This window comes from Gorilla gorilla, chromosome 20 (genome assembly GCF_029281585.2).
Source record: "Gorilla gorilla gorilla isolate KB3781 chromosome 20, NHGRI_mGorGor1-v2.1_pri, whole genome shotgun sequence".
NCBI classification, from domain to species: Eukaryota; Metazoa; Chordata; class Mammalia; order Primates; family Hominidae; genus Gorilla; species Gorilla gorilla.
Window position 1 is genome coordinate 58,918,299 of NC_073244.2, and position 223,826 is coordinate 59,142,124.

Below are 223,826 nucleotides of genomic sequence, written 5' to 3' on the forward strand. Positions count from 1 at the left end.
TATTGAAAGACACTAACTACCCAAAGCTCATTCAGGAAGAAATAGATAACCGGAACAACTCTATTAAGGAAATGTAATTCATAGTTAACAAAGAGAACAGGCTCAGATGGGCTCCCTGGTGACGTCTACCAAACATGGAAATGATACTCGCCCACACCCACTTGGCCACAGCATAGGGGAGGACGCCTCCTGACTGATGTTCTGAGGTCAGCATTATCCTGCTGCTAAAAGCAGGCTATGACAATGCAAGAAAAGAAAACTCTACGCCAGTATACCTTATGAACATAGACAAAAACCCTAAATAGGAGTTCAGCACATCATATTTAGCAATATATAAATACAGTACATCATGGCCAACTGGGGCTTATTCTAGGAATGCAAGGTTGATTTAACATTTGAAAATCAATCTGATTCACCATATTAGAAACAGAAAAAAAAAAAAAAGGTTGGTCATGGTGGTTCATGCCTGTAATTCCAGCACTTTGGGAGGCCCATAAGGGTGGATCAGTTGAGTCCAGGAGTTCGAGACTGGGATGGGGAACATAGCGAGACCCTGTCTCTATTAAAAAACACAAAAATTAGCCAGGTGTGGTGGTGCACGCCTATAGTCCCAGCTGCTCGGGAGGCTGAGGTGGGAAGATCACTTGGCGTCAGAAGGCAGACATTGCAGTGAGCTGAGATTGTGCCATTGCACTCCAGCCTGGGCAGCAGAGCAAGACCCTGTCTCAAAGAAAAAAAGCATATAAACCCCTAGTCTTAGGGAGATGGATTTGAGACTCATTTCCCATCTCCTTGGCTGCACATCTCATTAAAGCCTTCTTCCTTGGCAATACTCGCTTTAGTGATTGGCTTTCTGTGCGACCAGCAGCAGGACCTGGACTGAACCCCTGGTTTTTGGTAACAGATTCCATTCAACAATATTTTTTTTTTTTTTTTTTTTTTGAGGCAGGGTCTCGTTCTGTTGCCCGAGCTGGAGTGCAGTGGTGCAATCTCAGCTTACTGCAGCCTCCACCTCCTGGGCTCAAGTGATCCTCCCAAATCAGTCTCCCAAGTACCTGGGACTACAGGCATGTGCCACCATGCACAGCTAATTTTTGTGTGTGAATAGGTTTTTTTGTTTGTTTTTTGTAGAGAGTTTCGCCATGATGCCCAGGTTGGTCTGGAACCATGGGCTTCCTTTCTTTCCAAGGAAGAAGGCTTTAATCAGATGCGTGGCCGAGGAGATGGGAAATCAGTCTCAAATCCATCTCCCTAACTAAAACTAGGGGTTTATATACTTTTTTTCTTTGAGATGGGGTCTTGCTCTGTTGCCCAGGCTGGAGTGCAGTGGCACAATCTCAGCTCACTGCAATGTCTGCCTTCTGACACCAAGTGATCTTCCCACCTCAGCCTCCCGAGCAGCTGGGACTATAGGCGTGCACCACCACACCTGGCTAAATTTTGTGTTTGGTGATCTGCCCACCTCAGCCTCCCAAAATGCTGAGATTACAGGTGTGAGCCACTGCACCCAGCTCATTCAACAGTATTTATTTATTTATTTATTTTTGAGGCAGAGTTTCGCTCTTGTTGCTGAGGCTGGAGTGCAATGGCTCAATCTCGGCTCACGGCAACCTCCGCCTCCCGGGTTCAAGTGGTTCTCCTGCCTCAGCCTCCCAAGTACCTGGGATTACAGGCGAGTGTCACCACACCCAGCTAATTTTGTATTTTTAGTAGAGACGGGGGTTTCTCTATGTTGGTCAGGCTGGTCTCGAACTCCCGACCTCAGGTGATCTGCCCACCTCGGCCTCCTAAAAATGTTGAGATTACAGGCATGAGCCACCACGCTCAGCCTCAACAGTCTTTTAAAATGTTCCTCTTGAAGGCTAACATGCACAAATTATAAGTAAACAGCTTGGTGAATTTTCCCAGATGAAACATACCTGTGCCAGCAGCATCCAGATAAAAAAATAAAACACCAGCAGCCCTCCACTCGCTGCAGCCCAGCTCCTCCGTCTCCCAGGAGTGACCAATATTCTTTTTTTTTTGAGATGGAGTTTTGCTCTTGTTGCCCAGGCTGGAGTGCAATGGTGCAATCTCGGCTCCCTGCAACCTCTGCCTCTGGGATTCAAGCAATTCTCCTGCCTCAGCCTTCCGAGTATGTGGAATTACAGGCACCCGCCACCATGCCCAGCTAATTTTGCATTTTTAGTAGAGACAGGTTTTCACCATGTTGGCCAAGTTGGTCTTGAACTACTGACCTCAGGTGATCCTCCCACCTCAGCCTCCCAAAGTGCTGGGATTACAGGCGTGAGCCACCGCACCTGGCCGTGACCAACATTCTTAATCTGTCCTCTAGTGCTGGCCACTCTAAAACTTCACAAAAGTGTGCTGTCTGTGTCTAGCTTCTTTTACCCAACATGAGGTTGCATGGGCTTGGTTCATTCATTCTGTTCTATGAATTCATCACAATATATCCATTCTTTTGTCCAGGGACATTTGGCTTCCAGAAACCTACCCCTGACACCAGCCCTTCCCTCCCTCTGCAGAACAAAGGCCCCATCAGAGGGGACGTGCTGGGTGTCAGGGTCGGCTTCTGGGAGGAGGAAGGTCAGAGCTAAGGCCTGAAGGATGATGAGGTATCGGGTGGAGGGAGACGCTCAGGAGGTGGGAAAGGCGGAGGTGCACAGGCTTGGTTCCAGGTACAAATAATGTTACTAGGAGCACTCAGTACCTGGATTTTGATGAATACATTGTACATTTCTGTCCTGTATGTATCCAGGGTTATAGGACATGATTATAGGACATGCATATATGTTTGGTTTCAGTGGACTCTTAAAAATTGTTTTCCAGGGGCCGGGCACAGTGGCTCACGCCTGTAATCCCAGCACTTTGGGAGGCCTAGGCGGGCAGATCACCTGAGGTCAGGAGTTCGAGATCAGCCTGACCAACATGGAGAAACCCCGTCTCTATTGGGAGGCCGAGGCGGGAGGATCACGAAGTCAGGGGATCGAGACCATCCTGGCTAACACGATGAAACCCCGTCTCTACTAAAAATACAAAAAAATTAGCTGGGCGTGGTGGCGGGCGCCTGTAGTCCCAGCTACTTGGGAGGCTGAGGCAGGAGAATGGCGTGAACCCGGCAGGCAGAGCTTGCAGTGAACCAAGATCATGCCACTGCACTCCAGCCTGGGTGACAGAGCGAGACTCCATCTCAAAAAAAAAAAAAGAAAGCCCGTCTCTACTAAAAATACAGAATTTAACCAGGCATGGTGGCGCATGCCTGTAATCCCAGCTACTCCGGAGGCTGAGGCAGGAGAATTGCTTGAACCCGGGAGGCGGAGGTTGTGGTGAGCTGAGATTGCGGTGAGCTGAGATTGCGCCATTGCACTCCAGCCTGGGCAACAGGAGCGAAACTCCGCCTCAAAAAAAAAGAAATTGTTTTCCAGGCCAGGTGCAGTAGCTCACACCTGTAATCCCAGCACTTTAGGAGGCTGAGGCGGGCAGATCACGAGGTCAGGAGTTTAAGATCAGCCTGGCCAACACGGTGAAACCTTGTCTCTATGAAAAATTCAAAAATTAGCCAGGTGTGGTGGCGGGCACCTGTAATCCCAGCTACTTGGGAGGCTGAGGCAGGAGAATCGCTTGAACCCAAGAGGTGGAGGTTGCAGTGAGCCAAGATTGCACTACTGCACTCCAGCATTGATGACAGATCTAGACTCCATCTCAAAAAAAAAAAGAAAAAAAAAAGTTGTTGTTTACATATTCCTGAAACAAGTCCTTTGTTAGATATACATATTGTAAATATTTTCTCCAAGTCTATACTTGCCTTTTCATTTTATTATTTCTATTTTTTGTAGAGACAGGCAGGGTCTTGCTGTGTTACCCAGGCTGGTCTCAAACTCCTGGCCTCAAGTGATCCTTCCGCCTCAGCCTCCCAAAATGCTGGGATTACAGGTGTGAAACACTGCGCCTGACCCATCTTTATCATTTTCTTAACAGTATCTTTTGCAGAGCAGAATTTGTTTTTTTGAGACAGGGTCTCACTGTGTTGCCCAGGCTGGAATGCAGTGGTGTGATCATGGCTCACTGCAGCCTCGACCTGCCCGGGCTCAGGTGATTCTCCGAGTTCAGCCTCCTGAGTAGCTGGGACTACAGGCAGGTGCCACCACACCCAACTAATTTTTGTATTTTTTGTAGAGATGGCATCTGGCCATGTTGCCCAGGCTGGTCTCGAACTGGGCTTAAGCAATCCTCCCACGTTGGCCTCCCAAAGTGCTGGGATTACAGGTGTGAGTTGCTGCTCCTGGACAAGAGAAGTTTTGTATTTTGATGGAATTTCAAATTATCATTTTCTTTTATCATTTCTACTTTTTCTGTTCTACCTAACAAATCTTTGCCTACCCTCAAGATCATGAAGTTTTTTCTTATGTTTTCTTCTAGTTTAATAGTTTTAGATTTTTAATATAAACCGTTAGGTCTATGGTCCATTTCCAGTTAGGCATTGTGTATGATGTGAGTTAACGCTCATGGCTCATTTTTCTGCATATGGATGTCTAATGGTTCCAGAACCATTTTTTGAAAAAAGTATTCATTTCCCCATTGAATTAATTTGATACCTTTACTGAAAATCAGTAGACTAGGCCGGGTGCAGTGGCTCACGCCAGTAATCCCAGCACTTTGGGAGGCTGAAGCGGGCAGATCACTTGAGGTCAGGAGTTCAAGACCAGCCTGGCCAACATGGTGAAACCCTGTCTGTATGAAAAATCCAAAAATTAGCTGGGTGTGGTGGCATGCGCCTGTAGTCCCAGCTACTTGGGAGGCTGAGGCGGGAGGATCGCTTGAACCTGGGAGGCAGAGGTTACAGTGAGCTGAGATCGCACCATTGCACTCCAGCCTGGGCGACAGAGCGAAACTCCGTCTCAGAATAAATAAATAAGCAAAAATTAGCCTGGCGTGGTGGTGGTCACCTGTAATCCCAGCTACTCAGGAGGCTGAGGCAGGAGAATCACTTGAACTTGGGAGGCAGAGGTTGCAGTGAGCTAAGCCGAGATCGCGCCACTGCCCTCCAGCCTGGGCAACACAGTGAGACTCTGTCTCAAAAAAAAAAAGGAGACAGATTCTCGCTTTCGCTTTGTCATCTGGGGTGGAGTGCAATGGAGCTATGGCTCAATCTCAGCTCACTGCAACCTCCACTTCCTGGGTTCAAGTGATTCTCATGCTGCAGCCTCCAAAGTAGCTGGAATTACAGGCAAGCACCACCACGCCCAGCTAATTTTTTATTTTTATTATTTATTATTTTTTTATTTTTTGTAGGGACAGGTTTTCACTCTGTTGGCCAGGCTGGTCCAAACTCCTGGCTTCAAGTGATCTGCCTGCCTCAGCCTCCCAAAGTGTTGGGATTACAGGCGTGAGCTACCGCGCCTGGTCGATTCTTCTTTAATTTAGCAATATTTCATAATTTTCAGAATACAGATCTTGCACAAACATAGTGCAGGCACCCAGGCCACAGTTTCCCCTCACCAGGGGCCAACGATTGCTGAATCACAGAGAGCCCTGTGGGCCGGGAGTAGGCAAGGAGAATGTTGTCATCCTCATTTTGTATGGCTGCTTTATCATTTGTAAAAGGAAGTTAAGGATCGTTCCCACCTCACAAATTGTTGTTGAGAGTTGATGCATTAGTCCACGTGCTTAGAGCAGGGACTGGCACATAAACGGTTCTCAGCAAACATCAGCTACAGTGATCACTAAGGCAACAGGAAAAGCAACCAACATTTGACTGTCACTTTTCTCCTGTGACATCAGAGACAAATAGGGCTACTTCCCAAGTCAGCAATATGGGTATAGGTTTTCTCTCTCACCTGCTGCACCCAATGAGTCCGTAGGCCCTGTCCTTCCTCCCTCCATCTTCTGCTGTGTGTGTGTGTGTGTGTGTGCGCGCGCGCACGCGTGTGTTTGAGACAGAGTCTTGTACTGTCACCTAGGATGGAGTGCAGTAGTGCAATCTCGGCTCACTGCAACCTCCGCCTCCCAGATTCAAACAATTCTTGTGCCTCAGCCTCCCAAGTAGCTGAGACTACAGGCATGCACCACCATGCCTGGCTAAACTTTTTGTATTTTTAGTAGAGGTGGGGTTTCGCTATGTTGGCCAGGCTGGTCTTGAATTCCTGGGCTCAAGCGATCCTCCCACCTCTGCCTCCCAAAGTGCTGGGATTACAGGCGTGAGCCACTGCACCCAGCCATGTTTTGCTGTTTACCCCCTGCCAGTTGCTGTAGCAGCCACACACTGACCATCCCTGGAAGGTGACACATGCTTATTTTGGTGACACCCTCATCTCCAAAATGCCTGGCTCTGTTTCCCAATATCCTTTCTCTTTCTCTCTCTCTCTTTTTTTTTTTAGATGGAGTCTTGCTCTGTCATGCAGGCTGGAGTGCAGTGGCACCATCTCAGCTCACTGCAGCCTCTGCCTCCTGGGTTCAAATGATTGTCCTGCCTCAGCCTCCTGAGTAGCTGGGATTATAAATGCCCGCCACCGCGCCTGGCTAATTTTTGTATTTTTAGTAGAGACAGGGATTCACCATGTTGGCCAGGCTGGTCTCGAACTCCTGACCTCAAGTGATCCTCCCACCTCGGCCTCCCAAAGTGCTGGGATTATAGGCATGAGCCACCGTGCTGGGCCCCAATATCCTTTATGCACCTTCCTGCAGTCCCTGGATGAGCCCCTCCCTCCCTGTGCTCCTCCCCTCCTCACCACCCTCTCGCCTCCACTCTGCCTCCCTGGGTACCAAAACCCCACAGACTGGATGACTTGAAACAACAGATCTCTCACATTCTTGGGGGCCAGAAATTGGAAGTCAAGGTGTTGGCTGGGCTGAGCTCCCTCGGGAACCTGCCAGGAGTCTTCCCTGCCTCTCTCTAGCTTCTGTCACACTGCCGGCAGTCCCCTTTTGTAGAAGGGCACGTGTCATATTGGACCAGAGCCCACCCTATGACCTCATCTGAAAAGACCCTTTTTCCAAATAAGGTCACATGCACAGGCGCTGGGAAGAGGAATTTAGCACACCCTCTGGCGGGACACAATTCAACCCATCCTACCCCGTCTAATCCACTGGAGGGATAAAGCGCTAGCCTGACTCTGTCCCTTCTCTGCTCAAAGTTCTTCCAGGACAATGAAATATCATTCAGCAATGAAAAGGAATGACAGGCTGGGCGTGGTGACTCACGCCTTTAATCCTAGCTCTTTGGGAGGCTGAGGCTTGAGCCCAGGAGATCGAGACCAGCCTGGACAACATAGTGAGACCCCATCTCTACAAAAGATACAAAAAATAGCTGGGCATGGTGGTATGTGCCTGTAGTCCTAGCTATTCGAGAGGCTGAGGTGGAAAGATCGCTTGAGCCTGGGTGATCCAGGTTGCAGTGAGCCGAGATCACACCACTGCACTCCACTGCACTCAGCCTGGGCAACAGAGCGAGACCCTGTCTCTAAAAAAGAAACAAAACAAAAAATACACACAAAAAAACGGAATGACTGACAGACACTACAGCAGTGCTGCAGCTGGAAGACATGCTACTGAAAGAAGCCAGTCACAAAGGGCAGTGTAGCGTGATTCCACTTACGTGAAATGTCCAGAATAGGCAAACCCATGGAGACAGAAAGGGGATTAGCGGTTGCCGAGGACTGGGGGCCGGCGATCACTGTTAGGGGGTTCAGAGTTTCTTTTGGGGATGTTGAAAATATTCTAGAATTGATTGTGGTGACAGGTGCACAACCCTATAAATACACTAAAAGCCATTGAACTGTACGCTTTAAATGGGTGAATTTTATGTATGAATCAGGTCTCAATGAAGCTGTTAACAAAAAGAAATCTATTGCTCTCCAGCGCCCCCTGGAGGGAGGCAGGATCATTGCCTTCCCTCAAGGTTCCACCAGGCCGGCCTCCCTCCCGCGGCTCCTTCTATCCTGTCAGGGCCTGTGTACCTCCGCCTTCCCCATCTCCTGAGCTTCTCCCCTCCACCCACATCACGCCTCATCATCCTTCAGGTCTTAGCTCCCACCTTCCCCCTCCCTGACGCCCAGCATGTCCCCTCTGATGGGGCCTTTGTTCTGCAGAGGGAGGGGAGGGGCTGGTGTTAGGGGTGGATTCCTGGAATTCTTTTTAAAAATGTATTATCTTTAGAGATAGAGTCTCATTCTATTGCCCAGGCTGGAGTGCAGTGGCACAATCACAGCTCACTGCAGCCTCGACCTCCTGGGCTCAAGTGATCCTCCTGCCTCAGCCTCCCGAGTAGCTGGGACCACAGGCCTGCACCACCACATCTGGCTAATTGTTTAAATTTTTTGTAGAGACAGGTCTCACTATGTTGCCCAGGCTAGTCTCGAACTCCTGGCCTTAAGAGATTCTCCCACCTGGGCCTCCCAATGTGTTGGGATTACTGGCATGAACCACCGCCCGGCCAAGTCATAGCACTCTGGTGGCTGCTCTGACTCTGCTGTCCAAGTGGTAACCACACCCACCTTGCCTTTGGTCATTAAGTTCCGTCACTTGGTCTCTGCCACCCTGAGATCCAATTATCCCCATTGGAGTCAGGCTTTCCGATTCTTGCTCTGTCACCCAGGCTGGAGTGCAGTGGCATAATCTCAGCTCACTGCAACCTCCGCCTCCCAGGTTCAAGCAATTCTCCTGCCTCAGCCTCCTGAGTAGCCAGGGATTACAGGCGCCCGCCACCACACCCAGCTAATTGTTTTGTATTTTTAGTAGAGATGGGGTTTCATCTTGTTGGCCAGGCTGGTCTCAAACCCCTGACCTCAGTGATCCGCCTCCTTGGCCTCCCAAAGTGCAGAGATTACAGGCGAGAGCCACCATGCCCACCATAATTTTTGTATTTGTAAAGAGCCAGGATTTCACCATGTTGGCCAGGCTGGTCTTGAACTCCTGACTTCAGGTGATCCACCCGCTTCGGCCTCCCAAACTTCCACTGTAAGTTCTGACCTAGGAGGAGCGTGATCGCAACACAATGATGCTATGGACACAGACACGGTTGATAGAGACCAGCTTGTCACACAATCCCAACCCTAGTTCAGTCTTGTCAGGCCTCTGAGCCCAAGTCAAGCCATCGCATCCCCTGTGACTTGCACGTATACCCCCGATGGCCTGAAGTAACTGAAGAATCACAAAACAAGTGAATATGCCCTGCCCCACCTTAACTGATGACATTCCACCACAAAAGAATTGAAAATAGCCTGTTCCTGCCTTAACCGATGACACTGTCTTGTGAAATTCCTTCTCCTGGCTCATCCTGGCTCAAAAGCTCCCCTACTGAGCACCTTGTGACCCCCCCCACTCCTGCCCGCCAGAGAACAACCCCCCTTTTTCCTTTACCTACCCAAATCCTATAAAACGGCCCCACCCTTATCTCCCTTCACTGACTCTCTTTTCCGACTCAGCCCACCTGCACCCAGGTGAAATAAACAGCTTTATTGCTCATATAAAGCCTGTTTGGTGGTCTCTTCACATGGACGCGCATGAAATTTGGTACCATGACTCGGATCGGGGGACCTCCCTTGGGAGATCAATCCCCTGTCTTCCTGCTCTTTGCTCCGTGAGAAAAGATCCACCTATGACCTCAGGTCCTCAGACCAACCAGCCCAAGAAACATTTCACCAATTTCAAATCCGGTAAGCGGCCTCTTTTTACTCTCTTCTCCAACCTCCCTCACTATCCCTTAACCTCTTTCTCCTTTCAATCTTGGCGCCACACTTCAATCTCTCCCTTCTCTTAATTTCTATTCCTTTCATTTTCTGGTAGAGACAAAGGAGACACGTTTTATCCATGGACCCAAAACTCTGGCACCGGTCACGGACTGGGAAGGCAGCCTTCCCTTGGTGTTTAATCATTGCAGGGATGCCTCTCTGATTATTTACCCAGGTTTCAGAGGTGTCAGACCACGCAGGGACGCCTGCCTTGGTCTTTCATCCTTAGCGGCAAGTCCTGCTTTTCTGGGGGAGGGGCAAGTACCCCAACCCCTTCTGTGTCTCTACCCCTTCTCCACCTTTTCTAGGGGGCAAGAACCCCCAATCCCTTATTTCCACATCCCGACCCCTTTCCCACTTTTCTGGAGGGTAAGAACCCCCGAACCCCTTCCCTCCATGTCTCTACGCTCTCTTTTCTCTGGGCTTGCCTCCTTCACTATGGGCAACTTTCCACCCTCCATTCCTCCTTCTTCTCCTTTAGCCTGTGTTCTCAAGAACTTAAAACCTCTTCAACTCACACCTGACCTAAAACCTAAACCCCTTGTTTTCTTCTGCAACACCGCTTGGCCCCAATACAAACTTGGCAATGGCTCTAAATGGCCAGAAAACGGCACTTTCGATTTTTCCATCCTACAAGATCTAAATAATTTTTGTCGAAAAATGGGCAAATGGTCTGAGGTGTCTGACGTCCAGGCATTCTTTTACACATCGGTCCCTCTCTAGTCTCTGTTCCCAATGCAACTCGTCCCAAATCCTCCTCCTTTCCCTCCCGCCTGTCCCCTCAGTCCCAACCCCAAGCGTCGCTGAGTCTTTCCAGTCTTCCTTTTCTACAGACCCATCTGACCTCTCCCCTCCTCACCAGGCTGAGCTAAGTCCCAATTCTTCCTCAGCCTCCGCTCCTCCGCCCTATAATCCTTCTGTCACCCTCACACCCAGGGTGTCCTCACACCCTGTCCGGCTTACAGTTTAGTTCCGCGACTAGCTCTTCCCCACCTGCCCAACAATTTCCTCTTAGAGAGGTGGCTGGAGCTGAAGGCACAGTTAGGGTACATGTACGTTTTTCTCTATCAGACGTCTCTCAGGTGAGTCAGCGTTTAGGCTCTTTCTCATCAGAGCCCACTAAACATATACAGGAATTCCGATATCTAACTCTGTCCTACAACTTAACCTGGAGTGACTTAATGTCATCCCGACTTCTGCCCTCTCCCCAGATGAGCGGGAAAGAGTTTTTTCTCTAGCCCAATCTCACGCTGATAACCGCCGGCTTCACGAGCCAGACCTCCAGGAAGGCAGTAGAGCAGTTCCCCGAGAGGGTCTCCAGTGGAACTATCAGGCAAATTCCCCAGGTATAGCTAGGTGAGATTACATGGTTTCCTACCTAGTTGAAGGGCTTAAAAAGGCAGCTTACAAAGCTGTTAATTATGACAAACTTAAAGAAACTACCCGAGGTAAAGACGAAAACCCAGCCCAGTTCATGGCCCACTTAGCAGCAACCCTTAGACGCTATACCGCCCTAGGCCCAGAAGGGCCAGAAGGCCGCCTTATTCTTAATATGCATTTTATCACCCAGTCCACTCCTGACATTAGGAAAAAACTTCAAAAATTAGAATCTGGCCCTCAAACCCCACAACAGGAATTAAGCAACCTCGCCTTCAAGGTGTACAATAATAGAGAGGAAGCAGCCAGACGGCAACGCATTTCGGAGTTACAATTGTCTCTGCTGTGAGACAAAACCCAGCCACACCTCCAGCATACAAGAACTTCAAAATGCCTGAGCCGCACACGCCTAAGCCGCAGCAGTCAAGCATTCCTACAAGACTTCCTGCATCAGGATCTTGCTTCAAGCGCCAGAAATCTGGCCACTGGGCCAAGGAATGCCCACAGCCCAGGATTCCTTCCAAGCCGTGTCCCATCTGTGCAGGGACCCACTGGAAGGCAGACTGCCCAGCTCACCCAGGAGCCACTCCTAGAGCCCCTAAAGCTCTGGCCCAAGGCTCTCTGACTGCTTCCCAGATCTTCTTGGCTTAGCGGCTGAAGACTGACGCTGCCCAATCGCCTCGGAAGCCCCCTAGACCATCACAGACGCCAAGCTTCATGCAACTCTCACAGTGGAAGGTAAGTCCGTCCTCTTCTTAATCAATATGGAGGCCACTCACTCCACATTACCTTATTTTCAAGGGCCTGTTTCCCTTGCCACCATAACTGTTGTGGATATTGACAGCCAGGCTTCTAAACCTTTTAAAACTCCCCAACTCTGGTGCCAACTTAGACAATACTCTTTTAAGCACTCCTTTTAGTTATCCCCACCTGCCCAGTTCCCTTATTAGGCCGAGATATTTTAACTAAATTATCTGCTTCCCTGACTATTCCTGGACTACAGCCGCATCTCATTGCTGCCCTTCTTCGCAACCCAAAGCCTCCTTCGCGTCTTCCTCTTGTATTCCCCCACCTTAACCCACAAGTACAGGACATCTCTACTCCTTCCCTGGCAACCGATCACATGCCCATCACCATCCCATTAAAACCTAATCACCCTTACCCCGCTCAATGCCAATATCCCATCCCACAGCACGCTTTAAAAGGATTAAAGCTTGTTATCACTCTCCTGCTACAGCATGGCCTTTTAAAGCCTACAAACTCCCCTTACAATTCCCCCATTTTACCTGTCCTAAAACCAGACAAGCCTTACAAGTTAGTTCAGGATCTGTGCCTTATCAACCAAATTGTTTTGCGTATCCACCCCATGGTGCCAAACCCATATACTCTCCTATCCTCAATACCTCCCTCCACAACCCATTATTCTGGATCTCAAACATGCTTTCTTTACTGTTCCTTTGCACCCTTCATCCCAGCCTCTTTTCGCTTTCACTTGGACTGACCCTGACACCCATCAGGCTCAGCAAACTACCTGGGCTGTACTGCCGCAAGGCTTCACAGACAGCCCCCATTACTTCAGTCAAGCCCAAATTTCATCCTCATCTGTTACCTATCTCAGCATAATTATCATAAAAACACACGTGCTCTCCCTGCTGATTGTGTCCGATTAATCTCCCAAACCTCAATCCCTTATAAAACAACTCCTTTCCTTCCTAGGCATGGTTAGTGTGGTCAGAATTCTTACACAAGAGCCAGGACCGCACACTGTAGCCTTTCTGTCCAAACAACTTGACCTTACTGTTTTAGCCTAGCCCTCATGTCTGTGTGCAGCGGCTGCCGCTGCTTTAACACTTTTAGAGGCCCTCAAAATCACAAACTATGCTCAACTTACTCTCTACATTTCTCATAACTTCCAAAATCTATTTTCTTCCTCATACCTGACGCATATACTTTCTGCTTCCCGGCTCCTTCAGCTGTACTCACTCTTTGTTAACTCCCACAATTACCATTGTTCCTGGCCCGGACTTCAATCAGGCCTCCCACATTATTCCTGATACCACACCTGACCCCCATGACTGTATCTCTCTGATCCACCTGACATTCACCATATTTCCCCATATTTCCTTCTTTCCTGTTCCACACCCTGGTCACACTTGGTTTATTGATGGCAGTTCCACCAGGCCTAATCGCCACACACCGGCAAAGGCAGGCGATGCTATAGTACAAGCCACTAGCCCGCCTCTCAGAACCTCTCATTTCCTTTCCATCGTGGAAATCTATCCTCAAGGAAATAATTTCTCAGTGTTCCATCTGCTGTTCTACTACTACTCAGGGATTATTCAGGCCCCCTCCCTTCCCTACACATCAAGCTTGAGGATTTGCCCCCACCCAGGACTGGCAAATTAGCTTTACTCAACATGCCCCAAGTCAGATAACTAAAATACCTCTTAGTCTAAATAGACACTTTCACTGCATAGGTAAAGGCCTTTCCTACAGGGTCTGAGAAGGCCACCGCAGTCGTTTCTTCCCTTCTGTCCGACATAATTCCTCAGTTTAGCCTTCCCACCTCTATACAGTCAGATAACAGACCAGCCTTTATTAGTCTGATTAGACTGATACAGATCAGCCAAGCAGTTTTTCAGGCTCTTAGTATTCAGTGAAACCTTTATATCCCTTACGGTCCTCCGTCTTCAGGAAAAGTAGAACAGACTAAAGGTATTTTAAAAACACACCTCACCAAGCTCAGCCACCAACTTAAAAAGGACTGGACAATACTTTTACCACTTTCGCTTCTCAGAATGCTGCAGGGTACAGCCCATTTGAGCTCCTGTATGGACAATCCTTTTTATTAGGCCCCAGTCTCATTCCAGACACCAGACCAACTTAGACTGTGCCCCCAAAAAACTTGTCATCCCTACTATCTTCTGTCTAGTCATACTCCTATTCTCTGTTCTCAACTACTCATACATGCCCTGCTCTTGTTTACACTGCCGGTTTACACTGTTTCTCCAAGCCATCACAGCTGATATCTCCTCGTGCTATCCCCAAACTGCCACTCTTAACTCCTGAAGTAAACAAATAATCTTTGCTGGCAGGACTACGCTGAATCTCCTTAGGCACTCTCTAATCAGATGTCCTGAGTCGTCCCAATTCTTAGAACTTTTATACCTGTTTTTCTCCTTCTCTTATTCCATTTAGTTTTTCAATTCATACAAAACTGTACTCAGGCCATCACCAATACTTCTACACAACAAATGTTTCTTCTAACAACCCCACAATATCACCCCTTACCACAAAATCTTCCTTCAGCTTAATCTCTCCCACTCTAGGTTCCCACGCCGCCCCTAATCCCGCTTGAAGCAGCCCCGAGAAATCGCCCATTCTCTCTCTCCATACCACCCCCCCAAAAAATTTTCGCCACCCCAACACTTCAACACTATTTTGTTTTATTTTTCTTATTAATATAAGAAGGCAGGAATGTCAGGTCTCTGAGCCCAAGCCAAGCCATCGCATCCCCTGTGACTTGCACGTATACGCCCAGGTGGCCTGAAGTAACTGAAGAATCACAAAACAAGTGAATATGCCCTGCCCCGCCTTAACTGATGACACTCCACCACAAAAGAAGTGAAAATAGCCTGTTCCTGCCTTAACTGATGACACTGTCTTGTGAAATTCCTTCTCCTGGCTCATCCTGGCTCAAAAGCTCCCCCACTGAGTACCTTGTGACCCCCCCCCACTCCTGCCCACCAGAGAACCCCCCTTTTTCCTTTACCTACCCAAATCCTATAAAACAGCCCCACCCTTATCTCCCTTCGCTGACTCTCTTTTCGGACTCAGCCCACCTGCCCCCAGGTGAAATAAACAGCTTTATTGCTCACACAAAGTCTGTTTGGTGGTCTCTTCACACGGACGCACATGAAAAGTCTCATCGTCACAGACAGGAACCTACAGAGACACACAACCTATATCAAGGCACGTGTGACGGACACCGCCACTCAGCGACACACACACACCACATTCAGCAACAGGACACAGGGGCGGTGGCTCCGGCCACACTGACATCCCTCAACCACTGCCCTCGACCACCACATTCCAAGTCCACAGGCTCAGAGGACACACAGGGGTCAGACACACACCAACTGCAGCCCCCGAGCCCCGCCTGCCTATCCCCTGGGTCCTCACCCCCACGACCCAGGATGCCCCTGAACCAGGGGCCCCTCCTGCTCTGCGATGCTAACCTACCATACAGGCAGGTCCAGCGGCTGCTTCCTCCTCTCAGGAAGTGGAGGAGATATTTTTAGTTACAATTAACCTCCCACCCAATTTCCCTTATCCCCAGGCACATCCAATTGGTTTAATTAGAGATGATTACGTTAATGAGAGGCATTTCCAGATTCTGGGAAAAGGGGGAGGAGGGGAAGAGGAGAGCTGTCCCCTCCCCAACTTCCCAGTGTACCAGCCGCTGGGACCCCTTCCCAGCACCAGGCAGGGGATACACTAAGCAAATGCCTCCCCTCTCAGCCGACCTCAAAGCCTTGGCCTGGCCCTGCCCCTCCCCAATATTCCTTCCCCCACCTGCCATCAAGGGAGGGTGATTGTTTGAAGTCCTTCCCGCTGTCTACCCATCGCCCATCCCACCTGAGTCCTGGGGAGTTTTGGGAGAGAGAAACTCTCATCATAGTCACGAAAATAATATCAGGCCAGGTGCGGTAGCTCACGCCAGTAATCCCAGCATCTTGGGAGGCCGAGGCGGCTGGATGGCTTGAACCCAGGAGTTCAAGACCAGCCTGGGAACACCGTGAAAAGCCATCTCTACCAACAAATATAAATAATTAGCCAGGCATGGTGGTTTGTGCCTGTAGTCTCGGCTGCTGAGGAGGCTAAGAAAGGAGGATTGCTGGAGTGCTGGAGTTTAAGGCTGCAATGAGCTGTGATTACAGAGGGAGACCCTATCTCAAAAACAAAAGCAATTTAAAAAATTAAAAATCAGGCCAGGCACGGTGGCTCACATCTGTAATCCCAGCACTTTGGGAGGCCGAGGCAGGTGGATCACTTGAGGTCAGGAGTTCGAGACCAGCCTTGCCAACACGGCAAAACCCCGTCTCCACTAAAAATTACAAAAATTAGCCAGGCCTGGTGGTGCGTGCCTGTAGTCCAAGCTACTTGGGAGGCTGAGGCAGCAGAATTGCTTGAACCTGGAAGGAGGAGGTTGTGGTGAGCTGAAATCACACCCCTGCATTCCAGCCTGGGTGACAGAGTGAGACTCTGTCTCAAAAAATTAAATAAATACATAAATACATAAATACATAAAAATTAGAATTTCAGAGAATTCTATTTTAAGAAAAAGAGGCTGGGGCCAGGCATGGCAGCTCACGCCTGTAATCCCAGCACTTTGGGAGGCCGAGGCGGCGGATCACCTGAGGTCAGGAGTTCAAGACTAGCCTGGCCAACATGGCGAAACCCCATCTCTACAAAAGTACAAAAATTAGCCGGGTATGATGGTGGGTGTCTGTAATTCCAGCTACTCGGGAGGCTGATGTGGAAGAATCACTTGAACCTGGGAGGTGGAGGTTGCAATGAGCTGAGATCACGCCATTGCACTCCAGCCTGGGTGAGAGAGACAGTAAGACTCCATCTCAAAAAAAAAAAAAAAAAAGAGAGGCTGGAAGCACGGTGGTTAGTGTCCAGGCCCTGGAGCCAGGCTGCCTGGGTTCAAATGGAGCCCAGCCTCACAATCTCCAGCTGTGTGACCTTGGATGAGCCACTTCACCTCTCTGGTCCTGCTTCCTCACCTGGGAAATGGGGACCGTGATGGCACCCACCTCCTGGGGCTGCCACAGGGTTTAACAGATTCCCAGGTATACGGCTCCTAGAACAGAGCCTGGGACACAGCACTTACTGAAGGGCTCCATAAGGTCATAAAAGTGGCAGCCCATGCTCTCATCCTGTGCCTGCTCTGCTTTTTGTGACACCCATCCCTTTCTTCCTTTTCTGAGATGGAGTCTCGCTCTGTCACCCAGGCTGGAGTGCAGTGGCGTGATCTCAGCTCACTGCAACCTCCACCTTTCGGGTTCAAGGGATTCTCCTGCTTCAGTCTGCTAAGTAGCTGGGACTATAGGCGCCCACGACCATGCCCGGCTAATTTTTATATTTCAGTAGAGATGGGGTTTCACCATGTTGCCCAGGCTGTGTCCTCAAGTGATTCGCCTCCCAAAATGCTGGGATCACAGGCGTGAGCCACCACTCCTGGCCTATCCTAAGATTTTGTTCATTCACTCGTCTGCTCAGCGGATATTTTCTTTCTTTTTTGGGCGGAGGCAGGGGGGGACGGAATCTCACTCTGTTGCCCAGGCTGGAGTGCAGTGGTATGATCTCAGCTCACTGCAACCTCTACCACCTCCTGGTTTCAAGTGATTCTCCTGCCTCAGCCTGCTGAGTAGCTGGGATTACAGGCATGTGCCACCACACCTGGCTAATTTTTTGTATTTTAGTAGAGACGGGGTTTCGCTATTTTGGCCAGGCTGGTCTTGAACTCCTGACCTCAAGTGATCCGCCCACCTCGGCCTCCCAAAGTGCTGGGATTACAGGCGTGAGCCACCGCGCCCGGCTGAGTGTGGCATATCTCGTGCATCCTTTATGTGTGTCTATGTTTCCGAGTGTGCATGTGCGTATTTGCATGTGTGTCTGTTTGTAGCGATGTGTGTCTCTGTGCAAATCTCTCCATCCAGGCCCACCCCAAAGGGACTCCGGGGGTCCACGAACACATTTTTCACGGGGTCCTTCAAAAACCCACACACGTGCCCCTTGGGCCTTGAGCACAGAGCAGCAGTATACGTGGTTGGGGGTGCCCGAGAGACTCAGAGGTCCAAGGATGGCTCTGGGGAGAGGATGGCAAAGGGGGCGCTTGGATGGCGGAGGGGCTGAGGGGCACTTGGGAGAGGGGACTGGAAGGCAGTGAGCCAAGACGAAGCAGCCCGGGTCTGAAGGAAAGAGCTCACCTGGCCTCTGAAGGAGAAGGGAGGGGGAGGCCCCGAAGATGTGGGTTTCCAGTGGGGAAGGGGACAGAGAGAGACAAGGTCTGAACAAGACAGAGACAGAAAGAATGGCTGGGCGCGGTGGCTCATACCTGTAACCCCAGCACTTTGGGAAGTGGAGGCGGGTGGATCACCTGAGGTCAGGAGTTCGAGACCAGCAGGCCAACATGGTGAAACTCCGTCTCTACTAAAAATACAAAAAGTAGCCGGGCGTGGTAGCGCATGCCTGTAATCCCAGCTACTCAGGGGGCTGAGGCAGGAGAATCGCTTGAACCCAGGAGGTGGAGGTTGCAGTGAGCTGAGATCCCAGCATTGCACTCCAGCCTGGTGTGGGCAAGAAAGTGAGACTCCCTCTCAAAAAAAAAAAAAAAAAAGGTACCAGAGGGAGAGAGACAGAGTCAAACAGGGGAGCGATCCACACTCTGCCTTGGTGGTCTCTCTCTCTGGGGGGTGGAGGGGACAGAGATCTGGAAAACTGAGAACTCCAAGGGACTCACACTGGTTTCTGAGCCTCAGTTTTCCTAGTTACAAAGGACAGCCTCTGCCTGTGATGGGCGCTGACACACGTGGCACAGTTCCCCATGTGTCCCTCGAAATACCTCCACCATCAGCACAGTCATCCTACGAGACAGGCACGGCTGATCTCCCCATTCTCCAGATGTGGAAACCGGGGCCCAGCCAGGTGAAGTGATAACCCGAGGTGCCATAGCTGTTGCGTTCCAGAGGCGAGATTCAAACCCACGTCCGTCCGGAAGCCTTGGAAGTGAGGGTGTGCATGCCTAACCTGCTCATTTCCCATGGGACAGAGGACGTGATTGGACAGCCACAGCTGGTGAAGTGACGCAGGCGTGGCCCTGAGTCTTCATTCTCCCCTGCACACACATCTCTTGCAGGAATTCTGCAGCTCCCTCTAGTTAAGAGGTGGAGTCTTGGCCAGGCCTGGTGGCTCGTTTGTAATCCCAGCACTCTGGGAGGCTCCCAAGTAGCAGAAACTGCAGGCGTGCACCACCATGCCCAAGCAATTTGTTTGCTTGCTTCATAGAGATGGGGTCTCACTATGTTGCCAGGCTGGTCTTGAACTCCTGGCCTTAAGTGATCCACTCGCCTTGGCCTCCCAAAGGGTTGGGATTATAGGCGTGAGCCATCGTGCTTGCAGCCGGCCAATCAGTATTCTTATTCGTGATTTACGAGCTTCAAATTGGTAAGAATTTGAAATCTTGGGATAGACACAAGAACTCCAGTTGGTGGCTCCGTGTTTTTAAGACTTTATCATTAAAAAAAAGAAGAAATTAGAGAAGGGAGGTAGGGGGGACAGGAGGGTGAAGGAATCTCTCCAAAATGTCGGATCCGGGCGACCCTCCTTCCCTGACTGCCCAGCCACCCCGTCCCTTCTCTGTCCTGGCGGCGAGGCCCTTGCCGCCATCTTCTGGGGACCAAGGCCCAGGAGCCCAGCTCGGGTCCCAGGCAGAGGTGAAGGCAGAAGTGGGGCTCAGGGCCTGGAGGCCTTGCCGGTGTCCTTGAGGGCCCTTGGATGGGCACTCAGGCCCCCATGTCCCAGCAGGGCCCTAGGGAGGTAGGCGTTGAGCAGAGGGGCCTTTGGAGGTGGGGTCCTGAAGCTGCAGGACCAGGTGGAAACCAGAGCCAGGTGTGAGGCTGGGGGTCACAGCCGGAGGCTGGGTCTGTGGAGAGGGGAGGAGAGGCCAAGTCAGGAGCGGGCAGGGGGCCTGGCCCCACCCCAGCCCGTCTGTGCAGGCCTCATCAGCCCCAATGTGAGGGGGACACAGAGAGAGTGGCTGGCGGGGAATGGCACAGGGATGTGGGAGGGTCACAGAGAGAAGAGACGCAGTGACGAGAAAGAGGGAGACAGAGAATCAGAGTGGAGGTGAGGGAGGGAGAGACCTACAGACAGAGACAGAGAACAAGGAGAGAGACAGGCAGAGTAGGACAGAGACAGACCTGGAGGGAGTCAGAGAGAACGACATGGGAAGAGAGAGACAAAGTCATGAAGAAATAGACAAAATGGAGAGAGAGAAAGAGAGACAGGAGGCCGGGCGCGGTGACTCATGCCTGTAACCCCAACACTTTGGGAGGCAGAGGCAGGGGGATCGCTTGAGCCCAGGAGTTCGAGACCAGCCTGGGGAACAAAGCGAGACCCCTGTCTCTACAAAAATAAAAATAAAAATTAGCCAGGTATGGTGGCGCACGCCTGCAGTCTCAGCCACTTGGGAGGCTGAGGCCAGAGGATCGCTTAACCCGGGGAGGTCGAGGCTACAGTGAGCCATGATCAGGAGTGGAGAGACAGAAAAGGAGACAGAAAGGAGCAGAGAAAAGAGCCCACTGGGCAGCCAGGCAGTGGGATGAGAAGACCCCTCCATCACTACTGACCCCAAAGGTCCCCTGACACTCACCCCAGACCATCCCTACCCACACTTGGCCATGAAAGAGCTGAGTCGCCCACTGCCCTACCTGGCCTGGATACGCCTGCCCATCTCTCTCCCAGGCTCGGCCTCCAGCACCCGCCTCCACACATAAGCCCTGTGCAGGCCTCCACTCTCATCCCCAGGGCTTTTCCACTGGCCTTGAATTCATTAGCCACCTGTCCGGCCACCTGCCTCAACCCAGTCCAGAGAGAACTTCCTCCTTGTGTGTAGGGGGCTGGGGCTGTCTCACAGCCACGAGATTTCCAAGCTCTCCTGGCCTTGGCACGTGCTATTCCCTCTGCAGATGCTTCTCTCCTGCTTCACTCCTCCCATTCTCCTGGTCTCACCTCCAAAGTCCTCTCCTCCAGGCAGCCCTCCTTGAATCCTCTAGTCTGGGTCAGATGCCCCCTCCTCCAGGAAGCCCTCTCTAAACACCTCCCCCCATCCCAGGTCCAACACCAGCCCCCTGTGAGCTCCTTCAGTTCCTTGGCTTCACCGTGCCAGCCCTGCCCATTCTGGGGCATCACCATCTGGGGATGGGTCTGTCCCCTTCACTAGACTTTGTGCCCCATGAGGGCAGGGCTGAGGCTGTCATGGTCACTGTTGTGTCCCCAACATCACCCAGCACAGGGCTGGGCACAGAGGGGCTCAGGGGATGGATGGACAGATGGATGCTAAACTAAGGAGTTAGGACTTTGTCCAGATGGCACTAGGGAGCCACAAATGGTTTAATCCAGAGAGAGTCAAACTCTGATCTGGGCTTTGGAAACTCCAGGCTGCCTCCCCACCCTGGGCCTTTGCACATGCTGTTCCCTCTGCTTTTGTGAGCAGGGTAGACCTGTGCAAGTGACATCTTCTCTCTGAACCTCAGTCTTCTTATCTATGAAATTAAAATTGTTAATAGTCTCCCCTTTCGGGGTCGTGGTAAGGACTAAATGAGAAGATGCTCTAAAGTGCCGCCATCATACCAGGCCACAGAAGACTCAAGGCCTGGGAAAGTCAAATAATGCCCCCCTTCCACATTACTCCCTACTCTGCCCAGTGGACTCCTATTCATCCTTCAGTGCCCCATCCAGAGGCCACTTCCTCTAGGAAATCTTCCCTGATACCCCAGAGATAGCTGATGACTCCCTCCTATGGGGAAACTATGTTTTATTGTTTGAACTGTTGCACTGGATTGTCACTGGGGTTGCCAACTTCCCCACAAGACCAGAATCTTCTCAAGATCCAGACCCTACCTGAGGCATGTCAGGATGGAGTGAGGGCTCAATTTTTTTTTTTTTTTTTTTTTAGATGGAGTCTCACTTTATTGCCCAGGTTGATCTTGGCTCACTGCAACCTCTGCCTCCTGGGTTCAAGTGATTCTCCTGCCTCAGCCTCCAGAGTAGCTGGGACTATGGGTGCATGCCACCACACCTGGCTAATTTTTGTATTTTTAGTAGAGACAGGGTTTTACCATGTTGGCCAGGCTGGTCTCGAACTTCTGACCTCAGGTGATCCACCTGCCTCGGCCTCCTAAAGTGCTGGGATTACAGGCGTGAGCTACCATGCCTGGCCAAGGGCTCAGTTTATGTTTGGAGATGTATCATAGATGAATGGGTGTATGTAGGTACGTATGGATGGATGGATAGTGGGTGGTGGGTGGGTGGATATATGGATAATGGGATGTGTGGGTGGATGGATGGGTGAGTTGATGGGTAGGTGGGTGGATGCCTGGGTAGGGAGGTGGGTGAATGCACCGATAAATGGGTAGATGTGTGGGTGGTTGGTCAGTGTGGAGGTAGATGGATGAGTGGGTTGGCGAGTGGAGAGATGAATGGAGTGAGTGGGTGAATGTGTGGTCAGATGGGTAATGAGTGGGTAGGTGGGTGGACTAGGTTGGGATGGATGGATTGCGGGTGAATGAGTAATTGAGTAACGGATGGATTGCGGGTGAATGAGTAATTGAGTAACGGATGGATTGCGGGTGAATGAGTAATTGAGTAACGGATGGATAAAGATATGGATGGGTGAGTGAGTGGGTAGATGGATGGATAGATGGAGGAGGAGGATGGATGGATGGATGGATGGATGGATGGATGGATGGATGGATGGACGGACGGATGGATGAATGAAATATCTTCCCATCAAGCCTCAGAAAACCCACAGTACAGGGACCCAGGCTGACCCACTACTCTGGATGTGCCCACTCTTGGAGCCCTGAGGTCTAATGGAGGTTTGAGAATTGCACAATCCCCAGCCCTTAGATCCTCACACCTCTCCTGCATCAGCCTCTATAGATAATGCCATTCTCCTTCCAAGTTCAAACTCATCCCCACTGATCCTGGAAGACAAAAAAAAAGGACGGTAAGTAAGTGGGTCTTTCAGAGACACCCCCAGATGCCTCTAAGTCTCCCCCACCCCTTCCTACACCAGGGGATCCCTCTACCAGGATAGACTGAGTCATAAGAAGGTGCTGGCCCTTTAAGAAAAAATGGAGCCTTCCGAGGTGTTGGGCTTGAAGTCTGGAAGAAGTGAGGTTGTAAGGAAAAGATGGGGGACCAGGAAATCTGCCTTGGCATCACCTGCTTCTCACTAGGCAAGTGACACACTGTATTCCGCTTGAACTGAATCTCAGGTGGGCATCTTTGTTTTACAGGTGGGTCATGGTGCGCAGGGGCGGGGCCTAGCTAAGGGGGCGAGGCTTACCCGGAGGCCGGACGGCCACGTGTGGCTGCGTCTCGGTATAGCCCCCGATGGGCTGGCCCTCCGTGCTGAAGGCTGCACCCTGCCCTGCGAAGGGGGTTCAGAGGTGCAGGCTGAGCCCCAGGAAGCCCGGGACCCGGCTTTGACGCCCTCCTAAGAACCCCAGGCTCTCCGTACCCGCCTTCCCCCTGTACCTGTGCGGTTGGATTGATCGATCATAGGTTGCACGATGCGTCTCCGGGCGTTAATGAACCTGGGAGGCGGTCATGGAAACGGAGGGGAATGAAAAGAGGGAGTGGGAGAGAGGCCAAGACGAACACAGAGCGGGCCGGAGGACAGCGGCGGGGGAGGCAGAGCGGGGCGAGCAGGGGCAGTGGCTCTGCGGGGCTCGGGGCCTCCGTCAGCACCGCGGACAGCGCCCGGGCTCTCGCCCCGGGCCGGCCCGCGGGCCCTCCTGGGCCACTCACCAGTTGTTGACTTGCAGGATGGTGAGCCCCGTGTCCTGCGCCAGCTGTTTCTTCTGCTCCTCCGAGGGGTACGGGTGCTGCGGCCACCAGCAAGAGTCACTCTGCCTGCCTGGCCGGCCGCAGTCTGAACCCCAAGGTCTGGCCCACCGGGGTCCGGGGGATGGGGAGCCCAGGCCCAGGCAGACGTCTGGGAGAACCGGCGCGTCTGAGCGTCTCTGCGTTCCCCATGATGGAGACCAAGGGAGCCTCAGGCTTGGGGCAATTACATGCTTGCCAGCCCCCGCCTGTTCCAGCAATTAGAGGTTAATTGGCCAGCTCTGATTAGAGAGACTGTGTTGGGGGAGGGGGCTCCTGTGGCGTGGGGGAGGGGCTTCACTGGCATCGGGGAGGGAAGCAAAGCCCAGGCCCTCCCTCTCTGAATCTGTCAGAGTCTCTGTGTGGCCCTCTCCCTATCCATTTATTTATTTATTTACTTGAGATGGAGTCTTGCTCTGTCGCCAGGCTGGAATGCAGTGGCGCGATCTCTGCTCACCGCAAACTCCGCCTCCGGGGTTCAAGGGATTCCCCGCCTCAGCCTCCCCAGTAGCTGGGACTACAGGTGCGCGCCACCATGCCCGACTAATTTTTTGTATTTTAGTAGAGATAGGGTTTTACCATGTTGGCCAGGATGGTCTCGATCTCCTGACCTCGTGATCCGCCCGCCTCGGCCTCCCAAAGTGTTGGGATTACAGGCATAAGCCACCACACCCAGCCCTCCCTATCCATTTCTTTCTTTCTCTTTCTCTCTTTTTTTTAAACAGGGTCTCACTCTGTCACTCAGGCTGGAGTGCAGTGGCGCCTTCATGGCTCACTGCAGCCTCAACCTCCCTGGCTCAAGCAATCCTCCGGCCTCAGCCTCCTGAGTAGCTGGGATCACAGGTGTGTGCCACCATGCCTGGCTAATTTTTTGTTTTAGAGATGGGGTCTTGCTATGTTGCCCAGGCTGGTCTCGAACTCCTGGGCTCAAGCGATCCTCCTGCCATGGCCTCCGAAAGTGCTGGGATTACAGGCATGAGCCACTGTGTCTGGCCCTCCATTTCTCTCTTTGTGGCTCTCACATTCTCTCTCTGACTCACTATCTCTGTGTGTGTGTGTTTCTGTCTGTATCTCTCTCTCTCTCTCGGATTCAGTCCGTCCCTGCCTCCGAGTTTCTGTCTGTCTCTGTCCCTCTGTGACTCGGCCTCTCCCTGTCTCCATCTTGCTCTGACTTGGTCCTCCCCGAATCTCTGTGTCTCTCTGTTTCAGCCTCTTCCTGGCTCTATTTTTCTCCTCTGTCCTTGAAGCAGTATGGTGCGGTGGTTAAGGCCAGACTGCCTGCATTTGAATCCACTTCTGGCTGTGTGACCTTAGGCAAGTCTCCTAACCTCTCTGTTCCTCAGTCTCCTCCTCACCTGCTAAATGGAAATAATAGTAGCCCCTCCCTCCGAGGGTACACTGGGTGGATGGTGGGCAGGTGGATGATTGATGCGCGGGTTAACGGACAGTTTGCGGGGAGGACTTAGTGAGTTAAGTGGCCTGAGCGGCACCTGCACTCAGGTGACACTCAGTGCTGCTGGCTCCTGTCACAATTCTCCACCTCTATGAGAGTCTCGAAAAATTTCCCGCCATCTGTCTCCCACTTCTGGGTTTCTCTGGGGTTTCGGTCTCTGTGGTCCACCCTTCTCCCTCTCTCCATGCCCACCCTGCACCCAGGCAGCAGGGCTCTCACCGAGAGGTGCTGGAACAACCAGGCTCGCATGATGTTGGTGGCCACCTTGGGGAAGATCCCCCTCTTCTTGTTTCGCCGTCGCTCCTGGTCCAAGTCCTCATCTTCTCCACCAGAACTGGGAGAGGCCACGCTGGTGTCCAGCCCGTCTCCTGAGGGAAAGCAGGCATGCTGTGTGTGTGGGTAGTGAAGAGTGGAGGACCAGAGGGCCCCAGAACTCTCCCCCAAGACACCACTCCACACCCCAGCCATCTCTGCCCCTCTACAAGTCTTACTTGCGATCTAACTTCAATCCTCTGGTTGACTCCCATGTTTCCCTTCCACCTCCCAAGATTCTCACCTTGGTCACTGGAGTTGTCCCCACTCTGGGAGGCCAGGCCCCCACTGGACGGACCTGGGGTCCCCAAATGTACAGACCCACTATCCTCATGGTCTCGAATCCACATATTATTCTAGAAAACAAGAGTTAGAAGTTAGTGCCAAGGCGGCCAGGCGCAGTGGCTCACGCCTGTAATCCCAGCACTTTGGGAGGCCAAGGCGGGCAGATCACAAGGTCAAGAGATCGAGACCATCATGGCTAACATGGTGAAACCCCCGTCTCTACTAAAAATACAAAAAATTAGCCGGGTGTGGTGGCATGCACCTGTAGTCCTAGCTACTCAGGAGGCTGAAGCAGGAGAATCGCTTGAACCCCGGAGGCAGAGGTTGCAGTGAGCCGAGATTGCGCCACTGCACTCCAGCCTGGGTGACAGAGCAAGACTCCGTGTCAAAAAAAAAAAAAAAAGTTAGTGCCAAGGCTTTGGGCATGGACTCTGGAGCTAGGACTCCTGGATGGGAAGCCAGTCCCTGCCTCCTTCCTGGCTGTGTGATCTTGGGCAGGTCACTTCCCCACTCTGAGCCTCCGTTTCCTTAACTGGAAAATGAAGGACAGGACCAGGCACGGTGGCTCACGCCTGTAATGCCAGCACTTTTGGAGGCTGAGGCAGGCAGATCACCTGAGGTCGGGCATTCGAGACCAGCCTGGCCAACATGGTGAAACCCCATCTCTACTAAGAATACAAAAACTAGGCCGGCTTGGGCACGGTGGCTCACACCTATAATCCCAGCACTTTGGGAGGCCGAGGCAGGCAGATCACCTGAGGTCAGGAGTTGAAGACCAGCCTGGCCAACATGGTGAAACTTTGTCTCTACCAAAAATACAAAAATTAGCTGGGCATGATGGTGGGTTCCTGTAATCCCAGCTACTCAAGAGGCTGAGGCGGGAGAATCGCTTGAAACCGGGAGGGGGAGGTTGCAGTGAGCCAAGATTGTGCCACTGAACTCCAGCCTGGCCGGGGCGACAAAGTGAGACTACGTCTCAAAAAAAAAAAGAAAAAGAAAAAGAAGGGCCGGGCACGATGGCTCATGCCTGTAATCCCATCACTGTGGGAGGCCCAGGCGGGTGGATCACAAGGTCAGGAGATCGAGACCATCCTGGCTAACATGGTGAAACCCCATCTCTACTAAAAATACAAAACATTAGCTGGGCGTGGTGGCGGGCGCCTGTAGTCCCAGCTACTCGGGAGGCTGAGGCAGGAGAATGGGGTGAACCCAGGAGGCAGAACTTGCAGTGAGCCGAGATCACACCAATGCACTCCAGCCTGGGTGACAGAGTGAGACTCCGTCTCAAAAAAAAGAAAAGGAAAATGAAGGACAATAATAGTCCTGACGGTGTGTGGCCAGTATTCAATGATGAGTTTGTCTACACAGGGGCTCAAACAAGATGACCTTACACAGGTCTATGGCATCTTATCTAAAATCCTTGGGGCAAGAAGTGTCTCAGGATTCAGAACATTTCACATTTTTATCTTTATTTTTAGTCAGTGTCTCACTCTGTCGCCCAGGCCAGAGTGTAGTTGCATGATCTAGGCTCAATGCAGCCTCTGCCTCCCGGGTTCAAGCGATTCTCATGCTTCAGTCTCCCGAGTAGCTGGGATTACAGGTGCCTGCCACCACGCCTGGCTAATTTTTGTATTTTTAGTGGAGACGGCGTTTCACCACATTGGCCAGGCTGGTCTCGAACTCCTGGGCTCAAGTGATCCGCCCACTTCTGCCTCCCAAAGTCTTGGATAACAGGCGTGAGCCACTGCGCCAGGCCCATTTCACATTTTTAGGCAATAAATCAGCGCATACACCATGCAGTTCGCAACTATCCTAGGCAGGGTCTGGGGCACAACCTCGTCATCAAACTCATAAACATTTCCATAGCAACACGGATGAGTATTTAACTAAGTGGAATAAATAAAGGCTATAAATAGCCCCTCATTAGTTCAGGTCAGCTTTTGCTGCCAAGTGAGTTTGCACTAAATTTATGGGACAAAATCCAAAACTTTGAAGTTTCAGAGATTCTGGGGTCTCAGAATTGTAGCTAAGGGGGTCTGGGGCTGTATTATCTTTTTCTTTTCTTTTTTTTTTTTTTGAGACGGAGTCTCGCCCCGTCCCCCAGGCTGGAGTGCAATGGCATGATCTCAGCTCACTGAAACCTATACCTCCTGGGTTCAGGCGATTCTCCTGCCTTAGCCTCCCGAGTAGCTGGGATTACAGGTGCGTGCCACCATGCCCGGCTAATTTTTTGTATCTCTAGTAGAGATGGGGTTTCACCATGTTGGCCAGGTTGGTCTCAAACTCCTGACCTTGTGATCCACCCCCCTCAGACTCACAAATCGCTGGGATTACAGGCGTGAGCCACCGTGCCCGGCCTTATCTTTCTTTTTTCTTTTGAAGAGACAGAGTCTTGCTCTGTCACCTAGGCTGGAGTGCAGTGGTGCAATCTTAGCTCTCTGCAGCTTCAAACTCCTGGGCTTAAGCAATCCTCCCGCCTCAGCCTCCCAAGTAGCTGGAACTACAGTTGCGCCTGGCTAATTTTTCTTATTTTTTGTCGAGATGGGATTTCACGGTTTGTCCAGACTGCTCTCGAACTCCTGGGCTCAAGCAATCCTCCTGCCTCGACTTCCCAAAGTGCTGGAATTACAGGCATGAAGCCACTGCAGCCAGCCTCACAGTTTCTTTATGCAAACTCCAACACACTTTGAGGAACTCAACAATCGGGTAGGATTTACCCTCTACCCGGCTCTGTGCCCCAGGAGGTCAGCTCACCCATATGGACTGCAGTAACAGTTGTTTTTCAGTTTAAGGTTGGGTTAAATCTGCCAAGTGGTTTTAGATTAACTGTATTCTTCTACCAAAAATCTTAGCCGCTGTCAAACAATCTGCTCCTCTCTCCAGTTCTGGTGACCACGCCTCCTCCCACCCTTCTTTTTTTTGAGACAGAGTATCACTCTGTCGCCCAGGCTGGAGTGCAGTGGCGAGATCTCGGCTCACTGCAGCTTCCGCCTCCCGGGTTCAAGTGATTCTCCTGCCTCAGCCTCCCAAGTAGATGGGACTACAGGCGCACGACATAACACCCAGCTAATTTGTTGTTGTTTGTTTTTTTGAGACGGAGTCTTGCCCTATCACCCAGGCTGAAGTGCAATAGCACGATCTCGGCTCACTGCAACCTTTGCCTCCCGGGTTCAAGCAATTCTCCTGCCTCAGCCTCCTGAGTAGCTGGGATCATAGGTGCGTGCCACCATGCCTGTCTAATTTTTTGTTTTTTTTTTATGTTTAGTAGAGATGGGGTTTCACCATGTTGGCCTGGCTGGTCTCAAACTCCTGACCTCGTGATCTGCCCACCTCAGCCTCCCAAAGTGCTGGGATTACAGTCGTGAGCCACTGCACCTGGCCTAAGTTTTGTATTTTTAGTAGAGCCGGGTTTTTGCCATGTTGGCCAGGCTGGTCTTGAACTCCTGACCTCAGATGATCTGCTCACCTCGGCCTCCCAAAGTACTGGGATTCCAGGCATGAGCCACTGCGCCCAGCCATCACCAGGCTACATTTTCCTTTCTGTGACTGCAGTTTGAAGGTTTCGTTGTCCTGTTTGTGACACTGTTGTTGCGATTCCTGTGCGAGTGGGTATAAGGCTCCAGGACTTGGCCGGCTGCAGTGGCTCACGCCTGTAATCCCAGCACTTTGGGAGGCCAAGGCAGGAGGATCACTTGAAGTCAGGAGTTCGAGGCCAGCCTGGCCAACATGGTGAAACCCTGTCTCTACTGAACAAAAATTAGCCGGGTGTGGTGGTGGGCACCTGTAGTCCCAGCTACTCGGGAGGCTGAGGCAGGGGAATAGCTTGAACCCAGGAGGCAGAGCTTGCAGTGAGCCGAGATCGTGCCACTGCACTCCATTCCGGTCTGGGTGACAAAACAAGACTCCGTCTCAAAAAAAAAAAAAAAAAGTCTCCGGGACTGTGTCTGGGTGGGTCTGGCTGTGGCGTGGTCGTCATAGGAGTGCATCTGAGGTGGTGTGGAGTGGGTGTGCGTGTGCTGTGAAGATGTCATTGCCAGGTGTGTTGACAGTAGGATTGCCTGAGTGTGGCTCTCATGCGACTTCTCAAGGCTTTGCCCCTGTAGTCTGTATGGAGCTGTGGCAAGTCGGGATGCACACGGCTGTGCTGTGTGTGTTTGCCATCTGGTGTCCTAAGTGGATAAAACTGTAGTGAGGCTGCGTCTGAGATGGTGCCACCTGATTGAGTTGCTTTGCTGGGTTTGATTCTTTTTTTTTTTTTTGAGATGGAGTCTTGCTCTGTCGCCCAGGCTGGAGTGCAGTGGTGCGATCCTGGCTGACTGCAAGCTCCACCTCCCGGGTTCATGCCATTCTCCTGCCTCAGCCTCCTGAGTAGCTGGGACTACAGGCACCCGCCACCACGCCCAGCTAAATTTTTTTTTTTTGTATTTTTAGTAGAGACAGGGTTTCACCATGTTAGCCAGGATGGTCTCGATCTCCTGACCTCGTGATCCACCCACCTCGGCCTCCCAAAGTGCTGGGATTACAGGTGAGAGCCACTGCACCCGGCCTGGGTTTGATTCTTTGTGGCCGCATCTGAGCCTGTGAGTCTATTTCCATGTCTGCGTGGATGAGTCTGGGGCCATGTGGCTGTGAGTGCTGTGTGCGTGTGATCTCGGCTGCAGCCCGACTGTGATGTGGCCAGGGTCACGTGTGTGCAAGAGGGCACCATGGTCGGTCCGGGCCCAAGTGTGGTTATATCTGAGTTTGCCGGGCAGTACCTGGGGCTGTTTGGCTCTATGTCCATCTGCGTGGCTGGAGCGGGTGTGTGTATGCAGTGGACGCATACTCAATTGAGAACGGCGTGCGGAACCCGGCTGTGTGTTCTATGCTGCTGTCGTATGGCTGGGCTGGAGGGCGTGTGTGAGTACACAGTGGATGCTACTGTCTGGCTGTGAGCAGAAATGGCTGTTGCTGAGTTGGTGTGGCTGTATGTGGACCTGAGTCTGTGGGTGGCATCTGCAGCCACTGGTGTACGTGTGTGTGTGCACTGTCGCCCAGCCGCATCCGAGTCTGCGTAGCTGTTGTGTAGTGGGTGTGTGGCTGTGTGCATATGCGTGCCCTGTGATCAGGCTGACTGTGGCTTCGTCCGAGGCTGTGTAGTGCACATGCGCCCTCATGCAGTGTCCAGGCACAGCTGTGGCTGCAGGACGATGCCTGGTGCCCGTCCCGGGCCCACCTGGTCTGGGAGGCTGGGGCAGGAGGCTGGGTAGTCCTCGAAGTCCTCCCTGCAGCCGCCGTCCCGATCCTCGATGACCAGGTCGATGGGCATCTTTCCCTTGAGGCAGGTGATGTAGCGGTGACAGAAGTTGTCGCACAGGTCGTGGACCTGGGGGGGCACCGGGGTACTGGGGGGGGCCACCCGGGGGGGCAGGGCTGGGGTGCTCAGGGACGGGGGCGGCATTCTGCTTCAACTCCGGTGGGGAGAGAGCTGGAAGGTGGGGGGCAGAGGTGACGAGAGGGGGTGGGATGACAGGGGCAAGTGAGGGTGTGGGGAGGTGAGACGCGCTCACCTTCTCCAGCTCCAGCAGGTGGAACCGCAGCACTTGGATGGCCTGGATCATCTGAAAACGCAGGCGGGAGGTGGGGGGAGACAGAGGGAATTGGGGGAGGGAGCAGGGAGGAAGAAGGAAGAGGAAGAGAAGGAGGAAGAGGAGACACAGAGAAACAGAAAGAGTGAGACAAAATGACAGGGACAGGGAGATGCAGCAAAGAGAGACAAAGACACCAGGTGCAAGGGGGAAAGCGAGAACAGAGATGCAGCCCAGAATTAAGGAAAGAGCGGATGTTAGATTGAGAGAAGCAAGAGACGAAAAAGGGCCCATCACAAGGGGGGAGAGCTAAGGTGAGCCGTGCTGACTGGCATTCCCACCCTCCGCCTGTTGGCCCCCAGCTCCAGGCCCCACCCGTCTGCAAGCTACATTTCCCAGAACACTTGCCAAAGGGTTTGGCCAATAGGAAGCCCTGGCAGGAGCTTGGGGAGCAAAGGATGGGAGAAGCTGGGTATTTCTCCCTCCTTTCTTCTCTCTCTCTCTCTCTTTTTTTTTTTTTTTTTGATATGGAGTCTTGCTCTGTTGCCCAGGCTGGAATGCAGTGGTGTGATCTTGGCTCACTGCAACCTCTGCCTCCCAGGTTCAAGCGATTCTCCTGCCTCAGCCTCCTGAGTAGCTGGGACTACAGGCGTGCACCACTGTGCCCAGCTAATTTTTGTATTTTTAGTAGAGACAAGGTTTCATCATTTGGCCAGGCTGGTCTCGAACTCCTGACCTCAGGTGATCCGCTTGCCTCAGCCTCCCAAAGTGCTGGGATTACAGGCGTGAGCCACCATGCCTGGCCTCTTCTCTCTCTCTCTCTCTCTCTCTCTCCCCCCACTTTCCTCCCTCCCTTCCTCTCTCTCTCTCTTTCTTTTTTTTTTTTTCTTTAAGAGATGGAGTCTCGCCTTGTTGCCCAGGCTGGAGTGCAGTGGCAGGATCTCAGCTCACTGCAACCTCTGCCTTTCAGGTTCAAGCAATTCTACCTCAGCCTCCCGAGTAGCTGGGACTACAGGCGAGTGCCACCACGCCCAGCTAATTTTTGTATTTTTAGTAGAGAAGTGGTTTCACCAGGTTGGCCAGGCTGGTCTCGAACTCCTGACCTTGTGATCCGCCTGCCTCAGCCTCCCAAAGTGCTGGGATTACAAGCATGAGCCACCGCACCCGGCCCTCTTTTTCTTTCTTTCTTTCTCTTTCTCTAGCTATCTATGAGAGACAGGGTCTTGCCCTGTTGCCCAGGCTGGTATGCAGTGGAGCTGATCAAGGGTCACTGCAGCCTCGACCTCTTGGGGCTCAAGCGATCCTCCCGCCTCAGCCTCCAAAGTAGCTGAGACCACAGGTGCATGCCACCACACCCCGCTAATTAAATGTTTTTGTAGAGGTGGGGTCTCGCTACGTTGCCCAGGCTGGTCTCGATCCCTGGCCTCAAGCTATCTCCTGGCCTTGGCCTCCCAAAGTGCTGGCATTACAGGCGTGAGCTGCCGCACCCAGCCTCCTCTCCTTGGGCAGCAGTCCCTGCGCTCACTTTGGCATAGGTGCTGATCTTGTGACGGATGGAACATCAGACACTTTTTGAGCCCTATTCTGTGCCAGGTGCTGTTCCACGCACTTGAACCGCATTCACTCATTCAATGCCCACAGCAGCCCTCCAAGACAGAAATTACTACCAGCCACACTTCACAGACGGGACACCAAGGCACGGAGATGCAGAGTGACTTGCCCTGGGTCACAGAGCTGGTGAGTGGCAGAGCTGGGATTTGAACTCGGGCCATGGGTCCCGTTCTCAGACTCTAGGCTGTACCACATGGCACGTGGGCAACAATCATGACGGTTTGGGAACATGGACCAGGTGGCCTTCTCTCCGCACCCCCCCTACCAACCCCAGGGATGGGGTGTCAGGGAAGGAGACCCATTGGAGGAGGGGGTGTGGGGGAGGGCTCGGGTCTCACCAGATTGTCCAGTTCTGGGTTGGAGGAGAAGAGGGGCCTCTCAGAGCGAACCTGGGAGGGAAGAGAGAGGCCGGCAGGGGGATGTCCCGCCTTCCACCCACCCCTCCTCGCTGGCTCTCTGATTCGGTGTGTGGTGGGTGGGAGGTGCCCACCTGCTTGGCAAAGGCAGCGATGTCCTCATTGAAGGAATCAGAGGAGCAGACGTCACCTCCAGGGGGTGTCCCCAGCCCAGCTCCGGCCCCGTCACGGGGAGAGCATGTAGCCAGTTCACATTTCTCAAAGACCAGGGCCAAGAGGGGGAAGAGCGGGTGTCTGGGGAGGCAGGAAAGGAGAGAGGTTGAGGGAGAGGCTGGGGGGTGGATGGAGGGGCTGCCAAGATGCAGAACAGCTGGGAAGGGGACAAGAGACCCAGAGAGGAAAGGAGACAGAGACTCGTACACAGAGAGAGACAGAAGCAGAACCAGGGAGCAAAGAAGCAGAAAGACAGAGAGAGAGAGAGACAGGAGCCTGACACCCGGCCCCACTCACCCATAGATCTCATCCTTCTCCCTCTTCAGGCCGTCGCTGTCCAAGCCTGGGGGCAGGGGCTGGGGAGGCCGGTGCGGGCCATAGGGCCCTGGTACCGCGGGCACTGCCTCTGGGAAGCCAGCCAGGGCTGCGGGGCCATCCACGATGCCTGGGTAGTGCGGCAGCTCATCATACTGGGGGAAGGTGAGAAGAGAAGGGCGGAGCCCCAGGGAGGGTCAGCACCCCGAGACTCGGCTGAGGAGCTTCTCTATCCTGGAACCCAGGAGATGCCCTTCTGTGTCCCAGAAACCTGCCTGTGGTCCCCAGGTGTCTGAGCCCCCACGCTTTAAGCCCTCCAGGTCCCCTGGAGCTGCCTCGGTGGGGAGTGAGGACCCCGTCCAGGCAGAGATTCCTGACATGAGGGCAGGAGGACCCAGAGGGAGAGACGGCAGGGTCTGGCTGGGAGGGAAAAGAGATGGAGAAAGTGGCGTGAGAAGACGGAGACAGAAACAGAGAGAGAGACAGACAGAGAGGGAGATCCATGGACACCCCCTGTAGGAACTGCGCATTGTTGTACACAAAGTACACATACGAAGCCTCCCTGTCTTCTATTTCATTTCACAGTTGGCAGATAAGCACATCAGAGTAGGTCTCAACAACATGTCACACTCCACTCGCCACGTGAATCTACCACACATGTAGACACAGCCATACACACCAACCCACGTGCACACTCATGTGTCAGTCACACCCAAATCCCCCCCACACGCACACATGCACACACACATGCACACAGCCCAACACCAGGCACAAGAATGAATGCATGATTGAGACATTTGGCACATGGATGAATGAATGAATGAGGCATTTAGCACAGGGCCTGGCTCATGCTGTGAGCACTTGTTGCCGGAGAGGGTCACTCCGCGCCACCATACAGACACAATTGCGCACCCAAGAGAAACACCATTACGGGGTAGGACGACCGCATCCTGTCGTCACAGAACCATGCACCTGGGAAGCCAGGGGCACCTTCCTCTCATCAGGTCAAATCCCTTCCTCAGTGATGAAGACACGGAGGCTCAAAGAGGCAGCAGGACTCGCACGGGAAGAGGCTAGAACGTTCCTGCCTCCGACCCTCGCCTGGCTGGGCACCCTGGTTCTGCGTGTCCCACTCTTTCCCTCTCCCTCTTCTCCTAACTTCTCCTGTGCCCTGAAGTTGAATCCAACTGCTCCCCGCTGCTCAAGGCACTCTCACCAAAAGCGGTCCTCACAGCCTACCCGGAACCCCCAAAGCGGGCGCGCGCCTCCTCCCCTGTCTTCTATCCTCGTTCCCATCCCCAGGGAGACAGGCTCCGTGGGGCCAGCAGCCTGGTGAGACCACCTCTCCCACCCCTGTCCCACTCCTAGCCCTGGAGAGGCAGGGGCGGCTTGGAACAAAAGTAGAGCGAAGGGAAGGACGGAGGAGAGCAGAAAAAAAGGGGGACGGTGAGGTGCGGGCGGCTGAGATGGAGGAGGAAGCCCAGGAACAGAGAGGAGAGAGACTGCGGGGCGGGGAGAGCAGAGAGAGGGGGATAGAGAGGCAGAAAGAGGGGGGAGACCCAGGCGGAGAGAGGGGGATAGAGAGGCAGAAAGAGGGGGGAGACCAGGGACAGAGAGAGGGGGACAGAGAGGCAGAAAGGAGGAGGAGAGTGGGGCAGACAGAGGGGGACAGAGAGGCAGGGAGAGACTCGGGGCAGGGAGAAGAAGCTAAACGATGGGGAAGAGGCGAGGCCGAGGGCCAGGAAGAGGAGACACTGGGGGGCAGAGAGGGGGCACACAGGGACTGGGAGACCCAGGGGCGGAGGGAGGGGCAGAGAGAGAGCGAGGTGGTGGAGAGGACGGATGGGCTAATGGGGGCCAGCGCCGGAGAGGGGGGGATGCAGGGACAGGGGGTGCGGAAGCGGCCGGGACGCGGGGTCCCCGCCCTGAGACCTACCCTCCGGGCCATGGGCTGAGGCCGGCGGCAGCTCCTGGGTCCCTCCAGAGCCTGGCCGCGGGGAAGGGCGCAGCCCGGGGCCGCAGCCCCTGACGGCCCGCGGTGTCGACGCCAGGGGGTGGGCAGGAGGCCGGGCGCGCGCCCCCCCACCCCCGCCGCCGTCAGCGGCAGGCGCCGGGCCGGGTGGGGACTCCGCGCATGGACCCCGGCCCCCGCCCCCAGCGGGGGTCACGGCCAGGAGCGCATCGCCGCCGGGGCGGGGGCAGCAGGCGCAGGCGGGGCGCCCGAGGCCCCCTCCTCTGGGCCCCCCCCCCGTCCCTTCCCCGGCTCTGGAGGGAATCGAACCGTCCCGAGACGCACACACCGGGGACCGCAGGGGGCGGGGGGCGGGGGGCGGCCCCGGGGGACGGAGGGTCCGGCGGCGGCTCAGGGGTGCTGGCAGCTGCGCTCCCCGTTCCCGGTCTCTCCCTCTCTGTGGTCACATCCGGAAGTTCCACGGTGGAGATGCTTAACCCACTGTCCGCCGAAGCGAGCGGACGGGCGGGGCGGGGCGGGGCGGGGCTGGAGCTGCGGGTCCCCTCCCTCCCCTCCCCTCCCCTCCCCTCCCCTCCCCATCCGCGCCCCGCCCCGCCCCGCCCGGGCCCGCGACCTCTCCCGGCGGCTTTTGTATCCGAGTCTCCCTGAGACTCGTCCTCCTCGGCCCCCGCCCCTCCCGCCGCGCTCGCTCCGGGTCGCTCTCCCCCACCCCGCTCGGGGTCTCCCTCTCCCCCTGCCGGCAGCCACCCGCCTCTGTCTGTCTCTCTCACCCCCTCCTCTCTCTCCTCTTCTCTCTCTCTCTCTCTCCCCCCACCCTGTCTCTTTTCTTTCTCATTTTCTCTGTTTTTTCTGTTTCTTCTCCCACCTCTTCCCGCCTCTCTCTCCCTGTTTCTCTGTCTCTCCCTCAACCCCCAACCTCTCTCCGTTTTTCTCTCTCCCCGCTTACCTCTCTCTCCTGTCTCTCCCCCACCTCTCTCTCTCCCTCTGTTTCTCTCTCTCCTCTCTCTCTCCCCTCCACCTCCCATTTTCTGTTTCTCTCCCCCTCACCTCTCTCCCTCTGTCTCTCTCCTCCCTCTCACCTCTTTGTTTTTCTCTCTCTTTTTTTCTGTTTCTCCCTCCTCCCACTTCTACCCCCCTCTCCCCGTCTGTTTCTGTGGCTCTCCCTCTCCTCCATCTCTCTCCGTTTCTCTCTCTTCCCCCTTACCTCTCTCTCTCCCCCATCTCTCTCTCCCTCTGTTTCTCTCCCCCCCTAACTCCCACTCGCTCTGTTTCTCTCCCCCTCACCTCTCTGTCTCTCCCCCCCCACCTCTCTCTCTGTCTCTCTCCCCCCTCACCTCTCTCTCTCTGTTTCTCTCCCCCTCACCTCTCTCTCTCTGTCTCTCTCCCCCCTCACCTCTCTGTCTCTCCCCCTCACCTCTCTCTCTGTCTCTCTCCCCCTCACCTCTCTCTCTGTCTCTCTCCCCCTCACCTCTCTCTCTGTCTCTCTCCCCCTCACCTCTCTGTCTCTCTCCCCCCTCACCTCTCTCTCTGTCTCTCCCCCCCCACCTCTCTCTCTGTTTCTCTCCCCCTCACCTCTCTCTCTCTGTCTCTCTCCCCCCTCACCTCTCTCTCTCTGTCTCTCTCCCCCTCACCTCTCTCTCTCTGTCTCTCTCCCCCCTCACTTCTCTCTCTCTCTTTCCTCACCTCTCTCCTATGGGACAGGATCAGAGGAGAGGACAAGAGGCCGGAAGGAAGCCAGAGCTTAGATTTTAGCTTCTCTTCTTGCCCTCACCCCTTTCCCTCCCTCCTCTGGGAGACAGGGGCCCTTGTGCCTGCGCCTATGTGTGTGTGTGCTTGTGTCGGGTGTGTATGGTGTGTGCTTGCATGTGTGTGTGCATTGTGTGTGGTGTGTATGTGCCTTGTGTGGTGTGTTTTGTGTGTGTGGTGTATTTTGTATGTGTGGTGTGTGTGTGGTGTCTTCTGTGTGGTGTGTGATGTGCATCTGTGGTGTGCATGTGTGGTGTGTGTGTATCTGGTGTGTGTCGCGTATATGTTGTGTGTGCACGTGTGTGTGTGCGCGTGGTGTCAGTGTTTGTGTGTGTCGTGTGTTTTGTATGTGTGGTGTACTTGTTTTGTGTGTGTGGTGTGTGCATGTGGGGTGTGTGTTTGGTGTATGTTTTGTGTGGTGTGTAGTGTGTACATGTGTGGTGTGTGTTTTGTGTGGTGTGTGTGTGTTTTGTGTGTGTGTGGTGACTGTGTGCGTACCTGTGTTGTGTGTGTGTACCTGTGTGTACGCATACCTGTGTGGTGTGCGATGTGTGTTTTTTGTGTGTGGTGTGTATTTTGTGTGTGTGGTGTGTGTTTTGCATGTGTTTGTGGTATGGTGTGTGTGGCATGTGTGTGTGTGCGTGTAACTGTGTGGTATGTGTGGTGTGTTTGTGTGTGGTGTGTGTTTGTGTGTGTGGTGTTTTGTGTGTGGTGTGTAGTGTTTTTTTGTGTGTGTCATGTGTGGTGTATGTGGCATGTGTGTGTGGCATATGTGTGCGTACCTGTGTGGGGTGTGTGTGGTATGTGATGTGTGTGTTACTGTGTGGTGTGTTTTGTGTGCGTGGTGTGCGTGTGTGGTGTATGTGTGGTGTGTGTGTACCTGTGTGGTGTGTGTGATGTGTTTTGTGCATGTGGTGTGTGTGTGTGTACCTGGTGTGTGTTGTATGTGGTGTGTTTTTTGTGTATGGTGTGTGTGTGGGGTGTGGTGTGTGTTTTGTGTGTGTGGTGTGTGTGTGGTGTGTGCGTACCTGTGTGGTGTGCGTGTGGTGTATGGTGTGTGTGTTTTGTGTGTGTGGTGTGTGTGTGTACCTGTGTGGTGTGTGGTGTGTGTGTTTTGTTTGTGTGGTGTGTAGGAGTTACTGCGCGTGTTGTTTCTGTCTCTGGATGTGGTGGGTACTGGAGGCCCCTCTGCCGTCTTGGGCCCCTGTCTTGAGCCTGTGGCCCCCTCAGCTGCTCACAAGGAGTCCGTGGGACCTGCGGTCTGTGGGGTAAACCCTGGGCCCCCACACAAGGTGTTGGAGGGCAGGTCCGCGGCTTTCATCGGATTCCTAAGGCGAACTTTCAACCTGGCGTTCTGAGATCAAGAAAAAGGTTCATGCAGCAGCAACTTCTTGAGCAGCTACTATGTGCCAGGTGGTGTTCTGGGGACTAGCAGGGAACAAAAGGCAAACTTCTTGGTCTTATGGCTCTCACTTTTCCCTGGGGATGGAGTAGGGAAGGGAGGGTAGTCGAGTAAATGGATGCATAAATATTAACTAGTGCCTGGAGATGGCCCATGCTCCGAAACAAAGCTGTGTAAGAACGGTGGGGGGAGGGCGGCTTCTGTAGACTGGACGGGGACAGCCCTCAGAGGAGGCGACATCTGAGCCGTGCACACACCAGGGAAGAGCATTCCAGGCAGGGGGAATCGCAGGTGCAAAGACTGGAAAGGTCGGGGGAGCAGAAGGTGCTTGGTGTGTCCAGAAAACATCTAAGAGGCTATCGAGGGAGGGGGCGAGGGGTCTGGGGGAGACCGTTGGATTCATTCTCCCCATGGCATCTTTTACATTGGGGTCTTTCATCCCTGGTGTCTTCAGCTTCCCGCGGGGGTGTACAGGTGGCTGTCAGGACACCTGTGAACCCAGGGGAAAGTTCCCTGGGAAATTGTGGACTGGATGCTTCTGTTTTTCCCCCAGGGAAGTGGCCCATAGCTTTTATCCCATTCCCACAGAGGGATACTTGACCCCCACAAAATCCTGAAACGTCACCCCAGAGGAATAGTGCCAAAGAAAAATGGGACAGAGATCCAGAGACAAGGGGACAGGGATGCGGGGAGGGGAGGACAAGGACCCTGGTGGGGGTGGGGGTACAGAGATGTAGAGACAGAGGGGGACAGATCCAGAGAGAGAAGGGGACAGACCTAGAGAGAGGGGTCAGACCCAGAGACAGAGGGAAATAGAGACCCCGGGAGAGGGCTGGAGGCAGCTCTAAGGACGTAGTTCAGAACTTTCATCAACAGCGCTACCTTTGCTGCCACCTGCTTCTCCGCCCTCCTGTCTTGTGGAAATTAAACAGAACCACCAAGGAGCGGGATAGGGGATGAGCCAGAGTGAGCCTGCAGAGCTACAGCACGAGGGATAGGGGTTAGGGCAGCAGCAGCACTTCCGGTGGGAGTCGGGGAGGGGCAGGCTGTGGAGGGAGGAGAGGAAGAGACCGCGGCCCTGGTGCCCCCAGGCCCCTCCTCTCCTACCCAGGGCTGGGGTTCCTGCTCCGGGTTTCTCAGTCTCTCTCTCTCCCAGTCTCTGTCTCCTTTCTCTCTCCGCTTCTCCCGTCCTTCCTCTCCTCTGGCTCTCTGTTCTCCGAGCCCCCGGACACACCACGGACCCCCTCCCTGGCCATCTCCAGGGGTCACGTGGGAATCTGGAGTCTGGTCCCACCGTAGGCTCTCCCCTCTCTGAGGCTCGATTCCCCCTCTGCAGGATGGGCAGTGCGCTGGGGGCGGCGGGGGTGGGCTGTGGATAATGGAGAAACAGTTAAGCTAGAGGGTGCCAGGACGCAGGGTCTTGGCCGAGTCTGGGGGTCCCCATGCCGGCGGGCTCTGCCCCCGTGGCTGTCCTGCGGTGAGGCTGGCCGTTTAAGGCAGTCCGAGGGGAAGGGTCTGGAGGCCTTGCCTTTCCTCAAGGCCGGCGCACCCCAGATAGGGGTTTTGGAGCAGAAAATTAATTTAAATCACTTTTTAATTAAAGACACAAAGCCCTTTGGTCTGCTCCACCCCCACCTCACCCTCAGCCAAGACTTGGGGTGAGGGATGCAAGGGTTAGGAGTCTCTGGCTCTATTTGCTTTTTTTGGGGGTGGTGCATGCTAAGGTCCCCTTAGCCCAGGCTGATTCTGAAACCTAGAGGAGCAAGTGCGGCCTCATCTGACGGCCAATGGTGGGGGGCGTGGACAGAGCAGGAAGGGAGGGAAGGGGCACCTGGGATGGGGATGGGGCCTAACTGGAGTGGGGAGGGAGGTAACTCCAGTGACGGTGTGATTCAGAGAGAGAGAGAGACAGAGACAGACAGGGGTGGGAGGAGAGAGAGAGAGAGGTGCAGACAGAGTGAGACAGACAGGAGGGGGAGGGAGTGGGGGACAGGAGCTCCGATAGAGACCCCGGAGTCGTCCCTGCCACCCCCAAAACAAGAGCAGGGGGCTTGGACTCTGAAGCATAAATCTTTCTAATTAAAGAAAGAGACGAGATGTTGGGAAGGGAGAAATAAGTGTGTGGGAGAGAAATTGATTGGGGGAGGATGGAGGATGCCGGCGGGGGACGGAGGGAGCAGGGGGGAGGCTCCGGCTTTCTGAGGCTCTTCCTCCAGTCTTTCCCTCTGTCCGTCCATCCGTCTGTCTGTCCGTCTCTGTCTCTCGCTCTCTCTCTCTCTCTCTCTCACACACACACACACATACACACACACACACACTCTCTCTCTCTCTCTCTTCCTGGCTGTCTCCCTTAAATAGTCCTGGGACCCTTCTGTTCCCAGGGGGAGGGAGCAGGTGGCGGCCAGGCCTGGTGCTGGAGGGGGGGTGCCTGTGTCACTGCGTCGCGGCTGCCTGTCGGCTCTTCGAGGGTGTGCTTGGGCCTCCCTGTGACAGTGTCTGGAAGCGTCTTCCCTGCCCGGCTGAGTGGCTCCCTGGGTGGCGTCAGAGTGACCCCAGCTCCCAGCCTGCAGGGGTCTCCGCCCTCTAGCCCTGTCCTGCACCTGTTTTACAGACGGGAAGCGTGGAGCCCTCTATGAGTAGATCTGGGGGACCTCATGGGTCTCCCCAGCACGGGCTGGGCGATCTCTCAGCGGACTGGCCCCTCAGTGCCCCAACCTGAGCACCGACCACTGGGGCTATGCCCACCAGGCAGCCACGTCCCCCGGGGATCCGCAGCGGTCCCCAGGATCTCCTCTGAAAGCCTGCAGGAGCAGACCGAATGAGCGAGGATCCACCTTGGGTTCCTCCTGTCCTCTCTCTCGGGCCTGCTAGCCTCCTGCCTCGGTTTCCCCTCTTTATCAACTGCTCTGTGTCTGTCTCTCTCCTTCTGGGGGCCCAGGTTTGCTTCCTCCTCCTCATTCCAGGCTGTCTCTGAGAATCTGTGTCTCTGCTCAGGAGGGTGGGGGAAGAAGGGACCCTAAAAGACAGGCCGTCTCTGTCTCCATCTCCGCCTGGGCTATGTCTGTCTATCTGTCACCTGGGCTGTGTCTGTCTGTCTCCTGGCTGTCTTTTTTTTTTTTTTTTCTTGTATCTCTGTGTCTCTTTGTCTGGATGTCTTCTCTGCCTCATCTTTCTTATCTCTCCTTCTCTCCATCTTTCTCGGTCTCTCTCTCCAGGGGCCTCTGTCTCTTCTCCCTCCTTCCTCTCCCTCTCTCCGTCTCCCTGTCCCCCCCACCGTATCCTCCCTGGGCTTCTGTCTCCCTGGCTCTCTCCCCTCTCCTCCACCCGGGCCCTTCATAAATACATCGCCCCCTTCCCGTCCTCCCGCTGCCTGGCCCAGCTCCAGGAGAAGGAAACATTTATCTTGGTGGGGGCGCCCACCCCCGCGCCCGCCCCTCCGCCCGCCGGCCACGCCATCCATCACCCGAGCCCAGACTCCTGTGGCTCATTCGTCACCGGCTCTGACAAATGCCTGCTGCCCCCTTCCCCTCCCGCCCCACCAAGCAATCATGCCATTAGCCACGGCTCAGCGGTGGCGGGAAGGACCCGGCCTGACCCGGGCGGGGGGCGGGGCACAGGCAGCGGCTCCCACCGAGACCCCTCTCTCCCCCTTTTCCTTCCCTTTCTATCTCTCCTCGCCCTCTCCGTCTTTTTTGTTGGAATCTGCTTTCCTCTGCCAGTTTCTCGCTGTGCCTCTGGGTCCTGTCTCCAGTCCGTCCTCCTCCTCATCCTCCTTTTCCTCACCCTCTCTCCTTCTCTCCCTCTGTCTCTGTCTCTCTCTCACTGAGTCTCTTTCCATTTCTGACTCTGTCTCTGTGTCTCTCTATAACTCTATCTCTCTATCTCTGCCCGTCTGTCTCTCCCTCTCTGTCTCTCATCTCTCTCTGTCTCTCCCTCTCTGCCTCTCCATCTCTCTCCACCTCTCTGTCTCTCCTCTTTGTCTCTCCCTCTGTCTCTCCCTCTCTGTGTCTCTTCATCTCTCTGTTGCTCCCTCTCTCTCTGTCTCTCCATCTCTGTCTCTCCCTCTCTCTCTGTCTCTCCATCTCTCTGTCCATCTCTGTCTCTCCCTCTCTCTCTGTCTCTCCATCTCTCTGTCCATCTCTGTCTCTCCCTCTCTCTCTGTCTCTCCATCTCTCTGTCTCTCCATCTCTCTCTGTCTCTCCATCTCTCTGTCTCTCCATCTCTCTCTGTCTCTCCATCTCTGTCTCTCTATCTCTCTCTGTCTCTCCTTCTCTGTCTCTTTATCTCTGTCTCTCCCTGTCTCTCCATTTCTTTCTCTGTCTCTCCATCTCTCTCTGTCTCTACTTCTCTCTCTGTCTCTTCATCTCTGTCTCTCCCTCTCTGTCTCTGCATTTCTTTCTCTGTCTCTCCATCTCTCTCTGTCTCTCCCTCTCTCTCCATCTGTCTCTCCCTCTTGCTCTCTGTCTCTCCATTTCTCTCCGTGTCTCTCCTTCTCTGTCTCTTCATCTCTATCTCTCCCTCTCTGTCTCTCCATGTCTTTCTCTGTCTCTCCCTCTCTCTCCATCTGTCTCTCCCTCTTGCTCTCTGTCTCTCCATTTCTCTCTGTGTCTCTCCTTCTCTGTCTCTTCATCTCTATCTCTCCCTGTCTCTCCATTTCTCTCTGTCTCTCTCTTTCTGTCTCTCCATCTCTCTCTGTCTCTCCCTCTCCATCTCTGTCTCTCCCTCTCCATCTCTTTCTGTCTCTCCCTCTCTCTCCATCTCTCTCTGTCTCTCCCTTTTGGGGTCTGTCTCTCCATTTCTGTCTGTCTCACCATTTCTCTGTCTCTCCATTTCTCTCTGTCTCTCTCTCTCTGTCTCTCCATTTCTCTCTCTGTCTCTCCATCTCTCTTGGTCTCTCCCTCTGTCTCTGTGTGTCTCTCTCCCTGTCTCTCCATGTCCCTCTGTCTGCCATGGGCTCTGTCGGCCCAGCCGTGCCTTTTTAATCTCTGGTCTCTGAGAGTACCCTCGGCGTTGGCCTCACTGGCTTTGTGTGCTGGGAATGGGGTGAGGGTCTTGCCCTGGCGCCCTGGGACGCCCGCCCCGCCCCGCTCCCCACCTCGCTCCCCTCCCTGGCGCTGTGTTCTGAGTCTCTGGGCTTCCTCTGTCTGCATCTTCTCTGCATCCTGTCTGTATCTCTGTCTCTGCTGCCTCTCCGGCCCCTGTGTTTTGTTCTTGGCTCTCTGCTCCCTCTCCAACTTCCCCTCCTCTTTTTATGTCCCTTCTCCACCTCCTCCACCGTCTGTGTTCCCCCTCTACTGACCCCACCTATCCCTTTCAATCCACCACCCATGACATTCCCTTCCCCGTACTTCCCCAGGGAGAGAATTGCAGGGAGCAGGCAGGGAACGGGAGGCAAAGGTGGCGAGAAGGAGAGAGTGAGGAGGTACCTTGGGAGGCACTGAAGCCTGGAGCCTCATCCCTCTCTCCTTTGGCCATGTGTGCCTGGAAGTCCTCCCTAGTGTCTGATTTCAATCCTCAGGGGGATGGCAGAACGTGGAGGAGATGCCAGGTACCAACCCTTCCTGATTCCCTGGGAGAGGCCGAGGAGGGAGCTGGGGGCATCAGACCAGGAGAGAGGGCAACCTGGGCACAGTCAGTGCTGTGCTGGTGGCCACCCATTGCCTTACTGGAAGAGGGAGGTAGTGAGACCCCCGTTCTGGGAAGTAATCATAGCAGAGGCTGTCTCTGACCCACTCATACCACCTAGGACCCAACAGCATCTCTCATGCTGGCACTTGCGACCCTTCCCTGAATGCTTTCCAGACCAGGGTGGGAGGCGCTGGAAGTCAGCATCCCTAAAGAGGTCCTGGGCCACCATCAGACAGGAATTAGTGGATACATAACCCAAAGTCTTCAGGTGGGGAACTCCAGAGTTCCCTGAGAGGTCCCCAGCAGGATGGAGACCTCATTGTCCACAGGGTGACCTGCTCATTCAACACTGCCTTTATTATTTATTTATTTGAGATGGAGTCTCGGTCTGTCACCCAGGCTGGAGTGCAGTGGTGTGATCTCGGCTCACTGCAGACTCTGCCTCCTGGGTTCAAGTGATCCTCCTGCCTCAGCCTCCTGAGTAGCTGAGATTATAGGCACCTGCCACCGTGCCCGGCTAATTTTTGTATTTTTAGTAGAGATGGGGTTTCACCATGTTGGCCAGGCTGGTCTTGAACTCCTGACCTCAGGTGATCCGCCCACCTTGGCCTCCCAAAGTGCTGGGATTGCAGGCGTGAGCCACCATGCCTGGCCTTCAACACCACCTTTAATGGTTTTCTTTCCCATCTCCCTCCAGTGCCTCCTGGGATCACCTCGCAAATAAACTATTTCCCTCCAATCCTTGCTGTAGGCTGGCTTCTCTTGGTGCTCAGCCTAAGACGGTGGCCAGCGGGGACATGATGGATGGGCAGAGAGGAAACAAAGGGAAAAGAGGGACCTCTCATGGTGGTGAATCATATGTGTCTACGTGGCTAGGCTGTGCTGCCCTCATGTTCAGGCATCAGCCTAGATGTTGCTGTGAAGGGGGGTGTGTGTGTTTGAGACAGGGTCTTGCTCTGTTGCCCGGGTTGGAGTGCAGTGGTGCAGTCTTGGCTCACTGCAACCTCTGCCTCCCGGGTTCAAGCGATTCTCCCACCTCAGCCTCCTGAATAGCTGGGACTACAGGTGTGAGCTACCACGCCCAGCCATTGTAAAGGTATTTTAAAAATGAGATTAATAGCTGGGTGTGGTGGCTCACTTTGGGAGGCCGAGGCAGGCGGATCACAAGGTCAGGAGATCGAGACCATTCTGGCTAATGTGGTGAAGCCCTGTCTGTACTAAAAATACAAAAAATTAGCCGGGCGTGGTGGCGGGCGCCTGTAGTCCCAGCTACTCATAGTCCCAGCCACTCGGGAGGCTGAGCCAGGAGAATGGCGTGAACCTGGGAGGCGGAGCTTGCAGTGAGCTGAGATCACACCACTGCACTGCAGCCTGGGCGACAGAGCCAGACTCCATCTCAAAAATAAAAAAAATGAGATTAACATTTAATATCGATTGACTTTGAGTGAAGCAGATTGTATGGGTGGGCCTTATCCAATCAGTTGAAGGCCTTAAGACTGAGGTCCCTCCAGGAAAAAGGAGTTCTGCCTCCAGATGACTTTTAGGTTTTGCTTGGGTTTTGTTCATTTGTTTGTTTTTTGAGACAGGGTCTCACTCTGTCACCTAGGCTGCAGTGCAGTGTCATGATCGTGACTCACTGCAGCCTCAACCTTGTGGGCTCAAGTGATCCTCCCACCCCAGCCTCTGGAGCGGCTAGGACTACAGGTGTGCACCATGATGCCTAGATAATTTTTATTTTTAGTAGAGATGGGGTCTCACTGTGTTGCCCAGGCTGGTGTCGAACTTCTGGGCTCAAACAATCCTCCCACCTTGGCCTCCCAAAGTGCTGGGATAACAGACATAAGCCACCACACCCGGCCTGTGAGGCTAATATATATTCATTTAATCCCCACGACAACCCTGTGACATAGGTACTGTTAACATCATTATCACCCATTTTCCAGATGAGGGAACTGAGGCACAGAGAAGGTCAGCCGCTACACTATGCTGCCTCCCAGGACAATGTTAATCACTCCCAAGCTGACCCCATAGAGCTCTTTGCATCCAGGTGAGAATCATGACCTTCGGGGTGAGGTGACGGGACAGGTGTGAAAGTCCTCATGTTTTCCAAGCCTCAAGCTCTCAATGTGTCTCTCTTTGCAGCTGAGACCTTACTCATCTTCCTGCACCAAGACTCTACACCCCCTTTGTTTGCATTTGTTAAGATGAAGGTGTCCCAGACCTGGCACGATGGTTCACGCCTGTAATCCTTTGGGATTACAGTAGTTCACTTTGGGAGGCTGAGGTGGGTGGATGACCTGAGGTAAGGAGTTCAAAGGAGTTTGAGAACAGCCTGGGCAACGTGGTAAAACCTGTCTCTACTAAAAATACAACAATTGGCCAGGTGTGGTGGCGGGCGCCTGTAATCCCAGCTACTTGGGAGGCTGAGGCAGGAGAATCGTTTGAACCCGAGAGGTGGAGGTTGCAGTGAGCCGAGATCGCGCCATTGCACTCCAGCCTAGGCAAAAGGAGTGAAACTCCATCTAAAAAAAAAAAAAATTTGAAGGTGTCCCTTGTCCCATTCTACATCGTGGACCTCATCCTGTCCCATCTTTGCCCTTCTACCTGTGAAACTTTGGGCACGTTGCTTCACCTCTCTGAGCCTCAGTTTCCTCTTCCGTGGAATGGGGTGATGTATAGAACTGGCAGTAGGTTTAAGCAGATCATGCTTGGGGGGGTCCCCATCACTGCCAGCTGCTGTTAGCACAGGCCTCCCTTGCTCTCCTGTGCCCCTGTAGTCAATGCCCTCTACTGCTCCTCCAGCAACCTCCCCTCCTCACATCAGGACTCTCCAGAGAGTGATCTACATGCCCTGACTCAATTTCCCCACCTCCCACTGCAGATCAGTGCACCTTCTGCCCCTACACCTTCCACAAACCTGTTCTCATCAAGGCCTAAAGCCAAAGGTCTATTTTTTTTTTTTTTTTTTTTTTGGTAGGGGGGAGACAGGGTCTTTCTCTGTCACTCAGGCTGGAGTGCAGTGGTGCAGTCATAGTTCACGGCAGCCTCGACCTCCTGGGCTCAAGCAATCCTCCTGCCTCAGCCTCCTGAGTATCTGGGACTACAGGCACATGCCACCACGCTTGGCTAACTTTTAAAGTTTGTGGAGACACGAGGACTCGCTACGTTGTCCAGGCTGGTCTTGAATTCCTAGGCTCAAGCGACCCTTCTGCTTTGGCTTCCCAAAGTGCTGGGATTACAGGCGTGAGCCACCATGCCGTGGGCCTATTGTCTTACCTTGGACTTCAGGTTGGGTGCGGCCGGTGGGAGGAAGTGGCAGGAGACTAGCAGGTGGGAGCAGAATGAGGTCGAGGTGCTTACTCTCCCGGCGCCCCGCCATCCCCAGTGCAGGTTGGTGATGCCTGTACTCTTCTACTCTACAGACCCAGGTCCCCAGGTCTCTGCAGCCTCGGGTGCCTCTGCTCACCCCTTCTAGCCCAGGTATGACAACTGCTCCCTCTGCTGCTAGCCCTGGGGTACTACACCTTCCCTCGTTTTCCCCAACCCTGCCCACTCCTCAGTAGCCCTTTCACCCAAGTCTCCCTGGCTACTCCGTTTGAATGAACACACCACCCCTCTCCTGCCAAGATGCACTCCCTGAACTCCCTCACGCAGCCCCATCCATTCTCTCTCTCAACCACTCCCTTCTCACCATCGCCCTCCCACCCTCCTACTCCCCTCTCCCCTCCTCTGCTGCCTCCGTCCCTGCTCCAGCCTTGTCCCTGGTCTCCCAGCCCCCAGTAGCCAGGAGGAACGTCTCAAAATAAATCAGGTGATATCAACCGCCTGCCTCCTTCCCCCACTTAAACCCCTTGCAAAGCTCCCCTCTACTCTTAGGATAAATTCCAAGCTCCCTAGAGTGGCTGATAAAGTCTCTTATGATTTGTCCTCAAGTTCACTCCCCACGCACCCCATAACTCGTTCATGATAACCATTTCCAGGGCTCTGAAAAAGCCATTATCTCCCAACTCTGCACACCTTTACACAGGCTGTGTCCTTTGGCACAACACACACACACACACACACCCCTCCTCCTGTAGGATCTGAGAAAATTACTTGCTTTATTTAGGAAACCCCATCAACCCCAGCTCTTTGGCTCAGGCAAATGAACGTCTCTCTCTTTTGTGTTCCCAGGATGCCCATAAAGAGAAACAGTTTGTGGCTCATGCATGGGGGCGTGGCTAGTGGAAGCCCCTGATTGAAGCAGGAAGGCGTGGCTGAAGCACGACTGGTAAGTGGGGGTGTGATTAGTGGAAGAGCTAGGCTGATAAATGGGGGCGTGGTTAGTGGAAACCCGTAATTGACGGATGCGGGCGTAGCAAGTGGAGGAGCTTGGCTGATGAATGGGGACGTGGCTAGTGGAAACCCACGACTGACGAATGGGGGCGTGGAGAGTGGAGGTGCGTGGCTAGTGGAAGCCCATGACTGATGGATGGGGGTGTGGCTAGTGGAAGAGCTAGGCTGACGGATGGGGGCGTGGCTAGTGGAAGCTCATTACTGATGGTGGCGTGGCGAGTGGAAGAGCTTGGCGGCTGGACCCGGGCGCTGCTGCTGTATGTGGGTGTGTCCCGCAGACGACCGCGGGCCGCAAAAACCCAGATTACTTGGTTTAACAGTTGCCCAAATCTCAGTCAGAGACCTTATTAGCCCCCTCCTCCTGAATCCCAGCTTCCCACGGGACTGTTTGTCAGGCAGAATTTCAAAGTTTTATGGCAACTTTTACAGAAATCACAGAAAAGAGACAGCGACTGATGATGAGCTGGGGGAGAGAAGGGTAGTGGGTAACGGGTCTGGGATGTTGGGGCTGAGCACAACAGGACGATAGAATGCTGAAAACCTGTGGGAAGCAGAAAGTTATGGGGGTAGTTGGGTCATCCTAGGGGCCCAAGGAGTGGGTGGCACTGCCCAAATGTGTCCTTTGGGCAGGAAACATCAACAGTAAGAAAATGCAGATGGCCTACCGACAGATGGAAGGCCTCCAAAGTTAAAAATACCCACCCAGATCCCTTGGCCCAGTCCCATCCCCCCACCCACCCCCACCCCCCATCAGGCAGAGATGTGGCAGCATTTGCTGGCTTGTAGCATTGGTCCTCTGGGACCCTCGGTCTCCTCTTCGAGGGTCCTGCCCGGATTGGCTGGCACTGAGGGCAAAATAAACCTTCCAGATTGTCAGGGGAGGTCAACTGGACTCGCTTTGATTCCCGGCCTCCTCCCCAAAGCTGGTTCTCATGGCTGAGGGAGTCTGCTGCCCTCTCAAAAGTTGTCTGTCACCCCCTTTTCCCAAGACATGCACCCTCCCGCGTCCCCCCTCCCCCAAACACACTATATACACACACAAGCCCCTCCCTCCAAGGCGTGGCTGGGCTCTCAGAGGTAGTGGAGGGCGAGTGGGGGAGCTGGAATGTCTGAAGTTGCAGGTTCAAAATGTGCTTCCTCCAGCTAAGCCCTGGGACTGAAACCCCAAACTTCTCCCCTCCCGTCTCCGAGCCTGGAGAATGAGTGTCCTCCCAAGAACCCGAGTGGAGGGATTGGAAAGGTGTGCGGCCTCCTTGCGCACACACCCACCCGCTCCTCCCCGCCGGGGCTGAGCGGAGCTCCCTGAGGGCTGGGGGGAAGGGCTGGGAGCTGAGACGGCCTCTGACAGCCTCCTTCGAGGGTCCCCCAGGGAGGGTGGGTTCTGAGGTTCTGGGACATGGGGTGAAGTGGGGGGGGGGGTCACTAGGGGAAGGGAGACTTTGGGGGCAAAGCCAGGCTGGGTGACCAAGGAGAGAGACCTTAAACTCCCCAGAATGGTTACTGGGGGTGGTTCCCTGGGGAGGGGACTAGGGTGGAAATTTCCCCAGGGATATAGACGGTCACCAACAGGATGGGCTGGAGTTGGGGTCACCGCAGGGGAGGAACCGGGGAGGCTCCCGAGAGGAAGAGGGAAGGCTGAGCTACTGGGGACACAGAACAGGGGCAATCAAAGCCAGGGGAGGGGGCGGAGAAGGGAGGCCGAGTCCCAGGAGAGGAGGCCGAGTCTGGGGGGAAAAGGAGACCAGGGTCCAAGAGCAGGTGCAGCCGAGTCCCTAGCCCCGGGCGGGCGGTGGGGACGAGTCTCTGCGCGAGGCCCTAGAAGCCCCGGATGTGGCAGTACGCCTCCAGGCTGGCGAAGAGGATGTACAGGAGCCAGAGGCCCAGGAAGAGCGCGGTGGTGGCGAGCTTGGGTCCGCGCGGGCCGCCCAGCTCGCCGCCGATGTGCGGCCGGCGCCGGTACAGCAGCACGGCAATGCCCACGAAGGCGAAGACGGTGAAGAGCGTGACGGAGAAGGCCAGCGTGCCAGTGCGCACCTCGAAGGGGCGGCCCTGCACCGCCCAGTACACGGCGGCCACAGACCAGGCGACGCCCAGGCCCAGGAACACGTTCACTGCGTTGGAGCCGGTCACGTTGCCGATGGACGCGTCGGCGCACTGGTCCTGCAGCGCCGCCACCTTGCTGGCGAACGTGTCTGCGGGGCAGAGACATACAGGTCGGAGGGGCTTTGCGCCGCCACCCACAGGGGCGGGCATCCGCCTGCCCCCTCCCAGCCTTTCCCCGTCGCCTGCTTTCTGCGGGCAGTGTGGGCTCAAGACCCCTGACCCCCACCCAAGAGGCAAAGTCCATCACCACCTCTAGGCCTGCTCGCCACTGGAACCGCTGCCGGCTTTCTATGGGACCCGCCGCCTGCTTTCTGTGGGATTCATTCTCTTCTGTGGGACTCACTGCCTGATTTCTCTTTTTTTCCTCCGAGACGGAGTTTTGCTCTGTCACCCAGGCTGGAGTGCAGTGGCGTGATCTCAGCTCACTGCAACTTCCGCCTCCCAGGTTCAAGCGATTCTCTTGCTGGAGCCTCTGAGTAGCTGGGATTACAGGTGCCCACCACTCCCTGCTAAGATTTTGTGTTTTTAGTAGAGACGGGGTTTCACCATGTTGGCCAGGCTGGTCTCGAACTCCTGATCTGAGGTGATCCACTCGCCTCGGTCTCTCAAAGTGCTGGGATTACAGGTGTGAGCCACCGCGCCTGGCTATATTTTTTGTTTGTTTTGTTTTGAGACAGGGTCTTGCTCTGTTACCCAGGCTGGAGTACAGTGGTGCGATCATGGCTCACTGCAGCCTCATTTTCCCCAGCTCAGGTGATCCTCCCACCTCAGCCTCCCGAGCAGCTCGGATCACAGGCATGCGCCACCACGTCCAGCTAATTTTTGTATATTTTGTAGAGACGGGGTTTCACCATGTTGCCCGGGCTGGTCTCAAACTCCTGGGCCCAAGCAATCCTGCCCCCGCCTTGGCCTCCCAAAGTGCTGGCGTGAGCCACCACACCCCACCTGCCCCCTCATCTTAGTTAAAACTTTGAGGCTTGGCCAGGCACGGTGGCTCACGCCTGTAATCCCAGCACTTTGGGAGGCCGAGGCGGGCGGATCACGAGGTCAGGAGTTCGAGACCAGCCTGGCCAATATGGTGAAACCCCGTCTCTACTAAAAATGTAAAAATTAGCTGGATGTGGTGGCGCACGCCTGTAGTCTCAGCTGCTCAGGAGGCTGAGACAGAAGAATCGCTTGAACCTGGGAGGCAGAGGTTGCAGTGAGCCGAGATCACAAGATCACTGCACTCCAGCCTGGGCGACAGAGTGAGACTCTGTCCACATCAAAAAAAAAAAAAAAAAAAAAAAAAAAAAAACCAAAAAAACCAACTTTGAGGTTCACTGGCCTGGTTTCTGTCATGTCCCCCAACATAGTTCCATGGACTCTTCTGTCTGGTTTCTTGCGGGATGGGGCATCAACAGCTTGTTTCTATGGAACCCACTGATCGGCTTCTCTGACAGTCCCCTCCGTCTTCCTAGGAACCCCTCTCCCCACAGCTGTCTCTTCCCCACCCTGCCACCTTCTCTCTATGAAATCCTTTGTCTGGTTTCTAGCATTTCCTGCTACCTTAGTTTTATGGGACCTTCTACCTGGGTGCTTTTGGGGAGGATTCAATTCACATCTTGCACCTAGGGGACCCGCTGCCTGGCTTCTATTATGCCCCACCTCCGTATTTCTCTGAGACCCACCACATGGGCGCTGTGTGACTCCACCCACCTCATTTCGGCAGGATCCTGTGTTGCCCCTGCCTGGCTCATCTGAGATCCTACCCCACCAAAGTCTCCCAGGGTGTTACCAGGGATGGAGGTGCCCAGGGCAACGAAGACAACAGCATTGACAGAGTCCTTGAGGCCAACGGTGCAGCCGAAGTGGGAGGCGAGGTCCCCAATGAGGGCGGTGAGCAGGCCGATGACCAGGATGGAGACGCCAAAGCAGGCCCAGCCGTGGCAGTACTCGGTGGGGGGCACACAGGCAAAGAGCACCTTCCAGAACACCGTCAGGAAGTGCATCACGTAGTCAAAGCACGACGGCAGCCGCTCCTCCCGGGACCCGTCCTCCTCCTCCTCCTCGTCCCCTGTGGGCACATGACCCAGCTGGGGCATACACTCAGACTTCCTTCCTTGCCTACAGAGGCCCCATTTTGTCTAACTTCCTGACAGCAAGTTCCATTGAATGAACTTCTTTCCCAGAATCCCTTGCACCTACATGTGGCCAAGTCAACTGCTAAAAACAGTTACTTTCCCAGAATCCCTTGAAGCTAGGAGCTTGATTGGGCCCAGGTGAAAAATATTTACTTTCCCAGAATCCTTTGGATCTAAATATGGCTAAGTCAGCAGTAAAAACAGTTACTTCCATAGAATCCCTTGGAGCTAGGGGCATGACTGACTCCAGGTAAAAAAATTTTACTTTCCCAGAATCCCTTGCACCTAAGTGTGGCCATGTCAGCAGCTAAAAACAGTTACTTTCCCTGCATCCTTTGAAGCTAGGAGTGTGAATGGGCCCAGGTGACAAATATTTATTTTCCCAGAATCCCTTGCACCTAAATGTGGCCAAGTCAGCAGCTAAAACCCATTACTTTCCCAGAATCCCTTGAAGCTAGGAGCATGAATGGACCCAGGTGAAAAATATTTAGTTTCCCGGAACTGCTTGCACCTAAATGTGGCCAAGTCAATGCTAAAAACAGTTACTTTCCCAGAATCCCTTGAAGCTAGAGGAAGCCACATCTGCCCAGCTAAAAATATCCAGTTCCCCAAGACCGTTTGCTGCCAGGGACAGCCATACCCCTAGCTAAAATTATTCATTTTCCCAGAAGCCTTCACAGCTGCTGAAAGCCAGTCCACAGCTAGAAGTATTCACTTCCTCAGATTCACTGCAGCTAACCAGAGCCACAGTCTCCACTAAATGTACTCACTTTCCCAGAATCCCTTGCAGCTAGAGGGCTATATACCCAGCCAAAATTAATCACTTTCCTAGAATCCCTTGAGACTAGCAACAGCTATGGCCTCAGATAAAAATACGGTATTCACTTTCCCAGAATCCCTTGCAGTTGGCAGTTGCCATGTCCCTGGCTAAATACTTGTTTTGCCAGAATTCCTCCTGTGAGTGACTATCTGACCAGTCTGCCAATGAGATATAAACAGAGGGTTTCTGGAAAGCCCTGGCTTTCCTGATATGGGCATTGGGTTACAGATGTGTTTTCTGAGCTTTGTAAATGATGCCTCATGCTTAGAGCTGTATCACCTATCGTGACCTAATTTGACCAGCTTTTGACCTGCAGTGACTTTTTTTTTTTTTTTGAGACAGAGCCTCCCTCCGTTACCGAGGCAGTAGTGTGATCTCAGCTTACTGTAACCTCCGCCTCCTGAGTTCGAGTGATTCTCATGCCTCAGTCTACTGAGTAGCTGGAATCACAGGTGTGCACCACCCCACCTGGCTGATTTTTTTGTATTTTTACTAGAGATGGGATTTCGCCATGTTGGCCAGGCTGGCCTTAAACTCCTGGCCTCAAGTGATCTGCCCTCCTAGGCCTCCCAAAGTTTTGGGATTACAGGTGTCAGCCACTGTGCCCAGCCGACCTGCAGTGGCTTTTATAACCTGAAAGCCCTAAGGCAGTGTTTTGTTTACCTCACCCTAAGCTGATTAGTATAAAGCAATGAATGAGAATCAATGACCACACTTGTGTGTAGCACGCATTACATCTGGAAGGATGCTCATGAGAACGAACGTAGCTCCTGACCAGTCACTGCTGAATGCATCCCTAACTGATGTAAGACATGGCTGAGGTCAGAGCAGGGAGGCCACGCTCTTTGGGAGGGAGGTGGCTGCTATTACTGCATCACTATGTCAGTTGAGGCTTCTGCCTGCCCTGCTTCAAATCCTTCCTTGGTTCTGTACTACCTTCAAACCCAGGCCCACACGCCTAGGCTTGGCATTCTGCAGACTCTGGCCTCAGCTGACTTCCCCAGCTGCTCCCCTCTACAGGGAGGCTCGTGGTTATGCCTGTCACTCTGAAGTCACCTCTCTGGTGTCCAACCCTGGATCCACTGTGTGATCCTGAATCAGTGTCCTCACCTCTCTGCGCTTCTGGGTGCCTATCTGTGATAAATAATTGGACCTGCTTCATGGGAAACTTGTGATGACAGAATGAGTTGGTTCATGTAAAGTGCTGTCAACGGTCTCGGACACCTCCAGCGTTATTACTGTTGTTTCGATTGTTAAGACTGAAGGCCTTTTTTGGTGCCTGGGGGAAATTCAAAGATGCTCCATGCCCAGTCCAGCCCGCAAGGAGCTTACAGTAGGAAGGGAGGTAAAGGAAGTACAAAAGCTCTGCGTGCAAGATGGGACCCGACTCATCTCCTAAGGGAGTGAGGACTACCCTTCTCCCTCACCCCTCCAGCAGCTCTGTGCTCGCACAGCAAAGAACCAAAAGGCACGTGCTGGACAAAGTGCAAAGTGACCAAGCTCTGATCCAGACACTGAGGATACATTAATTAAAATGAGTTCACACAGGAAATAAATTTCCAACCATGCCTGGCACTCAAGACACGATAGGGTCAGCTGGGCACAGTAGCTCACACCTGTAATCCCAGCACTTTGGGAGGCGGATGTGGGCAGATCACTTGAGGTCAGGAGTTCAAGACCAGCCCGGCCAACATGGTGAAACCCCATCTCTACTAAAAATACAAAACTTAGCCAGACATGGTGGTGGGTGCCTGTAATCCCAGCTACTCAGGAGGCTGAGGCAGGAGGATCGCTTGAACCCAGGAGGAGGAGGCTGAGGAGGCTGCAGTGAGCCGAGATCACACCACTACACTCCAGCCTGGACGACAGAGACTACATATCTCAAAAAAAAAAAGACATAATAGGGTCACCGTTGTCATAATCAGGATTATTATTACTGTTATTATTATTGTTATGTTGTTATTCTTCCTCCACTCCGATCTAATCACCTGATCTAACCACCTGGTTTCTATAAACCCACAGCGCGATGTACGCTGGGTCTCTACGACCACCACCTCACACCTCGTTTCAGTTCCGCCTCATCCTCCGTCTCCACTAAGTCCCCAGAGGAAATGCTCCGAAGCTCAAAGAGCCCCTTGCCATCTCCCCATTGTTCGTGGAATGAACCTCAAAGGAGCCTCTGCAGGGTCCGTCTCCTGCTAGTTTCTTTTCTTCGTTTTTTTTTTTTGTTTTTTTTTTAGACGGAATTTCGCTTTGTTGCCCAGGCTGGAGTGCAATGGTGCTATCTCGGCTCACCGCAACCTCTGCCTCCCAGGTTCAAGCGATTCTCCTGCCTCAGCCTCCTGAGTACCTAGGATTACAGGCGCAGGCCACCATGCCCGGCTAATTTTGTATTTTTAGTAGAGACGGGGTTTCTCCATGTTGGTCAGGCTGGTCTCGAACTCCTGACCTCAGGTGATCCACCTGCCTCGGCCTCCCAAAGTGCTGGGATTACAGGCGTGAGCCACCGCACCCAGCCTCTACTGCTAGTGTCTACAGCCTCTACCCACACCCTCTCCACTTTCCTCCCACAAGCTCTCTCTAGCCCCAGGGGCTTCCCCCATTCAAAACCCTCCATGGCTCCCCAGTGTGTTCAAATGCCACCCAAGCTCCCTACTGTGCTCCACAAGGAGCAGTGTGGAAATGTGCTGATTTCCAGCCTCATCCTGGTACCTCTTCCTCCCGCCCAACACCAGGCACCCACCCAAAAAATGTGCCATAATCTCGCACACTCCAGGGCTTCTGTGCTTGGCTCTCCCTCTGCCTGAAACACTCTCCCTGTCTTCTCCCTCCTCCTGGCTGACATCTTTTCCCATTTGAAGACTCAGCTGGGAAGCCACCCCCTCCAGGAAGCCCTCCCTGACTTTCAGGCTGGGTTAGGAACCGCATCAGGGCTTTCCTCCGGGTCTCCCATCCCAGCCCTGCCTACTCTGGGTTGTCTCTGTCTTGTGATATGTCTGTCTCCTGCACTGGGCTGTAAGCTCCATGACAGGGCCAGAAATCACTTCTGTGTCCCTGGCAATGTCTCACATAGGGTCGGGCCCAGAAGATCCCTCAGAAGTATGTCAGAAGAATGTGGCTTCAGAGGGAGATGCCACTTTGTTTCTACTGGGCAAACAGTCTGGTGTTTCTAGGACTGCTGCCTTGTATTTTCCCATCCCCTTAAGCCTGGTTTCTTTGGATCCTGCTCGCCCAGTTTCTTTGCAACCACAATTCCATGTACGCCTTCAGTCCCCAAGAGCTGGGGCCTTAACCCTGATGTTATGTAAGAGATTGAAGCCCTGAGCTCTGACCTCGGGCCTTTTCTGGACTCCCTGTGGGACTTCAGGCCACTCCCTCCTCTGTCTCTGAGCCTCAGTCTCCCCAATCCATATCACAAAGGGCCAGTGTTGGCTTCCAAGACCATCCGTGGGTACAAGTGTCGTAGTGTTTCTAGCCACAAGGGGGCAGTGTGGGCCTGTCTGAGGCCAAGGAGGGTGGTGACCCGAGCAGGTGGGAAAGAGCTCGGTGCCCTGGCGACTGTCTCCAGGGCAACGGAGGAACCCAGGCTCTCTCTGGGGTGGCCACGCCATTTAATCTGTTCCCACCCTCCTGATGCCTGACGCTGGGAGAAAGCCCAGGCTGGGAACCCTCCCGGTTCAGCCCAGAGCCAAACACAAACCCTCCCAGCCGCTCCAGCCACCGCCTCTCCCTTCTCTGCCCTTTCTGTATCCTCATCTACCTGCCTCTCCCTCTCCCCGGCCCATTTCAGTTTGCACCGTTCCTTCTGTCTCATGTCTTCTCCATGTCTCTCTGATTCTCCCTGTGTATTTCTGTGTGTCTGTCTCTCCTGCTTGTATTTTTTTATAGAGACAGGGTCTTGCTCTGTTGCCCAGGCTGGAGTGCAGAGGCACGATCATGGCTCATTGCAGCCTCAAACTCCTGGCCTCAAGCAATCCTCCCGCTTCACCCTCCCAAAGCGCCGAGATTCCAGGCATGAGCCACCGCGCCCGGCCTGTTTCTTTATCTTTGTGCCTGTCTCTCCATTCATTTCTCCCCCTTTCCCTGTGTCTCTGTCTCTCCATCTTTCTCTCTTCTTTCTCCTCCCTCCCCACTTACCTGCGCTCACCGTAATTGCCTCTAAAAACTGCTCCCTCCATGAATGGGTCCCAATTACCAAGGCCAAGTTCGTTTTCTTGATGAGTTTATCCACCGTGTTCTGGGGACGAGAGGGTGGGGGAGAGGTCACTGCCCCTGAGCGAACCAGGGAAGCTCCATGTTGGGTCCTGGGTCGGGGGCTCACAGCCTGTGCCCAGGGGTCCTCAACTTTCCACACCCCGGTTCTGAAGGCAAGCAAGGAAAAGGGAGGCATGTGCTGTCCGTGGTCCTGACGTGGGACCCTTCTTTGGCCTGATCTTAGGAACCTTGTGGCTCCCCGCTTTCCGGACCCTCCCCAAGGAAATGAACCAGGCTGGACTCCAGGAAGGTGAGGCCCCGGAAAATCACCTTAAAATCATATGACTCCTCGATGATGACCTCCAGCCGGCAGTTTTCCCCAAGAACTGGCTTGCCCATCTCTGCTATCCTCCGAGCCTCCTCCTCCTCGGCTGTTAGCTTCCTGTCCCCATCCCCTGCAGCATGAGGGATGGGGGTTAGACTCCTGGGAGACCTACCTAATTGGGCCTGTGACGCCTTTACTACCTGTCCCCATAGTTAGAGAAAGCCTATCTGTTCTCCTCTGGGAAGCTCCTTGGTGACTCCTCCCAGCCTCCCACCTGACCAGCGTCTCCTTCAACCCTGAGGTCCAGCTCCCAAGGGTTGGTTCATGATCTTTAGTTGGTGGGCTCTGGGGTTCGTATGGTGGAGGCTGTGAGACCTTAGGCAATGCCTGAGCCTCTCTGTGCCTTAGTTTTCATACCTGTTAAACGGGCACAATAATTAGTACCTACCTCATGGGGTGGTTGTGAGACTTAAATGAGTTAATTCGTGTGAAGTGCTTAGAACAGTGCCTGGCACACAATAAATATTCAATACATGTTACTATCTTTATTATTATCACCAACATTATCATCATCGTTGCCACCCTGATAGGGGAGGCCTGGTCTCTACATCCAGTTTCTGGAAACATCCTAGAGTGTGGCTGACGTGGTAAGGAAAGGGGAGGACATCCGATTTTGGCACAAATCTTGGAACCAGACCCACCTACATCCTGGTCCTGAGCTCGCTTCTCTCCCCAAAGTATGCTGACCCCTGACTCCAAGCCCAGCAGCAGCCCAACCCTAATTCTGGTCCCTAACTCTGAGCTGGACTCTCACCGTGGCCCCAAATGGAAGCCTGTCATCAACACTGACTCCAAACCCCAACCCTCAGCCCTGGATCTGACCTCAGCACAACCCTAGCCCTAAACCCTAATCCCGACTCTAACATTCACCATAACCTGGAGCATCAATAACCCCAAGCCAAATCCCACACTCTATCTCCAGATCTAACTCCAGTCCTACACCTGACCTCAAACCTCAGTCCCAACTCCCAACTCTGACACCATCACTCATGAGGAGCTTGACCACATGGCAGAAGCTGAAGTGTGTTCACCTGAACCTGTTTCCTCTCCTTCCTGGGCAAAGAGCTGAACTACATTTCCCAGCCTCCCTTGCAGCTGGGCGTGGCCATGGCCTGAGTTATGGACACTAGAATGTGGGCAGAAGTGATGGTCAGTCCCTCCGGGCTTAGCCCCCGAAAACCTCCCATGTGAGCCTCGAAACTCTCTTGCCCTGTTCACCAGCAGCAAACCCAGCCACAATGCCAAAGCTCCCTGGCACAGTGGAGTCACAAGATGGAATGGCCACATGGCAGAAGAAAGCCACCCACCAACTAGGAACACTCTCGTAAAACTTTGCCTGAGAGGCCAGGTACAGTGGCTCATGCCTGTAATCCCAGCACTTTAGGAGGCCAAGGCAGGTGGATCACCTGAGGTCAGGAGTTCGAGACCAGCCTGGCCAACATGGTGAAACCCCATCTCTACTAAAAAATACAAAAAAATTAGCTAGGTGTGGTGGCAGGTGCCTGTAATCCCAGCTACTCGGGAGGCTGAGGCAGGAGAATCTCTTGAACCCAGGGGGTGGAGGTTGCCATGAGCCGAGATCGCACCATTGCACTCTAGCTTGGGCAACGAGAGCGAAACTCCGTCTCACAAAGACAAACAAAGAAACAAAAAACAACTTTGCCTGAGCAAGAAATAACTTTTTTTCTCTCTTCTCCCTCCTTCCTTCCTTCCTTCCTTCCTTCCTTCCTTCCTTCCTTCCTTCCCTCCCTCCCTCCCTCCCTCCCTCTCTCTCTTTCTTACTTTTCTGAGATGGAGTCTTGCTCTGTCACCCAGGCTGGAGTGCAGTGGCACAATCTCGGCTCATTGCAACCTCCACTTTCCAGGATCAAGTGATTCTCCTGCCTTAGGCTCCTGAGTAGGTGGGATCACAGGTGCCCACCACCATGCCCGGCTAATTTTTGTATTTTTAGTAGAGACAGGGTTTCACCATGTTGGTTAGGCTGGTCTTGAACTCCTGACCTTAAGTGATCCGCCCGCCTGGGCCTCTCAAAGTGCTGGGATTACAGGCATGAGGCATTGTGCCCAGTCAATAAATAACTTTTATTGTGTTAAGCCCCTGGGACTTGTGGGTCAGTTTGTTATAGCAGCTTATATTGCTTCCTCCAACGAATACAATCTTTAATCTAACTCTAATCCTAACCACGGATCCCAATTCTGATCTTGACTCCAAAATGACTTTGTCCATCTCCAAGCCACTGACCTTAGCCCTAACTCTTACTCCAATCTCTGACCTTGGCCCCAATTCTAACCTAAATTCCTCAAACTCTATTACTCACCTCAAAGTCCAACTTTAGCTTTGACCTAAATCTGACTCTAATTCTAATCTGATCCCACCAGCAGGAAAGAACCTCCACTGTGACTCTCACCTTAACACGGTCCTAACCCCGATCTCCAATCCAAACCCCACCTCACTCCTAATCAACCCCAAACTGGATTCTCTCTGACCTCACTCTCACAAACCCAGATCTGACTGTATGACTTACAACCCTGATTACAGACATAATCTTTTTTTTTTCTTTTGAGATGGAGTCTTGCTCTGTTGCCCAGGCTGGAGTGCAGTGGCACAATCTTGGCTCACTGCAACCTCTGCCTGCCGGGTTCAAGCGATTCTCCTGCCTCAGCCTCCCAAGCAGCTGGGATTCCAGATGCCTGTTATCACACTCAGCTAATTTTTTTTTTTATTTGAGGCAGAGTTTCGTTCTTGTTCCCCAGCGTGGAGTGCAATGGCGCGATCTCAGCTCACCACAACCTCCACCTCCCGGGTTCGAGCGATTCTCCTGCCTCAGCCTCCTGAGTAGCTGGAATTACAGTCGTGTGCCATCAGGCCTGGCTAATTTTGTATTTTTAATAGAGACAGAGTTTCACCACGTTGGTCAGGCTGCTCTCTAACTCCTGACCTCTGGTGATCCACTCTCCTCGGCCTCCCAAAGTGCTAGGATTATAGGTGTGAGCCACCGCACCTGGCCTCACCCAGGTAATTTTTGTATCTTTACAAGAGATGGGGTTTCACCATGTTACAGACATAATCTTGACCTCCAAAATGCTAACTGTAATCCCAAACTCATACAGGCACCACCAACTCTCAGGCCAGACCCCACTGTCCCCCAGCCCTGAATCTGCCTTTATCTCACCTCCAATCTGCCTCAAACCCAACCTGGAAGAGTAGCTTTGGGGCTGGGACCCTCCCCCAGGCCCTCTTCCAGTGGCTCCTCCCCACTCAGAGCCCAGAGGTGACTTCACTCACCTTGATTGAGTAGCAGAGCTGGGGAGAGACAGAGACAGGCAGACAGTGAGATCAGTTCCCCACGAAGCTCAGGTCCACGAGCTTTAAGGAGTGCCTGCAATTGAGCCCCTGAAAGTCCCCCGACCCTGGACCCCTTACTTCTCCCACAGCCCACTGGTCACCCCTCACCTGAAATCCCTCGCTTAAGCCATTGGGGCTGGCCCAGCTCAATGAAGAAATTATCCTTTTTCTCATATTCCTCGTCATCAACTATCTTCACCTGAAGAGTTTTCCTGTGCAGGGGGCAAGGGGGAGGCAGAACACTCACTGTAAGGCCCCCTCCCCAGACTCACCAGGCAACCCTCCTGGCAGCCACCCAGTTTTCCAAGCACCTCCTCTGTCCCAGACTCCACAATCTCATTTACTTCTCACCACCACGCAGGGAGGAAGGCTCTATTATCATCCCCATTTGACAGAAACAAAACCAGGCACTGGTGAGGAAGCTGAGTCTGATTAAAGTAAAGCATTCTGGGTGCGGTGGCTCATGCCTCTTATCCCAGAACTTTAGGAGGCTGAGGAGGGAGGGTTGCTTGAGGCCAGGAGTTCAAGACCAGCCTGGGCAATATATTGAGATCCCATCTCTATTTGTATTAAAGAATTTATTTTTAAAAATAGGCCGGGCACGGTGGCTCACGCCTGTAATCCCAGCACTTTGGGAGGCCGAGGCGGGCGGATCACGAGGTCAAGAGATCGAGACCATCCTGTCCAACATGGTGAAACTCTCTACTAAAAATACAAAAATTAGCTGGGTGTGGTGACACATGCCTGTAACCCCAGCTACCTGGGAGGCTGAGGCAGGAGAATTGCTTGAACCTGGGAGGTGGAGGTTGCAGTGAGCTGAGATCATGCCACTGCACTCCAGCCTGGCAACAGAGCGAGACACCATCTCAAAAAATAATAATAATAATAAAAAAAAGCAAAGCGGTATGAGCTCATGGTTGAGACAGGATTTGAACTTACAACTGTCAGAATCCAAACTGTTAACCCCTGCACTCCAGCCCAGCCACTATGATCTCCTACCTAGATTACTAGTTGCCTGCTAAACAATCCCATGCTTCAGCCTCACCGCCCACAGTCTGTTCTTTCAAGAGCAGCCAGAGTGATCCTGATAGAACCAAAGTCAGACCGCGTTCCTCCCCTGTGCAAAACATTTGCAAGGCTCCTATCTCTCACAGAATGAAAGTCAAAGTCCTTAGAATGGCCCACAAGACCCCCTGCAATCTAGCACTCATTCCCTTTCTGGCCTCCTTGCTATTCCTTGAACAAGCCAGGCCTGCTCATGCCTCAGGGCTTTTGCACTGGCTGTTCCCTCTGCCTAGAACACTCTTCCCCCAGGCTCCCTTCCTCAGTTCTTCATTCAAACTTCACCTTCTCAATGAGGCCCACTTCTTCCATCTTATTTAATAGTGAAATCCCTCAATGCTCCCCCTCCAGCACTCCCTTATACTGCTCTGTTGTCTTTCTTTTTAATGTATTTATTATTATTTTTGGAGACAAGATCTTGCTGTGTCACCCAGGTTGGAGTGCAGTGGTGTAATCATAGCTCGATGCAGCCTCAAAGTCCTGGGATCAAGCGATCCTCCTGCCTCAGCCTCTCATGTAGCTGGGACTACAGGTATACACCACCATGCTCAGTTAATTTTTTATTTTTTGTAGAGATGGGGTCTCACCACATTGCCCAGGCTGGTCTTGAACTCCTGCCCTCAAGTGATCCTCCCATCTTGGCCTCCCAAAGTGCTGGGATTACAGATGTGAGCCATGGCACCTGGCCTGTCTTTTTTAAATATCACCTTCTAACACCCTCTAACATTTATTTAGTTTATTGTTCGTCATTTACCATTTGCTTCCCCATCTTTAAATTTAAGTTCCCCCAGGTAAGTTCATTTATGTTTTTTGTTTTATCTCCAACACCCAGAACAGTCCCTGGCATGAAGCACACCCTCCATGCATATTTTGCTAACTCCAATCCTTCAGCACAGAAAACCCTCAGCTTCCTGCTCTCTGTCCCAACCAGATTTGGAGAGTTAACCAAGTGCTGATGCTAATTGATTTTCTCAGCATCTCTGCTCCTATGGTAACCAGGGGGTGGCAGGAAACAGCCAGAAGTTACCTGTCACCTTCAGGCACACAACCCACGCCCCTCGACCCCAAAGACCCACAAACCCAGAATGCCCACAGCTTTGCCACTGGCAACTCTTTAGGCTGTAGGAACCATGTAGTCCCACAAGGCCTGGCCCCAGAACCCAGAAACACAAACACCCAGCCCACACAGTCACCCAATCGAGGAAGCACAGCCGATCACACCGCCCACACCCACACGCCATCACACCCTACAGCCATTCCCACTGCAGTGGCAAGACTGCATGGACCAGATGCCCGTCAGTTAGCACGACTCCCCCACCACAGCCTTGGCGACATCGCCACCCTGCAGCCCCTCACTGTGGTACCACGTAGACGCTCCTACCTTGTATCTAACTCCTGACGCCTCTTGGTGTCTCTGTTTACTTCCTTCAGTGCCTCTCTGCATCTCTGTCCCTACATTTTCCATCTTCTTTTCTCTCTCTGCCTCTCTCAGCTTCTCTGGGTCTATCTCTCCATCTCTGACTCTGTCTCTCTGACTCTCCAGCAGTCTCTCTCTCTGACTCTGACTCTCTCCGTTCTCTGTCTCAGTCTCTTCTCATCTCTCTGCTCTCCCTTTTTTTGAAACAAAGTCTCGCTCTGTTGCCCAGGCTGGAGTGCAGTGGCATAATCATGGCTCACTGCAGCCTTGATCTCCAGGGCTCAAGCAATTCTCCCACCTCAGCCTCCTAAGTAGCTGGAAATATAAGCGTGTGCCACCACACCTGGCTACTTTTAAATTTTTTATAGAGACAGGATCTCACTATGTTGCCCAGGCTGGTCTTGAATTCCTGGCCTCAAGTGATCCTCCCACCTTGGCCTCCCCAGTGCTGGGGTTACAGGTGTGAGCCACAGCACCTGGCCCGCCCTTCTTTATCTGGATTCTTCTCTCCCTGTCTCTGTCTTTCAGAGTCTAAAGAATGGAGTAACAAAAGTCAACACACTTCAAGCAGAAGAGTTTCAATCACGCAGTCATTCAAAAGACGCATCTCAACACACAAACACGCACAAGACACAGCGACACCCGCGCAAGGACAGGCGCACACAAGACGGCCATGTGGGGACATCCGCCCACCTCCACCCTCCTGGTTTCAGGATATTTTCAATTTTCTGTGGGTGGAAAGAAAGGGCCGCCCCCGACCTCGGCGTGGGCTGTGAGCTGTCCGCGGTGCTGAAATGCTGGGGCCGGCGAGGAGGGAGGGTCTCCCGAGACATGCTCCTCACACACCCTGACACACACAGACAGCTGCTGACACAGTGACATGCTGACAGGGTGACACACACACCTCTGTCGCTCACTCTTGCAGACACGCTGCGATCCGCTGACACACAGTGACTGACGTGCAGTGACAGGCACGTCAACTGCGCCTGGCAGGCGCACCCTCAGGGGACCCAGATGCAGGAGAAACCCAGCGCGCAGGAAACAGCAAGAGGGACTCGAGCTAGACCAAGGCAGGACTTCCTGAGATCAAAGGAAGCAGATTTCTTCCCCAGCCTGCCCCCTTGTTTCCTGAAAACTCCACTCTCCTGCCCTTCTCCCCTGCCAGTCTCTGATCTCAGACCCAGTCTCCTCATCCTGTCTCTCACTGACCCAAACTCCCTTTTCTCTCTGCAGCATCGTGAGAACCTCTCCTTCCCTGGGTCAGTCTCTCTCCTCCATGAGTGTCTTTATCGCCTCTCCATCTCTCTGCCTTTCAGTCTCCCTCCATCTCAGCTTTCAATATCCACCTCTCTCCCTCTCTTGAAGCATCTCTGTCTCTGTGTCTCTTCCTTTTTTTCGGGGGGTGGGGGGGTGGGTGGGAGATGGAGTTTCGCTCTTGTTGCCCAGGCCAGAGTGCAATGGCGTGATCTCGGCTCACAACAACCTTCGCCTGCTGGGTTCAAGCGATTCTCCTGTCTCAGCCTCCCGAGTAGCTGGGATTACAGGTGCATGCCACCACGCCTGGCTAATTTTTGTATTTTTAGTAGAGACGGGGTTTCATCATATTGGTCAGGCTGGTCTCGAACTCCTGACCTCAGATGATCCACCCGTGTTGGCCTCCCAAAGTGCTGAGATTACAGGCATGAGCCACCGCGCCCGACCTCTAAGTTCCTGTCTTTCTGTGTCTCTCTCTGTTCTGTCTCTGTTTCTCTCTCCAGTTCTGTTATTCTGTCTTCAGCTTTCCCTGTGTCTATCTCTGTGTCTCTGTCTCTGTGTCTCTCATGCTCTCCCTGCCACCCCATCTCTGGGTGTCTCTCCTCCATCTCCAGCCCAGCTGCTTCAAAGCGCCTCTAATTAGTGCCTGCCCATCAGAGGAAGGAAGAGTTTCCCTAAACACTAATTAGCCTCCTGTTCTCTGTCTTCTGAAGCCACAGCTGGGAGCTTGTGGGGGTGGGGGACAGAGGGTGTCCCAGCCTGGGGAAGCCGTGTGGGGGAGGACAGGGCCGTAAGGTTGCAGCAGCAGGAGGGAAGCAGGTTGGATTATAAGAAGGACCGGAAAAAGCAGAAAGAAAACTCTCCATTCCCCCATCTCTTGGTGTGAGAGAGGGGTCTGGGATGGTGCCTCTCGCAGCCCCCAACCCAAGTTCTCAACAACCCTCAGACAGAGACCAAGCCAGACAGAGAGAGAGAAGGAAAGGTGTGGAGTGTGCCTGAAATATAAGCTGAGTCAGAGAGCGAGGTGCTGGGGACAGACAGCCGCAGATGAACAGAGACGCAGAGACCCAGAGAGAGACAGCCCAGGGAGTGAGAGATGCAGAGATGCAGAGGGAGAGACGGAGAGACAGCGAGAGCAGTGAGAAGCTGAGTGCTGCCCGAGGCGGAAGCGCAGAGGCTGGGAGGAGGAGGGAGGGGGAGCGCGGTGGGGACTCCGCTTGAGTAGGAGGCGCGTGGGCGGCACGGAGGAGGGAGACAGACGGGCATGCGGGGGCGGAAGAGAGCGGGCAGAGGAGGGGCAGGCGCTGCCTGCATCCTGGGCAGGGGGGTGGGGGAATGTGAGGCTTCAGGTACACATTGGGGGACACTCGGTCACCTGTGTAAGGGGTGGCCAGGGATCTGGGCGTGAGAACAGCCCTGACTTAATAATTTAGTGTACGTGTCCGTGATTTTATGTGTGTCTGCGTGTTTTTTTTTTCTTTTTTTGAGACAGGGTCTCACTGTGTCGCCCAGGCTGGAGTGCAGTGGGTGATCACAGCTCATTACAGCACCTAACTCGTGGGCTCAAGCCATCTTCCTGCTTTGGCTTCCCAAGTAGCTGGGACTACAAGTGCACACCACCATGCCCAGCTAATTTTAAACAATTTTTAGCAGAGTAGAGGCTGATCTCCAACTCCAAGGCTCAAGCCATCCTCCCGCCTCAGTTTCCTAAAGTGCTGGCACTACAGGCATGCGCCACCACTAATTAGAAAATTTATTTTTAGAGTAGGAGTCTTGCTATGTTGCCCAGGTTGCTCTCAAACTCCTGGCCTCAAATGATCCTCCTGCTTCGTCCTCCCAAAGCGCTGGGATTACAGGTGTTGACCACCACGCCTGGCCCTGCCGTGTGTGTCTATGTGTGTGTGGTGCGTATAAATGGCTTTGTGTCCAATCTGTAAACGTCTGTCTACATGTGTGTGTCTGAGTGTATCCAGCCAGCCCACCTCCCCAGACCCCATTTTCCTAAATCCCAGCTCTCAGGCTCCCCAGTGTCTCCCCAGGCCCTGCCCTGCCTTCCCAGGCCCCCAGATTCCGGCACCATCTTTTCCCAAATCCTCGCCCAGATTCGCGTTAGGTGCCCCGCTATTTCCCCAGGTTCTTCCTCATATCCAGAAGCCCCACCCCTTCCCTAGCTCCGCGCCCCCAGGCCCCACCCATCTTGTTAGGCCCCGCCTGCTTCCGCAGCCCACATCCATTTTCCCATTTCCTGATGTCGCATGTCCAAACCCAGACCCCACCCATCGCCCTGGACCCGCCCCTTCTCCACAGCCACCGACAGCGTCTCATCTCCACAGGCCTCTCCCCACATCTCCCTGGGCACTCTTCTTCAGGACACACTCCACGAGCTACCAATTAAGGCCCCACACCTCTCTCCCCAGGCCCCGTCCCATCTCTCCTCACCTCGTCCACCCTTCCTCCTTGGGGCCCTCTTCTCACCTGTCCGGCCGCCCTTCTAGGCCTCGCCTCTTCATTTCACAGTCACAACCCCACCAGGCCCCGCCCACGTGGTAGACACAGCACACCTAGGCCCCGCCCCTCCCGAGGCCAAGCCCACTTTGGAGAACGATTCACTCAGGCCTCTACCCTCCTGAGGGCCCAGCTGTTCAGTGAAGCCCCGCCCATGTCGTGGGCATGGGTCACAGGCCCCGCCCACGTTGCGGGCACGGCCACGCAGGCCCTCCCCTCCCGAGGCCCAACCAAGACCCGCCCACTATGTGGGCATGGCTCACCCAGGCCCTGCCCCTGAGCCCCATCAGGCCTCGCCCATTCCGAAGCCCCGCCCCTCCCCGGGCCGCCTCGGGCGTGCTCACATGGTCTCGTCGTCGCCAAACTCCAGCTCTCCGCACGCGTCCTCGTAGTGCACGCCGCCGCCGCGCGCCGTGCCGTCCACCGTGCGGTAGGGAAGGCGCACGGTGCCGCGCGCGCCCGAGCTGCGTACGACGCGCACGTCCACGGTGCCCATGCACTCGCTCACGTGCAGCAGGCGGTCCTGGAAGGAGAAGATGCCTGCGTGGTCGTCGTCCAGGATGGTGACGGTGGCCAGCAGCGGCGCCACCAGCCGCCCCTTGGGCCGCCCGCCGCCGTCCGGCTCGAACATGCCCTGCGCGTCGCCCACGCGCAGGTTCAGCAGCCGCACGAAGAAATGCTCGTCCTCCTCGAAGATGTCGTCGTCGATGATGCCGATGCGCAGCTCCTTCTGCGTCTCGCCTGGTTTGAACACCAGCGTGCCCTCGCTGCGGCGGGGTGGGGAGGGGGAAGAGCGGGGTGAGGGTCGGTCATCGGCTGTGTGTTGTACGGGGGGAGTCTGGACGTGCTTCCCAGAGGAGGGGCAGGTGCCACAGAAGAACTCCCAAGTATGAGGGTCGACAGGCATTAAACAAGTAATACTGAGGGTGAATCGGGGTGGGCGTCCTGGAGGAAGGGCTGCAGAGCGGGAACAAGACAGGTGGGCCCCTCCCCGCGTGGAACTCGTGAGGAGCAGAAGGTGGGAATTAAACAGGTAATGATAAGGTTGAGATCAGGGCAGGCTTCCTGGAGGAGGCATTAGCAGGTGGGCATACTCCAGGCAGAAGGAACAGCACATGCAAAGTCCAAGAGTTGAGAGGGAGGCTGGGGTGTTCTACATCCCTGCTTCTCAAACCTTCATGTGCATATGAATCCCCTGGTTGATCTTGTGAAAATGCAGATTCTGGTTTAGAAGCTCCCGGGTTTCTAGAATCGCATTTCTAACGAGCTCCAGGGGATGTCCTGGTCACATTTTAAGTGGCAGGGATATAGGACCCAGAAAGGACTCTGTCATTCCTCTGATAAAAACCCTTCCCAGATGCCCCCAAGAGGAAGTCCATACACCTTAACTTGGCATCATTCATTCATTCAACAAACACTCCCAAGGGCACCCGTTCTGTGCCTTGTGCCGAGTGGTGCTGGGGACACAGCAGTAACCAGGCCCTGTCCTCACAGGGTTCACAGCCCCATGGGAGAGCCATATCACCATGACAGTTGCACATTTAATGATTTAATTACGGTTCATTCATTCAACAGATAACTGACCGTTGTGTGCCAGGCATTGTTTTAAGTGTTGGGGGAACGGCAGCAATAAGAAGCTTTGAGATTCTGTTTTAGTGCAGAAGAATGAACAATAAACAAACACAGGATGTCAGGTGGTGATGGTGCTATGGAGAGAAACAGGAGGGTAGGGAGTGAGGAGAGGGAGCTGTTGGCATGGTCAAGAAAGCCTTTTGGAGGAGGTAACATTTGAGCAGAGACCTGAAGGAGGGGAGGGAGTGAGCCATAGGGAGGATGCCTGGAAAAGAGTTTTTTGTTGTGTTTTGTTTTGTTTTTTTGAGACAGAGTCTCGCTGTCATCCAGACTGGAGTGCAGTGTCTCCATCTTGGCTCACTGCAACCTCCCCTCCCGGGTTCAAGGGATTCTCCCACCTCAGCCTCCCGAGCAGCTGGGACTACAGGCGCCTGCCACCATGCCTGGCTAATTTTGTGTACTTTTTTGTAGAGACAGGGTTTCATCGTGTTGGCCAGGCTGGTCTCGAACTCCTGACCTCAAAAGATCCGCCTGTCTTGGCTTCCCAAAGTGCTGGGATTAGAGGCGTGAGCAACCGTGCCTGGCCAAAAAGAGTATTTTTGGTAAAGGGAACAGGCAATGTGAATGCTCTGACCTGGGACTGGACAGCCGGACAGGGGACAGGATCTGACTTAGGGACAGGTCACCTCTTCGAGGAACTGCAGGGAGACCAGCATGATGACAGCAGAGGGAGCCAGGACGAGAGGGTGGGAGATGACATCACAGTGGGAACAGAGGCAGATCTCCTAGGGCCTGGGTGGGCCACGGTGAAGACTTCTGCGTTTACCCTGAGTGAGGAAGGAGCCCTGTGAAGCTTCCGAGCAAAGGAGGGACGTTCCGAGCAGAGGAGGGACACGAGCTGGCTTGGTGTTAAAAGAGTAACAGTTGTGTAAATCTCTGAAACACCCATAAGATACTCTGTAATGGGGGGAGCCGGGGAGGGAACAAGGCAGTGACATTAGATTAGTCAGAGTGAAATTCTGAGGGGTCATGGAGTAAGTGGGCTCTTCCTGGCAGGGCTGCAGACATCAGCGTGACTCTGGGATGTTAAGAAATCTTGAAAATCTATCATTTCCCCCAGTCCCTCCTACTGTACATGTAAGGGGCTCAGCACCATCTCTGAACCCTGCTATGTGATCCATATGCATTCACTATCACTTTCATATTAAAGGGGTGGGGCCGGGCGCGGTGGCTCACGCCTGTAATACCAACACTTTGGGAGGCTGAAGTGAATGGATGACTTGAGGTCAGGAGTTCAAGGCCAGCCTGGCCAACACAGTGAAAACCCGTTTCTACTAAAAATACAAAAATTAGTGGGGTGTAGCAGTGCATGCCTGTAGTCCCAGCTACTCTGGAGGCTGAGGCATGAGAATTGTTTGAACTGGGGAGGTGGAGGTTGCAGTGAGCCAAGATCACGTCACTGCACTCCAGTCTGGGTGACAGAGCAAGACTCCGTCTCAAAAAGGTGGGGGCGGGGAGTCGGGCTCCAGTTTTCCAGCTCTGTGGGAGGAAGAGAGGGACCCCAAGGTTCTGGCAAGAGGTAGGGGGCATAGAACCTGGTGAAAAGACCTGCAGTGGAGGGATGAGGGAGTCCCTCAGCTCAGGATTCACTGTCCATGGTGATGGAGCACCCAGGAGGATGGGCTGACCTGCTTCAAGCCCAGTTTGGCCGCCATGCCAGCTGTGTGATCTTGGGCGGTCAGGATTCTGCAGTCCTCTGAGCCTTGGTTTCCTTATCTGTGGAATGGGCTAATAATAGTGTTTACCTCCTGGCGCTGTGGTGAGGACTGAATTGATACAGGGGAAGCACCCGGAGGCACAGTTAGCTAGTGATATCCACATATTAATATTATAATCTTAGAGTCCTAAAAGTCATGGGATATGAGACATTTACATGTAAGGGATAAAGGGATCAGTAAAATGTGGAGATTGTAGCACTATCTTTTTTTTTTTTTTTTTTTTTTTTCTGAGACGGAGTCACCCTGTCGCCCAGGCTGGAGTGCAGTGGCACGATCTCGGCTCGCTGCAACCTCCGCCTCTTGGGTTCAGGCGATTCTTCTGCCTCAGCCTTCCAAGTAGCTGGGATTACAGATGTGTGCCACCATGCCTGGCTAATTTTTTGTATCTTTAGTAGAGATGGGGTTTCACCATGTTGGCCAGGCTGGTCTCAAACTCCTGACCTCGTGATCTGCCAGCCTCGGCCTCCCAAAGTGCTGGGATTACAGGCATAAGCCACCGCGCCCAGACCTTTGTTTTTGTTTTTGTTTGAGACAGGGTCTTGTTCTGTCATCCAGGCTGGAGTGCAGTTGCACAATCCCAGCTCACTGCAGCCTCGACTTCCTGGGCTTAAGCAGCCCTCCTGCCTCAGCCTCTCGAGCAGCTGGGACTACAGGCTCGTGCCACCACACCTGGCTAATTTTTATACTTTTGGTAGACATGGGGTTTTGCCATGTTGCCCAGGCTGGTCTTGAACTCCTGGGCTCAAGCAATCTGCTGGCCTTGGGCTCCCAAAGTGCTGGGATTGCAGGCATGATCCACTGCATACATCCTGTAGCATCATCTTTGCCAAACAATTAATCCAAAGATTTAGCAACATCTTTACCAAACAATTAAACTGGGCATCACAGTAATGGACGAGTGGACATCATGTTCCTCCTGATACAATGCACCCAGGGGGATAGAGCATCGCTTCCATGGGATTCCTGCCAAAAGTGCAGGACTCCAATCATCAGGAAGCAGTAGACAAACCCAGATTGAGAATCATTCTAGTGACTGGCCTATCATCTTCAAAAGCATCAGGTCACAAAAGTCAAGGCTGAGAAACTGATCCAGACTGAAGGAGACTAAAGAGATTTGACAGGGAAATGCAATGTATGGTTCTGGATCAAATGGGAAGAGAGGGCAGGAGTGAAAATACAGCTACCAAGGATATTACAGGGATGACTGGGGAAATGGAAACACGGGCTGTGCATCACTCAATTGACGTTGAGTTAACAGTATCAATTCAGTGTTAGATTTCTTGAGTGAGATCATAGTATTGTGATTAGGTAGGAGAATGCCATTATTCTCAAAAGATGCATGCTCAGGTATTCAGGCATGAAGGTCATGGTATTTGCAACTCATGGTCACAGAGTGTCACAATTATTATTATTTTATTATTATTTTGAGACAGATTCTGGCTCTGTCATCCAGGCTGGAGTGCAGTGGCACAATCTTGGCTCACTGCAACCTCTGCCTCCCGGGCTCAAGCGATTCCCCTACCTCTGCCTTCTGAGTAGCAGCGACTGCAGGCACATGTTACCATGCCTAGCTTACATATATATATATATATATATACATATATATATATACATATATACATATATGTATGTATATATATATGTATATATATATATGTATGTATATATATATATAGAGAGAGAGAGTGTGTGTGTGTGTGTGTGTGTGTGCGTGTGTGTCTTGGTCTGTCTCCCAGGCTGGAATGCAGTGGCGCGATCTTGGCTCACTGCAACCTCTGACTCCCGGGTTCAAGCAATTCTCCTGCCTCAGCCTCCCAGTAGCTGGGATTGGACTTTAGAAGCCAGGCATCAGAATCATAGAAGGCTAGATTCACAGGACTTATGTTCCAGCACTGGACACAGAATCTGAGAAGATAAAAATCTTAAAGCCATCAAGTCAGAGACTGGATAGGGTTTGGATTAGAATACCAAAATGTTGGCTGGGCGTGGTAGCTCATGCCTGTAATCCCGGCACTTTGGGAGGCTGGGGTGGATGGGTCACCTGAGGTCAGAAGTTTGAGACCAGCCTGGCCAACATGGTGAAACCCCATCTCTACTAAAAATACAAAAATTAACCAGGTGTGGCAGCGCACACCTGTAATCCCAGCTACTCAAGACGCTGAGGCATGAGAATCACTTGAACGCGGGAGGCAGAGGTTGCAGTGAGCCGAGATCGTGCCACTGCACTCCAGCCTGGGCAACAGAGTGAGACGCAGTCTCAAAAAAATAAAGAATATCAAAATGTTAGAATTCTAGAATCTTAGAACTTCAGATCCTTAGTGTGTCAACATCATAGGGGATTAAATCTCAGAGTCTTGGAAAAACTGTGCTGTTTGGGGTTCTCAGAGATCACATTTAGTTTGGAGAAACTAAGGCTCACAGGTGTGAACCTGTGGGAAACTTAGAAAAAGAAAAAGGCTTTCCTTCTTCAAGACACTTATTTCCATAAGTCAGAAAACTCTTATAATAGAAATGCAAATCTACAATGTCCACTATGAAGAGAGCTTCCTCAGATATGGTGGTTTTATGCAGTGCACAGCTTCAACAACTGTACATGGCAGACCTGCCTGCTCAGACTGAGGCAGGAACTTGCCCAAGGAACAGGGTCCAGGGCTAAGCTTGGAGTGGAACCCAAGTCTCCTTCCTCCCAGTCTTTGGCCTAAGGTACCTTGATAAGGCAATGCCAGGCCTCGAATGTCTACCAGGATAGGAAATCAAGGAAGGATAGGAAGATGTTGACTCTTCTTAGCCCTTTGGTTCCACCACTGAACAGCATTTCCTCCTTCACTTCAAACATCTTGGTCCTGGCCAGGTGCAGTGGCTCACACCTGTAATCCCAGCATTTTGGGAGGCTAAGGCAGGTGGATTGCTTGAGCCCAGGAGTTAAAGACCAGCCTAGACAACATGGTGAAACCTTGTCTCTACAAAACATACCAAAACAACAACAGCAACAACAAAAACAATTAGCCAGGCTTGGTGGCATGTGCCTGTAGTCCCAGCTATATTGGAGGCTGAGATGGGAGGATTGCTTGAGCTTGGGAGGCGGAGGCTGCAGTGAGCCATGATTGCACCACTGTGCTCCAGCGTGAGTGACAGAGTGAGACTCTGTCTCAGACAAAACAAAACAAAACCACACCAGCCTGGGCAACATGGCAAAAACCCATCTTTACAAAAAATATAAAAATTAGCTGGGCGCTGTGGTGCACACCTGTAGTCCCAGCTACCTGGGAGGCTGAGATGGGAGGATCACTTGAGTCCAGGAGGTTGAGGCTGCAGTGAGCTGTGATTGTGCCACTGCACTCCAGTCTGGGTGACAGAGCAAGACCCTGTCTCAAAAAACAATAAAAAACAATCTTGGTCCTGAGGTCATTTGTAAGTGACAAAGTGGGCTGTTATCCCAGGAGGTGACACCTGCACTCACTTCCTTCTACAAAGCCTCAGGGCTCTAGATGGGGACAGTGCGGACCAGGGGTGGGTAGGAGTGGAAAGGTGAAAAGATAGTTGAAAGCAGGCCCCAATATGGTGAATGCAGTTCCCTCAACTGAGGGTATGTGGATGATGTGGTGCACTGGGAGAGGATGGACCGAGTGGCCAAAGGGATCCCATGCTGCAGGGTGATGGAACAAAGACCTGTGAACAGCTGCATTTTGTTTTGTTTTGTTTGAGACAGTGTCTCACTCTGTCACTCAGGCTGGAGCACAGCACACCGTGCACCTGTAGTCCCAGCTACTTTGGAGGCTGAGGTGGGAGGATCAGTTTAGCCCAGGAGGTGGAGGCTGCGGTAAGCCAGGAAGGCTGGGGTGGGCGGGGTAGGAAAGGTGGATGGAGATGGGCAGACAAAAGGATCCTGGACTGACTGAGGTGGAGGGAAAGACCTGCAAATGTCCAAGCGCTGGAAAGAGAAGTGATGAGGGCAGAGAGGGAAGAAGACTGGCTATGAAAAGCAACCAGGCACACAGTGGTGGAACTCAAGATCGATGAAACAGAGAACTGCCAGGTGCGGTGGCTCATGCCTGTAGTCCCAGCACTTTGGGAGGCCGAGGCGGGTAGATCACCTGAGGTCAGGAGTTCAAGACCAGCCTGGCCAACACGATGAAACCCCATCTCTACTAAAAATACAAAAGATTAGCTGGGTGTGGTCGTGGGCGCCTGTAATCCCAGCTACTTGGAAGGCTGAGGCAGGAGAATCATTTGAACCTGGAAGGTGAAGGTTGCAGTGAGCCGGGATCGTACCACTGTACTCCAGTCTGGGCAACAAGTGCGAAACTCTGAGAAAAAGAAGAAAGGAAGAGAGGAGAGGAGAGAGTAGAGGAGAGAGAGGAGAGGGGAGAGAAGAGGTGAGAGGAGAGAAGATGAGCGAACTGAGTCCCAGGAAGAGAAGGGTTAAAGGGATGAGGGATTGGCTGCTGCTTGATGGCAGAACCAAAGATCTGGGAACAGTTCAGCCTCAGCTGTACCCCAGGGAGAAGATTAAAGGGGGATGTGTCAGGCTACTGGGCAGATAGAACCTCTGAAAAGCTCAGCCATTGGCCCTCTTTCTCCCTGTCTCCTGATTTATTTTTCTTCACAGCTCCTACCACTACCTGGCATTTTTATGTAATCAGTGTTTACTTCCTAACTGCCTGTCTTTCCCAGGAGAATGTGAGCTCCATTTGGGCCGGGACTTTATGAGTTTTGTTCACCACTAGTCGCCGGTGCCAGATCTGTTTGTTTCTTGCACATAGTAGACACATGATAAATGTCATTATGGGAAAGGGGAGACTTGTGCATGAATTAACAACACATACTGTTCAAAGCATGATGTAGGCTGGTGAAAATCATTGAAAAGAACATACTGTAAAGGTATAAGTCTTAAAATAGTGTGTCATGGACAGAAGAACTACAAATAGATGAATTTTGTGGGCCACATGAGGACAGAGATCTTATCTATCTTGGTTATTGTTCTAGGTTGATCCCCTAAATAAAGACATCTGGCACACAGTAGGTGCTCAGGAGGAACTGTTGAATGAGAGAATATCACAGATTTGCAAGGAGAGGGGTAAGGAGAGGGACTGGGGCTGTGAGATATGGTAGAGGGTGATGGGTGCGTTGCTTTATGGCACAACCAAAGACCTTTAGCCATCGTCTCTCTCCTCCACTCCTATTTTATTTTCCTCCATAGCACTTATTGCCACTTCAAGTTTTTATATGTTTAGTAGTTTATATCCTCATTGCAATTTGAGGGCAGGGACCTTAGCTGCTTGTTCCCATGGTATACCCATTGGCATACTGTGCATGCTCAATAAGCATTTTTACTTTAGTAATGGTGGGAGAAGGCTTGTTCTACCAGGTAGCAATACACATAATGGAGCTATAATAATTAAAACAGTGTGGCACCAGCACAAAACCACAGAAATATAAAGAATGCAGGAGGAGTGGTGTGAAGACTGAGAGTTTGTCTCATTCATCATGTGCACTGAGTGCGTGGAGGCAGCACCTGGCACATGGTAGGTGCCCACTAAACATTAATGTTCTTATGCACATGAGGAGACAGCTGTTTTACCAGACAATAAAACACAGAACATGGCCGGATGATGGCTCATGCTTGTAATCCCAGCATTCTGGGAGGCCAAGGCAGGTGGATCACTTGAGGCCAGGAGTTCAAGACCAGCTTGGCCAACGTGGTGAAACCCCATCTCTCTACTAAAAGTACAAAAATAAGCCGGGTGTGGTGGTACACACCTATAATCCCAGCAACTCAAGAGGCTGAGACACGAGCCTGGAAGGCAGAGGTTGCAGTGAGCGGAGATCGTGCCACTCACTCCAGCCTGGGCAGCATAGTGAGACTCTATCTCAAACAAACAAAAACCCAGAGGTAGATAATGAAGGCGGGAGGTGTAGCCTTCGGATAGCCATGCTCTCTGCCTGGCCCAGTGGTGTGTGCCCCACGTCTAGAGCAGCGCCTGGCACAAAGCAGGCTCTCAGGAATGAATGAATGAACAAATGAACGAATGAATCCTGCAGGAGTCAGTTGGGAGGCGAAGAGCCTGGAGGCCGCCGGACAGCGGGACCCACGGCCTGCGCCAGCCCCCTGCACACCCCCCACCCCGGGGGACCCACCTGTACTCGTAGTCGGAGCCCGCCTTGGCCGAGCCGTCCTCAGTGCGGTAGTCCACGTAGAAGGTGCTGTTGCCCTCGCCGCCCTGGCACGTGACGGACAGCAGCACGGAGCCGCAGTTCTCCAGGCAGTGGTAGAGGCTAGGCTCAAAGAAGATGCGGCTGGCGCCGTCGTCTTCGTCCTCGCCCGCGCCCTCGGCCGGCGCCGCCCTGCGCGAGGCGTCCGCCGCGTGTCTGCGCAGCACGTTCCCGGCGCCGGTCATCAGCCGCGTGGCCTGGATGCGGTAGAAGGCGCGGCTCTTCTGCTGGTGCAGCAGCGCGTAGTAGTTGGCGATGCCCACCAGCTGCTCCAGATCCTTGTCCGGGTGCTTCTGCTTGAGGTCTTTGAGGATCTGGATGACCTCGCGGCGGCTGGCGTCCAGCTCGCGCGCCTCGGCGGGGCCCGGGCCCAGGCCGCCCAGCTCACCTGGGGCCTCGGCGCCCACGAACGTGCCGTCCAGCTCGATGCTCTTCGGGGGGTCGCCCTCGGCGCCTATGATGATGCCGCTGCGTGGGTCGGTGCGGTAGCGCTTGTACACGTACTTGTAGAAGAGCAGCCGCTTGTCGGCCATCCAGGCGAATACCACGCACACCGGGAAGAAGACCAGGGTCAGCAGCGCCTCCCACACCTGCGGGCGGCGGGCGTCAGGGCGAGGCCGGGCGGGCCGCCTTCTCCCTCCCCGCCTCTCTGTCTCAGTCTCTGTCCGCCTCTGCCACTCCTCATCTCTCTCCCCAACCCCCAACCCCGCCCCGTCGTCTCTCCCTATCCCTTTCTGTTTCTTTTTTTCTTTTTTTTTTTTTTTTTTTTGAGACGGAGTCTCGCTCTGTCGCCCAGGCTGGAGTGCAGTGGTGCAATCTCGGCTCACTGCAAGCTCCGCCTCCCGGGTTCACGCCATTCTCCTGCCTCAGCCTCCCGAGTAGCTGGGATTACAGGCATGCGCCACCATGGCCAGCTAAGTTTTGTATTTTTTTTAGTAGAGACGGGGGTTCACCATGTTGGCCAGCCTGGTCTTGAACTCCTGACCTTGTGATCCTCCCACCTCGAGCTCCCAAAGTGCTGGGATTACAGGCGTGAGCCCTGACTCTTTGTTCATCTCTGCCTCTCCCCATCTCTCTCTCCTCCCCACTGCCCGTCTCTCCCCACCTCTTTCTGACTGTTCATCTCTGCCTCCCCCCATGTCTCTCTCCCCCAAGTTCTGTTCCCCCCATTCTCTCTCTCCCTCTTCTTTCCCCATCTCTCTCCATCTCAATCTCTGTTCATCTCTGCCTCTCCCTGTCTCTCTTTCCTCCCCTCTCCCCGTCTCTCCCCACCTCTTTCTGTCTCTATTCATGTCTGCCTTTCCCCATCTCTCTCCCCCGAGTTCTCCGTTTCCCCCCATTTCTCTCTTTCCCTCTCCATCTTGTTCTGTCTCTGTTCATCTCTGCCTCTCCCCCACTTCTCTCCTCCTCCTCATTTCTCTCTCCTTTCCCGTTCCTCTCTTAGTTTCTCTCAACCTCCCTCTTGTCTCTGTTCATCTCTGCCTCTCCCCATCTCTCTCCCCCCATTTCTCTCTCTCCTTCCCCCCATCTCTTTCTATCTCTGTCCCTCCCTTTTTTGTCTCTGTTTGGCTCTTGCCTCTCCCCATGTCTGGACATGTCTCCATGTCCTGTTATATCCTGGTAGATCTCCATCTCCCTCCCTTGTGAGTTTCTTTCTCTTTCTCTCTCAATACCTGTGTTTCTCCAGAGCTAATATTTTTCCCTCTCCCCGTCACCGTTTCTCTCTCTCCTTTCCCTTGTCCTTCTCTTAGTTTCTATTTCCCTCTTGTCTCTGTTCACCTCTCTCTCCCCATCTCTCTCTCTCCTTTCTCCCACCCCTTTCCATCTTGTTCTGTCTGTTCGCCCCCTCTGTCTCTGTCTCTGTCTCTGCTCATCTCTGCCTCTCCCTATCTCTCCCCACCCCCTTTTCTCTCTCTCTCCTTGCTCCCGTTCCTCTCCATCTCTGTCTCTCTGTTCCTCACTTATTCTCTATTTCCCTCTCATCTCTGTTCACCTCTGCCTCTCCCCATCTCTCTCCCTCCCCTTCCTCCCATCTCTTTTTAACTCTGTCCTCCCTTTTTGTCTGTGGCCTCTCCCCATCTCCCCCACATTTCTCTCTCTCCATCTCGTTCTCTCTCTGTCCCTGTTCGTCTCTGCCTCTCTCCATCGCTCTCTGCATGTGCCGCTGTCTCTTTCCCTCCTTGCCTCTGTCTCAGCGGTTTTCTTAGCCTTTCCTCCTCCTCTGTCTCTCTCCCTGGCTCCCTCTCTTTTCTTGTTGCCTCGGTCTCCTTGGCTCCATCTCCTTCTTTTATATCTATTGGTAGATATCTATTTCCCTCCCTTGTGAGTTTCTTTCTCTTTCTCAGTATCTGTGTTTCTCCAGAGCTACTTTTCTCTCTCTCCCTCCCTCCCTCTCTTGCTCCCCATCTCTGTGTGTGTGCACGTGCGTGCGCGTGTGTGTGTATGTGTGAGCGTATGTGCATGTGTGTATGTGTATGTGCATATGTGTATGTGCGTGTGTGTCCTGTGTGTGCGTGCTTGTGTGTGCATGTGTGTATGTGTATGTGCGTGTGTCCATCTGTGTGTGTGTCCTTCTGTGTGTGTGCATGTGTTTGTGTGCATGTGTCTTTCTGTGTGTGCACGCATGTGTGTGTACGTCTGTGTGTATGTGTACGTGTGTGTGTCCGTCTGTGTGTGTGCATGTGTGTGTCCATGTGTGTGTGCACGCGCATGTGTGTATGTGTTCTCTTTCTCTCCTAGTCTCTTCATCCATCCATCTATCCACCTTTTAGATGCTGAGAACCATGCCCAGCTGCCCAGGTGCCAGGAACCCGGACATCCTCATCCACTACCAAGCAACAGACAATCCCCACCCTGTGGTCCCAGCTGCTGTCAAGGGACAGAGCCTGTGTGTCTTCTGGCCTCTCTCTCCCTCCATCTTTTTTCTGCCTGCTGCATCTCTCCCCCATCACCTGGGGGTGCCTCCACTTCTCCAAACCTCGCCCATCATCGAGGGCCTGCTCTCTGTTCACCCAAACGCCCTCAATGCCCCACCCATGACCCCTGCCAGTGCCTCCTTAGCATTTGCCTGGCCCTCATGGACAGGCTGTGTCTCTAATAGAGACACACATCTGGCTCTTTTGCCTCATAAAACCAGTTCCCATGCACAGCCAGGGCAGCTCTGAGTTGGGAGCCTGGCTTTACCACAGGGATGGCTGTCTCATCTCTTGGTCTATACAATGGGGACATTTCCAAGACTGAATGAGCACCTGCATTCCTAGCGCACAGCATTCTCAGTTTCTGACACATGGAAAAGACTCAAGATGTGAAATTAACATTGCCTGGCCAAGCGTGGTGGCTCACGCCTGTAATCCCAGCACTTTGGGAGGCCAAAGTGGGTGGATCACCTGAGGCCAGGAGTTCGAGACCAGCCTGGCCAACATGGTGAAACCCCATCTCTACCAAAAATACAAAATTAGCCAGGCATGGTGGTGTGCATCTGTAGTCCCAGTTAACTCGTGAGGCTGAGGCAGGAGAATTGCTTGAGCCCAGGAGGGGGAGGTTGCAGTGAGCCGAGATCACGCCACTGCACTCCAGCCTGGGTGACAGAATGAGACTCAATCTTAAAAAAAAAAAAAGAAAGAAAAAGAAAAAAAAGAACATCGCCATCGTTATTATTTAGTACTATTATCTTGGGCTTGCAGAGGCCTAAGACTCAGTCTGCTGGTGGCCCAGCACAGGCCTGGCACATGGAAAGCATCCACCAAGACTCGAGGGTTTGCCTTGAAGATATTCATGGAAAGACTCAAATGTTACCTTTCTCATCAAAGATGAAGAAGAAAAGATAAAAGAGTATTTATGGGCCAGGCGTGGTGGCTCATGCCTGTAATCCCAGCACTTTGGGAGGCGGAAGTGGGTGGATCACGAGGGCCAACATGGTGAAACCCCGTCTCTACTAAAAATACAAAAATTTGCTGGGCATGGTGGCAGGCGCCTGTAATCCCAGCTACTTGGGAAGCTGAGGCAGGAGAATCGCTTGAACCCGGGAGGCGGAGGTTGCAGTGAGCTGAGATCACCCCACTGCACTCCAGCCTGGCGACCGAGCGAGACTCTGTTTCAAAAAAAAAGAGTATTTACGATGACAAGGCCCCCGAAGGCCAGGCACAGTGGCTCACGCCTATAATCCCTGCACTTTGGGAGGCCAAAGTGGGTGGATCACTTGAGCTCAGGAGTTCAAGACCAGCCTGGCCAACATGGTGAAACCCCATCTCTACTAAAAATACAAAAATCAGCCAGGTGTGGTGGTGTGCGCCTGTAATTCCAGCTATTAGGAAGGCTGAGGCAGGAGAATCGCTTGAATCTAGGAGGCGGAGGTTGCAGTGAGCTGAGATTGCACCACTGAACTCCAGCCTGGGGGACAGAGTGAGACTCCATCTCGAAAAAAAAAAAAGAAGGCCCCCAGAGTATCTTAAAAATGAGCCTGGTAGGAAAAATATCTAAGATCCAGTTGCCACACCTGCTATCACTGTGTTTACTGCTGGCTCAGAGAACAGTCAAGACTTGCAAATAGTAAAACTGCATGAAGCCAACAGGCAGATTTGGGAAAAGGAGCCGAATGTTCAGCGCAAGCTGTGAAATGAACTCTCTCCCTTGTATTAATTGAACCTACCATTATGTATATTGCAAGGAAGTCTCTATTCATCAGAAGACAATCCCAAACCCCTAAGATTTTCCTTCCTCCCTGCAGGTCAATAAAAAGTGATTCTAGCCAATTCACAATGTCTTTCTAGAGCACCCACTAAGAATGTGTCCAGCCTGGGAGGGCACTGTGACATTTTCAGGTCTCAGTGGAGCAGGCACACCCCTGAGACAGAGTATTGGAAATCTGGGGGTATTTATGGGCTGCCATCATCACTAGGGAGGGGGACATGGTCTTGGCCTTTCCTGGCCTGATGACATCCAGCAACTCACGGGACAGTCCCACACAATACAGAAATGTCCCATATGCCGGCTCATTTCAGAACCTGCCACTAACATTCTTATCCGCACGGGACAGTCCCACACAATGCAGAAATGTCCCATATGCCGTCTCATTTCAGAACCTGCCACTAATGTTCTTATCCGTGAAAACACTGTTTATGATAGTTAGAATTTATAACTCTGTTTTATGGATTTCTTTCTTTTTATTTTTCTTTCTTTCTTTCTTTCTCTTTTTGAGACAGAGTTTCGCTCTTGTTGCCCAGGCTGGAGTGCAGTGGTGCAATCTCGGCTTACCGCAACCTCCGCCTCCCGGGTTCAAGCGATTCTCCTGCCTCACCCTCCTGAGTACCTGGGATTACAGGCATGCACCACCACGCCCGGCTAATTTTGTATTTTTAGTAGAGTTAGGGTTTCCCCATGTTGGTCAGGCTGGTCTTGAACTCCTGACCTCGGGTGACCCGCCCACCTCAGCCTCCCAAAGTGCTGGGATTACAGGCATGAGCCTTTGCGCCCGGCCTATGTATATCTTTTTTAAATTTCTTTTTTTTTTTTCTGAGATGGAGTCTCACTCTGTCACCCAGGCTGGAGTGCAGCGGCCCAATCTCAGCTCACTGCAACCTTCACCTCCCAGGTTCAAGCGATTCTCCTGCCTCAGCCTCCCAAGTAGCTGGGATTACAGGCGCCTGCCACCATGCCCAGCTATTTTTTGTATTTTTAGTAGAGACAGAGTTTCACCATGTCGGTCAGGCTGGTTTCGAACCCATGACCTCAGGTGATCCATCCACTTCGACCTCCCAAAGTGCTAGGATTACAGGCGTGAGCCACTGTGCCCGGCCTTATGTATATCTTATATGAAGTATTTTCCTGTATGGTTTAACATACTGCAAACACGCTTGTTTTAAATCTCGTGGCTACCTGCTCCTCTGCCTAGACTTCTTGCATGCAGTGGTTTCTGATCTTTTTCTTTCTCTGAAGCCCAGCTTATTCATTATAAATAGATGCCTGCATCTGGCTCCCTTATCATGAGGGTAGTTGTGATGAAGCATTTCCAGGTGGAAATGCAGACTGTTCTGTTAGAAACCTTTTCTTTCTTTCTTTTTTTTTTTTTGAGACGGAGTCTCGCTCTGTCGCCTAGACCTGAGTGCAGCGGCGCGACCTTGGCGCACTGCAAGCTCCGCCTCCCGGGTTCACGCCATTCTCCTGCCTCAGCCTCCCCAGTAGCTGGGACTACAGGCGCCCGCCACCACGCCCGGCTAATTTTTTTGTATTTTTAGTAGAGACGGGGTTTCACCGTGTTAGCCAGGATGGTCCCTATCTCCTGACCTTGTGATCCGCCCGCCTCAGCCTCCCAAAGTGCTGGGATTACAGACGTGAGCCACAGCACCCGGCCCAGAAACCTTTTCTTTAGGCAGGGCACAGTGGCTCACGCCTGTAATCCCAGCACTTTGGGAGGCTGAGGCGGGCAGATCACTTGAGGTTGGGAGTTCGAGACCAGCCTGGCCAACATGACAAAACCCCGTCTCTACTAAAAATACAAAAATTAGCTGACGTGGTGGAACACACCTGTAATCTCAGCTACTCAGGAGGCTGAGGCAGGAGAATCGCTGCCTCAGAGCGACAGAGAAAGACTGTGTCTCAAAAAAAAAAAAAAAAAAGAAAGAAATAGAAATCTTTTCTTTATAACACAGTTTGGACATTATACTGACTTTTTGGGAAGCCAAATGCATAGGGGAGTTTGTTAATGAATAGCTAACATTTACTCTGTTTCAGGCAGACTATTTTAAGTCTTTCCACACGGAACAATTCAGTTAATCCTCATGGTAGCCCTATGAAGTCAGCACTCTCATGATCCCCATTTTACAGGTGAGGAAACTGAGGCCTGGAGAAGATAAGGAACCTGCCCTAGGTCACACAGTGAGGGAATGGCAGAGGTGGGATTTGAACCTAAATCTCTGGCTTCAGATGCATGGATCAAACTCTGAGGCCACAAGATCTCTCTTTGATTACCTAAGAATTTCAGATCAGCAGAAATAAAGGGGATGTAACAAAATATCTGTTACATTCTCCTTTCTTCCTTCCTTTCTTTTCTTTCTTTTTTTAGATAGAGTCTCACTCTGTCACCCAGGCTGGAGTGCAGTGGGGCCACCCCGGCTCACTGCAACCTCCACCTCCCAGGTTCAAGCAATTCCCCTGCTTCAGCCTCCCGAGTAGCTGGGATTACAGGCGGGTACCACCATGCCAGGCTAGTTTTTATATTTTTAGTAGAGATGGGGTTTCACCATGTTGGCCAGGCTGGTCTCGAACTCCTGACCTCAAGTGATCTTCCTGCCTCGACCTCCCAAAGTGCTAGGATTACAGGCATGAACCACCACACCTAGCTTCAAAGGCCTTTCTGAAAGCCTAAGTCAGGACACCATTCATTTTAACAGCACCTTAAACTGTACGATATATCACTGCACACTTTTCACCATGGCAGATGGGAAACTCTCTCCTCTTTCTCTCTCCCTCTTTCAGGAGCCCTGTCTTCTGGTGCCACTGTCCTCCCCTTTCCTCACTGTGGCTTCTGATCCCTCTGTTATATATCCTCCTTCACAGAAAACCCACAAGGCATTTTTCTATCTCTAGCTTCAGATCCTTCCTGGGAAGAAACTGTAACTGGCAGAAACCTGACAGATAGGCAAAAATAGATTACACACATGTGTGAATGAATCCTGGACACCTGCAAATAAATTATGCATGTGTGTGACTGAATTAGGCCAGGCCCATAAATAAATTATGCAAATGTAGGAGGCAGTCATGGGGTTGTGGGAAATACATTAGGCAAACATTGTCAAGGAAGACTACATAGTATGCGAGTTAAGACATGGGGTGAGCGAAAGGCTAATGATTATGAGAATATAGGTATAAATTATGCAGCTGTGGATCTAAATTTTGTCTCACTATTGGAATAAATTATGCAAAGTGGTCACAGGGCTTATATTGATGTTGGATTGGATGGGAGTATACATTACACTGAAGTGGCATAAATTATCCCAACATCAGAAATTGATGATGAATAATGAATGAATTATGCAAACCGTGATTACATATCTGGCAAATGGCTAAATTATGCAGATGTAGGTATGTATCTATGCGAGCCCATGGATAAATTATGCAAATTGCACTAAGTTACTCAAGCCAATTAGCAATGTCAGAAAACACTAGGCTGGATTATATGCAAGGGTAGTATGAATTATGCGAATGGAGGATGTCTTATTGCAAAAGCGGGAATCAATTATGCTAAAGGTAGGGAGTGTAGGAAAACATATGAACATACGTAGCATGCATTACACAGATCACGGGGGCTCCGTTAGTACATACAACACCCTTTTGGGAGCTAAAAGGTGCCCCTTCCAAGTGAGTGTACTGTTATTAAGTGCAAAACAGTGCATCCCTCTGGACAAATAACTGTTTGCTGCACCCTCCAGAGATATGGCTGGGTAGCATCAGCAGGACTCCAGCCCCTCCAGCAGGACTTGCCCTGTTTGGCTCAATCCCCTTGTGTAGTCTGTGACCTGCACAACCGTACTTGGCAGCCCTCTTAGATGTGAGTGTGCATTTCTGCAAATACAGCAATCAACATTCCAAGCCAAGAGCACCTCTCTGGATTTTGCAGACACACATGCACCAAGAAAGCATCTATGGGTCTTTGCTCACCTGGACCACACCGGGGGAAAAAACAGCAAGGATGAGATAAAGCCAGACATAGGCGAAGATGCTCCAAGAGGCAGTGACAAAGAAGACTCTCAGGTGCTTGATCTTGCGGCTCTCGCCGGCTGGGATGACGTAGATGCACACGGCGATGACCACAAACATGTTGAAGGCAGCGCTGCCCACGATGGTGCCTGGGCCCAGCTCACCCGCCTGGAAGTTGTGGCCGCAGACTTCGATGACTGACAGCAGGATCTCAGGTGCGGAGGAGCCCAGGGCCATGAGCGTGAGGTTGGACACCGTCTCATTCCAGATGCGAACGGTGCCCACGCTGGTCTCACCGTTGGCCTTGGTGATGGTGATCTCCTTCTCTTTTGACGTGATGACCTCGATGGCCGCCATGAAACGGTCGGCGATGATGGACACTCCCAGAAACATGTAGACCATGGCCACAAAGTACACCACTGCCCGTGCCGCCTTGTCACCCAGCGACGGGTCGTCGGGCTCCCACACGGGCAGCAGCACCCCCGGCTGGCAGCGGTAGGACCCCTGGCAGCCCCCTGTGCTGGTGTCGCTGTCATTGGCCGGGGGAGGCGGCAGGGAGGGGGTTGGGGTGGCTGCCCCGGAGCATGGGGGAGCCGCCAGGAGGAGTGTGACCCCCACCAAGGCCAGGGGAGCCATGGGGGGTGGTGGGGTCCTATGGGGGAGGAGGAGGAGGTCTGGGTGAGGGAAGCAAACCTCTTTCTGTCACGCAAAGGTCAAAGCTCATTGGGGAAGGAGGGTTGGGGGAGAAGCTGAGGACCAGTGCAGGCAGGATGGGGACTGAGGGCGACAGAGACACAGAGAGTGACAGACAGAGACCCACAGAGAGAGAGAGACTGAAAGATAAGGACAGAGGAACCCCCATGCACTGCTGGTGGGAATGCAAATTGGTCTATGCACTTCGGGCAACTACAGCCGAACACCACGCATCATGCAATTCAGCAGTTTTGTTCCTCGGTATGTGCCTGAGAAATAGGTCCTTATGTCCACTAAAAGGACCTACAAGAATGTTCATAGCAGGCCGGGTGCGGTGGCTATGCCTGTAATCCCTGAACTTTGGGAGGCCGAGGTGGGTGGATCAGGAGTTTGAGACCAGCCTGGCCAACATGGTGAAACCCCGTCTCTACTAAAAATATAAAAATTAGCTGGGCAGGGTGGCGGGAGCCTGTAACCCCAGCTACTCGGGAGGCTGAGGCAGGAGAATCACTTGAACCTGGGAGGCGGAGGTTGCAGTGAGCTGAGATGGCGCTACTCTACTCCAGCCTGGGTGACAGAGTGAGACTTCATCTCAAATAAAATAAAATAAGAATGTTCATAGCAGCTTTATTTATAATAGCGCCAATCTTCAAACAACCCAGAGGCCTATCAGCAGTAAAATGGAGAAATACGTTTGGAGGATTTGCACAGTGGAATATTATAGAGCACTGAAAAGGGAGTGAACTATTTGCTGCTGCACCCAGCACATGGATGAATCTCACAGATGTCACAATGGCTGAATGAAGCCAAGCACAAAAGCACTCAAACTGCAAAATTCACTGAGAGGCAGGGAGCAGGAGGCTCTGAGTTTGTTAGGAGATTCAAATGGTCTCCAACTCGGCCCTTTGAAAGCTCTTGCTCAGGATTTGGGCTGTGGCGGGTGTTGGGCCGTGTTTGTCTGTTTCAAGTGGGGCTGGGGAGGGGTTGCTGGAGGGTCTCGTTCATGTCCCTCCCCAAGGTGGTAGCAGGCATCAGTCTCTCCAGCTTCCCTGTGTCTGACCTGAGGTTTTCCCCAGGCTCTGTAAGTGGTGCAGTTCCTTAGGGGCTGTGACATCTAAGACCCTGTGCTGGGCTTTCTGTCCCATTTGTGGGTGTGGGGGTTCTACTGTTTCATTATTTCTCTCCCTACCTCTGGTGCTGAGTTTGAGTGGCTATTACCGTGTCTTATCTGGGTTTCCTTTTAAAACACAAATCGCTGGACATGGTGGTTCACGCCTGTAATCCCAGCACTTTGAGGCTGAGGCGGGTGGATCATTTGAGGTCAGGAGTTTGAGACCAGCCTGGCCAACATGGTGAAACCCTGTCTCTTCTAAAAATACAAAAAATACAAAAAAAAAAAAAAAAAAGCCAGGTGTGGTGGCGTGTGCCTGTAATCTCAGCTACTCGGGAGGCTGAAGCATGAGAATCGCTTGAGCCAGGGAGGCAGAGGTTGCAGTGAGCTGAGATCATGTCATTGCACTCCAGTCTGGGCGACAAAACCAGACTCTGCCTCAAAAACAAAACAAAACCAAAAACAAAAAAAGCCCACAAATCAGCTTGCCTCATCCCCCTGCTGTTCAGAAGCCCCCCAGCTCCCATCTCACTCACAGCACCAGCGTCCTCTCCAGGGCCTGTGAGGTCCTGCCCAACCTGGCCCCGACTCCCTCTCTGGACTCTTTTCCCACCCTCTCCCCCTTGCCCAGTCTGCCTCAGCCACCCTCTCCTCCCCTCTGCTCCTCAGCCTCACCAGACAAGCTTCTGCCTTGGAGCCCTGGCACCTGCTGTTCCCCCTTCCTCGAACACACTTCTCTATTTATGTATTTTTGAGACGGGATCTCACTCTGCCACCCAGGCTGAAGTGCAGTGGCGCCATCACATCTCACTGCAGCCTCGACCTCCAGGGCTCAAGCGACCCTCCCTCCTCAGCCTCCCAAGTAGCGGGAAGTACAGGCATGCGCCACCATGCCCAGCTAATTTATTGTAGAGCCGGGAGTCTCTATGTTGCCCAGGCTGTTTTTGAACTCCTGGGTTCAGGTGCTCCACCTGCCTTGGCCTCCCAAAGTGCTGGGATCACAGGTGCGTGCCACCGTGCCCCGCCCACTCTTCCCCTCATATCCGCTAGCCTTGCTTTCTCTGCCCTTTCAGGTTTCCACTTTGATGTCAGCTTCCCCGAACACCCCATCCAAAATGACACCCTCACCCTCTGGGGAGCGCCCCTCCATTCCACAGGTGAGAGGACCAAGGCGCAGAGAGGTTATGGAACTTGCCCCCGTCATCCAGCACCAACTCTGGTTCCCAGGTCGCCTCTCCAAGAGTGGCCCTGACTCTGAGCTCCTCCGCCCCACCCTCATGTTGCCATGGTAACCCAGTGGCTTATCAAAAAGAGAAGGAGAGAGGAAGAGAGGTGTCCTGGGAGCCTCCACCCTCCCAGACCCCTCTGCCACCAGCCTCATTTCTTCCAGGGGCTTCCATTTGCTTGAAAAGTTCTTCTGAAAGTCTAACCCACAGCCTGTCCCCAACTCACACCTACATACCCATGGGCTGGGAGCTGGCTCCTCTGGGGGAGGGAGGCAGCGTGTTGGCAGAACTTCCCAAGAAGGAGAGAGCAAGCGAGGAGCATGCCTCTGTGTGTGTGTGTGTGTGTGTGTGTGTGTGTGTGTGTGCAGGCAGGGGTGGGGGAGAGGGGTGATTCTTAAAGGGCCACCGCACAATTAGCCCCCTCAGCAAGGCCCCTAATGATACATCTAATTAGCAGCCCCCTAATTAGCAACAACTTAGGCATAATTACAAACCCACCAGGATCCAAAGCAAAGGCTCATGCTCCCTTATCCCTCCGCCTCCCCGGCTTTCAGGAGAAACAGGGGCCAGCCGGGAGTCAGGAATTCTTCTAAAGCATCAAACCAAACCCCGCTCTCTCTGGGAGGAAGCCTCGGCCTGGGAAGTCCTCCCTCAGGTTTAACCACCTGTCCTTCCTGCTGCAGTTCTCAAGAGAGACCACAGCCAGGTGATGGGGGTTCTCATGTCCACCCTCCTAGCCCAGGGGCTGGGTCAAGCACAGCCTAGTGCAATCCCTTTTTCCTGCAAAACCTGGTTTCTCGCTGGGGCCTTGCGGGAGGAGCAGTCAGGGAGAGAAAGCACTAGATAAATATTTGTGAAATGAATGACCAAGAGGTCTGAGCCCTGTCACCGGGGACCGTGGGCTCCCTCTGCTCCTGGCTCCTGCCTCTGCCTCTCCATCCACCAGCAGCCCTGAAATCCAATCTGCTTTTAGAATCCAGGGGCAAAAGGATCAGGTGGAGCCCAGGGTGGGAGCAGGGAGGGCAGATGGCAGGTACCGTCTCCCAGGGCCATCTCTCCCTCCCTTCGTGGGCCTGCGGCCAGCTGGGTCGGCGGTGAGCACCCCTGTTCTGCCTCACGTGCCTCTTAGGTCCTTGATCAGAAGAACGGGACTGCATGCCTGGGGGTGGGTGCAGTCTGGCGTGCCAGGTAAGACCCCTCCTTCATATCCCTCACGCTACCACCCCATAGTGGGGCGGCAAGGGAGGGTGCTTTTCTGACTGTGCCTGTGTTGGGGGGCTGGCCCTTGCAGGACCGAGCTGGGGACTCAGACTTCTAAACATGCACATTTACTGCCCCAGCATGAGCGCAGGCGCTCCCATCACCTCAAAATGGTCCAGTGTGGGGATCACACCACAGAGCTTGGGTGCTCGAGGCTGTGATACACTGATAATAGGTAAACTGAGGTCCAGAGGAGGAACAGGGCTCTTAACCTAGTGCTCTTTAAAGCCATCTGAAGCCCCCCCGTGGGCACTGTCACACAGGGCTGGGACCTCACTTGCAGCCAGGGAGACACACACACACACACACACACACACACACACACACACCAGGGCTACAGGCACAGCCTCGTACCTTTTCGCCATCACTTACTCTCTTGCCCACCTTCTCCAGGGCCCCCTTCTCTCAAGGAAGGCAGACAGTGTGTTGGCCAGGGCCCTCTCAGCACCCCCCAAGAGGTGGCGGAGAAGCTTTTGAGACCCACCCCCCACTGAGACAGTGTGAGGCTGGCACACCAGGAAAGGGATGGAAGTGAGACTGCAGGAAGGACTGGCCCGGTCTAACTCAGTATCTAGTGCTTGCCCAGAGCAGGAAAGGCGCTCAGTAATTATCAACAAGAATGAATGAATCAAGAGCTGGACAAACAGCAAGAGGTATGGAAGTTAGACGGCAGGAAGGACTGGTCCAGTTACACGAGGAAGACTGGGGAGGTTAGATTGAAGGGCGGTCTGGTCTCATCTCTACTACAAAGGCTACCGGTTAAACTGCAAGAAGGACCGGCCTCAGAACGCCAGAAACAAGGCAGGGGGAGGTGGGCTCGGTCCTCAGGGGAGAGCTGGGGTGGGTGCCGGCTGGGAGGACTGGAGAGAGCAGGGGAGCTCTGCTGAAGTGGGGAGAGGAGTTTAGAGGACTCCAGGCCTGGGGGAGCCCACTCTGCGGGTGGGGGGGGGGTCTACTTCCTCCAGGTCTCCCCTGCCAGGGGCGGAGACAAAGGTGTGTGGGAGGAGGGTGCACTGGCTCCCAGGGAGAGCCAGAGAAGAGGAAAGAGAGAGAGAAACAGAGACTGAGATATCCAGAGACAGCGATGGAGACGAGGGGGAGATGGGGAGGGAGAGAGAGAGAGAGAGATAGAGAGAGACATGCGGACATGGGAAGAGACAGAGACACAGAGAAAGCAGAGACAGAGAGAGACACAGGAAAGCTGAGACAGGGGAGAGAGGCAGAGACACAGAGAAACAGAGATGGCGCAAGAGGAAAGGAGAGAGAAACCCAGGACTTAGAGACAGAGCCCCGGAGAGACTCCGAACAGACCCCGGCACAGAGACACAGAGAGAGGGAGACAGGAGTGAGAGACTGAGAGACAGGGACTCCCAGAGGCGGCCAGACTCTGCTAGACAGAGACCCCTGAGACATGTGGAGAGACAGAAAGATGAGACCCAGACACAGGAAGGCGGGGGCAGAGGTAGAGAGCGCGAGGGGGGGTGCCCCAGACGGGGTGGGGGCGGGGTGTCCTCGCCCCCCAGTACCCAGGCGGTCCCCCTCCCCAGCCGCCCGAGAACCAGGAGGGACTGAAGGTGTTGGGGCGGCTGGTGGCACTCCCACCCCACAGAAGGTACGCGTGCTGGGCCAGGCAGCCCCCCACCTCCATAAACCAGCCCAGGGAAGCCAGCTCCAGGCTTCCCGAACCGCCCCCACTCCGCACCTGGGGTAACCCCGTCCTTTTCCCACGCCCCCACCTCCCCACCAATGGGGTCTCTTACCTGCGGCTACAGGCTGGAGCAGGTCCCCCCAGCGCTGGGCTGGCAGTGGTGGGCGACTCCGCCCGAAAGAGAGAGAGAGATTGAGAGAGAGAAAAGCCTGAGACTGAGAGGGAGAGCCGGGGAGGAGGGGAGGGAGAGGGGATAGAGGGAGGAGAAGAGGAGAGGGGAGGGACACGGGGGAGGGGGAGGCGGCGAGGGAGCGAGGGAGGGGGAGGAGCCGGAGAGAGGGGGAGGAGGCGGAGGCGGGGAGAGGGGAGGCGGTGCGGGAGGCGGGGGGAGGCCCGGGGAGGGGCCTGGGGGAGCAGGGAGCCCGAGCCTCCTCCCCAGCCTCCGGGTTCAGCACCAGAGGCAGGGGACAGCACCGGAGGGCGCTCCTGTGCGTTTCAGAAGCAGCCCCCGCCCCCCAACACACACACACACACACACACACACACGCACACACACGTACACACACAGTCTCCCAGCCATACAAGGGCCAACAGCTACAAATAGTTACAGACTTACAGAACCAGGGGGAGGGCAAGAATGTTTAGCTGGAGTCAGATCCAAATTCACATACTGTGCCTGCACAGCCTCACAAAGGAGGCCAGAAACAACCACAAAGACACCCATTAATAAGAATAACAACAGCTGCCATACATACAGGCAGCCCTGACCACGTGCCTGGCATCGGCAGCACATTATTATTATTTGAGACAGGGTCTCACTCTGTCACCCAGGCTGGAGTGCAGTGGCACGATCTTGGCTTACTGCAGCCTCAACCTCCTGGGCTCAAGCAATCCTCCTGCCTCAGCCTCCTGAGTAGCTGGGACTACAGGTGCCTGCCACCACCACGCCAGGCTTTTTCCCTCCATTTTTTTTTTTTTTAAGAGACGGGATCTCACTATGTTACCCAGGCTGGTCTCCAACTCCTGGGCTCAAGCAATCCTTCTGCCTTGGCCTCCCGAGTAGCTGGGACTACAGGTGCCCACCACCACCACGCCAGGCTTTTTTTCTCTCCATTTTTTTTAAGAGACGGGGTCTCACTATTTTACCTAGGCTAGTCTCCAACTCCCAGGCTTAAGCAATCCTTCTGCCTCGGCCTCCCAAAGCGCTGAGATTACAGGTGAGAGCCACCGCACCTGGCATGTTCTAACGTTTTTTATAAATTTAGGTAAATGCTATTATGAGCTTCACTTACAGACAGGGTAACCAAGGCATGAGGTGGTAAATATGGCTCCAGATTCTACACCCTTAACTGCTGCACCGCACAATTCCCCAGGCTGAGGACAGGTCAGGTCAAGAAGAGACTTGCAGGCTGGGTGCGGTGGCTCACGCCTGTAATCCCAGCACTTTAGGAGGCTGAGGCGAGCAGATCACTTGACGTCAGGAGCTGGAGACCAGCCTGGCCAACATGGCGAAACCCTGTCTCTTCTAAAAATACAAAAATTAGCCAGGCCAGGTGGCACACGCCTGTAATCCCAGCTACTTGGGAGGCTGAGGCAGGAGAAATCGCTTGAACCTGGGAGGTGGAGGCTGCAGTGAGCTGAGATCATGCCACCGCACTCTAGCCTGGGTGACAGAGTGAGACTCCATCTCCAAAAAAAAAAAAAAAAAAAAAAAAGAAATGAACTGCAAAGGGCCATGCAGGTGGCCTGGGCTCCTGAAGACACAAACTCATGCGCCCTGCAATGGGCCCACACACATACCCCCACGCAAGCACACACCTCTGCAAGGCACACCAGCACTATACCCACCCCCAATCCCGCTGCCCCCCACGACAGGGGGTGATGGCGTGTTAGTCAGTGTGGAGTGCTCCTTCTCTAGAGGCGGATGGTGGGAGGGAGGGGGCCTTGCTCGTGCCACCGGTCCTGCCCACTGCCAGTCCTGGCTGGATACCATCAGGCCTGCTGGCCAGGGGAGGGAGAGGATCCAGCTTCCTGCAACTTCCCACGCCTGGGCCTGGCTTCTGGGAAAGAGGGTGAAGACAGGGGTGGCCAGGAGTTGCTGAGCTCCTAACTCCCATAAACGCTCGGTAGAGAACTGGTGGCTGGGTCTTCCCTGTCAGTGCTGGTGGTCAGACTTCTGAGTGGACCTCCATAGCGGGAGGTAGACAGATGGCCAAAATGACTACGGTGTCTGCCTCTCCCCTGAACCCCCAGGAAGCAGATGTCCTGCCCAACCCCTGCCCCCAGCCTGGATACGGCCCAGGGAATGATCATCCCCCAACCCTGCTGACCCAGATTCTATTCCTGGCCTGCAGTGGATGGAGGACAAGACTTCCATCGTTCCCGCCCTCCACTGGTCCTAGAGACACAGGCCTCTGATTCCTTCTCCTGGTAATACAGAACGGAGCACAGGAGGCCGGGCTCAGTGACTCACGCCTGTCATCCCAGCACTTTGGGAGGCCGAGGCGGGCAGATCACCTGAGGTCAGGAATTTGAGACCAGCCTGGCCAACACGGTGAAACCCTGTCTCTACTAAAAATACAAAAAAGTTAGCCAGGCGTGGTGGCGTACGCTTGTAATCCCAGCTACTCAGGAGGCCGAGGCAGGAGAATCACTTGAACCAGGAGGTGGAGGTTGCAGTGAGCCGAGATCGCGCCACTGCACTCCAGCCAGTGCATCAGAATGAGACTCCGTCTCTCACACACACACAAAAGACCACAGGCAAGGCAACTCCTACCACCACAGGCTGGGAGAATCAGGCTTGTCTCCCACTCCCTGGGCCCCCAACCCCCTAGGCTTTTTAGATTAGGTCTAAGCTTAGCCCTTTCCAGCATGGTCTAGCCTGGGTCTTCTCCCTGGGTCTTGCCTCAGTGCTCTCCACTGGGAACTAAGCTCACTTTCTGCTGGGGTTTAACCCTGGCCCCTTGCACAGGGTCTGGCCATAGCAATTTTTTGTTGGGGTCCAACCTCAGCATTATTCATAGGGAGTCTAGCCTCAGACCCTCTGCTACAAATGGACCACTGCTTTCCCACAGCAGCCCTTTCTACCCACAAGTTTTCCTCTAAACGCTCAAGCTCCTTGCCTTTCCACTGGGATCTACCCTTAGATCTAGATCTTTCCACTGGGGTCTCATGTCAGCTCTCTCCACTAGGGTCTAACCTCAGCTCTTTCCCTTCCATTTTACGTAATCTGTTCCACGGTGGTTTAACTTTTAGCCTTTCTGCTAAGGTGTCACCTCATTTCTTTCTCTTGGGTTCTACCCTGAGATCTAACCTCCGGCCTGTATCTGGGTCTAGCCTTGGATTCCCTCTCCCCCAAATCCCTCTCCCTCAATTCCTCTGGGTGAATCCAGCATCCAACACAGAGCCAGGCATACAGCAGGTGCTCACCAAATGCTTGCCGAAAAAAAGAATCGAGACAACTGGGAAATGATGTTCTTCTGGACGTATAAATAACCATCAGGTGGCCAATTCTCATCCAGAGTGGACAGGGTGGAATGGGATCATCCCCGCTTTCAAATAGGGACATTGAGGCACAGAGAGAGGAGTGGGTTAGCTGGGGTCCCAGGGCACAGCTTCACCACCCTGGGGAGGTCTGGGGAGAGCATCCTGTCCTTCAGGACACCCCCCACCAGCGGCTGGAGGTGAGCACGCCATGAGTCGCCCCAGGTCTGGGAAGAGTGGGTGCATGGGTGCTTAAGAGGCTGCATTCTCAGCAGGCCCTGCACCTGCCCCGTCCTCCAACCCCTGTAGCCGACGTCTCCTCTGCTCCAGTTGATGTCGAAGCCGGGTCAAGACCAGCTCCGAGGCCTGAATCAGGCTGTGCTGCGGGGAACAAGAGAATGAGGGGATGGAGCTGAGGAAGAGCTGCAGGCGTACAGGTTAGACCACAGCGGGACCGTCTGGAGTGAAGCAACTCCAAAGGCCAGGAGCTCGGCCCACGTGGGAGGGCAGAGAGCAGACCACAGTGTGTGGGATGGGAATGGGCCTCTGTGACAGGGGTGAAGGGGAGTGGCCTTAAGCGAATTTCTAGTGGGAGGGACAAAGCCTAGACCCAAATGTAAGGAAGTGAGATTAGAAGGAATATAAAAGGAATATAAAATTTAGCCAAGCTTGGTGGCAGGTGCCTGTCATCCCAGCTACTAGGGAGGCTGAGGCAGGACAATCACTTGAACCTGGAAGGTGGAGGTTGCAGTGAACTGAGATCACGCCACTGCACACCAGCCTGGGAAACTGCACTCCAGCCTGGGAAACAGAGCAAGACTCTGTCTCGAAAACAAACAAACAAACAAAAAAACCAAAAAAAAAAAAAAGGCCAGGGTGTGGTGGCTCACACCTGTAATCCTAGCGCTTTGGGAGGCCGAGGTGGGCGGATGACTTGAGGCCAGAAGTGTGAGACTAACCTGGGCAACATGGTGAAACCCCGTCTCTACTAAAAATACAAAAATTAGCTGGGCATGGTGGCGTGCGGCTGTATTTCCCAGCTGCTTGAGAGGCTGAGGCATGAGAATTGTTTGAACCTGGGAGGTGGAGGTTGCAGTGAGCTGAGATCGAGTCACTGCGCTACAGCCTGGGTGACAGAGCAAGACTCTGTCTCAAAAATAAAATAATAAATAAATAAATAAATCTCCTTCACCAGGCCAGTGCCCCCACCCCAGCTGCTGTGAGCGCTCACAGCTGCCCCTTTCTCCTGGGAGTTGTCCTGACTGGTAGGAACTGCCTCCCTGAAATGAGTTCCTCCCTCCCCCAGGAGGAGGCCTGCACCCCCTGCTCGAAACTGCTGAGGTCGACTCCCCTCCCACCCCAAGAGCTGGGGTTACCTGCAGGATATGCACGCCCTTCAGGGAGACCACGGCAAGCTCCTGCAGCCCATCCCCGGTCAGGTCCACGTGAGCCATGGCCAGCAGGGGACTGGAGAAGCTCCGCTGCCACAGCAGATGGAACCCGTGCTGGGCCTCAGGAAGCCCCGACTCTGGGCCCCGGTACTTATAACACAGCAGTTCCTGCGGGGGTGAAGAATCAGGTCACACAGGTTGATGGGGGCGACAGTGGAGGGAGGCTGGTGGGTGTGGCTCCAACTGTCAGGTCCCACCTGTCCATAGGTGGCCACCAGGACTTCTGGCCGCCCATCCAAATCCACATCGGTGACCAGGCCGCAGAGGACGCTGTCAAACTGGTCACTGCCGGGCAGGAGAAGCTGGTCTTCAAGACCCCGGTTCAGCAGGTCCCTGAGGGTCCCAAATACAGCATATAGACTGGGGTCAGCTTGCAGTGCCCAGCACCCTTGGCGGACGCTAAGCTGGGTACCGGTACTGCTTCCCTTCTCAGGCCTAGACACACTGGCCCTCCGGAAGCCTAGACATCATCATCTCAGATTTGGACATATTCATAGACCCTGCAAGGGGTCAACCTGTGCACTCAAGCCATTCATCTTGGAGACCATCTCACTCCCAAATGGAAAGCCACAGTGTCCCATCTGGGGATTCAGATGCACGTGTCCTCAATCTAGACACCCACGCTGCCTTCATGGAGCCCGAAGAGGGCTTGGCCCTGGCCTGGACACCTTCACCACCCCTAGAGGGGTGCCAGAGCTGGCTATAGTTGCTTCCGAGAGCTTACTGGGAAATGTTCCCATGTAATCATGTTCATGGTTTGAAAGCCACCATGGTGGGAGTATTTACACTTTGGAAACTCTGGTAAATGCTACAAACCTGGGCTTTCCTCGTGCATAGCCAGTGATTAACCATTTGCCAGCACACCTACTACATCCACTCCAGGGGGCACGGGCATCTCTGCTCCCACCCCCCAGCCTCAACATATTCCCTACAAGTCTAGACTTCAATATTCACAGCCCCCACCCCTGGGGTCACAAGTATCTGTACTTGTCCAGCTCTGGGTAAACCACCCAGAGGAACTTACTGTGGAGAATGACAAGGTTAGACCACAGTGCAAAGAAACAAGATTAGACCACACCCATGTGTCTCAGGCCCCCTCACCGATACACCACTGCTGGCTCCAACATGCTGGCCACGAGCACGCTGTACTCATCTTGTGGTGGCCTGTCCTTGGTCTCTGGGGAAGAAACATGAATGGTAATCCCAGCACTTTGGGAGGCCAAGGCGGGTGGATCAGCTGAGGTCAGGAGTTCGAGACCAGCCTGGTCAACATGATAAAACCTTGCCTCTACTAAAAATACAAAAATTAGTTGGGCATGGTGGCGGGCACCTGTAATGCCAGCTACTCAGGAGGCTGAGGCAGGAGACTTGCTTGAACCTGGGAGGTGGAGGTTGGAGTGAGCCAAGATCACACCACTGCACTCCAGCCTGGGTGACAGAGTGAGACTCTGTCTCAGAAAAAGAAAAAAAAAAAAGAAACATGAATGAAGAGGGGAAAGGTTTTGTGGGGACAGGTTCCAGGCTCCTCGTCATACCCCAGGCCCCTTTAATGAGAGACATGCAGGTTAGATCTCAGGAAAAAGTCTTGAGGCTGTGCTACACAGGGAGGGTTAGAGATTGGCCCATGAGACAAATTATAAGTCAGACACCAGAAGGAGAAATAGGTGTTAGATGATGGCTTAAAAAGTCTGAGGTTCCGGGTGTGGTGGCTCATATAATCCCAGCACTTCCGGAGGCCGAGGCAGGCAGATCGCCTGAGGTCAAGAGTTCGAGACTAGCCTGGCCAACATGGTGAAACCCTGTGTCTACTAAAAACACAAAAATTAGCCTGGCGTGATGGCATACACTTGTAATCCCAGCTACTCAGGAGGCTGAGGCAGGAGAATTGCTTGAACCTGGGAGGTGGAGGTGATAGTGAGCCGAGATTGTGCCACTGCACTCCAGCCTGACCAAGACTGTCTAAAAAAAAAAAAAAAAAAAAAAAGACATTTGTGCATGTATGTTTACAACAGCCCAATTCACAACTGCAAAGATGTGGAACTAACCTAAGTGGCCATTGACTAATGAGTGGAGAAAGAAAATGTGGTATATATACACCATGGAGTACTACTCAAGTCATAAAAAGGAATGAAATGTTGTCTTTTGCAGCAACTTAGATGGAACTGGAGACCATTATTCTAAGTGCAGTAACATAGGAGTGGAAAACCAAAAAACGTATGTTCTCACAGAAGAGGGAGCCAACCTATGAGTCTGCAAAGGCATACAGAGTGTATAATGGTGTTTGGAGATTCAGAAGCAGGAAGGTGGGAGGGGGTGTGGGATAAGAGCTACACATTAGGTACAACGGACACTACTTGGGTGATGGGTGTGCTAAAATCTCAGAATCCATCACTATAGAATTCATCCATGCAACCAAAACCACTTGTGTCCCCAAAGTGATTGAAATAATTTTTTTTTTCTTTTTTGAGACGGAGCCTGGCTCCGCCACCCAGGCTGGAGTGCAGTGGTGAGATCTCAGCTCACTGCCACTTCCACATCCTGGGTTCAATCGATTCTCCTGCCTCAGCCTTCCGAGTAGCTGGGATTACAGGTGCCCGCCACCACGCTCCGCTAATTTTTGTATTTTTAGTAGAGACAGGGTTTCACCGTGTTGGTCAGGCTGGTCTTGAACTCCCGACCTCAGGTGATCCGTCCGCTTCGGCCTCCCAAAGTGCTGGGATTACCGCGCCTAGTCAAAACTTTTTTAAAAAAGCAAAATGCCAGTCAGGGACAGACCCCACTAAAGGAGCAGGAATGATCAACATATTGGGGGAAAAGGCTAGACTCTGAGTGGTGGGACAGCGGTGAGTCCAGGAGCATAGCCGGGAGCTAGAATGCAACAAGAGACACTGAAGGGGCCACAGAGCGGGGTGAGGAAATACAGATGTGAGACGTGCAGGTTAGAGTACAGAGGGAGAGGTGGATGCTCAGCCCCAGGGTACGGGGCTAAGGTTACACCAAAGTGAGGAGAACAACTATGGACCCTAACAGAAAAGATATGGGTTAGGCCCCATGTGCCAGTCCTGGAAGTTAAACTCACAAGAGGGGAGGGGAGGGAAGAGGTGCACTGTAGCTCAAGGCCTGGAGTGGGGGATCCAGGAGAGAGGGACTGGGGTCTGCACACTTTGGGAGAGGGGTGCAAATCTGGGTAGAAGGACCCAAGAATGCAGAGTTGCCTCTTCCCTCCCACCCGCTCTCTCCCCATCCCCTCAAACCCAGAGCTCACCCTTGGCGGCCGAGAGGCTGAACACAATCACTCGGGAGATGGGACCGTCCTGCAGGAGCGACCACATCTGCAGAACCTCTGCGTAGAGAGCGAGGATTCAGAGCCCCAACCCCACCCCGGTCCCGCCCCCAGCCCTGAAACCATCGACTTCCCGCCCCCACCGTTCATCCCCACCCTAGCCCCGCCCCTCTGCAGCCCTCAACCCCACCCTAGCCCCGCCCCCAAGCCCCACCCTCATCCCTCAACCCTCTTATCCTCCTCCCCTACCCCACCCAGCTCCAGCCCTCAGCCCCACCCTGGCCCCGCCCTCTAACCCTCAACCCCACCCCTTACCCCGCCTCACCGCGGCCCTCACCTCGACTCCGCTGGTCCACGTGGGCGACACGGACATAACCACTCTGACAGCCCAGAGCTGAGAGGCGCCGGGACGTGCCGGGGAAGTTGTGGACGTCCAGCCAGAGGACGCTGGCGGGCGGGTGGATGGACAGGACGGACGGCCATTGCTGGGCCCAGCCCCGCCCCTCTGCCTCCCCAGGGGCAGCCGCCCCTCCCTGTAGCCCTGGGACCCTGCTGCCTGATTCCTCCTGGATAATCCCCACCGCCCAATTCCTCTGGGGTCAATTCTCACCACCCGAGGGCTGAGTCCACCTCTTGTTTTTTCTGGGGTCACCCCTGCTGATCAATTTCTCTGAAGTCATGCCGTGGACTTATTTTTCTGAGCTCCTCCCCGGTGACCAATTTCTCTAAGGTCTCACCGCCCGATTTCTCTAAGGTCAGTGCCCCGGTCCCCAGTGGCCTCTTTCGGGGCCTCTCCTACCTACTGGTCAGGTTCGTCAACTCTGGGAAGAGGTTTTCCACGGGCTGTTCCTCAAACTGATGCAGCCCCTCATTCTGGGGAAACCAAGACCCACCCCACCCCCGCTTAAGTCAGCCATCAGCTTCACACATATACCCACCCAGCGCCAGCCCACAGTGAATCCCACAGGGCTCTGCCCAGCACGCCGCCCCACCTCACCTCCTTGTAGAGATGAATGGCCGGGTCGTTCCCACTTAAGAGAAACACGGTCTCAAGTTGATCCCCGACCTGGACCCTGAAAGCACAGAAATCTAGAACCCAAGGTAGTGGAATCCACATGGTCTGAGAACCAGAACTCTCCTCTTGCAAAAACCCCTGCCTGTTGAGAACCTTAACATTCTGGGATCCAGACACTAGACCCAGGGTTAGAATCTCAGGGCTCAAGCTCCTGAGTACTGTATCTCCTTGAAATACATAACTGTAGAAACGAGCCCTCATAGAATCTCAAAATCAAGGAATATACCTCCCAATCTCAGAATTGCGGGAACATGGCTTGCTAGAACCTCCCACTCTTAGAGCCCGCATCTACTCCTACCTTCGCTCTGTGGATTCAGGAATGGAATGTGGAACTCTAGAATGAACTGCAGAACCTTAGAAAGCTAGGACCTCTTCATTCTGAAACCCCGGTATTCTAGAAGTGCTGTTTTCTGTCTCCTTAAAAATAAAAGAACTTCTAGAATTTGCCATCACAGATTTCAGATTCACGGAATGATAGAATATCCAAATCCTAGCAAGGAGAACATTAGTGCAATTAGAATCTTCAGTTTTGGTGACTCTCACCTGTTAGACCAGAGGTTGGCCAAGTATGACCTGCAGACCAAATCCAACCCACCATCTGTTTTTGTAAATAAAGTTTTATTGGAACATAGCCACATCCATTCATTTATAGTGTCAATGGCTGCTTTCTGGCTACAATGGCAAAGTGAGTAGTTGTGACAGACTGGCCCTCAAAGCCTAATATTTACTATCTGGACCTCTACCAAAAAAAGTTTGCCAATCCCTGTTCTAGACCATCTGTGTTCTGGAATGGAATCTGGAACTCTAGAATGGAACCCACACACTTTGGGGTTCTAGCACCTTGGTATTCTAGATGGTCTATGTTCTATCTCCTTGAAAGATGAGAATGTCAGGACTTTATCATTACAGAACCTCAGAAGATTCTGGCTTCTATCGTACTGTAGAATATTCAAATGTTGGAATCTTAGAGCCTACGACTCTAGAAAACTTAGCATCTCTGATCTTGGAATGTCAGACTCTAGAACATTAGAATCTGGGAATTCTAGATGTGCAGAATTCCCAGAATTCACAGGTGCTCCATCAACTCTCTCAGATTATCTAGTTCAGGAATGGCAGTGTGGTGGCCCCTTGGCCATCCGGTCCATGGCCACCTTAAAAGCATGATGCTCCGGCCAGGCGTGGTGGCTCACGCCTGTAATCCCAGCACTTTGGGAGGCCAAGGCGGGCAGATCACCTGAGGTCAGGAGTTCGAGACTAGCCTGGCCAACATGGCAAAAACCTATCTATACTAAAAATACAAAAATTAGCCAGGCATGGTGGCGTGAGCCTGTAATCCTAGCTACTCAGGAGGCTGAGGCAGTAGAATCACTTGAACCAGGGAGGTAGAGGTTGCAGAGATCGAGCCACTGCACTCCAGCCTGGCAACAGAGCGAGCGCCTATCTCAAAAAAAAAAAAAAAAAAAAAAAAAAAAGCACAATGCTTTAAAAAACAAATGTAGAATCTGATTGTCTATGGACAAGTTCGTGGTCTCCAGTTAGCTACAGCTTTCCAACCTCAGCTGCATATGCGTGTGTGCACATGTGCTCCCTGTTATATTACATTTGTGCTTTCCGTTCTCACATGACCTGTCTGGTCCCCAAAGGCATTTTAGTTTAATTTAATTTAATTTAATTTATTTATTTTTGAGACAGAGTTTCGCTCTTGTCACCCAGGTTGGAGTGCTGTGGTGCAATCTTGGCTCACTGCAACCTCCGCCTCCCGGGTTCAAGTGATTCTCCTGCCTCAGCCTCCTGAGTAGCTGGGATTACAGGCATACACCACCATGCCCAGCTAATTTTTGTATTTTTAGTAGAGACGGGGTTTCGCCATGTTGGCCAGGCTGGTCTCAAACTCCTGACCTCAGGTGATCCGTCCGCCTCAGCCTCTCAAAGTGCTGGGATTACAGGTGTGAGCCACCGTGCCCGGCTGGCATTTTAGTTTTCAATCTCTAATCTAGTACAACCTCTTTATTTTCCAGAAGGGGAAACAGACTACAGGGGTCTGTAAGTAAAGAAGGGGTTCGAGAAGCCAGGGTTTCTACATTTACAGTGGGGTGGGCGTCGATGCGCAGGGGACACTCACTCCGCATGGCACAGCTGGAACGGAGTGAACTGGAGCTCCAGGTTCAGGCAGCTCTCTGTAGGCAGGGCACAGGCAGGTTAGCATGGGGAACCTGCTGGGGACCCTCTCCCTCCTCCCGTCCACGCCTCACTCACGGGCAATAGAGTCAAGGTTGTACTCAGAGCCGGGCTCGTAGTCGCAGTAAATGTTCAGGAAGGGGCTGCCCTTGTCCCCTGAATCCTGGCGGAGGACACGGGGTTCAGGGGAGGGCAGGGGTGGCAGGAGGGATCCGGGGCGGCTCAGTGGAACTCACCATGTGTGTAAGGAGGAGGGCGAAGGGAGGTGGAGGGGGCTCTAGGTACCTTGATGAACGTGATCCCCACAACCAGACCCCGCTTGGGGGGTGACTTGTTGAAAGTGTCGATGGAGACAATCTCCGCATCCACTGGGAGGGGAGAGTTCTAAGTTCAGTGTCAGGCAGACTCATGATTCCAATCTCCCCAACATGGTGAGCTCTGGCTACCGCAATGATCATGCCCTCTGGTCTGAGTCCTGACCACCATCACCTGATCTCTGTTCCCTGGGTACTAGGGATCCTGACCTGTAAGTCTGAAGAATCCTGAAACCCTAGGCTCATCCGGGCCCCAACTATGCCTGCCCTCTGATTCCAGTGACCCCCTTAAAACCACCTGATCCCATTCTTCCAGCACGGTGACCCGGCTCAGACAGAGCCTCAGAAGCCTTCTCAACACCACGTTCCAGGCCCCCGCCCTCCAGCACCATAACGCCACCCACCGGGAATGTAGTTGAACTGCAGCTCCTTGGCCACTGGCCGGATTTTCTGTCGGAGGTCTTGGTAGCGGAAGCCGAGCACCTTGCCTTTAAGGGTGGCGGCCAGCAGCTCCCCGCGCCCGCCGGCGCCGCCTGCCAGCCCGTACACATTGCTCTGCGACGAGAAGCGCGTGAAGCTGTCCTCGCGCAACGGACAAGGCCCCGCGGCCACGGCCGCCTCCCCCATCATGCCCCTCAGTTAAGCACCCTCTCCGCAGCCCCCGCCCCAACCCGCACTACCCAACCTACTACTCTCTAAGCGACCTGAACCGCCGGGTGCCCGGCCGTTGCGCAGGCTGATGACGTACGGAAGCTGCCGGCGTTGCCCTCTCCCAAGATGGCGGCCAGGTCGCCTGCTCGGGCCTCCCAGGCGACTTTGCCCCACTGCGCCCGCGCTCTCTTCTCCTTTCCATTTCTGGACCAAGGGGCTGCCATAAGGAGTCTGTGACTAGAGATGGGAGGTGATGGCCACGGCCTCTCGCTGTATGCTGTGTGGAAGGTCGAATCATCATCATCATAAAACTTAATATTGCCCTTATGTGCCAGGAACTACTATAAGTGCATTCCATCTAATACTTTATTAAAAATTCGCAAGGGGGTGGAGGTAGGTACTTAAATCCATTTTAGAGATGAAGGAATTGAGGTACAGAGGGGTAAAGTAACTTGCCTAAGATCACACAGCTAGTAACGAGCGGTCAGTACTGGAAACCAAACAAGGTAACTCCACAGTTCACTATTCTTTTTTTTTTTTTTTTTGGGACGGAGTCTTGCTCTGTCACCCTGGAGTGCAGTGGTGCGATCTCGGCTCACTGCAACCTCTGCCTCCTGGGTTCAAGCGATTCTCCTGCCTCAGCCTCCCAGCAGCTGGGATTACAGGCGCCACCACACCTGGCTAGTTTTTCTATTTTTAGTAGAGATCGGGTTTCGCCATGTTGCCCAGGCTGGTCTCGAACTCCTGACCTCAGGTGATCCGCCCACCTCGGCCTCCCAAAGTGCTAGGATTATAGGCGTGAGCCCCCTTGCCCGGCCCATAGTTCATAATCTTAACAGTATCACCTTTAAAATAATTAATACATTCTTCTTGCCCCCAAGGAAAAATGATCCAGCTATAATAACCACCTCCTTTATCAAACACCTACTTGGTGACAGTCATGCTGGCTCTGATAATCTGATTCCTTACAACTGTTCTGCAAGGGCCTATTGTTACCCTCCCTGCCGGTTCACTTATTCAGGATTCATTGAGCTTTTACTATGTGCCCAGACGTCCTTTGCAAATCTGTCTCACTAATCTTTGCAAGAAAGAAACCTCTACAAAGAGGTTTATTATCCCAGTTTACAGAGAATCAAATGGAGGCTCAGAAAGAGTAAGTCCACTGACTGATATGCTAGCAAGTGGTGGGGACAGGATGTAAACCAGGTGTTTCCGACTCTGGGGCCTTCAGGGGTTCCTGTCTGTGCTTCTTTGTCCCTAGAAGGCCATGGAGGTTTGGGTACTCTGTGCACATCTGTGTATCATTTCCAGAAGACATGGGTTGGCCAGCTGTCCTGGACACCTCGAGCACACACAGACTGCAAGCTCCATGAAGGCAGCAGGCTCATCTCCCTTGATCACGGCCTTATCGCCTGTACCTGGACCACAAGGCCTGACACAAAGCAGGCATTCAGAAAATATGTGTCAAAAATCACAAACTATGTGCTGAGCATGTAAGAGACAGCTCTTACATGATGGAAAGTTCTCAAAGGCAGACTGGATAACGGAGGTGGCAAGGAATTTGTGATGATTCCAGATTTCTGGATGTGGAGAGTAGAAGTTCCTGGAGGGCAGTCTGGGAATGCTGTCAGTGCTGCTGTATTCCCAGGGCCTGGCATGCAGCAGGTGCTTAGTGAATACTCGCTGAGGGAGTGGCATGTGGGTCTAGTGCCACTTCAGCAGTGCATTTCCTTCAGGCGTCTTCCCACCCTAGTAACCTATAAGCAACATGTTGAGTGGATGAATAAAAAAATGAAGTTACAGGTTAGGAAGGAATCATCCTGTTAAGAGGTTTCCAATCCTAGCTGCACACTTGAACTGCCTATGAAGTTTTAACAAAACAAACCAAAACAGGCCGGGCCTGGTGGCTCATGCCTGTAATTCCAGAACTTTGGAAGCTGAGGCAGGCGGATCAACTGAGGTCAGGAGTTTGAGACCAGCCTGGCCAACATGGTGAAACCCTGTCTCTGCTAAAAATACAAAAATTAGCTGGGCGTGGTGGCGCACGCTTGTAATCCCAGCTACTCAGGAGACTGAGGCAGGAGAATCGCTTGAACCCGGGAGGCAGAGGTTGCAATGAACGAAGATCGCACCACTGCACTCCAGCCTGGGCGATAGAGCGAGACTCTGTCTCAAAAAACAAAAAAACCCAAAAACCCCCAAAGGGTAGGAAACCTCAGTCAAACCACAATTTATCAGAATGCGGCCCCAGTCTGGATACTTTTATTTTTGCACCATCATGCCTAATTTTTGTATTTCTAGCAGAGACAGGGTTTTGCCATGTTGGCTAGGCTGCTCTCGAACTCTTGACCTCAAGTGATCTGCCTGCCTCGGCCTCCCAAAGTGCTACGATTACAGGCATGAGCCACAGCACCCAGCCCCAAGCCTGGATACTTTTAATGACTTTAAAGCATAGCCAGGGCTGACCATCACTGATTTAGGTCATGGATGGCAGAAACAGATTCTCACACTATCCTTCAGCCAGCACCCATGATGGGGGCAGACATGGTAATCAATTTCAGGTCTCAGAAGTCTTTGCTGCCATTATCAATGGACTGGAGCTGTGGGAGAAGCTGCAGGGGAGAGAGGAGCAGGGCAGGTGTCAAGGAATTTGAACCTCACCTGCACTTCTCTGGGCTTTCTGGGCTGGAGCCCCTCTCCCAGGAGTCCACCCTGGTTTCCTAGGCAGCCCCTCCTCTGTGCAATTACTGCCCCTGCTCACTTCCTGACATTTTCCCATCATGCCTGGGCACTGAGCCTCCTTCAGCTGTCTCCTCCGTAGCGAGGGACCCTGCGCGGGGCAGGGTAAAGCACATGTGTACCAGACAGGGCCCCCAACATGCACATCGTGGAGTGTGGTGGAGGCAGCTGGTTTCTGCCCACCTTTCCTGGGCAAAGGCTCCTGCTGTCTCCTCCCCCACTCCCCAGACCCACTCGGGCCTCAGACTCTGCCCACCAAAGCCACTTCCTCCCCCGTCCTGTGACAGATGGAACAACTGTCACCGGGGCGTTCAGCCTTCCTGCCAGAGAAATGTGGACATGGGAGATTCGGTGGGCTTCCACCCATTCTCATCCAAAGCAGTCATGAGCACCGTCACATTCAACCCTCCCACTGGCTCTGAGGGGTGGCATCACCACCGTGCATCCCAGTTGAGGAAACCAAGGCCCCTGGACCCCAAGAACCCAGAGAAAGATCAAGATGGGCGCTCTGCGACTCCCAAGCCAGAGCTCCTCCCCAGGCCCACCGTCCCTGGGTCTCCCCCACCTAGAAACTGACCCAGCCCACGCGTGTTTCAAGGATGCATGCGCCTGACCTCCCAAGAGCTCGCCCAGAGTCTGGGGGACCAGGAGTGTGAGAGGGACTGGTGACTGGCCCAGGGGCAGAGTGGGTAGCAGAGGTGAGGAGGAAGAGAGACTCATGCAAAAGTGTTGTTTTTTATTTTCTTTCTTGGGCCAGCTGCAGCTTCCAACCAAGAAAACCTCAAAGCATTAGGGAAGGAGCAGGTGTGGGGCTGGGGTGGGGGAAAACCCCCTAAGCTCCAGGGCCCAGGGTCTAACCTGAGAGGTCGGGGCTGCAGGAAGCTGGGGGAGGCTCCCGGGGCTGGGGGAAGAGGAGCCTGCCCCCAGCAGAGACAGCAGGTCTCAGCGGCTACATGTGCTTTAGAGCTTGGCTGGGGGACAAAAGTGGGAGAGAGAGAAACCGGCCTCATGACTCAGCTGGTCAGGAGATAGGGGGCCAGATGCTGACCCCAAACCCCCAGCAGCACCCCTAGCAAATAGGTCTGTATCAAAGATTCTGTACAGCTGGTTTTGGGGGTGAAGGGCACCTATGGGGGCTTAAATAAATGGACAGGGGGCAAGGGATGTAGCGAGAACAGAGGGTGACTGTCCGGCCAGCAGCCTGGGCCTCTGGTGCCCCTGCATGCTGACCCCCGGTGCCACCTGCCCACTGTGGCCCGCGGGACTCCCCAGGTGGGAAAGGAGGGAAGCTCTCCAGCAAGTCTCGGCCCCACCTCTCTCTGAGCAGATGGGACAGGAAGACGGGCACTGGGGGGCTGGGTGGGGCTTAGCGCAGGTCCTCCTCATCGCCCTGGATGGTCTTCTTGATGCGCAGCAGCATGGTGGTGAGCCACTGGTCCAGCCGGGAGATGGAGTCGTATTCCTTCACCTGAGGGCACACCAGGTGATAGGCTGGCCATGCTCCCCCCGTTCCCAAGCCTGCATCCCAAGGGCACTTGTTCCAAGGTTTTCAAGATCTGTCCCTGTCACCCCTGGTCTCTGAGAAGGAGTAGAGGGAGGGCTTGAGGCCCCAACTCAGCCATGGGAGCTCCCTCTTGTCTGTCTTGACTATGCTGGGCACAACATTTCCCTTGGGGGAGAAAGATATTGTAGCTTTTAAAAAAAAAAAAGGTCCATGGCTGGGCGCAGTAGCTCATGCCTGTAATACCAGCACTTTGGGAGGCTGAGGCGGGCGGATCACAAGGTCAGGAGATTCAGACCATCCTGGCTAACACAGTGAAACCTCATCTCTACTAAAAATACAAAAAATTAGTCAGGTGTGGTGATGGGCGCCTGTAGTCCCAGCTACTCGGGAGGCTGAGGCAGGAGAATGGCGTGAACCTGGGAGGCGGGGCTTGCAGTGAGCCGAGATCGCGCCACTGCACTCCAGCCTGGGCGACACAGCGAGACTCCGTCTCAAAAAAAAAAAAAAAAAGTCCAGCATCCTCACTGAATGGGTGGGAAACTGAGGCCTGGAGATATGGAAAAGGCCACTCCTGAGTGCCATGGGACACGGGGGAGAGAAGCCACGGCCTGCTGGGCATCCCCTCCCTGAGCTCCTGGCTGAGTTGCCACCCACTGTCTGGGGCAGGAGGAACCGGATGGCATTTGCTCACTGTCCTCAGGGGCTTCCATTCCCAAGGGGCACTTAGGGAGAAATGCTTGACATGTGCCATTAGAGGAGTGAATCAGGACCTGAGCCGGACACCACTAAGCCCGGGAACGCTGGGAACAGAGAAAGGGAAGGGAGAGAGAGCTGCGTGGGTGGCTCCACCAGGCAGAGGGAAGCTGGCGCCTCTCCCATGTCCTCAGCTCCACTCTCCTTCTCACCCCTTCCCTCCCCGTCTGTGCCTCCTGGGTGCCCAAGGCGCCCACTGTGAGTCTCACACACTCACCTGGGGGACTCAAGGAACCCTGGTCTTCAGAAGTAGACAGATGTGGCTCTGAACACCAGCTCTGTCCCTGAGGGGCCAAGGCCGAGCCTCCTGACCTCCCCAACCTGAGTGCCACCATCTATAAAATGGGGAGAACACTCCCTGTGCCTCTTGGCGCTACTTGTAAGGTTTCTGGGGTGACTGGAGAAAGAAATTCACAGTGGGCTGGGGGCCATATAAAATGGGTGAATGTCATGGGAGAGTGTGTCTGAGAAGGGCAGCTTTCCTAGGAGACCCATCCCCATGAAGGGGCCTGGCCCCCCATGCTGGCCACTCACCGACTCGGTGTAACTGTCCACATTCTGCTCCTCATGGGCCTCTAGCAATTTCTGCAAGCAAATGGCAGAGAGGGGTCAGGGGCCTACGCTGACCTGAGGTCTGGCCTGGATTAGATGAAAGGACACACTATCTGTATGCCAGGCCTGGGGCTGGGGCTTCCTGAGGACTCTCAGAGGGTCAATCCGTGTGGGTTAAACTGGGGATGGGTACGGGCGTGTTGCAATCCTGCCGCCCTATTCATCAGAAATGGCTTGCTCTCAGGGCAACCTTACCAACATAGAACATCACACAGAATGTGTGTGTCTGTGTGGGGGGGTGTGTGTGGGTATGGGGGGTGTGTGTGTTGGGTGTGGTGTGTGGTGGAGGTGTGTGTGTGTTGGGGGGTGTGGTGTGTAGTGTTTGGTGTGGTGTTTGGTGTGTGTGAGTTGCGTGTGTGGTGTGGTGTGTGTGTATGTGGGGTGTGTCGTGTGTGGTGTGTGTGCAGTGTGTTTTGTGTGTGTGAGGGGTGTGTCGTGTGGTGTGTGTAGTGTGCAATGTGTTTTGTGTGAGGGGTGTGTCGTGTGGTGTGTGTAGTGTGTGTGCGATATGTGTGGTGTGTGATGTGTTTGCTGTGTGGTGTGGTGTGTGTGTAGCGTGTGGTGTGTATAGTGTGTGGTGTGGTGTGGTGTGTGGTGTGGTGTGTGTGGTGTGATGTGTGTAGTGTATGTTTGGTGTGTGTGGTGTGGTGTGTGTAGTGTGTGTGGTATCTGTGATGTGTTTGGTGTGTGAGTGCGGTGTCGTGTGTGGTGTGTGTGTGTGTGTCCACTTAGCCATCCCGAGCTCCAGCACTCCCCGAGTTGTACTTTCTTCATCTGGAAAATGGAGACTCAAATGGCCAAACAAAACAAAACAAAGACACCCTCTGAGAACTACTGGACAAGTCTTGGTGATTGTCCCACCTGGAGCCCCGGCCACCCCCGTCTGAGGTTCGGGAAGTGGGAGGCCAGAGCACCCAGCACTTACTTTCATCAACTTGCATTCCCGGGAATCAGAGAAAGCTGGGAACAGCTCCTCATACTTTTGGACAGCCAGCTGGGCAGCAGGGAAGGGGGAAGATGAGTTAGTAACGAGAGGGCCCTCAGAGCTACTGGCCTAGCAGCTGAGGGGACTTGGGGATGTCGGGTGATATTGAGTCAGCTCTTGCACCCCTCCCCCAGCCTCAGGTGTCACCTGGCTCTGTGTCTGTCAGTACCTTCCCGTAGCTGAGCTCAGCACCAGCCTGGCTGCAGAGATGGCTGCAGGGAGAGGAAGGTTCCCCAGATAGGCACCCACTGCCTCCTCCCACCTGGCTCAGCCGGGGCAGGGGACAAATAAGCACATCCTCCATGCCAGGCCTGGGGCTGGTGCTTCTTGAGGACCCTGAGAGGGTCAAATAACGGTGAGCCCCCTTTTCAAAGTGAGGAAACAGATCCAGAGAGGGGCAGTGACCTGCCCAGGGCACGGTGAGACATGGGGTGGGAATGGGAACCTGGTCTGACAAAGCCCAGGCTTTTGCCCACCACTGGTGCCCACAGCAGGGCAGGGCTCTGTGGGGTGTGTGTGTGGGGGGTGTGTGGGGCCACCACCCCAGGCCGTGAGCCAGGGACACCAGGAAATCCTGGACTCCGTGCTTCTGCCAGGCAATGGTAAAAAAACTCCGGCCAAGCAAAATCTAGCGCCAACCCTCCAGCTCCTTCCCGCTGGCCACGCCCCCTCCCACTGCCCTCTTTGGCCCCTCTTTTGCCAAGTGTCCCGAAAATAGGTGGGCATGTGTGAGCTACAGCTAAAGCCACGACAGCAGGAGTCACAAAGATCTGGAACACTGGGGCTGCAGGTCCCTAGTCATGTGGCCTCAAACAAGGGACTCTCGTCCCAGCCTCACCATCTTCACCCATAAGACGCGGTGACAATAGTGCTGACTTTAACGGGGTGCAGTGAGGATTCAAAAAGTGCACCCATGAAGGAAAGAGCACTAAGTGAGGCAGGAGCTGGACCCGCAAAAGCCTCCAGGGCCGGGTGGGCAGGTGATGCCAGCACAGAAACACAGCTGTGAGAACCACACTTCTCATCCAAAGGCTGGCTGGCAGGGGCCAGACATGAGGGAGGAGCACGTCCCTCTTGGGGGGCAACAGGACCTGGCGTGGAGATAAGCACATGGTGGCCCGGTGCGGTGGTCCTGCGGGCGTGGGGTGCGCTACCTTGGCGTTGAGCATGTCGATGCAGAAGTGGCAGAGGGCCGCCTTGAAGAAGTAGTCTTTGGCGCTGTACTTGAGGAGGGGGCTGTCCATGGCATTGGTCCCCACCTGTAGCCATGGAGAAGTGGCACTGTGAGCTCAGGGCAAGCAGCCAGAGGGCCAGAGCCACTGCCAGGCACTGGGGGGCCAGCTGGGAGCTGGGTTCATGTCCCGGGGTGAGGCCCTGTTAACCCAGGACCCCAAGGGCAGGGAGCCAGGGACCAGCTTGGAGAGGTCAGCGGCCAGTGCGTGAGCAACCAAGATCAGGGTGTGATGGTGGCTGGGTGGGGGTGGAGGCTGTAGCCAGGTGTTCGTGGGCCTTCTGAGAGCCTGAGACAGTGGGAAGGAGGCAGCCTGGCTGTCAGGACCAACGGGAGGCTGGCATGGCGGTGGGCAGAGCGGCGGCAGGCGGCGGGAACATGAGAGGCGGCGCCCGGCCCTCTCTCCCAGGGGGCCAGCTGCCTGCCTTTTTCTCGGCCATCACCCAGGGCTCCGTGCATGCTGGGGGGACCCCATGTGACACTCCCTCCCTCCCACTGTGGATGAGGACCATCGTGCCATGGGGTGGTGTGCCCACGGCCACCCTGGGCCTCTTGGCACTTCTTCCCGTTCCCTCCCTCTGGGTTCTTTAGCCAGCCTCACTCTGGGCCCCTCCAGGAAGCTCTGTGAGGGGTGTGGGAGGGGCACAGCCAGGGAGAGAGACGGTGCTGGCACGGCATGGAGTCGTAGGTGGAGAACATTCAGCCAGGCTGAAGACAGGGTGGGGGGATGACATGGCAAGGGATGTCGGGGGAGAGGCAGAGGGTGAGCCGGGGGAGGGGTGATTCCAGAACAAGGTGCCGGGGCTTAGGAGGAGGCACAGGCCCTGAGAGGGGGCAGGGTGGAAGCCGCCATCCCCACCTGTCCCCACCTGTCCCCACCTGTTCATAGATGTCAATGGCCTTCTGATACTGCTCCAGCAGCGCGGCGTAACCAGCCACCTTCAGCAGACACTTGTTGGCTGAGCTGTGTGGGGAGGAGTAGTGAGGGGAAGTGGTGGCGGTCCCTGCGGGGCTGGGGGCAGGCAGGAAGGGGGCTACCTGTTGGACTCCTCGCCTTTGTAGTAGTCTGCGGACTGCTCGTAGTGGGCAATGGCCTGGGGAGACACGGGGGATGGGTTCCAGGGGAGGGCAGGGAAGGGAGAGGAGGCCTCCATGAAGCTTCCACACCCTCTGCCCTGCCTGTCTGGGACACAGCCAGACCCCATTCTCCAAGCTCTGCCGGTGCCCCATGCCCACTTCTCGGCACTCAGACACCAGAGGACTCCCCTGGTGGGAAGAAGAGAGAGCAGCACTGGTCCTGGCTGCCAGCCCATGCAGGGCCCTGCTGCCACTCACCTTCTCGATGTCCACCAACTCCGTCTCATAGATCTCAGCAATGGAGATGTGGTGCTTGGCCGCAATCGTGAATCGGCCCTGGAGGGGACACAGGAAGGGGCTGCCTGTGACTCATGACCTCCTGCGTGCCTGCCTGCTGACCTATGACCCTTCAAGTTCCCACCCCTCAGCCATGCCTGTGAGGAGGTATGAAGAAGACCTGAGGTGTGAAGAAGACCGAGAGGTGGGGGAACACAGGAGTGAGAAGGGATGGCCCCAGCCCTAGAGGCCTGGCTATGCGTGCTGGGCTGAGCGGGTGACCTTGGACAAGCCACTCCAGGGCCTTAGCCTAATTCCATCCCATCCACGAGGGCACAGATGGTGTGACACCAGAGAGGATGTGAGCACGAGCACTTGGCCAAGGCCCTGGCCCTTAGGAAGCCTCTGATAACAGCCAGAGAGGCAGAAGGACCAGTCCAGAGCCACTTGGCAAAAGGCTCTGGAGAAACCAGGATGGGAGGGAGGGCTTGAGACCTCTGCCCAAGAGTACCAGCTCTGTCCCCAAGCCAACACCTATCTGTCAGCCTCCCCCAGGCACACCCAGAGCTCCCCAGGGAGGCCTCACGTTTCAAGGGGCCTCGCACCTTCCATCCGCCTCCACCCAGTGTCCAGGCGCTTGCCTAACTGCTGTGCACCAGGGGCTGGTCCAACGCCACCCCCTTGCTGAGGGCAGTAGGAAAGGGCAAGGCCCTGGGCTCAGCCAGACCTTGTTTCGGGTCTCAGTGACTCCTGCTTGTAGCCGCATGTCCCTGGGCAAATTGTGTCACTTGTCTGAGCCCCTCTCCTCCACTAAGGAACGGGGATGACAATAATGCCAACCTCACAGGGCTGTGGATTAAACCACCCTGCAGTGTCTGGCCTAATAAATGGCAGCTGCTATTATTGTTCTAATCACAGTCATCCCTGCAGCACTGCCCTGAACGCAAGGGGTAGGGCTCGTGTCCCTGCCTGGGGTTGGACGGCTGAGACAGACAGGGCAAGCGGAGAGGCAAAAAGGAGCTGGCCAGGCACGGTGGCTCATGCCTGTAATCCCAGCACTTTGGGAGGCCAAGGCAGGTGGATCACTTGAGGTCAGGAGTCTGAGACCAGCCTGGCCAACATGGTGAAACCACATCTCTACTGAAAATACAAAAATTAGCCAGGCATGGTAGCACACGCCTGTAATCCCAGCTACTCGAGAGGCTAGGGCACGAGAATCGCTTGAACCTGGGAGGCAGAGGTTGCAGTGAGTGGAGATCACACCACTGAACTCCAGCCTGGATGAGAGAGAGACTCTGCCTCAAAAAAAAAAAAAAAAAAGAGAGAGAGAGAGAAAGCACTGACAGGAGCCCTGGCCTGGGTGGGACCCTTCACTCTGGCTCCAGTTGGCAGCTGCCCATCTGGTCTGCATCTGTCGTTGGCAATGCGCCCTGGGGGCAGGGCAGGTGCTGAGCCTCCTGTGGGCTCTGCCTATCCCTGTGGCCTGCTGCAAGATGCTTATCAAATGTGACACTTGCCGGAAGGCTGGGCAAGGGGAAGTGCCGGACACACACTCTCCAGTAACCTAATTTCTTTTTTTGTTTTGAGACAGGGTCTTGTTTTGTCGCCTACGCTGGAGTGCAGTGGTGTGATCACAGTTCACTGCAGCCTCAACTTCCTGGACTCAGGTGATTTTCCTGCCTCAACCTCCCAAGAACTAGGACCCCAGGTGCATGCCACTACACCAGGCTAATTTGTTGTAGAGAGGAGGTCTTGCTATGTTGCCCAGGCTGGTCTCGAACTCCTGTGCCCAAAAGATCCTCCCACCTCAGCCTCCCAACATGCCAGGATTACAGGCATGAGCCACCCTGCCCAGCTCAATAACCTAAGTTCTATGAATGAAAACCATGACTGCCTGTGGAGTGAGGGGACCGTCAGGCTGGTGGGGAGCTGGGTGAAGACCCAGCCAGCCCAGGCCAGCTCAGGTGACCTAATCCCCCCAGCTCCCACTTCCCCCTCCCCAAGTGGTTTGGCCGCAGAATAAGAACAGTGCTGGGGGTGCTGAAAGAGCAGACGCAAGGCTGGGGCAATGCAGTGGGACCCGGGGGTGTCAGGACAAGCAAGCGGCCCTTACCATGTCTGTGTAGATCTCGATTGCTCGCATCAAACAGTTAATGGCCTCTGGAGAGAAAGGGAGGTGGGAGGAGACATGAGAAAGTGAAGTCGTTTCAGCAGAAGCCAAGGAGAGGAGGCGGACGCAGGCGCACCTGGCTGCCAGCAGAGAGATCAATAGGCACTCAGAGCTGCCAGCGCTGCCACACACTCTCAAGGGGCTGGGAAGGGGACGGAATCCCTGAGCCCCAGGAAATCTGGTGAGAGGGCTGACTCTGCAGACTGTGACTTGCTGGGCACATGCTTCAGGGGGAGCCCTTCTCTCCTCGGGCTGCCAGGATGCTACCAGCTTCCCACAACCCCAGGGACAGGGCACAGCAGTGCTAGGCCAGGATGATGGCCAGACTCCCACGGGTGTTTTAAGACAGACCTGCCAAGGCCCTGCTCTTGAAGGACTGAGCTGCTGGCAAAGGGGAAGGAGGCATGGGAGGCGGCCAAGCCAGCATCTGAGGTGGTCTTGGAGGCAACAGGGGTGCCAGGTTCTACCTGGGCTCTGCCACCATCTCTGCAGGATCCTGAGCAGCTTCTGTTCCTGCACCAGGAGGACCTGGACCTCTGGCACGAGGAGGCTGGATGTCATCGACACTGAGCCCTCAGTGTGCTCTCCACTGCCACCTCTTCCTCGTATCTCAGCAGTCGGGAGCCCTCTGCTCAGTCCCTTTAACCTAGTCCTGCCACCCACCAGCTCCTCAAAGGTTTTGCCAAAAAACCTGAACACACCAGGATGGCACTGAGGAAGAACTGGGCTACCTTTGTTGTACTATCTCTTGCAAGATTTTAAATTTGGGAAAGGCTTTTTTTTGACAAGTTATTTGGAGGAGAGAGAAAAGCATGAGTGGGAGGCATTTTCTAGCAGACAGAAATGAGCTCTCAGGGGGTATTTTTTAAGAACACCATTTTAGCACATCTCAGGAGGACAGGGGTGTTGTGGGGAGGGAGGCCTGGGTTGGGGAGAGGGAAAGGCAGGGAGCTTGGACAGGCCACAGGGCGTGGGCTCTGAGCTTCAGCCTGGGCATCTGAAAGTTCCTGGTCACCGTGGGGGTCTCCATGGTCACCCAGGCCATGTTCGCCTGAGAAGAGGGTGCTACCAAGAAGCGCCGGGGCTGGGCTCCTCTCAAGGGGCTCACGGTCTGGATGGGACTCCAAACTCCCTCCGTGGGGAGGCATCTGGACAGAGGCTCTTTGTCTCAGGTCTGTGGCTGGGCTTTCAGGGAGTCCAACCCCTCCTTCTGACATGTAAACAGTGGGGTCCATAAGCACTCCTCTGGGGAGTGGGGTCTGTAGGTTTTGTCCAATTCAGAAAGACCTCTGGGGATCCAAAAGGGACTGAGAGAAGGTACAGCACTCAGTCCAGGTTCTAGGGCTGACAGACGGAGACTGTGGCAGCAGACAGTGGAAACGGTGGCAAAAAGGGGGCAGATGAGGAGGAAGGGGAGAGAACACAACCTAAATCTGGCAGTTTGAAGACACATACATCCTGTAATCGGTGGACCCAGAAGCAACGGCTAAGCCGGGCCACGCTGCAGAGGAGAGCAGCAGCTGGAGTGAGGTGAGAGGCCCGCCTTGCCCCGCCCCACCTGGCTGCAGTCTCCACATGGAGGCCCCGGGCTGCTCACTGGTTCACTCTCCTGGCCAGAACACCCAGGACACCAACCTGGCACCCTGTGGGCTGAGGCGGCAAAGGCTGCTGCTCCGCAGTGAGCAGTGAGATCTGCAGCTGCCACCTGGGACTGCTGGCACTGGCTCTGGAGCACCCACCGTCAGCATGGCACAGTCCTTGCAGTAGCAGCAGGGAGACAGCTTACCCCCCAGGCAGCAACATGGACTCACGGGGTTAAGTCCCCTCCATGTCTGGAAAGCGGCGGGCCACCAGCAGACACCTGGGACAGCTGGCTCCTGGACGAGCTTCTGACACACTCATGACTGCTACTCTTATCTCAGGTCACCAGGCCTTGTGCACTCGGACAGGCAGAGCAACACCCAGTTCTGTGGCCTGGCCCCTCCTGTACCCACCCACAGAGGGCTGGAAAGGAGCTCAGAGCAATACAGCCCAAGTTGGGGAGCTACGGCCCAGGCCACCGCCCATCCCCACAGTCACTCCTACCAGCGACACCCAGCTTGACTTCTGCATCTCTGAAGCCCTTCCTGGTTACACTTGGTCATCTCCTCCTTAGTAAAATGGGGGCAAATCACAGAATGCACAAAGAAATCAAATGGGTTAAAAGATGCCAAGCATCTGGTACACAGTAGAAACCCAGTAAATGGCAGCTGGGGAGGAAGTGGGGGACAAGCAGGCCGGGCCGCTTCCCTGCCCCGGGTACACACACTGCCCCCACCCCCCACTATCAGGCAGGCCTGGGAAGAGGCCTCGCTGGCCCGAGTCTGCCCTGAGCAGCAGCCATGGTTGGGTAACTGAGGAACCAATAACACATATGAGCATCACCCTTCCCCACCCAGAGCCACCAAGGTGGCAGCAGGCCACCCTCTGCAGAGGGAGAGGAATTCGGGAGCCCAGCCGGGCCTCAGGCACACTCCAGCTGCCACTTGGGGGCAGGTCCTTCTGGAGGGAGTCCTGGAGGAAGCCCTAGAAGTGCTGACCCAAGACAGAGGCCTTCTAGGCTGCTGAGGAGACCAGTGATGAGGACGGCCCCAGGGCACCGGCCACCTGCCTGGGGAAGCCAGGCAAGGTTCCAAATCGGGCCTCCAGTGCTGTCTCACAAGGCACCTGGCCAAGGGCAGAGGCTGTGGGGAGCCCAGGGCAGGCAGGGGCACCTGGACTGATGAAAGCCAAGGGTGTCCTGACTGGAAGTTTATCACACACCAGGTGCCGCGCTGGGCATGACTGCATCATCTCACAGCAGTCTCTGCTTTAACAGACGAGGAAACAGAGGCCCAAAAGACTGACTTGCCCAGGATCACAGGGGAGGCAGGTCCTCCCAGACCACCCACCGCCTGCACTGCTAAGCCATACACAGTTGCTACATGACATTCTCTGTGAGGCTTTTTTTTGGGGACAGGATCTCACTATGTTGTCCAGACTGGTCTTGAACTCCTGGGCTTGAGCGATCCTCCTGCCTCAGCCTCCCAAAGCACTGAAATTACAGGCATGAGCCACTGCACCTGGCCTTGTGTGAGGCCTGACTAGCCTCAGACACAAAGCAGCCGCTGCCCTTGATGCCAATGTGCCCCTTGCCCCACTGGGAGTCATGGCTGGGGTGCGTATCTTTAGGCTGTAGCTCTGGAAGCTGCACTAACACCCCTCCCTGCTCAACACCACGTCCCCAGGGCTCTGGACACAGCACCTGCTCTCAGCTCTACCCAGGTGAGGCTCTCCTTTCAGAACTGCCCCCTTTCTTCCCTGAAAGATCTCCCATAGCCAAATTCACCCCCCCAGCCTCAGCTCTGTGCAAGTCGGCCTCTGTGCCCCGGATGTAGCATCATCTTTATACTTTCCTACCGGTCGGAGTCCTCAGCCACCTTCTGAGCTTCCTAAGGCCAGGGAGGGGCCACATCCAGACTCCAGGCCCACACCCTGCAGAGTCTCGCTGGAGAGCTAGAAAAGCTCAGATCAAACGCAGGGGAGGGACCCCACCATATCCCACTGCCAGGCAGAGCCTGTCTGCAGGAAGTGAGGGGTCTGCTGAAAGAGCAAATGGCACTCACTGTTCGGCAGCCTGGCACTCAGTGCTGCCCCAGAGTGTCCTTCCAGTTACTCCAGATGGGGCAGCAGCTGAACGTCACAGATGCTAATAGACAGCACCTCTAGGCCAGCCAGTTTCCCAGGGAGCAGAAGGAAAGGCTTGGCGGGGCAGTTTAATGGAAGGCATGGAGAGTCCGTGTGGTGAGTCAAGCTTAAAACCAACCCAGCGTCTCCCTGGGTCATCACTGCATCAACCAGGCAGCTTGCTGTGGCCCAGTGCTACTAGCCAGGCAAGCCCCGTGGCCCACCCAGTTACAAGGCTGCTCCTTGGCCTCTTGCCAGGCCTGAGCCCCACCATGTGACCACTGAGGCCAATGCATGAGATGCCCAGCTGGTGAGGAGCAACTGGTCAGTCTAAGGACAGAGAAGAGCTACTGGTCAACACAAATTCATCCTCATCTGGGAACTAACACGTCAGATCATGACAAAGGGGTATGCCAGCAGTTCTCAAACACGCCATGTGAACCAGTGCTCGCTGATCCATGGAGGAAGCTCCCTGCACTGCTGCAAACCTGTCTTCTCTTGGGAAGGACAGGCTTTTATTCCAAGATTATATAGCTGCTTTTTATTTTTTAAAGATTCATATATTTTCCATTCCCCTGAGATGACAGTGACAATAGATGGTCATTTTTAAAAACTGCCTGTGCTTTCTAATTAGCAACCTGTACCTGGCACCAACATTTTAAAAAATAAATTAAAATTCCCGCCACATGCAAGCAAACACTGGGCTGGACCTCCTCTTCAGGAGGCACCCAGGGGGACAAAACTGTTTTCTCACCATGAGTCAGCCCCAAACTGGGTTTCTGTCCCTAGCACGCTCTCATTTTAAGTAATTTGTTCTCTGGCAACTACATCTCGGGCTCTGTTCTCTCTAATTCCTCCCCAGGATGTAGGGAAGCCAGGTTGGGCTAATTTCCGCTCCTTTTTCGGCAGCAACTCCTACCTGGCTGGTCTCAGAATCCTCCCTGCCCCCCACACCGCTCCCTTCTGCATGTTAATTCTGACAACAGAACAGATTTTCCTCTCTCCCCGGCAGGCGGTGGGTCTGCAATGGAACTCCCACTCCCAAATGCTCCGGGATTGGGAAGGGGTGATCAGCTGCACCGACACCACCGACACGGTAGATAGGGGGGCGGAGACTTGAGCAGGGCGCAAATGCCAACTGGAAGGAAGGGAGCCAGTTCTAAAGTCAACGCTCACTCTGCCTCAGGCACGCCCCTGCCAGCCTATCACATGTTGGCCACTGGAAAAACCAGAGCCGCCAGGAAACCTGAGGAATCAATGCAGGGTGCTAGGATGGCGCTCCGGACAGCCAGCCCGTGTGGTCCGCAGAGGCCCTCACCTTGGGGGTCGGCTTTCTTGAATGCGTTGCCAGCGTCCACAAAGCAGGTGGCTGCGTCGTGCTTGCTCTGGAGCTGCAGGTGCAGCTGTGCAGCCTGGCAGAACGCGTTTCCAGCAGCTGGAACAGAAGAGAAGGGCAGTCCCGGCCTCAGTGGGGCTCCACACTTTATGAAGCCACAGAGACACTGCCCTGGGAGGTGGGTCGGGCTCTCGAGAATGCGGAAAGAGTCCCCAAGATAGGACGAGGGTGACCTGAGCGAGCCCAGACTGAGGCCTAGAACTCAGGTCTGCTGGCTCCTGTGCTGAGGCTCCTGGTGGCCCACCTGACAGTCTCTGAGGGAGGCAGGAAGCTGCCTCGGGGGAAGGCCCTGAGCCCCAGGTAGATGGAAAGAGAGCCAGGGTAAGCCCAGGTAAAACACCATGTCCCTAATCCCAGCTATGCCAGCATTTCCAGGGCCACCACTTCTAAAGATCCAAGGAGAAAGCAGACAGAACTGAGTTGGAAAGGATATAAAACAGAGTGAGGTGGCCTCCTGCACCTCCCGGCCTGGGCAGTCCTCCCCAGGGGAGCCTCGAAGCACAGGGCCCAGAACCACCACTAGAAGGCAAAGTACAGGCTGAAATCATGGGGTGGCTTCGGAGGGGTATTTTGGGAAGCAAGGGGCAACTGAGATTAAACCACATAACATCTTCCCATCTACTCCCCTTTCCAAGTCCTGTTTCTTTTTCCACAGCTCCCCAAAGCTCTTCCTGATTCTCCCAACTCCTCTGCCTCTGTTCACATTCTGTTCCCTTCACTGCAGATCCCCATGGACAAGGCACTTGCATGAATTGTGAGGCTCATGGAGTTGGGGTCGGACAACACACAGCCGGCTCCCTCCAGGAGCTGCATGTCCAGAGAGGGAAACAGGATGTGGACAGCAAGAATGAACACATGCAGACCAGTGCCCATGGGCGGAGGGCAGAAGAGACCTCGCCTGAAGCCTCATCCATCCTGTGCTCATCTGCACACGGTCAGCTTCTGTGGGTCCCAAGCCATTCTGCCCACACATCTCCTAACTGACGTTTGGGAGGCAGCAGCGTCTCTCCTCCTCCTCGTGCAGCTGACCACCTCCAGCTCAGCTCTGAGGCTTCTCCCCTTCATTCTCCTCCAGCTGAATTTGAGTCAGAGTTTCTAAGCTGGAAGAGGACCAGGAGGCCTGGCCCTATCCTCTTAAGTTTTGAGCAGAAGAAGAGACAAAGCCTTCCGGGTTTTCACTATATGATTTCATTATTTTCAAGAGTTCCAAATTTGAGTATAAAATTACGGCCAGGCGCGGTGGCTCATGCCTGTAATCCCAGCACTTTGGGAGGCCGAGGTGGGCGGATCACGAGATCAGGAGATGGAGACCATCCTGGACAACATGGTAAAACTCTGTCTCTACTAAAAATACAAAAATCAGCTGGGCGTAGTGGCACGTGCCTGTAATCCCAGCTAGTCGAGAGGCTGAGGCAGGAGAATCACTTGAACCAGGGAGGCGGAGGTTGCAGTGAGCCAAGATCGCGCCACTGCACTCCAGCCTGGCAACAGAGCAAGAAGGTCTCAAAAAAAAAAAAAAAAAAAAAAAAAAATTTCAAGAAAAGGGGATATTACCGGGGGGAAATGGCCTAGGGCTTTTCTTTGAAGAGTTTGGGGGCAGAGGTAACAAATTTTAGGGGAAAAGCAACACCTATGTAATTAAAAAATAAGCTTTTTTTCTCTAGAGGAATTTTCTAAGTTTGGGAGCATAAAAATACAAAAAACATTTGGCTTTATTCACAACGTATTTTGTGAAAACTCAGGAATAACTCTTTGAATTTTGGGGAAACCAACAACATTCTCAAAAACGATGATAATCAATTTTATTGTGCACCTCTGCACCCTGCCTCCATGGTCCCACCACCAGGTTCCCTCTCCTCCACAGTCAGAAGTTCCTCCCTGCATTCAAACACTGGGTCTCTTGCCGTATTTCCTTAATTCAATCTTGGTGACATGAAAGATCTATGATGAAATGAGCCTCGAAAGAGCTCAACACACTGGCTTGTTGGACTTCTTGGGCCTGCAGGGAGCTCCAAACAGATCTCCAGCCTCCCTGAGCCCAAGCGGCTCCTCCCCACCCCTCTCCTCTGTGAAGCTATCCTGCCTCACTGGGGCAGGTTAAACACTCAGGTTCTGCAGTCAGAGCCTTGGTTTCTGAATCTTGGTTCTGTCACTTACTAGTTCTGGCATCCTGGGCAAGAGACTAAGCCAAGCCTCAGTTTCCAAATCTGTAAAATAGGGATATTTATAGACTGACCCTTAGGGCTGCTGTGCTAACGCAATTAAATGATGAGCACTTAGGACTCAACAAACAGCAGCCATGATTCACGTTGTTATTGGAATCACCTGAACATCCTCCCCCAGCCTAGAATTTAGACACTGATGGAAGCACTAAGGAAGTTACCAGGAAACCCGAAGTTCTGAATTTAAGGAGGACTCTAAGAGCTCATCAATCCACATGGGTTTATCTAGGTCTAATAATCTATTTATTCCCATCCTCTCTGTCCTTTCACCAAGGCCCCATGACCCAGAGTATAAAGTAACCCAGCAGGCACAAAACAATTAGAGAGCAGGCCAGTGGCTTTCCGATGCCGGAGAGGGCATAAAAAGAGAAGGGGCCCTCAAGGCCAACCTCTCGGGCAGGCCTGTGTGAGTGGAAGCTGAGGGAGGAGGAGAGCACCTTGGAGGAGCTCTAGCAGAGATGACATACCACTCCAGTTTTTGGCCATTTTGAACATGTTTGCTGCTCTGGCGTAGATTTCGCATGCTTCCTCTATTTTGGATGAGCCTCTGGGGAAAAAGGAAAGAAAAAAAGGAGACAATCTAGTCGGCTATCCAGGAGAAAGCAAGCATTCTGCTCCAGTGCTGGGTACAGACGTGCCCCTACCCCTCACCCTTCAGCTGTGAAGCCAGCTTCCCCCAGGCCTCTTGAGTCTGTGGCCCCCGCCCCTGCATACAATGGCACACTCACTTCGGGCAGACCAGCTCCCTCTGGGAGTACTGGGGTAGATACTGGGTGCTTGCTGGGGTAGTGGGGCGAAGAGTTCCTGACCCCACCACAACCCCAGGGTCTGACAGCCTCTTCTACTTCCTGCCTGGGATACTAGGGGCCCACTGGGTCCCAGGCGCGCTACAAATCCCCTTTCCCCGGGAGACTGCAAAGCATTCTGGGGGACTAGCCCAGTTTAAGACATCGTGTTGCTTTCGCAGAGGCAGCCTTAATCCTGTGCCTTGTACTCTGTGGTTGCTCAATAAAGACCTTGCAGCCCTGGAGTGTGTCATTACCAGCTCAGGACTGGGCATATATATCACACAGCCATACAAAGAAATGGGAAGCACTATTTTAAAGTGTAGATATAAGATGTTCCCATTTGTGTTTAAAAAAAAGAGGGTGGGCTGGGTGTGGTGGTTCATGGCTCCTGTAATCCCAACACTTTGGGAGGCCAAGGTTGGCGGATTGCTTGAGCTCAAGAGTTCGAGACCAGCCTGGGCAACACGGCAAAACCCCAACTCTACAAAAAATACAAAAAATTAGCAGGGTGTGATGGCGCACGCCTGTAGTCCTAGCTACTAGAGAGGCTGATGTGGGAGGATCACTTGAGCCTGGGAGGCAGAGGTTGCAGTAAGCCAAGATCACACCATTGAACTCCAGCCTGGACGACGACAGAGCCAGACCTTGTCTCAAAAAAAAAAAAAAAAAAAAAAAAAGAGAAAGAGCGTGAAAAGAATAGAAACATACATGTTTATATAAACATAGGATATTTCTGGGCAAATACACAAAAACCTAGTAACAGCATTTTTCTCTTAAGGTGAAGCCTGCAGAAGGAGGGCCAGGTGTGGGAGGCAGACTTATTCACTGGGCATCCCGTATTTGTACTGTCTGAATTTTTTTTAACTGTTTGTAAAACAGTTAAAAAATTATCTTTTCAAGAAAAATATATATATACATATATACACACATGTGTACATATATACACGTGTATATATGTATGTGTATGTGTATATATGTCTGTATATATCTATACATATACACATACACAGACACACAGACACACATATTTTTAAGTATTAGGATTTATATTTGGCCCTGTGGTCCAGCAATGAATTACATCTCTAGCAATTTATCCTAAAAAAACTAATCAGAAAAGTTACAAGGATGTTCAGCATAGCATTATTTAAAACAGCAAAACCCCCCAAAAACTTATTGTCCAACAGTAGGGATACACTGGGAGATAGACAGGAATTTGAAAACAGAAAGGGTACCCTGTTTGGGCAGTTTCACTCTGGCTTCTTCACCTCCACATGTACATAATGAGCCTCCTCTTGACTTGGGGGACCTCATTAGTACCTCAAACCCATAAGTCCCACTGCATTCTTCTGCCCTTAATAATACAACCAGGCTTAGCCCGCGAGGTCTGTAGTCTCTGTAACTGCTCAAACTCCCAACATCCACATAATCAGTAGAATAAAATCCACACACTCTGGAGTCCCACCAAATGGATTTCAGGGCCTCTCTTCACTGGCATAACTAGTGTTTAGTTTATTTTTAAGGAAGAGAAAAGGGAGGAGTGGGTACTTTCCCATTCAAATCATCCTCACCATCCCATCCCACACCCTGTGTCAAGTGGCCCAACGTTATACCTGGAAACTTGTCCACACCAACCCCAGCTGTGGAGGGGCTCAAAGGTAATTTTGGGAGCTGGGATGTGAGCATTCCTTCCCTCTGCACTGCGGATTCAGTGTGTCCAACCTGCCCATCCCTTTCAGCCACATGTAGTGCTCATTTCATCAAACCAGAGTCCCACAGCCACACACTTTGGGATTCGCTCAGTAGGGTCTGGATGGGGCCTGCAAATGAGATTTTTAACAATTGGGGTTTGGGGGGCCCAGGTAATTCAGCTGATCAGGTGAGTTTGAGAAGGAAAAATTGACTGAGACCGACTACCTGGAAAGCAGCCACCAGCGATCAGATCAGCGGCCAGGCCTGGCAATGTCAGCAGGCAAATAAATGCCCCCACGGTGGGCGGGCTGGTTGGGCCAGGGATCCTGGCCTCCTGAATCCACATCACACCAGGTAAATAATCTATTTATTCCTATCCTCTCTGTCATCTTGTCAGATGAAAAGCCTACCCTCTGCCTTCTGGGGCTGTGCTGATGCTGTCCCCCACCCTCTGCTGTCCCCGGGAAGTGGCCCTGAGCAATGTGTTCTTCCCGCACTCGCCCTGCTGCACTCTGTCTTCCCTCACCCACCTCACCTCAGCCAGCCCAACACACCTTGGGCCTTGTTTGGAGTGACTTCTTCTTTTTTTTTTTTTTTTGAGATGGAGTTTCGCTCTTGTCGCCCAGGCTGGAGTACAGTGGCACGATCTCAGCTTACTGCAACCTCCAACTCCCGGGTTCAAGCAATTCTCCTGCCCCAGCCTCCTGAGTAGCTGGGATTACAGATGTGTGCCATCACACCCTACTAATTTTTGTATTATTAGTAGAGACAGGGTTTCACCATGTTGGCCAGGCTGGTCTCGAACTCCTGACCTCAAGTGGTCCACTCGCCTCGGCCTCCCAAAGTGCTGGGATTACAGGCATGAGCCACCGTGCCCAGCCTGGAATGACTTCTTTAGGACCCATTCCTGGCCTTGGAGAGGTAAGAAACTTTCAAAACCTGGCTGAGAATCCTGAAGGGTCCTTTGGGGCCTGTCTGCAAAAAACCCTCAGAAGGACCTTCTCTGGAATGTTCTCTTAAAGGGACATTTTCAGACCTTAATCACAGGTCTGCCCCACCCCACAGGTCCCCCAGCTCAGCCTTCTCTTCTTTTTGAGTGTGACTAAGTCCTAACCAGCTCCATGCACTCTCTGAAAAAGCACAGACCCTGGATGAGCAGAAATGACCCACGTCACTGAGCGGCCCACAGCGGGCAATCAACAATGAGCAGAGTCAGCCCCAGCTGGGTTTATTTCAGCTCAGTGGGACAGAGCAGACACAGGACGGACACAAAGCCTACCAGCTGCCCGGGCTGAAACTCTATGATCCCAGGCTAAGCACAGCCAACCCTGCACGGGGTCAATGATTCTGTGGGGTGGAAAGGCCAGAGGGATTAACACCAGCTCAGGCCCCAGGCTTGCCTCCTTCTTCCCCTGCACCCCGCGGTCTTGCCCATTACCATGGCCAGGGGATGACAGGAGATCTCCAGGGTCCCATCCTCTTCTTTTAGAAATGGGAGTGAAGTCCCCAAAGGGGGAAAGTGACGTGCCTAGGTTCCAGTGGAAGATCCTGAAGAAGCCATTCACATACACATTTATTCACCTGGGGAACAGGTATCCGAGCATTTATTACGTGCCAGGAGATAACAACAGTACACGAAAGGAAAATCTAGCTGGGCCTCCTCTCCTGAGGGCCTGGGCGGCAGCGCATGTGACAGCTGACTGTCCCTCCCCCACTGACCTCCCCCAAGCTGCCTCTGCTTCACTCCTCCCATCCCACGGCTCTGAGCCACTCCGGGAATAGAGGGAACTGGTTTGGGCTGCCTGATGCAGGGCTGTCTATAATTACCCGCTCAGCTTTGCTCTCTCCCCCTCCAAGGCGGAGGAAGGAGTCTCAGGTCTCCCAAACACAGCCACCAACCTCAGCGACTGCCATATGGAAGGCTGGGCACTGCCAGGAATGCACAGATGCCCGATGGGACCTGGGCCAGGGGGTTGTGCAGGGCAGAGTCTTAGCCCCCTCCTTCCTTCCTCCATCCACCAGGCACTTCCTGGCTGCCAGAAATACACCATGCCCTGACCCACCACCTGCAGCTCCCGAAGGACCTCACGAGGCAGGGTGGACAAAGTCAGGCCCCCATTTCGGGTCCTGGACTCACTCTATCTCTCTTGCCTCTGTGGAAGCCACAGCCACAGGCCTACAGTTTCCTCCTCAGACTTAAGGCCCACTGCCCCAAGTCTCCAGTCAGCACCCTCAGTGGGGAAGGTGTCCTAGGGCCCGTCACATGCCTGTGTCTTCCCTGTAAGCCCACCTCCTGCACGGCTCTCGAGACCATGTGCCTTAACCACGGCTGGCGCATGGCGCTCCCTGCCTCCCAGGCACTCCCCTGGAAGGAGCCCACAGCTCCTCACGAGAGCCCTTTGGGTGCTGTCCTTGCTTTACAGGCGAGGAAGCTGGGGCTCAGAGAGGGCGGAGGGCTTGTCCAAGCTTACCCTGCCAGGAAGCAGCAGGGCTTGGAAAGAGGACTGGGGCCCTGGGGATCCAGTCCTGCCCTTGCCTCTCACTCAGTGATCAGGAAGGCTTCCTTCCCCATGCCCAAGGCTCCTTGGGAAAATGAGGAGGGAGGACAAGGTCCCTGCCTGCCCCCACCCCTCCTCTAGATTAAAGAAGCCAGGGAGGCTGTACTGCCTAGGCTTCCCTCATCTCACGAGCAGAGGCTGCTCTCTGCTGGAGCTGCGCGGAGCATCCTCTAGGCAAAGGAGGATGAATTAAGCCAGCCCCCTACCGAGCCTGCCAGTAACAAGCCAACAGGCAGAAGGAACATCAGAAAAAGTTAAGGCTGCCTGTGGTGCAGGGTCCACCCTGGCACAGGGTGCCGGGGGCCACCAGCCCTGCTAGTCCACTGACTGCACTGGAGCTGGGAGCTGCCAGAGGCTCAGCATCCTGAAGGCACCGCCACCAGTATCACCTGGAAGCGGGAAACCACCAGCTGCCTCCCGCCACTCTGCAGTGGGCCTTGCCTGACCAAGCAGAGTATGAGTTCCTGCAGGGCGGGGCCTGAGCCCAGCTCTGCTTTCCCATCTCTCCACAAGCCCCAGTTAACAACGGTGAAAGAATAAAGTGTCACAGGCTAACTGCCCAGCTCTGAAATCGCCACAGGACCCTCTTGTGACATGCCTGTCTGGGCAAAGACAAGGGGTAGAAAGATAATGACTTTGGGGTGGCGAGACCTGGGCTGAAGTCCGTTTCAGGTACTTTGCTAAGTGTTCGACCTGGGGCTAGTTATCCCCGAGGCTTTTTTTTTTTTAAATAAGAGATGGGGTCTCCCTGTGTTGCCTACACTGGTCTTGAACTCCTGGGCTCAAGCAATCCTCCTGCCTCTGCCTCCCAAAGTGCTGAGATTCCATTCTTTATCTATAAAATGGCAGCATGGCTGGCCACAGTGGCTCACACCTACAATCCCAGGGCTTTGGGAGGCCGAAGCAGGAGGGTTGCTTGATCTCAAGAGTTTGAGACCAGCCTGGGCAACACAGTGAGACCCCAACTCTACTAAAAATTAGCCAGGCATGGTGGCATATGCCTACAGTCCTAGCTACTTGGGAAGCTGAGGTGAGAGGATCACTTGAGCCCAGGAGGTTGAGACTGCAATGAGCTACGATCGCGCCACTGCCCTCCAGCCTGGGCAACAGAACAAGACCCTGTCTCTCAAAAAATGAAAAATGAAATAAAATGGAAACAATGAATCTGGCCTGGGAGGAGTCTTTGTGAGGATTAGAAATGACACATAGTCAATACTTGGCACAGAGCGCAGAATGGAAAAGGTGCTCAATGGTTGCTATTATACAAAGGAAGAGAAATACGCTCAAAGGGGTGCCTGGCACCCAGGAATGGGAATTCTAGAGAGTTTCTTGTGGTGGTAAAAATAAAATAAAATAAAATAAAATAAAATAAAATAAAATAAAATAAAATAAAATAAAATAAAATAAAATAAAATAAATAAAATAAAATAAATGCTGACAGTAGTCAGACAGGCCTGGCCTCAGCGCCAGCTCATCGTGTGCCAGCCTGCGTTTCCTTATGTGTAACTAGGCCTAAGACTCCACACCTTGCAGGGCTGCTGAAGCACAAGCAATCTTGCAGGCAGCACCCCACGGCGTGCCCAGCAGAGAGCTGGCCACACCACGGGCGTTCAGTAAACGAGAGCATCCCTCTCATCAGGCCCCGCAGAGGACCGATTCCAGGCACGTTTCCCTACTTCAGAACAGCAGCATGGGCTTCATCTCCACCCCAGATTAGCTAGGTAATGCTCCTCCTTCGGCTTCCAGAGTCCTGGCCTCCCATGCCCCACCCCTTACTGCACAATGCTCAAAATACATACAGGCCCACGGCCCTTCGAGATGATAAGCTCAGAGCCAGGATCTCACCTGCCACACGGCACACAGCCTGGCAGGCGCCCTGTTTCTTATTTTCTTATACGGATGCCCTCCTGCACCCCAACGGGATTACATTTCACCACAGACCAAGGGCGAATGTACTTCCTTTTTCTTAAAAGGTATTCTCAAAGACCCTTGCCTCTTAGTAGCCCCATCCCAAAAAGGAGACGGAAATGTTTGTATGGCCAGGCAGCAAAGTCCTATCCATCAGGAAAGCCAGGAACTCTCGGATTCCCCAGAAACCTTGTGTGCCCTCAGGAAAGACTCCACTCTGAGACTGGGCAAGAGATGCCAAGTTTTCAGTTGTGGATCTTGGCAGCTGGCAGGGCACTGTGATTCACCAGGGTGCCCACTGGAAATGGCGCCGGAGTTTCTGCACGCTCTGCAGAGGAAGGCGGTCTGGAGAGAAATCTGGAAGCTCATGCCCACACCAGTCTCAGCCAAGGCCCTGGGCAGGCCCTGTACAGACAAGCTGGCCCTCCCAGGGTCCCGCCGTTATTGCCTACAGGTAGTTCAAACAGGAACTGATTTGTCAAGATCTGATCTTAGGAATGCACTGTTTGTATACAGAACACCCTTTGCCACCTATTTCTCCAGCACTTCTAGCTCAACTTCCAATGACAATACCTACTAATAAAGATGACAGTGAGCCCTTAATAAACATTAGCAGAGCCAGGCAACGTGCTCCCACCACTTCCCACACATCGTCTCATTTATCCTTAAAACCACCTGAGGAAACAGTTACCATGATTTTCATTTCACAGATGAAGAAACTCCCTCTACACGTTTGTATCCAAGAGGAAGGAAGTTTTTATTTTGGCTATTTTGGGGGCAGGGGAGGTGGCTGGGAAACATCAGGGATGAGGAAAAGCCCCAGGGAACAGAGCCACCATTCAGAACCTGCACGATCCCCAAAGGGCACAGCAGGCACTCTGGATTCCCCAGGAGACACGCAGCAGGGAGGAGGAACTAGTGTGCCTGGACTCAGCCATCCCCTTCTGCTGCTGGCTTACTGTGCTGTAGTTAGGAAGTCTCCGTCTTTTTGCTTCCAGAGCAGAAGTTTGAGCTGCGCCCCCATCACCAAGGGGGGGAACAGGTATGGCTTTGAGCTTCTCCTAACTGGCTGGTGCTGTCACCTTCAGTGGCTGCTGGTGCATCAAAGCCCCCTAGTGTCTGGCAGCCCAGAAATAATGAAGAGCAAGGGTGGCATCTGAGCACCAAGGCAGGCGACAGCACAGACACCCACCGCCTTGTGTCCCAGGTGAGGGCTCTCTGACTTGCCCTTTGACAGGGGCAGAGGCCCCTCAATGTGGGATGCTGTCATTGCTGGGGTTCCCAAAGGGGAAGGGAGAGGCACCAAGGACAAGCTGAGCCCCAACGCTCCCTTCTCCAGTCCCGGCAGCTACCAAGGACCTTGAATAAAGGTGGGTTATGAAATGTTGAACACAAGCAAACCCAGATCAGAGAGGAGGAGGTGCCTGAGTGATTCCCGCCCGTCAAGCAGGTCCTCCCAAGCTGGCCTCTGGCTGTGCTCCCAGCTCCCAGGCACACAAGCTCCGGTCAGGCCAGCCTCCCATCCTCCCTGCCCTCTGCCCTAACCTCACTCATACTCCCACAGCACCAGGTCAGCTCCTCTGGGAGCTGGAAGGAACTGAGATGAACACACCAGCTCTTTTTTTCAAATATTTGGAGAAAACAGCCATGGGAGGACAGTTAAGAGGGTGGCAGCTCTCCAACACACCTAGTTTGCCAACATCCTTCCTAAATGTAGTGCCCAGAGATGGTCATGAACCTTGAGGAGAAACTACCGTGGTAGCACAGCAAAGGGGCTAAGTGAGAAGGCTCTGGAACCACACAGAACTGGGTTTGAATGCCACCTCTCCCACTTACTGTGGGGCTGGGCAAATAAGTCAACTTCTCTAAGCCCCCAAGTTTCTCTACCTCCACGGGGATTTTGTAAGGACTAAATCCATACCATCCATCAGCAGGTTGAGCCTGGCCCAGGCCAGGGTCTGAGTCAGAGCGAGCACTTAATAACCAGCATCTGCTAGTATTACCAGCACTGCAACAGCCTCCTGCTGTCACTCTCCCCCACACCAGCTGCTGCAGTCCTTTCTAGAAGGCAAACAGGAGCTCGCCAGGATGGGCCTCCCTTAGCCTCCTCGGAGCTCTTCAGTGCCTCCTCCAGGCCCAGCCCTTGCTCACCAGACCTTCCTTGTCTGGCCTCACCTGCGGCTTCCACCTTTATGGTCTAACGTGGAACTCCATGTGTTCCATCTTCCTAAGGCATGCTCCATAATAATCCCTGCCTGGAGTGCTGCTCCCTGCCAGAGAGCACCCCAGAACTCATGTTCATCCCCCCAGGGTTGGGGCCTCTCCCCCAGGAAGCCATTTCTGATCCCTCTGGATCTCAGTTCCCTGTCTTTCCAGGTAGAACCTCCCGTCACGGTAGATCTCTGTTGCACCATCCCTGCTGCCTAGAGCACCCTCCCCGGCCCCACTCCCCAGCAAATCCTGGGGTTCCTTGGGGCCCAGCTCACTCCTCACCAAGAGCCTCCCCCTGGTTCACGCTGCTTCCTCTGAGCTCAGACAGTCACAGGAATGACATCATCGAGCCCCTCCTTACAGTAGGTAATTCCACTTTATTGGTGTTTGCTGTTCATCCTGCCTTCCCAACCAGGTAGCAAATGCCTTGGGGCTGACTTAGCTGCTCCCTCCAAGCACACAGTCCAACAGCCCACTAATCCCTGGGCCAAAGGGATCAGACACCCAGAGCCACCCAGGAAAACTATCACCAAAAACCCAGCTCGTGGCCCCACCCCCAAACACAGCACTTGAACTTCTCCCCTTGTGAAGAAAAAGAAACACACACACACCCTCTCTCTCCTCGCAGCCTCTAAAATAAAACATTTTTCACCTAATCAATCCAGTCCATCAGCCCCGGATGTTTCTCCACACCAGGCAATTCGCCATCATGTTCTTCAAGTTCTTTTGCTAAACATTATCCAACCTCAAACAAGGGGCGTGGCCTGGAGCCCTTTTCCTGTTCCTTCCTCTCTTGGAAAGATCCCTCTCCTTCGTGTCTTACCAGCCTCTGCCAGGCTCCTACCACAGTCTCTTCCCATCCCCAGGCCCTCCTCCCAAACCCCCTTCTCCAGCCTTCTGCAGATGCTCCCAGTCCCACCACCGTCCCCAGGCTCTGCTTCCGAGTGGCCACCACACACTGTTCTCTCTACAAGCCCACTAGTCCTTTCCCAGGTCTCCTCTCAGTTTCCACAACCTCCCCTTGACCCTTTCGGGTCCTCCCATCAGCACAGATCCCACCACCCCCCACACCACCGCCCCCTGCCAAACTCCCTTCTCTTTCCTCTGCCCAGAGCCTCATGCTCCTCTCAACCCTACTAAGTCTTCGTGGATCCCTTTTCTGTTCCCTTTCAGCTCCTCTTAGCACACTCATGTTTCTCAGTCTCTCCCTCTCCTGACCCCTCCCAGACCTCTCCGCTCGGGCGTCCACCTTGAACCCCATCAGCTCCCTGCACGCTCCAAACCTGTTTCCTTCTGGAAGTCACATTAACAACAGCTAACACTCTCAGAGATGTAACTCCACGCCAGGCTCAATTCTAACACTCATAGCAAATGGGAGGCAGGTTTGATTTGTGATCTCCTTTAGCAGGGAGACTAAACAATTTACCCAAAGTCATGAAGTAAGTGGCAGAGCTACATTTCAAACCTGGGCTCTTGGCACTTCTAAGCCACTACGGTTTATCACAGGATGGTCGTGTCAGCTTTTAGGAGCTAACGTGAGTTTTATGCCACGTCATATGCGTTAGTTCTGTCTCCCAGGCCTTTTCCCATCCCTCTTCTCAGCATGTCTCTGTCATCCCTATTACTCGAGGATCACACAGCAGGAGTTTGATCCCCCGTTTTGGTTCTCTCAGTCCCCCTGTCTCTCCCTGTTATCCCTCCATCTCCTTGGCCAAGCCACCACCACGCATTCCCCCACCCAGGAGTCTCCAGCCTCAACCCAGGCCTCCTCAGGCTTTTTTCTTTCTTTCTTTCTTTTTTTTTTTTTTTTTTTTGAGACAGAGTCTCGCTCTGTCCCCCAGGCTGTAGTGCAGTGGCTCGATCTCGGCTCACTGCAACCTCCGCCTCCTGGGTTCAAGTGATTCTCCTGCCCCAGCCTCCCGAGTAGCTGGGATTACAGGTACCCGCCACCAGGCCCAGCTAATTTTTGTATTTTTAGTAGAGACGGGGTTTCACCATGTTGTCCAGGCTGGTCTCGAACTCCCGGCCTCAGATGATCTGCCCACCTCGGCCTCCCAAAGTGCTGAGACCTCCACAGTCTTGACTCCATCATCCCGGGTTCCTCCGCTCAGCTGTCCTTAAACTAGTCACTGCTAACCAGGGCCGTACTCACCCCATGCACCCCCCACACTTCAGACGCGGCTCACCGCTCCTAGGATCATCTAGCCCTGAGCCCCTCTGCCTGGTGTCAGCCCCCTTCAGCCTTCACCCTCACCGCCCAGGGCCCACGCAAATCCACTGCCCCAGGGGTTGAAAAGGTCAGTCCCTCGGGCAGGCGTCCTCAGCCCCAGGCCCCATCACTGCCGCCTGAGAGCCTTCAAACAGACTCCCCTAGAGCTCCGAAAAGCCTCTGGACCTGACTTCTCTCCCGGACTCCCTCCGTCCCCCCCAGGCCGGTCCCCTCCAAGGCTTGAGGACGTACTCCCTCGGTCCAGGTTCTCCCCCGCCCGCTGGCCTGTCTTCGGCCTGGGTCCCCTTCCTCGCCTCAAGACAGTGTCGCCTCGGTCCGTGTGTCCTCAGCCCAAATCCCTTCCGCCATGTCAGACCGTCTCTCCTCAAACCGTGTTGCCCCGGCCCAGGCTCTTGGCCCTCAGCCTGCGTCCCCTCTGCCGCCTCAGGCCATGTCACCTCATTGCAGGTTCCTCTCCGTCCCCTCGGCCCGAGCTCTGCGTGCCCTAACCCGCCACCTCCGAGCGTGACTCCTTCGTCCTCTCAGCCTAGGTCCCGGCCGACCCCTCAGCCCGGTTCTCACCCAAAGAGGCCAGAGAAGAAGGACTGCGAGTTCTTCACTTTGCGCTCCGCCTCGGCCAACAACGCCATCGCCTCCGCTTCCTTCCCGGAATTGTCCATGGCGGCCACAAAGGGACTCAGCAAAGCGCCCGACCCTGGCCCTGGGAAGACTCAGCCGCGGCCGGGGCGCGGAACACAGATCGGTAAAACTCGCCCGGCTGCGTTGACGTCGCACCGGCGCGCGTCGCTTGCGGCCCGGAACCACGTGACTAGCGCTGGCCAACCAGCGGCCTCGTAACGCCGCGCCCGCTCCGCCGGCCACGCCCCCACCAGCCGCCGCACGCCGCCCGTCACTCGTGACCCCCCAATCGGCGTCAAGAGACCTCAACGCATGCGCACATACCGGCGAACGGCGCTCCACTCTCTCCCGAGCGCTCTGTACCTCACCTCCCACGTGACCCTGCGGAAGGCAATGGCAGTACCCACCGCTGAGGCCCCGCCCCACAGTGTTGCTGCTGGATCCTCCTCCACCAATCAGCAGGAGCCCTCGGCTCGCGCTGGGACGGGGGGTCCCCCCCTCGCCCTCCCCGCGGAACTCCGGCACAGTCAGCTGACCGCAGACACTCACGTGACAGCTCGGGGCCCACGCCCGGGTTTGACAGTTCCGCGCAGAGCTTAGTTCCGCCCCCGCGGCTGGTCTCGCCCGTTTCTTCACTTGGAAAGGCGTTTGTGGGAAAAGGAAACCGTTCTGCTTTTTCTTGCTCCCTCTGCCGGCCAGTACTGGAACTGCTTTGGGGAGACCGGTGAAGAGAGACTGCAAACAAAAACTTAAGAGGTTCTCTAACTCTGGTTTCATAAAAAGTAGCTGAAGAGGGCCGGGCACGGTGGCTTACGCCTGTAATCCCAGCACTTTGGGAGGCCGAGGCGGGCGGATCACTTGAGGTCATGAGTTTGAGACCAGCCCGGCCAACATGGCGAAACCCCGCTCTACTAAAATGCAAATATTAACCGGGTGTGGTGGCACACTCCTGTAATCCCAGCTACTGAGGAGGCTGAGAGAGGAGAATCGCTTGAACCGGGGAGGTGGAGGTTGCAGTGGGCCGAGATCGTGCCACTGCACTCCAGCCTGGGCGACAGAGTGAGACTTAGTCTCAGAAAAAAAAAAAAAAAAATAGCTGAAGAGAGCGTGTTAAAAAAAAATTCAGATTCGAAGATGGGCGCGGTGTCTCGTGCCTATAATCCCAGCTACTCGGGAGGCGGGAGGATCGCTTGGGCCCAGGAGTTTGAGTCTAGTTCAAGTCCCGCCTTGGGCAACATAGCAAGACTCTGTCTCTAAAAAAAAAAGTTCAGGCTCAAACACACCTCCTGCTGTCCCAGAAAATTGAGTTGCTGGTTTCTGAGACAGGGTCTCACTCTTTGGGTTGTTGGTTTTGGAGACAGGGTCTCGGTCTGTCGCCCAGGCTGGAGTGCAGCAGCACAATCATAGCTCACCTCAGTATAACTTTGTAGTGCCAGAAAGGAAGGAAGTATTCCACACGTGTGCTCACACACAAAATTAGGGGGTATGCCAAAGGAGCCAACTGAAAGAGCTCCCAATGGCCAAAGCTGGAACAATTTGAGCAGCAAAATAAAGTAGTATTGGATTATAATCCCAAACATAAAGTATCCATGAGCCTATGGTCATATAGATGAATATAGAACAAATAAATAAAGGGGGGAGAATAGACAAATAGTTTGTGCAGAAGAATTCCAAATAATCTGTGTAGATACTCTGCTCTCAAGAAGGTGAAGGATACCTCCCCATTCTGTAAGTATGGACTGTGCATAGTGACTTCCTTTCAAAAAGAGGGTACAAGAAAGGGGAGAAAAAGACTAAATTTACAGTGGAGAAACCTGACATTGACATCTAGGTGATTGAGGTTAACCTCAACATTGATAAGTCATGTGATTAAAATGGCTCTTTACTTCTGGGATCTTTCAATCTAATCATGAAAAAAACACTAGACAAATTCCAGTTGAGCCACATCCTCCAAAATACTTGCCCAGTACTCCTCAAAACTGTTGGTGGGCGCAGTGTGTCACACCTGTAGTCCTGGTACTTTGGGAGGCCAAGGCAGGAGGATCACTTGAGGCCAGGAGTTCGAGACCAGCCTGTCCAACATGGGGAAACCCCGTCGCTACTGAAAATACAAAAAACTTAGCCCGGTGAGGTGGTGCATGCCTGTAATCACAGCTACTTGGGAGGCTGAGGCAGGAGGATCACTTGTACCCTGGAGGCGGAGGTTGCAGTGAGCGGAGATTGCCTCACTGCACTCCAGCCTGGGGGACAAGAGGGAGACTCCGTCTCAAACAAATAACACTGTCAAGTCATCAAAACAAGGAAAGCCTGAGAAACCATCACAGCCAAGGAGACATGACTGCTAAATGTAATGTCTTACCTTCGGTGGGATCCTGGAACAGAAGGGCATTGAGTTAAAAAACCAAGGAAATTGGCCGGGTGCGGTGGCTCATACCTGTAATCCCACCACTTTGAGAGGCTGAGGTGGGTGGATCACCTGAGGTCAGGAGTTCGAGACCAGCCTGGCTAACATGGAGAAACACTGTCTCTACTAAAAATACAAACATTAGCTGGGCCTGGTGGCGGGCGCCTATAGTCCCAGCTACTCGGGAGGCTGAAGCAGAATTGCTTGAACCCAGGAGGTGGAGGTTGTGGTGAGCCGAGATTGTGCCACTGTGCTATAGCCTGGGCGACAGAGTGAGACTCCATCTCAAAACAAACAAAAACACTAAGGAAATCTAAATAAACTATGAAGTTTAGTTAATAATATTGTGCCATACTGGTTCATTCATGGTAATAAATGTACCATTCTAATATAAGATGTTAATCATAGAGGAAACTGGGGTATGTGGGAATTTTTTTTTGCTGTCATTGCAATTTTTCTACAAATCTAAAACTATCCTAAAAATCTTCTTTAAATAAAACAGGTTCCAAGGCCGTACCCACAATGGTTCCAATTCTGAGTCTGTGGTGGGTCACAGGAGTCTGCATTTTTAAAAAACAGAACCCTATATAATTAGGATGCAGCCAGACCCAGTGGTTCATGCCTGTAACACTCTGGGAGACCAAGGCAGGAGGACCGCTTCAGCTTAGGAGTTAAGGACCAACCTAGGCAAAAAGCAAGATCCTATCTCTACAAAATTAAAAATTTTTTAATTACTCCTTGGGAGGCTGAGGTGGGAGGACTGTTTGACCCCAGGAGTTTGAGGCTGCAGTGAGCTATGATTGTGCCACTGCACTCCAACCTGGACGACAGAGTGAGACCCTGTCTCATCTCAAAAAAAAAAAAAAGTAAAATTAGGATGCAGATAATCCCGGGACCACAGTTTGAGAAACCACTATTATCTAGGGGGTTGGCTGAGCCGAGCAAGGCATAAGAAGCCTTCCCCCAACTCTCTTCATACATGAATAGACTTGCCTGGACCACCTACTTGTGGTTGCCACTGTGTCCTGACCACAGAGCAGGTGGGGGTGAGCCTGGATTACCACAAGCGGTGTTGGTTCCGTGTCTGTCAAAGCAACACTATGTAAAAGCTTCTGTTTAAGCTGTTCCATTTCAGGGTAATTTGTCATGCAGCAACAGATAATATAACCCCTCAGCCTTTTCAACCAGGGAATTTTTTTTCCATTTCCAGAGTTCATTGGATTTATTTAGGATGGGATCCAAACAATATTAGCAATCACATGAGAGCCTGTTAACTAGTAGCCATTCAGTTCTTATGGTGCACCCTCCCAAATGCTTAATTTACATTTTATTTCTATTTATTTATTTATTTTGACATGGAGTCTCGCTCTGTTGCCCAGGCTGGAGTGCAGTGGCACGATCTCTGCTCACTGCAACCTCTGCCTCTGGATTCAAGCAATTCTTGTGCCTTAGCCACCCAAGTAGCTGGGATTACAGTCATGTACCACCACACCTGGCTAATTTTTGTATTTTATATTTTTAGTAGAGATGGGGTTTCACCATGTTGGCCATGCTGGTCTCGAGCTCCTGACCTCAAGTGATCCGCCCACCTTGGACTTCCAAAGTGCTGGCATTACAGGCGTAAGCCACCACGCCTGGCCATAATTTACATTTTATTTAACTGATAGGTTGTGGGGGTTGAGGAGGGGCAATTTTCATCCCATTTTACAGATTGAGAAAACTGAGGCTCCCACAGGGAAAGTGATTCGCCCTAGTTTACAAGGAGGTAAGAGGAGCCAGGATGGAATTGAGGTTCATCTGACACCTGAACCCTTTCCCTTAACTGCAGTGTTCCAACTGCTTCAAACTCAGCGTCCACCTCTGCCCCACTCCCAGCCAATCTTTAAGCCTTAGCTGATAGGTGGGTCCTCTGTGAAACCTTCTCACGCTGCCATCTACTTTCCCAGCTCTTCAGAACACGGCTCACCCTATCATAGACACGATCACACCCTGATGCAATCAATCCTCTGCAGTCAATTCCCCATCTGAGCTAATGGCATCAACTACAGCTGCTCAGGCTCAAACCTGCCCTGCTGGCCTTGATCTGTCCTTTCCTTGACCACCTCCCACTGATGTGTGAGCCACTGACAACTCTGTCGCCCAGGCTGGAGTGCAGTGGCACGATCTTGGCCGACTGCAACCTCCACCTCCCAGGTTCAAGTGATTCTCCTGCCTCAGCCTCCTGAGTAACTGGGACTACAGGTGTTCACCATCATGCCTGGCTAATTTTTTTGTATTTTTAGTAGAGACGGAGTTTCACCATGTTGGCCAGGCTGGTCTCAAACTCCTGACCTCAAATGATCCACCTACCTTGACCTCCCAAAGTGCTGGGATTACAGGTGTGAGCCACTGCGGAGCCTACCTTTCTTTTCTTTCTTTCTTTCTGACGGAGTCTTCCTCTACCAGGCCGAAATGCAGTGACGCAATCTCGGTTCACTGCAATCTCCGCCTCCCAGGTTCAAGCGATTTTCCCACCTCAGCCTCCCAAGTCACTGGGATTACAGTCATGTGGCACCACACCCAGCTAATTTTTGTATTTTTAGGAGAAATGGGGTTTCACCATGTTGGCCACGATGGTCTTGATCTCTTGACCTCATGATCCGCCCGCCTTGGCCTCCCAAAGTGCTGGGATTACTGGAGAGAGCCACTGCACCTGGCCATGGAGCTGCATCTTGAGTGGTCTAGGCTAACTGTGGTCATTTCCCTTCTCACTAACAGGGATCAGTTTAGAAGCGAACACAGGCTCAATGAGACATACGGGCATCTGCTGGGAGCTGTTAAAAGTTTTCCTCACTCTTAAAAAGGGAGGCAGGGAGGGGGGCTGTTTTCTCTTCTCCCCCCCCCCCCCCCACTGCCGGTCTGGATTTTGGTTCGAGGTTATTCTCACCTCTGCTGGAGCCCTGGTTCTGTCCCTGCCCCTGCCCCTGCCCCTGCCAGGGGTCCCTGATTTCAAGGCTGAGCCCCCACTGGGACAGCCAAACTCCATGACTGTTTACATCAACACCAACTCTTCTGTTACAGTCAAAAGCATTTCCAGTATCATGACCTAAAATCACCTTGTTTGCTTATTATTACTGCTACCTTCCTGCTCCTACAAGAGAAGGTCCGTGAGGAAAAGGGCCTCTCTTGCTTCACTATCCCTGTTGTACGGATTGGCAACATCCAGTGCATTCTACAGCAGGTGCTTCGTAGATGTTTGCTGAATGAATGTCCAAATCAACATGCCCGTGCTCTCCCCAAGGCCCCCAGCCCCCAGGGCAGGCCACAGCTGACTCACCTCCTGCCCTTAGCACGTGGTGGGGTTCCTAAGCCTTTATTGGATCAATAGGCAGGGAAGTCAAAGACAGCAGCTCAAGAACCCAATTTAATCAGATTTACGAGTTGACATGTACAAAAAACACCAAACAATGCAGAATTCATCGCAAGACTAGGGACTGAATCTGGAAGGTAGAGTCCCCGCCCCAGGGAGGGGCCCAGCGTGTTGGAGATCTCAAGGTTTTTTCCCACTGATTCTCTACGTCTTGGCCTTATCTAACACATGAAACCAAACCCCACAACTGAGGCTAAGATTTAAGAGCTACCCAGAGCTAAATTTTCCCCTCCCCAAGACTCCCTGCTCTAGAAGTGGAAGGGAAAGAAGGGGAGAGACTATGAACCTAAGGAGAGTGGAGCCTCCAGCGCCACCGGACAGGGACTGCATAGCTGTCCGACAACTGAGCTCCTCCTGCCTATCTGTGGCCAAATGCCCTCCATGTTTGCAGGCAGGTTGGCCAACGGGGGACAGGGAGGGTGGGGGGAGGCAGAGGGGTGCCCCAAACGCCCTGGAGAGGCCGAAGGGAGGAGGGGCAGCACTGGAGGCCCCATTCGGACTTGCTGCCATGGGAGTCACCACTGCAGGGGGCCAATGTCAGCTCCCAGCTCCTCTTCCTTTAGCTGGAAGGGCTTCACCGGCCACTTCACCCTGATGATGGGCTCCACGTGGTCCTGAAGGCGGTGCCGCTTCATGTGGGCATTTCGACTCTTGATCTTGTCAAACACCCTGAGGAGTCACCAGAGGACATGGGGTCAGAGCAGGGAGGAAGGGATCACAGGGGTTGAGGCTGGGAGCCCTGGGAGTGTTTCCAGGAGAAAGCTGGGTACCTTTCACACTCTCTGCATGGAAAAATGCCCTGGCTCTCCGCACTTCCCAACAGCTCGGGGGTCCGCTTGGAGCCTGCATTTGGGCTGGAGCTGAGGATGGACTCCCTCCTATAACTCTTGGTCTTTAACTCGGGAGTTGGATGGTGGCTGGGTCTCTCCCGAGGGCTGCATGGGACCTGCAGAGGGAGCAAAAGTGACATAAGGGTGCTGACCTGTCCTGCTGTAAGAGAGACACAGAGCTGGGGGCATACGTGTCTCCTGCAGGAAAACCCTTCCATCAGGAGCACCCCCGCCCTCTGACCCCACCCTCCAACTCAACGGGTAGCAGGCACTGGGAGGAGAGACAAGCTCCCGACACAGCCCCGGTTCCTCTACCTTTTCCTCTGTCCTTTCCACTTCCTCCGGCTCTCTCTTGACCCTCTTTTCTAGCCCTGGGGCTCGGCCACAGTCAAACTTGATCATTTTTTTCCAGATGTAATAATACTCAACGCACTGAGCTACCGTCTTTGTCTGGATCTAGTGAAAGAAAACAAGCAGGCTGTGGCCGTGCCACGCGGGCCCTGGGAGTGTGACCTTGCCATTGGGCCGGCTGCCTCCTTTGGAAAGCCCTCCGGAAGCACCTCTTCCTTTGGCTTGGCGTTACCACTCACCACAAAGGCACAGGACCACAAAATCCTTCCTGGGGACGAGGGTGTTCAAACTGGAGCCACATAGTAGCCACCAGTACCTGAGCCTGCACACTCTGAGCAGCCATTCCAGCTCAGGAATTCTTTCCTAAGGAAGATGGGCACAAAGGTCGCACCAGGGACGCCAACTGTGACATCATGCTAATAAATCGGAATGCTCTCTGCAGGCAGAATACCACACAGACATTACAACAGCTAGGCAGAGCCTCTAAAGTCTTGGCAGGAAGTGACCCACTCTAGAAGAAGGGGAGGTTTTGAGTGCACAGTGTGAACCTAGGGGATTATTTTCCCGTTCCTCCACTAAGAAAGGATCCCACTAAAAATAACTTCTGTTAAAAACAAAAGGGAAGCTGGGCTTGGTGGCTCACGCCTGTAATCCCAGCACTTTGAGAGGCTGAGGCAGGAGGACGACTTGAGGTCAGGAGTTCGAGACCAGCCTGGGCAACATAGCAAGACCCCATCTCTACAGAATTTTTTAAAAATTAGCCAGTCATGGTGGTGCATGCCTGTGGTCCCAGCTACTTAAGATGCTGAGGCGAGATGATCGCTTGAGCCCAGGTGTTCAAGGCTGCAGTGAGCCTTTTTTTTTTTTTTTTGAGACAGAATCTCGCTCTGTCGCCCAGGCTGGAGTGCAATGGCACGATCTTGGCTCACTGCAACCTCCGCCTCCCGGGTCCAAGTGATTCTCCTGCCTCAGCCTCCTGAGTAGCTGGGATTATAGGTACCCTCCATCATGCCCACCTAATTTTTGTATCTTTGTAGAGACAGGGTTTCACCATGTTGGCCAGGCTGGTCTTGAACTCCTGACCTCAGGTGATCTGCCTGCCCCGACCTCCCAAAGTGCTGGGATTACAGGCCTGAACCACTGCACCCGGCCAGCAGTGAGCTATGATAGTGTCACGGTACTCCAGAGCGAGTATCTTTTTTTTTTTTCACTGCAACCTCCACCTCCCAGGTTCAAGCAATTCCTCTGCCTCAGCCTCCCGAGTAGCTGGGATTATAGGCGCGCATCACCATGCCCAGCTATTTTTTGTGTTTTTAGTAGAGACGGGGTTTCACCTTATTGGCCAGGCTGGTCTCGAACTCCTGACCTCGTGATCTACCTGCCTCAGCCTCCTAAAGTGCTGGGATTACAGGTGTGAGCCACTGCACCCGGCGAGCGTCTCTTAAAAAAAAAAAAAAAAAAGGAAAAGGAAAAGTTTAATTGCTCTAGGAAGAAAATTTCTCGGGAAATTAAATTGGCTATTGAGCGAACTCCAGAAAAGACATTCTCCACCCAAATGTTTTTCAGCTTTGTGAGTATTCACAAACGAGGAGTCAAAACAGCACAAACTCTGCCTAAGAGACATCACTAAGTTTAAAAAAAAGTTGGACTTCTGCTTCTGAACAAGATGGAGCAACAGAACCAGATTTACCCTCTCGTCCAAAACAATGAAAACACAGAGTCAAAATATAAACAATGTTTGGCAAGACACCAGGCGTCATTCAACAAAGGGCAGTGAACCCTGACAGGAAGCAAGCTGCCACCGCTCCAGCTTATCAACTTGTGTTTCCAGGCCACCACCCAGGCAGGGGTAATTTAGGCAGAACCCAGCAGGACTTAGGGAGCTGAGGTGGAGCACAGTGCCTCCGGAGACCATGGCGGTAGAGCCCACAGGGCAGAGGATGGGAGAGGAGAGAGCTACACACAGAACATTCCAGAGATGGGGAGCAAATTTCCCCCAAGAACTCAGCCAAAGACTGCCCAGCACATGCATGGGAAGAGACCAGCCAAAGCTGGGCAAAGCCATCCAAAAGGATGAGAGGGGAAAGTGTGTGCTGTTCCTACAGGGCCAGGAAGAGTGCCCGTTCCCACAGCCAGAGTGGGAAACTTTATGATGCAGGGGGCACTGGGTAGGGCAGTGACACAGTCTTGCCTCAGTAAGGAGAAATAATCAGCCTTAGAGAAGAGCTATGCTGGTCCAATCTAAAAAATCTAAAACTGAATCTAAAAGTAACTGTGTCCCAGAACAAAACTCAAGAATATTTATAAGGCTGCAAAAATATCCAGCATCCAACAGCTAACATTCACAATGCCTGTGATCTGGTGAAAATCACCATGCACGCAAAGACGCAGGATAATACGGCACATCAGGAGGAGAAAACTCAATCTATCAAAGTCAACCCACCACAGACACAGGTGTTAGAATGAGCAGGGAAGGACATGAAAGGTTACCATAACTGTTTAATATATGTTCAAAGAGTTATGCCGGAGGCCAGGCGCGGTGGCTCACTTGTAATCCCAGCACTTTGGGAGGCCGAGGCAGGAGGATCACCTGAGGTCAGGAGTTTGAGACCACCCTGGCCAACATGGGGAAACCCCATCTCTACTAAAAATACAAAAAATTTAGCCGGGTGTGGTGGCACGCACCTGTAATCCCAGCTACTCAGGAGGCTGAGGCAGCAGAATCGCTTGAACCCAGGAGGTGGAGGTTACAGTGAGCTGAGATCGTACCACTGCACTCCAGACTGGGTGACATAGCGAGACTCCGTCTAAAAAAAAAAAAAAAAAAAACAGAGTTATACCAGAGCTAGGTGTGATTGCACACACCTGTAGTCCCAGCTACTCAAAGCTGGAGGATCACTTGAGCCCAGGAGGTCAAAGGGTGCAGTGAACTATGATCACACCCCCGTACTCCAGCTTGGGCGACAGAGTGAGATCCTAGATCTTAAAAGAAATAAGAACCAATAAAACCTTCAAAACACTGCTAAGAGAAATTAAAGATGATGCATAGAGACACAGCCCCTGTTCATGAGTCAGAAACTGAATGTTGTTAGAATGTCAACTCTCTTTGGCTGGGTGCGGTGGCTCACGCCTGTAATCCCAGCACTTTGGGAGGCTGAAGCAGGTGGATCACCTGAGGTCAGGAGTTCAAGATCAGCCTGGCCAACATGGTGAAACCCTGTCTCTACTAAAAATACAAAAATTAGCCAGGTGTGGTTGTGCGCACCTGTAATCCCAGCTACTCGGGAGGCTGAGGTACGAGAATCGCTTGAACCCGGGAGGTGGAGGTTGCAGTGAGTGAAGAGCACGCCACTGCATTCCAGCCTGGGCAACGAGAGTGAAACTCTGTCTGCAAAAAAAAAAAAAGTCAACTCTCCTCAATTGGCCTATAGAGCCAATGCAGTACCAATCAAAATCCTAGCAGGTTTTTTTTTTTTTTTTGGTAAAAATGGATAAGCTACTTAGAAAGTTCATATGGTAATACATGATTTCAAGACTTAGAAAGCTACAGTAGTAAAAACAGTATGGTATTACATTTTTTTGTCTTTTCAACAAAAGGTACAAATGAATATCCACATGCAAAAAATGAACTTTAACTCATACTTTACACCATATACAAAAATTAACACAAACTGAATTGTAAACCTAATTGTAAAACCTAAAACTATAAAACTTCTAGAGAAGGCCAGGCGAGGTGGCTCACGCCTGTAATCCCAGCACTTTGGGAGGCCAAGGCGGGCAGATCACGAGGTCAGGAGATAGAGACCATCCTGGTTAACACGGTGAAACCCCGTCTCTACTAAAAATACAAAAAATTAGGCGGGCATGGTGGTGGCATGTGCCTGTAGTCCCAGCTACTCGGGAGGCTGAGGCAGGAGAATGGCATGAACCTGGAAGGCGTAGCTTGCAGTGAGCCAAGATCTCGCCACTGCACTCCAGTCTGGGCGACAGAGCAAGACTCCGTCTCACAAAAAAAAAAAAAAAAAAACTTCTAGAGAAAACAAGGGGAAAATCTTTGTGGTCGGGTTAGGCAAAGAATTCTTAGATACAACACCTTAAAAGCACAGTCCATAAAAGAAAAATTAATAAATGACTTCATCAAAATGACAAAATTTTTCTTTAAAAGACATTGTTAAGAGATTAAAAAGCTACAGATTGGGAGAAAACATTCACAAAGCATGGATCTGGATAAATGACGTGTCCTGAATCAATAAAGAACTGCTGCAACTCAACAATAAAAACACAGCCGGCTAGGTGCGGTGGCTCACGCCTATAATCCCAGCACTTTGGGAGGCCAAGGTGGGCAGATCACCTGAGGTTGGGAGTTCAAGACCAGCCTGGTCAACATAGCAAAACCCCGTCCCTACTAAAAATACAAAAATTAGCCAGGCGTGGTAGCAGGCGCCTGTAATCCCAGCTACTCAGGAAGCTAAGGCAGGAGCATCGCTTGAACCTGGGAGGCAGAGGTTGCAGTGAGCATGGATTGCGCCACTGCATTCCAGCCTGGGCAACAGAGTGAGACTCCATCTCAAAAAAAAAAAGAAAGAAAAGAAAACACAGACATCTCAATAAAAACATATGCAAGAGATATGAACAGACACCTCACCAAAGAAGGTATACAGACAGCAAACAGGCCCATGAAAAGATGGTGAAACCCTGTCTCTACTAAAAAATACAAAATTAGCCGGGAATGGTGGCGCATGCCTGTAATCCCAGCTACTTGGAAGGCTGAGGCAGGAGAATCGCTTGAACCTGGGAGGTGGAGGTTGCAGTGAGCCAAGATTGCGCCACTGCACTCCACCCTGGGCAACAAGAGCAAAACTCCGTCTCAAAAAAAAAAAAAAAAAAAAAAAGAGACAGAGTCCTACTCTGTTGCCCAGCCTGGAGTGCAGTGGCACAATCCCCACTCACTGCAACCTCTGCCTCCCGGGTTCAAACGATTCTTATGCCTCAGCCTCCTAACTAGTTGGGATTACAGGCACTCACCACCATGCCCGGCTAATTTTTGTATTTTTAGTAGAGACAGGGTTTCACCATGTTGGCCAGGCTGGTCTTGAACTCCTGACCTCAAGTGATCCTCCCGCCTTGGCCTCCCAAAGTGTTGGGATTACAGGCCTAAGCCACCATGGCCGGCCCTTATCTTTTTTAAAGTACATGCATATCTATATATATAAAATTTGTACAGACAGAAATGCCTGTTGCTTGGTGGAATAGGTAACAGAGGTTGCCAAGCAGAAGTAGGACTGCGGGGAAGGGCATGGAAGACTGTTCTGTGCAGGTGATGCAGGTCTGTACCATCTGGAGCTGTTCATGAGGATGGCTTTTTGACATTGTAAACTGTCTACAGTAAGAGTGCTGCCACAGGCAGGTAAGGGTGGGGCCCTCCGACCCCCGACCAGCCCTGCAGCTCTAGCTTGTCTCAGCTGTGTGAGGCAGGGCCTTGGACACCAGCCCACATTCACTTTACCATCTTGTGTATCAAGTAGAAGTCCTTCTTGTGGGCATAGAACGCCTTCTTAAAAAGCCTCTTCTCTATAGGGGTCCAGACGTCTGAACCTATCAAAGAACACAGCCGACAGGGGGAAGGCCATTTGTCCTGGGACCACAGCCATGGCTGAAATGCAGACCACCTTCCCTTTTATAGCTGCCATTACTGAGTACCAATTATGTGCCAATCTCATAAAAAACTCAAAAAGTCTCCAGAAGGGAGGGACCACTACTAGCCCCACTTAACAGATGTGGCAACTGAGGCTTCAGTCGCTTGCTAAAGGCAGGTGGGGGCCCTGGCATCCTGTTTCCAGAGCTGATGGGTTCAACCACTGAACCTAAGCCCATCTTCCCTCCCCCTGGCCATGATCATTCCCCTTCCAGCTGGGCATAGTCCGTAAGGAAACCACTGGGAAAGGGCGAAGCAGGATCCCACTAGCAGAATGTGGCGCCCACTGAGTCATCCTGACAAGGACAGGCCCTCCTGAAAGGCAGGCAAAGGCCCCGAGGAGAACTCCAGGAGGCAGGGGCAGAGCTTGCAACAGAGCTGGCCGATTCATAGGGGTCTCAGCTGGGCCAAACCAGCCCAGCAGCCTTTCCCCGTCACCTGTGTAGCGATAGTCAGCGAGCAGGTGTGTCCGTGGCTTGTGGGGCCCTTGGAGCAGGAGAGTCTCCAGAGCGACCTGGAACAAGAGGAGCGACAGGCTGCCCAGGACCAGGTGGGGGAAGAGGACCACCGGCATCCTCCCATTCATCTGAAAAACACTTGCGGCTGTCCCTAAAGACACTGCCTGTCCCAGGGCTATTCAAAGTTGCCCTGGATGGGCCACCAGCCTGTGAACTGTCTGTGCGTGCATCAACCGTGTCACCAGGCACACCACTGAATGCAGCTGAAGTTATTTTTTCACAGCAAGCCTATCTTGATGAAGGAGACTGTGTGTGGATTTATTCTGGCACAAGCTCCTTACTCCCTCAGGGACTGGCATTTTGAGGAGTATGACCCTTGCGTAGGGCCTCATTTTTATTTTCTTCATAGCACTAGTCAATAGCTAACAATTGAAAACATTTTATTTTTAAAGATGAGGTCTCACTATGTTGTCCAGGCTGAGCTCCAATTTCTGGGCTCCTTCAGCCTCTGCCTCCCAAGTAGCCAGGAATACAGGTGGGTACCACTGTACCCAGCTAGCTAACAATTTTGTTTTTTTTTTTTTTTTTTGAGACAGAGTCCTGCTCTGTCACCCAGGCTGGAGTGCAGTGGCATGATCTTGGCTCACTGCAGCCTCCACCTCCCCAGTTCAAGTGATTCTCCTGCCTCAGCCTCCCAACTAGCTGGGACTACAGGTATCTCCCACCACTCCCTGCTAATTTTTTTTTTTTTTTTTTTGTATTTTTAGTAGAGACGGGATTTTACCATGTTAGCCAGGCTGGTCTTGAACTCACGACCTCAGGTGATCCACCCCCGCCTTGGCCTCCCAAAGTGCTGGGATTACAGGCGTGAGCCATGTGCCTGGCCTAGCTAACAATTTGACTTTCCTAAAATGTAAGCCCCCTGAGGGCAGGGATTTTATCTCAATCACTAGTGTAAGCCATCATTGCAGGGTGTGCATAATTTGTAGGGCCCACTGCAAAATGAAGATGCAGGACTTCTTGTTTAAAAAGTATTAAGAATTTCTTTCTTTTTTTTTTCTTTTTTGAGACGGAGTCTCATTCTGTTGCGCAGGCCGGAGTGCAGTGGTGCGATCTCGGCTCACTGCAACTGCACTCCACCTCCCAGGTTCAAGCAGTTCTGCCTCAGCTTCCCAAGTAGCTGGGATTACAGGCGCCCACCACCATGCCTGGCTAATTTTTTTATTTTTAATAGAGATGGGGTTTTACCATGTTGTCCAGGCTGGTCTCAAACTCCTGAGCTCAGGTGATCCACCCGTCTCGGCCTCCCAAAGTGCTGGGATTACAGGCGTGAGCCACCGCGCCTGGCCAAGAATTTCAAGACAGAGACAGCAGAGCATTAAACCAAGCGTGGAGCCCCTCAGCTGGCCTTGGCCCCAGTGCCTACAGTACAGGCAACCAGCAGGTACCCAATAAATATGTACTGCCACTCTGCTGAGGACCTGCTATATGCCAGACACTGCCACTGCCTCTCAGGTTGGTGAAAAGCAAGACCATGGCATGACTCTTAGATCCTTAACACAGGCAATGTGGCTCTTCCTCTCCCGCTCCTCACAGTTAGACTTTTAATTTACTTTCTAACACCCAGAATTGTGAAGGGGGGGGGGTCCTTGGAGTAGGTAGAGGCATTTATGTTGCATCAGAGGTTTGTATATATAAGTTTTCAATTGAAAGCTAAAACTCAAGGAATTAAGTAGATGAATGCAGGGCCTGAGCTGGGTCTTTGGGGCTTCCCTTCTCCAGTGCCCCCTGAGATCTCAGAGGAACCCCTGCGCTTGGTTGTTGCCCCAGACAAGTAGCTATGAATTGGGCCCATGTCTTAGCATTCCCCTACAGTCCGTGCACAAGGACCACTGCAATCCCAAAGCCGCTGTGGAGGAGGATGGGCGGCCTTCTTCCAGCTTCCATCTGCTCTGAACCCCCAAGCAGACAGCACGTCACATGCACCTAGAACCCTGGGCCCCAGGAAAGCAGGGAGGGTCCCCTTGCTGTGCCTCACCTGAACGTTGCCCTGAGCCTCGTGCAGGCAGTGCAGAGCGAGCTCCAGGTTGGTGCCCCCTCCTGGCATCACGCTGGAGCATGCCACATTGCAGAGCTCGGTCACTGTTTCCAAGAAGGACATGAGGAAGAGGAGGCACACAGGAGTCATCAGGTGCTGGGGAGGAACCTTTCCCGAGAGACAGCAGAGAGGGGGTGCCTTCCCCTTCTCTCTCCTGCATCTCAGGGAGGGACAAGGAGGAAGAGCAGAACCCTGTCCCCAGCACCCACTCTTGATGGCCTGACCAGCCACCATGTGACAAAAGAGGTAGGGGAGGGAGAGTGCAGCAGGGAAGAAGCAACGCTGGCCAAGAGCCAGCTCCCTCCCACGCCCAGGGGACACTGCTTCTTGGATCTAGCGGTCAAGAGTTCGAGACCTAGGAGGAAAAACACCCTGGAAATGGAGGGGGAAGAAGGGCCCTTAGGAATTTAGCCCCAAAGCCTCAGCCACCTCTATCCTGTGTCTCTGAGTTGATCATCATATCTCCCCATGGCTTCCAGACCAGAGAAGCTACATGCTCGTCAATTCCAGCCAGGGATCTCTCCTGGAGTTCCGGGATCTCTGCCTGAAACCGGCTTCCTATATTGATATGTCTGAAATGAGGCCACACACAGATAAGGGAGACGGACAAACATGACTGAGATGGGAAGTGAAATGGAGACGCTCTGTATGCCCTGCTCTTGGGCCACAGCCTGCTCCATGGAAACCCTCTGCTGTCTCAGGTGCATCAGGTACGTGCTGTTCCCGACAGACGCACACAGACATTTCAGAAACTTCTGCAGGGACACTTCCTCCCTTCCTCTGTTTTCCTTCATTGCCACATTTCTCTCTCAGGATCAAGGCAGGGGAGGTACAAGCTGACACCCGGCATGTGTCTACGTCCACACCACAGCCATCCAGCCACATCCCTCAGGCATGCTTGAGTCCCACTCTGTGCCATCACCAATTCTACCTGGAACCCCAAGGTCCAGGGCATTCTGTCCCCATGTGCCACATATACATTTCTAGAAGGAATAATTTGGGGGGATTTTCATATATATATATATTTGTAGAAGGAATAATATTGGGGGATCTTCCTACATATATTTGGAAAAATCTACTGCTTCACGCCTAGGGAGCCTATGTGAGTAAACCTGAACCCCACCATGGGAAGAAGGAACCCTTGGGAAAAGTGACACTAGAACTCAAGGTGGGGTAAAAGCAGCTTCACTGGAAAGGACCCAACTTACGGCTCAATGCTGATCTTGGTGTCATCCTTCACCACACAGATGCCAAAGGACCCATCCACTTGATCTAGAAAGCACAGAGTGAAAAGGCTCAAGAAGACAGACAGCAGGTAACCGACAGGGTCCTCTGCCTGCCTGTGTGGACGCAGCTGAAAGCAGGGTCTTTAAGATCCCATGGGTTGGCCGGGCGCGGTGGTTCACGCCTGTAATCCCAGCACTTTGGGAGGCTGAGGCGGGAGGATCACGAGGTCAGGAGATCAAGACCATCCTGGCTAACACACATGAAACCCTGTTCCTACTTAAAATACAAAAAAAAGTAGCCGGGCGTGGTAGTGGGTGCCTGTAGTCCCAGCTACTCGGGAGGCTGAGACAGAAGAATGGCGTGAACCCAGGAGGCGGAGCTTGCGGTGAGCCGAGATCGCGCCACTGCACTCCAGCCTGGGCGACAGAGCGAGACTCCATCGCAAAAAAAAAAAAAAAAAAAAAAAAAAAAAATACCATGGGAGAGGGCAGCACTTCAGAAAAGGTAGAGGAAGGAACTCTAACAAATTAACTCATGACAAGTATATGTATATATAAAAACAGCACACTAAAGTCTCTGGAAATTGTCCTAAGGTCATTCAGCACTTGGAGAAATATTCATTAAAAAAAATCAACTAGGCCGGGTGGGGTGGCTCACGCCTGTAATCCCAGCACTTTGGGACACTGAGGTGGGCGGATCACTTGAGGTCAGGAGTTCAAGACCAGCCTGGCCAACATGGCAAAACCCCATCTCTACTAAAAATACAAAAATTGGCTGGGCGTGGTGGAATGTGCCTGTAATCCCAGCTACTTGGGAGGCTGAGGCAGGAATCACTTGAACCTGGGAGGCAGAGTGAGCCGAGACTGTGCCACTGTGCTCCAGCCTGGGCAACAGAGTGAGATTCCATCTCAAAAAAATAAAAAATAAAAAATAATCAACTGGATATTGGTAAGAACAAGAGGCTGTTGCCTCTGAGCTGTGACCTGCTCCCTTACCCAGCCAGCTCCCAGCTCCAAGGGTTCTATTCCAGGTAGGTGCAGCCCAGACAGGGGCTGCCTCTCCTGTCAGCTCCCATGCTTAAAGAATTAAAGGAAGGTAAAATGACAATTTCTCATCATAGACAGAATATCATTAAGAGGTAGAAATTATTAAAAAGAGAGAACCAAATGGGAATTCTGGGGTTAGAAAGTAAAGTATTGGCAAAGTGAAGCTGTTGAGGAAAATAATAAAATAACCAAAATGGGGCTCAATAGGTTTGAGTTGACAGGAAGAAAATAATCTGTAAACTTGAAGACAGATCAATAGAGACTATGGAATCCGAAGAACAAAGAGAAAAATAAAGAGAGCCTCAGAGAAATGTGGGATACCATTAAGTACAGCAGCTACATGTAACAGGAGTACCTGATGGAAAGGAGAAAGAGACAAAGAAATATCTAAAGAAAAAAGCCTGATGCGGTGGCTCATGCCTGTAATCCCAGCACTTTGGGAGGCCGAGGTGGGCGGATCACCTGAAGTCAGGAGTTCAAGACCAGCCTGGCTAACATAACAAAACCCCGTCTCTACTAAAAATACAAAAATTAGCCTGGTGTGGTGGTGTACCCCTGTAATCCCAGCTACTCGGGAGGCTGAAGTGGGAGGCTAACTTGGGAGTTAGAGGCTGCAGTGAGCCGAGATCATGCCACTGCACTCCAGCCGGGGTGACACAGCAAGACTCTGTCTCAAAAAAAAACCCCTCCAAACCACCCCCCCAAAACAAAAAAACAAAAGTTAAAAGCTACAGTAATCAAAACAGTGTGATACTGGCATAAGGATAAGTATACAGATCAATTCAATAGAATTGCACACCCAGAAATACACCCACACGTTTATGGTCAATTGATTTCTAACAATGAATTGTGCTGAGTCAATTCAATGGGAAGTCTTCAAAAAATGCTGCTGGAAGAACTGGATATACACATGCAAAAAAATGAATTTGGACCTTTACCTCATGTAATATATAAAAGTTATCTTCAAATTGATTACAGACCTAAACCTAAGAGTCAAAATTACAAAGCTCTTTTTTTTTTTTTTTTTTTTCTGTTGCCCAGGCTGGAGTGCAGTGGTGCCATCCTGGCTCACTGCAACCTCCGCCTCCCGGGTTCAAGCGATTCTCTGTCTCAGCCTCCTGAGTAGCTGGGATTACAGTGCCTGCCACCACACCCGGCTAATTCTTTTGTATTTTTAGCAGAGACAGGGTTTCACCATGTTGGCCAGGCTGGTCTTGAGCTCCTGACCTTGTGATCCGCCCGCCTCGGCTTCCCAAAGTGCTGGCATTACAGGCGTGAGCCACTGCGCCCGGCCCAAAATTACAAAACTCTTACAGGGAAACAGGAGTGACTCTTCATGACTTGGGTCAGGCAAATCTTCACATATAACACCACAAGAACAAGTAACAAAAGAAAGGAAATTGGGCTTCATGAAAATTAGAAATGTTTGTCCTGCAAAAGGACCACTTTACACCTACTAGGATGGTTATACTTAAAAAGATAGACAATAACAAGTGTTGACAAGGAGGAGGAGAAATGAAAATGCTCATATACTGCTACTGGAAATTTAAAGTGGCCCAGCCATTTTGGAAAACAATCCGGCAGTTTGTAAACAGTTAAATATGGAGTTACCATATGACCCAGCACTACACTCCTAGTTATCTACCCAAGAGAGCTGAGAACATAAATCCACACAAAAACCTGTACATAAGGCTGGGTGTAGTGGCTCAGGCCTCTAATCCCAGCACTTTGGAAGGCCAGTGCAGGAGGATTGTTTCACCCCAGAGTTGCTTTTGTTTTTTTTTTTTTTGAGACCAACTTTAGCTCTTTCGCCCAGGCTGAAGTGAAATGGCATGGTCTCGGCTTACTGCAACCTCCGCTGCCAAGACCAGCTCGGTCGGGGAGACCCTAACCCAGCGGCGCTAGAGGAATTAAAGACACACACAGAAATATAGAGGAGTGGAGTGGGAAATCAGGGGTCTCACAGCTTTCAGAGCTAAGAGCCCTGAACAGAGATTTACCCACATATTTATTGACAGCAAGCCAGTGATAAGCATTGTTTCTATAGATTATAGATCAATTAAAAGTATTCCTTACGGGAAACAAAGGGATGGGCCAAAATATAGGGATAGGTCTGGCTAGTTATCTGCAGCAGGTGCATGTCCTTAAGGCACAGATCGCTCATGCTATTGTTTGTGGTTTAAGAACGCCTTTAAGCAGTTTTCTGCCCTGGGTCGGCCAGGTGTTCCTTGCCCTCATTCTGGTAAATCCACAACCTTCCAGCATGGGTGTCATGGCCATTATGAACATGTCACAGTGCTGCAGAGATTTTGTCTATGGCCAGTTTTGGGGCCAGTTTATGGCCAGATTTTGGGGGGCCTGTTCCCAACACCGCGCCCTCAGTTCAAGCGATTCTCCTGCCTCAGCCTCCTGAGTGGCTGGGATTATAGGCACCCGCCACCATGCTCGTCTAATTTTTATATTTTTAGTAGAGACGAGGTTTTGCCATGTTGGCCAGCCTGGTCTCGAACTCCTGACCTTAGGTGATCCACCCGCCCCAGCCTCCCAAAGTGCTAGGATTACAGGCATGAGCCACCATGCCTGGCCCACCTCAGAGTTTGAGACCAGTCTGGGCAACATGGCAAGACCCCCCTCCCTACATAAAAACAATTACAAAAAATTAGCCAGGCATGGGGGTGCATGCCTGTAGGCCCAGCTACTCTGGAGGCTGAAGCAGAAGGATCAGCTGAGCCCAGGAGGTTGAAGCTGCAGTGAGCTGTGATCATACAACTGCACTCCAGCCTGGGTGACAAGAGCGAGACCTTGTCTCCCAAAAAAACCCCCAAAATTTCTATATGAATGTTTATGGCAGCATTATTCATAATAGCCCAAAGTGGAAACAACCCAAATGTCCATCAACTGACAAATAAACAAAATGGGGCCCATCTGTACAAGGGAAAAATGTTCGGCCATAAAAAGGAATTGAGCACTGATACGCACTACAATATGAAGGGACTCTGAAAACATGCCAAGTGAAATAAACTAGACACAAAAGGCTGCATATTGTATGATTCTACTTACATGAAATGTCCTGAATAGGCAAATCCAAAGAGAGAAGGCAGATGAGTGGGTGCCCAAACTGGGGGAAGAAGGGACTGTGGGGATATGGGCAGAGTCACTGCTAATGAGCTCTGGCTTCTTCTGGGGATGCTAAGTGTGCTCTAAAATTAAGACTATGTGATAGTTGCACGGCCTTGTGAATATCCTAAAAATCACTGCATACTCTAAATGGGTCATTTGCATGGTATGTGAAGTACAGCTCAATAAATCTGTTAGGAAAATTACATAGGCCAGGCCAGGCACAGTGGCTCACACCTTTAATCCCAGCACTTTGGGAGGCTGAGGAGGGTGGATCACTGGAAGTCAGGAGCTCGAGACCAGCCTGGCCAACATGGTGAAATCCCATCTCTACTAAAAATACAAAAATTAGCCAGGCATGATGGCGCACGCCTGTAGTCCCAGCTACTTGGGAGGCTGAGGCAGGAGAATTGCTTAAACTTGGGAGTTGGAGGTTTCAGTCAGCCAAGATCGCGCCACTGCACTCTGGCCTGGGTGACAGAGTGATACTCTGTCTCAAAAAAAAAAAAAAAAAAAAAAAAGGAAATGACACAGACTGGACAGGGTGGCTCACACATTTAATGCCAGTACTTTGGGAGGTCAAGGCAGCAAAATCACAAGTCCAGGAGCTCAAGACCAGCCTGGACAACATAGCAAGACCCCATCTCTAAGAAAAATAAAAAATTAGCCAGGTGTGGTGATGCGCACCTGTAGTCCCAACTATTTGGGAGTCTGAGGCTGGAGGATCACTTGAGACCAGGAGATCGAGGCTGCAGTGAGCTGTGATCAAGCCACTGCACTCCAGCCTGGGTGACAGAGCAAGACCCTGCCTCAAAAAAGAAAAAGAAGATGACACAGAAGGGCAGGCAGAAGCATGGTCAGGCTAAATGGCCTCTACGTTTTCTTTCGGGCTGTAAAATTCTATGCACTAGAAGGCGCTTAGATCAGTCCTGGGGCGCATCTGAATAGCAAAGGAACCCTCAGACTAGGTACACCCAGGCAGGAGACAATCACTGAACCCAATGCTACAAGGTAGAGTGGCTGTGGTCCGCAGGCAATCCACCCTGGGATCACAGAGTGAGTGCCCCAGCCTCACTCACCGAGCATGGAGCTGATGAGCTGGTCAGGTCTGGCCTGAGTGGACGTGGAACAGAGAGTGTTGAAGTACACCCCAGAGCCCTCCCGGATGGGGCTGAGCATTGGGGGTGGTGTGTAGGGGGAGCACTGGAATAAGCCCTTCAGGAGGCAGTCCACCAGGAACATGGGCGACCGCAGGCGGCTCTGGTGGCATCCTGCAGGGCTAGGCTCCCCAGCCGTGGAGGGTGGAGGAGGGATGAACAGCCCCTTGGGTGGGGGCCGCTTCTTCCGCTTTCTCTGCTGGCTGCTCTCCTTGCTGTCTCGCTCCTCCCCGTCTTTCTCTTGTCCCTGAAGAAGTTTAGAACCACAGGTGGTCGCCTGAAGCCGCCTACTGCACCACTCCATCTCCAGGATGGAAAGAGAGCAGGAAAAGGAGACTGGCCAGAGACAGGAAACTAGGAAATGCACGCCCGGCGAAGGAGGCTGGCCACACCTGAGCCAGACCTGACGTACTGAGCCTGGCGATGATCCGGCTGCAGCCTTCTCCTGCACCCACTGCCCCAGCAGAGCCCCTGACTCTGTGTGAGAACAGCCTCAATCATTAAGATGACTGGCCCTTAAAAAGAGAGAGATCCCCAGAGATACAGTGTGACGGTGAAGAAAGAAATGCTGCTCCACCCAAATGACAAGCACCGAAATGACCCAGCCACTGACTCAGGGGACCTTCAGGTCCACGGACTGTGTCCCCGAGTCCAGCAGGAGCTTCTTCAGTAGGGGGTCCTCCAGTACAGGCTGCAGAGACAAGCCCTACGAGACTGATCACTCGTAACTCACCATGCTCTCTCTCACCTCCACAAAATCTCCTCTCCGCTCTGCCAGCCCTACTCCTCCTCATCTTCTAGGTCTCAGATCCCATACCTCCTCCTCCAGGAAGCCCTCCCTTACCTCCTCAGGCTGGGTCAGGAGCCCCCTGGGAACTCTCTGGGCTCCCTCTGCTCCCAGCTCTGCCCACTCTGGGTTGTCACTGTCTGAGGACAGGCCTGTCTCCTCCACTGGACTACGAGCCCTGGGAGGCAGGGCCCAGGCTATTGTGGTCACCTCTGTGTCCCCAGCACCACCCAGCACAGGGCCTGGCACAGAGGGGCTCAGTGAATGCTGAATGACTGAATTAACATGCAAACCAGGTTCTTCTGGATCAAGATTTTCTTTTTTTTTTTTTTTTTTTTGAGACAGAGTCTCACTCTGTTACCCAGGCTAGAGTGCAGTGGTGTGATCTCAGCTCACTGCAACCTCTCCTTCCTGGGTTCAAGTGATTCTCGGGCCTCAGCCTCCCGAGTAGCTGGGTTTACAGGTGCCTGCCACCATGCCCAGCTAATTTTTTTGTATTTTTAGTAGACATAGGGTTTCACCATGTTGCCCAGGCTCGTCTCGAATACCTGAGCTCAGGCAATCCACCCGCCTCAGCCTCCCAAAGTGCTGGGATTACAGGCATGAGCCACCACGTCCAGCCTGGAGTCAAAGATTTTCTGTGGTATCTGGTTTGGGTTTTTCCTACGGCTTCCCCCAGCAGCTGGGGGCAGTGGCAGGAAGGAGGCAGACCGACAAGCACCCACCATGGCCATGCTCCCTATGTGTCGGGTCACTGGAACCACGGGGATCGACTGGGGGACCACCAAAGGGGCTGCAGCTGTGGGGTCCAAGGGCTTCTTGGCTCCTGGGGGACTATGCCTGTCCCCTTCTGGCCTCAGCACCTGTCTTAGCGGCTTGCAAAACTCTGTGCCAAACACCTAAACACAGAAGAGAAGAGATGGCTCTTTGAGAAATAAGGTAGGTGGGGAAAGGAAGAGCTGCTTCAGCAAAAAAAGCTGTCATAGAAAACAGCAGTGAGTCTGTGGCATGGACCAAGCTGGAGAGCTGCTGCAGCCCATGGCAATGGCCTGCCCCTGGAGAGCCACACAGCCTGACTCCAGCCCCCGACCCAGAGTGACGTCCCCATCCTGAGAGAAGTGACACCAGTCTCGTTTACTCCCCACAGGCCTGCCAGAAACCCAGTAACCACCAAGCCACTGGTCGTCCCCCTTCACCTGCGGTTCCTGCTTCCCTCGAGGTGACGGCCACTGGTCGCTGTGAAAACACATGTGGCTGCTCAGCCCTTTCTCCGTATAAAACATCTGGCTGCAGTTCTTGCAGACAAAAGTGCTCCTGGGCTTCGTCCAGTCTGTGGGACTGCCGTTTTGCTGGTTACTGTGGGACATGGCAGGAAAGAAGAGTGGGAGATTAGGACTCTGTCCTTGATCACTGATTTTTTGTTGTTTTTTTTTCTTTTTTGTCTATAACTCCAATCCACTGACTTTTTTTTTTTTTTTTGGAGATGGAGTCTCACTCTATTGCCCAGACTGGAGTGCGGTGGCACCATCTCGGCTCACTGTAACCTCCACCTCCTGGGTTCAAGTAATTTTCGTGCCTCAGCCTCCCAAGTAGCTAAGATTACAGGTGTGTGCCAATATACGTGGCTAATTTTTATATTTCTAGTAGAGACAGAGTTTCACCATGTTGGCCAGGCTGGTCTCGAATTCCTGACCTCAAATGATCCCCTTGCCTCAGCCTCCTGAAGTGCTGGGATTACAGGCGTGAGCCACCGCGTCCAGCCTGACTACTCTTGATAAACCCTATAAAATGGAGGCTGTACCCTAATCCCATTAGGACTGAAAGCATCCTCCCCACTCACTTGTCCAGGGCCGGCACAGGAAGGCCAGAGGACTCCTGTCAGGGTGCATGCAGGATCTGGGGCTTCTTAACTTACCCTCTGCCTGCCATGTTCTCTTCCTTCACCGGATGGGGGAGCCTGTAGATGTTTCCACCCTGAAGATGAAAATGCATCTGAACCAACACATCCAAAATGAAGAGGCAAGAAGAGCTCAAATTACAGACTTTCAGAAGAAAACATCAGAGTAAATCTTCATGACCTTGGATTAGACAGTGGTTTCTTAGATAAGACACCAAAGCAAAACAGACAAATTAGACTTCATCAAAATGTAAAACTTTTAGCCAGGCATGGTGGCTCATGCCTGTGATCCCAGGACTTTGGGAGGCCGAGGTGGGAGGATTGCTTCAGCCCAGGAGTTTGAGACCAGCCTGGGCAACATGGCGAAACCCCATCTCTACAAAAAATACAAAAATTGGCCTGGCATACTGGTGTGGGCCTGAGGTCCCAGCGACTCAGGAGGCTGAGGTGGGAGAATCACTTGAGCCCAGGAGTTCAAGGTTGCAGTGAGCCATGATCACACAACTTCACTCCAGCCTGAGTGACAGTGAGACCCTCTCTCAAAAAAAAAAAAATAAAAATAAAAAAATAAAAACTTTTGTCCTGCAAATGGTATCATAAATAAAGTGAAAAGACAGACCACAAAATGAGAGAATATTTGCACGTCATGTGTCAGATAAGGGTCTTGCATCCAGAATATATAGAGAACTCAAAAAATAGTAATCTGATTTTAAAAAATAAGCAAAGGACCTGAACAGACATTTCTTCTAGAAAGATACACAGATGGCCAATAAGAACACAGAAAGGTGTTCAACGTCAGCAGCCACGGGGAAATACAAATCAAAACCACAATGAGATACTGCTTCACACCCGCCAGGGTAGTTATAATTTAAACAAACCACGGACAATAACAAGTGTTAGTGAGGACATGGAGAATGTGGAGCCCTCATACAATGTGGGTGGGAAGAGGAAACAAGCAAAACAGCCTAGAAGTTCCTCAGACCTAAAACAGAGAGCTGCTGTACGACCTGGCGATTCTACTCCTAGAACATAAATCCCCATAAAAATCTGTACATGGGTGAATATTCACAGCAGCACTATATTCAAAATAGCCAAAAAGTGGAAACAACCCAAATGTCCATCCACTGATGAACAGACAAATAAAACGCGGCCTTATCCATCCAACAGAGGATCACTCAGTCATGGAAAGGAATGCAGCTCTGCCGTTTGCCACCCCACGGATGAGCCTGGAAAACATCACGCTGAGTGAAGGAAGCCAGATACGAATGCCACAGAGTGCATGATTCCACTCATATGCAATGTCCAGAACAGACACATCCACAGAGACAGAAAGGAGACTCGTGGCTGCCAGGCCCTGGGGGGAGGGTGAGATTGTGGGTGACAACTAAGAAATGTGGGGTTCCTTTTGGGGAGATGAAACTGTTCTGGCAAAGAGTGGGGATGGTTGCACGATCTTGTGAATATATTACAAATTACCCAATGCTACACTTTAAAATGGTGTATTCAGGCCAGGCACCATGACTCGTGCCTGTAATCTCAGCACTTTGGGAGGCCGAGGCAAGCAGATCACCTGAGGTCAGGAAAGACCAGCCTGGCCAACATAGTGACACCCTGGCTCTACTAAAAATACAAAAATTAGCTGGGCATGGTGATGTGTGCCTGTAATCCCAGCTACTTGGAAGGCCCAGGCAGGAGAATTGCTTGAACTTGGGAGGCAGAGGCTGCAGTAAGCCAAGATTGCACCACTATACTCCAGCCTGGGCAACAGAGTGAGAGACTCCATCTCAAAAATAAATTTGGCCAGGCACAGTGGCTCACACCTGTAATCTCAGCACTTTGGGAGGCTGAGGCGGGTGGATCACGAGGTCAGGAGTTCAAGACCAGCCTGGCCAAGATGGTGAAACCTCGTCTCTACTAAACACACAAAAATTAGCCAGACGTGGTGGCACATGCCTGTAATCCCAGCTACTCGGAGGCTGACGCAGAGAACTGCTTGAACCCAGGAGGCGGAGGTTGCAATGAGCTGAGATAGCACCACTGCATTCCAGCCTGGGCAACAGAGTGAGACTCCATCATAAATAAATAAATAAAATAAATTAAAAAAATAAAATAAAGTGGTGGATTTGGCTGGGCATGGTGGCTCATGCCTGTAATCCCAACACTTTAGGAGGCCGCGATGAGAGGATTGCTTGAGCCCAGGGGTTCAAGACCAGGCTGGGCAACATAGCGAGACCCCCCCATCTCTAAAAAATACATAAAAAACAAAATGGTGCATTATTTGGCACCTGAATTAAGTGGCACCTGAATTTGTTAAGATGTTAACAAAACAAAAATGAGGTAGCTGTGGTATGATGGGAAGCTACTCATCCTCCTGAGTAGCTGGGACCACAGGCGTGCACCACCATGCCCGACTAATTTTTTTAAATTTTGGTAGAGACAGGATTTCGCCATGTTGCTCAGGTTGGACCTGGAGTCAGGAGATCTGGATGAGCTCTTTGGACCAGGCCCTCCAAACACAACATCTGGAGGAACCAGTGAATAATTATCAATGTGCTTAAGTGTGGGGCATGATGCAGGTGCCCACTTGTGCTCGTGGAAACCAAGACTCACAATCAGAAAACACATGGCCATTTCAAGCAGGAATCTTTAAAGGAAAGAGAGCATCTACCTTCATATCCTCTGAAGATTCTAAAAAGGCAAATCCAAAGGGAAACAAGAGAAAAAAAAAAAAAGCAAAAAAGGCTTCATGAGATAACAGTGTTTTGAACAACTCTGGGATATCCTCATGTTGATCTTTTTTTTTTTTTTTTAAGACAGGGTCTTGCTCTGTTGCCCAGGCTGGAGTGCAGAGACACAATCTCAGCTCACTGAAACCTCCACCTTCCAGGTTCAAGCGATTCTCCCACCTCAGCCTCTCGAGTAGCTGGGACCACAGGCGTGTGCCACCACACCCAGCTAATTTTTTAAAATTTTGGTAGAGACTGGGTTTCGCCATGTTGCCTAGGCTGATCTGGAACTCCTGAGCTCAAGCAGTCTCCCCACTTCAGCCTCCCATCCCAAAGGGCTGGGATTACAGGCATAAGCCACCTCACCTGGCCTCATTCTGGTCTTTTTTTTTTTAGTGGGGAAAACCACAATCTTTCGGAACCTTAATTCCTTCCTCTGTAAAATTGCATCTGGGGACTCTCTGAAATGAAATAAAATGCCTGGACAACTAACAAATGCAAAGGAAACTCACTCCACTCTGGTCAGGCCACGTGAGAGAGAGCTGGTACCTGGATTCTGCTGAATATTGTCAGCTTGGACTTGGAGTGATCTGCCGGGGGCCCGGCCGATGAGAAGGAGGCCATGGCTACCTGGCTCGGAGAAGCCGCACAGCACATATCCATCTTCGCCTTCTCTTTCCGGAAGCCGGAGAATCGCGGGGCCCTGGGGTTGCCCAAGAGCCGGTAGCCTCCACCCCGGGAACAGGCTGGGCCCTTTTCACCTTTTGTGATCCTTGAAGCCGCGCCATTCTCGGCTGGGGCCTGCTTCCCTGGCAGCGAGGCTCCTGGTGGCTCCTCCCCACCTAACTGGGTCTGCCGTTGGCCTGTGGAGGGGAAGATGTCCTCCAGGTCCAAGGTCCCTTTAGAGGATCGCAGCTGCTTGGCCAGAGAAGAGATGTCTGGATTCCTGGAAGGGTCCAGAGACGGCGCTGCAAGGGGCGTTGGAACCGCGGCCACTTTCAGTCCCCCCTTTGCGTCTCGTCTCGTGCTGCCGGGGGAGGCCTCTCTGGGAACCCCGGGTGTGGTTTTTCTCCTGCGGGCTGGGGAGCCCTCTGCCTCGGGGTTTCCAGGGCCGGCGTGTAGAGAGTCCACAGCAGGAGCCAGTGGCGGGGGCTGCTGCGGCCACGGCCCCTGCAGCGGCCTCAGGGCGGCTGGTTTGCCCTCGGGCGCAGGGAGCTGGGAGGAGGCTGCTGCCACCTGGGCATGGGAGAAGATCCGCTGGGACTTGGTTATCATCTGGAACACCTGCATCTGCTCGTGGCTCACAAGAGGTTCCTGCGACTTGAGGAAGAGCTGGCGGAAGAGCGGCGAGGCATCCGCAGGGAGCCCGCCTGCCTTCTGGGCCTCCTGGAGGCCGGGCTCCCCGGGGTTCTGGCACAGGAAGGAGTCGCAGTCGACCTTGACCTTCTTGGGGGCGCAGGGGTCATCTTCCCCGCTGGCCGACCTGGGGTCGCTCGGGGCCTCCGCGGGGGCCCTGAGGAGCGCGGCAGGGAAGGGCAGCGCATCCTCCAGGCCGCCGCCGGGGCCGGGCGGGGACTCCTCCGAGGGGCTTCCGCTGCTGGGTCCCGGGCCAGACTCGGAGCCCTCCCGCGAGGGCACGGCCGAGGGCTTGTGGACAACAAACACGTTGTTGCCTTTGCTTTTGGGACAGCCCGGCAGGTTCCGGAGCCACTGGAAGCTGTGGCTCGATGGCTGGGAACTGGCAGGGACCGTCTGGCCTCGGAAGAGAGGCAGGCAGGCAGGCACGGAGCCGCCCTCGGGCCAGCACTCTGCGGTGGACCGGGCCTGGAGCAGCGCGGTATCTGGCTCCGGCTCTGGCGGGTCGGGGGCGCCGTTCTCGGCGGCCCTGGAATTAGCGGCTGTGAACACGTCAGTGGCCGGCTCTTTCTGTGGGAGGCGAGGCTCCTCGGGAAGCTCGGTGTCCAGCGCTGCTGGGGCCGCGTGGGGGCCGGCTGGGGTGCAGGACGAGGACCCCGATGAGGCGGGGCAGGGACAGGCAGTGTTCCTCCCTTCGCTGTCTGAAGCCCCCGCCGGGGCTGGGCCAGGAGAACGGGTCTTCTGGTGGACGATGCTACTCACGATGCGGCGCAGGAGGTCCCGGTGGGGCAGGAGGGAGCCGGGGGACCTGGCCTCTGGGGGCACCAGGGACCGCAGGCTGCTGGGGGGCGGCTGGCCGGCCGACTCGTGGGCGTGGGGGGAGTCCCCGCAGGCCTCTTCCTCCGGGGGGGCTTCCTTCAGGATGCACAGGCCGTGCTGGACCTCGTAGTGCCGGCGCAGAGAGCGGTAGTCGCAGTAGCTCTTGCTGCAGCCCTGCTCGATGCACACGAAGGGCTTTGTCTTCTGGTGGGTGAGCATGTGCCCGGTCCTGGAGCCAGACACAAGCAGGGGCGTCACCGGGGCACCTGGGACCGGGCTTTCTGCTGTAGGACCCTGGTGGCCCCCAAAAGTCTGTGGTACAGTTGCACCACAATTCAGAAATTGTACTCAGCCCCCACGAGGAAAGACCACCCAGCAAACCCTGCTTCGGTCAAAGCCATCTGGCAGGGGAGTTCCTCTCCCCTCACCTTTAAGCAAACCCCTTACAGAAAAGTAAAAAAAAAAAAAAAAAAACCAGCGGGGCACAGTGGCTCATGCCTGTAATCCCAGCACTTTGGGAGGCCGAGGTGAGTGGATCACTTGAGGTCAGGAGTTTGAGACCAGCCTGGCCAACATGGTAAAACCCGTCTCTACTAAAAATACAAAAAATTTAGCTGGGTGTAGTGGCACATGCCAGTAATCCCAGCTACTGGGGAGGCTGAGGCAAGAGAATCACTTGTACCCAGGAGATGAAGTGCATTGCAGTGAGCCGAGATCGCACCACTGCACTCCAGCCTGGGCGACAGAGTGAGACTCTATCTCAATAAATAAATAAATAAACAAATAAATAAAATTTTAAAAAAATACAAATAAAAAAATCCACTGAGGCCAGATCAGATTTCCCCAGAGTGGGTTCCCAAGGAACACAAAGACCTCCAGAGTTACTCCTCAAGGACTTTGGCACAGCTAATAAATAAGTTTTGAAAAAACACCATTCACTCCTTGGAGGTTCACAATGCACAGTAGCAAATGTAATTAATTAATTTTTTGTTTTTGAGACGGAGTCTTGCTCTGTCACCCAGGCTGGAGTGCAATGGCACGATCTCGGCTCACTGCAACTCTGCCCCCCAGGTTCAAGCGATTCTTGTGCCTCAGCCTCCAAGTAGCTGGGACTACAGGTGCGTGCCACCACGCCCAGCTAATTTTTGTATTTTTAGTAGAGACAGGGTTTTGCCTTGTTGGCCAAGCTGGTCTCGAACTCCTGACCCTCAAGCGATCTGCCCGCCTTGGCCTCCCAAAGTGCTGAGATTACAGGCGTGAGCCACTGTACCCGGCACACAGTAGCAAATGTAAAAGCCACACAGAGAGAGACCTGTTTAACTTTCAGTGTCTCTCAAACTTATTTGCCCAGAGAACTGTTTTTGGTTTTGTTTTCAAAAAGTCCCTATTAGCATTCCTGAGAACCAGAATTCTGCAGAACAGACTGGAGGAGATGCTAACTTGGGGACGATCCTTCCTTTAACAAAGGAATCTGTGCCTTACCGTAGGAGACCCCTAAGAAGATGCTACCTGGAACCCCCCACAGCAAAGAAGCCAATTTACAGAGGCCCAATCCATAGAAACATTATAGAGCCAAACAGCCAAATGTGCCTATAGTTTCTGCAAACAGAAATGCATGTAAATATGTATTGCATCACACCTACCTCTGCATTAACACATTATAAATATAAGCAGAGCAGTACATCACCCTCTGGGCCCCCAACAGCCCTGCTCTGGACAGTCCTAGTCGATGTGGACTAAATCATAAAGTCTTTCCCCAAAGGCTCACCCTCGGCCTCTGTCTGAGGGAAGCAACAGAGCGGGAATCAGGAGACCTAAGTTCTACCCCCAGCTGTTACCAACTTGTGACATGAGCAAATTGGCTCCTTTTCCTGGGGTAGGTGTGGGTGAGAGGATAAGATGAAAGATGGATTAGTCAAAGCCCCTTGTGAAAGGGAGGAGCCCCGTAAGAATGCAAAGTACTTTCATCTCCCACTTGCAGGTCTCCTGTTTGAAAAACATGTGTCTTTCTTTCCCCCACAGGCAAGACAAGCTTATCATTTCCAAGACATTAAGCGGTGGCTCACACCTGTAATCCCAGCACTTTGGGGAGGCCGAGTCACGCAGATCACTTGAGAAATCCTGTCTCTACTAAAAATACAAAAATTAGCCAGGCATGATAGTGCATGCCTGTAGTCCTAGCTACTCAAGATGAGGAGGCAGGAAAATCACTTGAACCCAGGAGGCAGAGGCTGCAGTGAGCTGAGATCACACCTCTGTACTCCAGCGTGAGTGACAGAGCAAGACTGTCCAAAAAAAAAAAGGAAATTTTGCTCCTGACACTTTTTCAGTCAAAAGTTAAAAGGAACAGAATGAGTTTTTCAAAAAAGAAAAAAAAACAAAACAAAAATAGAAAAGAAAAACAAAGCTGGGGCCGGGTGCAGTGGCTCACGCTTGTAATCCCAGCACTTTGGGAGGCTGAGGCAGGTGGATCACAAGGTCAGGAGTTTGAAACCAGCCTGGCCAATATGGTGAAACCCCATCTCTACTAAAAATACAAAAATTAGCTGGGCGGGGTGGCATGCGCCTGTAGTCCCAGCTGCTCGGGAGGCTGAGGCAGGAGAATCGCTTGAACCTGGGAGGTGAAGGTTGTAGTGAGCCGAGATCGTGCCACTGCACTCCAGCCTGGGTGACAGAGCAAGACTCCGTCTCAAAAAAAAAAAAAAAAAAGAAAAACAAGGGTTAATGCTCCATTGCCATGTTCTAGAAGCAGGCGTCTCATCTTTCCTGTCTCGTGCTATCCCAAAACACAGAGAACACAGATCCGTTTTCCTCAGACACCTACCAGAGACTCAGGACATAGCTCTATAAAGTTAGCCCAACTCCTCCCATGACACAATTGACTCAGGAGCCAGCTGTTAGGCGTTTTTAACCCACAAGCGGCCCATCTGCAAACAGAAGCAGGGGCTTCCTCACAGGCGTGAATTTAGGGGCTGGGACAGCAGCGCCCACTCTCTTCCCTGCACTCTGATGGTGTGAGAAGAACGGAGTGGGCTGGGCACGGTGGCTCACACCTGTAATCCCAGAACTTTGGGAGGCCAAGGCGGGAGGATCACTTGAGGTCAGGAGTTCAAGACCAGCCTGGCCAACATGGTGAAACCCTGTCTCTACTAAAAATAATACAAAAATTAGCTGGGTGTGGTGGCGGGCGCTTGTAATCCCAGCTACTCAGGAGGCTGAGGCAGGAGAATCACTTGAACCCGGGAGGCGGAGGTTGCAGTAAGCCGAGATCATGCCACTACACTACAGCCTGGATGACAGACAAAAAAAAAAAGCATGGAGTGGCTGTGGCTGCGGCTGAGCAGAGGTAATACACGTCTGGAAAACCCAACAGAGGACGAGACAGGTTGATCTGGGAGAATAGGAAGAAGACCCAGGAACATGTCCCCACCCCCAGCCCCTGAACAGACGTTTTTCTGACCAGACTCCCACATACAGGTGGTCCTGGCGCTTAAAGGCCTTGCTGCAGATTTTGCAGACGTGCTTCCTTTCCTGGCTGTGTGTCAGGTAGTGCTTGCTCAGAGAACTGGCGCTGCTGAACACCTTCCCGCACAGGCTGCAGTCCAGAAGTGGGTTTTGAGGGGAACTGTGCTGCCGCTTTCCTTTCCTGGCACTCCCCGAGGTGGCCCTTCCTCCTTCGTCAGCCTCTTTAGCCTTAAGCACACCTAGCCCCAGGTCTAAACAGAGGGAGAAAGCACAGGTTATACACAGCCAAGGCAACCAAGCGAAAAGCGCGACTAAGGCACTCTACACCTCTTAGAACCATGGTGGCCTTGTAAGTGTCGTGCAAGAACTCTTGCTCCACACAAAGTAAACAAGGTTCAGGAGCAGGTGAGGGGAACACAAGCCCTGCAGGATGGCACCCGGACTTGGTGCCACGTGTGGAGGGATGACTGCAGGCTGAAGCCCTTCCAGAGCAGCATGACCACAATGGGCTTGGCTTTATGACCACACCATCACCTGGTACTCTTGGAAGGGCAATTAGAAATATATTATCCAAAACCTTGGAAAAGTGGAAATCCTTGCACACACCCAGCCAATTCTGTTTTTGGGGTTTTCACATAAGGAAATAAATGTAGCTTTGTACAAAGATCTAGCTGCAAGGGAGTAAACTGTCATACTGCTTTTCCTGGTGAAATGTTATAAACAACCTAATATCTGGGTTGGGCGTGGTAGCTCACACCTGTAATCCCAGCACTTTGGGAGGCTGAAGCAGGCGGATCATTTGAGGTCAGGAGTTCAGGACGAGCCTGGCCAACATGGTGAAACCCCGTCTCTACCAAAAATACAAAAATTAGCTGGGCATGGTGGTGTGTGTCTGTAATCCCGGCTATTTGGGAGGCTGAGGCACGAGAACTGCTTGAACCCAGGAGGCGGAAGCTGCAGTAAGCTGAGATAGCACCACTGCACTCTAGCCTGGGCGACAGAGTGGGACTCCGTCAAAGAAAAAGAAAAAGAAAGAAAGAAAGACAGGAAGGAAGGAAGGAGGAAGGAAGGAAGGAAAGAGAGAGAGAAAGAGAGAGAGACAAAGAGAAAGAAAGGAAGGAAGGAAAGAAAAAGAAAGAGAAGGAGAGAAGCAAAGAAAGAAAGGAAAGAAAAAGAAAAAGAAAGGAAAAGAAAGAAAGAAAAGAAAGAATCAGATGGACTAGTAGGATTATTAGCTGGTTTTATTTTCCTCTTTTTGTATAGGTAAATTGTTTATATTTTATGTATCCCTTGGATAAAATGATAAAATATATAGTTATGAATCACATCACCCAAGAAATAGTTAAAGGAACTGGGAATATTCAGTTTGGAGAGGTCAGACGTCTTCAAATATCTGAAGGGCCAGTGTATACAGGAGACAGCAGACTGCTTCTGTCTTGCTCTAAGTACAGTGGTGCGATCACAGCTCATTGCAGTCTCTAAGTCCTGGGCTCAAGTGATCCTCCCACCTCAGCCTATTGAGTAGCTGGGACTACACGGGCCACCACCACTCCCAGCTGGTTTTTAAATTGTTATTTGTTGTAGAGCTAGGCTTGGTGAATGATAATTAAAGGGAAGCTGACCTCACACCACTGGAAACATAGGGTTTGTCCTTGTTCACTGCTGTGTTCTCAGATGCGAGAGTTCCCATTCTGGCACTCATAGGCACTCAATAACTGTATGTTAGATGAAGGAATAATAAAAGATTTTTCTACTTTTTAGATTGACCTGAAAGGTGGATTAGACTGTCTTTTTTTTTTTAATTTTTTTTTTTTTTGAGACTGAGTCTTACTCTGTTGCCCAGGCTAGAGTGCAGTGGCGCAATCTCGGCTCACTGCAACCTCTGCCTCCCAGGTTCAAGCCTCAGGCTCTGCAGTAGCTGGGACTACAGGTACCTGCCACCATGTCCAACTAACTTTTGTATTTTTAGTAGAGATGGGGTTTCACCATGTTGGCCAGGCTGGTCTCGAACTTCTGGCCTCAGGTGATCCACCCACCTCAGCCTCCCAAAGTGCTGGGATTACAGGTGTGAGCCACCGCGCCCAGCCTGCCTTTTTAATTTCTTATTTCTTATTATTTTCTTAATAGAGATGGGGTCTCACTATGTTGTCCAGGCTAGAGTGCAGGGGTTATTCACAGACGCAATCATAGCTCACCGCAGCCTTGAACTCCTGGGCGTGAGCAGTCCTTCTGACTCAGCCTCCCAAGCAGGTGAGACTACACGTGCACACCACCATGCCCAGCTAATTTTTATTTTTATTTCTTGAGACAGGGTCTTATTCTGTCACCCAGGCTACAGTACAGTGGTGCGATCACAGCTCATTGCAGTCTCTAAGTCCTGGGCTCAAGTGATCCTCCCACCTCAGCCTATTGAGTAGCTGGGACTACACGGGCCACCACCACTCCCAGCTGATTTTTAAATTGTTATTTGTTGTAGAGACAGGGTCTCACTATGTTGCCCAGGTTAGTCTCAATCTCCTGGACTCAAGCAATCCTCCTGACTTGGCCTCCCAAAGTGCTGGGATTACAGGCGTGAACCATACATAGCACCTGGCTTAAACTGCCTTATGAGATGGCAAGTTTGTTTGTTTGTTGAGATGGAGTCTCACTCAGTCACCCATGCTGGAGTGCAATGGCACCATCTTGGCTCACTGCAACCTCTGCCTCCTGGGTTCAAGTGATTCTCCTGCCTCAGCCTCCTGAGTAGCTGAGATTAGAGGCGCCTGCCACCATGCCAGGCTAATTCTTATATTTTTAGTAGAGACGGGGTTTTGCCATGTTGGCCAGGCTAGTCTCAAACTTCTGGCCTCAAGCGATCCTCCCACCTCAGCCTCCCAAAGTGCTGGGATTACAAAGTGCATGAGCTACTGTGCCCAGCCAAGATGGCAAGTTTGGAAATAATAATTTATCAGGGACACTATGGAGATGGGATCCAAGAATTCAATGGGCCAGGGCATGGGAAGAGCAGGAGGTTGCTCTAAAGGATCCAATTGTGCAAATTCTCTGTGGCTCATGAGATGCAGTGTGACAGACACAGCAGAAGGGAAACTGGGCTGGGAGTCTTGAGGCCTAGACTCTCCTCCCAATCCTGCCTGTGGCCATTTGTCATGGAACTTGCTTGGCCTTTGTCTTTGTCCTCTGAGAAATTACTATAATGAGTAGTCAAATAACTCCAACAGTTTCAACAAGGAAAAACCGGGCTCCCTCAGGCAAAAGTCCTTAGCCTTACTCAGTCACTTAAAAATGCCTATTAAAATCGAGACCATCCTGGCTAACACGGTGAAACCCCGTCTATACTAAAAATACAAAAAAGTAGCTGGGGGCAGTGGCGGGCGCCTGTGGTCCCAGCTACTAGGGAGGCTGAGGCAGGAGAATGGCGTGAACCCGGGAGGCGGAGCTTGCAGTGAGCCGAGAGCACACCACTGCACTCTAGCCTGGGCGACAGGGCGAGACTCCATCTCAAAAAAAAAAAAAGCCTATTAAAGCAACTATAAAACTAGAAAACAAAACGTTTTTAAAAATTGGCAAGGAGGCCAGGCACGGTGGCTTATGCCTGTAATCCCAGCACTTTGGGAGGCCGAGGAGGGTGGATCATGAGGTCAGGAGTTCGAGACCAGTCTGGCCAAGATGGTGAAACCCCGTCTCTACTAAAAATACAAAAATTAGCTGGGCGTGGTGGGGGACACCTGTAATCCCAGCTACTCGGGAGGCTGAGGCAGGAGAATCGCCTGAACCCGGGAGGTGGAGGTTGCAGTGAGCCAAGATTGCACCACTACGCTCTAACCTGGTGACAGAGAAAGACTCCGTCTCAAAAAATAAAAATAAAAAAATAAAAATTGGCAAGGACACTGAAAAACAGGCAAACAGAGGAACTAGCCTGGGAAGTCACTTGATCTTCTTAGAAACCAGTGTTATAAGGGCTCTACAGTTTTTTAACATTTATTTATTTATTTATTTGTTGAGATGGAGTCTCACTCTGTTGCCCAGCCTGGAGTGCAGTAGCATGATCTCAGCTCACTGTAACCTCCACCTCCCAGATTCAAGCAGTTCTCCTGCCTCAGCCTCCTGAGTAGCTGGGATTACAGGCGCCCACCACCATGCCAGGCTAATTCTTTTTTTTTTTTTTTTTTGAGACGGAGTCTTGCTCTGTTGCCAGGCTGGAGTGCTGTGGTGCAATCTCGGCTCACTGCAACCTCCAACTCCCTGGTTCAAGTGATTTTCCTGCCTCAGCCTCCCAAGTAGCTGGGATTACAGGCACGTACCACCACACCCAGATAATTTTTGTATTTTTAGTAGACAGATTTCACTATGTTAGCCAGGATGGTCTTGAACTCCTGACCTCGTGATCCGCCTGCCTCGGCCTCCCAAAGTGCTGGGATTACAGGCGTGAGCCACCACGCCTGGCCAAATTATTGTATTTTTAGTATAGATGGGGTTTCACCATGTTGGCTAGGCTGGAGTGGAACTCCTTATCTCAAGCGATCCGCCCACTTCAGCCTCCCAAAGTACTAGGATTATAGGCATGAGCCACCATGTCCGGCCAGAGCTATAAAATTGTTTAATGCTCCGTCTGGGTAAACTGACTTTGAGGAAAATATTCAAAGAACTAATCCAAAAGAAAACTCAACATGTACAAAGTTGTTCACAGAAACACTTTAACAGTCCAAACAGCAAGAATATGGTCTAACAGTCCAATGGAATAGCTATTTCAGTGACCCTCAGTATGAAGGTCTACCTTCAATATGAAAGCAAATACACCGACTCTTACAACTTAAATGGAATTATATACTTAATATTATCTCTGCAAGACTATGTATGTCTGACTTTACCCACATGTTTAAAAATTTACAAGTGAGGTCAGGTGTGGTGGTTCACACCTGTAATCCCAAGCACTTTGGGAGGCCAAGGTAGGCAGATTGCTTGAGCTCAGTTCGAGACCAGACTGGGAAACATAGTGAAACCCCTTCACTACTAAAAATACAAAAGTTAGCTGGGTATGGTGGCACACACTTGTAATCCCAGCTACTCAGGAGGCTGAGGCAGGAGAATCACTTGAACCTGGGAGGCAGAGGTTGCAATGAGCCGAGATTGTGCCACTGCACTCCAGCCTGGGCGACAGAGTGAGACTCCATCTCAAAAAAAAAGAAAACAAAACAAAACAAAAAAACACGAATATCTCTCCAGTGCTTTAAGGTCTATGAAGTGTGTTTACAATAGTTCCTTCTTTCGTTTTACTCTGGGGGAAAGCAGAGAGGATATTATTGTCCACCTGCTTTATGGATAAAGACACTGGGGTCTAAGAAGGCCTGACAACCAAAGATCAGAAGGGACCGGACCCCAGTTCATTCTGGAAATGTGACATCAGCCTCTAAGGTGTGGTAATGGGAAGGAAAGTCTTCAGTAAATGCTAACATCTGCCCACACACCACACAAAAGATAAGGATATCCCTAAACACCTAAGTTTCTGAACATTATTCCCTAGAATGAGTGTTCTGTTTCCTTTACTAAGAATTGGGGGCCGAGTGTGGTGGCTCACGCCTACAATCCCACCACTTTGGGAGGCGGAGGTGGGAAGATCACTTGAGGTCAGGAGTTCGAGACCAGCCTGGCCAATATGATGAAACCCCATCTCTACTAAAAATACAAAAATTAGCCGGGCATGGTGGTAGGCGCCTGTAATCCCAGCTACTGGGGAGGCTGAGGCAGGAGAATTGCTTGAACCCGGAAGCCAGAGGTTGCAGTGAGCCAAGAATGCATCACTGTACTCTGCCTAAAAAAAAAAAAAGAATTGGCCGGGCACGGTGGCTCATGCCTGTAATCCCAGCACTTTGGGAGGCTGAGGCGGGCGGATCATGAGGTCAGGAGATCAAGACCATCCTGGCTAATGCAGTGAAACTCCGTTTCTACTAAAAATACAAAAAAATTAGCCAGACGTGGTGGCGGGCGCCTGTAGTCCCAGCTACTCCGGAGGCTGAGGCAGGAGAATGGTGTGAACCCAGGAGGCGGAGCTTGCAGTGAGCCGAGATCGTGCCACTGCACTCCAGCCTGGGCGACAGAGCAAGACTCCATCTCAAAAAAAAAAAAAAAAAAAAAAAAGAATTGGGGAATGATTCCCAAGTAGGAAAAAAGGTGACTGTTCCCTAAGTCACCTGTAGGAGGGAAAAATTTTCTTAACCAATCCATGCAAAATCAGTCCCTAGCTGGCCACAGAAACTGTCGAATATCCTGCAGGGCCCTTCTACCCAGGTGACAGCCTCACCTTGTAAGGATGCCTGAGACTCTGAATCTGCGTACTCCTCCAGCAGCTTCACAGAATCACTGTCCTTCCCGGAGTACAGGGACAAGGTGTCTAAGTTGTCCTCCAGCACCTCGCTGGACATGTCAGGCGTTGGGAGGCTGGGGTCCGGGTCCAGACCACTCAGGCCAGCATAAAGAAAGCCTCGCGTGTTGGGACCCAAATCCCGGTTGAGGGTGTCGCTGCAGTTGAGCCCTTGGCTCTCTGAAAATGAAGGGAGGTGCATTTCTGATGGGAGGGCACCCTCGTCTCTAAGGCTGTACTGGTCCATGGCTCTCCACCGCCAGGTCTTGGCCAAGAGCTACTCTCCGGATAAGCAGAACCATGTAAGGAGAGAGGGAGGAGAGAGCCCTTGATGGCAACTAATTCCTGAAAATGAAGCAAGAAGAATGAAAGTTATTAGGTGGCAAAACAGCATTGTGGGCAGAGCACGGACTTGCAAGGCAAGCAGACCTCGATCTGGGTCCGTTCTCTGCCTCATAACAGCCATGTGGCTTTGGGCAAGTCACTTAAGCTCCACGAGCCCCAGGTGCCTCATCTGTAAACTGGGCATAAGAGTACCTCCTTCACAAGGTTGTTGTAACAAATAAAAGTACTTCCAGCAACATGGTGCACTGAACTGACCTCTTGCTCCAGCTATAAACATATACAGGTATGACAAAAGATAACTTTTTAACACATAGCCTAGGTCAAAAGACAGGAAAAATCCCAAGTGCCAGCAGCAACAAGAAAACTCAATGCTGGAGGTGTAAGCTCACGTAGGCCCCAGGGGAAAATCAGAATCAGATACAGGGCCTAGAGCCATTTGTCCAATACGGTGGCCGCTAGCTCCATGTGGCTATGAAGTACTTGATTTTTTCTTTTAATTTTTTACAGATATCAAATCGAAAATGGATAATTTTTTTTAAGATATGGGGTCTCACCATGATGCCCAGGCTGGTCTCGAACTCCTGGGCTCAAGCGATCCTCCCACCTTGGCTTCCCAAAGTGCTGGGATTACAGGTGTGAACCAGCGCACATGGCCCTGTGAAGCACTTGAAATGTGACTGGCTTGAACTGAGACAGGCTGTGAGTGTAAAATACAACCTGGATTTGGAAAACTCTGTACCCAAAAAAGTCAATTTAATACGTTTCTATATAGATTAAATGTGGAATGATAATTTTTTTTCTTTTTCTTTTTCTTTTTTTTTTTGAGATGGAGTCTCATTCTGTCGCCCAGGCTGGAGTGCAGTGGCGGGATCTTGGCTCACTGCAACCTCTGCCTCCCAGGTTCAAGTGATTCTCCTGCCTGAGCATCCCAAGTAGCTGGGACTACAGGTGCACGCCACCACACCTGGCTAATTTTTGTATTTTTAGTAGAGATGGGGTTTCACCATGTTTCCCAGGCTGATCTCGAACTCCTGACCTCAGGTGATCCACCTGCCTTGGCCTCCCAAAGTGCTGGGATTACAGGCGTGAGCCACTGAGCCCAGCCTGGAATGACAATATTTTCCATATAATGGGCTAAATGCAACATGTTATTAAAATTAACTTCATCTGCTTATCTTTTTAATGTGGCTTCTAGGAAATTTAGATTATATATGCCTCGTATTCTGTATTATTGAATGCTGCCCTGCCGTCTGGGACCTGGGATGATAGCAGACACGTGGGAGAGGGAAACAGGGCCTTGAGTTCCCAGGAAACGGAGCCTGGGGCCCTGGAAGAGCTGAACCATCCACAGGAAAACTAAATAAATGAAAAGAAAAGCTTCACGCAAGCCTAGAAAAGTACCCCCAAGAACTAGAAAAAAATAGCCAGTGAGAGATGACAAAGCTGAGCATTCTACAAGTCTACAAAAGAATGACAATTACCCTGATGGCAAACTTCTCAACAGAAACAAGCCTCGAAGATAAGAATAAGAATATCATCAATGGATTAAGGAAAAGTCAGCCAGCACAGAGCTCAACATACAGGCATGAGAGAGGGAGGGAGGAGGCTGGGCGCCAGGGCTCACATCTGTAACCCCAACACTTTGGGAGGCAGAGGAGGGAGGATTGCTTGAGGCCAAGAGTTTGAGACCAGCCTGGGTAAGACAGCAAGACTGGCTTCTACAAAAAATTAAAATATTAGCCAGGTGTGGTGGCGTCTATCTGTAGTCCCAGCTATTCAGAAGGCTGAGGCAGGAGGATCACTTCAGCCTGGGAGCTTATAGACTTTTACACACAAGGCCTAAGAATCTACCTTATAGACCCTGGTCCAAAAAATGACTAAAAGTTTTGAGTCAATTGAAAAAAAAAAAAAGATGATGGTAACTTCATACTTTTAAGCTTGCACACTAAAAGAATCTAAGTATAACCACCAAGAGAAGAAAAATAAACCACATAACATCTAAACTAGTAGAATTCATTCCCCCAAAAATGGGCAGGGGGAGTGGGGCAGCAGAGTTTACTTTAAAATACTGTAGGGAAAAGAGAGAAAAGACTCATAGTACTGCAATTAGGAATTAAAGAGGAAACACATCACTAATGACCTTAGAAAAAATAAAAAGGATTATAAAAGAATACTACAGGCCAGGCGTGGTGGCTTACGCCTGTAATCCCAGCACTTTGGGAGGCCGCGGTGGGCGGATCATGAGGTCAGGAGATCGCGACCATCCCGGCTAACACGGTGAAACCCCGTCTCTATTAAAAATACATAAAATTAGCCGGGCATGATGGTGGGCGCCTGTAGTCCCAGCTACTCGGGAGGCTGAGGCAGGAGAACGGCATGAACCCAGGAGGCGGAGCTTGCAGTGAGCCGAGATCGTGCCACTGCACTCCAGCCTGGGCAACAGAGCGAGACTCCATCTCAAAAAAAAAAATAAATAAATAAATAGAAATAAAAGAATACTATAAACAACTGTATTCAGATAATTAAAAAATTAGATAACTTAGATACAGTAACTTAGTTATTTAAATTAGATAACAGATTAAAATGGGCAAACTGCTAGAAAGATACAAATTACCAAAACTTACTCAAGAAGAAACAGAATTTCTTTTTTTTTTTTGAGATGGAGTTTCGCTCTGTCGCCCAGGCTGGAGTACAGTGGCGCAATCTCAGCTCACTGCATCCTCCGCCACCCGGCTTTAGGCAGTTCTCTGTCTCAGCCTCCCGAGTAGCTGGGATTACAGGTGCCCACCATCACGCCCTGCTAATTTTTTTTTTTTTTTTCCTGAGACAGAGTTTCACTCTGTCGCCCAGGCTAGAGTGCAGTGGCGCCATCTCCGCTCACTGCAAGCTCCACCTCCCAGGTTCACGCCATTCTCCTGCCTCAGCCTCCCGAGTAGCTGGGACTACAGGTGCCCGCCCCCGCGCCCGGCTAACTTTTTGTATTTTTAGTACAGACGGGGTTTCACCATCTTGGCGAGGCTGGTCTTGAACTTCTGACCTCGTGATCCACCCGCCTCGGCCTCCCAAAGTGCTGGGATTACAGGCGTGACCCACAGCGCCCAGCCAAGAAACAGAATTTCTGAATAGACCTATGAGAAATAAAAAGACTGGGCCAGGCACAGTGGCTCACGCCTGTAATCCCAGCACTCTGGGAGGCCGAGGTGGGCAAATCACTGGAGGTCAGGAGTTTGGGACCAGCCTGACAAACATGGTGAAACCCCATCTCTACTAAAAATACAAAAACTTAGCTGGGCATGATGGTAGGCACCTGTAATCTCAGCTACTCAGGAGGCTGAGGCACAAGAATCACTTGAACCCGAGAAGCAGAGGTTGCAGTGAGCTGAGATCGTGCCACTGCACTCCAGCCTGGGCAACAGAGTGAAACTCTATCTCAAAAAAAAGAAAGAAAGAAAAGAAAGAAAGAAGGAAGGAAGGAAGGAAGGAAAGAAAGACAGACTCAATTAGTAACTTTAAAGCTCCCTATACATCTTGCCATAGAAACACCAAAAACAAAAAATCAACTTTAACAAAACTCTGGGAAGCAGTCAAAGCTTTATAGCAACCAAGCAAACCATAAGAAAAAGGTGACTTTGATGTTTGATTACAGGCTCACGCCTGTAATCGCAGCACTTTAGGAGGCCGAGGTGGGCAGATCACCTGAGGCCAGGAGTTTGAGACCAGCCTGGCCAGCATAGTAAAACCCCATCTCTACTGAAAATATAAAAGTTAGCCGGGTGTGGTAGTGCACGCCTGTAGTCCCAGCTACTTGCGAGGCTGAGGCAGGAGGATCGCTCGAACCCAGGAAGCGGAGGTTGTAGTGAGCCGAGATTGTGCCTCTGCACTCCAGCCTGGGTGACAGAGCAAGACTCTGTCTCAAAAAAAAAAAAAAAAAAAAAAAATGGTGACTGAAACCCAGTGGGAGAACTTTGTGGCATACTTAACTTACCCCTGCCCCATCCCTACTCCCTGGCTCAGCAGTGGTCTCGAAGGTAGCAGCCCATGTTTCTGGTGTGGGTTCCCTGGTGCTGGAGGGAACAGAGAGGATATGGTTTTCAAAGAACAGTGGTTGTCTGTCTGACCTGTCAGTGGCTCCCTGAAAGCCCAATGCAAAGATCTTGCCTCTTTTTGTACCTAACTGGCAGCTCTCTGGGGTGCAGAGTGGCTACAGACAGGGCGTTTGTTGCAAACATTAAAGTCAAATGAACTAGACGCTGCAGGCTGGTGCAAAAGATATTGATTGGGGCAAACAATTGACTTGCTAAAAGCCAGGGAAGAAAAGCTGGGAAGTTGGATACTTTGGAGAAATAAAGGCTTTGAAAAATGAGCCAGACATGGTGGCTCATGCTTGTTATGCCAGCATTTGGGGAGGCCGAGGCAGGTGAATCACCTGACATCAGGAGTTTGAGACCAGCCTGGCCAACATGGTGAAACTCCGTTTCCACTAAAAACACAAAAATTAGCTGGGCATGGTGGCAGGTGCCTGTAATCCCAGCTGCTTGGGAGGCTGAGGCAGGAGAATCACTTGAACATGGGAGGTGGAGGTTGCAATGAGCCAAGATTGCGCCACTGCACTCCAGCCTAGGAGACAAGGGCAAAACTCTGTCCCAAAAAAAAAAAAAAAAGTCCACACTGGCAGTTTCTTATAAAGCTACACATAATTTTTTTCTGCATCTATTTGATGATTGTAATATATATATGTATAAAATCTTATCATGCAATCCAGCAACTACACTCTTAGGCATCCATCCAACTGAGCTGAAAACTTCAGTCCACACAAAAGCCTGCACACACATGTTTATAGCAGCTTTGTTCATAACTGCCCAAAACTGGAAGCAATCAAGACATCCCTCAATAGGTGAATGGATCAACAAACTGTGGAACATCCAGACAATGGAATGTTCTTCGGGAATAAAAAGCAATAAGCTATCAAGCCACACAATGACATGGAGGAACCTTAAATGCACATTGCTAAGTGAAGGAAGCCAGTATGAAAAGATTACATACTGAAAAAAAAGAAAGACAAGACTACATACTGTGAGACTCCAACTATATCACATTCTGGAAAAGGCAAAACTATAGAGACAATAAAAAGACCAGCAGTTGTGTGGTTTGTGGGGTGAGGAGTGAAACTATTTTGCATGATAATCTAATGCTGCATACCTGACATTATACCATAGTCAAAACCCACAGAACTATACAACACAGAGACTGAGCTCTGGCTGGGTGTGGTGGCTCACACCTGTAATCCCAGCACTTTGGCCCAGGAGTTTGACAAAGTCAGACCCCGTCTCTATGAAAAAAAATTTTTTTTTAATTAGCCGGGCATGGTGGCACATGCTTGTGGTTTCAGCTACTTGGGAGGCTGAGGAGGGTGAATCGCTTGAGCCCAAGATTGGAGGCTTCAATGAGCTATGATTGCGCCACTGCACTCCAGCCTGGGCAACAAAGTGATACCCTGTCTCAAAATAATTAATTAATTAAGTATTTAAAAAAATTAAAAAATCCAAATGAATAAAAAAAGAGCTTCCACATATTCCTGGGAATTTAGAAGGTGGCATCTCAGGGTGGGCACATGTTTGGAAAGGACCAGAGAAGGCTTCCAAGCTCTCACCTCTGGCTGACCTTCGCTCTGTGCAGGCAGAGAGTGAAGGCGAAGGTAGGGTTGTTAACCGCCTGCCTGAGTGTGGAAGCAGTGCCCCGCTGCAACTACTGGAAGCTTTTTGTTTTTTGTTTTCTGTTTTGTTTTTTTTTAGCTCCAGGAGTTTAAGAAGATCTCTGTTAAGTCACTAGCTGACCACTAAACTAACAGAACAGTCTACTGACCACACCCCACAAAGAACACAGTCTTTACAAAAATAGCTTAGAAAAGCCACTAAACAAACAGTTACAACCCACAATAAGCAGAAACAACCAAGCCTGAGGACAGGGAAGAAAGGAAGAATCCCATTCCCAGAGTTACCAGACTGCAATATGCAAAATATCCAGTTTACAGGCTGGGTGCAGTGGCTCACGCCTGTAATCCCAGCACTTTGGGAGGCCGAGGCGGGTGGATCACCTGAGGTCAGGAGTTCAAGACTGGCCTGGCCAACATGGCGAACCCCCGTCCCTACTAAAAATATAAAAATTAGCTGGCTGTGGTGGCAGGCACCTGCAATCCCAGCTACACGGGAGGCTGAGGCAGGAGAATCACTTGAACTCGGGAGGTGGAGGCTGCAGTGAGCCAAGATCGTGCCACTGCACTCCAGCCTGGGCGACAGAGACTGTCTCCCCAAAAAAAACAAAAACAGGCCAGGCGCACTGGCTCATGCCTGTAACCCTTGCACTTCGGGAGGTCCGGGAGGGCGGATCACTTGAGGTCAGGAGTTCAAGACCAGCCTGGCCAACATGGTGAAACGCCATCTCTACTAAAAATACAAAAATTAGCTGGGCGTGGTGGTGTGTGCCTGTAATGCCAGCTACTCAGGAGGCTGAGGCAGGAGAATCGCTTGAACCCGGGAGATGGAGTCTGCAGTGAGTTGAGATTGTGCCACTGCACTCCAGCCTGGGTGACAGACTGAGACTCCATTTCAAAAAAAACAAAAAACAAAAAACAAAACAAAAAAAAACAAACAGATAAAATGTCCAGTTTTCGAATCATGGAAGCTTGAGAAAAATGAGAGATCGAGTTTTTTCAGCAAAAAATTATGATGAGTCATGAAAACAAAAAAGCATAGCCCCTTCAGATGGCCATCTGTCTCACACAAATGGAATCAGATGACCTGTGGCCTTCTGTGTCTGGCTTCTTTCACTAAGCACAGTGTTCTCAAGGTTCACCCCCATTGCAGCACGTGTCACTGCTCCATTTCTTTCCAGGGCTAAATAATGTTACCCTGTCTGGAGAGACCACGTTTTGTTTAACCACTCTCCTGTTGATGAACATTTGGGTTACTTCCATTTTGGGGCTATTGTGAATAATTCTGCTCACACCTAGATGTTAAAGAAATGCTTCATGACTCACTGATAACAAATCTAGTGCATACTTGAATAACGGGAGTTTGGGACTAGATTTCTAGGCCACCAGTTTCTACTTTCTAAGAACTTTTCATGTTGATACGTAATAGAACCTCTGCACCTGCAATGTCTGCATTGCATGTTATATGTCTACCTGCCTGTCTGCGTGTATGCAGCCTATTGAGGCAGCACAAATTTAAAGTCACATACAGGTACGTAATCCCATATACAACTCTGAGACCCAACTGAGTTTCAGAATTTGAGGGGGTTTTAGAAGTGTAAATCAATGCATACCCCGTATTTTAAGTAACTTCCAGTGGGGTTCAAGGCAGTACCTGGTAACCAAATAATTATTTCTGCATCATTGCCTATGACCACTCAGCGTACGTGAAATAAAGGCTGTGAAAAGCAACATGTAGGGTCAGGTTTGGCCACCAGATGATATTTGAGATGCCTTAGGATTCTCAGAGCTTTTTGGGTTTCCAAAAAATCAGGGAGAGGAGTGTGGATCTGTAAGCCAAATTCAAATTTCACCAGTTCCACAGTGTCTGCTACAGTGCTGCTATAAACTGTTTTCACCACTCCATGAGGGGAAAAACCCATCTCCCCCTGCATCTCCCAATAATAAAAACAAGTGAATAAAAATCATATATATATTTTTTGAGACGAAGTCTTGCTGTGTCCCCTAGGCTAGAGTGCAGTGGCGCAATCTCGGCTCACTGCAACCTCTGCCTCCTGGGTTCAAGCAATTCTCCTGTCTCAGCCTCCGAGTACCTGGGATTACAGGCACTCACCACCACGCCTGGCAAATTTTTGTACTTTTAGTAGAGACAGGGTTTCACCATGTTGGTCAGGCTGGTCTCAAACTCCTGACCTCAGGTGATCCACCCGCCTCGGCCTCCCAAAGTGCTGGGATTACAGGCATAAGCCACCGCGCCTGGCCTAAAAATCGTATTTATTAAGCACTTTCTCCACATCGGGTATCATACCAAGTGCTTTATATGCATTAACTTACTTCTCACAAAAACCTAGATTGTAGTATTACTTCCCTTTTACAAATAAGGAAAGAGAGACTAATTTGTCCAAAGTCAAAACCCAACAGCCAGATCTTAAACCCAGATACTCTGACATTAGCGCTAATGGTCTTGCCCATTACACAGTACTGATTCCCTATAAACTGAACTGTATACTGCACTGCTCCAATTCAACTACAAAACACATAAGGTGCTGGGTCAGGGGGAAGAATGTCTCTGGACTCCCCAAGGCCAAATCACCTGCTTTCCAATATACTCCCATAGTCCACAGAACAAACTGGTCAGGTTACAACCTCAGACAGGCAAGCCAAAAGTCCAAAGGCCATGCCTTGATATTTACATCCTTCTGCAGACAGTAAAGCAAAACCCTCTCTACCAATACTGAGCTTCCTTTTATTCTGTCAACAAATACATTCAATTCAACAAGAGTTTTAGCACCTTCTAGGTACAAAACTCTCTGCTAGCCCTTACGAGGCAGAGTTTATGGTCTCCTGCAACCCGGCAGACATTCCCAAGGACCCAAATACTCTTTCCAAGAATTTTATCATTTTGTGTTTTCATTTAAATGCTCAACATCACTAACGATCAGGGAAATGCAAATCAGAACCACAATGGGATACCACCTTACTCCTGCAAGAATGGCCGTAATCAAAAAATCAAAAAACAACAGATGTTGGCATGGATGCGGTGAACAAGAAACCTTTCTACACTGCTGGTGGGAATGTAAACTAGTACAGCCACTATAGAAAACAGTGTGGATATTCCTTAAAGAACAAAAAGTGGAACTACCATTTGATACAGCAATCTCACTCCTGGGTATCTACCCAGAGGAAAAGAAGTCATTACACGAAAAAGATACTTGCACATGCATGTTTAGAGCAGCATAATCTGCAATTCCAAAAATATGGAACCAGCCCAAATGCCCACCATCAGTCAAGGAGTGGATAAAGAAATATATATATGATGGAATACTACTCAGCCATAAAAAGGAACGAAATAATGGCATTCACAGCAACCTGGATTGAACTGGAGACTATTATTCTTCTAAGTGAAGTAACTCAGGAATGGAAAATCAAACATCGTGTGTTCTCACTTTGTAAGTGAGAGCTAAGCTATGAGGATTAAAGGCATAAGAATGATACAATGGACTTTGGGGACTCGGGGGGAAAGGGTGGGAGGGGATGAGGGATAAAAGACTACAAATTGGGTTCAGTGTATACTGCTTGGGTGATGGGTACACTAAAATCTTACAAATCACCACTAAAGAACTTACTCATATAACCGAGTACCACCTGTTCCCCCAAAATCTATGGAAATAAAAAACTAAAAAAAGAAAAAAGAAAAGAAAAACCCAGTACATCTGGATCATTAGAGGACTCCCTTGTAACCAAGTACTACCATGTGGTTTCAATGCCTGGGTGTGTTTACGATTGCACTCATGCCAAAAAGGACTATTTAATTGCTTCAGGCTAAAAAGAAGAGGATGGAAGGGGATTTAGCTCATAATAATGCCTTCAGGCTCTACTAGAGGCCAGCTGGCATCACGGTACAAATGGAGGTTTTGCCGCAGTTCAAATTGAGACAAGGGGTGGGAGAATTGAGACCTCACAGGGCCTGCTAAACCCAAAAGGGCCCAGGGTGGCAGTCGGCAAAGTAATTGTTTCAAGGAGCAGTTAAGTTTCAGGAAGTGGTATCCCTCTCATTAAATTAAATCGGTTTGGTTGCTTTGTTTATATTTAATTTGCAAATTGATTTTGGCTTTATAGCTGCACAGGAGCTATACACTTTAGGAACTTATGTCTTGTTCTATCATCACTGATGCCTTAATAGTTTTAAAACAATTTAAGTCAACATTGGGGATCCGAAGCAATTTTATTTTTTTTTTCTTTTAAAAAAATGCTATCAGCCCAGCGCAGTGGCTCACGTCTGTAATCCCAGCATTTTGGGAAGCTGAGGTGTGCGGATCACTTGAGGTCAGGAGTTCGAGACCAGACTGGCCAACGTGGCGAAACCCCGTCTCTACTAAAAATACAAAAATTAGCTGGGCATGGTGGTGGGTGCCTGCAACCCCAGCTACTCAGGAGGCTGAGGCCCAAGAATCTCTTGGACCCGGGAGGCGGAGGTTGCAGTGAGCCAAGATTGTGCCACTGCACTCCAGCCTGGGTGACAGAGTGAGACTCCATCTCAAAAAAAAAAAATAAAATAAAATTTAAAGGGGCCATCATTCCATGACTGGTGGGGGTGAGGGGAAACAAAGGATTCTTCTATGAAATGCTACGACCTTTTGGGAAGGTAACCTACCATGAGATTCTAGACTGTAGAAGTAAGTCCACAATAGATAAATAATATTTACTATGTGTGTTGTTTGGAGGGGAGGGAACAATCTGAATGCCCATCTGATTTACAAATATATTTTATTTAGTCTGCAATATATTTAAATATGTTTCAATTAGTTATCCAGTTAAAGAATAGATGGGGCCGGGTATGGTGGCTCACACCTATAATCCCACCACTTTGGACAGCTGAGGCAGGCAGATCACCTGAGGTCAGGAGTTCAAGACCAGCCTGACCAATATAGTGAAACCCCATCTCTACCAAAACTACAAAAATTAGCTCGGCATAGTGGCACTCACCTGTAGTACCAGCTACTCAGGAGGCTGAGGCAGGAGAATTGCTTGAACTCGGGAGGCGGAGGTTGCAGTGAGCCAAGATCATGCCACTGCACTCCATCCTGGTGACAAAGCCAGACTCCATCTCAAAAATAAATAGATAAATAAAATAAGACCAGGCGCGGTGGCTCACGCCTGTAATCCCAGCACTTTGGGAGGCTGAGGCGGGCGGATCACAAGGTCAGGAGATTGAGACCATCCTGGCTAACACGGTGAAACCCCGTCTCTACTAAAAATACAAAAAATTAGCCGGGCGTGGTGGCGGGTACCTGTAGTCCCAGCTACTCGGGAGGCTGAGGCAGAAGAATGGCATGAACCCGGGAGGCAGAGCTTGCAGTGAGCCAAGATCAGGCCACTGCACTCCAGCCTGGGCCACAGAGCGAGACTCCATCTCAAAAATAAATAAATAAATAAATAAATAAAATAAAATAAATAATAGAAAAATAGATGGATAGAGCACTAGAGCATCACTATCCAAAAGCACTTTCTGTGCTACTAAGCCTGCACTGCCCAATACTGCAGTCTTTAGCCACATACACAGAAATGCAGCTAACACCCTTGAGGAACTAAACTCTTTATTTTATTTAAGTTTAGTTAAATTTATTTATTTATTTATTTAGAGACGGAGTCTCACTGTGTCACCCAGGCTAGAGTGTAGTGGTGCAATCTCAGTTCACTGCAACCTCCACCTCCTGGGCTCAAGTGATTCTCCTGCCTCAGCCTCCTGAGTAGCTGGGGATTACAGGTGCCCACCATCATGCCCAGCTAATTTTTGTATTTTTAGTAGAGATGGGGTTTCACCATGTTGGCTAAGCTGGGTCTCGAACTCCTTACCTCAAATGACCCGCCCTCCTCGGCTTCCCAAAGCGCTGGGATTACAGGCGTGAGCCACCGCGCCCGGCCAGTTAAATTTAAACAGGTACAAGCGGCTAATGGCTACCATATCAGATGGTGCAAATCTAGAGATTTCTCATTCAAGTTAGGCTTTCCAACTTCTATTTAAAAATGTGAAAGAAAAAATCAGAAGATCTGCCAATGCTGAGTCCACATTCCTGCAAGGCAACAATTGGTTGGAGGTGAGAAGCCCCCACCACTGCCTATTCTCTCAGCTCACTGATTTCTGTGCCCTGCCAGGCCTCTGGAGGCATCTGAGTTTATGACCCTCCAAATGAAACCCTCCAAACTCAGGCTTAAATGTCACCTCCACTATAGAGAACACTTCCAACATAACAAAGTCTGAGATTAATTTCTCCCTCCTCTGAACCCTGACAAGCACTTGTGTAACAATCCACTTAACATTTACTCTAAATTATCTAGGAAGTTAATTATCTTTAAAGTTCTCCCATTTTCTCCAGACTCTCAGCTCTAGGATGGCTGGAACTCGGCCTTAGGTGTCTAAACTTCTCACAGTATCTTGCCTAGCACAGAACTTTGATCACAGAAGGCTCTGAGCATCCTTTTCATTCATGAGTGACAGAATTCCATTGTGCCACCTCTTTTCCTCTTTGAAAAGCTCCAACCACTGTTCTGCCGCCACACCCCCCACCTCCCAAGCACCACCTTCTCCCTTCTCTCCCTGCATCCATGTTACCAGGGAGAGGGTCATCAAGTCTGAGTAACAGCAGGCTCCTGGGAGTTGAGAAGACAGACTTGCAGCTTTCACCCTAGCTATGCAATTTCCTTCATTTTATTTTATTTTATTTTTTGAGACAGGGTCTTACTCTGTCGCCCAGACTGGAGTGCAGTGGCGTGATCTCGGCTCACTGAACCTCCACCTCGCGGATTCAAGCGATTCTCCCATCTCAACCACCTGAGTAGCTGGGCTAACAAGCATGTGCCACCACACCTGGCTAATTTTTGTATTTTTAATAGAGACAGGGTTTTGCCATGTTGGCCAGGCTGTCCTCGACCTCCTGCCGTCAAGCAATCCACCTGCCTCAGCCTCCCAAAGTGCTGGTATTACAGGCACAAGCCACTGCACCCGGCCTGCAATTTCCTTCCTTACTTTCCTACTCCAATTTTTTTGTTTTCCTGAGTTGGAGTCTCTCTCTGTCACTCAGGCTGGAGTGGCCTTGGCTCATTGCAACCTCCGCCTCCTGGGTTCAAGTGATTTTCCTGCCTCAACCTTCCGAGTAGCTGGGACTACAGGTGCACACCACCACACTGGGCTAATTTTTGTATTTTTAGTAGAGACGGGGTTTCACTATGTTGGCCAGGCTGGTCTCAAACTCCTGACTTCGTGATCCACCCACCTCGGCCTCTCAAAGTGCTAGGATTACAGGTGTGAGCCACTGTGCCCAGCCTCCACTCCAAATATTATTGCAAACTATAGACCCATTTTGTTTGGCCTACACAGTATTTTTACAAATTGGATTAGTCATCAACATTTTTTTTTAATGGGGAGATTTCACCTTCCTATATGGATTTCTGGTTTCTCTTGAAAATGATTAGATTTGATATTCCTTCACAGTTAACAACGAGGTAGATCTGAGGGACAAATGGCATCGCTAGAAAGGGCTTATGGTCTCCAGTTTTCCCAGCCCTCACTTATCTTCCTGCCTGGCCCTTATAATATTCATCATTGTAATAATAATAATAATAATAACAGTGAACATTTATTGAGGCTTTATGACATGCCAGGTACTCTTGTAATCACTTGTATATCATCGTATTTAATTCCCACAATACTTGAGGCATATACTGTATTATTAACCCTATTTCACCAATGAGGTAAATAGTCCAGAGAAGTTGAGTAACTTGCCCAAAACCAAGCTAGGATTCAACCCTGGGTAGTCTAATTTCGAAACCCTTACGCTTGCCCACTCCACTATGCTTTTATCACACACTTGAGATTGGGACTCCTGCTTCACACTCCGTGCCTACATTCTTAAGTAGAACAATCAAGAAAGACTTCCAGCTGGGCAAGGTCGTTCTCGCCTGTAATCCCAGCACTTTCTGAGGCCTAGGTAGGAAGATTGCTTGAGTCCAGGAGTTCAAGACCAGCCCGGGCAACAAAGTGAGATCCCCGCCGCCCCCCCCCACATCTCTACAAAAAAATCAAAAATTAGCCAGGTGCAGTGGTGCACACCTGTGGTCCCAGCTACTCGGGAGACTGAAGCAGAAGGATTGCTTGATGTTGGGAGGTCGAGGCTCCAGTGAGCCAGGATCACACCACGGCACTCCAGCCTGGGCAAACAGCGAAACCCTGTCTCAAGAAAAGAAAGGAGAAAAGAAAAGAGCAAAACAAAGCACAAAGACTCCCTCCTATAGTCTCATAGTCATGTAACCAATAACTAATTTTAACCAGAAGGTAAAGTCATTTTCTGTGGCCGGGCACGGTGGCTCACGCCTCTAATTCCAGCACTTTGGGAGGCTGAGGCGGGCAGATCACAAGGTCAGGAGATCGAGACCATCCTGGCTAACACGGTGAAATCCCGTCTGTACTAAAAATACAAAAAATTAGCCAGGAGTGGTAGCGGGTGCCTGTTGTCCCAGCTACTCGGGAGGCTGAGGCAGGAGAATGGTGTGAACCCAGGAGGTAGAGCTTGCAGTGAGCCGAGATCACTCCACTGCACTCCAGCCTGGGCAACAGAGCGAGACTCCATCTCCAAAAAAAAAAAAGTCCATTTTGGCTGGGCGTGGTGGTTCATGCCTGTAATCCCAGCACTTTGGGAGGCTGAGGCATGCAGATCACTGGAGGCCAGGAGTTTGAGATCGCCTTGCCAACATGGTGAAAACCCATCTCTACTAAAAACACAAAAATTAGCCGGGCATGGTGGTGGGCACCTGTAATCCCAGGTACTCAGGAGGCTGAGGCATGAGAATCACTTGAACCTGGCAGGTAGAGTTTGCAGTGAGCTGAGATAGTGCCAATGCACTCCAGTCTGGGCGACAGAGCAAGACTGTCTTAAAAAAAAAAAAAAAAAAGCGCATTTTGTTTTTTTGTTTATATATAATGGGTTTATTACTGCCCTTTTAAAATCAATTAATAAACATTTTGAAAGTTTATTAGTTTAAAATTCTAATACAGCAAATGCCAGTAGATAAAGTTTACATAAACAAAAATTCTCTACAGCCTTCAATAATTTTTAAGTGCAAAGGGGTCTCAAGAGCAAAAGTTTTTAATTAGCTGGGCGTGGTGGTGCGCGCCTGCAGTCCCAGCTACTTGGGAGGCTGAGGCAGGAGAATTGCTTGAACCCGGGAGGCGGAGGTTGCAGTGAGCCGAGATCGCACCACTGCACTCCAGCCTGGGAAACAGAGAGAGACTCCATCTCAAAAAGAAAAAAAAAAAAAAGTTTGAGAACTACTATTCCAATAAGAAAAAGTCCTGCATGTACACATACACATGTGCCCAAGCAGACACGCATCTAAAAGAAAGAAACCCGAAACTGAAAATTCCAAAGTGGTGGCCGGCAGGCATATTTTATAAGTTCCCTATGCTGTCTTTTTTTTTTTTTTTTTTTGAGACGGAGTCTCGCTCTGTTGCCCAGGTTGGAGTGCAGTGGTGCAATCTCGGCTCACCGCAACCTCCGCCTCCCAGGTTCAAGCGATTCTCATGCTTCAGCCTTCCCAGTAGCTGGGACTACAGGCGCCTGCCACCACGTCCAACTAATTTTTTGTATTTTTAGTAGAGACAGGGTTTTACTATATTGGCCAGGCTGGTCTCAAACTCCTCAGCCGCCTTGGCCTCCCAAAGTGCTGGGATTACAGGCATGAGCCACTGCGCCCAGCCTACGCTGTCTTATTTAATTCTTAAATTATCAAATGTGTTGCTAGCATTTAAAACTCAGAAGGTTTCACCTAAGGATAGTTTTCTGGCCTCTTCTCAAAGAAATCGAAAGTTCTGGCAACACTGGCCTGGCATTTCCACTGCCTGGCATCACTTAGATGGGACATACAATCTTTGCTTCACGACAATCCTTACTTCTTCCCTTTACCTGTGCCTTACCTGTAAGTATCTGAGTTGCCACCCTGAGCTAGGGAAGGAAAAACGTTTTTTGCAATAAACATCAATAAAGAAACACACATCAATCTATGTCTGCACTCCTCCTAACAGGTCAACATGCACAATAAATAGCCCTTTTCCCTGTTTGACTTCTCCAAAGCAGTAACTTGTATGATTACCATTAGTACGGACTTTGGTATTGCTTAGAAACCCTCTTGAGAAAGAACGAGATCTATCCAACAAAGCAGGTGTCTTTGGCCCAGTGCAAAGGAAGGAAACTCACCAGAAGAGCAAGTTAGTGAATCTCCAGGGAACAGGAGGACCCAGTTTAGGCCCCACAGGGAGGGGGTTCAGGTGACAAGCAGACCACTGGATATGTCCTCCTGGAACACTGAGTGGTAAATGCAGGATACTCCCAATTTCTTTTGCCCTGAAAGCAGGTGGTGGGAAGGAAGAAGCAGTCAGGACTTCGGTCCCAAAGAAACAAGAACAGAGATGTGAAAATGGAGAAGAGCAACAATTTTTGGAAGAAGGCAGAAAGCAGTATCAACAGCGGAGATTTGAGTGAGGAGGAAAGGTTTTTTTGGTAAGAAGAAATAATTGTTCCTTCTTTCCTTATTTTTCCCCCGTGGGAAGAGACCTAGAGAATTTTACCGGAGAAACTTAATTAGGGCAGAATTGGTGATAAAATAAGGATATTTGCTGGAAAGTTGGGGGTAGGTGAGGAGGACTGGAAACATAAATATTAGACGAGAGAGAAACTGGAAGGAATTAGTTGGTTTGTTCTAAGCGAAGACATTCCAAAAAGGGGCACTCTAGGTGTGAAGAAAAAAATTTTGCTGGAAAGTGATCCTGAACGGATGAAAAAAAACTGGGCTAATTTTTTTTCTTTTTTTGCGCTAAAGGAAGTTACTTAAAGGAGGGGGAGGGGCATGTCAAGGAAGGGAGGAGAGATTTGGAGTTTTGCTGGAAGATCCTAAAAAGGGATAAATCTGGGTGCCCCAAAGTGGGACTACGGAGGAGGAAGGGGGATTTTGAGCAGAAGGGGCCTGGAAGAGGCTAGCGAATGCAAGGCCCAGATGCAGAAGGTGGGGAGGTCGGGTAGGGCCCGCGGCGCGAGCTGGGGGGCTGCGAGGGGGCAGTTGAGGCCCGGGGGTACGGAGTGGGAAAGAAAAGGGGGTGCAGCGGGCCAGGGGCTCCTGAGGAGGGTCTTCTCCAAGGGGGAAGGGCCTGTGGGGTGCAGCGGGGCCCGGAGCTGTTGGGTTGCAGAAGATGCGTGCGTGACGCAGGGTGAGGGGCGCCCGCCGCGCCTGCTGCGCCCCTCGAAAGGCAGATGGGGCCCCCTAAAAAAAGAAATCAAGAAATGAATGAGATTGTAAAAAGGGGGAGGGGTTGAAAAAAGAGGAAATAATAGTAATGGGGGATAAGGAGGAAAGGGAGGGGCAGGGGCAGCAGCAACCGGGTTTTACCCGCCCCCGGGGGCTCGCGCGCCGGACCTCGCGCCTGGCGCCTCGTGGGGCTCCCAGCGGCCTCCCGCCTTCCCCGCGCCGCCCGGGGCGCACGCGCAGCCCGGCCCACCCCTGGATCTCCTCGCTCACGCGCGGCGCAGGCGCGCGTACGTGACCGCGGGCCGCCTCACGCCTCCCAGAGCGGCCTCGCGCCCGCCGCGCACCGCCCGGGCTCCCGGCGCGTGTCTCCTGGCCGCGCGCTCTCGGCTGCTTCTCCGAGGGGCGGGGCTAGCCGCGGGCGGGAAAGGAGGCGGTTGGTCGCCATTTTGGGAGGGGGGCGGTTGAGGGCGGAGAGTGAGAAGAAGAGTGAGCCGGGGAGGAGCGGCGGGGGGAGGGGCCAGTCCCCCAAGACCCGCACCCCGAGGCCGAGAGTCCCGGGAGCCTCCACTCCAGCCATTGTTCCTGGTGGGCGGTGTTAGAACGCGGTGGCGGCCGCTGGATGGCTGCCCCCAGTCCCCGGAGGGGCCTCTGAGCAGCGTCCTGGTGCTGGGAGGCCGTATCGTCTGTTTCCGAGGACCCTGTCGCGAGCGCGGGAGTCTCTCGGGGTCTCTTCTGCCTCAGTGGGTGGGTGAGATGTGGGGCGAGCTGCTCCTCCCTTTTTTTTTTAAATTTTTTCAGAGGCAGGGTCTCTCCCTGTCCCCCAGGCTGCGATCACGGCTGCCGCACCCTCCCCTTCCTGGGCTCAGGCGATCCTCCTGCCTCAGTCTCTTGAGTAGCAGCGACCACAGGCGGGCGCCGCCACACCTTGCTAATTTTTACATTTTTTTAGAGATAAGGTCTCGCCATGTTGCCCAGGCTAGCCTGGTTCCCCTGGGCTCAAGCGATCCTCCTGCCTCAGTCTCCCAAAGCATTGGGATTATAGGTGAGAGCCACCGCGCCCGGCCTGTTCCTCCCTTCTTTGGGGAAAGGCTGAGCCATCTGGGGCCCCTGCTCCGTGCTGAGCTGTGTTGGGAAGGGCGGTAGGCCCTGGTGCCGACTGGCCAAGGACCATCTTTTTTTTTTTTTTTTTTTTTTGTGAGACAGGGTCTTGTTCTGCCGCCCAGGCTGGAGTTCAGTGGTGCGATCTCGGCTCACTGCAATCTCCGCCTCCCGGGTTAAAGCGATTCTCCTGTCTCAGCGTCCCGAGTAGCTGGGATTACAGGCACGCGCCACCACACCCGGCTAATTTTTTGTATTTTCAGTAGAGACGGGGTTTCACCATGTTGGCCAGGCTGGTCTTGAATTGCTGACCTCAGGTGATCAGGTGATCAGCCTGCTTCTGCCTCCCAAAGTGCTGGGATTACAGACCTGAGCCACCGTGCCCGACCTGGCCAAGGAGTTTGAACTGTCCTGCAACTGAGGCAGATAATTCATTCCTTAGAAACGGAGTGCTGAAGATCTGTGGAGAATGAGAGCAGATTAGTGGTTGCCCGGGGTGGAAAGGGGCATGGCGGATCTTATCTGGGTAATGGAAATATTCTAAAACTGAGCTATGGGCCAGGCGTGGTGGCTCACGCCTGTAATCCCAGCTCTTTGGGAGGCCAAGGTAGGAGGATCCCTTGAGCCTAGGAGTTTGAGACCAACCTGGGCAACCTAGTGAAACCCTGTCTCTAAAAAAAAAAAAAAAAAAAAATTAACTGGAGATGGTGGCATGCGCCTGTAGTCCCAGCTACTTGGGAGGCTGAGGCAGGGGGATCGCTTGAGCCTGGGAGTCCAAGGCTGCAGTGAGCTATATGATCAGGCCATTGCACCCCAGCCTGAGGGATAGAGCGAGACTGATGGGGGGAAAAAAGGGTTATGGTGATGGTTGCACAACTCAGTAAATTTCTAAAAATCAGTAAGTATACACTTAAGTGAGTGACTTTTATGTAAATTATACCTCAAAGTTTTTTTTTTTTTTAATTGATTATTGGGGGAGGAAACAGAGGAAAGCAGAGGGCCTGTCATCGTGCTTTAGGATCCCTTCATTTAGCAAGTTTTTATTGGGTCTCTGTTCTAGGTGCTCAGATATAATGTCTGGGTCAAACAGACATTTCTCTCCTCCTGGAACTTATGTTTTAGAGCAGTGCTGTTCAGTAGTAATAAAATGCAAACTTCAAGCACCAGCCACTTATGTAATGTTACATTTTCTAGTAGCCATGTTTAAAAAAAGGAACAAAATGTAAAGAAGGCAGGTGTGGCGGCTGGCACTTGTAGCCCAGCTACTTGTGAGGCTGAGACAGGAGGATCACTTGAACCCAAGAGTTGGAGACTGCAGTGAGCTATGGCCCTGTCTGTGTAGAGCCACTGCACCAGCCTGGGCAACATAGTGGGACCCACTCTCTTAAAAAAAAAAAATTGCTTGGGACGGGTGTGGTGGTTCACACCTGTAATCTCAACACTTTGAGAGGCTGAGGCAGGAGGATCGCTTGAGTTCAGGAGGTCAAGACCAGCCTGGGCAACACACCCAAACCTAAAAATCAAATAAATAAAAGTAAATAATAAAATAAAAGAGAAAGAAACACAAGTGGAATTAATTTGGTAATATTTAATCCCAAATATTTCAACACGTTATCAGTATAAAAACTAAGAGATAATTTACACTTTTGGGGCTGTCTTTAAAACCCCACATATACAGTATTTTACATTCACGGGACATCTCAATTCAGACCAGCCACATTTCCAGGGCTCCATGGAACCTTGTAGCGAGTGGCTCTGGTACTGACAGCATACCTCTACAGGGGAACAAGCAAATGCATTTACTTTTTTTGTTGTATTTTTTTGATACAGGGTCTCACTATGTCACCTAGACTGAAGTGCATTGTTGTAATCATGCCTCGCTGCATCATTGACTTCCTGGGCCCAAGCTATTATCCCACCTCAGCCTCCTGAGTAGCTGGTACTACAGGCATGCACCACCACACCCAGCTAATTTTTTGTATTTTTAGTAGAGACAGGGTTTTGCCATGTTGGCCAGGCTGGTTTTGAACTCCTGGGCTCAAGCAGTCTTCCTGCCTTGGCCTCCCAACATGCTGGGATTACAGGAGTGAGCCACCGTGCCTGGCTGCAAATACATTTATAATGCAGTATGTTATACCTTGAAGAAAAACAAAGGAAAGAGGATGGGGTCAGAGGGTATTGTTTTATACAGGTCAGTAAAGGCTTCTCTGGTGAGATTGCATTGAGCAGAGATCTGAAGGAAGTAAGGAAGGGTCCTATGAAAATATCTGGGGGAAGAAGAGCGGGAACAGCACGTGCAAAGGCACTGAGGCAGGAAGATGTGGAACCCTTTTGAAAGACAGCAGAGAGGCCAGGCATGGTGGCTTATGCTTGTAATCCCAGCAATTTGGGGGGCCCAGGTAGGCTGATCACTTGAGCCCAGGAGTTCGAGACCAGCCTGGCCAACATGGTGAAACCCCATCTCTACTAAAAATACAAAAAATTATCTGGGCATGGTGGTGCACACCTGTAGTCCCAGCTACTCGGGAGGCTGAGGCATGAGAATCTCTTGAACCTGGGAGGCAGCGGTTGCAGTGAGCCGAGATCACGCCATTGCACTCCATCCTTGGTAACAGAGTGAGACTCTGTCTCAAAAAAAAAAAAAAAAAAAAAAAAAATCAGAAGAAGAGAGACCAGTGTGGCCAGAACCACGTGAGTGAAGAAACTAGGGGCAGATGGCATAGGGACTTACAGGTCATGCTAAGGCAGGAATTAAACTCCTGGAAACAATTTCAGAGGGTTCTTCCTTTATTTAGCACACTCTTTTGTTGTTTTGTGGGGTTTTTTGTTTGTTTCTTTTATTTTCTTTTTTTCTTTTTCTTTTTCTTTTTTTTTTTCTTTTGAGACAGAGTCTCGCTCTGTCACCCAGGCTGGAGTGCAGTGGCACCATCTTGGCTCAATGCAACCTCAGTCTCCCGGGTTCAAGTGATTCTCCTGCCTCAGCCTCCTAAGTACCTGGGATTACAGGCTCGTGCCACCACGCCCAGCTAATTTTTTGTATTTTTAGTAGAGACGGGGTTTCACCATGTTAGCCAGGATGGTCTCCATCTCCTGACCTCGTGATCCACCCACCTCAGCTTCCCAAAGTGCTAGGATTACAGGTGAGAGCCACTGTGCCTGGCCTTCTTTTCTTTTTCTTGTTTTCTTTTTTTTTTTCGTTTATTTAGCACACATTTAAAAAATGCTTTGTTTCAGCCATGTAATCTCTCTTCTTGATGGAGGAAATAAGGATCCTAGCCGCTGGACAGATGAGAATTTAGTTAAAAAACAGGACTTAAGCTCCTGAAATAAATTAGCATCTTCTGTCATTGATAGACATTGAACACTTCATGGACAAAGAAGATAAATGCAACACATAAACAAAAAATTAGCATTAGCCAAGCATGCTTGTAATCCCAGCACTTTGGGAGGCCAAGGCAGGTGGATCACCTGAGGTCAGGAGTTCGAGACCAGCCTGGCCAACATGGTGAAACCCCATCTCCACTAAAAATACAAAACTTAGCCAGGTGTGCTGGTGCGTGCCTGTAATCCCAGCTACGCAGGAAGTTGAGACAGGAGAATTGCTTGAACGTGGGAGGTTGAGTCTGCAGTGAGCCGAGATCGCACCATTGCACTCCAGGCTGGGCAACAGAGCAAGACTCTGTCTCAAAAAAAAAAAAAAAAAAAAAAACAGGCGGGGTGCAATGGTTCATGCCTGTAATTTCAGCACTTTGGGAGGCTGAGGCGGGCGGATCACCTGAGGTCAGGAGTTCGACACCAGCCTGGACAACATGGTAAAACCCCATCTCTACTTAAAACACAAAAATTAGCCAGGTGTGGTGGCAGGCACCTGTAATCCCAGCTACTTGGGAGGCTGAGGCAGGAGAATCACTTGAACCTGGGAGGCGGAGGCTGCAGTGAGCCGAGACCGCGCCACTGTACTCCAGCCTAGGCGATAGAGCGAGAGTCCATCTCAAAAAAAAAAAAAAAAAAAACAAAGAAAAGAAAAAAGAAAAGGTACAGTAAAAATACAGTATTATAATCTTACAGGACCTCTGTCATATATGTAGTTCCTATTGGCCAAAACGTTGTTATGTGGCACATGACTGTCCTGTGATAAAGTAAGATGCCAACATCAGGGAAAGGGTGAGGGGGATGTGGTAACTCTTTGTACCATCTTTCCAAGTTTCCAGTAAATTTAAAATTACTCCAAAATAAAAAGTTTAGGGTGAAAAAAGAAGAAAAGGAAATGAAAATGTCCACCTATAGGAGACTGGATAAATTGTGGTATATTTATTCAATGGAGTATTATGCAGCAGTGAAAATGAGTCAATTTCCATTACACACAGCAACACAGATGTGCTCCCATTTACATATAAAATTTCAACAGGGTGTGGTGAATTGTGTCTGTAATCCCAGCATTTTGGGAGGCCGAGCCGGGAGGCATCACTTGAGGCCAGGAGTTCAAGACCAGCCTGGACCACATGGCAAGAAAAATTTAAAATAAACTGGGCGTGGTGGCGTGATATGCCTATAGTTCCAGCTTCTCAGGAGGCAGAGGTGAGAGGATCGCTTGAGCCCTGGAGGTCGAGATTGCAGTGAGCCGTGATCCCACCGCTGCACTCCAGCCTGGGTGACACAGTGAGACTCTGTCTCGAAAATAAATATCATTTCAAAACACAGGCAAAGCTAAACAATAAACGGTTTAGGGACACAGATAGAATTATTATTATTTTTTAAAGTAAGGGAGCCAGGCATGGTGGCACACACCTGTGGTCCCAGATACTCGGGAGGCTGAGGCAGGAGGCTCACTTGGGACCAGGAGTTCTGGGCTGTAGTACGCTATGCCAATGCAGTGTCCACGCTAAGTTTGGCATCAATTTGGTGGCCTCCTGAGAGCGGGGGACCACCAGGTTGCCTAAGGAGGGGTGAACTGGCCCATGTTGGAAATGGAGCAGGTCAAAACTCCTATGTTAATCACTGGTGGGATCATGCCTGTGCATAGCCACTGCACTCCATCCTGGGCAACATAGCAAGACCCTATCTCTTAAAAAAAGAAAAAACTAGCCAGATGTGGTGGCATGTGCCTGTAGTCCCAGCTACTCAGGAGGCTGAGGTGGGAAGATCGCATGAGCCCAGAAGTCCGAGGTTGCAGTGAACTATGATTGTACCACTGGACTCCAGCCTGGTCTACAAAACGTGACCTTCTCTCTCGTAAACAAAACAAAACAAAATAAAATGGAAGCCCCTGAGAAGCTAAGGGAAAAGATGCTTTTCAGAAGGAGAGGGGTACACCCTGGCCGCAGGTTCCTCTTCTCTGCCACCTTTTCCTGTTGTCTCCATCTATTCACTTTGTTCAGCACTGCTTTCTGTGATTTGTCTTTTGAATCACGTCCTTCAAGCATTCTCACACTCCTCACTCCTCTCGGCCTCTAAAGGATTCACCTGGCCAAACTCCAGCCATCCTCTTCTCTGTGCCAGCCAAGCCCAGCAGAAGGAAACCACCCAGTCAGCCCAACGGGTTTTACCTGAATCAGAGAAATCACAGGCCTTAGACAGGTGCAGGGCACTCTCTATGTGTCTCTGGTGTGCTTACATTTCCCCCCTGCCCTCCAGCCCATGACTAGGTCCCACTCTTCCCTGTGCACATAGAAGCCATCAGAAGGGAACCCCCTTGTCACCTGTCCCTGTGATTCCCTCTCTCAAGGATTGGGGTCTCCCTCCCTCCCTCCCTTCCTTCCTTGCTTCCCTCCCTCCCGCCCTTCCTTCCTTCCTTCCTTCTCTCCCTCCTTCCCTTCCTTCTTCCCTTCCACCTCCCTCCTTCTCTCCCTCTTTCCTCTTCCATTGAAGTTTCTCCTCCTCTCCTCCTCCTCCCCCCTCCTCCTCCTCTTCCTCCTCCTTCTCCCCTCCTCCTCCTCTTCCTCTGCCTCTCCTCTTCCTTCCCCCTCCTCCTCCTCTTCCTTCCCCCTCCTCCTCTTCCTTCCCCCTCCTCCTCTTCCTTCCTCCTCCTCCTCTTCCTTCCCCCTCCTCCTCTTCCTTCCCCCTCCTCCTCCTCTTCCTTCCCCCTCCTCCTCTTCCTTCCCCCTCCTCCTCCTCTTCCTTCACCCTCCTCCTCCCCTTCCTTCACCCTCCTCCTCCCCTCCTCCTCCTCTCCTCCTCCTCTTCCTCCTCCCCTCGCCCGTTTCTCCTCCCTCCTCCTCATTTCCTCCTCCTCTTCTCTTTCTCTTCCTGTCTCCTATATCATTCATCATCTCTCTCTCCTTCTGCCAAATCATGCCCATCACTATCCTCAAATGCTCCTGCCTCTTCCATTCATTTTTTAAAAAGAATTCCTCCCTTGAGGGAACCAAGAGATAAGAGAGACTGTAGCCACAAATCAACCACATGCAACCCAAGGACTTTGGATACTGAGTCGAACAGACCAATGTTTTGTTTCGTTTTGTTTTTAAATTATCAGACAAGTAGAGAAATCTGAACTCTGACTGCCTATTCGATGATAGGAAAGAATTATGGTGCATTTTTTAGATGGATCACGGGATTGTGGTTATATTTCTATAAACAAACCTTATCTCCAGAGATATGAAATGAATAATCTGTACATGAAATGATGTGATGTCTGGGATGTGTTTTAAAACTATCTAGTGGGGTGAGGGTGGGGCCAATGAGAGAGGGTAGAAATGAAACAGCATTGGCCATGAGTTGATAATTGGTGAGGCCCAGTGACCGGCATGTGGAGTTAATCATACTCTTTTATTTTTATATATATTTGAAAATGGGCTTATTTTAAAGTGATGTAAAAATTCCTCTCTTTGGCTGGCTGCAGTGGCTCACACCTGTAATCCCAGCACTTTGGGAGGCTGAGGCAGGTGGATCACTTGAGGCGGGGAGTTCGAGACCAGCCTGGCCAACATGGTGAAACCCCGTTTCTACTTAAAAAAAAAAAAAAAATTAGTCAGGTGTGGTGGCACTCGCTCACCTCTAGTCCCAGCTACTCCAGAGGCTGAGACACAAGAATCACTCGAACCTGGGAGGCGGAGGTTGCAGTGAGCCAACATTGTGCCATTGCACTCCAGCCTGGGCAACAGAGTGAGACCGTCTCCAAAAAAAAAAAAAAAGCCGGGCGAGGGCGAGGTGGCTCACGCTTGTAATCCCAACACTTTGGGAGGCCGAGGTGGGTGGATTACCTAAGGTTGGGAGTTCAAGACAAGCCTGACCAACGTGGAGAAACCCTGTCTCTACTAAAAATACAAAATTAGCTGGGCAAGGTGGTGCACGCCTGTAATCCCAGCTACTCAGGAGGCTGAGACAGGAGAACTGCTTCAGCCCGGGAGGTGGAGGTTGTGGTACACCATTGGGATCACCTGAGGTCAGGAGTTCGAGACCAGCCTGGCTAACATGGTGAAACCCATCTCTACTAATAATACAAAAATTAGCTGAGTGTGGTGGCACACACCTGTAATCCCAGCTACTCGGGACGCTGAGGCAGGAGAATCACCTGAACCCGGGAGGCGGAGGTTGCAATGAGCTGAAATCGTGACATTGGACTCCAGCCTAGGTGACAAGAGCAAAACTCCATCTCAAAAAAAAATAATAATAATAATAATAATAATCCCTCTCTTCACTCCACCTCCTCCCAGCTGTTTTTTCTTTCCAAATTTCTAGGAAGAATTGTCTACACTCGCTGTCTGTACTACCTCATCTCTTGTTGACTCTTTTAGTTTTATCATGAAATGTGTCAAATTTACAGAGCAGTACAGAAATTAACAACAATAACGGTCACGCGGCTAGGCACAGTGGCTCACGCCTGTAATCCCAACACTTTGGGAGGCTGAGGTGAGAGGATCACTTGAGGCCAGGAGTTCAAGACCTGCCTGTGCAACATAGTGAGACCCCAGTCTCTACAAAAAATTTTAAAAATTAGCTGGCTGTGGTGGTGTGTGCCTTTAGTCCCAGCTACTCAGGAGACCAAGGTGGGATGATTACTTTACCCCCAGAAGCTCAAGGGTGCAGTGAGCTATGATCACCACTGCACTCCAGCCTGGGCAACAGAATGAGACCTCAGCTCTAAAAAAACAAAACAGAATTTTAAAATCCACACAATAGGCTGGGCACCATGGCCCACGCCTGTAATCCCAGCACTTTGGGAGGCCAAGGTGGGCAGATCACCTAAGGTTGGGAGTTTGAGACCAGCCTGATCAACATGGAGAAACTGTCTCTACTAAAAATACAGAATTAGCCAGGCGTGCTGGTGCATGCCTGTAATCCCAGCTACTCGGGAGGCTGAAGCAGGAGAATTGCTTGAACCTGGGAGGTGGAGGTTGCAGTGAGCCGAGATCACACCACTGCACTCCAGCTTGGGTGACAGAGACTCTGTCTCATAAATAAAATAAATAAATAAAATACAACAAAATCACACAATAAAATCCAACATCCCTTGCCACATCCTGTAAATCTGGTCTGTCCACCCTCTGGCCTCACCTCCACTCTCTGTTCAGGCTTGCTCTCCTCCAAGCACACCAACAGAGCAAGTTCCTATATGCTGTTCCCTCTTTCCAGAAGATTCACCTGGCTTCTTCCCTCCCCTCCTCAGTCTGTGCTCAATTGTCCCCTGCTGGGAGGTTCCTTCCACTGACTATTCTCTCCAGTTTATTTTCTTCGGGAAGCTCATCTCTACCTGACATCACGTCACACCTGGTTGTTTGTTGATCGTCAGTCTCTCTGCTAGAATGTAAGCTCCATGCTGGCAGGGGCTTTGTCTGTTTTGTTGCCTAGAACAGTGCCTGGCACGCAGTAGATAATTAATTTTTTTTTTTTTTTTTTTAGAGATGGCATTTTACTCTGCTGCCCAGGCTGGTCCGAAACTCCTGAGCTCAAGCGATCCCCCCACCTCAGCCTCCCAAAGTGTGTGAGCCACTGCACCCAGCTAATAATTAATACTTTTTAATTTTTTTTGAGACAGGGTCTCACTCTGTGGCCCAGGCTGGAGTGCAGTGGCACAATCAAAGCTCACTGCAGCCTTGACCTCCCCAGGTTCTGGTGATTCTCCTAGCTCAGCCTCCTGAGTAGCTGGGACTACAGGCATGCACCGCCATTCCCAGCTAATGTTTGTGTTTTTTGTAGAGACAGGGTTTCGCCATGTTGCCCAGGCTAATCTCAAACTCCTGGGCTCAAGCAATCTACCCACCTTGGCCTCCCAAATATTACTTTTAAAATAAATGAATTTAAATCTGCCAGTCTCTGACAAAATCTTATTTGGCCACAGTTGCTTTGGATGTAAAAACATACATTAGTAAGGCTGGGTGCAGTGGATTTACCCAGACAGAGCATTACCCAGCATTTACCCAGACAGAGCCCGACACGATGGCTTATACCTGTAATCCCAGCATTCTGGGAGGCTGAGGTGGGTGGATCAACTGAAGTCAGGAGTTCAAGACCAGCCTGGCCAGCATGGTGAAACCCCGTCTCTATTAAAAATACAAAAATTAGCTGGGTGTGGTGGCATGCACCTATAATTCCAGCTACTCAGGATGCTGAGGCACGAAAATCGCTTGAACCCAGGAGGTGGAGGTTGCAAGGTTGCAGTGAGCTGAGATCGCACCACTACATTCCAGCCTGGGTGACAGAGTGAGACTCTGTCTCAAAAAAAAAAAAAAAAAAAAAAAAAAACATGTGGCTGGGCATGGTGGCTTATGCCTGTAATCCCAGCATTTTAGGAGGCCGAGGTGGGCAGATCACTTTAGGTCAGGAGTTCAAGACTCAGGAGTTTGAGACTAGCCTGGCCAACATAGTGAAACCCCATCTCTACCCAAAATACAAAAATTAGCCGGGTGTGGTGGCACACACCTGTAATCCCAGATACTCGGGAAGCGGAGGCATGAGAATTACTTGAACCCAGGAGGCGGAGGTTGCAGTGAGCTGAGATCATGCCACTGCACTCCAGCCTGGGTGGCAGAGTGAGACTCTGTCTTAAAAAAAATAAAAACGGCTGGGCACGGTGGCTCACGCCTGTAATCCCAGCACTTTGGGAGGCCGAGGCGGGCGGATCACGAGATCAGGAGATCGAGACCATCCTGGCTAACACGGTGAAACCCTGTCTCTACTAAAAATACAAAAAATTAGCCGGGCGTGGTGGTGGGCGCTTGTAGTCCCAGCTACTCAGGAGGCTGAGGCGGGAGAATGGCGTGAACCCGGGAGGCGGAGCTTGCAGTGAGCTGAGATTGCACCACCGCACTCCAGCCTGGGCAACAGAGCAAGACTCCATCTCAAAATTAAAATTAAAATTAAAATTAAAAAATAAAAAATAAAAACATACATAGATAAAACACCGTCTTCCATCTTCAGCTCAGTCTACATGGTTTCTGTCATACCACTCCTCTATTTGTCATGTCCAGTGGTGGGGGAGATCACCTCAATCCTTGATGAAACCACTCCTATACATTTTATAAAGTTAATCAGGATGGGGAGAAATGAAAATAAACCCAGCTGGCTGGGCGTGGTGGCTCACGCCTGTAATCCCAGCGCTTTGGGAGGCCCAGGCGGGAGGATCACCTGAGGTCAGGAGTTCGAGATTAGCCTGGCCAACATATAAAACCCCATCTCTACTAAAAATACAAAAATTAGCCTGGCATGGTGGCATTTGCCTGTAGTCCCAGCTACTCGGCAGGCTGAGGCAGGAGAATCGCTTGAACCTAGGAGGCAGAGGTCGCAGTGAGCCAAAATTGTGCCACTGCACTCCAGCCTGGGTGACAGAGCGAGACTCTGTCTCAAAAAAAAAAAAAAAAAAAAGAAAGAAAGAAAAGAAAAAAAAAGAAAAGGAAAGAAAAAGAAAAGAGGCCCAGCTTCCGCACACTCAGCATTAATTGTGAGGCCAGCTGGCTCTCTGACCTGTTTCCCCACAATTGTTTTGTGCCTATTGTCCTAAAATCATGTAGACCTTGTTACCAGATTCTACTTCCCCTCAACTGCTCTGTAAATGACAACTTAAACATGATAAAACGTTAAGTTTTCTTTTTGAGATATTCCTTCAGGTCCTGCATGCTGATGAAATGACTCTGCCAGCTGATCTGAGGGACCCCATGAGATGCTGACTCACCAAAGCATGCAATTTCCACATTTGGGATTATTTCACCCCTTTCCCTGACCAATCAACAGGGCCAATTCTCCAGTCCTTTGTCCTTCATGATCACCTCAAAAATCCCAGCCCAGATCTCCTCGGGAAGACGAATTGAGGGTCTGCTTCCCTCTCCTCCCTCAGTGCCCCACAATCATTAGATCCTTTCTCTGCTGCAAACCCTGCTGTCTCTGTGCAATTGGTCTGTTGCTGCACAGCAGGCATACAAACCTGTTGTTCCTGTAACACTGAGGGAGGGTATGGAACCCAGGGGTTGGGGGACTGAAAGGGCCTCATATGGGAGGGGACAGGTTCTTACGAGACCGTCGGTAGCAGGGGTCTTCATTGGCCCTGTCCTTCCTAAAGCAGCCTCCTCTAAGCTGACTGGATGCCACACAAGTCTGTTCTCCTCCCAGGAAGAAGTCGCTGTTGGCAACATCCCCACCCAGCCCCACTCTCCTATCCCCCAGCTGCTAGTGGCTCCCAGCTGTCCCTCCAAGGCAAGTTTCCTTCAGCAAAACCACCTCTCCTGGGAGGCTACACCTGGTAACCCCCAGCCACTGGCCGACTGACCAGCCTGGGCAACATAGCAAGACCTTATCTCTACTAAAATTTTTTTTGAAAGTTAGCAAGGCATGGTGACATGTGCCTGTAGTCCTAGCTACTTGGGAGGCTGAGGCAGGAGGATCCCTTGAGCCCAGGAGTTCGAGGATGCAGTGAGCCACGATTATGCCACTGCACTCCAGCCTCAGTGACAGAGTAAAACCCTGTTTTTTTAGATGGGGTCTCATTCTGTCACCCAGGCTGGAGTGCAGTGGCATGATCTCGGCTCACTGCAGCCTCTGCCTCCCAGGCTCAGGCGATCCTCTCACCTCGGCCTCCTGAGTAGCTGGGACTACAGGCTCGTGACACCATGTCTGGCTAATTTTTTTTATTTTTATTTTTTATTTTTGGTAGAGACAGGGTTTCATCACATTGCCCAGGCTGGTCTTGAACTCCTGAACTGAAGCAATCCACCTGCCTTGGCCTCCCAAAGTGCTGGGATTACAGGCATGAGCCACTGTGCCCAGCCAAGAGTGAGACCCTGTTTCTAAAAAAAAATTTTAAAAAGAAAATTAAGGGAGAGGGGGAGAAGGAAAAAGAAATAATTTTGGATTTCCTTTGTCATTCAATAAGTACTAAACTATGAGGTGTTGGGGTGGCCATATTTCTATATCTGATCTTAGCATCTCCCTTTTACCAGTTAGCTACAGCTGTGTAACAAATCACCTAAAAACATAGCGGCATAAAATAACAACCATATTTTTTTTTCTCACGTGTATTTGAGTCCTCAAGATTATCCTGGTGACCCGGGCCAGGCTCAGATGACCTTGGCTGGGCTCACTCATGCATCTGTGGTCCTCTGGTGGGTTGACTACAGACTGGCTGGTTTGGAATGCCTTCAGCTGGGATGACTCAGTTCTTCCCTACCTTTCTCTCACATTCCTCCAGCAAGCTGGCCCAGGCATGTTCTCATGGCGAAGGCAGAGGAGCAAGAGATAGAAGAGAAATACGCAAAGCCCAAGGCCTGTTCATGAAGCTGGTACATTCTTGTTCTCTTGTTTGTTTGTTTGTTTGTTTTGTTTTGGAGACAGAGTCTCACCGTGTCACCCAGGCTGGAGTGCAATGGTGTGATCTTGGCTCACTGCAACCTCTGCCTCCTGGATTCAAGCAATTCTCCTGCTTCAGCCTCCCAAGTAGCTGAGATTATAGCTGTGTGCCACCACACCTGGCTAATTTTTGTATTTTTAGTAGAGACGGGGTTTTGCCATGTTGGCCAGGCTGGTCTCCAACTCCTGACCTCAAGTGATACGCCTGCATCAGCCTCCCGAAGTGCTGGGATTACAGGCGCGAGCCACCACGCCCGGCCTGGACTTCTACTTTCTCACTCCTCTTCCCAGTCAGTCACCATTCTACCTTTTTGTGGGTCAGTCCTCTTGTTTCCATCCCCACGCCTCCACACTGGTCCAGGCCACCATCACTTCTTGCCCGGACCGACAATGACAATGACACATAAGGGGTGGAGGTGGAGGTTATGGGGTGGGGGTTGGCCCTGGGTTTCAATCCTGGTTCTGCTGTGTAGTAGCTGAGTGCCCTCAGGGGAGTGACTTTACCTCTCTGTGCCTCAGTTTCCTCCTCCATAAAGTGGGGATGATTAGCTGGGCATAGTGGTGCGTGCTTGTAGTCTTAGCTACTCAGGAGTCTGAGGCGGGAGGATCCTTTGAGCCCAGGAATTTGAGGTTGCAGTGAGCTATGATTGCGCCACTGCACTCCAGCCTGAGTGACAAAGCAAGAAACTGCCTAAAAAAAAAAAAAAAAAAAAAAAAAAAAAAAAAAAAAAAAGGCCAGGCATGATGGCTTACACCTGTATTCCAAGAGCTTTGAAAGACCCAGGTGGGGCCAGGTGCAGTGGCTCACACCTATAATCCCAGCACTTTGGGAGGCTGACATGGGTGGATCACCTGAGGTCAGGAGTTCCAGACCAGCATGACCAACATGGTGAAGCCCCGTCTCTACTAAAAATACAAAAAATTAGCCGGGCATGGTGGCAGGTGCCTGTAGTCCCAGCTACTTAGGAGGCTGATGCAGGAGGATTGCTTGAGCCCAGGAGGCTGAGGTGCAGTGAGCTATGATTGAACCACTGCACATTCCAGCCTGGGTGACAAAGTGAGACCCTGTCTGTAAAATAAAAGTAAAAATAAATATGCCAGGTGCAGTGGCTCATGCCTGTAATCCCAGCACTTTGGGGGGCTGAGATGGGTGGATCACTTGAGGTCAGGAGTTTGAGACCAGCCTGGCCCACATGGTGAAACCCTGTCTCTACTAAAATATACAAAAATTAGCCAGATGTGGTGGTGCAAACCTGTAATCCCAGCTACTCGAGAGTCTGAGGCACCAGAATCATTTGAACCTGGGAGGCAGAGGTTGCCATGAGCTGAGCCTGCACTCCAACCTGGGTGACAGAGTGACAGTGTGTCTGAAAATAAATAAATAAATAAAATAAAAAGAACAGTGATTGGCACACAGTTGTCACGCCATAAATGTATTTACTGTTTGCAATAAGGAGAGGTTTGTTCTCAGGTAACAAAACATACACTAGAGCTATAATCATTAACACGGTGTGGTGTGGGGCACAAAAACCCACAAGTAGGCCAGGCATGGTGGCTTCCGCTGTAATCCCAGCACTTTGGGAGGCCAAGGCAGGCAGATCTCTTGAGGCCAGGAGTTCGAGGCCAGCACAGCAAAAACCACATCTCTACCAAAAATACAAACATTAGCAGGTTGTGATAGTGGGTGCCTGTAGTCCCAGCTACTTGGGAGGCTAAGGCGTGAGCATCGCTTGAACCCAGGAGACAGAGGTTGCAGTAAGCTGAAATTGTGCCACTGCACTCCAGCCAGGGTGACAGAGGGAAACTCTGTCTCAAAATAAAGAAATAAAGAAATGGAAATAAAAATAATAAAGTGGGGATGAGGATAACACCTACTTGTAAGGTTGTTTCTTGAGGGGATCCAGAAAGTAACCATATCTGAAGAACTCAGGACTGTCCTGGGTTGTGTAATTGACTGGAATAAATGGTGGATGGGATGGTGTTGGGAAATTGATTCTGACTGATGGGCAGGGTTTGTGCTCAGCACATCCCTGGTCTCACACCAATCCTAGGAGTTAGTCCCATTTTTCTGACGCAGTAATTGAGGCTTAAAGAAGTTCAGTCACATGCCCAAGGCCACAGTTCCTGAAAAGCTGGGCCAAGACTTGAACCGAGATCTTTCTGATTCCTAAGTTTCTCTTTCCTATTGTAAGCACCGGCTTTCTCCCTGTTCTCCCTGCTTGCCCTCTTATTCCCCCTCCGATCTTTTCTTCCCATGTCAGCCAAAGGGATTCCAGGAAAGGGCAAAGATGATTAAGTTTTTTCCTTCCTAAGATCCTTCGGCCATGTGACTTGATGCAATGTATGATTCTGTGTTGAATCCTGGGCTGGGGAAAACATTGCTATAAAGGACTTTATTGAGACAAACAGATTTGAATTTGTGGATTAAACAATTGTATTATTGTATCAATGTTTCATTTCCTGTTTTTGATTCTTGTTCTGGATTTTTTAAAGAGCATGTCTTTGTTTTTAGTAACGTCATGCTGAAGGACTTAGGGATCAAGGGACACGACGTCTTCCACTGCCTCTCAAATGTTCAGAAAAGAAACATACAGCAGAGGTGGCCAAATGTTACTGACTTGCGAATCCAGGAAAGATCTACTTACCTTTCTTGCTAGTTTTCTGTAAGCTTGAAATTATTGCTGGTAAAAAACAAAACAACAACAAAGCAAACCTTCATTCCACTCCTAGGTAGATATCCAAGAGAAATGAAAACATATATTGACACAAAAAACCTGTAATGGGTGGGTGTGGTGGCTCACACCTGTAAGCCCAGCACTTTGGGAGGCTGAGGCTGGTCAATCAGTTGACGCCAAGAGTTTGAGACCAGCTGGCCAACATGGTGAAACCCTGTCTGTACTAAAAACACAAAAAATAAAAATTAGCCAGGTGTGGTGGCGGGCGCCTGTAATCCCAGCTACTCGTGAGGCTGAGGCAGGAGAATCACTTGAACCCAGGAGGTGGAGGTTGCAGTGAGCCGAGATTGCACCACTGCACTCCAGCCTGGGGGACAGAGCGAGACTCCGTCTCAAAATAAATATAAATAAATAAAAAAATAGGTGTTCAAACAATAACTTGTACATAAGTGTCCATAGCAACACTATTCACAACAGCCAAAACAACACTATTCGCAACAGCCAAAAGAGAGAAACGTCCATCAACAAGTGAACGGATAAGTGAAATGTGGTCTATCCATACAATGGAATGTTATTCAGCCATAAAAAGGAATGAAGTACTTACTGATACTTTTTTTTTCTTTTTTTTTTTCTTTTTGAGGTGGAATTTCCGTCTTGTTGCCCAGGCTGGAGTGTAATGGCACGATCTCGGCTCACTGCAACCTCCGCCTCCTGGGTTCAAGCAATTCTCCTGCCTCAGCCTCCCGAGTAGCTGGGATTACAGGCATGCGCCACCACACCAGGCTAATTTTGTATTTGTAGTAGAGATGGTGTTTCCCCATGTTGGTCAGACTGGTCTCGAGCTGACCTGAGGTGATCTGCCCGCCTTGGCCTCCCAAAGTGCTGGGATTACAGGCGTGAGCCACTGCGCCTGGCCAAAGTACTGCTACTTGAATGGATGAACCTTGAGAACATTATGCTAGCTGAAGGAAGCCTGTCATAAGGGACTACACACCGTATGACTATTTTTATGAAATATCCAGAACAGACAAGTCCATGGAGACAGAAAGTAGATTGATAGTTGCCCAGAGCTGGGGGACGGGAGATAGGAAGCGACTACTAATGGGCCGGCGGTTTTGTGCTGGGATACTGAGATGTTCTGAAGCTACATAGTGATGATGGTTGCACAGCACTGGGAATATATGAAAAACCATTGAATTATACATTTTAAAATGATGAATTTTGAGCCAGGTACAGTGGTGTGTGCTTGTAATCCCAGCTACTTTGGAGGCTGAGGCTGGAAGACGGCTGGAGCCCAGGAATTCAAGACCAGTCTGGGCAACATAGCAAGATCCTGTCTCTACTAAAAAAAATTAAAAATTGGCTGGGCGCAGTAGCTCACACCTGTAATCCCAGCACTTTGGGAGGCCAAGGCGGGCCAGCCTGACCAACATGGAGAAACCCCATCTCTACTAAAAATACAAAATTAGCCGAGCATGGTGGTGCATGCCTGTAATCCCAGTTACTCGGGAGGCTGAGGCAGGAGAATTGAGAACTTGGGAGCCGGAGGTTGCGGGGAGCCGAGATCATGCCATTGCACTCCAGCCTTGGCAACAAGAGCGAAACTCTGTCCCCCAAAAAATAAATAAATAAATAAGGAGTTTTATGGTAGGCAAATTATATCAGAATTTTTCTTTTTTTTTTTTTTTGAGACTGAGTCTTGCTCTGTTGCCCAGGTTGAAGTGCAGTGGTGTGATCTCAGTCACCAAAACTTCTGTCTCCTGGGTTAAAGTGATTCTCCTGCCTCAGCCTCCCAAGTAGCTGGAACTACAGGCACCCACTACCACACCCAGCTAATATTTTGTGTTTTTAGTAGAGATGGGGCTTCACTATGTTGGCCAGGCTGGTCTCAAACTCCTGACCTCAGGTGATCCTCCCTCCTCGGCCTCCCAAATTGCTGGGATTACAAGCATGAGCTACCGCACATGGCCGAATTATGTAACAATTAAAAAAAACAGCAAACACTTTAATGACTGTAGATTACCTCTGGGGTCAAACCCCAAATCCCTGGTGTACCTGCAAGTCTGCCCTGTCCCTCAGACCATCTCAGCCAAACTGCTGACTTTCTAGCCACCTGCCTTTCTTCTTTCCCCAGTGCTAGGCCTTTGCATCTCCTCTTCCCTTCCACCCTCATCTGACAACTCTATTCATCTCACAAGTCTTAGCTGACTGGCCAGGAGCGGAGGCTCACACCTGTAATTCCAACACTTCAGGAGGCCAAGACCAGAGGGTTGCTTGAGCCCAGGAGTTCAAGACCAGCCTGGGCAACATGGTGAAACCCCATCTCTACAAAACATACAAAAAACTTAGCCAGGTATGGTGGCACGCATCTGTAGTCCCAGTTATTCGGGAGGCTGAAGTGGGAAGATCACCTAAGCCCAGGAAGTCAAGGCTGCAGTGAGCCATGATCATACCACTACACTCCAGCCTGGGCGACAGACTGGGACTCTGTCTCAAAATTAAAATTAAAATTAGGCCTGGTGTGATGGCTCATGTCTGTAATCTCAGCACTTTGGGAGGCCAAAGTGGTCAGTTCACTTGAGGTCAGGAGTTCAAGACCAGCCTGGCCAACATGGTCTCTACTAAAGATACAAAAATTAGCTGGGCGTTGTGGCAGGCACCTGTAATCCCAGCTACTCGGGAGGCTGAGGCAGGAGAATGGTGTGAACCCGAGAGGTGGAGTTTGCAGTGAGCCGAGATAGCGCCACTGCACTCCAGCCTGGGCAACAGAGCGAGACTCCGTCTCAAAAAAAAAAAAAAAAAAAAAAAATTAAACAACCTGGAGCTTGAGATCAGCACTGGAAGTAGGGAACAGGCTTGGCTCAGCGGCTTACACCTGTAATCCCATCCCAGCACTTTGGGAGGCCAAGGGGGACGGATCATTTGAGCTTCAGAGTTCAAGACCAGCTTGGCCAAAATGGTGAAACTGTCTCTACTAAAAATACAAAAAATTAGCCAGGTGTGGTGGTGGGTGCCTGTAATCCCAGCTACTTGGGAGGGAGGCTGAGGCGTGAGAATCACTTGAACTCCGGAGGCGGAGGTTGCAGTGAGCAGAAATCACACCACTGCACTCCATCCTGGGTGACACAGGGAGACTCCATCTCAAAAAAAAAAAAAAAAAAAAAGAGCTCAGTAGCTCAGGCCTATAATCCCAGCACTTTGGGAGACCAAGGCGGGCAGATGACCTGAGGTCAAGAGTTCCAGACCAGCCTGGCCAACATGGCGAAACCCCATCTCTACTAAAAATACAAAAATGACTTGGTCGTGGTGGCGGGCGCCTGTAATCCCAGCTACCTGGGAGACTGAGGCAGAAGAATCGCTTGAACCCGGGAGGCAGAGGTTGCAGTGAGCCGAGATTGTGCCATAGCACTCCAGCCTGGGGAACTCTTTTGAGACAGAGCGAGACTCTGTCTCAAAAAAAAAGAAGTGGGGTGCAATCTTGTGGGACTCAGCCTTCAACCTGTGGGATCTGATGCTGTCTCCAGGTAAATAGTGTCAGAAGTGAATTGAATTAGAGGACAGGCTGGTGTCGCCTGGGGGGAGAAGATCCCCCTCATATCTAGTGACAGAGCGTGTTGTGAGAGTGTCGTGGGACAAACTGTTTGTGTATTCCTCTATTCTCAGAATTCCCTGCACTGTCTTTTCCTAACAATTCCTCTTTATCCTCCTCCTCCTCCAGGAAGCCTTCCCAAACCCCAGGCTGGGTCAGGTGCCTGCTCTGAGCTCCCACATCCCCAGGACTCACTCCCCCTATCCACTTTAGGGAGAAGTCTGTAACCTCCACAGACCTGAGAGTTCCACGAGGTAGACCCCAGGGTCTCCCAGTAACCGCCACAGAGCAGATACTGACAAACACTCATTGCATTGACCTAACCTCACTCCACCACCATCTCGCCAGACCTCTCGGTTCTTGCCTTCCACCAGCCCCTCACCAACCATTTTTGGCTCTTCTCCTTGCCTATGCTGCTGTCATATGTATGATATTTTATTTTACTTAATTTAATTTATTTATTTAAGGTGGAGTCTTACTCTGTCACCTAGGCTGGAATGCAGTGGGGCCATCTTGGCTCACTGCAACCTTCGCCTCCCAGGTTCAAGCGATTCTCCTGCCTCAGCCTCCCCAATAGCTGACACTACAGGCGCACACCACCACGCCCAGCTAATTTCTCTCTCTCTTTTTTTTTTTTTTTTTGTTGTTGTTGAGACGGAGTCTTGCTCTGTTGCCCACACTGGAGTGCAGTGGTGTGATCTCGGCTCACTGCAAGCTCCACCTCCCAGGTTCACGCCATTCTCCTGCCTCAGCCTCCCAAGTAGCTGGGACTACAGGAGCCTGCCACCACGCCCGGCTAATTTTGTTTTATATTTTTAGTAGAGACGGGGTTTCACTGTGTTAGCAAGTATGGTCTCGATCTCCTGACCTCGTGATCCGCCCACCTCAGCCTCCCAAAGTGCTGGGATTATAGGTGTGAGCCACCGTGCCTGGTCTGTATTATTTTTTATTTTTATTTATTTAATTATTATTATTTGTTTTTGAGATGAAGTTTCACTCTTGTTACCCAGGCTGGGGTGCAATGGTGTGATCTTGGCTCACCACAACCTTCGCCTCCCAGGTTCAAGCAATTCTCCTGCCTCAGCCTTCCAAGTAGCTGGGATTACAGGGATGCACCACTACGATCGGCTAATTTTGTATTTTTAGTAGAGATGGGGTTTCATCATGTGGGTCAGGGTGGTATCCAACTCCTGACTTCAGGTGATCCACCCGCCTCGGCCTCCCAAAGTGCTGGGATTACAGGTGTGAGCCATCACACCAAGCCTTATTCCCCCCGCCGAGACAGAGTCTTGCTCTGTTGCCCAGGCTAGAGTGCAGTGGCAACATCTCGACTCACTGCAAACTCCACCTCCCGGGTTCAAGCAATTCTCCTGCCTCAGCCTCCCGAGGAGCTGGGATTACAGGCATGTGCTACCAGGCCCAGCTAATTTTTGTATTTTTAGTAGAGATGGGGTTTCACCATGTTGGCCAGGCTGGTCTCGAACTCCTGACCCCGTGATCTGCCTGCCTCTGCCATCCAAAGTGCTGGGATAACAGGCGTGAGCTACTGAGCCCAACCAATTTTTAAAAATCATATATACTCAACACGTTTGCTTTTAAAAAACCCTTAAGCATTTTTTAAAATTCAATTTTATTTTATTTCAGATGGAGTCTTGCTGTTGTTGGCCTGGGCTGGAGTGCAATGGTGCGATCTCAGCTCACTGCAACCTCTGCCTCCTGGGTTCCAGCAATTCTCCTGCCTCACCCTCCCGAGTAGCTGAGATTACAGGCGCCTGCCACCACACCCGGCTAATTTTTGTATTTTTAGTAGAGACAGGGTTTCACCATGTTTGCCAGGCTGGTCTTGAACTCCTGACCTCAGGCGATCCACTCACCTTGGCCTCCCAAAGGGCTGGGATTCCAACTATGAGCCACCGAGCCCGGCCTATTTTTTCCTCTTTTGATCGTGATGATTCTAGTGGGTGTGAGGTTGTATCTCATTGTGGTTTTGACTTCCATTTCCCTAATACTGATGACTGAGCATCCTTTCCTGTGTTTCTTGGCCATTTCCTCACTACCTTTTGCAAGCTGACCTCAGCCCTCACCACCTCACTGAACCATCATTTCCACCTTCACCAGTCCAGTGGTTTATCTTAATTTCCCTTCTTTTCTCTCTCAGCAACTTTGGACACTTCCTCCCTCGCCAGCCATTCTTGGTCTTCGTCTTCCTTTTCTGGAGAGAAATGTAAGAACTTAGGCCAGTTAGTTAACTTCTCTGTGCCTCGGTTCTTCATCTGTGAAATGAAGATGACAACAGCTCCTACTTCAAGGTTGCTGTGAAGATTCCATCAGCTAATGTATGTAAAGGGCTTAGAAGTGTTGGGAGGCCTTGGGCAGGCGCGGTGGCTCACGCCTGTAATTCCAGCACTTTGGGAGGCCGAGGTGGGTGGATCACGAGGTCAGGAATTCAAGACCAGCCTGGACAAGATGGTGAAACCCCGTCTCTACTAAAAATACAAAAAATTAGCCGGGCGTGGTGGCGGGCGCCTGTAATCCCAGCTACTCGGGAGGCTGAGGCAGAGAATTGCTTGAACCTGGGAGGTGCAGGTTGCAGTGATCGAAGATCGTGCCACTGCACTCCAGCCTTGGCAACAGACCAAGACTCCGTCTCAAAAAAAAAGAAGTGTTGGAAGGCCCAGGCAGGCGCATCATTGGAGCCCAGGAGTTTGAGTCCAGTCTGGGCAACATGGTGAAACCCTGTCTCTACAAAAAATACAAAAATTAGTCAGGTGTGGTGGTGTGTGCCTTTATTCTCAGCTAGCCAGGAGGCTGAGGTAGGAGGATTGCTTGAGGCCAAGGGGTTGAGGCTGCAGCGAACTATGATTGCCTGTAGTCCCAGATACTCGGGAGACTGAGGCAGGAGAATTGATGGAACCTGGGAGGTGGAGGTTGCAGTGAGCTGAGATCACGCCACTGCACTCCAGCCTGGGTGACAGACGGAGACTCTGTCTCAAAAAAATAAATAAATAGGCCAGGCGTGGTGGCTCATGCCTGTAATGCCAGCACTTTAGGAGGCTGAAGCGGGGAGATCACAAGGTCAGAAGATCGAGACCATCCTGGCCAACATGGTGAAACCCTGTCTCTACCGAAAATACAAAAATTAGCTGGGTGTGGTGGTGCATGCCTGTAGTCCCAGCTACTCTGGAAGCTGAGGCAGGAGAATTGCTTGAACCCAGGAGGCGGAGGTTGCAGTGAGCCAAGATTGCGTCACTGCACTCCAGCATGGCGACAGTGAGACTCTGTCTCAAAATAATAAAAATAAATAAATAAATATAATTTTAGGAAAAGTCACCGGAAATTCAAAATAAAAACAAACTCCGTTGCAGAAATCGGATGTCAAAATTGTTCACTTTCATTCAGAATCTGCGGGTTGGCCAGGCGCAGTGGCTCATGCCTGTAATCCCAGCACTTTGGGAGGCTAAGGCGGGCGGATCATGAGGTCAGGAGATAGAGACCATCCTGGCTAGCACAGTGAAACCCTGTCTCTACTAAAAATACAAAAAATTAGCCAGGTGTGGTGATGGGCGCCTGTAGTCCCAGCTACTCCGGAGGCTGAGGCAGGAGAATGGCGTGAACCCGGGAGGCAGAGCTTGCAGTGAGCCGAGATCGTGCCACTGCACTCCAGCCTGGGCCACAGAGCGAGACTGTCTCAAAAAAAAAAAAAAAAAAAAAATCTGCGGGCTGAAGCCAGGTGCGGTGGCTCATGCCTGTAATCCCAGCACTTTGGGAGGCTGAGGTGGGTGGATAACAAGTTCAAGAGATCAAGACCATCCTGGCCAACATGGTGAAACCCCGTCTCTACTAAAAATACAAAAATTAGCTGGGTGTGGTGGCACACACCTGTACTCCCAGCTACTTGGGAGGCTGAGGCAGAAGAATAACTTGAAACCAGGAGGCGGAGGTTGCAGTGAGCTGAGATCACACCACAGCACTCCAGCCTGGCGACAGAGCAAGACTCTGTCTCAAAAAAAAAAAAAAAAAAAAAAAAAAGAATAAACAGAATCTGCTTAAGATTCTTATATCTTTAGCTTTTAAAACAATACATCTAAAGACAGAAAACGTTTACATGGCACAGTGTAATGTGGTGATTAAGAGTATGAATTTTGGAGCAGGTGCAGTGGCTCACATCTGTAATCCCAGCACTTTGGGAGGCCCAGGCAGGAGGATCTCTTGAGCCCATGTGTTCGAGACCAGCCTGGGAAACAGGACAAGACCTCATCTCTACAGAAAAATAAAAATAGATTAGCCAAGTATGGTGGTGGCACCTGTGGTCCCAGACACTGTGGAGACTGAGGTTGGAGGATCACTTGGACCCAGGAAGTCAAGTGGTGAACACGTTGTTGCACTCCAGTCAGCGAGATCCCGGCTCGAAAAAAAAAAGTATAAATTTTGGAACAGGGCTGCAAATCCCTGTGCCCCCTGACTCTGACAATTTTGCAACTTCTCTATGACTCAGTTTCCATATCAACAGGAGGTGATATTAGCATATCCTACCTGCTAGGATTGTTGGAGGCATTCAATGAGAGCATCCAAGTACAGAAAGAAGCTCGGTTAAGCATTACTTATAACTACATTGTAAATCCCCCGCTAGCCATGGGTGACTTTTATAGCCATCTGAACAATGTTTCACAAACCCTGTAGTAAAAAGGGGATGATCCGCCTGTCTCGGCCCCCCAAAGTGCAGGATTACAGGCGTGAGCCACCGCACCCAGCCGAGATCTGTTAACAGACTCCAAATCTCGACTTAGTCTCATTGCTGCAAGCAGTCTACTCATTCTCTCCTCCCGATCTTCGGGAACAGAGTAATAATAAAAATCAAAACCCAGCCAGCTCTTCCTCTGTCAGTGGTGTTGACCAGCAGAGGCCGCTTCCCTTCTTAAAGGGGCCTTTCCTAGTTTCGACTTTCTCTTCTCTTTCCTAAGATGGCCTGGTGCGTTTCTCCTGTCACCCTCCCCCAAGCATAGCCAAGGAAGCGGCCCCTCCCACGTAGTTGGAATGTTAAATATCTCAGTGATGACTACAAGGCTTAAAGCAACAAATAAATAAAGCCACTCTCTTGAGTCAGAATATTTTATTTGGTGGTGCATGAGTAACAATACCCGATAAATGAAGACACATTCTTAGCGTGTTCTCTATCCCCCAAACGCTGCGGGGTGCAGGGGCTGCGGGGGCTGCAGGTGGGAGGTCCACAGCCTCTAGGGCAGGAGCTCTAGGGCAAGAGCAGGAGCAAAGGGACATGTGGATGAAAACGGGAAATTCTCAGAATTTGTGTATTTATTGGATTTTTGGTGTGTATTTCTTTGAATGTTTTTGTGTATTTGATTTTTTTGTGTGTGCACGTATTTGAATATTTTGTGTGTATTTTTTTGAATAGGTGACACTAGGCTCAAACTTTACAAAGGTAGAAAAAGACCTAACATCCACCCACCCCTGTTTCCCCACGGAATACTGCTGTGACCAGTTTGCTTTTTTTTTTTTTTTTTCCCTAGACAAAGTCTCACTCTGTCACCCAGGCTGGAGTGCAGTAGCGGCTCACCGCAACCTCCGCCTCCCAGGATCAAGCGATTCTCCTTGTTCAGCCTCCCGAGTAGCTGGGATTACAGGCGCGCGCCACCATGCCCGGCTAATTTTTTGTATTTTTAGTAGAAGTGGGGTTTTGCCATGTTGGCCAGTCTGGTCTCGAACTCCTGACCTCATGTGATCCGCCCGCCTCGGCCTCCCAAAGAGCTGGGATTACAGGCGTAAGCCACCGCGCCCTGCCGTAGTTTGCTTCTGCTTTTCAAGATATTCTGTGTATTTAACAAGCAAAAGCTTGTATTTTTTCATCTCCACCTTTTACATTTTTATACCTTTTTTTTCCTCCTCTCCTACCTTGTCAGGCTACATAGCTCATACCGTGTCAGTTCAAGTATCCCTTCCTCGTTTTACGGTGACTCCGCATCCCATTGCGGGCCGCACCACTGCTTATCTGAGTCCCCCATCGATGGACAACTAGGTTGTTTCTGGTCTTTTTTTTTTTTTTCCACAAATTTTTACGAGAACAACAAAAAAAACAATGCTACTCAACCTCACCCCTTGGTTAGTGTTTGTCAAAAAACCGACAGGCAGAAGCCCCAACCTGCGCCCCCCAACGCCCGACTCTCCGCATCCGCCGAGGGTACCCCAGCTCCAGCGATCGCGGTGCTCACGGGCCGCGCGTCCAGGGCTGGCCCTGCCTCGCAGAAGCTGTCAGGCGGCGGCAGTGGCCCGCTGTAGCCCCGCCCCGTGGCCCGCCCGCAGTAGGCCCGATTCAAATCTGGCCAATGATAGTGTGTAAACAAACCCAGGCCCCGCCTCCCGACGAATAATCCCCAGACCGGCGAGAGGCCCATTTAACCCGATGGTGGGTTGGGGTTGGGACGGTGATGGAGTCGTGGCTCCGCCCCCAGACCTGGGCCAATAGGCGGCTGGGCTCCGCCCCCGGCACTTGCCGCGCTGAGGACCCGAGGCAGGGCTGGGCGCGCAGTTGCCTGATTCTGCGGCGGCTCGCAGTCTGGGCGCTCCGGGCGCTCGGCGCCGGCGGGCAGGGCCAGGAGCTGGGGCGGCGCACTCCGCGGTCCCAGCCGCATTTGAGGGGAGCGGTCAGAGGGCGGAGATCGCCCCGGCATCAATGCCCTCTCATCCCCCACTTTATTTCCACCGCCTAGCTGCTAAAATCCGGACCCGGAAACGTCTCCAATGGAAACTTGTTCCCCTCGCCCCTATTTAACAGAACCTGGAGGGAACGCAGGGGTGTTTTTGGATTGGGCAAGGCTTTTCATTTCTTTCCCCTGGTTCTTAAAGTGTTACATGCATACGGGAAAATGCACGTATCTTGTGCGCCGCTCTACAGAAAACTAAAACTCCATGTGGCACCAGCAGCCTCCCAGGTCGAGAAACAACTTGGGTTGGAGAAATTTTCTTTTCGTTTCTTTTCTTTTCTTTTTTTTTTTTTTTTGAGACGGAGTTTCGCTCTTGTCGCCCAAGCTGGAGTGCAATGGCGCGATCTCGGCTCACCCACAACCTCCGCCTCCCGGGTTCAAGCGATTCTCCTGTCTCAGCCTCCCGAGTAGCTGAGATTACAGGCATGCGCCACCACACCTTGCTAATTTTTGTATTTCTAGTAGAGACGGGGTTTCTCCATGTTGGTCAGGCTGGTCTCGAACTCCCGACCTCAGGTGATCGGCCCGCCTTGGCCTCCCAAAGTGCTGGGATTACAGACGTGAGCTACCGCGCCTGGCCTGAACATTTTCATAATAAAATGTTTGGGGACAGGGGCAGATTTGGGTGCCTGACAATACACTCCCATTGAAGAGATGAGAAAATGGAGGAGCTGGAGAAGCGACTTGCCCTAGGTTCATCTGGTGACTCAGCCACAGAACACCTGGGTGTACTGATTTAGTCCCCACCCTGCCTGGCTGGCCTTGGGACAAGTCGCTGAACCTGTCTGGGTCTGACTGCCTAACTCAGTGCTTAACCTAGGACTCATAACTTGCACCTGATTCTCAAATAGAAGGGGCGTGTCACTCCCGAAGGACAGCAGGTCTCTTTCGATCTGGGCCCATATTGATCCCCAACACTGGTCTTTGGTCATCCCTTTGGCTGCCTCTGACCTTCCCCACTGCTTCTAGAGCAGTGTGGACCACACTCACTCATTAACTCTGAAACTCGGACAGGCTTTCCAGGATGCCAGGGGACAGACAGGACAGAGCAGAAAAAACAGACGTTTGCTCTCCCAGGGCAGGGATTGCCAGGGAATCAATGCCCTTTGATCCACCCCCTTAGTTCCACTGCCTGGTAGCTAAAACCCAGATGCTGTACCAAGGGATCGTGTAAAGAATTTCATTTGAGAATCATATGCAAGTTATGAGTCCCCCATTAAGAACTGAGTTGGTGTCTGTAATCCCACCACTTTGGGAGGCCAAGATGGGGGGATCACTTGAGGCCAAGAGTTCGAGACCAGCCTGGCCAATATGATGAAACCCTGTCTCTACTAAAAATACAAAAACTAGCTGGGCATGGTGGCGGGTGCCTGTAATCCCAGCTGCTTGGAATCGCTTCAACCCTTGGAGGCGCGCGTTGCAGTGAGCTGAGATTGCGCTACTGCACTCCAGCTTGTGTGACTGTCAAGAAAGAAAGAAAGAGAAAGAAAGATAGAGAAAGAGAAAGGAAGGAAGGAAGGAAGGGTGAGGTGGCTCATGCCTATAATCCCAGAACTTTGGGAGGCCAAGGCGGGCAGATGACAAGGTCAGGAGTTCAACACCAGCCTGACCAATATGGTGAAAACCCATCTCTACTAAAAATACAAAAAATTAGCTGGGCGTGGTGGTATGCACGCATCTGTAGTCCCAGCTACTTGGGAGGCTGAGGCAGGAGAATTGCTTGAACCTGGGAGATGGAGGTTGCAGTGAGTCAAGATTGAGCCACTGCACTCCATCCTGGGCGACAGAGCGAGACTCCATCTAAAAAAAGAAAGAAAGAACGAGAGAGAGAGAGAGAGAAAGGGCTGGGCATGGTGGCTCACGCTTGTAATCCCAGGACTTTGGGAGGCTGAAGGCAGGTGGATCACTTGAGGTCAGGAGTTCAAAACCAGCCTGACCAACATGGTGAAACTCCGTCTGTACTGAAAAAAATAAGAATAAACATTTGCTGGGCATGGTGGTGCACACCTATAATCCCAGCTACTTGGGAGGCTGAGGCAGGAGAATTGCTTGAACCTGGGAGGCAGAGGTTGCAGTGAGCCGAGATCGCGCCATTGCACTCCAGCCTGGGCAACAAGAGTGAAACTCCATCTCTGAAAAAAAGAAGAGAGGATAGAGAGAGAAGGGAAGGAAGGAGGAAAGAGAGAAAGAAAAAGGAGAGAAAAAGAGAAAGAAAGAAAGAGAAGAAAAGAAAAGAAAAAAGAAAAAGAAAGAAGTAACTGAGTTGAGCAGTCAGACCCAGACAGGTTCAGCGACTTGTCCCAGGGTCACTCAGGCAGGGTGGGGACTAATGGCTATCAGCCATGGCTAGGCATGGGGCTGGCCTCTTTTTATCTTTTTTTGAGACGGAGTTTCGCTCTCATTGCCCAGGCTGGAGTGCTATGGCGCGATCTCGGCTCACTGCAACCTCCGGCTTCCGGATTCAAACAATTCTCTGTCCTCAGCCTCCTGAGTAGCTGGGATTAGAGGCATGTGCCACGATGCCCAGCTAATTTTGTATTTTTGGTAGAGACGGGGTTTCTCCATGTTGGTCAGGCTGGTCTCAAACTCCCGACTTCGGGTGGTCCACCTGCCTCAGCGTCCCAAAGCGTTGGGATTACAGGCGTGAGACACCGTGCCTGGCCTGAGTTTTTTTGGTTTTTTGAGACGGAATCTCCCTCTGTCACCCAGGCTAGAGTGCAGTGGCGCGATCTCAGCTCACTGCAACCTCCCTCTTTCGGGTTCAAGCGATTCTCCTCCCTCAGCCTTCCAAGTAGCTGGTACTACAGGTGCGCACCACCACGCCCAGCTAATTTTTTCTATTTTTGTAGAGATGGGGTTTCACCGTGTTGCCCAGGCTGGTCTCGAACTCCTGAGCTCTGGCAATCTGCCCACCTCAGCCTCCCAAAGTGCTAGGGTTACGGGCGTGAGCCACTGCACGGGGACAGGGCTGGCTTCTTGTTGGTGTCCTCTGCACCCTACCAGAGCCATTCCAAGTGGCATGGCCCCAAGACCATCTCCCTAAGAGGTCAGGTGTGTGTATGAGGTGGGTGGATGTTGTTAATATCTATTCAGCAAACTTTTATTGAGCATTTACTAAGCGCCAAGCACTGTTTTAGGGGCAGTGGATATTCTACAATGTACCAAAGGAACCTGGGAACTGCCAAAAAGGGCATGACCAAGGGAGGTAAACTGAGGCCCGCAAACCGAGGCTAATTAAGCGACTTATTTGCTTACTTGCTTGTTGGCTGTGTTGCCTAATAGATTGTGAGTTGTGTGGGAGGCAAATAGACTGTGAGTTGTGTGGGAGGCAAATAGATTGTGAGTTGTGTGGGAGGCAGGAACCCGGGTGGTGTTGGTCACCACAGGATCCTTGACACACTAGATACTAAAAAAATATGAATGAATAAACTCTGACGAAGTCTCCAGTGAGTCCCCTAGTTCTGAGTCCCCCGGGGCTGGCAGCTATGACAGAAACGCAAGTGCTACACTTCAGGTCCCAGTGTACAGTGAAGGCTTCAGATGAGGGCTGCGTCTCACTTAGCGGGTGCGTGACTGGGCAAAACACTTCCCTTCTCGGAGCCAATTGAGTTTTCTACACTGTATGATGGGGGTAACTAAAGGTCTCTCCCCTGTGGGCAGTTCTCATCAGAAACTCTGTTCACCACCCAGTTAACACTCTAAAAGTGTAGCTCCATCAGTGGCTGTGGAAGTGCAGAGTTAGGAAGACTCAGACTATACAAACATAAAGTAAAAAAAGTGTATACTGCTGCTTCTCAGAGGGTCCACACACCTCCAGTGGGTGGTGGATGATCACTGCTTGTTTTCGTTTTTTTGCTTGCTTGTTTGTTTTGTTTTTGAGATGGAGACTCACTCTTGTTGCCCAGGCTGGAGTGCAATGGCGTGATCTTGGCTCACTGCAACCTCCGCCTCCCACGTTCAAGCGATTCTCCTGCCTCAGCCTCCCCAGTAGCTGGGATTACAGGCGTCTTCTACCACGCCCGACTACTTTTTGTATTTTTGTAGAGACGGGGGGTTTCACCATGTTGGCCAGGCTGGTCTCGAACTCCTGACTTCAGGTGATCCACCTGCCTTGGCCTCCCAAAGTGCTGGGATTACAGGCGTGAGCCACCGCGCCCGGCCTTGTTTTTGTTTTTGTTTGAGACGGAGTCTCACTCTCGCCCAGGCTGGAGTGCAGTGGCGTGATCCCGGCTCACTGCAACCTCCCCCCGCCGGGTTCAAGCAATTCTCCTGCCTCAGCCTCCAGAGTAGCTGGGATTATAGGTGTGCGCCACCATGCCTGGCTAATTTCTTTTGTGTTATTATTATTATTTTTTTGAGACAGAGTCTTGGGCTGTTGCCAGGCAGGAGTGCAGTGGCGCAATCTGAGCTCACTGCAACCACCACCTCCCGGGTTCAAGTGATTCTCCTGCCTCAGCCTCCTGAGTAGCTGGGAACACAGGCACATGCCACCACGCCTGGTTAATTTTTGTATTTTTAGTAGAGACGGGGTTTCACCATGTTGGCCGGGCTGGTCTCGAACTCCTGACTTCAGGTGATCCACCTGCCTCGGCCTCCCAAAATGCTGGGATTACAGGCATGAGCCACCGTGCCCGGCCTGTTTGTTTGTTTGTTTGTTTTGAGACAGACTCTTGCTCTGTTGCCCAGGCTGGAGTGCAGTGGCGCAATCTTGGCTCACTGCAGCCTCGACCTCTGGTGTTCAAGCAATTCTCGTGCCTCAGCATACGCCACCATGCTGGGCTAATTTTTGTATTTTTAATACATTAGATTTTGTAATTTTTGTATTTTCGCTGCGTTGAACAAGATGCTCTGGAACCCCTCACCTCAAGTGATCTGCCTGCCTTGGCCTCCCAAAGTGCTGGGATTATGGGTGTGAGCCCCTACACA

At 51.8% G+C, this 223,826-nt stretch overlaps 5 protein-coding genes across 20 annotated transcripts; all 5 read right to left on the reverse strand.

Moving 5' to 3' along the window:
- Positions 1 to 19,388: 19,388 nt before the first annotated feature.
- On the reverse strand, positions 19,389 to 36,364 carry MEIS3 (Meis homeobox 3). 3 transcript variants are annotated; one of them, XM_055369847.2, is made up of 13 exons: positions 35,835 to 36,364; positions 33,881 to 34,053; positions 33,505 to 33,664; positions 33,353 to 33,403; positions 31,386 to 31,436; positions 31,052 to 31,201; positions 25,796 to 25,907; positions 25,459 to 25,607; positions 23,712 to 23,926; positions 23,439 to 23,497; positions 23,248 to 23,331; positions 22,816 to 22,882; positions 19,389 to 19,818 (listed from the first exon to the last, which is right to left on the reverse strand). In XM_055369847.2, exons 1-12 carry the CDS (start codon positions 35,844 to 35,846, stop codon positions 22,833 to 22,835), a joined length of 1,266 nt encoding a protein of 421 aa, XP_055225822.1. In that variant the 5' UTR covers positions 35,847 to 36,364; the 3' UTR covers positions 19,389 to 19,818; positions 22,816 to 22,832. The 3 variants fall into 3 exon arrangements, with proteins under 3 accessions (XP_055225822.1, XP_055225825.1, XP_055225824.1); XM_055369850.2 differs by having other exon boundaries at positions 23,712 to 23,788; positions 31,052 to 31,150; positions 35,835 to 36,360; XM_055369849.2 differs by having other exon boundaries at positions 23,712 to 23,788; positions 35,835 to 36,360.
- Positions 36,365 to 48,727: 12,363 nt separating this feature from the next.
- Positions 48,728 to 93,095, reverse strand: SLC8A2 (solute carrier family 8 member A2). Of its 4 annotated transcripts, XM_055369851.2 has the most exons (10): positions 92,498 to 92,764; positions 86,409 to 87,099; positions 77,679 to 78,343; positions 68,535 to 68,957; positions 62,061 to 62,164; positions 61,893 to 61,910; positions 58,552 to 58,676; positions 58,165 to 58,264; positions 52,862 to 53,140; positions 48,728 to 51,173 (listed from the first exon to the last, which is right to left on the reverse strand). In XM_055369851.2, the coding sequence occupies exons 2-10, from the start codon at positions 87,081 to 87,083 to the stop codon at positions 50,797 to 50,799; spliced, it is 2,766 nt and encodes a 921-aa protein (XP_055225826.1). In that variant the 5' UTR covers positions 87,084 to 87,099; positions 92,498 to 92,764; the 3' UTR covers positions 48,728 to 50,796. The 4 variants fall into 4 exon arrangements, with proteins under 4 accessions (XP_055225826.1, XP_055225827.1, XP_055225828.1 ...); XM_055369852.2 differs by lacking the exon at positions 61,893 to 61,910 and having other exon boundaries at positions 92,498 to 93,083; XM_063701488.1 differs by lacking the exon at positions 52,862 to 53,140 and having other exon boundaries at positions 50,669 to 51,173; positions 92,498 to 93,095.
- Positions 93,096 to 95,845: 2,750 nt separating this feature from the next.
- KPTN (kaptin, actin binding protein) lies at positions 95,846 to 104,912 on the reverse strand. 2 transcript variants are annotated; one of them, XM_004061063.5, is made up of 12 exons: positions 104,574 to 104,912; positions 104,141 to 104,223; positions 103,934 to 104,018; positions 103,800 to 103,854; positions 101,600 to 101,675; positions 101,402 to 101,475; positions 100,940 to 101,049; positions 100,585 to 100,662; positions 98,421 to 98,496; positions 97,517 to 97,652; positions 97,245 to 97,427; positions 95,846 to 96,249 (listed from the first exon to the last, which is right to left on the reverse strand). In XM_004061063.5, exons 1-12 carry the CDS (start codon positions 104,797 to 104,799, stop codon positions 96,121 to 96,123), a joined length of 1,311 nt encoding a protein of 436 aa, XP_004061111.4. In that variant the 5' UTR covers positions 104,800 to 104,912; the 3' UTR covers positions 95,846 to 96,120. The 2 variants fall into 2 exon arrangements, with proteins under 2 accessions (XP_004061111.4, XP_018871149.4); XM_019015604.4 differs by lacking the exon at positions 104,574 to 104,912 and adding an exon at positions 104,468 to 104,553.
- Positions 104,913 to 108,275: 3,363 nt separating this feature from the next.
- Positions 108,276 to 135,848, reverse strand: NAPA (NSF attachment protein alpha). 3 transcript variants are annotated; one of them, XM_019015605.4, is made up of 12 exons: positions 135,436 to 135,745; positions 123,958 to 124,037; positions 121,191 to 121,307; positions 116,111 to 116,157; positions 113,980 to 114,057; positions 113,683 to 113,738; positions 113,524 to 113,608; positions 112,568 to 112,672; positions 111,354 to 111,422; positions 110,351 to 110,401; positions 110,034 to 110,151; positions 108,276 to 109,027 (listed from the first exon to the last, which is right to left on the reverse strand). In XM_019015605.4, exons 1-12 carry the CDS (start codon positions 135,531 to 135,533, stop codon positions 108,942 to 108,944), a joined length of 990 nt encoding a protein of 329 aa, XP_018871150.1. In that variant the 5' UTR covers positions 135,534 to 135,745; the 3' UTR covers positions 108,276 to 108,941. The 3 variants fall into 3 exon arrangements, with proteins under 3 accessions (XP_018871150.1, XP_018871152.1, XP_018871151.1); XM_019015607.4 differs by lacking the exon at positions 135,436 to 135,745 and adding an exon at positions 133,297 to 133,493; XM_019015606.4 differs by lacking the exon at positions 110,034 to 110,151 and having other exon boundaries at positions 135,436 to 135,848.
- Positions 135,849 to 141,286: 5,438 nt separating this feature from the next.
- ZNF541 (zinc finger protein 541) lies at positions 141,287 to 192,241 on the reverse strand. Of its 8 annotated transcripts, XM_019014385.2 has the most exons (17): positions 192,184 to 192,241; positions 190,998 to 191,144; positions 174,633 to 175,037; positions 168,345 to 168,585; positions 163,244 to 165,098; positions 159,987 to 160,045; positions 159,268 to 159,427; positions 158,797 to 158,970; positions 157,207 to 157,531; positions 151,946 to 152,009; positions 151,167 to 151,309; positions 150,678 to 150,781; positions 148,620 to 148,695; positions 147,993 to 148,081; positions 142,451 to 142,591; positions 142,076 to 142,251; positions 141,287 to 141,974 (listed from the first exon to the last, which is right to left on the reverse strand). In XM_019014385.2, the coding sequence occupies exons 3-17, from the start codon at positions 174,937 to 174,939 to the stop codon at positions 141,821 to 141,823; spliced, it is 4,068 nt and encodes a 1,355-aa protein (XP_018869930.2). In that variant the 5' UTR covers positions 174,940 to 175,037; positions 190,998 to 191,144; positions 192,184 to 192,241; the 3' UTR covers positions 141,287 to 141,820. The 8 variants fall into 8 exon arrangements, 5 of the variants coding, with proteins under 5 accessions (XP_018869930.2, XP_063557559.1, XP_055225837.1 ...); XM_063701489.1 differs by lacking the exon at positions 192,184 to 192,241 and having other exon boundaries at positions 190,998 to 192,161; XM_055369862.2 differs by lacking the exon at positions 192,184 to 192,241 and having other exon boundaries at positions 174,633 to 174,872; positions 190,998 to 192,160.
- Between the last annotated feature and the right edge of the window lie 31,585 nt (positions 192,242 to 223,826).

What these genes read in the sequence shown, in the direction of transcription:
- MEIS3 (XM_055369847.2), bottom strand. An exon ending in ACCTGCTGGAGCTGGAGAAG is followed by an intron (nt 31,202 to 31,385) that starts GTGAGCGCGTCT and finishes GTGCCCCCCCAG; the next exon opens with GTCCACGACCTGTGCGACAA. An exon ending in CGTGGCCGTCCGGCCTCCGG is followed by an intron (nt 22,883 to 23,247) that starts GTAAGCCTCGCC and finishes TTTGTCTTCCAG; the next exon opens with GATCAGTGGGGATGAGTTTG.
- SLC8A2 (XM_055369851.2), bottom strand. Translation starts at nt 87,083, where the DNA reads ATGGCTCCCCTGGCCTTGGTGGGGGTCACACTCCTCCTGGCGGCTCCC. An exon ending in TTTCCCCCGGTGTGGTCCAG is followed by an intron (nt 78,344 to 86,408) that starts GTGAGCAAAGAC and finishes CGCCGCCCGCAG; the next exon opens with GTGTGGGAGGCGCTGCTGAC. An exon ending in AGGAGTCATATGATTTTAAG is followed by an intron (nt 58,265 to 58,551) that starts GTGATTTTCCGG and finishes TCTCGTCCCCAG; the next exon opens with AACACGGTGGATAAACTCAT.
- KPTN (XM_004061063.5), bottom strand. Translation starts at nt 104,799, where the DNA reads ATGATGGGGGAGGCGGCCGTGGCCGCGGGGCCTTGTCCGTTGCGCGAG. An exon ending in GCAGTTCAACTACATTCCCG is followed by an intron (nt 104,224 to 104,573) that starts GTGGGTGGCGTT and finishes CTCCCCTCCCAG; the next exon opens with TGGATGCGGAGATTGTCTCC. An exon ending in TTGACGAACCTGACCAGTAG is followed by an intron (nt 101,050 to 101,401) that starts GTAGGAGAGGCC and finishes CCCGCCCGCCAG; the next exon opens with CGTCCTCTGGCTGGACGTCC.
- NAPA (XM_019015605.4), bottom strand. Translation starts at nt 135,533, where the DNA reads ATGGACAATTCCGGGAAGGAAGCGGAGGCGATGGCGTTGTTGGCCGAG. An exon ending in CAAGAAAGCCGACCCCCAAG is followed by an intron (nt 116,158 to 121,190) that starts GTGAGGGCCTCT and finishes CTTTCTCTCCAG; the next exon opens with AGGCCATTAACTGTTTGATG. An exon ending in TCGACATGCTCAACGCCAAG is followed by an intron (nt 111,423 to 112,567) that starts GTAGCGCACCCC and finishes CCTGCTGCCCAG; the next exon opens with CTGGCTGTCCAAAAGTATGA.
- ZNF541 (XM_019014385.2), bottom strand. Translation starts at nt 174,939, where the DNA reads ATGGACCAGTACAGCCTTAGAGACGAGGGTGCCCTCCCATCAGAAATG. An exon ending in CAATATTCAGCAGAATCCAG is followed by an intron (nt 160,046 to 163,243) that starts GTACCAGCTCTC and finishes TTTCATCTTCAG; the next exon opens with GGTGGAAACATCTACAGGCT. An exon ending in TCTACTTGATACACAAGATG is followed by an intron (nt 142,592 to 147,992) that starts GTAAAGTGAATG and finishes TTCTTTCACTAG; the next exon opens with ATCCAGACAAAGACGGTAGC.